The 288,358-nt window shown below is 45.7% G+C and overlaps 5 protein-coding genes, 1 long non-coding RNA gene and 1 other non-coding gene across 19 annotated transcripts in view; 2 read left to right on the forward strand and 5 right to left on the reverse strand.

The window, feature by feature from the left end:
• Window positions 1–21,655: 21,655 nt before the first annotated feature.
• LOC142775941 (uncharacterized) lies at window positions 21,656–46,503 on the reverse strand. Of its 8 annotated transcripts, XR_012887163.1 has the most exons (6): window positions 40,977–46,503; window positions 40,187–40,444; window positions 39,468–39,580; window positions 29,852–38,915; window positions 26,095–26,304; window positions 21,656–21,972 (listed from the first exon to the last, which is right to left on the reverse strand). XR_012887163.1 is itself a non-coding variant. In XM_075878523.1 (4 exons), exons 2-4 carry the CDS (start codon window positions 40,281–40,283, stop codon window positions 38,749–38,751), a joined length of 309 nt encoding a protein of 102 aa, XP_075734638.1. In that variant the 5' UTR covers window positions 40,284–40,444; window positions 40,977–46,503; the 3' UTR covers window positions 37,695–38,748. The 8 variants fall into 8 exon arrangements, 3 of the variants coding, with proteins under 3 accessions (XP_075734638.1, XP_075734637.1, XP_075734636.1); XR_012887165.1 differs by having other exon boundaries at window positions 29,852–39,512; XR_012887164.1 differs by having other exon boundaries at window positions 29,852–39,577.
• Window positions 46,504–77,312: 30,809 nt separating this feature from the next.
• Window positions 77,313–90,823, reverse strand: LOC142775942 (uncharacterized). Its single transcript, XM_075878524.1, has 2 exons — window positions 82,696–90,823; window positions 77,313–82,636 (listed from the first exon to the last, which is right to left on the reverse strand). The coding sequence occupies exon 2, from the start codon at window positions 78,902–78,904 to the stop codon at window positions 77,540–77,542; it is 1,365 nt and encodes a 454-aa protein (XP_075734639.1). The 5' UTR covers window positions 78,905–82,636; window positions 82,696–90,823; the 3' UTR covers window positions 77,313–77,539.
• Window positions 90,824–116,551: 25,728 nt separating this feature from the next.
• LOC119187814 (tRNA methyltransferase 10 homolog B) lies at window positions 116,552–225,780 on the reverse strand. 5 transcript variants are annotated; one of them, XR_012887167.1, is made up of 10 exons: window positions 225,580–225,780; window positions 224,644–224,770; window positions 218,264–218,396; window positions 210,709–210,836; window positions 203,840–203,992; window positions 189,110–189,262; window positions 153,798–153,912; window positions 138,069–138,182; window positions 128,179–128,265; window positions 116,552–120,814 (listed from the first exon to the last, which is right to left on the reverse strand). XR_012887167.1 is itself a non-coding variant. In XM_075878526.1 (9 exons), the coding sequence occupies exons 1-8, from the start codon at window positions 225,672–225,674 to the stop codon at window positions 138,073–138,075; spliced, it is 1,014 nt and encodes a 337-aa protein (XP_075734641.1). In that variant the 5' UTR covers window positions 225,675–225,780; the 3' UTR covers window positions 120,700–120,814; window positions 138,069–138,072. The 5 variants fall into 5 exon arrangements, 2 of the variants coding, with proteins under 2 accessions (XP_075734641.1, XP_075734640.1); XR_012887166.1 differs by lacking the exons at window positions 116,552–120,814; window positions 128,179–128,265 and adding exons at window positions 133,360–133,668; window positions 135,328–135,560 and having other exon boundaries at window positions 225,580–225,779; XR_012887168.1 differs by lacking the exons at window positions 116,552–120,814; window positions 128,179–128,265; window positions 225,580–225,780 and adding exons at window positions 133,360–133,668; window positions 135,328–135,560; window positions 224,859–225,551.
• A 17,720-nt stretch (window positions 225,781–243,500) lies between these two features.
• Window positions 243,501–258,141, forward strand: LOC119187813 (uncharacterized). Of its 2 annotated transcripts, XM_075878528.1 has the most exons (6): window positions 243,501–243,718; window positions 244,592–244,754; window positions 246,183–246,312; window positions 247,591–247,734; window positions 248,402–248,709; window positions 253,272–258,141. In XM_075878528.1, the coding sequence occupies exons 2-5, from the start codon at window positions 244,642–244,644 to the stop codon at window positions 248,555–248,557; spliced, it is 543 nt and encodes a 180-aa protein (XP_075734643.1). In that variant the 5' UTR covers window positions 243,501–243,718; window positions 244,592–244,641; the 3' UTR covers window positions 248,558–248,709; window positions 253,272–258,141. The 2 variants fall into 2 exon arrangements, with proteins under 2 accessions (XP_075734643.1, XP_075734644.1); XM_075878529.1 differs by lacking the exon at window positions 253,272–258,141 and having other exon boundaries at window positions 247,591–247,714; window positions 248,402–248,541.
• Window positions 258,142–259,378: 1,237 nt separating this feature from the next.
• LOC119187812 (uncharacterized) lies at window positions 259,379–262,412 on the reverse strand. Its single transcript, XR_005111908.2, has 3 exons — window positions 262,005–262,412; window positions 261,033–261,164; window positions 259,379–259,965 (listed from the first exon to the last, which is right to left on the reverse strand). It is a non-coding gene; the product is annotated as an uncharacterized LOC119187812 (long non-coding RNA).
• A 13,727-nt stretch (window positions 262,413–276,139) lies between these two features.
• The window catches only part of LOC142777083 (uncharacterized), a 112,166-nt gene continuing 99,947 nt past the window's right edge, over window positions 276,140–288,358 (forward strand). Inside the window, exon 1 of the mRNA XM_075881380.1 lies at window positions 276,140–276,504. Coding sequence (XP_075737495.1) covers window positions 276,163–276,504 — 342 coding nt within the window. The 5' untranslated portion in view covers window positions 276,140–276,162. The remainder of the gene's footprint in view (window positions 276,505–288,358) is intronic.
• On the reverse strand, window positions 282,414–282,532 carry LOC119187819 (5S ribosomal RNA). Its single transcript, XR_012888324.1, has one exon. It is a non-coding gene; the product is annotated as a 5S ribosomal RNA (ribosomal RNA).

Raw genomic sequence — 288,358 nt, forward strand, 5'->3', positions numbered from 1 at the left:
CGTGCTCCAGAAACAAGAGCTCCTAGTACGCAAATCTGCACTTTTCTGGCTTCAGTGTGCGTCCGGACGTCTTGATGGCTTAAAGTACTGCTACAAGGTGCCGAAGATGCTCGTCGAAACTCGAGGAAAACACGACGATGTCGTCCAAGTAAAAGGCAAGTCTTCCACTTCAATCCTGCCAGTACTGTATCCATAACGCGTTGAAAAGTTGCAGGCGCTGAGCAAAGGCCGAAGGGCATAACCTTAAACACGAAAAGGCCGTCTGGTGTTATAAACGCCGTCTTCTCTCGGTCTCTTTCGTCGACTTCGATTTGCCAATAGCCAGTCTTCAGGTCCATTACGAAAAGTACTTGGCGTTAGGTGACCGATCAAGTTCGTCGTCTATTCGTGGGAGAGAATACACGTCCTTTCTTGTGATTTTGTTCAGGCGACGAGAATCGAGGCAGAAACGTAGGGTCCCATCCTTTTTCTTTACTAACACCACGGGGGATGCCCATGGACTCTTGGACAGCTGGATAATGTTATCCCGCAGCATTTAATCAATTTGTCTCTTCATGGCCTCACGTTCTCGCGTCGAAACCCTGTACGGACTCTGACGGAGTGGTCGGACATTTGCTTCGTTTATGATGCGATGTTTTTAGATTAGGGTCTGACGAATTTTTGATGACGACGAAATGCAATCTTCGTATTGCAAGAGCAGGGCCAAGTTCCTCACCACTTTCGCAAGTGTGGTGCGCAATGAGAAGGCCGCAGCTCTCCTCGAAACCCGCATGCAGATGCCAAATGGAACGTGGCACTATGTTCATCCCGCGCACTCAGTTGGAGAAAAAATCTGATAACAGACCTTATTTTTTTAGGTGCTATGTCGTCTTCGAACTAATTCTACGAGGGATGCTAAAGACAAAAAAAGTCCTGCACGCATCTTACAACGGGGGAACGCTCTGTGTGTCACGAAGAAGAAGGAGATCGTTTCGTCCGGCTCGCCGTTCGCTTGCTCTCGGGGTGTGGCCAAGAATTAAGTAGCTGTTGTTGGTTCATTGATCTATCATCGTTTCTTATACTCCAATAGTTGTTTGATAAGAGTTTTTTGTGTAATTCAAACAAGACAAGATGCCCTTTTCTTCGCCAGGGCCAAGGACTTTTCTTTGGTCTGCTTCTACGGATTCGAAGGAGGTGCCAGTGGATCTTTTCTTGAGCAATGGAATATCATCGGTTCCAGTGTCTCTAGTCCCGACCAATGACGGCATCATTCGGATGAAAAACCGAAAATCATTCAGGTGCAATTACGGTCAGTGAAGGCCCATTTCCGGTCCATAACGGAGGTCCGCCAGTTCGGCAGAGGAGGCATACTGTGCTTTTCGCCAGAGCAGTTCTGTGTTCTAGGTCTACAAATGTGCTCGATGTTTGCATCCCAGCCGGTGAGCGCGTTCATACCTCCCCATTTAGCTTGTACCCGAGGCCTAGTGCGTGGCGTCGACGCCAACATGCCACCCTCCGAAGTACTAGAGCTGTTTTCGCCAGCAGGTGCTATTTCAGTCTATCGGTGTGGACGGGTGGTTGATAAGAACAAATTACCAACTAAGTCTGTAATTGTGACTTTTGTGGAATCAGTCCGACCATCAGAAATTAAGGCTTGTCCTTTAATTTACAGAGTAGAGCCACTCTTTCCTCGTCCGCTCCAATGCATAAAGTGTTGGCGTTATGGTCATACAATGAAAGGTTGTAGGTAAGCGGTCAGGTGTAAGGTATGCGGGGAAGGTCACAATTCTAGCGACTGTCAGAGTAATAAAGAAAAGTGTTGCTTATGTAACGAAGCTCATGCTGCCGATAGGTCTAGTTGTTCGGCAAAGGTACGTGAACTGCAAATGCTAGAGATAGTAGAACGAGGACGGTGTTCACGAAAGGAAGCAGCACTTGAAATACAAGAACGAACACAAGGCTACGCCAGTGATACAGCTCGTAATATGCCAACAATGGAAGCTCTCTCTGTCTCTATTGCGGAAGCGATTGAGAAGGCAGTGGAGAAGGCAATGGAGCGCATCGCTTGGAATCTTTGTGAGTCCTTGGCCCAGATTCTATCGAACCAGATGGCTCAAATGTTGGGTACAGCTGAAAACAACCTCAGTGCACCACCTAACATTAGTGACTCCTCGGAGTTTGCAAAGGAGTATGACTCTCATACGCAACAGCAGGCTACGGAAGCTCTTCACATTCTTGACTCCCCTGAGATTTCAAAGAAGTATGGCTCCGATACGCCAAAGCAACCTATGGTAGCTGCAGATTCAGTAGAGGAAGGTAGCGTATCTCAATGCGAGCTTACCAGGAAAGTGGAGGACTCAGATGAAATGGAGACGGATCCTCGATCGCTAAAGCACTCAGATCCCCTTTGTACAAAAAAAGGCATCGTACCTGTCAATTTAAAAACCAAAAAGTACCAGAAGAACACCCTGTCTAAAGCTGATTTTCTTACAGAAAATATTCAAAACAAGGCCATCACTGAGGCTATTTTAGAGCAACAATAGGGTCACTTAAAATCCTTCATTGGAAATGCCGATCTACTCACTCTGCAGCAACTGATCTAATATATTTGGCGTCGAAATTTTCTCCAGATGATATTGTACTACAAGAAACTTGGCTTTCAATGCATCAGTCTTTTCAATTAAATAGATTCAGATCTTTCCGTCTAGACCATCCATCGAAAGGTGGAGGTTTGGCATTTTTTATCAATAATACAATAAGTCTCAAGGCGAAAATTGCGTATAAGCTCATGTCACCTGACAGTGAAATTCTTGCCTTAGAAATAACCTTACCAAACTGCATGCTGATTTTTGGTGGTGAATGCATGCTTTCCTAAAGGTGTAATAGATACTCGATGTTTAGACGCTGCAGTGACTTCTAGTTATCAAAATGAAATTCTAATCGGCGATTTCAATTCTCATCATGCGTGCTGGGGTTCCCGAACTGATCAGCGTGGTAAGAGATTGTGGGAGTGGACAGCGGATAATAACTTGAGTTGCCTGAGTTCAAGAACACCCACTTACATTAGTGGTAGGTCTCGTTCAGCCTTAGATTTAGGTTTTCTGAGCTCATCACTCACTAGTTTGTCGTGGAGTGCGTGTGATTGTGCAACTAACAGCAATCATTTGCCTATGTTATTCGAGATTGCTTGCCAAGTTATAATGTCAGGCTCTCAGACTCGAGTATTTATTAATTACACCAAACTTAGGAAAAATTTAGAATCAGCTTTGACAACTCGTTCTGAAGCGCAAGGAGATACAAAAGCCATGAGACTAAGTGCACTGATCAAAAGAACATATAAAAAGGCAGAATTCGTTGTGGGATCCGAAAAGAGCACAACCCATAGTCCGTGGTGGAACTCGGACTGTGCCCGGGATTTCCGACAAAGAAAGGCAGCTTGGAAAAACTTATGTATAACCAGTGCCCCCAAAACTGGTCTGATTACAAGTATCACGCTGCAAGTTTTCAACGCACTGTCTCTTTAGCTAAGGAACAATATGATAGAAAACATTATGATCCCCTTTCAAATGCTTGTAACAAAAAGGCGCTGTTCAGGTTCATGAGATCACGTAAAATGATGCCATCTCCAAATAATATAGGGTTTGAGATTATGTCCTCGGAAGAAACAAAGAAATTGTTAGAAATCATGGCTAAAGGCCTGGAGTGTAGATTTACATAACTAAGCCTTACGATCTACAAAAACCAGCGTTAACGATTGAAGTTACTGAAGTTACAGAGGAAGAGTTAGCACACTGTGATACAAGGTTTGCCCTCATGAGCTCCTGGTCCGGATAAAATCACCGCTGCTATGATAAAAATATTACTCAAATTATCACCATGCGACCTACTAAACACTGTAAATTATTCGTTGAAACATGCCTGGATTCCGTATGAGTGAAAATTAGCTAAAATAGTGCCGAGACATTTAAGACAAGGATTCAGATATGTCATAGAAAACATTCGACCCGGAAAATTTATATTTATATATACGGAAAATTTTACACGGAAAATTTTATAGTAATCCCAAATCAAATTGGCTTCAGAACAGATTGTTCAATCTGGTGTGCACACGCAGATTTAGAAAGCCGCATTCAGCATGCTCGCAAAAGAAGACAACATGCGGCACTAGTGACATTGGATATAGTTAAGGCATACGATAGTGTAGAACATTCAGTTTTATTAGACATATTAGAGAGAGCCACAATCTCCCAAAATAAATAATGGCATTGGTGAGGGAATTTTTGAGGGGTAGAGAATTCTATTGTTTTAAGGATGGATGCGCATCGTCAAAGTGCAAACAAACACGCGGTGCCCCCAAGGCGCTGTATTATCGCCAGTTCTATTTAACAACTTAATGAGCACAATCCCGCATTGCCAGGACGTGACGGTGTTTGTATATGCTGATGATATTGCAGTTTTCACGGCACATAGTGACATATATTCTGTACATCAAAATCTACAGAGGTATCTCAATATGCTGGAGAGATGGCTAGATGCAGTCTGCATGACCTTCAATGTAAATAGGAGTGCAGTATTGATATTCCACTTATCCGATCCCATCTCAATTTCAATATGTTATAAACAAGAGCCCATTAGGCAGGTGGAATCTGTTAAATATTTAGGAATAATTTATACTGCGAACCTAAACTGGACTCCCCACATAGAAAGCATGGCATCTAAAGCACAACACGCCTTAGGAATTCTTCGTTGACTGAGCAGCCGTCGATATGGTCTACGCAGAAGCACAATGGTGATGATATATAAAATGTATATGCGACCAATGCTAGAGTTTGGGTGCTTATTGTTCTCAGGTGGTCCTGCTTACAAAACAAAGCCTCTGGTTATGCTTGAACGAGAAGCCTTGAGATTGTGTCTAGGACTTACTAGGTTTGTAACAAACAATGTTTTATATCGGGAAGCACGATTACCTACATTGCCTTGCCGTTTTCGTATCCTAACGATTACGACGTTTCTGAAATTTTATAGCTTTGCGCCAAAATGATCTGAGTATCCTTTTATAAATGACGCAGACACCTTTTTTCTTGCCCATTGGCCAAGGTTTCGAACACCTCAAATTGCTTTTGTGCAGAAACAACTAGATAGAATAAATGTAAAAATTTGAGATGTGATAGCGGCGCACGTTACAAATCAAAATCTTAAGATAGAATTCGATGAGATTTTTCCTTCTAAGCCTAAATTACAATCCAATAGGTTCTTAAATAGCCGAGTGCAGGATTATCTTGTACACGCAAAAATGAACAATATTATAGCCACAGATGCTTCAGTAATGGATGAAAAGACAGGTGTAGGTATATACTCCCATTCGCTTGACTAGTATTTTTCATTAAGATTACCGGATTTCACCTCAGTTTTCGAAGCTGAACTATTGGCAATAGTTCCAGCGCTGCGAAAGCTACCTTTGAATGCCGATAACGCAATCATAATCACGGATTTTCTGTCAGTATGTACGTCGATTACGGCGTCAACAAAATCGATGGCCTTAAAGACGCTTCTTACGCTAGTCCCTCCTCAGCTGAACGTACTGAAATTAGAAAGGGTATCTCTTCATTCCGGCTTAGAAGTGAATGAAATCGCCGACTCTCTAGCACGAGCAGCATTGGAAGGGCCAGTACTATAGGTCCTTCCCGAAGTGGCCACTATAACTGCGACAAGATGCAGAAAACTTGCGCTTCATGCAGACGCTATAGAAGCAATAATGTTAACACCAGAATTTGCTCACTTAGTACTTCCATGGAAAATTCATTGGTGTCCTACAAGACAGTTGGAAACCATAATAACCAGATTTCGATGTCGTGTCCCCCCGTTAAATTTTTATTTACATAGGACTGGTCTGGCGATATCACCGCTATATGCAACTTTTGTTCAGAATCGGAAGCAATGGAGCACTGTTTTTTTCATTTTATCGCCGATACAAATTGCTCAGGAAAACACTCTTAGTCCTCCCCTTCGCTAGCCTGGGGCTGAACGTCACTGTAGAAAATATACTTTCTTTTGGTGCTTGTGATCTGGGCTTAAGCCACGAGAACGTTTTCTATGCCGTTTGCAAGTACCTTAATAAAGTAAAAGAATTAATCTTTTAATTGCGTGATTATTATTCCTGAAAAAAATCCAACATACACAAGAGCGTTGTTTAACCATGCTGATTCCTATTCAAGGTAATGAATAATTGTCTTTTCTGAACGAGTGAAAAACGACTATTGCACTCCTTTCGTTTTGCCTAGGGCGTCTTTTCTTTTTTCTTTCTTTCTTCCGGGGGGGGGGGGGGGTTCAATATCGAAAAAAATATCTTACGGAATTAAGTCATCAATTCTTGGCCGATCCCCCTGAGTGGGTACGAGCCATGGCTGTGGAATCATCGTCATCATCAACTCTTACAACGCCTGCGACTGCAGTTTCGAGAGTCGGTAGCATTCTTCAGCTGCATCGATCCCTTAGTTTTTATCTGTCTGGTCTGTATTTGTGCCTCTGAGGAGCGGAACAACAAGCAGCAGGATGGACGATGAGTTAGCGCAGAAAGCCGACAGCGAGGGAACGCAGCAGGTCGTACCTTCAGCGATGCAAGTGTTGGCTCGTCTTCCAGCGCTGAAGATCAGGCGGGACGCGATGATGCACAACAGGCAGCAAGAAAGACATGTCCCGGCCTCGACAAGGCTCGAGCAGTACCCGTTCATTATGCATAGGATGCCTTCGACGTCGGCGCTTCTCGCTGACATCATGCAGTCTGTCAGCGTAGAGGAGCGCCAAGTGCGGCGCCTGGAAGCAAGAAACAAGGCCTTACGCCGCGAAAACAAGCGCCTCTTGCGGAAACTTACCCGTTCGCTCCAGGGGCCGCGTGCCATCCAGATCCCTTCAGATCTACTCCAAACCTGCTACCAAAACAACTTGGATGCCGAGCGTAGCCACGGGTCGATGGCTAGTGATTCACCTTCGCGCGCTGAATTGGATGGTGGCGTCGCGGTCAGCATGCATCAGAAGGCGAAAGACTACAACAAGGGTGCCGACACTACCTCGGGAGACGAGAGCATGGGCGTGGACCAGGACACCGGAAGCCGGCAGGAAGGGTGGGCTTGAGCCCCCTTTTTTTTCAGAAGAAGCGACCGGTGTATTTGTGAAGCATCCGTGAAATACAGAAACAACCTGGAACTGCTGCCTTTGATTGATTGATTGATTGATTGATTGATTGATTGGTTGATTGATTGATTGGTTGATTGGTTGATTGATTGATATGTGGGGTTGAACGTGCCAAAACCACTATATGATTATGAGAGACGCCGTAGTGGAGGGCTCCGGAAATTTCGACCACCTGGGGTTCTTTAACGTGCACCCAAATCTAAGCACACGGGCCTACAACATTTCCGTCTGCATCGGAAATGCAGCCGCCGCAGCCGGGATTCGAACCCGCGACCTGCGGGTCAGCAGCCGAGTACCTTAGCCACTAGACCAAGGAATTGCTGCCTTTCTCAATGCTACTTAAACCATGCACACAACTAATGGAACTGTTTGCAGTTACTTTATTGCTGTAGATTTGCGTAAAACACAAAGAAAGCTGCTTTACTTTTTCAGCGAATGCAAGTGACCACAATTCATTTTCTCTCAACTTAATTTAAAAGTTTGCAGAGTAAACAACTCGCCACGTCTGCTTAGAACACATGGCACAATCAGTGAAATCTGGAAGAGGGGCCTTTCCAGAGCCAGTTGCAGAATCTCTTTGGAAAAATATTACACGTACGCATGCAAGACACTAACAACGCCATAAACCTCTGTAACTTTCTTGGTACAAGGAAAGCACCCCTTATGTTGTTATTCGTCATTCTGGGTATAAGCAAGGTAAAACCATTAAACACCTACGAAGTATTAAATGCATTTAGTACTGTGGTGATGACGAAATAAAGTAAGGCTGAACATTAGGGAATGGCTTACCGGCCGGAGTGGAGGTTGCAGCGTATAACTACCGCGCGAAATAGGCTAGTTTAACTCTAGAAGCATTTCAGACCCGACTCTTCGCCGACTTTCTGGAGTAGGCCGGAAAAATCATGGATCATCATCATCGCGTTCTTCGAACATTGAAATGCAATGTGCTCATGAAAGTGATAGGAACGGCTAGTTAGCACAAATGTTCTAGCCTGCCTATTTTCTGGAACCCTGTAACTTCTTAGAAATGTAGGCTTCCTCCTTATTTCTTTTTACATGTGCAAACTTCAAATAGGCTCGGACGGGCACTTTGAAGTGTACATGTACTGATGCTTCGTCCTTTCTCGACCGTATGCGAAATACTCTATCAATGAGGCTGAACTTTATATATTTTAAAAGAGCCGTTGCAGTGTTGTAGACTGGTGTGTAGTAGATCCTTGAACGTGTGGCACACACTCACGTTTGGGCGCTAACTATATAGACGAAGCATTCCGATACTCTAAGCCGGCGTTCGTTTAGCGTGTTTCGATTCTTTCACCTCGTATAAATCTATTGTCACGGGGTTGTGACGTGGCCGAAGACAGGAGACTTCGTGTTGGGATTTAACTGTTTATTTAGGCGAACCTGTGCCCGGTAAACGGAAAGTCCAATTACAGCAGCAGTCTTGCACAGATAGCAGTCTTGGACTGATAGCGGCGAACGGAGCGTCGGCCTTCGATCAACAACTGACAAGCAGCGAAGCGCGTCGGCATTTACACTCTTGCCGTCGAATGTCCTATTGTTATCGCTGGCGGTGGCGTAGGGTCCAGAATAATCTGTACCGTTCGCAGAGTGGGCGTGATCTTATCCAAATGATCTACTACAGTCCGGAAGCTTCTCGAAAACTGCAGGCACGGTTTGCGCTGAGAATCGTGTAGTGTTTTGGGACGATAACAAAACTTGGGAAATGGAACGTGGCATTGCCCCCCTCTGAAAAAGGCATCGTCCCGATGCTTTGATTGATATGTGGGGTTTAACGTCCCAAAACCACCATTTGATTATGAGAGACGCCGTATTGGAGGGCTCCGCAAATTTCGACCACCTGGGGCTCTTTAACGTGCACCCAAATCTGAGCACACGGGCGTACAACATTTCCGCCTCCATCGGAAATCCAGCCGGCGCAGCCGGGATTCGAACCCGCGATCTGCGGGTCAGCAGCCGAGTACCTTAGCCACTAGACCACCGCGGCGGGGCCGTCCCGATGCTTTAACTAAAGATGAAGGTACAACAATAATGCAAGAAAGTGCAGTGAATAAATTACGATACAACAAATACAAAAAAACACTGTTTCAGTTTGTTAACGCGCATGAAACGGCTTGAGGCGCGCGACATGGAGGACTTCAGGTTGCGATCGGCGTCGTTGAGAGTTCGTGATGCCGTCGGGGACAACCTCGCAATCACGTGCGCCGAGACGTCGAACCACTCTGTATGGTCCGAAGTACCGTCGCAGAAGCTTTTCACTTAGTCCACGTCGGCGTATCGGCGTCCACACCCAAACACGTTCACCGGGCTGGTATTCCACGAAGCGTCGTCGAAGATTGTAACGGCGGCTTTCGGTCGTCTGTTGATTCTTGTTACGGAGACGTGCGAGTTGTCGGGCTTCTTCGGCGCGTTGAAGGTACTCACTCACATCGAGGTTTTCTTCGTCGGTGACGTTGGGTAACATGGCATTGAGCGTCGTTGCCGGGCTCCTTCCGTAGACCAATTTGTATGGAGATATCTGCGTCGTCTCCTGCACCGCCGTGTTGTATGCGAAGGTCAAGTACGGAAGAATGGCGTCCCACGTCTTGTGTTCGACATTGACGAAAATTGACAGCATGTCGGCGATCGTCTTGTTAAGCCGCTCGGTGAGGCCGTTGGTCTGTGGGTGGTACGCTGTCGTCCGGTGGTGGTTTGTCTGGCTGTATGCCAAGATCGCTTGAGTTAAGTCGGCAGTAAATGCCGTTCCTCTGTCGGTGATAAGGACCTCCGGGGCGCCGTGACGTAGGACGATATTTTCGACGAAGAACTTAGCTACCTCGGATGCACTGACTTTTGGCAGGGCTTTTGTCTCGGCGTAGCGGGTAAGGTAGTCGGTAGCTACCACGATCCACTTGTTTCCGAAAGCCGACGTCGAGAACGGTCCCAGTAGGGCCATACCAATCTGCTGGAAAGGTCGGCAAGGTGGTTCAATTGGCTGCAGTAGTCCCGCTGGCCTTGTCGGCGGTGCCTTGCGTCGCAGACAGTCCCGGCATGTCCTCACATAACGAGTGACGGCGGCGGTAACACGTGGCTAGTAGTACCTTTCTTGTATCCTAGCGAGCGTGCGAGAAACACCGAGGTGCCCTGCCGTCGAATCGTCGTGCAGGGCTTGCAGGAGTTCTGGTCGCAGAGCTGAAGGCACCACAAGGAGGTACTTAGCTCGTAGCGGTAAAAAGTATTTTTTGTAGAAGACCGTTTCGTAGAAAGAACGACGCAAGTGCGCGCTTGAATACCTTCGGGACTTCGGCGGTCCTGCCTGCGAGGTATTCTATTAGGGCCTTAAGTTCCGGGTCGGCCCGCTGTCGTTCAGCGAAGTCGTCGGTAGTTATCGTTCCCAAGAAGTATTCGTCATCCGGGTCGTCGGGTAGTGGTTGGTCGACAGGCGCATGAGAGAGACAGTCGGCGTCGGAGTGTTTTTTGCCGGACTTGTAAATGAAGGTAATGCCATATTCTTGAAGTCTCAGGCTCTATCGTGCGAGGCGACCTGAAGGGTCCTTCAAGGTGGCTGGCCAACACAAGGCGTGGTGGTCGCTCACAACTTTGAAGGGCCTGCCGTAGAGGTAGGGGCGAAATTTCGGCGTAGCCCAGATGATGGCGAGTCACTCCTTTTCTGTTGTGGAATAATTTGCTTCTGCTTTGGATAGCGATCGGCTGGCGTAACTAATAACCCTTTAAGTCCGTCAGCCCTCTGCACAAGAACGGCGCCAAGACCTACGCTGCTTGCGTCAGTGTGAATTTCTGTCTCGGCGAATTCGTCGATATGGGCAAGTAACGGAGGCGTCTGGAGGCGATGTTTAAGCTCCTACATAGCGTGTTCCTGTGGCGTTTCCCACTTGAACTCTACGTCGGCCTTGGTAAGGTTAGTGAGAGGATCGGCGATGCGGGCGAAGTTTTTACGAACCGCCTATAATAGGCGCACAGGCCCAGAAATTGACGCACCGCCTTCTTGTCAGCGGCGGGAAGGTGGCGACGGCGGCTGTTTTCTGTGGATCGCGACGAACTCCAGTCTTGCTGATAACGTGCTCCAGAAACAAGAGCTCCTAGTACGCAAATCTGCACTTTTCTGGCTTCAGTGTGCGTGCGGACGTCTTGATGGCTTAAAGTACTGCTACAAGGCGCCGAAGATGCTCGTCGAAACTCGAAGAAAACACGACGATGTCGTCCAAGTACACAAGGCAAGTCTTCCACTTCAATCCTGCCAGTACTGTATCCATAACGCGTTGAAAAGTTGCAGGCGCTGAGCAAAGGCCGAAGGGCATAACCTTAAACACGAAAAGGCCGTCCGGTGTTATAAACGCCGTCTTCTCTCGGTCTCTTTCGTCGACTTCGATTTGCCAATAGCCAGTCTTGAGGTCCATTGACGAAAACTACTTGGCGTTAGGGAACCGATCAAGTTCGTCGTCTATTCGTGGGAGAGAATACACGTCCTTTCTTGTGATTTTGTTCAGGCGACGAGAATCGAGGCAGAAACGTAGGGTCCCATCCTTTTTCTTTACTAACACCACGGGGGATGCCCATGGACTCTTGGACAGCTGGATAATCTTATCCCGCAGCATTTAATCAATTTGTCTCTTCATGGCCTCACGTTCTCGCGTCGAAACCCTGTACGGACTCTGACGGAGTGGTCGGACATTTGCTTCGGTTATGATGCGATGTTTTTAGATTAGGGTCTGCCGAATTTTCGATGATGATGAAATGCAATCTTCGTATTGCAGGAGCAGGGCCAGGTTCCTCACCACTTTCGCAAGTGTGGTGCGCAATGAGAAGGCCGCAGCTCTCCTCAAAACCCGCATGCAGATGCCAAATGGAACGTGGCACTATGTTCATCCCACACACTCAGTTGGAGAAAAAATCTGATAACAGACCTTGTTTTTTCAGGTGCTATGTCGTCGTCGAACTAATTCTACGAGGGATGCTAAAGACAAAAAAAAACGAAGTCCTGCACGCATCTTACAACGGGGGAACGCTCTGTATGTCACGCAGAAGAAGGAGATCGTTTCGTCCGGCTCGCCGTTCGCTTGCTCTCGGGGTGTGGCCAAGAATTAAGTAGCTGTTGTTGGTTCATTGATCTATCATCGTTTCTTATACTGCAATAGTTGTTTGATAAGAGTTTTTTGTGTAATTCAGACAAGACAAGATGCCCTTTTCTTCGCCAGGGCCAAGGACTTTTCTTTGGTCTGCTTCTACGGATTCGAAGGAGGTGCCAGTGGATCTTTTCTTGAGCAATGGAATATCATCGGTTCCAGTGTCTCTAGTCCCGACCAATGATGGCATCATTCGGATGAAAAACCGAAAATCATTCAGGTGGAATTACGGTCAGTGACGGCCCATTTCCGGCCCATAACGGAGGTCCGCCAGTTCGGCAGAGGAGGCATACTGTGCTTTTAGCCAGAGCAGTTCTGTGTTCTAGGTCTACAAATGTGCTCGATGTTTGCATCCCAGCCGGTGAGCGCGTTCATACCTCCCCATTTAGCTTGTACCCGAGGCCAAGTGCGTGGCGTCGACGCCAACATGCCACCCTCCGAAGTACTAGAGCTGTTTTCGCCAGCAGGGGCTATTTCAGTCTATCGGTGTGGACTGGTGTATAAGAACAAATTACCAACTGAGTCTGTAATTGTGACTTTTGTGGAATCAGTCCGACCATCAGAAATTAAGGCTTGTCCTTTAATTTACAGAGTAGAGCCGCTCTTTCCTCGTCCGCTCCAATGCATAAAGTGTTGGCGTTATGGTCATACAATGAAAGGTTGTAGGTAAGCGGTCAGGTGTAAGGTATGCGGGGAAGGTCACAATTCTAGCGACTGTCAGAGTAATAAAGAAAAGTGTTGCCTATGTAACGAAGCTCATGCTGCCGATAGGTCTAGTTGTTCGGCAAAGGTACGTGAACTGAAATTGCTAGAGATAGTAGAACGAGGACGGTGTTCACGAAAGGAAGCAGCACTTGAAATACAAGAACGAACACAAGGCTACGCCAGTGATACAGCTCGTAATATGCCAACAATGGAAGCTCTCTCTGTCCCTATTGCGGAAGCGATTGAGAAGGCAGTGGAGAAGGCAATGGAGCGCATCGCTTGGAATCTTTGTGACTCCTTGGCCCAGATTCTATCAAACCAGATGGCTCAAATGTTGGGTACAGCTGAAAACAACCTCAGTGCACCACCTAACATTAGTGACTCCTCGGAGTTTGCAAAGGAGTATGACTCTCATACGCAACAGCAGGCTACGGAAGCTCTTCACATTCTTGACTCCCCTGAGATTTCAAAGAAGTATGGCTCCGATACGCCAAAGCAACCTATGGTAGCTGCAGATTCAGTAGAGGAAGGTAGCGTATCTCAATGCGAGCTTACCAGGAAAGTGGAGGACTCAGATGAAATGGAGACGGATCCTCGATCGCTAAAGCACTCAGATCCCCTTTGTACAAAAAAGGCATCGTACCTGTCAATTCAAAAACCAAAAAGTACCAGAAGAACACCCTGTCTAAAGCTGATTTTCTTACAGAAAATATTTAAAACAAGGCCATAACTGAGGCTAATTTAGAGCAACAATAGGGTCACTTAAAATCCTTCATTAGAAATGCCGATCTACTCACTCTGCAGCAACTGATCTAATATATTTGGCGTCGAAATTTTCTCCAGATGATATTGTACTACAAGAAACTTGGCTTTCAATGCATCAGTCTTTTCAATTAAATAGATTCAGATCTTTCTGTCTAGACCGTCCATCGAAAGGTGGAGGTTTGGCATTTTTTATCAAAAATAGAATAAGTCTCAAGGCGAAAATTGCGTATAAGCTCATGTCACCTGACAGTGAAATTCTTGCCTTAGAAATAACCTTACCAGGCTGCATGCTGATTTTTGGTGGTGAATGCATACTTTCCTAAAGGTGTAATAGATACTCGATGTTTAGACGCTGCAGTGACTTCTAGTTATCAAAATGAAATTCGAATCGGCGATTTCAATTCTCATCATGCGTGCTGGGGTTCCCGAACTGATCAGCGTGGTAAGAGATTGTGGGAGTGGACAGCGGATAATAACTTGAGTTGCCTGAGTTCAAGAACACCCACCTACATTAGTGATAGGTCTCGTTCAGCCTTAGATTTAGGTTTTGTGAGCTCATCACTCACTAGTTTGTCGTGGAGTGCGTGTGATTGTGCAACTAACAGCAATCATTTGCCTATGTTATTCGAGATTGCTTGCCAAGTTATAATGTCAGGCTCTCAGACTCGAGTATTTATTAATTACACCAAATTTAGGAAAAATTTAGAATCAGCTTTGACAACTCGTTCTGAAGCGCAAGGAGATACAAAAGCCATGAGACTAAGTGCACTGATCAAGAAAACATATAAAAAGGCAGAATTCGTTGTGGTATCCGCAAAGTGCACAACACATAGTTCGTGGTGGAACTCGGACTGTGCCCGGGATTTCCGACGACGAAAGGCAGCTAGCAAAAAACTTATGTAGAACCAGTGCCCCCAAAACTGGTCTGATTACAAGTATCACGCTGCAAGTTTTAAACGCACAGTCTCTTTAGCTAAGGAACAATATGATAGAAAACATTATGATCCCCTTTCAAAAGCTAGTAACAAAAAGGCGCTGTTCAGTTTCATGAGATCACGTAAAATGATGCCATCTCTAAATAATATAGGGTTTGAGATTATGTCCTCGGAAGAAACAAAAAAATTGTTAGAAATCATTGCTAAAGGCCAGGGGCCGAATTCACAAAGCTTTCTCTTTGGCTACGCATTTTCTTAGCCAAATATTCTCTTATCTGGAGGGATTACTATAGCGCGGGTATGAATTTAACTTATTCGGCACTTAAGAGGGCAAGGAGGACACACTATAGCCGATGAAACGACAAGGAAAGAAAGAAGTGTGTGCCGATAATATTGCTACGTAGCTGACGTATCAGCGGGGAAAAGACGACAACGAGGAAGTGGTCTGTCGGTTGCGCGTGCTGCTTCCATCTTAGTCGACGCCATACGCATCATTTTGAATATAAATTTTAAATAGACACACCTCGTGTCATTTTTACGTAAAATCTTTGTGGTGGAGGTGCGGGGTACTTCCCCGTCTTCATCACGAAGCTCCGCAACGGCCGCATCATCATAGGTCCAACCATGTCACAGGTTGAGCAACCATCGTCTTCGCCACCTGCCCCTACCGTGACTTCTGCATGCGTCGTTCTACCTCCTGCTCGGGATCCCGGTGTATTTTCTGGTCAGGATGGCGTTGACGTCGACAAATGGATCAACCGGTACGAACGGGTCAGCGCAAGCTATAGGTGGGACCCGACTCTTATGCTTGTCAATGTGCTTTTTTACCTCGATGGCCCACCGCGCGTGTGGTTCGAGACGCACGAAGCGGAGATTACGAGCTGGGACTCCTTTAAAGAAAAGATCCGCGACCTTTTTGGCGACACCATTGGGCGGCAGATCGCAGCGCGGAATCAACTGGCGGCCCGTGCACAGACGTCGACGGAGTCGTACGTCGCGTACATTCACGACGTCATCGCCCTATGCCACCAGATTGACGAGCACATGAGTGAGTCGGAGAAAGTGGCCCATGTGCTGAAAGGCATAGCAGACGACGCATTTAATCTACTAGTTTACAACAACGTTTCCACCGTCGACGCCATCATCAAAGAGTGCCGGCGGTTCGAAGAAGCCAAGAGCCGCCGTATTACTCAGCGATTCACCCGGCTGCCCAACACGGCCGCGACCTCATCGTGTGAAGCCGCCCGCCAGTCCCCCACGTATGACAACGTCACACGTATTGTTCGTCGGGAAATCGAAGCCGCCTGTCCGGCTCCTCTTCAGCCACCCGTTTTTGCAACGCTCGCCTCTGACCAACAACGGCCGTCAGTGGCCTTAATACAAGCTGTGGTGAGGCAGGAGTTTGCGAACCTCGGACTTCCCTCAGCATGTCCCCTGACTCGCCCTGAAGTCCCGTCCTACTCCCGAGGACACGCTCGCCGTTCACCTCCAACAATGCCCTTCCGTAACCCTTCGGAATGGCGAACGCCCGACGACCGACCTATTTGTTTTTCCTGCCACCAGCCTGGGCACGTTTCTCGCTATTGCCGCCGCCGTTGGTCAAACCAACCACGTCAGACTTTCTCTACGTCGGCGCTCATGCATCCGACGAGCCCTCGACGTTCAGACACCACACCCTTCAATTTCAATTCGTCGTCATCTTACGAGCCTTCCACTGACGCCCCTTTGCCCGGTCGCCGCTACCCTGACGCCCCTTCGTCTGGTCGCCGCAGCTCTCGCTCCCCGTCGCCGCTACGTCGCCAATCCCGCTCTCCGCCACCTCGGCGCTTTTCCTCGCCGAGCTTCTCTGGACGACCGCAGCAGAAAAACTAGATATTGCAGCCTATAGAGGTGAAGCTGCAATACCAATGACGACCGAAAATCCTCTACTGACACTTCCCACGCACCATAGCCTGCTTGAAGTACAAGTCGACCATGTTCCTGTGACCGCCCTCATTGACACAGGTGCGCACTTGTCTATTATGAGCGCTTCTCTACGCTGCCGCTTACAAAAGATTATGACGCCATCTACGACGCAGGCAATACGTGTTGCCGATGGCGGTACTGTACCAGTAATCGGAATGTGCACTGCTCGTGTCAGCATTGCCGGTCGTCACGCCGTGGTCCTTTTTGCCGTGCTAGCCTGCTGCCCTCATGACCTCATACTTGGCCTTGATTTCCTTTCGGCACACTCGGCCTTAATTGATTGTTCGTCTGGTACCCTCAGCCTTGATCTACCAATCTTTGCCGACTACTCTGCAAAGCCCACCAGCCGCTTGAGCCCAACCACTTTTGTTCGCCTGCCACCTCGAGCCGTCACGTATGTGTCTTTGTCATCGACCCCTCCCGTTCCTGACGGTGATTATATCGTTACGCCAATTACTGACGTTCGGCTGACGCGCAGTGTTACTGTGCCCTATACCATCGCGACCATAGCGGATAACTGTGTGTTACTTCCGCTCCTTAACTTTGGTTTCACCCCTCAAGTGTTGCCCTGCCAGATGTCTCTAGCCCAGCTAACTGCGGACGATGTCAATGTTGTCGCTGTATCTGCTCCTGATCGACGCGCAGTCTCACGGTCACCCAGCTCAGACGATGGTATATGTTTCGAAACATGATTGGATCGGAGCTGTCGCCTCACCAGGCCGACGCTCTCTGCCAAGTTTTGGCCTCATACAGTGACATTTTCGACACCGACGATCGTCCCTTGGGCCAGACTAAAATTGTCACTCACCGAATCAACACTGGTGACTCTGCGCCCATTCACCGTCGGCCGTACCACGTGTCAGCATCTGAGCGAGAAGTCATTCAGAAAGAAGTGGCCAAAATGCTTACGAAAAACGTAATCGAACCATCAACGAGCCCTTGGGCATCTCCCGTGGTATTAGTAAAAAAGAAAGACGGCTCATGGCGTTTCTGCGTTGATTATCGCCACCTCAAAAAAATTACCAAAAAAGACGTGTACCCTCTACCACGCATTGACGATGCCCTTGATTGCCTCCATGGCGCCACCTTCTTTTCATCTCTCGACCTCCGATCTGGCTACTGGCAAATTGCTGTAGATGACATGGACCGAAAAAAGACCGCCTTCGTTACCCCTGACGGCCTTTACCAATTCAAGGTCATGCCTTTCGGGCTCTGCAACGCTCCAGCGACCTTCGAGAGAATGATGGACACGCTCCTACAAGGATTTAAATGGTCGACATGTTTGTGTTACCTGGACGACGTCATCATTTTCTCACCTACCTTTGCAACCCACCTTGAACGCCTTTCGACCATTCTATCCATATTTCAACGGGCCGGCCTGCAGCTGAATTCCTCCAAGTGCCACTTCGGTCTTCGTCAGATTACCGTATTGGGTCACCTTGTTGACGCTGCCGGCGTACGGCCAGACCCGGCGAAAGTACGCGCTGTAACAAACTTCCCAGTCCCACGCTCTGTTCATGATGTTCGCAGTTTTGTGGGCCTCTGCTCCTACTTTCGCCGGTTCGTGAAAAACTTTGCGGCACTCGCACGGCCACTCACCGACCTTCTCAAACAAGACGTCCCAATTTCTTGGGGCCCTCCTCAAGCTGACGCCTTCTCTCAGCTAATCACCGCTCTAACGACACCTCCTATTCTTGCACATTTCGACCCCGATGCTCCCACAGAAGTGCGAACAGACGCGAGTGGTCACGGAATTGGTGCAGTTTTGGCGCAAATTCAGCGGGGCAACGACCATGTAATCGCGTACGCGAGCCGTCTGCTTTCTAAGTCTGAACGCAATTATTCTATAACAGAACGGGAATGTCTCGCTCTTGTTTGGGCGGTTTCGAAATTCCGTCCTTACTTGTATGGCCGCCCTTTCCGTGTAATCACAGATCACCACGCGCTGTGTTGGCTTTCTTCTCTGAAGGACCCCACTGGACGACCTGGTCGTTGGGCATTACGCCTACAGGACTATTCCTACTAGGTTGCTTATAAGTCTGGACGTCTCCATCTGGACGCAGATTGCTTATCCCGCTACCCTGTTGATCAGCCTGACGAACCAGACATCGAGCCTATAGCCTCAGCGTCATGTCAATGTCCCAGTTTTTTCAGATTGGTGATGAACAACGTCGTGATGCTTCTCTGCGACAACTTATTGACCGTCTCGAATCTACTCCGAACGACACGTCACTTCGCATGTACGTCCTCCTGAATGGCACGCTGTACCGTCGTAGCCTCTAGCCAGATGGCCCTGAGCTCCTTCTTGTCGTGCCGAAAAATTTGCGTTCAACCGTGCTGCACGAGCTTCACGATGAACCAACTGCTGGTCATCTGGGTGTATCTCGGACGTACGACCGCGTGCGTCGCCGCTTTTTTTGGCACGGTCTCGCCCGGTCCGTTCGCCGTTACGTGTCCTCCTGCGATAAATGCCAACGTAGGAAGCGACCTACTGCGCCCCCGGTTGGACTTCTTCAACCGATCTCCATCCCAACCGAACCTTTCTTCCGTGTTGGTATAGATCTTCTCGGTCCTTTTCCCTAGTCGAAATCGGGCAACAAGTGGGTCGCTGTTGCTATAGACTACGCGACTAGGTATGCCATCACTCGAGCGCTCCCCACCAGCACCGCTACTGACGTTGCGGACTTTTTGCTCCACGACGTCATCCTACAGCATGGCGCTCCTCGCCAATTACTCACAGATCGTGGCCGCGCATTTTTGTCCCGTGTGATCGACGATCTTCTGCGCTCTTCCTCGACGCACCACAAGCTGACCACCTCCTACCATCCCCAAACAAATGGCCTTACCGAACGGCTAAATCGGACCCTAACGGACATGCTCGCGATGTATGTGTCCTCCGACCACCATGACTGGGACCTGGCGCTACCTCACGTGACCTTCGCGTACAATTCTTCGCGCCACGACACCACTGGTTATTCACCCTTTTATTTGCTTTATGGCCGTGATCCGACGTTACCACTCGACACTTTACTTCCAACCACTACAACGCCGTCAACCGAATATGCACGCGACGCTATTGCTCGTGCCGACCACGCACGTCAGATCGCCCGCTCTAGACTTTCGGTTTCGCAAGCCACCCAGAAAGCCTTCTACGACAGCCGGCATGCTGACGTTCACTTCTCACCCGGTTCTCTTGTTCTCCTGTGGTGCCCTGTTCGTCGAGTTGGCTTATCAGAGAAGTTATTGTCTCGCTACATGGGTCCTTACCGTATCATCCGCCAGGTAACCGACGTCACCTATGAGATCATTCCTGCATCTGAGACCACAAGCCTGTCTGCAACCACACCCAGTGATGTTGTGCACGTCAGCAGGCTAAAACCTTACCACCTGCCTACTGAAGACCGTAGTTAATGTGCACCGAGAAGGCGCTTTTACCGCCGTGGGGGTAATGCTACGTAGCTGACGTATCAGCGGGGAAAAGACGACAACGAGGAAGTGGTCTGTCGGTTGCGCGTACTGCTTCCATCTTAGTCGACGCCATACGCATCATTTTGAATATAGATTTTAAAAAGACACACCTCGTGTCATTTTTACGTAACAATATCAAGGTAGCACGCAAAGCGTCTAGCATCGATAGTATACGTTGATAGCCAATGATTTGCTGCATCTAAGTTTCAGTTCCGCGAGCGTCTGCTACAGCGCTTACGGGATGCCGCGTACGTTGTAATAGACGTTTTGGTGGGCTGTGCAAAGCCAAGCACTCGCCTTTAATCAACGACTGTAGCTAAAAAAAATAATTGCTCGATGGCCTTAAGCCACCGAGCCATCCATGCACTATCTCGCCAAGTACAAGTGAACAACACTCCAGGCGCACCACATAAATGACACCACACATAAATCGATGCATGCAATGTTTGAAAATGTGCCTCGAATGTCTTCCCCTATTTAACGCGACCAGTTACCTTACATTTCATTGAAGCTGCGCTGCTACTTAACTGATTCGGTGCAATCTAGCACGGTATAGTGGTGAACGTAAGGGTGTTTTGTACCTATAGTCCAAGGTAGCCTTTGTTACAATATTCTTATTACAAGACACATGAGCGACTTTGGTGCCTGCAGACGAATTGTGCGGAAATAGATAACAGCAGTAATCAAATGAAATTGTGAGCGCAATTTCGCTGGTTCTATGCACCGCAGCATTTTTATAAAGCCGGAATGCGAGAACGTGCATACGCTTACGCTTAGGTATATGTCTACGTAAAATGAGGGAGACTCGTCGGGAGGTGTCTCAGGAGGTTTCACCGTGTTTTGTGAAAAGCAAATGCTTTTCACAAAACACGGTGCAAATATTTCGTCCAGCGTTGTTTGAGTGCGCAAACAAAGCAAGGGACGTGTATACGAGTCTTGAGGTCGAGAGACGTTATCACACGTGCGAAAAGGATGAAAAGAGAGAGAGAGAGACTCTCCCCTACTGAAACGTTCCGTAAGATGCGGAGACCTCACATACGGAATTATTGGAATATGGAAGACGTATGATGCGGACTCCGCATAAGACGTATGATGCGGTCTCCGCATAAGACGTATGATGCGGACTCCGCATCTTATGGAAAGACGTATCATGCGGAAATTACTGAAATGTGTGCATTTTACGTCTGAATCTAGTGCAAAGCAATATAATGTGTAAATTGAATAGACGTCCACATCTTGAGTACATGCAATACTGTGTACAAATCACAATATTTCTTAAATGTGCATGATGAGGGATTGAATCATCGGCATCTTACTAATTGTCGTGATGCGGAAGCAAAATTACTTTTTAAATAAAATACATTACAAAACTACTAAACATGCTAGCGATCATAAATGGTGGTTACATTGCAACACATTAATGCAGTGTTCTATGCAAGACTTAAAGAACTTATAAAGTTATTATTATCAATAGAGAAGCATTAATATACACATCAGCCCTGCTACAATCAATATGTTTTTTATTTGTCTGTATGCTCCAGCTGTGAATAGTGACATTGCAGTGTTGATCGTACACAAATGAGGTGACTGCACAGGAATTTCACGAGCTCCACCTAAGCCACAGGATGATGGCACAATGTAACAGCAATTTTAGAACGAAATGTTTAAACATAAATAATAATCATAGCACTGTGAAAGTGTGGCGCTGTGTTTATCTCATGAATGTCTTGTGGAGATCGGCGAAATGCTGCTTGAGGCTCCGGCACCACTGTAAATTTCGAAGGTCACTGCGATAGAACCTATGTGTCCTTCATAGGCACCTGGAAATGAAAATAATTGGCACAAATAATGTCAGAGACACATGTTAGCACAATAGTTTACATGCACAAGAAATATAACACACAGAATGAAACTGAAAATTTAAGGCACACAATCCTTCATGTTATGCATATGTGAATAATAGAAGGAATGAGTGTATAAATTAGTTCTGCCACATCAAAAAAACAGCATGCTTATCACAGTGAAAATAACTAGGTTGTCACGATTTTCAATGGTAGAGATAATCGATTAATATGTCCTTATGAAATTATGATTCCTGCACAGTAAAACTTTAGGAACTGCAAGTAAAAGCTCTCAATGTTCATTTAATAGTGTGTGCATGTACATCTGCTGCCTTTATACTATACAGTTTGTGCACAAAATTGGCATCTTGAACAATTTTGAGAGTTAAACCTATGCAACTTATGAAGGTTAAAATCACCACGAAAGCAAGCAGGACCAGGCAGGTGCCATTAAATATCTGTGCAAGCCAGATAACTATAACCGAACTGCACACATATAGGGGAGCAAGAGTAACAGAAATTCGGCTGCTGACCCGCATGTCGCGGTATCAAACCCCGGCTCCATTTCCGATGGAGGCAGAAATGCTGTAGGCACGTGTGCTCAGATTTGGGTGTACGTTAAAGAACCCCAAGTGGTCGAAGTTTCTAGTGCCCTCCACTGCGGCGTCTCTCATAATCATATAGTGGTTTTCGGACGTGAAACCCGACATATAAATCAAGAATAACAGAAATAAACTGCCAACAGAAAAGTTGGGTGCATGTGCTATCTGTAAGTGCTTACACCTTACTACATACAGCATGCTCATTCCATTTTAAATACCGATATTGAAAATAACTGCTCTATTAGGAATGTAAAAGGTAAGGTAGAACTGAACGACTCTACAAAAAGTGACCCTATTATGACATCACGTTTTCTTATAACAAAATTGACTAAGACTCTCAAATGCAAGGAAAAAATCTTCAAAAGAACAATCAAGTTTGAAGTCATAATTATTTATATGGCTACTATGACTATAACCAAGAAATCGACCTCAACTTGGCTAATGTTAGTTTTTAAGGCCTATGTTCAGTAGACAATGAACTATACCACAAAAAGCACAGCGTTCAGGCAAAGCACCACACAAAAAAAGAAAGCAGTCCTTTTTGTTATTACCTACAATGCCTTTAAAATGGTATTTTTACCTCTACTTTCCGCTTTTTATCTAAGTAACTGGTGTGAAACAAGTTAGCTGAAAATGCACTGTGCCTCCAAAACCTGTTGGTTGAATCTGAATTTTTAAAAAATGGTGAAGCTTGCACCAAATTAGGCTCCACAAGCCTTGGAACAGTGAGACTACATGACTCTTAGGACTACTTTAGTTACTTGTGTTTTGTTTCTGGGCCTAAGCATAAAGACAAGGGCTTAACTGAATTGCTGCTAACAAATAAATGCTTTTGAAATTGCCCGAGCGTCAAAGGATGCTCAGCCATTTGTTGTTTTTTGCACTGGGCTATTCTGCACCAAACATACAAACCATACTGCCTGGCGACCATCACAGATGTATAGTTTAAAAAATGATGGTAATTTACTCTTCTGAAAATAGTTATTTGCAGAAATGTTTTGAAGAGAAAAGAGTAGTGGTCACGTGGGTACCTTCAGAATTTCGCAGAATGTCGTGCGGGTGTTATTTGTGAGAAAAATTTCAAAGTACCGCTTTTTCTTGCCATATCAAATTTGATCTACATATTAAGTAAAGATGCTTCTTAAAGTATTTGAAGTCAAGTAACATTAGTGCAATTTTTCTGCTACATAGGCTTTGAAGAATTCAGCCAAACTGTTTATCGTTTGCATTTCTTGTATGGCAATACTGCATTTTGTATGAATATTTGAGCCACAAATACTCACTGCACAGAAGTTATATTTTACAAAAAAAATAATGTTAGGTCCAGATTACAAATATCACTATATAATCGTTTTTGTCCACATTGAGATGCAATTTGAGCTGTGTGTTTGTCTAATTGAAAATTACTTTTATATGTAAGTTGAAAGCAAATAAACAGTTCTTGTTACATGGCAAGTGTTATCATTACAATTTTTGTTTAAATGAGGAAAATGATTTTTGAAGTCTCCTATTGAGGGCCATGGAGAACTTCGGAACGGAAGCTGTCGTACATCAAATGCAGAAAACAGCCATCATAAGAAAACTTCAAAAATTCATTTCTACTTTAAGACAAAGTGTAATCATATAACTTGCCATATAAAGAGAACTGCTTCCTTGCTTTTGATGTGGCGAAAAAATTGCACTAATATTACTGAGCTTCATGCACTACACACAATCACCTTTACTTAATACCAAGACCGAATTTGGTGTAGAAGAGGCAGTATTTTTAAAACACTTTACTTTTTACAAACAACACCCAGACGACATCCTGGGAAGTCCAGAAGGCACCAACGTGGCCTAATATTTTGTTCTCTGCGATATACTTTAGCATTTTGCTGTTTTCAGAAAAATACAGTAAACGAGCACAATATTTTTTTTTCAAAACACATTTAGGACGGTTGGCAAAATGGCTGGGATGTTTGATGCGTAATTGCCTCACTGCCAGCATTTATTCTTCCGAAGCTCAAGCTATCACCTCTCTGTTACTGCCTCCCTCACATACAATGCCTGCATAGGAAAGAAAAAAAAAGGCAGGTCCGACAAAGTTCACAAGGCAAGATATTTTCATGTTGGATAAATTCATTACCATAAACAGCAGCAAAATAACATTCATTTTGAGTAGCCCAAGACACAAGCTATATACCAGCATACAAAGAGCCAAGCACAAACTTTTCAATTGAACATGTGTGGTGATAGGCAGGAAGCACTTATTGCAAGACTGATCAGTCTGTAATTAACTAAATGAAGTACAATGCACTGTTCAATCCAACACCACATAGGCATCTTTGCTATAGCAAAGCCATGTGTCATTGATTCATGCACTAGATGGGACAATGCAAATGTAACAAAAAAGGTGAAAAAAGAAAACAAGGGAAAAAAAAGAAGAAAAGGGGGGATGCAAAGTAGGAGCAGTGTAGCACTACTTTTACTTTGCATTCCCCTTTTCTTTCTTCTTTTTTCTTCTTTTCTATCATTTATCTTTTTTTTGCTTCCCTTACCCCCAACCTCCGACAGGAGAGCACTTTGTATCAGCGCAACCTAACTTGAAAAGAAGCAAGGGCTGCACTCTTCTGCGTTATAGGTTTTTTTTTCTTTTTTCAGACAAACATTTCCAACCAAAAGATGATGTCATTACTGACCCCATTTAAACTAACACGCCAAGGATGACAAGGTGACTTCTAAAAAATAGGTCCTCGTATCGCAACATCGGCCAGCCTGTCTGAAGCACTTCTACTGTTCACCCTGATTACCCCACTAGATGTTTCCATCTGTCGACTCACATCTTCATTTTGGATAACACTAAGACGAGCTTACATTGATGAATACGCACGAAAGTTTAGTGATGTATCATGTATCAGATTAAGCAACTCTGTTAAAAAATTATTGATAGCTTGCTTCCAGGCTTTTTATACTGTAGCTTGAAACGTCGTAATGTCTTCTATGCACATGAACCAGATTGACAATGTAATGCACAGCATGCTTAAGAATACTGCGAGGAACAAGATAACGACAAAGCGACCAGCCACCCAAAATTTTCGCTGTACATGTTTATAAAATGTTCATGTACCCCAAACGAGGTGCTTATGATACAAGCCGAAAAAACCTACAAGTAGGGCCTTGGAGTCTTCTGGAAGTAGACGTGTTGCATTTTTTCTGTAGAGGGCTCTAGACCCATAAGTGAGGAACAAAACTCCTGTATAATGAAGAATGCTGGCAGCTATCAGTTATAGAAAAACCTAATGCAGCTAATCTTCCCCGACACATCTGTACATTTAGAGAGGTGACGTAGCTTCTGTGATTGTGGCAGTAACTCCAACAGGACCAGTGCGAAAATTGGCACTACTTGGCTAGACAAATGTCCAAACATGCCTGCCCGACTCCCTCTAGCCATCCTGGCTGAATCTGACACATGATTTCTTAACTGCTGGCTGGACAAAAACAAAACCACTGAAGCACTCACAATACACAGCGTGAAGTTCCTCTGGAGTGGTCAACTTCGTCTTCTGCGATGAAAGAGCAGCACAGTGTACTGATAAGGCACTCCTTGCAATGGTTTTCAATGCCACACAGTGACCTTGCTATTCCTGTCGAAGAGAGCTTCGGGAGCTTGGAGGGTGCTTGCTCTTTTCTGGGGGCTGCTGCCGCTCCTCGTTTTCTGCTCAAGGTCAACCTGCATAAAGTTGTAGACGAGGCTTTAAGAGCTGTATATAATGATATACAAATTTTCGCGCTGAACACACATTTCCTCGTGGCACACTGAGGAATTTCTTATAAAACTTAAGGCCTCGCATATGCAAACATTTACAATTGATCCGAAGATGCACTCGACTCTAAAGAAGCAAGTTTGTTATGTAGTGTATATAAAGAAAGGTCATTCAGCACAACCACAACTACAGTTGCACACGAAAACGACATTTTACACGATCCTGTTTATTTACATGGTCCATTTTATTTTATTTACACGGTCCATTTTACACGGTCCTGTTTTACACGATCTGGTCTGCATGAACTCTTGAACCGGGCACCATATAGGTTGAAAGACACACACAGACTTTGAGACAAACCTAGTTTCCCGTGGAGCATCCTCTTGCACTATAACAACACATCTCAATCTAGTTAGTTGGTCAGAACAAGGTGAAAACAGCTCGCACTTGAAAAGCACGGGCAGAAGGAAACGCCTGCACCCTGTGCTTTCTGTACATTCTCGTTGAGGGTGCAGTTTTCACCTTATCCCTATGCGATTTCGCATTTATAACATTGTTCGCTGCATAATCTTTGTGGCGTTAAAGTGTGTGATACCGTCATGTGTATCCCATGTAATTTATAAAAATAGAATACAAGATAGCTTGATTCAAAAATAACAAAGTGCATCCAGCGCCATGTCCTGTAGCCATTCTTTAGGCAAGTGGCAGAATGATTTATTCTTCAAAACATATCTTACTTGTAACCACTGCAAGAGCTAACTCGTACACTGGCACATTCTGTTTGCCTCTTCAGATTATAAGGTACCTTTTTCACCAGAAAATCTTCAAGAAGAATAGAAGTGTTGTAATTGTGAAGAAAGAAAAGTAGAAGGAAAAAAAGATATTGATTGATTTGTGGGGTTTAACGTCCCAAAACCACCATATGATTATGAGAGACGCCGTAGTGGAGGGCTCCGGAAATTTTGAACACCTGGGGTTCTTTAACGTGCACCCAAATCTGAGTACACGGGCCTACAACATTTCCGCCTCCATCGGAAATGCAGCCGCCACAGCCAGGATTCGAATCCGCGACCTGCGGGTCAGCAGCCGAGTACCTTAGCCACTAGACCACCGTGGCGGGGCAGGAAAAAAAAAAAGATAACCTGCCCTGTACAGGGACCGAGCCTGCGAACTTCGAATAACATGTCCGATGCTCTATCAACTGAGCTACCATGGCGGCTATCCCTCTTCCATTTTGTACGGTATATATGTGCATTTATACATGGAAGAGTCAGTCAGCGCTGCCTGTTACCATTAGGGCGAGTGTGGGACACCTTTTTTTTGCCTACTGGCAATTACATTAAGATTGCAATTACGTTACGGTTACTTCCAATATCCCTATACTTCTTTGGCAGCATTATGCATCTGTCCGTTCTCAGAAAATCTGCTAGTCACAGGAGGAGGCAATAGTTCGCCCTCCCACCTAAATGCATGTACTTGAACACATGCACAACTGATCAAAAAAAACAAAACAAGTCACACACCGCTAAGATTACTGAGATTCACTGTTTCAGATTCATGAGTAAAGGAAAGAACTATAAATTTAAGGGTTTGTTGTCTTTGTTGAACACATTATAATGAGAACTAGCAGAAAATGATGCCAAACAAACTATAGGAGATGTTATCAAAAGTAACTTTAACAAAATTGTGAAAAGAAAAGTGAACAAAAACGTAACTTGGCAACGTTTTTTTACAATTGAATTGACATTACTTTTTATAACATCCCTTTATTTTACTGGGTAATGTTGTCGGGTAATTCTCATTATTAGAGTGGTGAGTAGGCTGACAAAGAAAGTATATGGCATTGATACTTCTTTTGAACACCTAAAAGTTTGAGGAACTTAAAAGAGTGGAAGCTACTTTGAGTAGACCAGAATATTTAGCTGGAGCGAAAAAAAAAACGTACACACATTTTTACCAGGCTTTTTAACCTATTTTGAGACATAAAAGTGTATGCTGCCAGTAATGTTAAGTACCATTACTTTTGTCACACTATGCACTGTAGCAGGTGTAGTTAGAGTGGTGATAGTGAAGGATTAATCAAGCACGCCACCAACTGCGTTCACATCAATGGTCGCGTATTTTTAAAAATGAACCTGCTGTATAGAAAAAAAAATTTTAGAGCATTTATGATTTTATCCAAATCAAGTTAAACCGACTGGGTAAGCAAACCATTTGCATAAAATCAAAAGGCATAAAGTGATTCATGTATTATAACTATGTGAACAATTTCAGCAATGCAGGGCAAAGTGACAACAGTTCTATTAAAAACCCCTCTCATTATAACATGCATGAAAAGCACCACACCAGAATATTTTATAGTGCATGTAATATCGAGACTACTAGACTGTCTATTGACCTTTTAGAAGAAGGGTATCTCCTTCACATTCAAGGGGCAACCACTTAGCCTTTTCCTGAGCTTTTCTGTGAATATTTCCTGAATTTCAGATATCATTAGAATTGATTTAGAGTAAACAGATTTTGCTTACACATTGAAACCTAGTTCTGTATGTAACTGCAATTATGGGTGCCAAACCATCTCCAATTAATTTTTAACATTTAACTTATTTTTTAACTGCAGCAGCACAACTAGCTATGGGTTCCCAAAAAGTAGCTAGAAACAATACCTTTACTTCTTTGAGCCTTTTGGAAGTGTTCAGCTTCTCAGTGCTCACCTTACAACATTTTTTTTAAATACGTGTTTGTATGCCCACTGCTCTTGCTCCTTGTACAGTGAGGAGGAGCACATGGCAAGAAGAGACAAGAAAGAAGCATAGCGAAAAAAAGCGAAATAAGCGAGGACCTCTTTTGTATCGTACAATGTGTGTAACATTACTATTGCGACAACATATAGACAAATTATCACGGCTATGTATCCATTGTAGAGTCATACACAGCTGCAACACCACGACTAAATTTCAACCTTGTGTTGGTTTAGGATCCCTTTATAGTGGCAAGCTAATGATATCTGCATTGTTTTGGCACATACTAAAATGCAGTGAAATGTGATATGGTAATCTCATTTAGAATGCACGTCATGTGGCTTCATTGTATATGTGGCCACATGACCCCATTTAAACTCTGGTTGCAAAGCAATATGGCAGAGCCTAAACAGACGTCACCGACCACTCCAATCTGAACTTGCCTTTGCTACTTGCCCATTATCATCCCAGCAAAAAATGAATAATTGAATCTGCTACAGATATGTGCTAGCTTATGCTAAGGACCAAGTATGAAGGGTGTTTTGTCATTATTGAGATCAGTTATTTGTTCAAGAACACTTGCTGTCAAACACAAATACATTGCTGTCGAAGCATCAAGACTCAAATATAAAGCAAAAAGAAGTGTCTCTTTAAAAATTACAGGCCACAAGGTGCAAGATAAATAATTGATATACTTGAGATGTAAGGCACGCACAAGAGGTGCTGCCATATTATACTTTTCCTTGTGTTGAAACCTGCTTGCTTTACTCACCCAACACATCTGTAAAGATGCCGTGAAAACACCAAGGAGCTGATGCAGCAAGGTTGAACACATGTCCAGGGATTCCACCATTCCTAATCAGCCCTACAGCCTCCACAGTCCTGCAACCATTTGTAAGATAAATATAGTTCTACCCAAAGTTCTTGGTTTACAGACACACATGCAAGACACATAACCACTCTATAGGAAGTTTGCATAATAATGCGCTGGGTAGCAAAACGGATGCCAATATCGAGTATCCCGGCCTGCCGCTTCTTTCTTTCCGTTCTTAATTAATCAATCCATGGTTAATAAATGTTCCCCCAATGTGAAGTGTACTGGCAGTCCGGTGAAGAATTGCAATGTATTTCGAACACAGTCCGATTCATGGCAAGTAAGCATGCAATAGGGTTTTGTCAGCTGTTCGAGAAAAGAGCATGAAGTTTAGCTAAAACCCATGTTTTTTATAAACACCATTCAATTTGATATAAAAGTTGTGAGCATTATGTAAAGGAACACGGATTCATGTTTAATCAATGATTTCTTATAATGTACTTATATGAATGCAACTAACTGAATATGAAACGATAATTTTTGCTCGAGAATTTAGAGTTATGAACACTATCGCACTTGCCAGCTGCATCTTGTCCAAAACAGCGGCAAGATAGGCTAGTTTCTGTAGATGAGCAGTAATGAGCAGTGCAAAGTAACAACAAGAAACACCAGTAACAACAGTATGGGGCAAGCACAGACTGCCAACTGTATACATTATCACACAACAGTTCGCCTGAATATCAGTCAGACAACTTGTGCAAATGAAGGTCCAGTTGGGCATGAACAAGTTACGAAATCAACAATGCCTGCTTTCACTAACAGGACCCTCATTCACATAAAGTATGCAGCGATAGGCCCCTACCGAGGTACGTCACAGCATGATGTCACTGGCACATGTAAAAGGTGTGGCTGGAAAAACACTCCCGCTGGTGGCTGAGCCCGGTACAGTCGTGCGGTGTTTGGGGCAAGTTTTAATTTTTGAAAGCTTACACTTCACGTTACAATGTCGACATTAGCTGTAGTATGTGTCAGCAAACATCCAGCTGTGTGGTAAACTGTGTGGTAAAATATTTGCCACGCTGTATGTTTATCTTGAAGTGAACACACGTGGTGGCCTGTGCGAGCAACAGCGGCATAGTCTTCAAAAATGTGCACTGTTGATTGCGGCATGTAGTGTGCATTGAAAGGTATTGAGAATATCGGTTCAACTGAGAATACTGTGTGTGGTGTGTGCAGTGTCAATAACAATGTGTCTTGTTTGCGAAGACGTTAGCACTCATGGCAGGGACCGGTCAATGAAAAAACTTGATTCGACATTTTAGTCAAGGTAAATATGCACTTGACGCGACCATCTGCGAGTGGGTACATCTCGGTGTTTGCGCTGTGTGCAGAAAAAAATTGCAAGGTCACCGGGCTGGAAGATACCATTTGCTGAAGCTGCATGTATGAATCGCCCCGACGAGTACGCAAGCTCAATAAAGGTATAACTCGTTTTATCGAAGGCCTCATATGTCTTCATGTAATAAGCAGAGATTCTTGTTTCACATATACTCAGTACCTTTACCGCTCGATATTCATGAAGTGACAATGCAAACAACAAGTTTGTTTGTTAGGTCCTAAGGGAGCAATGTAAATATGCAAATAAGTTGTAGGTGTCAGATGCAGCGATTTAACTGCACAAAAGATTACGTATATATTAGGCTACAGGTTTAGAATCGCATACATCTCAGTAGTCTATCAGGAACGTCACAAACAACTTCCTTGCCAACCAGCCCTTGCACAGAGGAAGGGAATGGCTGGCACGGTACTCGAAGTGACGTCACACTATTTGCAAACATAGAGAGGTTTCTTACTTAGGCAACATTTTGCACAATATATTTTTTAGATGCAAGACTGTACTCATTCACATTGATCATACTGATGTCTTCTGTTGTTACTTTGTGCTGTGAGTTACTAGGCATTTAGTCTCCATGAACTTTAAAAGCAAATTTCAGTGTTCTCTCTCATATTGCTGACAACTGTGTTGTTGCATAAATTGGTCAAAAAAGCAACACAGAAAGGCTGTCACAATAAATGCACCAACATGGGTATTCTCCTGCAAACAAAAGTCGGCACTGGTCCTGTCATTACCCGTCTTCCTTCTCTCTTTGCCTTGTTTGTGCTGAAACAGCCAAACACCTGATGAGTTAGATGAGAAATATTAACGCATCAAAACTATAAGTGCTTGCATCAGCAACTACACAACAGCGTGATAACCGCACCCCTGCCACACAGCAGCGAAACATATTTTGAATATGCTGGCAGTGTATTATTTTATAAAAAGCAACTCTGGCAGATTACAAAATCTCACATTGTGCATGCAAGTTTTCTTCAAAGTCAGGCGTACAATGTAGGTGCTGGCCGGTACATTATTAGTTACAAGCAAAGGCGTCTTGCAGGTACACATGCAGATTGCACGAACACCTCTCTCTCTCTACACTAGGCACACACATTATATCTTTTAACAAGCACACGCCACTGTTTAGGGGCATAATAACGCTCTACCGTGAACGTATGCTAATCAACCCACTTAGGCGGTTGGCTAGGTGAATCGAGCCAAGTTACAAATTGTATCGCCCGCGAACGTAAACAAAATGCTGCTTTGCATCAAATGGCACTGCAGGCTTCGTTTAATCAACAACGTAGCAAGCGCCATGTGCGTCTTCCTCACTACATTGCACATATGAAAAAAATCGATCACCATACACATGCATGTTGCCGCAGTTGTCTCCAATTAGCTCCAGTAAGGCCGCGCCGATGCGCCATGGCTCTGCTGGCGTTAGCATTGTCAAAGCGAATCGGCAACCGCACTCGCAAAGGCGCGTAAGGTTGCCGTTTCACGACGCCTCGTTCGAGTGCAGCAACACACACTTGCACTGAGTGGCATACTTGGTCTACATAAAAAAGTGTCCCCCTTACCTTTAGTTTCTTTCACACTGTCCTGAGCGAAGCGACCACAGGCGTCAGCCGTCACCTCGGAGTCCTTCGAGCGCCCGCCCAACCCGCCGATTCCTTGGACGACTCGCACTTGATCCGCACTCGAACAACCGCGGGAATAGGGCGCAATCTTAGCACATCACACGAACGAGGAACGGCGCTTCCTTGCGTAAATTTAACATTTCGTGCTCTCGTGTGTAGCAGCGCGAACACATAGACGCACCGAAACGGCATGCCCACGAAAACAAAGAAGACAAACAACATGTGGCTTTAGCTGTGAATGGATTTGACTTGGATATCTGTGTGAGGAAAAAAAAAAATCTGTCGCTGCTCTAAACTGAAAAAAAATGTATGTTATCTGGCAAAATAACTTTAAAAGTGATAAACGGTTATTCAAAAAACAAGTTACAACTTATGAGTATTTTCCAGGTCTTTGTTCTGTTTTTGTTCTAGCAGACGACAGCTTCCTACTGCTTCTACGACAGACGTAGTGCGGTTTCACGTTCGGTGCGTGTCGCCGACGCAAAGCTCTACAGTAGTGATATCAGAGTTATCAATTCTCAATGAATCATAGGATGGCCACAAAGCAGTAACATTTTGACATAGTGCAGTACGCAATCTTTCAAGGTATGACATTTCTTTGCTCTGAAGCAAATCGAAGCAAGCCGGCCGGCGCAATCAGCTGATGTCGCCACTACGCGAGGCATGGTCGTGCGCAATAGCGTCGCGCCCCGCGCTCGATTTGTCATCAAGCGATAGAGCTACTAAGTGGAATACAGCTAGATGCAGGGATTAATGGCGTATCACTCTAATTCCCTGTGGTGGCCGACTCAATCGCAAGAGAGCCCCGGGAAACAACCTTCAACTGCTCAAGCTTGTGTGTGGGTGTAAAAATACTTGTTTTCATCCGCGGCGGGGCAGCAATCTATAGTTGAAAGACATGCGAAAAGCATGTGACGTATATACAATCCCAAAACATATGCACACAACATTAGATACGATCGCATATCGTACATAAATATACCAACACATAGCGTGTAAAAAGCAAATTTATATACATAACTTAAACTAACTGCACGCCCCAGCGCGAATAGCTTAGCAAGCTAACGCACTCAGTTCACGTACGCGAGTACAACTGAGTGGCGCAGGTTCGAGTCCCGCCAAGTCAAATTTTTTTTTTTCAACGTTTTTATTGTACTGCTATCTTTTCTAATGCCTTAGGTTCTAAAACAAAATAAAAGCAATATTGCGTTCAAGTACGTATGTGGGACTGTGTTTTTTGCACAACAGTTATTAGTATTTTTATTTTCATTATTAATTTTTTTATTTATTTCATAATACAACAAAATTAAGGACTAAGGGGAACATTGGGTCTGCTTGATTGTGAAGGGACTCGAGAAGTGAGAAAACTCAAGCCAAAAAATTTATTTGAGAAAAAACTGAGCATTTCACAGCCGGACCAGTTTCTTCAAGGGTAGGCCCTAGGTATGCGCGAGACTTGCTATATGACTCATCTCAAGCTGTGGCAGTTGAGGGAAGGCAATATCACCGAGAAGCAGTTCCAAAATTTTGTTTGATGTTTTTTGATTCCTCGAAAATAAGGGCTGCACAATTGTGATCGAGCCAAACCAAGAATGGCGGGCACGAAGTCATGAGACAGAAAATGAATAATGTTGATTGTTTGAAAAATTGCCCTTAATAAAAGGAAGAGTTATGGAGTTCTACGTAGCTTAACTCGCAGTAGGAATTTTATATATACATATAGATAGTTTAAAATGGACATTGTTGCACAAACAGACATTGGTTAAATTTCTTTGCAGCACAGTTGAAGCATCTATGTAGAACTGAAGCATCAAGAGAAGCTCATGCGTCCTCACTTTATGCGCTTTACATAGCTTGTATGCGTCCATGCAGCCATGATATGATATATTTTAAAGCATTTGTTTAACCTATACTCTTCTTATTTATTAAAGCTGGCCCATAAGTTGTGTCTTATGTAGCACTACAATTGAAGCGTAATCTGCATGGTGGTCTGAAACAATGCTTTTGAAAATCTCAAAACGACCCAGCTCTACACACGACCATCCGTGCATCAATGATAAGCACCATTATGTGTTTGTACATATCAGTTGTGCTCTCATACTTAATTATTTTTCTGACCACTCCCTCTGCCCCTACCTCGTTTCTGTCGGGAAGCTGTGGCAAGTTGTGTATAGCTGTATTTATATTGTAGGAGCACATACTATCAATAAAAAATTATTTTTAGGCTACATGCAATTAGTTTTCATAAATTTTCATTTCTTTTGTCGGTGCTCAGGAGAGCTAAGCTCATGGTCGATATTTTAAAATGACATTTCTCTTTGCCAATGTTAATGAGAACAATTTCACTAATATTGACAAGTTCATTCACATTGAATTTAGTTCTCATTATTATAGTTTCTACCAAAAAATGAGCCCTTGAAGTTATGCTTTTTTGCTTGATTTGTTTTCGTGTGACAGCATGCAAGTAAAATGACAGTTATTGTCATTCCTTGTGAATGACACATTTTCCGTGTGACAGACTTTAGCACCTGGTCATCTGCAGAAGTTGTATTCATTCTGGAAAAGGGCGAACAGCGGTGACTGACAACACAGACTAGCCTGCGTTATTCTTTTGTACTATATATGTCACTGTGCATTCATTTATAACTTTATAGAGCTCGGATTTCATGCTGAAAATGTGACAACAACTGTAGAGTTTCCACATTTTTGCAACAATCCACATGCCTTTCATACACTATTGCACATTTTCGTAAGCACCTTACAAAATCTGTATATTTCCGTAAGACCTTACATTCTGCATTTTCCTTATGCAAGCTTCTGTACACTCCATACACTTTCCTTATCCTTCCATATCTTCAATCATGAACTCTCCGTATGCTCCATAAGTTTCCTTATCTTTCCTTATCCTTCCATATACTCCATAAAAAGCTTTCCATATATGCCATACATTTTCCTTATCTTTCCGTATACTCCATAAAAAGCTTTCCGTATACGCCATACCATTTCCTTATTCTTCCTTATACTCCATAAGAAGGTTTCCGTAAATGCCATACAACTTCCGTATATTTCCATAAAACTCCATATGTTTTCCGTATGTAGCATAAGGAAATGTTACGGACTCCATATATTTTCCGTAAGATTTCATACGGAAAGTTTCAGTAGGGTCGTTTCCGCTTCGCGAAAGCTTGAAATTGATAGATAATAAAGAGAATTTTCTGGCCCAGCAGACGTCAGGGAAAGTCTCCGCAAAGCAGCGTCAGATGCTCGGAGAGCATAAAAAAGTGGAGTACGCGTTATATGGGAGTGACAGCCACTCAGAAAGCGAGATGAAGTGTGACTGTCCTTAGATGTGAGAATCAATGCTAATTAGGAGAGTTGAGTTAATGAGCCAAAACTTTCCTAAATAACGATAATGGAAGCAAACTGAGCATTCATCTAGTGAAAGTGACACTAGTGACAGTGAACTCATAATAGTTGATTAGCGTTGTCACAGGCCGATATATATTTTTATTTTCTTATTTGTATTTGACAAACTATTAGAAGGTAGCCTACGTTAGAGCCGGCTATCCCAACGCCATGACAGTAATGTACAAGAATAAATAGCGCACGGTTATACAGTCACACGTGGCGGTTTCTATCTTCTAGTAACCTTGGGCAAACGTATTCTATTTTTTCTATTTTTGACAAAGTTTCACCGGACGTTTCTGCATTTGGCTTCATTCGAAGGAATGACGATATATCGGCAATATGGCGAATGCAAGCACTGCTGCAGTGGACGAGCGGTTACAGCGCTCAACTACAATCTAGGAGGTACTTGGTTCGATTCGCAGAATCACTGAGCACATTATTTTTTCCAAGAGGTTGCCCGGCCTGACATTATGCATGGTGGCGGGTACTAATTTTTTGAGAAGTAGGCTTTCACACTTGCTTCTTTCACTCCCCTTTTCACCCAAAAGCGTTGTACTGTGCTCCTTCAAAAATTAAACAATTCAGGGTTCATAATTTTCTCCTCCATCCTCTCTTATCGCAAAAGTGTCCAGTGCTGAAATACCAATATCATACCTGGTATATTACTTTTCACGTGTTTGAATATTCGACCAGCAATCAGTCTTCACGGTGTTTTGAAGAAAATCTGCACATGCAGTGAGCTAACTGCTTGCAGCCAAGTTGACTGCCTTTGTAGGGACACGCTTTCGTGCTAATTTGGTGGGCATCATCACATGCAGCAAGACCAAAGAGCACGGACAGTTAGAGCTGACGCAAACAGAGTGATTAGTTTGAGTCTTCTCTCCCGCTATTTGTCATGCTGCACGCTTGAGTGTAATGTCGCCGTCAATGGTCAAAATGAACTATAACAGTTAATCGAGTTCTGCTGAGAGGGTCCCCTATTGTCCAGAATGGAACAGAACAATGGCAATTTGATTTGTGTGATAAAAAGATACCCTGATTTTGGTTACTAGAATAAATTTCTAAACTGAAGTTTATTTTTTTATTACACTTCTCAAAAGTAGAATCAACTTTATTTAGTTAAACGTTTCTATTCTGGCACGTCGTGGTGGCTCAACGGTGGAAGTGACTCTTTCGGCCAAGAAAACAAAGACTAATTATTTTTCCAGTTCGTGAATTCACCCCATGCTAACATTGAGGCAGCTGGTAGGAGTCTTTTTGGAGAGAGGAAACCACCACATTCCCACCAGTTGTGGCCTTGGGTAGCTACTTCACTTGGACAAAAATGATGAAAAACACTCCTCAAGAAGACTTCAAAGTTTGCACATCAACACAGTTCCCATACAGCTGTTTATTAGTCTGCTTGAAAAATATTGAGTTTACTGGTGGGCAAAGACTGTACACTATATGAGGTGATGCTCCAGTGCACTGCATGTATGTCTTGCTGCTCGCCTCAACTGCGATGTTGCTCAGCACATATGTGTAAAATAACAACTAATACTATGCCACTGCAAAGTAATCATGTGTCATTTGCATGAAACAGGGACCACAATAAAAGAACATAAGAACATTTGCCTTCACAAAGTTTAAAAAATGTAAATAAATTTCCACAGAGTTTTCACAGTTCATCTGACGATAGTAATATTGGTTGTAAACACATTCTTACTTCCACTAACAAACTATTTCAAGATGCCAGATTCAATATTAGAGTATACCAGCACTTTTGTAGGGCTAAACAATTGTACAGGCACCTAGAAAAACACAAGCGAATGCATGCTATAGCTACATATAAAAATAAATACTTTTATTTCTAGTCTGGGTAGAGCTGCATAGATGATAAGTCACTTGCATTACATTATGAACAAACCTATCCGAGCAAAATATTAATTTGAAAAGTTACACTTACACAGTAGATACGTAGACTGTTGAAGGACGGACAGGCAGTGGGATAATACCCAAGCACTAAAATCTACTGTTAAGATATACTAGGAGTAGTGATGATCCTCTTCCTTCCAAATAAAATAATCCACATAGATTCACTTCCCAGAGCTTATACACTCATGGCATCATTGGTGCTATACAAATGAGTATACACCGACGGATTACATCGACTAAGTACATGATTACTGCATCCACGGCTTTACTTCTTGTACTACAAAGAATGCAAACACAGTTACCATTGGCGACCATGGATTCTGTGATTTCTGGCATGTAAATGTAGAGGCACGCAGGTACTTAACACACATGTTAAAAACTTCAGCTCAAAAATATTTGCCCACTAACACTACAGCAGCCTTTAAATTAGTGTCATAGTTTGGTATCTTCCATGCAAAATTTAAATAATTTCGAATGCAAGCAAATGAACTGCTGAATAATGCACTGCTAAGAAGTTAAGCAGCAGCTGCTCCTGACATCACAATGTGCTCTTTCTGCTGTTGTAAACTTTGAGCAGGAGAACAGTCACTGGCAGTCCCTTTATACTTGTTGGTCTTCTGTGCTCTGTTCTTGATACACTGTACATGACCGTGGAGCACCGAACCCCTTCTTACTGCTGGAACTTAGAAAAATACAGATTATTGTTACAACCATGCTACGTGCAAGAGTGTATAGTTGTCAATTATGTGCTCATATTTACAGATATTGTATTTTCAGAAGCCAATGACAAGCCGCAACACACACACACACATAAACAGTGAAGACTGAAAATATATTTAATATGATACAAGAGCAAAACTACAATGTTATAGATGAAGGCATGAAACTTCTGACAGGCATGAAAAGCCAATAGAGTTTCTTCTATTTCGACTTTACACTAGGTGCGAGAAGTAGACCACAAATAAGTTCACTTAGAAACACAAGTTAGACTGCATTACAACACAACAGCCAATGTTCATAACTTTAAGGCTGTCTAACATAGCCAGCTCACCATACCGCATATAGGAGCAAATGGGCAGTCTAGAAGACACAAAGAACTTGTGGATTATGAGTGTGCTTGTTGCTGACATCTATCATTCTAAATAAAGAAAACCTTTCAAAAATGCACTTCATCAGGGGAAATAATCATACGCAACAAACACAACGGGCTCCTACAGGTGCCACCAACACTCACCCTTATTGTTGATACTAGTGTCTTGCCGGATGGATATGCTGTGTCCTGCACAGAACACCAAAGGAGCGCTCCATGACTTGGATTGCATGTGTGCTAGCTGCATCGCTCTGCTGCTGAAATAGGCTGGCCACAGAGAGAGAAATGAGAAGCCATGGCTTTGAAACACACTGAACGTCACCCTTAGAGATCAACAATGCATACTTAGGTCAGGTACAATTTGTAGAAAAATATTTATCACTATGCAATCGTGGTGAACACGTTCGGCTGAAACACAACAAGCCAAAGCACTGAGAGAGAAAAAGCTACATGAAGTAAAAAATGCAGTTACTGGCCATATGTCGTCTGAGGCTTGTTCAATAGGTATTTCTCCTTGCAAGTTGTGAACAGCCAGGCAATTTTCACCCACTTGCTATTTCCTTCCAGAGCACTTGATCCACAGAGAGAGTCACAAGCTCGAGAGCTCAATAAGGAATCAAAGTATTTGTGCTCGTTTCAAAGCACGAGCTTTTGAGTCTCAGATTATTGGAGTTTCATTCATAAGCTGCAGGCTTTCAGCTTTCAACATTCTCAATTATCTTGCAATTTAGTTCTATAAATGTTGAATAAGAATTATGTGTAAGAATATTACAGGTATCCACTGAAAGCAACCATGCTTGGGTTTTCAATTTGTGCACAGTAAGTGGTGTTCACGTAATCGTATGTATTAAAGAAAAACTAACCTTGCAGCCAGCAGTTAGGCAGTTTTGTGCCCTCGAAGCTCCCAAGCAGATCGCAGTCCTTCCAGATGAGGGTGCCATGCATGCTTCCACGCCACATCCGCTGAATGATAACAGTCCCAGCAGTGACATAGGCTTGCACAGTTAGGGAGAACGTGTCCTTCCTATTTTTGTACAGGTGCTCCAAGTAATGATGAGAATTGATGTGCCAGAATGTGCAACCGATGCATCACCAGACCTTAACAAACCAATCTCTGCGATCTGTGAAGAGCCAAAAACAAGATATTCAAAAACAATCATTAAAAGCACTCACTTCTAATACTTATTTGAAGAAGCTATCACTTCGTTAAAGTGACGAAAATCTGCTATAATCACTTTGAAATAAACTGAAGCCTCATGTAAAATTTACGTACCGCAATATATATGTCCTACTGAAGTATAGTACTACCACAGTGGTAATCGTCTATAGAACTAATTTTCCAAAATAACATATTTTTTAAGTGCAACCTGGCTCCTGAAAAATAAATTCACATTAACTTTCCAACTATCAAACGTGGTCAATCGACAGGCCCAACCTCATAATCAAACAAGAGCTCACTTGTATCAAATCACAAAAAACTTTTTATCTATTTGCTCTATAATATATGTATGTATATAACAGTATTAGTAAATTTTTCATGCTTCAACTTATTATAGAGAAACATTACATCTGATGGGCTTAAAAACTGGCACAACTTATAGAACTGCGTGAATTATAGTACCGGTGAAATTTAGTTCTGCATGGTGAACTCACCGATGGCAGCATTTAGTAGCCGTCGGTGTCATCAGGAACCAAGTACGGCCAACAGGCAAAGGGCATCTGCAGACTGGAAGCTGCCAATGACAGCAAGGAAGGGCTGGCCAGGCGTGCACGTCCATTGATAAAGTGTAAGAACTGGCCATGACCGGCTGTTGTCAAGGCTCTAGTGCCGTGCAAAACGATGGCCAGACGAACTCGTAAACCTGTAGTTAGGCGATATTGGCCTACAACTTCATCCAAAGCAAGGCACCGGTGAAATCTTTGCTTTTTCTGGGGGCCGGAGGGAAGCTTGACATTCACGGGCTCTCGCTGCCACATAGAACTCTCAAGTTGTTACCGAAGAACAGTCTAGGCGCGCTTCCAAAGTAACACGATCCACAACAGAATGTAGCATCTCGCAGCTTTGGTTGATCACATCACAGCGCTAGGTCTGGGGGCCGGAGGTAAGCTTGACGTTCACGGGCTCTCGCTGCCACATAGAACTCTCAAGTTGTTACCGAAAAACAGTCTAGGCGCGCTTCCAAAGTAACACGATCCACAACGGAATGTAGCATCTCGCAGTTTTGGTTGATCACATCACAGCGCTAGGACTATGGTTATCACAAAAAGGAGAAGTGACGACTTAACAAACAAAAGCGCCAGGCTGCCCCACCACAACTTTGCAGGGCAAAACAGTTATCAACGCTGTCTTTGAATTTTCGGTCACACGAGCACAGCTTGTTCACAAGTCTTGGAACGTCAACACAGCACCACTGTTCACAACGAACATTGTTTCACTCCCGAACAGTACATTGCTCTCAAGTAAATAGAAGCGTACGGGCTAACTGGTGGCGAAGCAAGAACCGAGCGCGTAGTTCATACGTTTCCGTACGTACTTGGGGTCACTCAAGTAACGTGTCAAAACGCTGTCAATCCAAAATGTAGCACAGCACCCAACTGCGAGACTGTAAAGTCAAGCGAACGAACTGTTACCGGCACACAAACACACATTGCAGGCTTCTCGAGTGCTAGTTGCCGTCGATACATCGACGCCGATCCCCGCTTGATAACCACACCGATGCACAGGCTTCGCTGTGCTTTACCGTACACCATTGCACTGCCACAGCTTTCCGCACTGCTTACACGCACCGAAAGAGCTGCTGTAATCACAACACATCCGGTCAAACGCTGAAGTAACTCGTGCGAGAAGCGTTTGCTGAAAGTCGCACCGACCGATATGCTGTTTACGACGCCATGTTGTTTTCGACAACTGCGCAGCACATAAGAGAGCTCTTAGAAAGTACTTGCACTATTTTCACGGCGTGAACAAATTTTCTCTTATGTGCGAGGGGGGTGATATGACGAACAGGACAGGCGTGCCAGATGAAAGAAGTGTTTTGGCAACGTCACGGAGTGAGCTGATGTTGAGGGTATTGCATCACAACCAATCACAAGCTGTGCCTGTCGGTCAAGCCGTCGTCTGCTCGCGTTTGTCGTCTGCTTCGATCAGAGCATGCGACAGGGGATTCGCCTTCGCAACGCTATTATTCTCAGGTCAAGTGGTCGCTGAGGCGCACAAAATACATGTCAGTGGCTCGCTCTACCTTTGAATGATGTTCGTGCGCCAAGTTAAATGGCTGGTAATTGACGCAGGGATGAATTCAGCCAAGGTTTGCTCCAGAATCGTGAGGGTTTGCATATTTTCGGTGTCATACAAAGTTACTAGGGTCATTTCATTCCGATTGCTTGCCATATTATCACGGTCTATATCGGTGTCTGAACAGGGAAGGCGAAGATGCATGATTTGTTTGTACTTCCATGCGTAATCACGCGCACCCCTAATACGCTTTGGTTTACAAAGTACGCTTTGTTCCAGATCGTCCCAAAGTGTATCGACAGCTGTATTTCAGAGATCGCAACCATTGGACAGTTAGAGCCAATCAAAGTACACTAGAGGACAAACTTTATGAACCACTCACTGAAAACTTCCTCTCATTTTTAATTCCAATAGCGTGCAAAGAATGTGCTCCCATTAACCTCTTTGGTAATAATTTCCACCAATGAGGCAAGGATCTCGAGTCGCACTCTTAATTGGATGAGATGGGGCGACACACAAAAACATAACAAATAAGGTTGATCCTCTGCCATGCCGCGTTCGAATGCACCGACCATTCACGTATCACATTGGTTTTCATCCAACCACAAATCTTTACATGCGTAGTTTTATGCCATTGACGCCCAATAGAATTCTTCAATTACTGCGGCTTCGAACTTATTGGACGATGGTGGTTGTCAACAGCATCCACTGCGTACAAGGGAAACAACACGCGAAGCTCAAAGCGCCGAAAGAAATAAAAACGCACCAGTAGTCATCAGGCAGCCCTTAATGGGCGTGAATTAACTCAAAACCAGCCAGGGCACCAAAGTATACCGCCGCGGCAGCAGGTTCTAAGTAGCCACATTGTTCCTAAGAGTGGTCCGGACCACTCTTAGAATTTTCTCTGAGCCATGCTGTTTTTACGCACAATTTCGCTTCGTGAATCCACTTACGAGCACTTTTCGGTGACGTAAGCAAATATAGCAACTGCATCACCATCGCTGACATGTTCCCGGGCAGTCACAGCGCGCTTTATTTGCAGCGGCCGATGTGACAACGATGGCCTCTTACGACGTTTTTTCGTTTCATGAATCGACTTACGCAACAAACTTTCTCTTGCGCAAAAATGTTTCGTAAGTGAGTTTTGTGAATCCGGCCCCTGGAGTGTAGATTTACATCAACTAAGCCTTACGATCTACAAAAACCAGCGTTAACGATTGAAGTTACTGAAGTTACAGAGGAAGAGTTAGCACAAGTGATACAAGGTTTGCCCTCATCAGCTCCTGGTACGGATGGAATCACCGCTGCTATGATAAAATTATTACTCGATTAATCACCATGTGACCTACTAAACACTGCAAATTATTCGTTAAAACATGCCAGCATTCCTTATGAGTGGAAAATAGCTAAAATAGTGCCGATACAAAAAAGACAAGAATTCGGATATGTCATAGAAAACATTCGACCCATTTTTCTTACATCTAATATGGTGAAGCTCATTGAAAGAGTGCTCCATAAAGCAATTATAATATGGATGGAGGAAAATTCGATATTAAACCCAAATCAAATTGGCTTCAGAACAGATTGTTCAATCTGGTGTGCACACGCATATTTAGAAAGCCGCATTCAGCTTGCTCGCAAAAGAAAACAACATGCGGCACTAGTGACATTGGATATAGCAAGGCATACGATAGTGTAGAACATTCAGTTTTATTAGACATATTAGAGAGCCACAATCTCCCAAAATATTTAATGTCGTGGGTGAGGGAATTTTTGAGAGGTAGAGAATTCTATTGTTTTAAGGATGGGTGCGCATCGTCAAAGTGCAAACAAACACGCGGTGTCACCAAAAGCGCTGTATTATTGCCAGTTCTATTTAACATCCTAATGAGCACAATCCATTATTGCCAGGACGTGAAGTTGTTTGTATATGCTGATGATACTGCATTTTTCACGGCTATATATATAGCCGTGAGTGATATATATCCTTTATATCAAAATCTACAGAGAGATGGCTAGATGCAGTCTTCATGACCTTCAATGTAAATAAGAGTTCAGTATTGATATTCCCGTTATCCGATCCCATCTCAATTTCAATATGTTTAAACAAGAGCCCATTCCGCAGGTGGCATCTCTGAAATCTTTAGGAATAATTTATAATGCCAACCAAAACTGGACTCCCCACATAGAAAGCATGACATCTAAAGCACAACACGCCTTAGGAATTCTTCGTCGACTGAGCAGCCGTCGATATGGTCTACGCAGAAGCACAATGGTGATGATATATAAAATGTATATGCGACCAATGCTAGAGCTTGGGTGCGTATTGTTCTCAGATGGTCCTGCTTACAAAATAAAGCCTCCGATTATGCTTGAACGAGAAGCCTTGAGATTGTGTCTAGGACTTCCTAGGTTTGTAACAAACAATGTTTTATATCAGGAAGCACGATTACCTACATTGCTTTGCCGTTTTCGTATCCTAACGATTACGACGTTTCTGAAATTTTATAGCTATGCGCCAAGACGATCTGAATATGTTTTTATAAATGACACAGACAACTTTTTTTCTTGCCCATTGGCCACGGTTTCGAACACCTCAAATTGCTTTTGTCCAGAAACAACTAGATAGAATAAATGTAAATTTTTGAGATGTGATTGCGGTGCACGTTACAAATCAAAATCTTAAGATAGAATTCGATGAGATTTTCTCTCTAAGCCCAAATTACAATCCAATAGTTCTTAAATAGCCGAGTTCAGGATTATCTTGCACACGCAGAAACGAATAATATTATAGTCACAGATGCTTCAGTAATGGATGAAAATACAGGTGTAGGTATATACTCCCATTCGCTTGACTGGTCTTTTTCATTAAGTTTACCGGATTTCACCCCAGTTTTTGAAGCTGAATTATTGGCAATAGTTCCAGCGCTGCGGAAGCTACCTTTGAATGCCGATAACGTAATCATAATCACGGATTTCCTGTCAGTATGTACGTCGATTACGGAGTCAACAAAGTCGATGGCCTTAAAGACGCTCCTTACGCTAGTCCCTCCTCAGCTGCACGTACTGAAATTAGTATGGGTATTTGGTCATTGCGGCTTAGAAGTAAATGAGATCGCCGATTTTCTAGCATGAGCAGCATTGGAAGGGCCAGTACTATCAGTCCTTCCCGAAGTGGCCACTATACCTGCGACAAGATACAGAAAACTTGCGCTTCATGCAGATGCTATAGAAGCAATATTGTCAACACCAGAATTTGCTCACTTAATATTTCTATGGAAAATTCATTGGTGTCCTACAAGACAGTTGGAAACTATATATAGTTTACCAGTTATATAGTTAACCAGATTTCGATGTGGTGTCCCCCCGTTAAAATTCTGTTCACATAGGGCTGGTCTAGCGATATCACCGCTATGCAACTTTTGTTCAGAATCGGAAACAATAGAGCACTATTTTTTATTTTGTCGCCGATACAATTTGCTCAGAAAAACACACTTAGTCTTCCCATTCGCTGGCCTGGGGCTGAATTTCACTACAGAAAATATACTTTCTTTCTGTGCTTGCGATCTGGGCTTCAGCCACGAGAACGTTTTCTATGCCGTTTGCAAGAACCTTAATTCAAGTAAGTGAATTAGGCTTTTAATTGCGTCATTATTATTCCTGAAAAAAAATCCAACATACTCAAGAGCGTTGTTTAACCATGCTGATTCCTATTCAAGGTAATGAATAATTGTCTTTTCTGAACGAGTGAAAAAAACTATTGCACTCCTTTCGTTCTGCCTAGGGCGTCTTTTCTTTTTTCTTTCTTTTTCCCGGGGGGGGGGGAGGGTTTTGATATCGAAAAAAAAATCTTACAAAATTAAGTCATCGATTCTTGGCCGATCCCCCTGAGTGGGTACGAGCCATGGCTGTGGAATCATCGTCATCATCAACACTTACAACGCCTGCGGCTGCAGTTTCGAGAGTCGGTAGCATTCTTCAGCTACATTGATCTCTTCGTTTTTATCTGTCTGGTCTGTATTTGTGCCTCTGAGGAGCGGAACAAGAGGCAGCAGGATGGACGATGAGTTAGCGCAGAAAGCCGACAGCGAGGGAACGCAGCAGGTCGTACCTTCAGCGATGCAAGTTGGTGCTCGTCTTTCAGCGCTGAAGATCAGGCATGACGCGATGATGCACAACATGCACCAAGAAAGACATGCCCCAGCCTCGACAAGGTTCGAGCAGTACCCGTTCATTATGCATTGGGTGCCTTCGATGTCGACGCTGATCGCTGAGATCATGCAGTCTGTCAGCGTAAAGGAGCGCAAAGTGCGGCGCCTGGAAGCAAGAAAAAGGGCCTTACGCCGCGAAAACAAGGGACTCTTGCGGAAACTTACCCGTTCGCTCCAGGGGCCGCGTGCCATCCAGATCCCTTCAGATCTACTCCACACCTGCGACCAAAAGAACTTGGATGCCGAGTGTAGCCACGGGTCGATGGCTAGTGATTCACCTTCGGGCGCTGAATTCGATGGTGGCGTCGTGGTCAGCATGCATCAGAAGGCCAAAGACTACAACAAGGGTACCGACACTACCTCGGGAGACGAGAGCATGGGCGTGGACTAGGACACCGGAAGCCGGGAGGAAGGCTGGGCTTGAGCCCCCTTTTTTTTTCAGAAGAAGCGACCGGTGGTTTTGTGCAGCATCCGTGAAATAAAGAAACAACTTGGAACTGCTGCCTTTCTCATTGCTACTTAAACCATGTACACAACTAATGGGACTATTTGCAGTTATTTTATTGCTGTAGATTTGTGTAAAACATAAAGAAAGCTGCTTTACTTATTCAGCGAATCCCAATTACCACAAGACATTTTCTCTCAACCTAATTTAAAAGTTTGCAGAGTAAAAAACTCGCCAGGTCTGCTTAGAACACATGGCACAATCATTGAAATCTAAAAGAGGGGCCTTTCCAGAGCCAGTTGTTGACTCTCTTTGGAAAACTATTACAAGTACGCGTGCAAGACACCATAACGCCGTAAACCACTGTAACTTTCTTGGTAGAAGGAAAGCACCCCCTATGCCATTATTCGTCATTCTGCGTATTAGCAAGGTGAAACCGTTAAACACCTACGAAGTGTTAAATTCATTTAGTACTGGGGTGATGACGAAATAAAGTAAGGTTGAACATTAGAGAATGGCTTACCGGCCGGAGTGGTGGCGGCAGCGTATAACTACCACGCGAAATATGCTAGCTTAACTCTAGAAGCATTTCAGACCCGACTCTTCGCCGACTTTCTGGAGTGGGCCGGAAAAATCATGAATCATCATCATCGCGTTCTTCGAACATTGAAATGCAATGTGCTCATGAAAGTGATAGTAACAGCTAATTAGTACAAATGTTCTAGCCCTGCTAATATCTGGAATTGTGTGAATTCTTAGAAATGTAGGCTTCCTCTTTATTTTTTATTTTTTCATGTGCAATGGTCAAATAGGCTCGGAAGGACACTTCGAAGTGTACATATAGCTGATACTTTGTCATTTCTCGTCCATATACGCAATACCCTATCAACAAGGCTTAACTTTGTGTATTTTAAAAGAGCCATTGCCGTGTTGTCGAGTGGTATGTAGTAGATCCTTGAATGTGTGGCACACACCCACGTTGGGGCACTAACCATATAGACGAGGCATTCCGATACTCTATGCCGGCGTTCGTATAGCGCGTTTCGATTCTTTCACATCTTATAAATCTTTGTTCATCGCGCGCACCCAGTTAAATAAACAATCTGATAACACGGCTTAATTTTCAAGGTGCTATTTCGTTTTCGAATTAGCTCTGCAAGGGATGCTAAAGACAAATAAGCGAAGTCCAGCGCGCCTCTTACAACGCCTGCGGCTGCAGTTTCGAGAGACCATAGCGTTCATCAGCTGCATCGATCCCTTCGTTTGTATCTGTCTGGTCTGTATTTGTGCCTCTGAGGAGCGGAACAACAAGCAGCGGGATGGACGACGAGTTAGCGCCCAAAGCCGACAGCGAGGGAACGCAGCTGGTCGTATATTCAGCTATGCGAGTGTTGGCTCGTCTTCCAGCGCTGAAGATCATGCGTGACGCGATGATGCAACACATGCGACAAGCAAGACGTGCCCTGGCTTTGAAAAGCCTCGAGCAGTACCCGTTCATTATGCATGCGATGCGTTTGACGTCGATGCTGATCGGTGAGATCAGGCAGTCTGTCAGCGTAGCGGAGAGCCAAGTTTGGCACCTGGAAGCAAGCAACAAGGCCTTGCGCCGCGAAAACGCGGGACAATTGCGAGAACTTACCCGTTCGCTCCAGGGGCCGCGTGCAATCCAGATCCCTTCAGGGCTACTCTAAACCTGCTACCAAAACAACTTGGAAGCCGATTGAAGCCTCGGGTCGTTGGCTAGTGATTCACCTTCGGGCGCTGAACTGGATGGTGGCATCACGGTCAGCATGCATCAGAAGGCTACAGACTACAGCAAGGGTGCCGACACTACCCCAGGAGACAAGAGAATGGGCGTGGACTAGGACACCGGAAGTTGGGAGGAAGGATGGGCTTGAGCACCCCCCACCCCTCTTTTTTCACAATGTGTAAGCGGCTTTTTTTGTGCAGCATCCATGAATATATTCAGACAACCTTGAGTTGCTGCCTCTCACATTGCTAATTAAACGATGTACACAACCAACAGGACTGTTTGGAATTATTTTATTGCTGTGGATATGCGTAAATACAAAGGAAGATGTTTTACTTATTAGGCGAATGAAAATTACTACAAGACATTTGCTCCCACTTTAAAATGAGAAGTTTGCAGACTAAAATCTCGCCAAGTCTGCTTGGAACACATGGCACAATTAGTGAAATCTGGAAAAGGGGCCTTTCCAGAGCCAGTTGTAGACTCTCTTTGGAAAAAGTTTACAAGTTCACATGCAAGGTACCCACAACGCCATAAACAACTGTAACTTCCATGGTAGTATGAAAGCACCCCCTTTGCTATTATTCATCATTCTGTGCATAATCAAGGTACCTCTTAAACACCAACAAAGTGTTATATGCATTTAGTACTGTGGCTGATGAAGAAAAAAAGGTAATGCTCAACATTCAAGATAGGGTTACCGACCGGAGCGGCGGTGGCAGCGTAGAAATACCGCGCCAAATTGGCAAATGTAACTCTAGAAGCATTTCAGACCCGACTCTTCGCTGACTTCCCGGAGTGTGCAGGAAAAATGATGGATCATCATCATCGGATTCTTCGAACATTGGAATTCAATGTGCTCATGACAGTGATAGGAATGGCTAATAAGCAAATATTGTTATAGTACTGCTATTATGTGGAACTGTGTGAATTCTTATAAATGTGGGCTTCCTCTTTATTTTTTTTTTTGCAAGTGCAAACTTCAAAAGGCTCGGAAGGACACTTTGAACTGTACATATAGCTGATGCTTCGTCCTTTCTCCACCGTATACGAAATACTCTATCAACGAGGCTGAATTTTATATATTTTAAAAGAGCCGTTGCAGTGTTGTAGAGTGGTGTGTAGAAGATCCTTGAACGTGTGGCGCACACACACGTTTGGGCGCTAACTATATATACTAAGCATTCCGATACTCTATTCTGGCGTTCGTATAGCGCGTTTCGATTCTTTCACCTCGTATAAATCTATGTTCATCGCGCGCACCCAGGTAGAGAAAAAATCTTATAACAGACCTTATTTTTTTAGGTGCTATGTCGTCGTCAAACTAATACTGAGAGGGATGCTAAAGACAAAAAAAAAACGAAGTCCAGCGCGCCTCTTACAACGGGGGAACGCTCCGTGTGGCACGCAGAAGAAGATCGTTTCGTCTGGCTCGCCGTTCGCTTGCTCTCGTGGTGTGGCCAAGAATTAAGTAGCTGTTGTTGGTTCATTGATCTATCATCGTTTCTTATACTGCAATAATTGTTTGATAAGAGTTTTTTGTGCAATTCTGCCAAGACAAGATGCCCTTTTCTTCGCGAGGGCCAGAGACTTTTCTTTGGTCTGCTTCTACGGATCCGAAGGAGGTGCCAGTGGATCGTTTCTTGCGCAATGGAATATCATCAGTTCCAGTGGCTCAAGTCCCGACCAATGACGGCCTCATTCGGATGGAAAACCCGAAAATCATTCAGGCGGAATTATGGTCAGTGACGGCCCATTTCCAGTCCATAACGGAGGTCCGCCAGTTCGGCAGAGGAGGCACACTGTGCTTTTCGCCAGACCAATTCTGTGTTCTAGATCTACTGAAGTGCTCAATGTTTGCATCCGAGCCAGTGAGCGCTTTCATACTTCCACATATAGCTTGTACCCGAGGCCTAGTGCGTGGCGTCGACGCCAACTTCCACCCTCCGAAGTACTAGAGCTGTTTTCGCCCAGCAGGTGCTATTTCAGTCTATCGGTGTGGACGGGTGGTTGATAAGAACAAATTACCAACTGAGTCTGTAATTGTAACTTTTGCGGGATCAGTCCTACCATCAGAAATTAAGGCTTGGCCTTTTTTTACAGAGTAGAGCCGCTCTCTTCTCGTCTGCTCCAATACATAAAGTGTTGGCGTTATGGTCATACAATGAAAGGGTGTATGTCAGCGGTCAGGTGTAAGATATGCGGGGAAGGTCACAATTCTAGCCACTGTCAGAGTAATAAAGAAAAGTGTTGCCTATGTAACGAAGCTCATGCTGCTGATAGCTCTAGTTGTTAGGCAAAGGTACGTGAATTGCAAATTCTAGAGATAGTAGAACGAAGACGGTGTTCACGGAAGGAAGCAGCACTTGAAATACAAGCGCGAAAACAAGGCTACCCCGGTGTTACAGCTCGTAATATGCCAACAATGGAAGCTATCTCTGTGTCTATTGCGGAAACGACTGAGAAGGCAGTGGAGAAGGCAATGGAGCGCATCGCTGGGAATCTTTGTGAGTCCTTGGCCCTGATTCTATCGAACCAGATGGCTCAGATGTTGGGTAAAGCGGAAAACAACCTCAGTGCACCACCTAACATTAGTGACTCCTCGGAGTTTGCAAAGGAGTATGACTCTCATACGCACCAGCAGGCTACGGAAGCTCTTCACATTCTTGACTCCCCTGAGATTTTAAAGAAGTATGGCTCTGATACGCCAAAGCAACCTATGGTAGCTGCAGATTCAGTAGAGGAAGGTAGCGTATCTCAATGCGAGCTTACCAGGAAAGTGGAGGACTCAGATGAAATGAAGACGGATCCTCGATCGCTAAAGCACTCGAGATCCCCTTTTTACAAAAAAAGCCATCGTACCTGTCAATTCATAAACCAAAAAGTACCACACGAACACCCTGTCTAAAGTTGATTTTAGAAAATATTTTAGAAAATATATTTAGAAAGCTGAGTTTAGAAAATATTCTAAACAAGGCCATCACTGAGGCTATTTTAGAGCAACCGTAGGGTGACTTAAAATCTTTCATTGGAATTGCTAATCTATTCACTCTGCAGCAACTGATCTCATATATTTGGCATCAAAATTTTCTCCAGATATTATTGCACTACATGGAACTTTGCTTTCAATGCATCAGTCTTTTCAATTAAATAGATTCAGATCTTTCCGTCTAGACCGGCCATCGAAAGGTGGAGGTTTGGCATTTTTTATTAATGATAGAATAAGTCTCAAGGCGAAAATTGCGTATAAGCTCATGTCACCTGACAGTTAAATTCTGGCCTTAGAAATAACCTTTCCATGCTGCATGTCTTTTTTGGTGCTGAAGGCATACTTTCCTAAAGGTGTAATAGATACTTGATGTATAGACGCTGCAGTGACTTCTAGTTATCGGAATAAAATTCTAATCGGCGATTTCAATTCTCAACATACTTCTGGGGTTTCCGAACTGATCAATGCGGTAAGAGATTGTGGGAGAGGACAGCGGATAATAACTTGTGTTGCCTGAATTCAAGAACACCCACTTACAGTGGTGATTGGTCTCGTTCAGCCTTAGATTTCAGTTTTTTGAGTTCATCACTCACTAGTTTGTCGAGTAGTGCTTGTGATTGTGCAACTAACAGCGATCATTTGCCTATATATTCGAGATTTCTTGCCAAGTTATAATGTCAGGCTCTCAGACTCGTGTATTTATTAATTACACCAAATTTAGAAAAAATTTCGAATCAGCTTTGACAACTCGTTCTGAAGCGCAAGAAGATACAAAAAACATGAGACTAAGTGCACTGATCAAACGAACATATAAAAAGGCCGAATTCATTGTGGTATCCGCAAAGAGCACAACCCATAGTCCGTGGTGGAACTCGGACTGTGCCCGGGATTTCCGACGAAGAAAGGCAGCTTGGAAAAAACTTATGTATCACCAGTGCCCCCAAAACTGGCCTGATTACAAGTATCACGCTGCAAGTTTTAAACGCACAGTCTCTTTAGCTAAGGAACAATATGATAGAAAACATTATGATCACCTTTCAAATGCTTGTAACAAAAAGGCGCTGTTCAGGTTCATGAGATGACGTAAAATGATGCCATCTCCAAATAATATAGGGTTTGAGATTATGTCTTCGGAAGAAACAAAAAAATTGTTAGAAGTCGTGGCTAAAGGCCTGGAGTGCAGATTTACATCAACTAAGCCTTACGATCTACAAAAACCAGCATTAACGATTGAAGTTACTGAAGTTACAGAGGCATAGTTAGCACAAGTGATACAAGGTTTGCCCTCATCAACTCCAGGTCCGGATTGAATCACCGCTGCTATGATAAACATATTACTCAAATTATCACCCTGTGACCTACTAAACACTGTAAATTATTCGTTAAAGTATGGCTGGATTCCTTATGAGTGGAAATTAGCTAAAATAGTGCCGATACAAAAAATACAAGGATTCGGATATGTCATAGAAAACATTCGACCCATTTCTCTTACATATAATATGGTGAAGCTCGTTGAAAGAGTGCTCCATAAAAGAATTATAATATGAATGGAGGAAAATTCGATATTAAACCCAAATCAAATTGGCTTCAGAACAGATTGTTCAATCTGGTGTTCACACGCAGATTTAGAAAGCCGCATTCAGCTTGCACGCAAAAGAAGACAACATGCGGCACTTGTGACATTGGATATAGCTAAGACATACAATAGTGTAGAACATTCAGTTTTATTGGACATATTAGAGAGCCACAATCTCCCAAAATATATAATGGCGTGGGTGAGGGAAATTTTGAGAAGTAGAGAATTCTATTGTTTTAGGGATGGGTGCGCATCGTCAAAGTGCAAACAAACACGTGGTGCCCCCAAGGCGCTGTATTATCGCCAGTTCTATTTACATCTTAATGAGCACATTCCCGCATTGCCAGAACGTGAAGGTGTTTGTATATGCTGATGATATTGCATCTTTAACAGCACATAGTGACATATATTCTTTATATCAAAATCTACAGCGATATGTCAATATGCTGGAGAGATGTCTACATGCAGTCTGCATGACCTTAAATGTATATAAGAGTGCAGTATTGATATTCCCGTTATCCTATCCAATCTCAATTTCAATATGTTATAAACAAGAGCCCATTCCGCAGGTGTAATCTCTTAAATATTTAGGAATAATTTATAATGCTAACCTAAACTGGACTCCCCACATAGAAAGCATGACATCTAAAGCACAACACGCCTTAGGAATTCTTCGTTGACTGAGCAGCCGTCGATATGGTCTACGCAGAAGCACAATGGTGATGATATATAAAATGTATATGCGACCAATGCTAGAGTTTGGGTGCTTATTGTTCTCAGGTGGTCCTGCTTACAAAACAAAGCCTCTGGTTATGCTTGAACGAGAAGCCTTGAGATTGTGTCTAGGACTTACTAGGTTTGTAACAATGTTTTTTATCAGGAAGCACGATTACCTACATTGCCTTGCCGTTTTCATATCCTAACGATTACGACGTTTCAGAAATTTCATAGCTCTGCGCCAAAACGATCTGAATATGCTTTTATAAAGACGCAGACACCTTTTTTCTTGCCCATTGGCCACGGTTTTGAACACCTCAAATTGCTTTTGTCCAGAAACAACCAGATAGAATAAATGTAAAAATTTGAGATGTGATTGCGGCGCACGTTACAAATCAAAATCTTAAGATAGAATTCGATGAGATTTTTTCCTCTAAGCCTAAATTACAATCCAATAGCTTCTTAAATAGCCGAGTGCAGTATTATCTTGCACACGCAGAAACGAATAATATTATAGCCACAGATGCTTCAGTAATGGATGAAGAGACAGTTGTAGGTATATACTCCCATTCGCTTGACTGGTCTTTTTCATTAAGATTACCGGATTTCACCCCACTTTTTGAAGCTAAACTATTGGCAATAGTTCCAGCGCTGCGAAAGCCACTTTTACAGCCGATAACGCAATCATAATCACAGATTTCCTGTCAGTATGTACGTCGATTACGGCGTCAACAAAATCGATGGCCTTAAAGACGCTTCTTACGCTAGTCCCTCCTCAGCTGCACGTACTGAAATTAGAATGGGTATCTGGTCATTGCGGCTTAGAAATAAATGAAATCGCCGATTCTCTAGCGCGAGCAGCATTGGAAGGGTCAGTACTATCAGTCCTTCCCGAAGTGGCCACTATAACTGCGACAAGATACAGAAAACTTGCGCTTCATGCAGACGCTATAGAAGCAATAATGTTAACACCAGAATTTGCTCACTTAATATTTCCATGGAAAATTTATTATTGTCCTACAAGACAGTTGGAAACCATAATAACCAGATTTCGATGTCGTGTCCCCCCGTTAAATTTCTATTTACATAGGGCTGGTCTGGCGATATCACCGCTATGCAACATTTGTTCAGAATCGGAAACAATAGAGCGCTATTTTTTATTTTATCGCCGATACAAATTGCTCAGGAAAACACTCTTAGTCCTCCCATTCGCTAGCCTGGGGCTCAACTTCACTGTAGAAAATACCCTTTGTTTCGGTGCTTGCGATCTGGGCTTCAGCCACGAGAACGTTTTCTATGCCATTTGCAAGTACCTTAATTAAAGTAAAAGAATTAATCTTTTAATTGCGTGATTATTATTCCTGAAAAAAATCCAACATACACAAGAGCGTCGTTTAACCATGCTGATTCCTATTCAAGGTAATGAATAATTGTCTTTTCTGAATGAGTGAAAAACAACCATTGCACTCCTTTCGTTCTGCCTAGGGAGTCTTTTCTTTTTTCTTTCTTTCTACCGGGGAGGGGGGGGGGTTCTCTATCGAAAAAAAAAATCTTACGAAATTAAGTCATCGATTCTTTGCCGATCCCCCTGAGTGGGTACGAGCCATGGCTGTGGAATCATCGTCATCATCAACTCTTACAACGCCTGCGGCTGCAGTTTCGAGAGTCGGTAGCATTCTTCAGCTACATTGATCTCTTCGTTTTTATCTGTCTGGTCTGTATTTGTGCCTCTGAGGAGCGGAACAAGAAGCAGCAGGATGGACGATGAGTTAGCGCAGAAAGCCGACAGTGAGGGAACGCAGCAGGTCGTACCTTCAGCGATGCAAGTTGGTGCTCGTCTTTCAGCGCTGAAGATCAGGCATGACGCGATGATGCACAACATGCACCAAGAAAGACATGCCCCAGCCTCGACAAGGTTCGAGCAGTACCCGTTCATTATGCATTGGGTGCCTTCGATGTCGACGCTGATCGCTGAGATGATGCAGTCTGTCAGCGTAAAGCAGCGCAAAGTGCGGCGCCTGGAAGCAAGAAAAAGGGCCTTACGCCGCGAAAACAAGCGACTCTTGCGGAAACTTACCCGTTCGCTCCAGGGGCCGCGTGCCATCCAGATCCCTTCAGATCTACTCCAAACCTGCGACCAAAAGAACTTGGATGCCGAGTGTAGCCACGGGTCGATGGCTAGTGATTCACCTTCGGGCGCTGAATTCGATGGTGGCGTCGTGGTCAGCATGCATCAGAAGGCCAAAGACTACAACAACGGTGCCGACACTACCTCGGGAGACGAGAGCATGGGCGTGGACTAGGACACCGGAAGTCGGGAGGAAGGCTGGGCTTGAGCCCCCTTTTTTTTTTTTCAGAAGAAGCGACCGGTGGTTTTGTGCAGCATCCGTGAAATAAAGAAACAACTTGGAACTGCTGCCTTTCTCATTGCTACTTAAACCATGTACACAACTAATGGGACTATTTGCAGTTATTTTATTGCTGTAGATTTGTGTAAAACATAAAGAAAGCTGCTTTACTTATTCAGCGAATCCCAATTACCACAAGACATTTTCTCTCAACCTAATTTAAAAGTTTGCAGAGTAAAAAACTCGCCAGGTCTGCTTAGAACACATGGCACAATAATTGAAATCTAAAAGAGGGGCCTTTCCAGAGCCAGTTGTTGACTCTCTTTAGAAAACTATTACAAGTACGCGTGCAAGACACCATAACGCCGTAAACCACTGTAACTTTCTTGGTAGAAGGAAAGCACCCCCTATGCCATTATTCGTCATTCTGCGTATTAGCAAGGTGAAACCGTTAAACACCTACGAAGTGTTAAATTCATTTAGTACTGGGGTGATGACGAAATAAAGCAAGGTTGAACATTAGAGAATGGCTTACCGGCCGGAGTGGTGGCGGCAGCGTATAACTACCACGCGAAAAATGCTAGCTTAACTCTAGAAGCATTTCAGACCCGACTCTTCGCCGACTTTCTGAAGTGGGCCGGAAAAATCATGAATCATCATCATCGCGTTCTTCGAACATTGAAATGCAATGTGCTCATGAAAGTGATAGTAACGGCTAATTAGTACAGATGTTCTAGCCCTGCTAATATCTGGAATTGTGTGAATTCTTAGAAATGTAGGCTTCCTCTTTATTTTTTATTTTTTCATGTGCAATGGTCAAATAGGCTCGGAAGGACACTTCGAAGTGTACATATAGCTGATACTTTGTCATTTCTCGTCCATATACGCAATACCCTATCAACAAGGCTTAACTTTATATATATTAAAAGAGCCATTGCCGTGTTGTCGAGTGGTATGTAGTAGATCCTTGAATGTGTGGCACACACCCACGTTGGGGCACTAACCATATAGACGAGGCATTCCGATACTCTATGCCGGCGTTCGTATAGCGCGCTTCGATTATTTCACATCTTATAAATCTTTGTTCATCGCGCGCACCCAGTTAAATAAAAAATCTGATAACACGGCTTAATTTTCAAGGTGCTATTTCGTTTTCGAATTAGCTCTGCAAGGGATGCTAAAGACAAATAAGCGAAGTCCAGCACGCCTCTTACAACGCCTGCGGCTGCAGTTTCGAGAGACCGTAGCGTTCATCAGCTGCATCGATCCCTTCGTTTGTATCTGTCTGGTCTGTATTTGTGCCTCTGAGGAGCGGAACAACAAGCAGCGGGATGGACGACGAGTTAGCGCCCAAAGCCGACAGCGAGGGAACGCAGCTGGTCGTATATTCAGCTATGCGAGTGTTGGCTCGTCTTCCAGCGCTGAAGATCATGCGTGACGCAATGATGCAACACATGCGACAAGCAAGACGTGCCCTGGCTTTGAAAAGCCTCGAGCAGTACCCGTTCATTATGCATGCGATGCGTTTGACGTCGATGCTGATCGGTGAGATCAGGCAGTCTGTCAGCGTAGCGGAGAGCCAAGTTGGGCACCTGGAAGCAAGCAACAAGGCCTTGCGCCGCGAAAACGCGGTACAATTGCGAGAACTTACCCGTTCGCTCCAGGGGCCGCGTGCAATCCAGATCCCTTCAGGGCTACTCTAAACCTGCTACCAAAACAACTTGGAAGCCGATTGAAGCCTCGGGTCGTTGGCTAGTGATTCACCTTCGGGCGCTGAACTGGATGGTGGCATCACGGTCAGCATGCATCAGAAGGCTACAGACTACAGCAAGGGTGCCGACACTACCCCAGGAGACAAGAGAATGGGCGTGGACTAGGACAGCGGAAGTCGGGAGGAAGGATGGGCTTGAGCACCTCCCACCCCTCTTTTTTCACAATGTGTAAGCGGCTTTTTTTGTGCAGCATCCATGAATATATTCAGACAACCTTGAGTTGCTGCCTCTCACATTGCTAATTAAACGATGTACACAACCAACAGGACTGTTTGGAGTTATTTTATTGCTGTGGATATGCGTAAATACAGAGGAAGATGTTTTACTTATTAGGCGAATGGAAATTACTACAAAACATTTGCTCCCACCTTAAAATGAGAAGTTTGCAGACTAAAATCTCGCCAAGTCTGCTTGGAACACATGGCACAATTAGTGAAATCTGGAAAAGGGGCCTTTCCAGAGCCAGTTGTAGACTCTCTTTGGAAAAAGTTTACAAGTTCACATGCAAGGTACCCACAACGCCATAAACAACTGTAACTTCCATGGTAGTATGAAAGCACCCCCTTTGCTATTATTCATCATTCTGTGCATAATCAAGGTACCTCTTAAACACCAACAAAGTGTTATATGCATTTAGTACTGTGGCTGATGACGAAAAAAAGGTAATGCTCAACATTCAAGATAGGGTTACCGACCGGAGCGGCGGTGGCAGCGTAGAAATACCGCGCCAAATTGGCAAATGTAACTCTAGAAGCATTTCAGACCCGACTCTTCGCTGACTTCCCGGAGTGTGCAGGAAAAATGATGGATCATCATCATCGGATTCTTCGAACATTGGAATTCAATGTGCTCATGACAGTGATAGGAATGGCTAATAAGCAAATATTGTTATAGTACTGCTATTATGTGGAACTGTGTGAATTCTTATAAATGTGGGCTTCCTCTTTATTTTTTTTGCAAGTGCAAACTTCAAAAGGCTCGGAAGGACACTTTGAACTGTACATATAGCTGATGCTTCGTCCTTTCTCCACCGTATACGAAATACTCTATCAACGAGGCTGAATTTTATATATTTTAAAAGAGCCGTTGCAGTGTTGTAGAGTGGTGTGTAGAAGATCCTTGAACGTGTGGCACACACACACGTTTGGGCGCTAACTATATAGACTAAGCATTTCGATACTCTATGCCGGCGTTCGTATAGCGCGTTTCGATTCTTTCACCTCGTATAAATCTATGTTCATCGCGCGCACCCAGGTAGAGAAAAAATCTGATAACAGACCTTATTTTTTTAGGTGCTATGTCGTCGTCAAACTAATTCTGAGAGGGATGCTAAAGACAAAAAAAACGAAGTCCAGCGCGCCTCTTACAACGGGGGAACGCTCCGTGTGGCACGCAGAAGAAGATCGTTTCGTCCGGCTCGCCGTTCGCTTGCTCTCGGGGTGTGGCCAAGAATTAAGTAGCTGTTGTTGGTTCATTGATCTATCATCGTTTCTTATACTGCAATAATTGTTTGATAAGAGTTTTTTTGTGCAATTCTGACAAGACAAGATGCCCTTTTCTTCGCGAAGGCCAGAGACTTTTCTTTGGTCTGCTTCTACGGATCCGAAGGAGGTGCCAGTGGATCGTTTCTTGCGCAATGGAATATCATCAGTTCCAGTGGCTCAAGTCCCGACCAATGACGGCCTCATTCGGATGGAAAACCCGAAAATCATTCAGGCGGAATTATGGTCAGTGACGGCCCATTTCCAGTCCATAACGGAGGTCCGCCAGTTCGGCAGAGGAGGCACACTGTGCTTTTCGCCAGACCAATTCTGTGTTCTAGATCTACTGAAGTGCTCAATGTTTGCATCCGAGCCAGTGAGCGCTTTCATACTTCCACATATAGCTTGTACCCGAGGCCTAGTGCGTGGCGTCGACGCCAACTTCCACCCTCCGAAGTACTAGAGCTGTTTTCGCCCAGCAGGTGCTATTTCAGTCTATCGGTGTGGACGGGTGGTTGATAAGAACAAATTACCAACTGAGTCTGTAATTGTAACTTTTGCGGGATCAGTCCTACCATCAGAAATTAAGGCTTGGCCTTTTTTTACGGAGTAGAGCCGCTCTCTTCTCGTCTGCTCCAATACATAAAGTGTTGGCGTTATGGTCATACAATGAAAGGGTGTATGTCAGCGGTCAGGTGTAAGATATGCGGGGAAGGTCACAATTCTAGCCACTGTCAGAGTAATAAAGAAAAGTGTTGCCTATGTAACGAAGCTCATGCTGCTGATAGCTCTAGTTGTTAGGCAAAGGTACGTGAAGTGCAAATTCTAGAGATAGTAGAACGAAGACGGTGTTCACGGAAGGAAGCAGCACTTGAAATACAAGCACGAAAACAAGGCTACCCCGGTGTTACAGCTCGTAATATGCCAACAATGGAAGCTATCTCTGTGTCTATTGCGGAAGCGACTGAGAAGGCAGTGGAGAAGGCAATGGAGCGCATCGCTGGGAATCTTTGTGAGTCCTTGGCCCTGATTCTATCGAACCAGATGGCTCAGATGTTGGGTAAAGCGGAAAACAACCTCAGTGCACCACCTAACATTAGTGACTCCTCGGAGTTTGCAAAGGAGTATGACTCTCATACGCACCAGCAGGCTACGGAAGCTCTTCACATTCTTGACTCCCCTGAGATTTTAAAGAAGTATGGCTCTGATACGCCAAAGCAACCTATGGTAGCTGCAGATTCAGTAGAGGAAGGTAGCGTATCTCAATGCGAGCTTACCAGGAAAGTGGAGGACTCAGATGAAATGAAGACGGATCCTCGATCGCTAAAGCACTCGAGATCCCCTTTTTACAAAAAAAGCCATCGTACCTGTCAATTCATAAACCAAAAAGTACCACACGAACACCCTGTCTAAAGTTGATTTTAGAAAATATTTTAGAAATTATATTTAGAAAGCTGAGTTTAGAAAATATTCTAAACAAGGCCATCACTGAGGCTATTTTAGAGCAACCGTAGGGTCACTTAAAATCCTTCATTGGAATTGCTGATCTATTCACTCTGCAGCAACTGATCTCATATATTTGGCATCAAAATTTTCTCCAGATATTATTGCACTACATGGAACTTGGCTTTCAATGCATCAGTCTTTTCAATTAAATAGATTCAGATCTTTCCGTCTAGACCGGCCATCGAAAGGTGGAGGTTTGGCATTTTTTATTAATGATAGAATAAGTCTCAAGGCGAAAATTGCGTATAAGCTCATGTCACCTGACAGTTAAATTCTGGCCTTAGAAATAACCTTTCCATGCTGCATGCCTTTTTTGGTGCTGAATGCATACTTTCCTAAAGGTGTAATAGATACTTGATGTATAGACGCTGCAGTGACTTCTAGTTATCGGAATAAAATTCTAATCGGCGATTTCAATTCTCAACATACTTCTGGGGTTTCCGAACTGATCAATGCGGTAAGAGATTGTGGGAGAGGACAGCGGATAATAACTTGTGTTGCCTGAATTCAAGAACACCCACTTACAGTGGTGATTGGTCTCGTTCAGCCTTAGATTTCAGTTTTTTGAGTTCATCACTCACTAGTTTGTCGAGTAGTGCTTGTGATTGTGCAACTAACAGCGATCATTTGCCTATATATTCGAGATTTCTTGCCAAGTTATAATGTCAGGCTCTCAGACTCGTGTATTTATTAATTACACCAAATTTAGAAAAAATTTCGAATCAGCTTTGACAACTCGTTCTGAAGCGCAAGAAGATACAAAAAACATGAGACTAAGTGCACTGATCAAACGAACATATAAAAAGGCCGAATTCATTGTGGTATCCGCAAAGAGCACAACCCATAGTCCGTGGTGGAACTCGGACTGTGCCCGGGATTTCCGACGAAGAAAGGCAGCTTGGAAAAAACTTATGTATCACCAGTGCCCCCAAAACTGGCCTGATTACAAGTATCACGCTGCAAGTTTTAAACGCACAGTCTCTTTAGCTAAGGAACAATATGATAGAAAACATTATGATCACCTTTCAAATGCTTGTAACAAAAAGGCGCTGTTCAGGTTCATGAGATGACGTAAAATGATGCCATCTCCAAATAATATAGGTTTGAGATTATGTCTTCGGAAGAAACAAAAAAATTGTTAGAAGTCATGGCTAAAGGCCTGGAGTGCAGATTTACATCAACTAAGCCTTACGATCTACAAAAACCAGCATTAACGATTGAAGTTACTGAAGTTACAGAGGCATAGTTAGCACAAGTGATACAAGGTTTGCCCTCATCAACTCCAGGTCCGGATTGAATCACCGATGCTATGATAAAAATATTACTCAAATTATCACCTTGTGACCTACTAAACACTGTAAATTATTCGTTAAAGTATGGCTGGATTCCTTATGAGTGGAAATTAGCTAAAATAGTGCCGATACAAAAAAGACAAGGATTTGGATATGTCATAGAAAACATTCGACCCATTTCTCTTACATATAATATGGTGAAGCTCGTTGAAAGAGTGCTCCATAAAAGAATTATAATATGAATGGAGGAAAATTCGATATTAAACCCAAATCAAATTGGCTTCAGAACAGATTGTTCAATCTGGTGTTCACACGCAGATTTAGAAAGCCGCATTCAGCTTGCACGCAAAAGAAGACAACATGCGGCACTTGTGACATTGGATATAGCTAAGACATACAATAGTGTAGAACATTCAGTTTTATTGGACATATTAGAGAGCCACAATATCCCAAAATATGTAATGGCGTGGGTGACGGAAATTTTGAGAAGTAGAGAATTCTATTGTTTTAAGGATGGGTGCGCATCGTCAAAGTGCAAACAAACACGTGGTGCCCCCAAGGCGCTGTATTATCGCCAGTTCTATTTAACATCTTAATGAGCACATTCCCGCATTGCCAGGACGTGAAGGTGTTTGTATATATTGATGATATTGCATCTTTAACAGCACATAGTGACATATATTCTCTATATCAAAATCTACAGCGATATTTCAATATGCTGGAGAGATGGCTACATGCAGTCTGCATGACCTTAAATGTATATAAGAGTGCAGTATTGATATTCCCGTTATCCTATCTAATCTCAATTTCAATATGTTATAAACAAGAGCCCATTCCGCAGGTGTAATCTCTTAAATATTTAGGAATAATTTATAATGGCAACCTAAACTTCACTCCCCACATAGAAAGCATGGCATCTAAAGCACAACGCGCCTTAGGAATTCTTCGCAGACTGAGCAGCCGTCGATATGGTCTACGCAGAAGCACAATGGTGATGATATATAAAATATATATGCGACCAATGCTAGAGTTTGGGCGCGTATTGTCTCAGGTGGTCCTGATTACAAAATAAAGCCTCTGGTTATGCTTGAACGAGAAGCCTTGAGATTGTGTCTAGGACTTCCTAGGTTTGTAACAAACAATGTTTTGTACCAGGAAGCACGATTACCTACATTGCATTGCCGTTTTCGTATCCTCACGATTCAGAAGTTTCTGAAATTTTATATCTATGCCCCAAGACGATCTGAATATTCTTTATAATTGACGCAGACACCTTTTTTCTTGTCCATTGGCCATGGTTTCGAACACCTCAAATTGCTTTTGTCCAGAAACAACTAGATAGAATAATGTAAAAATTCGAGATGTGATTGCGGCGCACGTTACAAATCAAAACCTTAAGATAGAATTCCATCATATTTTTCTCTCTAAGCCCAAATTACAATCCTATAGGTTCTTAAATCGCCGACTGCAGGATTATCTTGCGCACGCAGAAGCGAATAGTATTATAGCCACAGATGCTTCAGTAATGGATGAAAAGACAGGTGTAGGTATATACTCCCATTCGCTTGACTGGTCTTTTTCATTAGGATTGCCGGATTTCACCCCACTTTTTGAAGCTGAACAATTGGCAAGAGTTCTAGGGCTGCGAAAGCTACCTTTGAATGCTGATAACGCAATCATAATCACGGATTTTCTGTCACTATGTACGTCGATTACGGCGTCAACAAAATCGATGGCCTTAAAGACGCTTCTTACGCTAGTCCCTCCTCAGCTGCACGTACTGAAATTAGAATGGGTATCTGGTCATTGCGCCTTAGAAATAAATGAAATCGCCGATTCTCTAGCGCGAGCAGCATTGGAAGGGTCAGTACTATCAGTCCTTCCCGAAGTGGCCACTATAACTGCGACAAGATACAGAAAACTTGCGCTTCATGAAGACGCTATAGAAGCAATAATGTTAACACCAGAATTCGCTCACTTAATATTTCCATGGAAAATTCATTATTGTCCTACAAGACAGTTGGAAACCATAATAACCAGATTTCGATGTCGTGTCCCCCCGTTAAATTTCAATTTACATAGGGCTGGTCTGGCGATATCACCGCTATGCAACTTTTGTTCAGAACCGGAAACAATAGAGCGCTATTTTTTTATTTTATCGCCGATACAAATTGCTCAGGAAAACACTCTTAGTCCTCCCATTTGCTAGCCTGGGGGCTGACCTGAACTTCACTGTAGAAAATATACTTTGTTTCGGTGCTTGCGATCTGGTCTTCAGCCACGAGAACGTTTTCTATGCCGTTTGCAAGTACCTTAATTAAAGTAAAAGAAATAATCTTTTAATTGCGTGATTATTATTCCTGAAAAAAAATCCAACATACACAAGAGCGTTGTTTAACCATGCTGATTCCTATTCCAGGTAATTAATAATTGTCTTTTCTGAACGAGTGAAAAACAACTATTGCCCTCCTTTCGTTCTTCCTAGGGCGTCTTTTCTCTTTTCTTTCTTTTTTCCGGGGGGGGGGGTGGGGGGGGGTTCGATATCAAAAAAAAATCTTACGAAATAAGTCATCGATTCTTGGCCGATCCCCCTGAGTGGGTACGAGCCATGGCTGTGGAATCATCGTCATCATCAACTCTTACAACGCCTGCGGCTGCAGTTTCGAGAGTCGGTAGCATTCTTCAGCTACATCAATCTCTTCGTTTTTATCTGTCTGGTCTGTATTTGTGCCTCTGAGGAGCGGAACAACAAGCAGCAGGATGGACGATGAGTTAGCGCAGAAAGCCGACAGCGAGGGAACGCAGCAGGTCGTACCTTCAGCGATGCAAGTGTTGGCTCGTCTTCCAGCGCTGAAGATCAGGCGGGACGCGATGATGCACAACAGGCAGCAAGAAAGACATACCCCGGCCTCGACAAGGTTCGAGCAGTACCCGTTCATTATGCATAGGATGCCTTCGATGTCGACGCTGATTGCTGAGATCATGCAGTCTGTCAGCGTAAAGGAGCGCAAAGTGCGGCGCCTGGAAGCAAGAAAAAAGGCCTTACGCCGCGAAAACAAGCGACTCTTGCGGAAACTTACCCGTTCGCTCCAGGGGCCGCGTGCCATCCAGATCCCTTCAGATCTACTCCAAACCTGCGACCAAAAGAACTTGGATGCCGAGTGTAGCCACGGGTCGATGGCTAGTGATTCACCTTCGGGCGCTGAATTCGATGGTGGCGTCGTGGTCAGCATGCATCAGAAGGCCAAAGACTACAACAAGGGTGCCGACACTACCTCGGGAGACGAGAGCATGGGCGTGGACTAGAACACCGGAAGCCGGGAGAAAGAGGGGGCTTGAGCCCCCCCTTTTTTTTTTCAGAAGAAACGACCGGTGTTTTTGTGCAGCATCCGTGAAATATAGAAACAACCTGGAGCTACTGCCTTTCTCATTTCTACTTAAACCATGTACACAACTAATGGGACTGTTTGCAGTTATTTTATTGCTGTAGATTTGCGTAAAACACAAAGAAAGCTGCTTTACTTATTCAGCGAATCCCAATTACCACAAGACATTTTCTCTCAACTTAATTTAAAAGTTTGCAGAGTAAAGAACTCGCTAGGTCTGCTTAGGACACATGGCACAATCAGTGAAATCTGGAAGAGGGGCCTTTCCAGAGCCAGTTGTAGACTCTCTTTGGAAAAATATTACAAGTACGCGTGCAAGACACCAACAACGCCATAAACCACTGTAACTTTCTTGGTAGAAGAAAAGCACCCCCTATGCTATTATTCGTCATTCTGCGTATAAGCAAGGTAAAACCGTTAAACACCTACAAAGTGTTAAATGCATTTAGTACTGGAGTGATGACGAAATAAAGTAAGGCTGAACATTAGGGAATGGCTTACCGGCCGGAGTGGAGGTTGCAGCGTATAACTACCGCGCGAAATAGGCTAGTTTAACTCTAGAAGCATTTCAGACCCGACTCTTCGCCGACTTTCTGGAGTAGGCCGGAAAAATCATGGATCATCATCATCGCGTTCTTCGAACATTGAAATGCAATGTGCTCATGAAAGTGATAGGAACGGCTAGTTAGCACAAATGTTCTAGCCTGCCTATTTTCTGGAACCCTGTAACTTCTTAGAAATGTAGGCTTCCTCCTTATTTCTTTTTACATGTGCAAACTTCAAATAGGCTCGGACGGGCACTTTGAAGTGTACATGTACTGATGCTTCGTCCTTTCTCGACCGTATACGAAATACTCTATCAACGAGCCTGAACTTTATATATTTTAAAAGAGACGTTGCAGTGTCGTAGAGTGGTGTGTAGTAGATCCTTGAACGTGTGGCACACACCCACGTTTGGACGCTAACTATATAGACGAAGCATTCCGATACTCTATGCCGGCGTTCGTATAGCGCGTTTCGATTCTTTCACCTCGTATAAATCTATTGTCACGTGTTCGTGACATGGCCGAAGACAGGAGACTTCGTGTTGGGATTTAACTGTTTATTTAGGCGAACCTGTGCCCGGTAAACGGAAAGTCCAACTACAGCAGCAGTCTTGCACAGATAGCAGTCTCGGACTGATAGCGGCGAACGGAGCGTCGGCCTTCGATCAACAACTGACAAGCAGCGAAGCGCGTCGGCATTTATACTCTTGCCGTCGAATGTCCTAGCGTTCACGCTGGCGGTGGCGTAGGTTCCAGAATAATCTGTACCGTTCGCAGAGTGGGCGTGATCTTATCAAAATGATCTACTACAGTCCTGAAGCTTCTCGAAAACTGCAGGCGCGGTTTGCGCTGAAAATCATGTAGTGTTTCGGGACGATAACAAAACTTGGGAAATGGAACGTGGCATTGCCCCCCTCTGAAAAAGGCATCGTCCCGATGCTTTGATTGATATGTGAGGTTTAACGTCCCAAAATCGCCATTTGATTATGAGAGACGCCGTATTGGAGGGCTCCGGAAATTTCGACCACCTGGGGTTCTTTAACGTGCACCCAAATCTGAGCACACGAGCATGCAACATTTCCGCCTCCATCGGAAATGCAGCCGACGCAGCCGGGATTCGAACCCTTGACCTGCGGGTCAGCAGCCGAGTACCTTAGCCACTAGACCACCGCGGCGGGGCCGTCCCGATGCTTTAACTAAAGATGAAGGTACAACAATATTGCAAGAAAGTGCAATGAATAAATTACGATAAAACAATATTACAAAAAAACACTTTTTCTGTTTGTTAACGCGCATGAAACGGCTTGAGGCGCGTGACATGGACGACTTCAGATCGCGATCGGCGTCGTTGAGAGTTCGCGATGCCGTCGGGGACAACCTCGTAATCAAGTGGGCCGAGACGTCGAACCACCCTGTACGGTCCGAAGTACCGTCGCAGAAGCTTTTCACTTAGTCCACGTCGGCGTATCGGCGTCCACACCCAAACACGTTCACCGGGCTGGTATTCCACGAAGCGTCGTCGAAGATTGTAACGGCGGCTGTCGGTCGTCTCTTGATTCTTGATACAAAGGCGCGCGAGTTGTCGGGCTTCTTCGGCGCGTTGAAGGTACTCACTCACATCGAAGTTTTCTTCGTCGTTGACGTTGGGTAACATGGCATCAAGCGTCGTTGCCGGACTCCTTCCGTAGACCAATTTGTATGGAGATATCTGCGTCGGCTCCTGCACCGCCATGTTGTATGCGAAAGTCACGTACGAAAGAATGGCGTACCACGTCTTGTGTTCGACATCGACGTACATTGACAGCATGTCGGCGATCGTCTTGTTAAGCCGCTCGGTGAGGCCGTTGGTCTTTGGGTGGTACGCTGTCGTCCGGTGGTGGTTTGTCTGGCTGTATGCCAAGATCGCTTGAGTTAAGTCGGAAGTAAATGCCGTTCCTCCGTCGGTGATAAGAACCTCCGGGGCGCCGTGACGTAGGACGATATTTTCGACGAAGAACTTAGCTACCTCGGATGCACTGCCTTTTGGCAGGGCTTTTGTCTCGGCGTAGCGGGTGAGGTAGTCGGTAGCTACCACGATCCACTTGTTTCCGAATGCTGACGTCGGGAACGGCCCCAGTAGGTCCATACCAATCTGCTGGAAAAGTCGGCAAGGTGGATCAATTGGCTGCAGAAGTCCCGCTGGCCTTGTCGGCGGTGTCTTGCGTCGCTGACAGTCCCGGCATGTCCTCACATAACGAGTGACGTCGGTGGTAAGACGTGGCCAGTAGTACCTTTCTTGTATCCTCACGAGCGTGCGAGAAACACCGAGGTGCCCTGCCATCGGATCGTCGTGCAGGGCTTGCAGGAGGTCTGGTCGCAGAGCTGAAGGAACCACAAGGAGGTACTTAGCTCGAAGCGGTGAAAAGTTTTTTGTTTTTTGTAGAAGAACGTTTTGTAGAGAGAACGACGCAAGTGCGCGCTTGAATACCTTCGGGACTTCGGCGGTCCTGCCTTCGAGGTATTTTATTAGGGCTTTAAGTTCCGGGTCGGCCCGCTGTCGTTCAGCGAAGTCGTCAGTAGTTATCGTTCCCAAGAAGTAGTCGTCATCCGGGCCGTCGGGTAGTGGTTGGTCGACAGGCGCACGAGAGTGACAGTCGGCGTCGGAGTGTTTTTCGCCGGACTTGTAAATAACAGTAATGTCATATTCTTGAAGTCTCAGGCTCTATCGTGCGAGGCGACCTGAAGGGTCCTTCAAGGTGGCTAGCCAACACAAGGCGTGGTGGTCGCTCACAACTTTGAAGGGCCTGCCGTAGAGGTAGGGGCTAAATTTCGACGTAGCCCAGAAGATGGCGAGGCACTCCTTTTCTGTTGTGGAATAATTTGCTTCTGCTTTGGCTAGCGATCGGCGTGCGTAACTAATAACCCTTTCAAGTCCGCCAGCCCTCTGCACAAGAAGGGCGCCAAGACCTACGCTGCTTGCGTCAGTGTGTATTTCTGTCTCGGCGAATTCGTCGAAATGGGCAAGTAACGGACGCGTCTGGAGGTGGTGTTTAGGCTCCTAGAAAGCGTGTTCCTGTTGCGTTTACCACTTGAACTCTACGTCGGCCTTGGTAAGGTTAGTGAGAGGATCGGCGATGCGGGCGAAGTTTTTCACGAACCGCCTATAATAGGCACACAGGCCCAGAAATTGGCGCACCGCCTTCTTGTCAGTGGCGGGAAGTCGGCGATGGCGGCTGTTTTCCGTGGATTGGGACGAACTCAAGACTTTCTGATAACGTGCCCAAGAAACAAGAGCTCCTCGTACGCAAATCTGCACTATTCTGGCTTCAGTGTGCGTCCGAGCGTCTTGATGGCTTGAAGTACAGCTTCAAGGCGCCGAAGATGCTCGTCGAAACTCGAGGAAAACACGACGACGTCGTCCAAGTACACAAGGCTAGTCTGCCACTTCAATCCTGCCAGTACTGTATCCATAGCGCGTTGAAAAGTTGCAGGCGCTGAGCAAAGGCCGAAGGGCATCACTTTGAACTCGAAGAGGCCGTCCGGTGTTATAAATGCCGTCTTCTCTCGGTCTCTTTCGTCGACTTCGATTTGCCAATAGCCAGTCTTGAGGTCCATTGACGAAAAGTGCTTGGCGTTATGGAGCCGATCAAGTGCGTCGCTTATTCGTGCGGGAGGATACACGTCCTTTCCTGTGATTTGGTTCAGGCGGCGATAATCGACGCAGAAACGTAGGGTCCCATCCTTTTGCTTCACTAACACCACGGGAGATGCCCATGGACTCTTGGACGGCTGGATAATGTCATCCCGCAGCATTTCATAAACTTGTCTCTTCATGGCCTCACGTTCTCACGTCGAAACCCTGTACGGACTCTTACGAAGTGGTCTGGCATTTGCTTCGGTTATGACGCGATGTTTCGTGATTAGGGTCTGCCGAATTTTCCATAACGACGAAAATCAATCATCTTATTGCAGGAGCAGCGCCAGGTTCCTCACCACTTTCGCAAGTGTGGTGCGCAAGGAGAAGGCCGCCGCACTCCTCGAAACCCGCATGCAGATGCCAAATGGAACGCGGCACTAGGTTCATCGCGCGCACCCAGTTGGAGAAAAAATCTGATAACAGACCTTATTTTTTAGGTGCTATGTCGTCGTCGAACTAATTCTGCGAGGGATGCTAAAGACAAAAAAAAACGAAGTCCAGCACGCATCTTACAATGGCGGAACGCTCCGTGTGGCACGCAGAAGAAGGAGATCGTTTCGTCCGGCTCGCCGTTCGCTTGCTCTCGGGGTGTGGCCAAGAATTAAGTAGCTGTTGTTGGTTCATTGATCTATAATCGTTTCTTATACTGCAATAGTTGTTTGATAAGAGTTTTTTGTGTAATTCAGACAAGACAAGATGCCCTTTTCTTCGCCAGGGCCAGGGACTTTTCTTTTGTCTGCTTCTACGGATCTGAAGGAGGTGCCAGTGGATCGTTTCTTGCGCAATGGAATATCATCGGTTCCAGTGGCTCTAGTCCCGACCAATGACGGCATCATTCGGATGAAAAACCCAAAAATAATTAAGGCGGAATTACGGTCAGTGACGGCCCATTTCCGGTCCATAACGGAGGTCCGCCAGTTCGGCAGAGGAGGCATACTGTGCTTTTCGCCAGACCAGTTCTGTGTTCTAGAGCTACTGAAGTGCTCGATGTTTGCATCCCAGCCGGTGAGCGCGTTCATACCTCCACATTTACCTTGTACCCGAGACTTAGTGCGTGGCGTCTACGCCAACATGCCACCCTCCGAAGTACTAGAGCTGTTTTCGCCAGCAGGTGCCATTTCAGTCTATCGGTATGGACAGATGGTTGATAAGAACAAATTACCAACTGAGTCTGTAATTGTGACTTTTGCGGGATCAGTCTGACCATCACAAATTAAGGCTTGGCCTTTAATTTACAGAGTAGAGCCGCTCTTTTTTCGTCCGCTCCAATGCATAAAGTGTTGGCGTTATGGTCATTCAATGAAAGGTTGTAGGTCAGCGGTCAGGTGTAAGGTATGCGGGGAAGGTCACAATTCTAGCCACTGTCAGAATAATAAAGAAAAGTGTTGCCTATGTAACGAAGCTCATGCTGCTGATAGCTCTAGTTGTTAGGCAAAGGTACGTGAAGTGCAAATTCTAGAGATAATAGAACGAAGATGGTGTTAATGGAAGGAAGCAGCACTTGAAATACAAGCACGAAAACAAGGCTACGCCGGTGTTATAGCTCGTAATATGCCAACAATGGAAGCTCTCTCTGTCCCTATTTCGGAAACGATTGAGAAGGCAGTGGAGAAGGCAACGGAGCGCATCGCTGGGAATCTTTGTGAGTCCTTGGCCCAGATTCTATCTAACTACATGGCTCAAATGTTGGGTACAGCGGAAAACAACCTCAGTGCACCACCTAACATTAGTGACTCCTCGGAGTTTGCAAAGGAGTATGACTCTCATACCCCACAGCAGGCTACGGAAGCTCTTCACATTCTTGACTCCCCTGATATTTTAAAAAGGTATGGCTCCAATACGCCAAAGCAACCTATGGTAGCTGCAGATTCAGTAGAAGAAGGTAGCGTATCTCAATGCGAGCTTACCAGGAAACTGGAGGACTCAGATGAAATGGAGACGGATCCTCAATCGCTAAATCACTCGAGATCCCCTTTGTACAAAAAAGGCATCGTACCTGTCAATTCAAAACCAAAAAGTACCAGAAGGACACCTTGTCTAAGGCTGATTTTCTTTAAAAAATATTCTAAACAAAGCCATCACTGGGGCTATTTTAGAGCAACAATAGGGTCACTTAAAATCCTTCATTGGAATTGTCGATCTATTCACTCTGCAGCAACAGATCTAATATATTTGGCATCGAAATTTTCTCCAGATATTATTGCACTAAAAGAAACTTGGCTTTCAATGCATCAGTCTTTTCAATTAAATAGATTCAGATCTTTCCGCCTAGACGGTCCATCGAAAGGTGGAGGTTTGGCTTTCTTTATTCATAATAGAATAAGTCTCAAGGCGAAAATTGCGTATAAGCTCATGTCACCTGACAGTGAAATTCTCGCCTTAGAAATAACCTTACCAGGCTGCATGCCTTTTTTGGTGGTGAATGCATACTTTCCTAAAGGTGTTATAGATACTCGATGTTTAGACGCTGCAGTGACTTCTAGTTATCAAAATAAAATTCTAATCGGCGATTTCAATTCGCATCATGCGTGCTGGGGTTCCCGAACTGATCATTGCGGTAAGAGATTGTGGGAGTGGACAGCGGATAATAACTTGAGTTGCCCAAATTCAAGAACACCCACTTACATTAGTGATAGGTCTCATTCAGCCTTAAATTTATATTTTGTGAGTTCATCACTCACTAGTTTGTCGAGTAGTGCTTGTGATTGTGCAACTAACAGCAATCATTTGCCTATATTATTCGAGATTGCATGCCAAGTTATAATGTCAGGCTCTCAGACTCGAGTATTTATTAATTACACCAAATTTAGGAAAAATTTAGAATCAGCTTTGACAACTCGTTCTGAAGCGCAAGAAGATACAAAAGCCATGAGAGTAAGTGCACTGATCAAAAGAACATATAAAAAGGCCGAATTCATTGTGGTATCCGCAAAGAGCACAACCCATAGTCCGTGGTGGAACTCGGACTGTGCCCGAGATTTCCGACGAAGAAAGGCAGCTTGGAAAAAACTTATGTATAACCAGTGCCCCCAAAACTGGTCTGATTACAAGTCTCACGCTGCAAGTTTTAAACGCACAGTCTCTTTAGCTAAGGAACAATATTGTCACGGGGTCGTGACGTGGCCGAAGACAGGAGACTTCGTGTTAGGATTTAACTGTTTATTTGGGCGAACCTGTGCCCGGTAAACTGAAAGTCCAATTACAGCAGCAGTCTCGCACAGATAGCAGTCTCGGACTGATAGCGGCGAACGGAGCGTCGGCCTTCGATCAACAACTCACAAGCGGCGAAGCGCGTCGGCATTTATACTCTTGCCGTCGAATGTTCTAGCGTTATCGCTGGCGGTGGCGTAGCTTCCAGAACAATCTGTACCGTTCGCACAGTGGGCGTGATCTTATCGAAATGATCTACTACAGTCCGGAACCTTCTAGAAAACTGCAGGCGCGGTTTGCGCTGAGAATCGTGCGGTGTTTTCGGACGATAACAAAAACTTGGGAAATGGAACGTGGCATTGCCCCCCTCTGAAAAAAGGCATCGTCCCGATGCTTTAACTAAAGATGAAAGTACAATAATAATGCAAGAAAGTACAATGAATAAATTACGATACAACAATAATACAAAAAACACTAGTTCAGTTTGTTAACGCGCATGAAATGGCTTGAGGCGCGCGACATGGACGACTTCAGGTCGCGATCGGCGTCGTTGAGAGTTCGTGATGCCGTCGGGGACAACCTCGTAATCAAGTGGGCCGAGCCGTCGAACCACCCTGTACGGTCCGAAGTACCGTCGCAGAAGCTTTTCACTTAGTCCACGTCGGCGTATCGGCGTCCACACCCAAACACGTTCACCGGGCTGGTATTCCACGAAGCGTCGTCGAAGGTTGTAACGGTGGCTGTCGGTCGTCTGTTGATTCTTGATACGGAGACGCGCAAGTTGTCGGGCTTCTTCGGCGCGTTGAAGGTACTCGCTCACATCGAGGTTTTCTTCGTCGGTGACGTTGGGTAACATGGCATCGAGCGTCGTTGCCGGGCTCCTTCCGTAGACCAATTTGTATGGCGATATCTGCGTCGTCTCCTGCACCGCCGTGTTGTATGCGAAGGTCACATACGGAAGAATGGCGTCCCACGTCTTGTGTTCGACATCGACGTACATTGACAGCATGTCGGCGATCGTCTTGTTAAGCCGCTCGGTGAGGCCGTTGGTCTGTGGGTGGTACGCTGTCGTCCGGCGGTGGTTTGTTTGGCTGTATGCCAAGATTGCTTGAGTTAAGTCGGCAGTGAATGCCGTTCCTCTGTCGGTGATAAGGACCTCTGGGGCGCCGTGACGTAGGACGATATTTTCGACGAAGAATTTAGCTACTTCGGATGCACTGCCTTTTGGCAGGGCTTTTGTCTCGGCGTAGCGGGTGAGGTAGTCGGTAGCTACCACGATCCACTTGTTTCCGAAAGCCGACGTCGGGAACGGCCCCAGTAGGTCCATACCAATCTGCTGGAAAGGTCGGCAAGGTGGATCAATTGGCTGCAGAAGTCCCGCTGGCCTTGTCGGCGGTGTCTTGCGTCGCTGACAGTCCCGGCATGTTCTCACATAACGAGTGACGTCGGTGGTAAGACGTGGCCAGTAGTACCTTTCTTGTATCCTCGCGAGCGTGCGAGAAACACCGAGGTGCCCTGCCGTCGGATCGTCGTGAAGGGCCTGCAGGAGTTCTGGTCGCAGAGCTGAAGGCACCACAAGAAGGTACTTAGCTCGAAGCGGTGAAAAGTTTTTCTTTTGTAGAAGACCGTTTCGTAGAAAGAACGACGCAAGTGCGCGCTTGAATATCTTCGGGACTTCGGCGGTCCTGCCTTCGAGGTATTCTATTAGGGCCTTAAGTTCCGGGTCGGCCCTCTGTCGTTCAGCGAAGTCGTCGGTAGTTATCGTTCCTAAGAAGTAGTCGTCATCCGGGTCGTCGGGTAGCGGTTGGTCGACAGGCGCACGAGAGAGACAGTCGGCGTCGGAGTGTTTTTTGCCGGACTTGTAAATGACAGTAATGTCATATTCTTGAAGTCTCAGGCTCCATCGTGCGAGGCGACCTGAGGGGTCCTTCAAGGTGGCTAGCCAACACAATGCGTGGTGGTCGCTCACAACTTTGAAGGGCCTGCCGTACAGGTAGGGGCGAAATTTCGACGTAGCCCAGATGATGGCGAGGCACTCCTTTTCTGTTGTGGAATAATTTGCTTCTGCTTTGGATAGCGATCGGCTGGCGTAACTAATAACCCTTTCAAGTCCGTCAGCCCTCTGCACAAGAACGGCGCCAAGACCTACGCTGCTTGCGTCAGTATGTATTTCTGTCTCGGCGAATTCGTCGAAATGGGCAAGTAACGGAGGCGTCTGGAGGCGATGTTTAAGCTCCTGGAAAGCGTGTTCCTGTGGCGTTCCCCACTTAAACTCCACGTCGGCCTTGGTAAGGTTAGTGAGAGGATCGGCGATGCGGGCGAAGTTTTTCACGAACCGCCTATAATAGGCACACAGGCCCAGAAATCGGCGCACGGCTTTCTTGTCAGTGGGCGGCGGGAAGTCGGCGATGGCGGCTGTTTTCCGTGGATCGGGACGAACTCCAGACTTGCTGATAACGTGCCCCAGAAACAAGAGCTCCTCATACGCAAATCTGCACTTTTCTGGCTTCAGTGTGAGTCCGGAAGTCTTGATGGCTTGAAGTACAGCTTCAAGGCGCCGAAGATGCTCGTCGAAACTCGAGGAAAACACGACGACGTCGTCCAAGTACACAAGGCAAGTCTGCCACTTCAATCCTGCCAGTACTGTATCCATAACGCGTTGAAACGTTGCAGGCGCTGAGCAAAGGCCGAAGGGCATCACCTTAAACTCGAAGAGGCCGTCCGGTGTTATGAACGCCGTCTTTTCTCGGTCTCTTTCGTCGACTTCGATTTGCCAATAGCCAGTCTTAAGGTCCATTGACGAAAAGTACTTGGCGTTATGGAGCCGATCAAGTGCGTCGTCTATTCGTGGGAGGGGATACACGTCCTTCCTTGTGATTTTGTTCAGGCGGCGATAATCGACGCAGAAACGTAGGGTCCCATCCTTTTTCTTCACTAACACCACGGGGGATGCCCATGGACTTTTGGACGGCTGGATAATGTCATCCCGCAGCATTTCATCAACTTGTCTCTTCATGGCCTCACGTTCTCGCGTCGAAACCCTGTACGGACTCTGACGGAGTGGTCTGGCATTTTCTTCGGTTATGATGCGATGTTTCGTGATTGGGGTCTGCCGAATTTTCGATGACGACGAAAAGCAATCTTCGTATTGCAGGAGCAGGGCCTTGAGCTGTTCTTGCTTATCGTTCGGAAGTCTGGGATTGACGTCGAAAGCTATGGGAGGGGCTTGGTTCCTCTGAGCAGGTTCCGCAGAATCGGTGAGGGCGAAAGCACTGGTGGCTTCGACAATTTCTTCGATGTATGCGACCGTTGTTCCTTTGTTCACATGTTTGTACTCATTGCTGAAATTCGTGAGCAAAACCGTTGCTTTGCCTCCCCGCAGCTCTGCGATTCCTCTTGCGACGCAAATATTTCGGGTGACCAACAGATGCTGACTGCCTTCAACGACGCCTTCCAAGTCAGGTGATTTAGGAGCGCCGACTGAAATAATGACGCTTGAGTGAGGCGGAATGGTGACTTGTTCTTCCAGCACTTTCAAGGCATGGTGTCCAGACGGCGTGCGCGGCGGTAGTGCTTCTTCTGTGGATAACGTTATCGACTTTGTTTTTAGGTTGATGACAGCACCATGGAGGCATAAGAAGTCCATGCCAAGGATGACATCTCTCGAGCAACGCTGTAGGACTACGAAGTCTGTAGGATAAATACGGCCGTTAATGGTGACTCTCGCTGTGCAGATTCCTGCAGGCGTTACGAGATGACCTCCGGCTGTGCGGATTTCAGGGCCTTTCCAAGCTGTCCTAACTTTCTTTAACTTCGCGGCGAACGACCCACTGATGACAGAATAGTCGGCTCCAGTATCGACGAGAGCAGTCACACTGTGGCCGTCGATAAGAACGTCGAGGTCGCTAGTTCGCCGTCTCGCATTACAGTTAGGGCGTGGCGTCGGGTCACGGCTGCGTCGGCTTGTTCCGCTGCTTCCATGCTGCGTCGTCAGGCCACCTTCGGTAAATGAGCTTTCGCCGTCAGGGCTTTGCCTGGCTGGCGTTGTGTTCGGAAAGCTCCATCGCGGCGTCGTCGTCGTCGGAGGATCTTCGGTAGTTCGTCGCACAGCAACCGCACCTCCATCGGTTGCTGCCCTTAGTTTCCCGGATACGGGCTAGGAGACCGGCCCCGCGTTGGGCCAGAGTACTGCCGGTGGTGCGGTGACGTGCGGCGGCTGGGCGACGGCGAACGCGAAGGGCTTCGTGGTGTCCACCGAGTTCCTGTCAGGTAGTCGGCGATGTCACGTGGTCGTTCTCCTGGCTGTGGACGCGGTGCATTGACGGCGAAGCCACGTAGTCCCATCTGTCGGTACTGGCAACGGCGGTATGTGTGTCCGGCCTCGCCGCAGTGGTAGCAGAGCGGGCGATGGTGAGGGGTGCGCCAGACGTCAGTCTTCCTCGGTGCACTGCGCTGGGCCGCTGGCGAACGGTATGACGTCGGTGGGGGTGGTGGCGGCGGTGGCGTCTGTCGACGGAAGTGCGATGGGGCGGCGTTTTGGCGTGGACGGGGAGGAGCGTTGTGGCGCAGTGCAGCGGCGTAGCTCATAGCTTCCGGCTCGGGCAGCGGTGCGTGGGGAATTTGAAGCGATTGCCGAACTTCTTCTCGCACAATGTCGGCAATTGAATCCACTTGAGGCTGGGCCGAAGGCAACAGCTTGCGCAGCTCTTCCCGCACGATCGCTCGGATCGTTTCACGCAGGTCTCCGGAGTTACTGGCTTGAGCAGCAGCGCAGTCTGCAGTCAGGCGACGATTATACTGTCTGGTGCGCATGTCCAGGGTCTTTTCGATAGTGGTCGCTTCTGCTACAAATTCTTGGACGGTTATCGGTGGGTTTCTCATCAGTCCCGCGAAGAGCTCCTGTTTGACCCCTCGCATGAGGAAACGAACTTTTTTCTCTTCAGGCATGTCTGGATCAGCGTGACGGAATAGTCGGGTCATTTCTTCTGTGAAAATGGCGACATTTTCATTTGGTAGCTGAACCCGAGTGTCTAATAAAGCAGCGGCCCTCTCTTTGCGAGCGACGCTCGCGAACGTTTGAAGGAATGCGCCGCAGAAAACATCCCACGTTCGGAGCGTGGACTCCCTATTTTCAAGCCAAGTCCTTGCGGTGTCTTCCAAATAGAAGAACACACGACGCAGCTTTTCGTCATGGTCCCAGTGGTTGAGGGCGGCCACACGGTCGTATGTCTCCAGCCAGGACTCCGGGTCTTCGAACGATGACCCATGGAAAATTGGTGGTTCCCTGGGTTGATGCATGACCATCGTGGGCTGGGACGCTGCGGTTGTCATTGTCGCTGCAGTCGCGGTCATGGCCTTCGTCTTCCGCGCCTTGTCTGGTAGAATCCCGTACTCCGGTGGTAGCCCTTGCTGTCGGCGGCTTGTTCGCTGCTCCTGGTTGGTGTCGGTGTCTTCTCCGCGACGTGGGCTGGGTTCACGGCTTGACGGGGGCGTCCGGTACATGAACAAAGCAGCACCTCCACCAGATGTCACGGGGTCGTGACGTGGCCGAAGACAGGAGACTTCGTGTTAGGATTTAACTGTTTATTTGGGCGAACCTGTGCCCGGTAAACTGAAAGTCCAATTACAGCAGCAGTCTCGCACAGATAGCAGTCTCGGACTGATAGCGGCGAACGGAGCGTCGGCCTTCGATCAACAACTCACAAGCGGCGAAGCGCGTCGGCATTTATACTCTTGCCGTCGAATGTTCTAGCGTTATCGCTGGCGGTGGCGTAGCTTCCAGAACAATCTGTACCGTTCGCACAGTGGGCGTGATCTTATCGAAATGATCTACTACAGTCCGGAACCTTCTAGAAAACTGCAGGCGCGGTTTGCGCTGAGAATCGTGCGGTGTTTTCGGACGATAACAAAAACTTGGGAAATGGAACGTGGCAATATGATAGAAAACGTTATGATCACCTTTCAAAAGCTTGTAATAAAAAAGCACTGTTCAGTTTCATGAGATCACGTAAAATGATGCCATCTCCAAATATTATAGGGTTTGAGATTAGGTCCTCGGAAGAACCAAAAAAAATGCTAGAAATCATGGCTAAAGGCCTGGAGTGTAGATTTACATCAACTAAGCCTTACGATCTACAAAAACCAGCGCTAAGGATTGAAGTTACTGAAGTTACAGAGGAAGAGTTAGCACAAGTGATACAAGGTTAGCCCTCATCAGCTCCTGGTCCGGATGGAATCACCGCTGCTATGATAAACACTTTATTCAAATTTTCACCTTCTGACCTACTAAACACTGTAAATTATTCGTTAAATAATGGCTGGATTCCTTATGAGTGGAAATTAGCTAAAATAGTGCCGATACAATTAAGACAAGGATTCGGATATGTCATAGAAAACATTCGACCCATTTCTCTTACATATAATATGGTGAAGCTCGTTGAAAGAGTGCTCCATAAAAGAATTATAATATGGATGGAGGAAAATTCGATATTAAACCCAAATCGAATTGGCTTCAGAACAGATTGTTCAATCTAGTGTGCACACGCATATTTAGAAAGCCGCATTAAGCTTGATCGCAAAAGAAGACAACATGCGGCACTTGTGACATTGGATATAGCTAAGACATACTATAGTATAGAACATTCAGTTTTATTGGACATATTAGAGAGCCACAATCTCCCAAAATATATAATGGCGTGGGTGAGGAATTTTTTGAGAGGGAGAGTTCTATTGTTTTAAAGATGGGTGCGCATCGTCAAAAGTGCAAATTAACACGCGGTGTCCCCCAAGGCGCTGTATTATCGCCAGTTCTATTTAACAACTTAATGAGCACATTCCCGCATTGCCAGGACGTGAAGGTGTTTGTATATGCTGATGATATTGCATCTTTAACGGCACATAGTGACATATATTCTTTATATCAATATCTACAGAGATATGTCAATATGCTGGAGAGATGGCTAGATGCAGTCTGCATGAACTTAAATTTATATAAGAGTGCAGTATTGATATGCCCGTTATCCGATCCAATCTCAATTTCAATATGTTATAAACAAGAGCCCATTCCGCAGGTGTAATCCCTTAAATGTTTAGGAATAATTTATAATGGCGACCTAAACTTCACTCCCCACATAGAAAGCATGGCATCTAAAGCGCAACGCGCCTTAGCAATTCTTCGCAGACTGAGCAGCCGTTGATATGGTCTACGCAGAAGCACAATGGTGATGATATATAAAATGTATATGCGACCAATGCTAGAGTTTGGGCGCGTATTGTCTCAGGTGGTCCTGATTACAAAATAAAGCCTCTGGTTATGCTTGAACGAGAAGCCGTGAGATTGTGTCTAGGACTTCCTAGGTTTGTAACAAACTATGTTTTATATCAGGAAGCACGATTACCTACATTGCCTTGCCATTTTCGTATCCTAACGATTACGACGTTTCTGAAATTTCATAGCTCTGCGCCAAAACGATCTGAATATGCTTTTATATATGACGCAGACACCTTTTTTTTTTGCCCATTGGCCACGGTTTCGAACACCTCAAATTGCTTTTGTCCAGAAACAACTAGATAGAATAAATGTAAAAATTTGATATGTGATTGCGGCGCACGTTACAAATCAAAATCTTAAGATAGAATTCGATGAGATTTTTTCCTCTAAGCCCAAATTACAAGCCAATAGGTTCTTAAATAGCCGAGTGCAGTATTATCTTGCACACGCAGAAATGAATAATATTATAGCCACAGATGCTTTAGTAATGGATGAAAAGACAGGTGTAGGTATATACTCCCATTCGCTTGACTGGTCTTTTTCATTAAGATTGCCGGATTTCACCCCACTTTTTGAAGGTGAACAATTGGCAAGAGTTCTAGCGCTGCGAAAGCTACCTTTGAATGCTGATAACGTAATCATAATCACGGATTCCCTGTCAGTATGTACGTCAATTACGGCGTCAACAAAATCGATGGCCTTAAAGACGCTCCTTATGCTAGTCCCTCCTCAGCTGCACGTACTGAAATTAGTATGGGTATCTGGTCATCGCGGCTTAGAAGTAAATGAGATCGCCGATTCTCTACCAGGAGCAGCATTGGAAGGGCCAGTACTATCAGTCCTTCCCGAAGTGGCCACTATAACTGCGACAAGATACAGAAAACATGCGCTTCATGCAGACGCTATAGAAGCAATAATGTTAACACCAGAATTTGTTCACTTAATATTTCCATGGAAAATTCATTATTGTCCTACAAGACAGTTGGAAACCATAATAACCAGATTTCGATGTCGTGTCCCCCCGTTAAATTTCTATTTACATAGGGCTGGTCTGGCGATATCACCGCTATGCAACTTTTGTTCAGAATCGGAAACAATAGAGCGCTATTTTTTATTTTATCGCCGATACAAATTGCTCAGAAAAACACTCTTAGTCCTCCCATTCGCTAGCCTGGGGCTGAACTTCACTGTAGAAAATACCCTTTGTTTCGGTGCTTGCGATCTGGTCTTCAGCCACGAGAACGTTTTCTATGCCGTTTGCAAGTACCTTAATTAAAGTAAAAGAAACAATCTTTTGATTGCGTGATTATAATTCCTGAAAAAAATCCAACATACACAAGAGCGTTGTTTAACCATGCTTATTCCTATTCAAGGTAATGAATAATTGTCTTTTCTGAACGAGTGAAAAACAACTATTGCCCTCCTTTCGTTCTGCCTAGGGCGTCTTTTCTTTTTTCTTTCTTTTTTCCGGGAGGCGGGGGGTTCGATATCAAAAAGAATCTTACGAAATTAAGTCATCAATTCTTGGCCGATCCCCCTGAGTGGGTACGAGCCATTGCTGTGGAATCATCATCATCAACTCTTACAACGCCTGCGGCTGCAGTTACGACAGTCGGTAGCATTCTTCAGCTGCATCGATCCCTTCGTTTTTATCTGTCTGGTCTGTATTTGTGCCTCTGAGGAGCGGAACAACAAGCAGCAGGATGGACGATGAGTTAGCGCAGAAAGCCGACAGCGAGGGAACGCCGCAGGTCGTACCTTCAGCGATGCAAGTGTTGGCTCGTCTTCCAGCGCTGAAGATCAGGCGTGACGCGATGATGCACAACATGCACCAAGAAAGACATGTCCCGGCCTCGACAAGGTTCGAGCAGTACCCGTTCGTTATGCATAGGATGCCTTCGATGTCGACGCTGATCGCTGAGATCATGCAGTCTGTCAGCGTAGAGGAGCGCAAAGTGCGGCGCCTGGAAGCAAGAAACAAGGCCTTACGCCGCGAAAACAAGCGACTCTTGCGGAAACTTACCCGTTCGCTCCAGGGGCCGCGTGCCATCCAGATCCCTTCAGATCTACTCCAAACCTGCGACCAAAAGAACTTGGATGCCGAGTGTAGCCACGGGTCGATGGCTAGTGATTCACCTTCGGGCGCTGAATTCGATGGTGGCGTCGTGGTCAGCATGCATCAGAAGGCCAAAGACTGTATACAACAAGGGTGCCGACACTACCTCGGGAGACGAGAGCATGGGCGTGGACTAGGACACCGGAAGCCGGGAGGAAGAGGGGGCTTGAGCCCCCCCCTTTTTTTTTCAGAAGAAACGACCTGTGGTTTTGTGACATCCGTGAAATAAAAACAACCTGGAACTGCTGCCTTTCTCATTGCTACTTAAACCATGTACACAACTAATGGGACTATTTGCAGTTATTTTATTGCTGTAGATTTGTGTAAAACACAAAGAAAGCTGCTTTACTTATTCAGCGAATCCCAATTACCACAAGACATTTTCTCTCAACCTAATTTAAAAGTTTGCAGAGTAAAAAACTCGCCAGGTCTGCTTAGAACACATGGCACAATAATTGAAATCTGAAAGAGGGGCCTTTCCAGAGCCAGTTGTAGACTCTCTTTGGAAAAATATTACAAGTACGCGTGCAAGACACCAACAACGCCATAAACCGCTGTAACTTTCTTGGTAGAAGGAAAGCACCCCCTATGCCATTATTCGTCATTCTGCGTATAAGCAAGGTGAAACCGTTAAACACCTACGAAGTGTTAAATTCATTTAGTACTGGGGTGATGACGAAATAAAGTAAGGTTGAACATTAGGGAATGGCTTACCGGCTGGAGTGGTTGCGGCAGCGTATAACTACCGCGCGAAATATGCTAGTTTAACTCTAGAAGCATTTCAGACCCGACTCTTCGCCGACTTTCTAAAGTGGGCCGGAAAAATCATGGATCATCATCATCGCGTTCTTCGAACATTGAAATGCAATGTGCTCATGAAAGTGATAGTAACGGCTAATTAGCACTAATGTTCTAGCCCTGCTAATATCTGGAATTGTGTGAATTTTTAGAAATGTAGGCTTCCTCTTTATTTTTTATTTTTTCATGTGCAATGGTCAAATAGGCTCGGAAGGACACTTTGAAGTGTACATATAGCTGATACTTTGTCATTTCTCGTCCATATACGCAATACCTTATCAACAAGGCTGAACTTTATGTATTTTAAAAAAGCCATTGCCGTGTTATAGAGTGTGTGTAGTAGATCCTTGAATGTGTGGTCAACACCCACGTTGGGGCACTAACCATATAGACGAGGCATTCCGATACTCTATGCCGGCGTTTCGATTCTTTCACATCGTATAAATCTTTGTTCATCGCGCGCACCCAGTTAAAGAAAAAATCTGATAACACGGCTTAATTTTCAAGGTGCTATTTCGTTTTCGAATTAGCTCTGCAAGGGATGCTAAAGACAAAAAAGCGAAGTCCAGCGCGCCTCTTACAACGCCTGCGGCTGCAGTTTCGAGAAACCATAGCGTTCATCAGCTGCATCGATCCCTTCGTTTTTATTTGTCTGGTCTGTATTTGTGCCTCTGAGGAGCGGAACAACAAGCAGCGGGATGGACGACGAGTTAGCGCCCAAAGCCGACGGAGAGGGAACGCAGCAAGTCGTACATTCAGCGATGCGAGTGTTGGCTCGTCTTCCAGCGCTGAAGATCATGCGTGATGCGATGATGGAACACATGCGACAAGCAAGACGTGCCCTGGCTTTGAAAAGCCTCGAGCAGTACCCGTTCATTATGCATGCGATGCGTTCGACGTCGATGCTGATCGGTGAGATCAGGCAGTCTGTCAGCGTAGCGGAGAGCCAAGTTGGGCACCGGGAAGCAAGCAACAAGGCCTTGCGCCGCGACAACGTGCGACAATTGCGTTCTATATTCTCAGCCTCAACCGACTTACATTACTTTTGCAATAATTTTAATCTTGATATTATAATTCTTCAAGAAACTTGGCTCACAGCAGATAAAAATTTCCATGTTGCAGGTTTTCGTTCTTTTCGATTAGATCGCCGATCACGTGGTGGTGGTTTAATGATCCTTGTATCAAGTAAATTATACCATAGGGTGAAAGTTTCTTTCAGTATGTTAGACTTGAATTGTGAAATATTAGCATTAGACTTGTGTCTCCCTGGATACCACCCTTTTTCAATTGTAAATTGTTACTTCCCCTCCGGTGTGCAAAGTACGCGTTATCTTGACAGCGTTTTGGTAGCATGTAGAAAGGCAATTGTACTCACAGGAGACTTTAATTCACATCATTTGTCTTGGGGTATAAGGACAGATTCTTGTGGGAGGCGACTGTGGGAATGGACTATTGATCACAACCTCTCCCGTCTGAATAAAGGTCATGTAACATTTGTCCGAAGTCAAACTAGCTCAGTATTGGATTTAACGTTTTGCTCCAATGCAATCAAGGTTTTTTCATGGGCTGTTCTGGATTCGGCAACTAACAGCGACCATCTTCCTGTAGTTTTTGACATCACTTGTCCAACAATAACTTTAGATTAGCCAAAACGCACATACATCAACCATAGCAAATTTCAAGCCTGCCTCCGTTCTGCCATTTCCAAGCTTGGAAATGCCAGTACTAAGGAGATTGCATCTACGATTGGTTCAATGCTGGAGGAATCTAGAAACATTCCGAATTTTCTATTCAATCCAATAAACGATCCTCCTCTCGTTGATGGAACGATGAGTGTACGCGCGATTATAAAAGACGAAAAGCCGCTTGGAAAAAACTTCTTCTCAATCAAAGCCCAACAAACTGGAAGGACTATCGATTCCTTGCTGGCGTATTTAAGCTTACAGTGAACCGCGCGAAAGAAGAATACGAGAGTAGACATTTTGATTATCTTTCTAAATCGAAAAATAAGCGTGCTTTGTTCGCTTATCTTCGGACAAGAAAAGTACTGCCAGCACCTTTAACGTTGCAGTCATGTTTCTTGACGCCGGAAGAAATGAACACCTCCCTAGAAGACATAGCGCAAGGTTTAGAACGCCGCTTCACTGCTAATTTTTTGGCTATTCAGTCCGTTCTGGTTAACTTGCATGAATTTCCAGAAGTTTCTTTAGCTGACTTGAGTCAGACAGTATTATGCTTACCGGGGACGACTCCCGGACCAGATGGGATTACGAACTCTATGTTGAAATGTTTACTCCAGGAATCACCTAATCTTTTGCTAGAACTAGTGAATTATTCGTTAGGGAACGCATGGATACCTCCGAAGCGGAAACTTGCCAAAATTGTATTGTTGCTAAAAAATGAAAATTATGCATACACGTTGGATAACATAAGACCGATCGCACTGACATCAAACCTAGTGAAATTGGTTCAGAGAATCATCAATATACGAATTAATGAACTTATTACCTCTAGGTCAATTCTAAGTCCCTGTCAAATTGGGTTCAATTTTTACAAATAAACCAAAAACAAGAATAAAAGTAGTGCAATCAATGTGAAAACATACAAAACAACATATAAAAATTGTCAAAGGAGAAATTTAAAAAAAAACTATTAATAGGACAGCTAGTGCCACCTATCATTAGAATGTCAAATTATTGCCGCGGTCGCTAGGAGGTGAAAGCGGGGATCAACCATCTACCCTTATCTCTCTTTTCGCCAATTTTTCCAAGACACGGCGCCTTGCTCCCTTAGGGGTCCAAAATTAGCGTCTGCTTTTTCCTTTTCTATACCATCACTGAGTAGTTATTGACACGATATGACCAAATAAATAAAGATCGCAAGGTGTACGAATCAGTGGCGGAGCTTGGGCACATAACAGTGGTTTGAAACGTTCCAAAAATGGGTCCGGCAGCATGAACTGTTCTTAGCACTGTCTCGCCCCAATGACTAATTTTACAAACAAGATATTTTCAAGTGCTTCCAAACCCTCCGAGATTTGTTTTCGTGAGGCGCGCATACCTTAGACTGCTAAAAGCCATCACTGCTGAAAGCCGGCACATTCTGTTTCCCCTTCAAACTTTCTGAGAGGGACACGCACAGCTTGCAGAGCGACATAGGGGCCACTATACAACAGCATCACCCTCCCGCTTTTTTTCTCATTTCTTTATGAGTAAAGCACACCTTGCTTTTTTTGGCAAAAAGAAGGGGCGCGAGAGTTCTGCTGATGCACATCCACAAATATCTGGAAGCTAAACAACGATTAAGCACCCAAGGGGGAGAACAACCTGGCTCATAGAACAACCTGGCAACCCTGTGGCCCCTTCTTTGAGTACAGGTAGTGTCACCAGTGTCACGGCAACTGACACCTTCGCCCTTTCTCCTGTGGAACTCACCACGTCAGCTGAAATTCGCTCTCTCTGCGAGCAGGATTTCTCTCGCACCAAACTGGAACGGCTTCTCCTTAGAAGGCGCAGGCGCGGCACTCCTGGTCTAGACAGAATCACAAAACAAATGCTGAGAAACCTGGATGCCTCCCAGCACCCTTTCTTGTTGGATGCATTCAACAGAGTTTTCTCCAGTGCTGTCCCCCAAATCAGTGGCGCTCCGCTACTGTGATCCCTGTCCTAAAGCAAGGCAGACCACCACACTCGGCCAAGTCATATAGACCCATCTTTCATACCTCAATGGCGGGCAGAACAATGGAAGAGATCGCCTTTTATCGACTGCAGAGGATCGCCAATACTCGCAACGCTTTCCCACAAGGACAGTGCGAATTCCGGCCTCACCACGCGACAGCTGACTGCATCACCACGATCGTGAGCACCCTCGAGCAAGCTCTACACGATGAAGAAATTGATACTTTACTCCTCCTTGACATACAGTCGGCGTTTGACTTGCTCCCCCACACGTCCTCATCAGTGCTGTGCGCGCGCTCAGTGTCGAGGGCAAACTCTTGAACTATGTTCAGGCGTTCCTCACTGACCGGACGTTCACTGTGCACGTGGGCAAGGCGACACGTGCGCTACGTCTAGTCAGCTGCGACTTCCCACAACGCAGCGTCCTCAGCACGTTTTTGTTTATTTGGTACTCACACCACTCACCAAGTGCCTTCCAGAAACGGTTCTGTTACCTGTGCGCTCGGTTGTGTACGCCGACGACGTCGCTCTTTATTTGCGTGGACCACCCCGTAAGTGCTCAGCGGTGCGCGTTTGTACGCAGGAGGTTCTCCAGTGTGTGGCCACCTTCGTTAGAAGCATCGGCCTCACAATCTCGGCGCCGAAAATTGAGGCCCTCGTCGTTCGCCCTCGTGCTGCGGCCCGACGACGTCTCGAGAGTTTTCAGCTAGACGGTACGCCGATAGTTTGGCGCAGCGACATCCGCTACCTCAGCCTCAAAATAGACAATCACTTCCGATGGTTTCCGGTGATGCGGCACGTATGCCAGACGATGCGTCGCGTTGAATCAGCTGTGCGCCATCTACTCGCCCTTGGCAACGGTTGCCCCGCTGCCCCACCGCCTTTGCCTGCACTATATTACACGTTCCTTCCTTCAACCATTGTTATCACCCCGTTACACCATGTTCAGCGCAAACCACGTCTACGGTGTTAGAAAAGTTTCAAGGCTGTAGTAGACCATTTTCTTAAGATTACGCCCACTTCATGAGCCTTTCAGATTATTCTGGAACGTTCAGATTATTCTGAAAAGCATTTAAAGAACTAAAACGACGCCTGCAGACGCCTCCGTTACTTGCGAATTTCGACGAATTTGCCGAAACAGAAATACATACAGACGCAAGCAGTGTAGGACTCGGCGCCGTTCTTGTGCAGAGTACTGATGGACAAGAAAAGGTCATCAGTTATGCTAGCCGGTCCCTATCGAAGGCAGAGGCCAACTATTCTACAACAGAAAAAAAGTAGTGCCTTGCAATCATCTGGGATACATCAAAGTTTTGCCCCTACCTCTAGGGCAGGCCTTTCAAATTTGTGAGCGACCACAATGCCTTGTGTTGGCTGGCAAACTTGAAAGAGCCGTCGAGTCGCCTCGCAAGGGGGAGCCTGATACTGCAAGAATTCAACATTTCCGTCGTTTACAAGTCTGAAAGAAAGCACTCCGACGCCGATTGCCTGTCTCGTGCCCCCGTCGAACCACCACCTAAGGACGACACGGACGATGACTGCTTCTTTGCAACAGTAAGTGCCAACGACTTCGCCGAGCGACAAAGAGCAGACACGGAACTCTGAACCCTTGTTGAATACTTCGAGGGCAAGGCCACTGTTTTTCCAAAAGTATTCAGAAGAATTATTGAGTCGTTTTTTTTTTTTTTTGCGGAACGCCGTTTTCCTGAACAAAAGCTTCTCGCCACTTCAAACCGACTGCCTCATCGTAGTACCTTAAGTGCTACGTCTAGAGGTTCTGGATGCTCTGCACGACGACCCAACCGCTAGACGCCTCAGTGTTTCCCGTACGCTTGCAAGAATACAAGTACTACTGACCACACCTCTCCGCCGACGTCATTGTTATATGAAGACATGCCGGGACTACCAACGACGAAAGACACAGCCTACTAGGCCAACCGGACTTCTCCAGGCCATCGAGCCACCTCGCAAGCCATTCCAGCAAATCGGCATGGACTTACTGGGGCCGTTCCCTACATCGAATCCCGGGAACAAATGGATCGTCGTAGCTACCGACTATCTCACGCGCTACGCCGAGACAAGGGCCCTGCCACCGAGGTAGCAAAAGTCTTCGTCGACAACATCGACCTGCGTCACGAAGCTCCTCAGGTCCTCAATACAGACAGAGGTACGGCCTTTACGGCGGACCTAACTCTGGCGATTCTAATGTACAGCCAGACAAGTCACCACCGGACCACCGCCTACCATCCACAGCCCAGTGCCCTCACGGAGCATCTTAATAAGATCATCGCCGATATGCTGGTCATGTACGTCGAGGTCAAGCACAAGACGTGGGATGAAATTTTTACGTACACGACCTTCGCGTACAATACGGCCGTCCAAGAAACGACGCAGATGACGCCGTACTATTTGGTCTATGGAAAGAGCCCGGCAACGACGCTCGACGCTACGCTTCCAAACGTTGCTGAGGAAGAGAACCTCCACATCACTGCCTACCTTCAGCGTGCGGAAGAAGCTCGTCAACTCGCCCGCCTGCGCATCATGAATCAGCAGGCAACCAACAGCCGCCGTTACACTCTTCGACGAAGCTTCGAGCAGTACCAGCTCGGGGACCGTGTTTGGGTATAGACGCTGATTCGCCGACGTGAACTCAGTGAAAAACTTTTGCGACGGTACTTCGGACCGTACAGAGTAGTTCGACGTCTCGGCCCACTAGACTACGAGGTTGTTCCCGATGGCATTACGAACTCTCAACGACGCCGTGCACGACCTGAAGTCTTCCATGTCGTGCGCCTCAAGCCACTTCATGCGCGAACCTGAGGACTGTTTTTTGGTAATGTGCTTGTACTTGTGGTTTATTTTTATTTTTTTGTACTTTAGTTTTTTTGTTACAGCATCGGAACGATGCCTTTTTGAGAGGGGGGCAATGCCACGTTCATTCCCTTAAGTATTGTTATCGCCCCATTACATTATGTTCAGCGCAAACCGCGTCTACGGTGTTAGAGAAGCTTCGAGGCAGTACTAGATTGTTTTCTTAAGATTACGCCCACTTCATGACCCTTTCAGATTATTCTGGAACTTACTTCGGCGCTAGCGATAACGCTAGAATGTTCGATGGCAAGTGTATAAATGCCGACACGCATCGCCGCTTGTCAGTTGATCGAAGGCCAACGCCCTGCTTGCCGCTATCAGTGCCAGCTTCTTGCTGTAATCTGACTTCCCCTTTACGTGGCTATAAGTTCGGCCTGTATGAACAGTTCGTTATTCGACCTGCAGTCTGCTTATTTCGTTCACGTCACGACCCCGTGACAATATACGAAGCGACGGCTCTCTCTACCGTGAACTACGCACTTACGCACTGCTGATCTGCAAACTACAAGCACCACAGTGACGACTCATAGACCAAGACCACTGCTATGCCGTCCGTATGTGCCACGGAACGCCTAATAGCTTTCGTGTGGCCGAGACACTCGCGGAAGCTCGCACGTGGTCTGCGCCGCTCACGGCGGACCTGCGTGCACTGTGCCGCTTCGAGCGTTTCCAGAGGGCACCCGATTCTGGCCCCCTGCTCGCGCGGTTACGTGCTGTGTCGAATTCACATGTCGGCCAACTCCTGCACGTCTACGATGGCATTGTGGCTGGTGGTGGTAGTGCTTAGAAGAGGCAGAAGGCACCTAATTTCTGCAGCCCGGTAGGGAGCACGGCGCAGTGCCTAGGCGTCGTGGCTGACGATCCCACGCACCCTTCTCGCTGGCCGCCCCCTCATTGGCGAGAGCCCCTTCGGTGAACCTGCACTTTTCGGGAGTGCGATCGAAGCGCCACACCCCACTCAGTGCCATGACGCAGGAGGTTGCGGCGCGAATGTACGGGGACCTGGCCGAAAGGACGCAAGTGTTCACTGATGGGTCCGTCTTGCGGGAACGCTCTGCTGCGGCCGCCTGCTTACCCCCTCAGCTTGGCACGGTGCGACAGTACCGCTTGCCGTATGGGTACAGTGTACTAGAAGGATAGTATGGGGGACCAGCGCTGGATAGGTGGTGCGCCGAAAAAGAGCACCTGGCGGAGAGTCACGACTCAACTCAGCTCCTCGCGCACAGACGACCGGCCGCAATGTGCCACTCTGAAAGCACGCGCGTGCGCCGCTGCCGCGCTTCATTTTGGAACGAACAGCTCAAAACCAATGCGCCAGCCAATAATACTGCACTGTGGTTTAGAAAAATAACTTTGTCCGAAGGCTGCACTCACATAAAAGGCCCCAAAAAGCGGAGAAAGTCGCTGCGAATCGGACTGCGTCTATGCATAAAGTAGCGAATGGACAGTGCTGTGCCGTGATGGCCGCTCCCTTGTCCTCATTTTCTGGTTACGTGCTGGGTTTTGGACTAATGCTATAGTAATGGCTGACATGCTCTTATTCATAAGTCCGTGCTGCAACGATACCACACTGCCAACATCTGCAGTAAAACAAAAAAACAAAAGCAGAGTAAGTGGTAGCTGCGTCATTTTTTCTGGCATCGTTTGTACGCCCTGTCCGCGGTATGTATGCACGGGGACGTTGATCAACCAAATCACCGTAGCAGCATAGAACGTGTAGTGTCGCACTACTATTCTTGAGGGTGCGGAATATATTAGCGACCACGGCGGCTGCCCTTCGACGGGGGTGAAATATAAAAAAGAACACCCGTGAACCAAATATATGTGCACATTGAAGAACCCAGAGCGGTCACAACCTTAATACGCACACTACAGCGTACCTCAAAATTATATCTTGTTTGACACATGTAAGCCTAGCAATTATTGATGTTGAACAGACACCTTCATTTTAGGCCGACACAGGCAAGTGGAAAAGCTGGAGCTGTGTTGTTATAGGCGAACTAAACAACGAGTAAAAATCAAAGACATTCGATACTTCTCTAGCGAGGCAAAAATTTTGATGTTACTATAGCCATGGCAGCCAGTGAGAAAAACGCTTACCGCACCGGCTGACTCCAGAAAGCTAAGCTTCGAGTAGTGCACTGCGTTGTTCATAACAAGAACATTGTCTTTTGCACAAACTAAGTTAAACAGTGGCATCTCTACATCGAGAGTTCACCGCGAGAGTATCTTTCATAACAGCTCAGAGGCGTAGGTGAGCGTGGCCCTGGACAAGTCTTGTGGACAAAGCAGCTTTCCTCTACACGCAACTGATTTCAAAAAAAAACAAAAAAAACAAAAAAGACTACCTGCTTATTGTATCATTCACTTCACGCGATGGCATCGGAGTTTGGTCGTGGTGGTGGTGCTCAGATGAATGGACGCATAAAAACTTTGTTAGTCCTAAAGTGCACGACTCAACGATCAGCAGGCCAGATGAAAAAAAAAAAGTGTACATGGGCCGTATGTTGCATAAAACACTCGTTTTATTTCCGGCAAAACGCCGTTCAAACTCGAATCTTCGGCCCTGGTTTATATTGGGGGCTTTCTTCACTATCGAATAAATATAGCAGGCACGCACCGTTCGATTAAGACACGAACCCGACAGCACTAGACAGGAGATCGAGAGCGGAATTTCGCTTGCCTGACCGCTTGGATACAATGCCGCCTCCTTTTTCAACGTCCTTCCTTTCCTCTATACGTCCTCCCTCTTTTTTATACATTGTTCCACTTGAATACGCAGCAGTACTGCCAGCACCCTTTGGTTTTGTTACGGTGACGCGCACGCACCGCCTCTACCATCCGCCGCTCTCATCTGCGGGAGCAGCTGGGAAGTGCGCGCTCTCACCGCCTGGGTGGTCGTGGAAACTCCAGCACTGGTTCCCTATTGTGCATCGTCCACAACATCTGAGCTAGTCGGGCTTTTGTTGGCTGCCGACCTCCTACGCGAGGCACCAGCCGTCACGAGCGCAGCAATATTATGCGATTCAAAACCTGCCCTAAGTCAGCTCTCGAGGAAGGATGATGATGAATCAACATTTATTGGGCCCAACATTGTTATAGGTCCCAACGCTGCTACCCTAGTTGCGGGACCCGTATGTATCCAGCAGCTCCTGGCACCTGTCCGTCAGTGCACGCTGAGTCGGTAGGGCGGGGCTGGATAACAAGGTCTCCCATCGCTCAAGGGGTGCGGGATTCGGGGTGTCGAGGGAAAGGGGAGGTGAGGGTTACTTAATGCGTGTTCGGTTGGACGTTTTCGAGCGCTCTGGAAGGCTCTCAAAAGTGGCTGCGACATCGGTTGGTAGAATTCAAGCGCTCGGACTACTTTGTGTTGGTTGTTTCAGAGCGTCAGCCTCCGATTCAGAGCGCTCCCAAGCACTCTGACTTCGAAGTGAGAGCGAGGCACGATCTGACCGGAAGGACAGATCACGTGACACAAGCCGGCCAATCACGTAGCTGCCGGCAGGTGAACCAGGTGAGGAGCGCGGGCGTGCATTTCGGAAGGGGGCATTGCCGGGCGCGTAGTACTTCATGCACGTGCATTGTTAGTGGCGTTTTTGGGCGTGAGTGGGGCTAATTCACATATACGAAGCCATAAATGCATCACGTTGATTAACGAGGCGGCTAGCGAAGGCGATGGAAACGTCAGTGCTGTCAATACAGCAGCTTGCAAACAGCCCCGTGATTTGCCTTGAAGATAGCAGCTAGGACGAATACGATCGCCAGACTTATGTGCTGAGCTCGGAAGGCTTCCGCTACATTCAGAAATGTCAGAGAGAGCTAAAGTAAGAATATCAGAGAAGTAAAACATGTCAGAGTTATCCACCAAACTGATCGGCCCCATTTGTTGACGCGGCGCAGGCGCAGCACTTTTTACACGGCAGCTTCCCGCGCTGGCAGCAGGGTGGCGCTACAGGCGCGCTGCTCTGGGCACTCTGAGATTGCCGATGTATTCGGCTGGTACGCTGCCTCTCACGCCCCGATTTGGAGCTGTCTCTGCATCTGGCGACTCTGAGTCAGAGGACCAGAGCGGCCAACCGAATGGGCCTTAAGTTCTGTGCACTCTGCAAGATGTACGGCAGGGTGCCATTTTCTACTTTGCAAAATGGACAGAGCGTGTCGTGTTCCGCAGGGTACCTGTGGTTCAGGAATACAGGATGCGCAAGCGATCCCGCTCGCGCTCGACGCAATATTGTCTGTTGTTTCCTGGTTAGGTCGAGGTGCGGTTCTGGTAGTCTGCACCTTTCCTCTCGGTACATCTGGGTAATGCCCCGATGGCTGATAACCAGTGTGGTAGCTTTTCCAGCTTATGCTCGGCCCGGATCGACATTTCTCGGGAATGATAGTCGGCAATGGTGTTGCCTGCTACCTGCGAGTGAGCCGGGACCCACACGAGCTCTACGGCTCTTCCCGGAGACTTCCACTTCATTAGAATGGATCGTGCCGTGGATTAGATTACCCCCCTGCGGAAGCTTCCATAGGCTGTTTTTGAGTCAGGGAACACCGTGTCTACGCTCGGCTGCACGAATGCGAGCTCCACGGCCACTTCTTCGGTCATTGTGGGGTCTGTTGTCTTCAGGAACGCGCTGAAAATTTAGAAGGCTTGAATCCTAACATGCCTTTCAATTCTGTGTGTCATCTTGAACAATGTTTTCTTTTGAATAATCGAAAGTTGTTTACAAAATGTGTTTACTTTTTATAGCGTGTTTTACGCCAATATCTCACATGTATATTCTTCTGATTTTCATTGCCATTGTATTCCTTTTATTATTATTTTCTTTTTTTCATCATTGTCGCTGCTAAGCATATAATCATCAACAATTTTGTAATGTTATTGTTTGCATGTAAGCTGTGCAAATTCATGTTATCTATTCTTTTGATGCTTCCCATACACAATGCCCTGCTGGGCCTGTAAGGTATATCGAATAAATAAATAAATAAGCTAAAAAAATCTGACATACACGTGGAGTTGTAACATCAACAAATGTCTTGCGCTAGTAGTGTTCGTAAGAAACAAGTGGGGCCGCAATAGACCAATTTCAAGCAATCGCAGAACCCCCGAGAAGCACTTTGTGAAAAGCGTGTACGTCGAACCAGCTGAACCTGCCGGTTGTTTTCTCTCCCCTGCTACTCGCTCATGCCGTGAAAGCACCAAACAAAAAAAATGCATCAGCGTTTGTTGACTCTTTATTTCATCTTAAATACGTGTTTGGATGCACCTGGATGTATCTCTATGCATGAAATGCAAAAGCAATGATGCATGTAGTGTAAACATTACCAAGCGGATGTATAGGGGATGTAAGAATTAAGCGGCAGGAGGATTATCAGCGTTGATACATGAAGTGAAAACAGTCTATCATGGCCAATATGTGAGCTGGAAGACCACGTTCAGTTTAACAACTACTTGTTCACAAGAAAAACAATTAATTGTCCGTGATCGAGTGCAACCAAACTACAGATAGGTGTTAAATATATACAGGTAATTATTTGATATTGTTTGACATATCACGTGTCTACAAATAAGTGAGCTCATTCTAAACCTGTTTTAACAAAAAGAAAAGGACTAAAAATCATTCGTGCGCCTTCTTGCTCTGATAATTTGCAGTTTCTTGGTACACATTTTCAAGTTTCACTGCGGGTTCAGAGAAACTGGCCGGGTTTAGTTTCACATCGGCGCATTCAAGTACTATTAAACGAATAAATGTGATGTCATCCCACGCACGGCATCAGAAGAAAATTGTGCACATAAGAGTAGTTTCCAGCTCAAAGAGGCAGCGTATTCTGCGTATCGTACATAGCATAGGCTTCCAAAAATCGGCTCACGTGGCCAAGACATACAAACACGGACATCCTTCATTTGTGAATATTGAAGAAGCTGGAAATATTACACTTATTTCAAATATTGTGGGCATTTATTATACCCATCCTCTCCATTTGTACAATATCACGTGTTGCTCATGCATCCTCATCGTTGTCGCGTAGCATCATCATCTTGGTTCGTTCATCGTAGCCGTCGGCTGCCGGTTTCTCAGGCATAATAAAGGTCTTCCAAACCAAGACTTCATACGTGGTGGAAGGCGCTGTTAGATCCCCCGTCGTCCTCTCGACTCCTCTACCCCCTAGAGCTACATTCAGGTCGCCGCTTGGGCCAGGTGTCCGGAAATATTTCGCACCAAGATGAGGTCGGTGCTGCAGCCGTTCTCACTACGCCACCGCGTTCCCCGCCATGTCACGTGATTAACAGCATCCAGCGTGAGCCCCATCTCTTCGCCGGTATGCGCGGGGAAGATGTGGAGGAATGGCTGGATGATTTCGAACGTGTCGGCGCTGCTAACCGGTGGGATAACACCTACAAACTCGCTGACGTCTCATTCTACCTCACGGGTGTCTTCAACCACCTCATCGACATCCCCGACTGGTCAGCCTTCAAGATCAGCTTCGCCATGTCTTTGGCACACTGGCTGTTCATTCGGCTCTCGCAAAGAAAGCTCTCGGGGCTCCGAAACAGCACTTCGGGGAGTCATATACATCCTACATCGAGAATGTTATTTCACTTTGCCGCCGGGTTGACACATCAATGACAGAGTCAGACAAGGTACACAATCTTCTTAAGGGGATTGCACTCATCGCACTCAATGCCGTTGCAATTCAGAATTCGGCTATCGTTGCTGACGTTGCGATAACCTGTCAGCGCCTCGAAAAACTTGAGTCTATGCGCCTACAACCGGACAGTGACGCGGCCCGTATTACGGCGGATCCAAACCTACGGGACCCAATAAGGGCAATTATACGCGAAGAGTTAGAATCAATGAAATTCACACTACCTTCAGTGTGTCCCATTCAGTCTTCTTCAATGTCATTGCGGGATGTCATCAGGGAGGAGCTCACGTCCATGACCCACATGGTCCACCTGCAGCCTACTGTCGTTCGCACTCTCCCATCATTCTCGCATGCCGCCGCTGCGCCATCAGGCACCGTCTGCTTGACGTCGCCACCACGAACGTATGCGTCGGTTGCTGCCGAACCTCCCACAAGCGGAACCACGAGTTTTCCATCGCCACCGCCTGAGCCGTCATCTGTCCCTCTAACTGTTCTCTCTCCCGGTGCAGTTAACGCAATCTACTACCCTTCTTATCGACCAACTCGCCCTACGTGCTATTATTGCAGCGTTGGTGGTCACATTTCACGCTTTTGCCGCAAGTGCCAACAAGACGAGTGTCGAGGGTACGACATATGCGAAAGGTACTATACCGAAGGAGCCTCGTACCAGGGTGCCGTTATTCGTCACCGCCGTGTCAGTCTCCATCTTCGCCAGTGTCGGGTGAACTGCGCAGTAGTCATCGATCAACCCGACGCCGTTCACCGTCGCTCCTCTTCTCCCTTTCAGCCTGCTTCCCTCGCTTCTGAACGTCCTCCGGAAAGCTAAGCGATGCAGTTTTTGGAGGACAAACTACATTTCAACACAGGACTCTAACTCCTAGAGCACGCCTTTACAATATGATTTCAGTCACAGTTGAAGGAGTGCACGTTGATGCTTTGGTGGACACTGGGACTGTGTTTTCTATTATTTGTGCTGACTTGTGCACCTGTCTTCGAAAAGTCACGACGCCTTATGATGGACCAACACTGGTTACAGCCCAGGGAACAACGATTCGCCCTTCCGCTCTTTGTACTGCCCGTGTGCGAATCGACCACATTCTTCCCCAAATAGAATTTCCTGTGCTATCCCCGTGCTCCCACCAACTCACTTTAAGCTGGAACTTTCTTTTCTCTGCTTCCGCGGCTATTTGTTGTGCACAACGTGTCGTCCATCTTACTGACATAGACCACTTGCTCAGCGACGAAACCTACAGGCCACTTCGACTCATCGCTGCAGTAGACTTCGAGCTACCACCACACGAACAGCAATTAGTCTCAGTTTTGTCCAACGACATCGACTCTGGTGACATTTTGGTCGCTCCGTCACCCCGTTGCCTTAATAAAGGCATAGGTCTCGCATTAGGTGTGGCTCGCTTCAACAATGGATCAACTGTCCTCGCTGCTACAAACACCACACCAGATGAAATTTGACTGCCTCGAGGCACTACTGTCGCCTCCGTTGCCTATCTGGAGCCTGTGTGCGTCGTGCCTCTTACCCCTGTCTCCTCTGAAGGCCATCCTGCTGATCATGCTGCTTCCTCGGCCTTTACAGCAGCCATCAACAAAGACTTGACAGACTCAAACAAGCAGCCGCTGCTTGGTTTGTTGGAAAAGCATGCAAACTCTTGACGTTTATTCATCCACCTTGGGCCAGACTACAGCTACAGCACATCCTATTCATACCGACGGAACATTCATCGTGCACCGCCGTCTATACCGCGTCTCTCTAATCGAATGAAAAATCATTGAGGAAAACGTAGACAATATACTGCAACGGGAGATTATCCGACCTTCAAGCAGTCTTTGAGGTCATCTCCCATCGTTCTGGTGTATAGAAAAGACGGTTCAGTACGACTTTACGACGATTACCGAGCACTCAATAAGATCACTAGGAAGGACGTATACCCCGTGCCATGCATCGACGACGCCCTCGATTCCTTACAAGGTGCCAAATTCTTTTCGAGCCTCGACTTGCCTTCCGGCTATTGGCAAATGATCATGCACGAAGATGATAAAGAAAAAACTCCATTTGCTACCCCGGACAGCCTATACAAATTCAATGTTATGCCGTTCAGTTTATGCAATGCGTCCCCAACTTTTGAGCGCATTATTGACACCGTGCTGCGTGGCCTGAAATAGAAGACTTGCCTATGTTACCTCGATGACATTATTATCTTTTTATCGACGTTTCCTCAACATCTGCAACGCTTGGACGAGGTTCTGACTTGTCTTGCGGGCGCTGGTCTTCAAATTAACACCAAGAAGTGCCATTTTGCCAGCAGATCTATCAAGGTCCTCGGTCATGTTGTAAGCAAGGACGGAATTCGTCCAGACCCTGACAAAACTGCTGCGGTGCTTCGCTTCCCTCGCCCTGACAAGCCGAAATATTTGCGAAGTTTCCTTGGTCTCGCCTCTTACTTTCGGCGATTCATACAAAACTTTGCCTCCATAGCCGCACCACTCCATAAGCTACTTGCTTCCGGTATGCCCTTTCGGTGGTCTCAGGAATGTGAATCTGCTTTCGAAATGTTGAAAAGTGCCCTCACGACGAACCTATACTTTCTCATTTTCACGATGATGCACCGACCTTCCTGCACAAAGACGCTAGCGGCCGCGGTTTAGGAGCCGTGTTCCTGCCACGCAACAACTCTTCGCGAGATCAAGTCGTTGCATACGCCAGCTGCGTCCTCTTCGCAGCGGAGAGAAACTACACAATAACCGAGCAGGAGTGCCTCCCCATCGTTTCGTCAGTGCACAAATTTTGTCCCTATCTGCACAGCCGCCATTTCGCCATTGTGACCGACCACCACGCTTTATGTTGGCTTTGGACACTGAAGAACTTGTCAGGACGCCTCGGCCGCTGGATTCTAGGCCTCCAAGAGTATGATTTTGACATCATATACAAGTGTGGCAGAAAGCATAGTGACGCCGACGCTTTTCCTCGCTGCCCACTACCAGCGGCTCCACTCCGCGTTCCCGAAATCGCTTCGCACAATACACCCTCGGAGTCCACATCTACGGCGGTTCTCTCTCTCGCCTGTATGGACCAGTTGCCTTTGAACGCCCCCCACGATTTTCCTTCCGACAGCTAACTGACCCATACTGTCAGCGTGTTATAGGCTACCTCACTGGCAGTTCCCGTCCACCTAATGCGAGGCTCCGTCGCCAGCTCTTGCAATTTAAGCTGGACAACTCAGTGCTGTACTGCAAAATTTACCATCCTGACGGTCAGCGCTGGGTTTCCGTTCTACCCCGATTGCTTCGGTCCAAATTCCTCAGAGCGCTTCATGACCATCCGACTGCTGGTCACCTTGGTTAACATAAAACTTACGATCGCATTTGAAGTCCATTTTATTGGCCAGGCATTACCACTAGCGTAGCTCAGTACGTCGGGTCCTGCACTGCCTGCCAATGTAGAAAACTACTAACATCTGCTCCAGCTGGTACACTACAGCCTCTTCAGTGCCCAACCACACAATTCGAAGTTGTAGGCGTTGATCTGTATGGCCCCTTTCCAGTCAGTGCTGCTGGAAACCGGTGGATAGTACCAGCCGTTGACCATTTGACGCGCTACGCTGAGACGGCATTCGTCACTACTGGTTCAGCTTCTGAAATTGCCGATTTCATCTTCAGCCATTATAGTGCGTCATGGTGCTCCATGTGTATTGCTCAATGACCGTAGAAAGGCTTTCCTTTCACAACTAGAGAATGAACTTCTTCACGCCTCCGGCACAACTCACAAGACTGCCTCTATTTATCATCCCCAGACTAACGGCCTCACTGAGCAATTCCACCACACTCTCCCTGACGCGATCGCCGCCTATATTCAACCAGATCACAAGAACTAGGACGTAGTTCTACCATTCGTCACTTTCGCCTACAATACGGCCATTCAGCGGACAACCGGCTACTCACGATTTTACCTAGTTTATCGACGCTCCTCTACTTCTTTCCTGGACGTCTCTTTCTTTACATGCCACGTAAATTAATTTCCATATTCTTCAGAGGAATACGTTTAACGACTCGCACAGTGTCGCCAACATGCTCATATAAATACTGAAGCCTTACAGCAAGAGAGAAAGCTAGTTTATGATGAATGGTATCGTGCTGTATCCTTTCAACCTGGAGAAGAAGTGCTCCTCTTGACGCCTATTCGCACACCTGGTTGATGCGACGAATTTCAGCCCCGGTTCATCGGACCATACACAGTTCTTGAAGAGACTTCACCAGTGAGCGCATGGTGCTCACCTTTCCGCGAGGCGATAACACAAGCGAACTCTGTCATATCCTGCTTCAAGAACAGTTGAAGAGATTTTTTTCACTTTTTCCTGAGTACCATGGCAGACAGCAATGCGACACAGCGCTAGCCACGCTAGTAGCGCTCGCAACACAAGAACACAAGCGCATGCTCAGAGAAAGAACGGCAAGTCGGTGTGACAGCGCTGTTAGTGCCATCACTCAGAATATTAGCGTGGAAAATACAGTATAATCTGATGCTAGCACCGCCACACCTGCCTTGCGCCTCACAGTAGACTGGCCAGAATTCCAAGCTTCTGTAAATGCTCAGTGCGGGAACATTCAATCTATATCTGAAATAGAAAGCCTAATTGCATCAGCCTTAACAACGCATACGAAACTTGTGAATGTGTCGCTACACAGATCACAACTTGACGCACAATAGGAATATATTCGTGCAATCCGTCGCCGGGCAGAGAGAAAATACAGGAGGACGAAATCACCATCTGACCTATCTACAGCACGCCAAGCACAACGACATGTATTGCGACACCTCGATAAGCTCTATAGACAACGGTGGAGGGTATTTTGTAGCTCTCTTGATCCCAGAAAACCCCTGTCTCGAATATGGCAAACTGTCCGAAGCCTTCAGACGCCCACTCAACATTTGTTCCCTTTCCGATCTTTGGCTCTAAAGCAAGGTCGACCTGAAGTAGAGGTTGCAGAAGATTACTGCCACTTACTCGTAGGTATGTCCTCCTCATCGATATCACCTTCGTATTTAGCCTCACCGCCATCCAGCGACGATCGCCTCGACTTACCATTCACAATGCACGAACTCGACGCTGCGATTTCCACGTCCCGACGGTCGTCCGCACCAGGGCCTGACGGAATTACTTATTTGGCTCTATATCACCTCAGCCAGGAAGCAAGGCAGGCTCTCTTGTCGTTCTAGAACTCTACGTGGGAAACAGCGACAGTCCCAGAGAGTTGGAAGTGCAGCCGCATAGTGGCCTTACTGAAACCAGGCAAATGTTCACACGAGTTGTCTTCTTATAGACCCATTGCCCTAGCCAGTTGCATCGGTAAGGTGATGGAACGCATGGTGCTGGCAAGATTGGAATGGCTGCTGGAGAATAATGTCGACTTACCAGATTTTATAAATGGCTTCCGTAGAGGTCGATCATCTATAGACGGTGTTGTAGATCTAGTTTCTTTTGTTGAAAAGGAAAGACAACGTTGGAGATTGGTAGGGGCCATTTTCTTAGATATAAAGGGCGCGTACGATAGCGTCTACCATGAGGCCATTCTTGACGCACTTGAAGACATCGGCGTAGGCGGCCGACTACACGCATGAATAGGGAGCTATCTCAGAGGACGTACCATTTTTATGTCGACATCCGACGGTGACACAGCGAGGCTCCTCGTAAACCATGGAGTTCCGCAAGGCGCCGTACTGAGCCCCATGCTTTTTAACATAGCACTCATTGGCCTTGAAGCTGAGCTTCCCGACGTTGTCAGAATCAGTGCGTATGCGGACGACATATGTATATGGGCATCTAGAGCAACGCGACCACAACTGCGAGCAAGGCTACAACAAGGCACATCAATAACATCTAAGTACTTACGTCGTCAGGGCCTGGAACTTTCAATAGCAAAATATGCTGCATTCGCATTTACGAAGAAATCAATGTCGCGGTACTTAATCTTCGCTCACGGAGCAGTGATTCCCGTGGTCAAGCACCACCGCTATTTAGGGGTCGTCATTGATCGCAACCTGTCTTGGTCAAAGCATGTGACTGTGCTGCGAAACAAACTAATCAGTTTTGTGTATGTTCTTCGTGTTATAGCAGGACTGAGATGGGGCCCTTCGGAGAAAAGTCTTCTGCAGTTATACAAGGCATTGTTTGTGGGCTATATAAGGTACAGCTCACCTGTGCTTTCCAGCATGCGGGCAACGTGCCTTCGTACTTTAGAGAGCCTTCAGGCACGAGCACTGAGAATATGCCTTGGCCTGCCACGGTGCACGTCCACCTCTGGCACTATAGAGGAGTCACGCACCTACCCTATACAGGTTTACACGTCCTGCGAGCCTCTTCGAGTGCACCTTCGTCTGCTGACCCGACATGCACAGCACCCGTTGTCTTCGCTACAAGTGGACCGACCAGGCTGTTCCTATTCGCGATGCCTCGATACGCATAGGCACATGATCCCTTCAGGCTTTGCACCTGCCGTAATCCCTGCACTGCCTCCATGGACATTGAATAAACTGCTGGTGTGCCTTCACATACGTAAAATTTCGTATAAGTCGCGTGTTTCTTTTATTGCCCTCAAGCAACTAACCTTGGCACATTTAGATGACCGATACAGCGACTCTGTGCACATTTACACCGATGGATCCGTAACTTCATCCGCCTCAGCTGCAGCCTTCGTGATCCCTCAACTCAGTATTTCCCGACAGTACAAATTAGATCATAGGTCATCTTCGACAGCTGCAGAACTTGTTTCTATACAAGAAGCCATAAAATTTGTGAACGACCAAGCACCGCGTAAATGGACGATTCTGTCTGATTAAAAATCAGCGCTTCAAGCTATCCATTCTTGCTCAAGAAGAGGCCAATTTTACGAGTTAACGTTAGGAATCGTCCAAGTATTTGACCTAACACACAGGAGCGGTCACTTGATTACACTCCAATGGATTCCTGGACACTGCGGCCTAGTTGGCAACGAAACAGCCGATAGCGAAGCAAGAGCGGCAATATACAACGCTCCTATGTACGTCAAAGTACCGTACTCGCGAGGTGACGTCAACACATTGTTGAGATCACTCATGCGCGAATGCGCTGCCACTTACTGGTCGCTACCGGATCACTGGAACAAGCGCCTGCGGGAAACAGACCCCGGTATGACTTTTCGTCTTCCAGATAAAATCAGCCGAAGACATGCTAATAAACTGCACCGAATTCGCTTGGGCGTCGCCTTCACTCGCCACTACACCCACCTAATCGGCCGTGCGGACATCCCGAATTGTGAATGCTGCAAAGTGCGCGAAACGATGGCTCACATATTTTGTGACTGTGCATTATACGTGGCGCAAAGAAAAATGCTAACTGCAACGTTGGCAAGCATTGGACGAACACCATTAAGTGAAAGCCACATATTGTCAGCAATGAACGACCAAACAGTGTCAAAAACTGCTACAAAGGCTGTTCTAGACTTTATAAAAAGCACTGGACTAGAAACTAGACTGTAGGGTACTATGCTAAGTGGCTACTGTACATACGCACCGCCTCTTCTTGTCCCCATCATCACCCTTTATCCCTCTTTCCTTCCCCTTTCCCTTATCCCCTGTGTAAAGTAGCAGAGGCTAGAGCGAACTAGCTCAGGCCAACCTCTCTGCCTTCTAATAAATTCTCACTCACCACAGCTCATAGAACGGCGACGCTGCATTCACATACTCAGATATTTTGGATATCAAGGAAGCGTACGATAGCGTGGTTCAAGAGGTCTTGTGGAGAATACTGGACACACTAGGTGTGGAGGAGGGAGCCACTTAGCTCTTAAAGGATATCTATAAAAGAAATAAGGTAGTTATAAAATGGGAAAAACAGGTATCCGAGCCCACAGAGATAAAATGAGGGCTTAGGCAGGGGTGTCCTCTGTCACCCTTGCTATTCCTGATGTACCTAAACGGATTAGAGGCCCATTAAGAGGGGAGTGGACTTGGCTTCAGCCTCTCTTTTGTCAAACAAGGAAAACTCATTGAAGAGGCACTACCAGCATTGATGTACACAGATGATATAGTGCTAATGGCCGACAACAAGGAAGATTTGCAGAGATTGATGAACATCTGTGGTAATGAGGGAGTTAAGTTATATTTGTGGTTCAGTAAGAAAAAATCAGCAGTCATGATTTTTAATAATAATGAAGGTAGTGAGCTTACGATACAGGAGGTCATGCTAGAGATAACAAATAAATATCTGGGCGTATGGATAAGCAATGGAACCGAGTACCTAAGGGAACATGAAATATTCATAACGTATAAGGGAACAGGAATGCAGCAATGATGAGAAATAGGGCACTGTGGAATTACAATAGGTGTCATGTGGTGAGAGGAACTTGGAAAGGTGTCATGGTTCCTGGTCTGGCTTTCGGCAATGCGGTCTTGTGCATGAAATCAGAGGTTCAAGCAAGATTAGAAGTCAAGCAACGAGGAATAGGTAGGCTTGCTTTAGGAGCTCACAGGAATACACCAAATCAGGGAGTACAAGGTGACATGGGATAGACATCATTCGAGGGCAGAGAAGCTAGGAGGAAGATAAAATTTGACAAGCGATTGAGAGAAATGGGGGAGGAGCCTTAGGCTAGGAATGTTTTCAGCTACTAGTATATGGCAAACTTTCATACAAAATGGACGAAGCGAACCAGAAAATTGACCGGCAGATACTTAGAAAAGAGCAGGGGGCCAAACCAAAAAGAACTATCGGTTAAAAGGAAGGTGAAGGTAATAGGGACTGACATGTGGAGAATTGGCATAATTAAGAAGTCTGCACTAGAGATTTATCGATCTTTTAAGCAGGAAATTCCCAAGGAAAAAATCTATGATAATATCTGGAGTAGTTCTCTACTGTTTGACGACAGGACGGGAGTATTGTTAACCAAGACATATCGGGCCAAATAGGAAGGGGTAGACACGGTATGCAGTGCATGTGGAGAGGAGGACGAAACTGCCGAACTTTTGATAATGTTCTGTAAAGCACTTCGCCTTGTGACGTCCCCGCAAACACGGACTGAACCCCGCTCCTTTCAAGATGTTTTCGTTCGTTTCTCAAACCCACGCATAAAAAAACGAAAAGAAAACCTTCGGTGTAACCAGTGGGCATTCCGGAGTGAAGTACCAGAAAGATTATTTCTACTATTCTCACGGGCTCCCCCGCGCAAACACGAGGACCGGGCGGCGCCTTGTCGTCTACAGACCGCGTGACAGTGTACGGTGGAGATAGTTGGCGCGCACCCTTCAGATTTGTGGCATGGGGGAGCAGCAGAGCACCTTTTGTTGGTTCGGGGAATGCGACCTTTGCCGCAGCGCCTGTGCCGGGTCCGGTCTGACTTCTGTCAGCCTCCGTGGCTCCAGGACTCATTACTGCGTTCTGCGCGGATGGCCACCCCCGGCCATGAATGACGAAGAAGTGGCGGCTACGGAGAATTTCGCGGGAGACACCGAGCTGCATGGAAACGTTGAGACTTGGTCTGGACATCGGCTCACCAAGTACCGGAAGCATCGGGACCATTATTCGCCCGTAATTAAAGTGTCTTCGGACGGCTCGCCCATCACTCTCCCTGAGGCGTGAGTTTGTGCATTGTTACTTGCTCGACTTTGTTTGGGAGAGGGTTTTCTACTGATGTAGGCCGCGGGGGCGGCCGCCGAAGATGATACACTCGGACTGAGAAGAAAAGATATGCCGCGTGGAGTGGCGACTGGTTTGGTGCCCCGGTAGGGCGGAGTCGGGTCCTACAAAAAGGGACGACGAGACGATACGAGGGAGTCAGGGATACGATGCGAGGAGAGTCGGAGAGATGATGCGATGAGCTCGAGATGGTAGAGAAGCTAAGATGGAAATCACTGAGAGGCACGACGTAGGCGACGATGACGAAGACGATGAAGACGCTGACGAATTGGAGGTAAGACCGCGACGCGAAGAACCAACCTTCGGCCCCGACTCGAGCAGTCAACTCCGAGGCTCCGGCTACATGAACATTCTGTGAGACGAACTTCACCTCCTTTACTTGAACGAGATTTGCGGGAAGGAATGCGGCATATTGAGACATTGCGCAGTTTTATTAATTTATCACTTTATCATTTGTGTCGTTGTATGTTTACTCTGTATTGAGGCACCGTTGTATTGTCACCGTTACTCGCTTATGTATCCTGTTTCGCGTGTCGCGAGTATTTGCTGATGTGTTACCCTTTTGTGTAACAGAGATGTCGTTCACGGGCAATATGTGTGTTCGCCATTTGCACTTGTTATTCAATTAAATGCGTCCATGATTAAGAAAAGATCGTGACGTCACTTACTTCCCGGCCCCAGCACGAATCCCTGTATGTGAGAAATGATTGAGACACGTAGCCAAGAGGGAACCGGATATACAGGGGGTTGAGTGGTCTTCCCTCTCTTTGGCGATCGGTGGCGTAGCGGGGGACGTCTCAAGTGGTGGCAGCGGTGGGATTACTGCTGGGGCAACGGTGCGAGATTTCACCCTCGTACTAGGGAAGGAGAGGCAACAAAATGAACGAGCAGGCTACCAAGATGACCGACAGAGACGACCCAATAGAGATGAGCGCGTTAATGTTAGCGGACATGCTTCCATCGCTTACGGGAGGTGATACGGGTCCGGATATTGGGGTTTTCTTGAAAATTTTGGAGCAGGTCGGTCGCTTGGGTGGATGGCGGGATAGTGAGCTGGTCTGCATAGCACGATGCAAGATGGTAGGCGCGGCGTACGATTTTGCGTGGTGGGATGATAACGTCGCTGCGGCTGCAACTTTTTCCGAGTTCAAATATTTGGCCCTCAAGAGGTTCGATACGGAACCACTTACCTTTAAAACGGAACGGTTTTTAAACGCGAGGCAGAAGTCAGATGAGGAGGTGAGGTCGTTTGCAAGTCGCTTGCGCATCCTCGGGACCGCCACCCTGGCGAGCTCCGATAGTCAGGATCCGGTAAAAGCTTCACTTCGCCGCGAAATTCTAGCCGAACAATTGCACCAGCAATTTTTGTTAGACATGAGGAATCCGGTCCGCAGATTTGTTCTCTCTCGAGACCCAAAAACGTTTGACGAGGCCATTGACATAGCGGTCAAGGAGGAACAGAATGAGAAAGTGTCGAGCAGCCATTCGTTACCCATTCTATACGTAGAAGAGGACACGGATGTTCATGAGATACATAGCCGCCTTGACCGCCTCGAAAAACTTGTGAAGAGCTTGGCAGTACGCAATAAGGTGGAACAAAATTGGCAGGAATTCCCGAAGCAACTCCCTTATGCCGACGGGTGCTATAACTGTGGCAGGTTTGGTCACATTCGGCGAGAATGCCACCGGTACCGGCGACGAAATTGGAATCTGATGAGTGACAGCCGCATTCACAAAGACAAAGAGATGGTGACAAAATTTGAATCTGAAAGCCTAGACGCAACTCCTCCTCATGACGGTGACGCACAAAGGCCAATCGCGACCGTAAATATTCGCGAGGAAAGAAGCTCCGTAAAAACGAGTCGCGGTTCACCGTGCGTGGATTTGGTTAGTGTAACTTCCGTGATCGAGGAGGATGTTTCGCCATTGGTGAGTGTGTGTTTGGGGGGAACGCTGGCACGCCGGTGCCACCGGGTGAAACAAAAGTTGTCGAGGTTGCTAGAGCGGACACAGACGGTTTTGCTGCGGTTTCTACCTCGAAGGTCCCACGAGACGATGAGGCATTACCAGTAGGAGTGGCAGATATGGAGTTGGATGAGAATGGTTTTTCTGAGGATACAGTTGTCGGAGTCTCGGTCGACACGGTGGTAGACCGAACGTTGGAGAGAGTGGATGAGATTGAAGAATGCCTAGATCGCAACGGGGTAGTTTTTGTGGGGCCAGAGATGAACTGCAGCACACTCGATGTACACCGCAGCAAACCCGGGCATGCGCAGCGGTGGTCTTGTCAGATAGCTTCGCACATGCCTCACTCCGCGACTGAGTCGACTAGGTTGAAGTTCGGAACATCTAACAAGGGTCCGGGACTCAGAGTCAGGGAAGAAGTCTGCATACAGGTAGACGCTGAGCGCTCGGGGATCGGCTAGGGTCATAAGAGTCCGCAATGTTGTATGCCATTTTATGTCCTATAATTTCTACTCCGTCATTGTGCATGTTACTTTAGTGAAGATCTTGTGTCGAAGTTTAAGTTTTTTTTTCACTTTGTTTTACTTTGGCTTGTACACTTGTTTTATTTCTTTGTTGATTGTGTTTTCAAATGAGGCAGGTAGCCTCACTTGGTTATTGTGGTTTTATGTTGCTCGCGGTATCTGATGTTGATCCCTGAGTAAGTGGTACCTCCTGGGATCGATTAACATCTAATGATGGGTGAAGAACACGAAGTCAGTGAATCTAAGGTAGCCGAGATCTCGCCACTTGTCGGAAAGGAAGGTGAAAAAGGGACTGTTTTAAGAAACGAGAAAGTTTAGAAAGTTCAAATTGAAATGGGTTCATGGCGTCTCCCCGCACGGAAGTGCCGCACCTCGTTAGGAGGCAGGGAGCGTCGTGATCGGTATTGATGTAAAACGCCCAATGTCACCGTTGTATAGGACAGAATATACGCTACTTTCTCAGCCCATCCGAACACGCAATTCACGTTGAAGGTCTCTTTCCTTCACCGACAGGTGCAGCAGAGGCCAGGCAGGAGATGGTACGCGAGGGTAATTCAGTATTGCTGCCTGTATGACCTATGTTCTCCCGCCTTCCCGCTTTTCGTCTGGTTTGAAATGTTCGAGGTCTTAAAATTTTGTGCATGTGCGGAATGAAAGCGTAATAAAATGTGTGTATACTCTGTTTGGTTGTGGCGAGAGTGGACAGTGCAGGCGAAGTGTGTGTTGTGCTCGCATGGTAGTGAACCTTCCGTACTCATGACTGAACGCTGCGTGCCAAACCATCCGACGGGAAGCTGTGACCAGGGTGCGTTTTGTCCACGCGACATCCACGAGTTTCTGCAGTGATTCTGAAGGTTTCAAGTGTGTTGTGCGCGATAGAAATACGGAATCAAACTGCTTCGTTGTGGGTGATGATTCAGCGACAATTACAGATTGGTTCCTCTCAGCGACGCGCTACCGCCAGGGCTGAATCACAAGTGTGCTGTGTTCGCATATCGTATTCCTAAGACTGCCGCAATATCTCAAATTCGCTGCGCAACCCAAAGGCGTTATGCGCCCGCAATTCTCATGTTTGAATTTTCCCGCTGGGAACATTTTTCTGCAAGATGAAGGGATTGTGACGTCCCCGCAAACACGGACTGAACCCCGCTCCTTTCAAGATGTTTTCGTTCGTTTCTCAAACCCACGCATAAAAAAACGAAAAGAAAACCTTCGGTGTAACGAATGGGCATTCCGAAGTGAAGTACCAGAAGGATTATTTCTACTATTCTCACGGGCTCCCCCGCGCAAACACGAGGACCAGGCAGCGCCTTGTCGTCTACAGACCGCGTGACAGTGTACAGTGGAGATAATTGGCGCGCACCCTTCAGATTTGTGGCATGGGGGAGCAGCAGAGCACCTTTTGTTGGTTCGGGGAATGCGACCTTTGCCGCAGCGCCTGTGCCGGGTCCGGTCTGACTTCTGTCAGCCTCCGTGGCTCCAGGACTCATTACTGCGTTCTGCGCGGATGGCCACCCCCGGCAGTGAATGACGAAGTGGCGGCTACGGAGAATTTCGCGGGAGACACCGAGCTGCATGGAAACGTTGAGACTTGGTCTGGACATCGGCTCACCAAGCACCGGAAGCATCGGGACCATTATTCGCCCGTAATTAAAGTGTCTTCGGACGGCTCGCCCATCACTCTCCCTGAGGCGTGAGTTTGTGCATTGTTACTTGCTCGACTTTGTTTGGGAGAGGGTTTTCTACTGATGTAGGCCGCGGGGGCGGCCGCCGAAGATGATACACTCGGACTGAGAAGAAAAGATATGCCGCGTGGAGTGGCGACTGGTTTGGTGCCCCGGTAGGGCGGAGTCGGGTCCTACAAAAAGGGACGACGAGACGATACGAGGGAGTCAGGGATACGATGCGAGGAGAGTCGGAGAGATGATGCGATGAGCTCGAGATGGTAGAGAAGCTAAGATGGAAATCACTGAGAGGCACGACGTAGGCGACGATGACGAAGACGATGAAGACGCTGACGAATTGGAGGTAAGACCGCGACGCGAAGAACCAACCTTCGGCCCCGACTCGAGCAGCCAACTCCGAGGCTCCGACTACATGAACATTCTGTGAGACGAACTTCACCTCCTTTACTTGAACGAGATTTGCGGGAAGGAATGCGGCATATTGAGACATTGCGCGGTTTTATTAGTTTATCACTTTATCATTTGTGTCGTTGTATGTTTACTCTGTATTGAGGCACCGTTGTATTGTCACCGTTACTCGCTTATGTATCCTGTTTCGCGTGTCGCGAGTATTTGCTGATGTGTTACCCTTTTGTGTAACAGAGATGTCGTTCACGGGCAATATGTGTGTTCGCCATTTGCACTTGTTATTCAATTAAATGCGTCCATGATTAAGAAAAGATCGTGACGTCTCTTACTTCCCGGCCCCAGCACGAATCCCTGTATGTGAGAAATGATTGAGACACGTAGCCAAGAGGGAACCGGATAGACAAGGGGTTGAGTGGTCTTCCCTCTCTTTGGCGATCGGTGGCGTAGCGGGGGACGTCTCAGCCTTATAGTTCAGGATGATGGCACAGAGTTTTTCAAAGCACTGGGGTTTAGGGACAGGGATGACAAAATAGACTTTAAGCGGAAAGAATTGACTAGAAGGAGGTTATCTCATTGGTGGCTAAAATCAAGACATGAGTGAAAATTAAACCCTTTACTACAAAGTACCAGTCCTCTATTTCATTATTTAAAGAGAAAAAAAAGATACATCCAGTTTTTGGTTCACTAAGTATTACGGCTAAGTGTCGTTAGCTGCCACTCGATCTAAAGGGTACAGTCATATCAATCCATCCATCCATCCATTGGAGAAGTACTGGCAGGCTCGCTCGCTTTTGCAACTGCTCCACTTGGTAGACTAGGCACATTCAAGCTGTCTTAAACGATGACGATGACAATCGGCACTCCGCGCGGGTGCATTGGTGCTAGATTCCCAAACTGGAGCCCGCTTTGGGACAAATACGCAGGCACTTCCGGGAAATTTCTTTCTTTGACCACTTTGTACAACCGTACAAAGCGGTCAAAATTCGGGAGTATCCCGGGCAAATCGGAAGACCTGGCAGGTATGTATGTATAAGAAGTCACATGTCCTGAAGAATGTATGAAAGCGACGTGGGGTGAGGGTTGTGTTTGTCGCCACAAATAAAATTAGTCACATTTGTACTGTAGTGCACAAAGGTCGCAGAAGTCTACAGTGGGCAAAAAAAAATGTGGTCAGAAGCATGTAAAATGTTTTGTCAGTTGCCGTATAGGAGTTAAAACCAAATTTCTTCCTTTTTCTCAGCATGTACATAGGCCAAAGAGATCAACGTATTAACACGTGCCCTAGCAAGCCTCAAAATTCATTGAATGAAGCCATCTCATCTCACTTCGCTAAGTCAGTCATGAGAATGTAATCCAGTTTTCGCAAGCACCATCAACCTAATCAGACAATGCGGGAAAGCGCGGAGGCATATCATGTCACAAATAATGCCACACATTGTGTAAGTGGACCTTCACAGCTGTTACAAGCCAAGTAATTTGACTCTATTATCAACCGTAAACCCGTGCCTTCGTTAATTCACTTTCTGTGCACAGAACCCCCATTTCCGTAAACCTTTCTTTTAAACGTGTAATAAACTGTGAGTGCTAGATGGTGCGTGTATTCCCTTACTTGAGTTGCTCTTTTTTTTTTTCACTCTAAGTATAATTCCATCCTATAGTCATAGTGGCAATGAAGGTTAGTAGACACTTATCATTCGTTACGTATAAAGTGCAAGCGACGTGCAGGCTGTTTAGTAAATGTATTTATTTTGTTAAATGCCGATTATAGGCCACTTACTAGTACTCTTTAAAAATCAGGACCTCTCATTGTACTTGTCGACAGTATCAATGGACTTCGAATTCAAATGCATCAGTTAATCTATAACCGCTTGTGTGCTTCATAGACAACCGAGTTGAATCCCATATTTTTTAATTTCATTTTTGCTATGCAAGCTAAAGAATAAATGAGTGCACTTTTGAGCCCCTAAACTGATCCTAATCGTCAAGAGGCCCTCTTTGCAACTGAACACTGATGTTCGTGATTGAATTACACAGTTGCACCTTGCCGAATTAATGGTGTCTAAGAAGTCCTGGAATAGCGCAAGCGGACAGGTAAAGTAGGAGGCCCGGGCGCTCGTCGCAACTGCTGCTGTGGCATAGAAACTTTTCCCGTAAGCCCTTGTGCACCTGTTGATAGCGCTGGCGTCCTTGAAAATGGTCTATTTTAATATGGGGACTTATTACCAGAGAAGCTCCGTTCACACCTACGATGTACACGCCTCCCCGTTCGTTCATCCAGCGTGAAGTACTGCAAGTGGCGACATTCTTCCTTGGACTCAAGGTCTTTCAACGCTATCCCCCCTTTTGCATGACCTAACTTCTGCTGTCTGTATTCGCATCACAGCTGTCAATGAGTCTCTGCATTTTTTTAGCTGTTCTTTCTGACGTGAATGTGCGGTGCCATCTTAGTGTCTCAACTTCTCCACTTTCTCACCGTGTCCTACAGACAGCAGTGCCACTATACAATAATGCCAACGCAAATGCACGCTTTCTTTTCTGTGCATTTCTTTTTTTTTCTTTTTTTTTGTCTACATAAGAGCACGAGTCACTCAGAATAGTCCACCTGAAAACACATGAGCATGACGTAAATAGCTTCACCGTAGAATACTAAATAAGCGTAGTGCGTGCTGCTAAGACAAATTCACTACACTCCATCACACACATCAGGCACAACACTGTAAAAGCTAGCACCGTTTCTTCCAGAAAGTGGGCTACTATTAGGAAATACTAAATCAATGTTTTTAACCCCTGCATAATTTTTTTTTCAGTCTTAGGCTGAGTATTAAATAAAAATGTTTTATGGCTTAGAAAAAAACCACTCATATGGCTTGATATGGTTAGATTGCTTAGCATCTCCTTGTTTTTGATCTTTGTTATTTCCTTTGCAGCCTCTGACGGTGCATCCCGCAGAGGCTCATATGAGCGTTTCCAACAAAAACTGACTATGAGACACCGAGGGCTATCCATTTTGCTGACCAAACTTTTGCATACTTTTCACGGTGTTGCACATGATGTATTAAATGCAGTAAAAGCCAGTGCTGACATAAATAATGAAAGCACAATTCCGTGCATACTTTCCAAACCATTTAAGAAATGTTACCAAAGTTAAAGAGCCAGTAAGCAGGTTCCGACTTTTTTTTTACACCCCCCAAACAAGCTCGCAAATTCGTGCAGTAGACCCCGGCGATCTCATTTACCAAATATCACAGCGCTGCACCTGACGAAGACACTCCATTTAAAAAAACATTCCCGTGCCTTTTTCCTTCAGACCAATGCCCTTCGTAGGCGCTTCTCCACAATGCTTCCCCACAGGCAAATTGACGTGCCAATGAGCTTGTCGATTGGTCATTTGCCCTTTAAACTGTGCCTTGGCCCTGCAGTGATGCAGTTTCGGCAGTAAAGTATGCACTTTCATTTGCCTGTGCTGCCCTCTGCGATTTTGTAGAGCCTGAGACTACCAGGAGAAACGTAATTGCAAAAACAAACCTTCCGGAATAAAGAGGCGTCTCACTACTCTCCGCTAGGGAAAGGTGCTTCTTGAACCGCGCTTTCTCCTTGGACCGATATGACATGTGCTCATGGTGAGGCTGCCCTGCTCGGTCGTTAGATATCAACCGATTATGTATCGCCGACGTCGTGTCATACTGCCGAAATGTACGGAGTCACGACGATGGGCTACACCTTCTATCCCTATGGAGAAGAAAGGTGGCGAGGCCGCAGGAAAATGTGAAGCCAGCTGAAATAGATGTTCGAACTGCCGTAACTTCCTTATTATAGCACATAAATATTTGCAAATTGTTGCAGCAGCATGTTCACATAACAAAAGTGCGCATATTTCTCCTCATAACGATTTTCGTACCTTGGGGTTGTTTACCAGCCCTTTATGAAAACCCGAAGCCACCCTTTTATTTTGTAAACATATACCATCACATTTGGCATATTTCTCTCAGACAAGAGGGTTTCACTCTAACAGCGCACTAAACGCAAAGAAGGGAACTTTTTATGGCAACAACAAGAAGTTACAAAAGCGACACTACTGCAACTGTTGTGCCTCATGAAGTGCAGCAGACGCTCAGTACACAGAAATCAATGGAACTGCTGCTTAAATGGAATCAAGGGCGGATCCAGCCACTCACTTTAGGGGGGGCGGTAACCTAAAGTAACATTAAAGAGGAGGATGTGGACATGACTTTTTGTTTTTAATAGCAGAAAACACCCTTCCTGGCATTAATACTGTTAATATTTGATCACTGTGGTTTTGCTCATTTATCCTAATTGGGGATGGGAGGTGGACTACAAGCACTGAAAAGAGAGGGGGTGCTGACACAGACGTAGGGCAGGGGGGGGGGGGGGGCAATCGCCTTTACCGCCTTTGCTCTAGATCCGCCACTGAATGGAATAACTGCTCCCAGTATGATTGGTTTCGTATTTCTACGCTGCGCCCTTGTTCATCTTCTGGTAAACAGAACTCCTAATAAAGGGACAGTGAACACGCTCAGACTACTTTTTGGACCCCCCAAAGAAGCTCTGTAATTCATAGCGTAGACCGTGGCGATCATGTTTTCTAAATATTACACCGCTGCGTGCTGCACAGAGACTCCATTTCGAAAAACAATTCCCACCCGCTTCTTTCCCTGTGCCAGATCAATCCTCCTTTCATGCGCAGTGATGCAAAGTCACTGATCGGCAAATTGACGTAACATGCAGCTCGTCGAGTGGTCTAAACTAGTCACGATGATGGGGTACACCTTCCCCTCCCTGTGAGCGAGAAGGGTGGCGAGGCCACGCAAAAATTGAAACCAGTTGAAACCGATGTTAAAACCCCTATAACCTCCTTAACCCTTGAATGCCAGACTTGTGAAACCTCTGAGCAAAATAAAAATTGTTTTGATATTCCAGCTTTAAGTAGGAACCTTTAAAATATTCTGCAGTTAAACTATCTAAATTTCAACTTTATTGCATATGCGTATGCCACGAATTCTCCATATGCCATAGAAGCAAGGACCTAGCAACAAAAAACGTACTTAAGAACTACGAAACATGTTGTGTATCATCTTCTGAGTGCGCACACACTGAATAAACAATATTATTGGAGAGAGAACTTACGTCACTAAGGCAAGGAAAAAGTGATAGTTGTTGCACATGCTTCGCATTCTCCTCCTTGAGCCCCAAAACAATTGGTTCTAGCTTAAAATACCTTGAACGAGACTGCGCTAGATGCTGAAAGCTACATGACCAATGAGTATTTGGCAGCCGGCAATATAGGTGGCTCACATTTCGTGACTTACTTGCTCGAAGGCTTTCAGTACGTCGAGAATTTGTGACATCCGGCAGTAAAGGGTTATCATAGGTAGCGCGTATTTGCAGAATTCTCGCGGCACCATGTTCACAAAAGAAATGCGCACATATTTCTCTTTATAAGATATTTTGGACCTCAGGGTTGGAGCACACTTTTCTGGTCCCTTCAGGTTCAGTTCTTTTTTATTTTTATTTTTTATTTATTTATTTAATACTGTAAGCCTTTCTCAGGCTCATACAGGGTGGGCGGGCAAATATACACAGTCGCGTACAAACCAGGCAATATCGCACATAGCGGAAGAAACAGAATCACAAGATGATGGTGAAAATAAAACTTGAACGATGAAAGCAATTGTACGAAATCATGGACAGGTCACAAAACATCGAGGTATCAGCAGGGGGTACAGTGATCAGTGTGTTCGGAAGTGCTCACAAACATCAAAAAAGAAAAGTTGCTTTTAGTCTTCATAAAACAGGCTTTCTACATTCCGAACAAATGAATCTGCAGAGGAAAGATTAACGCATTCACGTGGCAATTTGTTCTACTCTTCCACCGCTGACGGGAAGAATGAATATTTAAAAGTGTCACAGCGCGACATGAATGGTCTGATGCACTTATTGTGGTTGGTACGAAGGGAGTGATGGTTAGGCTGCTTTATATAGTTGTCTTTATCTATGTTTAAATTGTTGTGATGCAAAAGAAAAATAAACTTTAAGGAAGAGACACGGCGACGGGCTGCAAGGGTCGGCAAGCATGCCCACCTGCGCAGCTCAGTGACACAGTCATGCCTCGAATACTTAGAATAGATAAAGCGAAGGGCCTTGCGTTGGACGATTTCTAATTCGTTGGAAAGATATTTTTGGTGGGGGTTCCAAACAATGCTGGCGTACTCGAGGATCGGCCTTATGATAGATTTATATGCTGTCAGTTTTACATTAGAAGGCGCCAATGCAAGTTTTCGATGCAGAAACCCTAGCTGGTGATGGGCTTTTGTGTATGTGCTGCTTATATGTGCATCCCACTTCAGTTTACTTGTAAAGATAACGCCCAAGTATTCAACAGCGTCGTTTCTTGCAATGTTTGTGCCGACCAAATTGTAACTAAAATGCTGGATTGTTTTTCTGCGAGTTATGCTAAGGCAAGCTGTTTTTGACACGTTAATTTCCATTCCCCACTCAAGGCACCAACATGCAATATTAGCTAGTTTGGTATTAAGTCTAAGCTTAAGCTGGTCATCAGTTGTGCGGATAGTGGTGTAGATCATGCAGTCGTAAGCGAATAATCTCATTTTAACGTTAGGCTCAAGGCACATATAGATATCATTAACATATATTAGGAACAAGATGGGTCCTAAAACGGAACCTTGTGGTACTCCGGAAAAAACTTCCAATAAATCAGAGGCAGTGTTGTTTACGGTTACATACTGGCTTCGATTTGATAGATACATTTTTATCCATGCTATTATGTTACTGTTAATACCAATAGACACAAGTTTGTCAATCAATTTACTGTGAGGCACCTTATCAAAAGCTTTGGCGAAGTCTATAAATATGGAGTCGGTTTGCAATTGTGAGTTAATAGTAGTTACGAAGTCATGCGTTATTTCCAAGAGTTGAGTAACCGTAGACAGGTTTTTACGAAATCCGTGTTAGTTTGGGTGCAATAAGTTGTTATCTTCTAAATAAGTAATTATTGCCTTGTTGATTACATGTTCCAATAATTTACAGCAGCAGCTAGTTAGCGAGATAGGCCTGAATGTTTCTATGGACAGCTTGCTCCCGCCTTTATCAATTGGAATTACCTTTGCACACAACCAGTCTGCAGGTAAAGAAGCTGTTAGCAGGGATGCTTTAAAATTGCTTCAAGGAAGGGACATAGTTGCTCTGCGTAGCATCGAAGGAATACATTTGAAATAATGTCAGGACCCACTGATTTCTTAACATCTATCTGCAACAGCAGGTTCAGAATACCTTCCGTAGTGACAACGACATCGGGCATTAAAAAAGGACGCACTGGAGCAACAGGGCTGCTTGGTGCGCATGCGCGTGTAAATAACGACCGAAGATACCTATTGAAAGCATTGGAAATGGCCTGCGCGTCCTTTACGATAGTACCCTCAATTTCTACTTCAGTTGTTGGGTTTTCCAAGAAACGCCTTGTTGCCAAGAAACGCCAAAATTTTTGCGGCTGATCCGTCATGAAGTGAGATAACGTATGTGAAAAAAAAGTTTGTCTTGCATTTCTAATTTCCGCCTTAAGCTGAGATGCAAGTTCCTTTAAGATAATTGGATTCCTCTTTTTTCTTGCGCATCCTCTGTACCCTTCTTTTAAGGTGAATAATACGGCGATTGATCCATGGTGTTTTTCTTTGTGTGCGTTTTAGTTTCGTTGGGATAAAATTTTGTTCACAGTACGTAATTATTTTTTTCAGTTGAATCCACATACCATTAACACCCTCACATTCCTCTAGAGAAAAAGTCTCTAGTGCTGTGTCGAAGTAATCAATAACACAAACATCATTAGCTCTGGTGTAGTCTTTCACGGCTATCCGTGAATTTGTGCCATCGGGTTTGGTATTGAAGCATTCAAGGTTAAAAGTTATGATTAACATTTTGTGGTCAGATATTCCATCTTCTACAGTGGCTTTACCGGATAGGTTATCGGAAAGAAAAGCTAGGTCTAGTATGGAGCGAGTGTTTCCTTGAATTCGGGTTGGTTCCTAGACCAACTGGGACAATGAAAAATTGAACATTAAATTGTATAATAGCTCGCTGTTGGCAGTATTTCTAGTACTTGTTAAGTTTTCCCAGTCAATAGCGAGATTGAAATCTCCAGTAAGTATTAATTTGGTACGGGGGGTAACCTTATCAACCAGATAGTCATGTACTTGTAAAAGGTAATCATCAGACGCATTTGGCTTTCTGTAGATGCCACCAATCAGTACTGGAGCATCGTCAGCAAATATTGTGCACCAAACGCTTTCGTGATTCGCGATACCCTTTTCTCTACGATATTGCAACCACGTTTTATTGCAATGGCGACCCCACCCCCGCGACCGTCACGATCTGACCGAAGTAGGCAGTATGAAGAAGGAACAATTTCAAAATCAAGAATGTCTGGGTGCAGCCACGTTTTAGTTATCACGACAATATCAGGAGTGTACGAAAATAACAATTCTTCTAGCTCGTCAGTTTTGTTAACAATGCTACGGGTATTCAAACATACCAATGAAAACGGTGTGGCGGCTTGCGGGTGTCACGCGTTGCTTTTCGCGCGAAAATCGTGACGTGCCCTTCTCAGGGAAACTCTTGCATTTTTTGCTTCAGCCCATACATACAAGTCGTCATCTATCTTTAGTTTATCGAATACAAGAGTAACCTTAGCACCAATGTCCCGATCTTCCTTTGCTGATTGCCATAGTTTTTTGCGCAGGTCCCGAACTCGTGCGGAAAAGTATTCGGATATGGATATCGCTGTTACCTTCAGTTTGCCGCAATTACGAAGGACTAACATTTTTTCAGAGAAATTGTACAGCTTAAGAATTACTGGCCGCTCTCGATTTTGTGTTTTCCTGCCAATTCGGTGCATGCGTTCTACAGATGTAACATTCACCTTGAGGATGTCTTTAAAAATGCCCTTAACAATCCACTGTTGTAAATCTGCATTTTGTTCGTTATCACCCTCTTCCACGCCATAGATTATTATGTTATTCCGGCGGCTCCTCTTTTGCAAGTCTTCTACCTTAACTGATAGCTCTCGCACCAGTTTATTTCTTTCTACGGTCATCACCTCATGCTCGGCGAGATTATCCTCGAATTGCTGTAGGCGAGCTCTTTTTCTATGGTGGTTAATCTTTCCTGTACGTTGCCTACAGTAGTTTCTACGTGTTTTAAGTTTTCGGAAAGAGCAGTGAGCACTTTATTGATCTTTGTTTGTTCCTTTAGAATTTTCTTGAGGAGCTGGCTGTTTAAGGTGGCTTCTGAACCAGACTCTGAGTCTGAGCGGGGTCCAGGGTTTAACTCCACATCACCTGATGTTAACAGCAGTAGCCTAATAACAAGCAATCACACAATGAAGAAAGCAGACTCTGTGGGCCCGGCAGCTCTACTAAAGTGAGCGAATCGTCTCTAATAGAGCAGACAGAATGTTTGTCACCCACCAGGTCGAAAAGGTAGAAATTCATGAGCAACCGGTCGAACACGGTGCTGCCAAGCCCACTGAAAGACTGCTGAAGATGGCTCCGGGTTTTATGCTGAAGCTCAAGCGTGTCCGCTGACGTCACTCGGTTGACCACATGGTAGGAGAGGGGCACTTGAGGCGCTGCTTTCCATGATGGTTCTTCGTCGACGGGGCTGTCCGGCGCAGGCGCGACGATGTTTCCCTGCGGTGGAAAGAGTTCCGCCGGGCCAACGACGGAATTCACCCGCAGCAGGGCGATCTGGACGAAAAAGTAGAAATTCATGAGCAACTGCCCGAACAAGGTGCTGCCAAGCCCACGTTCAATGAGTCTATCGTAGTTTCAATTTGTTGTACTGCACTTTATGCTTACATTTCTTGCAGCACATACTGAATCAACATGACTTGCTACTTGAGACATTTTCGCATCTTTCAAAATGCAGAATAGCAAAGAACAAAAATGATCACAGCATATCTACGGAGTGAATGATGAAGAGTGGGGCTGGAGGGCTTCATCACTAAACCGTGAACCATGCCCGAATATCGCCCACTACATCATCAAAAACGTGACAAACAGTGTATATTTATACAAAAAATTTCAATATTCGTCAGTGATAGCTATACGTTGCTTCCGTTCCCCATTCATTATGACGGCTTTGCGGTCGGTGAAGTGGTGGACCAATGATAAGGCGTAATGGGATGTTTGCAAGAACGAAGTAGTGGGCAGTTTGCAATGGTGGAACTATAGGCGTTCTCGTACAAACAAGAGATGGATACAGTGAAACAGTCTATGGTTCTTTAACACGCACCTGGATACAAGTACACGACCATCTTGCATTTCATATTGGCTACGTCTCAACAGTATTTGCTTTATGGTCGGTGAAGTGGTGGATTAGTGATGGGTCGTAGTAAAGGGACATAGTGGAATGTTTGCAAAGACGAAGTAGTGGGCAGTTGGCAAAGGTGGAACTATTGGCGGTCACATACGTACATACAAGGGATGGACAGACCCAGGTTTTTAGAAGTTTTGCCTCTAAAAAAAAGAACTAATTTAAGACAGACGGGTGTACTTCATATCATATTTTGAAGGCCAACTGCAACGAAATTGTTCACACCTCAAAAAGCCGATTTATAGGCAGTCTGGCTGGAGTCAATGCCTGCCAAATTTCACCTTCAAAATGCAAGTGGTTACGTAAGAAAAAAATCTCAGCAACAACGCAATTTTTTATACTAAAAAACGATGCCATTACAGCTGACAGGAAGCGACATAGCAGCTCAACAGACTGACTGATGCAGGCGAATTGTTTGCTCCACGCTACGAAGTAAGTGCTTTGCAGCCTCGCCCCAGAGTTTTTTCTTTAAATGGTAACGAAAAAAAAACGCCAGACCTGCACGCAAGGCACGGCACAGTCACAGCGAAAGCTAAACGAGCGGCCTTTCAGAGCATTTTCCAAACACTCATTTGGTAACTACTACAAGCACACTTGCTGGGTACCCACTATGGAAATAATAATTTCTCGGTAGTAGGCCTTCATTTGCTATGCTATCCTTCGGCATTCTTCTGAGAAGCGTGGTATCTGCTAAGCACTTGCAAATAATTTGGTGCCAATTGTTCATGCAGTGGCTCAACGTGATGAGAATTCATGCCTGAAGTGGGTATGCACCACAGTTAATAGGTGATCAGGAACAAGCTTTTGTATCGGGTTGGAGCATTGGACGACTGACTTGTTTTGCTATTCGCATTGTGTGACGCTTGGTTGTTCTTCTGCTGTTCTAAAACGCTTTATAATTCATATTACCACGATTTCTTTCTTTACATCAAGCCTGCCTAAGGCAAGTTTGGGAACAAGTCCCTAGCACGGGCACAGCTCAGTGGTCATTCTGCTTCTGAACGCCGGTCGGTGCAGACGCAGGATGGAAAGCTCATCCCGAGCAGCGACAGCGGCCGACGCCGGCCGCGGTACAGCGTCTCCCCTTGTTCCAAAGGACTACAGGATTATTCTGCCTTCATTGCCATCAGGTGAAGCGATGCGTCGAGCAGTAGCTCTACACTGCGACGTCAGCGGCCGACCGTACCGCACCGACGACTTCAGGAAACCTCTCAAATATTTAGGCGTCATACAGCAAGTAAGTGGCATCGGAGCATATCAGATGTCGCACGTGTGGCTATTGAACATGAAGACCGTGGAAGCAAAGAAAGCGCTGACAGACGCAGGCGTTCTTAAAGTTAAAGACCGGGCATGTCTCGTCATTGACCCGACGCGGCAAGAGGTTAAAATGAAATTGCACTGGCTAGCGTTCGATGTTACAAAAGACGCTATTCGACGTGCCTTCTATGAATACGGCGACGTCAAGGAGGTGACCGATGACCGATGGAGAGTCGAGGATTTTGAAGGAGTTGAATCGACCAGTCGTGTAATACGCATGCAATTACGAGATGGCGTTTCTGTGGATCAACTGCCCCATCAGGTGCGTATTGGCAGCAGTACGGCACTGGTCGTGGTGCCGGGAAGACCGCCTTTGTGCTTGCGGTGCCGAAGTACGGGGCATATGCGACGCGATTGTAAGGTCCTAAGGTGCAGCGAATGCCACTCTTTCGGTCATGAGCAGGACGAGTGTAACCGTTCATACGCACGAGCTGCAGGGCGACGACCAGAGACTCAACAGAGTGAACTTCTCATGGATGAGGAGGAATCTGAACAAGCGTCTTTGCCTGCGACACCACAGAAGCAGACGATATCGGACGACACGCCGGTGCTGAAGAAAAGCAAGCAAGTTTATTCAGCCCCGGACACGAACGCCGAACGGAAGATGGGAAGTCAAGCGGCCCCAACGACTAGCGAAGAGACGCGTCCTGCGCCTGCGATGCACGCCGCGTCGCAGCTGCAAGCAACGCGCCCTGAAACGCCGGCGTCCCAGGCCAACGCTGCTTCGACTCCTCTAAACTCGGCTTCACAGCACTCTTTGGCGAACAAAACACACGAAAATGAGGATTTGCCTAGTGATCTGGATACCTTAAGCATGGAATTAGAATCGGCGTCTGCAAAACACCGTCGCGATTCAGACGACGGTGCTCAAGTAGACGAAACGCAAGTAAAGTCGGAAGTGCAGTGGAAGGTGGTCAGTGGAGGCAAGAAACGAAACGCTGCCCGACAACGGTCGTCGTCACTCGAACGCGACGATGGCCGCTCAAACTAAAGGTGAACAACATGGATCCACCCTGGACGACGAGAGCCCAATAAGTGAACGTGCAGGGCTCTCAGCTTGGACCCGCTCACCGATCACGTCGCTGAGCGGGTTCGTGAAAGCAGCGACGCTCAATGTACGAGGACTGGCTTCCAGGAAGAAACAGACTCAGCTCTACAGACTAGCCATGGACCAAGACCTGGACATTATTGCAGTTCAGGAAACCAAAGTGGAGAGCGTGGACGCCACCGAGAGCCTACTGCAACGTTTCACCGGACGTTACACCGCCAGCGTCAGTCATGCAGTTGGTAGGTCGGCAGGGTGTGTGATCTTTGTGCGGAATAGTTTAGGTGCCAGTGTTTTGAAAACGTCACGTCTGACTCATCCGGTAGGTTTGTTGTATGTGATTTGACCTTCTTTTCTCTTAATTGGCGAGTGATTTGTTTATATGCACCTCTTAAAGTTGATGAACGGTGTGTAACATTCGACGAAATTCGTACTTATTGTGAATGCGATCGCATAGTCATCCTTATGGGAGATTTTAATTGTGTGATCAGTGCCGATGATAAAACAAGTACATCCAATTTCAACGACTCAAGCACAGTCGCGTTAACGAATCTAATTTCTGACTTAGACCTTGAGGATGTTGCAGAGTGTATTGGTAAAGGACCAACACTGTATACGCATTTCCAAGGCTCCAGTCATGTGCGCCTAGATAGGGCCTACGTATCACTGGATTTAATTCCAATTATCAGTGAGTACAATGTCCTCCCTATTTCATTTAGTGATCATTGCTTAGTATCATTTGTAATAGGTAAAAGAAATAGACGTAGACCAGTATTTAACTGGGACACGTGGAAGCTCAATTCTAATCTCTTGGAAGATGAAAAATTTATGGACAGTGTTCGAGAGGCGTTGGTAAACATAGATAGTGGAGACCAAAAATACGGAGTGAAGTGGGAACAATTTAAACAGAATATAAAGTTGATAGCTATAGAACGCTCATGTGTAATAAAACACGGAAAGAGTGAAGAAGAAAGAACCCTATGTTTAAATCTCAAAGAACTGCTAGCAGAGGACAGCAAAACGCCAGGCTTATTCACAAATGATATAAGGTCAGTAAAGTCCAAATTGGAACAAATTGATGAGGAGAAGTATCGTGGCGCACAAATAAGGGCAAGGGCAGAGAAAATGACCGTAGGAGAGAAACCGACCAAAAGAATGCTTGGTCTCGAAAAACGAAACGCTCAGCGGAATGTTACACATCAGATTGAATACATGGGTAATGTACAAGTGAACAAAGGTATATAGAGGATGCTTTCAACGAGTACTACACCACTTTATTTGAAGTAAATGTAGATGAATTCGAGAATGAATTTTTAAAATTAATGCCAAAGGTTGAGGACTGCAGGAAAGACAGCCTAGAATGTCCTATTTCTGAACCGGAAGTGACAAAAGCAATCATTGCTCTCCATTTGGGAAAGTCCCCAGGACCTGATGGCTTAACAGCCGCATTTTATAAGGAATTCAAACACGAACTAGCACCGATCCTGGCAGCGGTTTTTAACGAAGCCTTAGACATAAAGACTCTGCCACCTTCTTTTCTGCTATCTCATACTATTTTAATTCCAAAAACTGAGGACGCAGTTAAATTACGCGAAGTGAAATCGTACAGGCCAATCAGTCTCTCAAATATCGACTACAAGATTTTGATGAAAGTGCTAGCAAGGAGACTGCAGACAGTTATTAATAACATTGTAGGCGACCACCAGACATGTGGGATTAAAAGGCGCACTATATTCACAAACATTCACAAGGCACGAAGTGTATTGGAGTGCTGCGATGCCACAAATGATCACATCGCGATGATCCAGATAAATTTAGAAAAAGCATTTGACCGAGTACCGCACGAAATTCTTTTTCTTTTGTTAGACAATGTCAATGTTGGCAAATTTGCCAACATTGACATTATCAAGAATTACTTAAGTAATTCTTGATACAGTTCGAATGGCATATACTGGATGTAAAACTCGGCTAATCATCAACAAAGTTCTTGGGAAACGAATTAATGTCAGACGTTCTGTACGACAAGGCTGCCCTTTGTCTTCCCTCCTATTTTCAATTTATATAGAGTTATTTTGCCAAAAAGTCATGAAAAGCAATAACATAGTGGGGTGCAAACTACAAGAAGCTGAAGTACGGGTACTGGCATACGCAGATGATATAGCTGTGTTTTGTAAAGATTATGATAGTATCGCTGAAACCATAAAAATTGTGAACCTTTATTGTAATGCAAGTGGTAGTTTGGTAAACTGGAGAAAGTGCCTGGGTTACTGGCACGGCGAATGGCCTGTGACTCCACAATTTGTGGCTGGTATTTCATGGACTACTACTCCGGTACGATACCTAAGTGTGCCATTATAATATTATTGTGACAGTGAACCGTACTGGCGGCGTCAGGCCGTGGAGCTACGAAAAAAAGCTGAACAACTCAATGGTTTCCAGCTATCAATTTTCGCCAGAGCGACATTTTGTAGCGTATTTTTAGTCAGTAAGCTCTGGTATGTCCTTCAGGTAATGCATTGTTCACGTGTGAATCTACAGAAGCTTCATCGAATATTTGCTGTTTTCTTGTGGGGTTCTTCTTGGGAGCGAACAGGTAGAACTAACTTATTCAGACGAGTTCGCTCTGGAGGACTTGGTCTGTGTCATTTGTACCTTCGTCAGTTAGTTAATCGGTTTATGTTTTTCCGAAATAATCGAGACCCATTCATACGTACTGTTATACAGCTTAGGCTTGGAAGACGGTTGCCAGAATTTGTGGTAGCATCTGTTCACATGAAGGCAAGTATTAGAGGTTTCTTAAAAGAAGTTGTTGATTCATGTCTCTTTCTAAAAACGCGTTTTTCATTGGAATACCTCAGTATGGTTTCGCGTAAAAAGTTATACAAAGATTTAGTAGAAACAGTTCTTCCTGTTCCCCTATACAGAGCATTATACCGTGTAGGCCCAGGCCAAAATGTCTTAAGCCGTGTAAAAAAAATGGAGGTAACACCTGGAGCGAAATCCTTTTTCTTTAAGTTGCACACTGGGACCTTGTCCGTGAAAACATGGATGCAAGAAAAAGGCTTATTCGTTCCTTGGGGTGTTGATTGCCTTCTCTGCAAAAAGCCGGAAACAATTGAACATGTTTTCCTGGACTGCTGGGATGCAATCTTTTTCTGGGATGTTCTCCAAAGGACTTTGAAAAAGGATCTGCCTCTCGATGCCTATGGCATCAGATTTCTACCAATATCAAATGAAGAAGGAATACCTTTCGACCTAGTTATGTTACTGGGCCTGCACGGTATATGGCAATCTAGAATGGCGGTGCGCCATGCTGATGTTAATGCACGTCCGGTTAGGCAATATTTCTTTCAATCTGTCTGTTCGTTCGTGGAAGCACAAAAGGTTCAACAAGAGGTGCCCGAATGGCTTCATCAAGTAGAAAGCCTTCTACAGATGAAGGAATTTTAAAAAGCCTGTTAAATATGATGCTTTTTACCTCTTTTTTTTTTTGTTTCATGTTTCTACTTTGTTTTATGTATATATGTTTGTGAATGTTGTATGTAAACAGGCAATAAAGAAAGAAAAAAAAGGGCACAGCTCAGTGGTAAAATACTGGGTTGGCATGCAGCAGACCTGGGTTCGAGCCACACTCTGTCCTTGGTACTAGATTTTTTTTTTTTTTCTTATCACGTGCGATAGTGGTTATGTACACCGACGGCAGTGGACAACAACAGCTCTGCGCGTGGCCCAAGTTGTGATTTCATAACAGCTTTCGCTGTAAAAGCAAACAATGTCAACATGCACTTAAAAGGATACATAGAGACTCGTTAAAGCTCGCATCTAAATAACAGCTGCCCGCTTCACGCTTACCGTCATGTCCTGCTGTCTTAGCACTCGCTAGTTCACAATAAATGATGCCACTCGTTTACACTTTGAATATGCTAGATTCGTCAATAACCACGATTGATAAGACAGTGTTGTATTTAATGCCGATGCTCGGTTGGCCACATTCCCATGTCTGCCAAAACCGTCCGTGCATTTCTGTAAATACTTGTCTGATTGCACCCAAAACATTTACATTAAACCAAATGGAGCACAATTCGTTTTTTTTAATATAATACGTTTATGTGGTTAAATTGCTTTAAACCGAGCACGCAAAATTTCTGTAGAACTTTGCTGCTTTGACTACTCGCAACTAGAAGTGAGCCGATCAGCCTTCGGAGCTTTCATTACACGATCATGGATGGCGCAGCTTGTCTAGCATTTCGCCGGGCGTCATTGTGCTGGTTATGTTTTTGGAAAATCATTACGCTATAATTTAGTGAGTGAAACATGCTAATGCAAAAAATTTACACTATACTAAATCTACCCAATACCAATACATGTCATCACCGGCACTTCTCCAAACTCCGGCTGGCATCACTGTCACCATATGCTTGTCAGGGCTTCCCATTGTTGTATTTGCAGTGGTTGAAGGCTCTGCGTCAGGATTCAACATTGTTTCAGTATTTCAGCAGAGAGACACTAGTCATGTTTATATTCGTCATTGCTGAAGTGTGTAACGTAGAACACAGCACTCTTCAACACCTCTGATTCGTTCTGCCTCATTCTGATATCCTGCAGCTTTTGGAGTTTTTTCAGAAAAGGGGTCCCAGCCGTAACCCTCCAAACTTTGAATCTCCAAAAAATAAATTTTTAAAGATCACAAAGTATCGCGACGCACGCTTACCTTGGTAAATACGCGACACAACCAGCTGCACTATGGTGACACTTCTCTTTATTTGGACCCTAATCATATGTAGTAAAACACCAGAATGCCACAAAGTGCTGTCACTCAGACTCGTCCGAACTTGAGCCCGATGACGTCTCTTTTTCACTGGTAACGTCCCAGAGTGCATCGTCCTCCGTTCCATCCAATCGGTTACTTATGCAGCATTTGTGAAAAGATGGAAGTACGCCGCCTTAATGCAAAGCCCTTTCTCTTCATAAATCGGCGCACCCACGATGGCGATCCCTTAAATAGCACCCTCATGAACCCAGAGTCGCGCGCTATCTCGAGAGCTTTCACACGGATGCGCTCTGCTGTTACGGGTAGTGACCTTGCACTCAGCTCCCGGATGAATTCGGTGAGTAGTGTTTCCAGTTTGAGGTGCACTGCAGTCTCTCCACAAAAACAATGTTTTTTTTTTTTTTTGGCTACTGCAGAATGTGATTTGCTACTTTTGGCTCCTTCAATATCAGACTCTTTCCTCCAATACACCGAATTCCCATTGTGCCGCCAGGTTACCGTGCGCTTTGGCATACTCGATAACTTTTTTTCTTAAAGCCTATCATAAACTGCCGTCGACTACCACTCATTTCTGAAAAAAAAAAAAGAAAAGAAACAGCAGACTCACAGCAGATAACCGAGACAAAATGGCGCTGCTAAAACACTGCAGGCCTTGCCTAGCCTTGCCCAATGGGGCTGCTGCTGATGCTCACGATAGCAATAGAGCCTTTCGACTTCAGCTGCCCATTGTTGCGAGACTTCAACATTTTTTTCTGCAAACGAACGGTATACATGACGAGAGCCGACTTTTTATCAAGTGTTCCGGAAAAAAAAAATTCCACCTACATTCCGATTTTTGCAGTATATTCCAGTAGCCTGCAGCCCCACATTTCGTATTACAAAATAATTGACTCCTATAATAATCTGTTCGCAGAGGGGCGTCAAAGGAGAAAAAGAATGGACGCTGCTGCAGGCAGTTCTGCTCACAAGCAGTGGTGAGCTGCAATTGACATCATTTCCGTTTGTGTCCTATTTGCCCAGGCACACTGCTAGGGCTATGTGTCGTCTGCTACCTGACAATTAGAGCGACGATTACCAGGGCTGGGCTTAGATACATTGAAATTGTATTGCGACACAATACAAGATACTCAGACGAAAAGTATTGAAGATACAGATAGAAGATACTGCCGCAAAAATTGTATCCAATACGATACTTGCCAATGGTACCTTAAGATACTTCGATACATTGGCAGATTTGTTCATATAGACCAACACAATCAAGTAGCGAATGCATGTGCACAAAAATGAGGGATTGAAAATTTCTCAATATTGCCGTATTTCATTTTAATGAAATGTTTGTTAGTATCTCAAAAAATTTTGTCAAAAGGTAAGTTAGCCTAATTTCGATGAACTTAGTAGAGATTGATACAGCTGCTTAACAGCACAGCGTTGTGGACACTTCACTGACAGCAGTTCTTGCTTGTCATTTCTGCAATTGATTGGACTCACTGCTGAGCTTACCGGTCAGCTAGCGGATTGCCATTTAATCACATGAGCTTCAATAACAAGCCTGCGCATGTTGGCACAAATACCGGTGTTTCATTTCACCTTGTCCACAAAATAGTGTTTTGCAATACCGAATCACCGGTGTACAGCAGTAACAACGCGCAGCATTTTTGTGGAACATTGTGTATATAGGCAGGCCTGCAGTGCATAAAACTGCTATAACTTTTCTTTTTCTTCTTATATGCTGGCGTAAACCGTTCATTATCTATATACTCACTAATTTGAATCTATTTCTTTGGACGAGAGGACATGCGCGCCTCAGAAACACCTCAGACTTACTGTATTGTCACATGGTGTTGACTATAAAAAAAGCGACAGTCATTCTGGTATAAATTAAACTCACTACTGAGCTATCCTAAGCCCGAAAAACTAAGTAATGCAAAGTACAAACAAGCCCCGCCGCGGTGGTCTAGTGGCTGAGCTACTTGGCTGCTGATTCACAGGTCACAAAATCCAATCCCGGCTGCGGTGGCTGCATTTTCGATGGAGGCGAAAATGCTGTAGGCCCATGTGCTCAGATTTGGGTGCACGGTAAAAAATCCCAGGTGGTCGAAATTTCCAGAGCCCTCCACTACAGCGCCTTTCATAATCATATGGTCGTTTTGGGACATTAAACGCCACAAGTCAATCAAAGTACAAGCAAAGCATGTTGTACTCGGTAGCGGCAGTAGGTGTCCTCGGCCTTCAGTAATCTGATCGGCAGAATGCATCTTGTATTTATACAGCAGTGATCACACCTTTCCGCGTTATTGCTGATGCATGCGTAAGCTCGCGAATTAGCAAAAGTGTGTGTAATGCACGCAATCTGAAAAAAAAGAATTGTTGAGTTTTTACGTCCTAAAGCTATGATATGATTTTGTGGACCACAGCAGTACAGGGCTCCGGAAATTTTCCCCATGTGGTGTTTCTGGCGTGAAATCAAATCTAACTACATGCGCCTCTAGCATTTCACCTCCGTCGACATGTGACCGCCGCACCAGGACTTGCGCTTAATCTTAGCAGCACAATCTGAGACAATCTCGAAGTTTACGAAACATTGAAGGTGACTTGCGCCAAGCGGTCATAAATTTTTTGCGACTCAGGCCCAATCACAACAAAATGAAAATAAGAGTTAGTGGCAGCATAGTTGCACAAAACAATTACAACTAAGATAGAAAAGCAGTTGTTTCAAGCACTCAAGAGGAATAAGTTCAAATGCACGATACAGGTGGCACTCTTAATAGCTAGGGCAATTAAGCATGACGTATCGTCAACTTGCCTGTTAAAGGGGCCATATAACACTTGGAAACATCAGTGCCGACTGCATAACTCGTAGTGGCACTCGCTAGAACTATTGCGAGTGAAAATGACGACGAAATGTTGCCACCATATGATTGCATAAATGTAACGTTAAATTTGATTGCAGCATTGCATCACAATAGGAATTACCACTGAATTTATTTTTTCATTAGCATGATTTTTCACTCAAAGCGACAGAGAATAAAGCTCTCCGACTTTTTCAGCTTCAAAACTGCAAAGCTAGTCAAAGAATGCGCCTAACGCCATGTGCTGCAGGAAATGCGCCGGCAACACTCCGGCCGCCGTTATTTGAAGAAACTAAAAAAAATGTAGGAGCGTTTATATATATATATATAAACCAAAAGAAAGATTAGTAAAGCTACGAAACATAGAAACGCTCGCAAGCTGGCTGGTTTCGCACGTGTCCTTCTCTTTTCAGGTATCACATTGTAACCATCGCAATGGCGTCCTTAACACGCTGGATGTAACGGGCAATATGTCATGCGAGCTTCCTGTACGGTACGGCTTTCAGTTCATTTCACTGGGCAGCCTTTTAACGTCAGAGGGCAAGGAAAACATGGTAAGGTGAGCCCCCGAAAATCGAGTTGAGGGTAAACATCCAGATTATTGTATTTTGATATCGCTATGCTGAATAAATATGCACTGCATGCGCTTATAGCTGCCGTTCTTGTGGCAATAAAAAAAATCAATGCCTAAGGGAAATTGCCTGAAGTAGCTCGTTAAGAAGTTCATTAGAAAATGGACCATTTCATTTCAATGTTTCTCGAATCCCCTTTCTAAGATCTCTAGGATGGCTTTTAATTATTCCCATTATTATGACACAAACTTAATTCGGGCATTTTGCCGGCAGTAAGCAGAATGTTAGGTGCTGCATACTCAGTGTACGCTCACATAATTACATATTTGTTTCCCAAATCATCATAAGAGAAGAGTGAATATAAATGTGTAAGTACAGTAGCAAAAATAATGCAGACAATAAAGGTAAAGGTAAAACAAAAAGCTTATTTGGGATGTACTTTACAAAAAGCATATTGCAGTCGCGAGACCGAAAAAAAAAAGTTCAGAGCACTATAGGAGATGTATGGTATGCAAGAGAACGATAACAAAGAAAGCACTTGTGCTAACAATCATATTATTTCAAGAGCTCTTTAAACAGTGCCAGCAGGAAGAAAGCTTGCCGCAATGGTCTAGTGGCTAAGGAACTCGGTTGCTGACCTGCAGGTCGCGGGATCGAATGCCGGCTGCGGTGGCTGCATTTTCAATGGAGGCGAAAATGCTGTGGGCCTGTGTGCTCAGATTTGGGCGCACGTTAAAGAACCTCGGATGGTCGAAATTTACGGAGCCCTGCACTACGGTGTTTCTCATAATCGCATGGTGGTTTTTGAATGTTAAACCCCACATATCAATCAATCAACAGCATGCAGGAAGAAAGCGGCATGATACGCCAAGATATCGTCTGATATAGACAAGTGCTTGTTCTATTAGATGCAGCATTAGTACCGGTGGGTCTATAGTTCCACGCTGGAGAGCAGCATCGCAATATGTCCGATCATCGCCGCACACATTGTGGTACGCGGCACTTACAAGTAGCTAAGGGCAAGTGTCATGGCTCTGACACAACTAAAAAGGGAAGAGATCTCGAAAACACAGCGTGGGCGAGCACGTGAATGTAATTTCTGTTGAGACTGCGTAAGCTATGTCGTGTTGCTCTGCTTCACCAAAAGGGACACGCACACCTCATCGCCTGCCCTGACTTGGATCTGGGCCGTGATTCCAACTATAGGGCTGCAGAAGTTGCATCTTTTCTTTTCTTTGACCTCTCTCTCTCTGCCCCGACAGGTGGAATAAGATGGCAAATTAAGCCAATTGATTAGGATTCATCGTGAGCTTGGGTTACACCGCAACACTAGAGACATGAACACAACACAAAGGACAGGGCGCTGACTACCAAATGATTTTTATTGAAACGTGAATTGTGAAACATGTATATAGCAAGTGCACAAAACAATGACATGCGCAAGGCACAAGGAAACATTCGGTCAGGGTCATTAAAAAACAGATTTGCAAGATTGACACAAACAGTCAATTTCCTTCTCATGCAGAAAAATAGACACTTCACTGATACAGTGATGTCACCAAGGTCTTCCGATTCGGAGAAAATTTTGGAGCAGCAAAATTTTCATTTTGAAGCACTTTGTAGCAGCAAAATTTTCTATTTTGAAGCAATCTGGAGCCGCTGACTTCGAATCCTGGAGAAGAAGCAAGTTGCATTTACATTCAAGGACATGAAAAATTATTCTGAGGCTATTGTGAAGAACTAAAAATATTTCGATTCATTGCAAATATCACAGCCAATCATCTTAGAAGCACTCCCTATTTTAGTTGATGATGCAAAAATAATGGCGTCATGCTATTGAGCATTCTGGAAAAGATCGTTCATTGATTATCTCTGTAGCAAATAAACAGAATACTGGTTGAATAAAATTGCACTTTATGAAATAGCAGCTTAAATACATCTATGTAGTTATCAGCAGATATGGTAGACAAACGCTGTGACGTACAATGCTAGAGACTCGCACAGTCCCAAGTGCATTTTCCTAACATGTCTTCAAGAATAACAAAAAGGTTTTTTTCTTTACAACTGATTAGACTGCTGGGCGTACTATGACCTCATGCAGCTAGTCTCAAAAAGCCAACCTCCTCCGTATCTCATCTCTGTGCTGAAACCACACACTATAACAAACTTTAGTTCCCTTTTGCAGCAATATTTCATGTGGCAAGGGGGTTCTGTCTATACTCCGAAAACCCCCTACGATGTCCTCTAAAAAGCAGTGCATAAAAAAAATTTCACAGGGTACCTCCTTATGCATATGCCTAAGACAACTCAAAGGCAAGATCCATTCTGTTTTTAATGGGAAAGCAATCATATGGACATTCTCAACTGGTTTTTGCCATTGCCAGGGGTGTAGCCAGAAATTTTAAAAAAGTGAGCAGGGGTGCACCTTGATCTGAAGGGGGAGTGGGCATGCAAAAGGTCATTTTGTGCTATATATGCCATGGCAAAAAAAAACATTTTGGGAGTTGGGGGGTGGGTCACGTTCCCAATGTGCCCCCCTCATGTCTACTCCACTGGCCGTAATGTTTTGTGTAATGTCCCAATCGATAACACATACCCCGGTGCATCATGTTTTACATGCGGATAAAAGTGCGCGAGCGGTGGTGACCAACGCAGCTAAAGCAGAGATAAGAGCTGACCTTTCTCCTTTGCAATGAGGGCGGATACGATAACATCACCTCGCGTGCCAGGCCTCCCATCGATTGTTACTCAAGCAAAGAGGAACACGCCACCTGTGTCCAAGGGACAGAAAGTATCGAGCAAGAAAAGAAGGTGGGGGGTGAGGCGTTATGAACTTTGACCTTAAGGGTGTGATCGCTTGCGCACGCACTATTTACGACTGCTTTACCCTTCTACCTTGTACTCAAAGCGAACAAACTATGCAAAAAATGCTTCAAAAATATCTTCAAAACGAAGCAATAAATGCGATGCCGTGATGTTCAGTTTTTTTAGGCGTCAGCTATTCACCCAGGAAAGTGAGGCGGACGTGTAACAAGGCATAGCCAATTCATAGGCCTTCCGACACTACAACAGCCAGCGATGGTGTCACTATAGCTGCATGTATTAAAACCGAATTGAGGCTGCTTCATTTAGGAGGCATGTCTTTATAAATGAGATGACATTTAAACAGAAAGCACGAGAGAATTTTCAATTCGGACCCTAGCAACTTCGAGTTCAAAAGGGCAGGGTCTTTTTGGGGGCTTTTACCACCACAGCAGTTTAAGGAAAAGGTCTTCTGTACGATAATCCATGCATAAAGTATATTAGAGGAAAAGGGTCAATGGGTTCTCACCATTTAGGTGTTCTTCTGCGAATGGGAAGCACTGAAAATTAGATCCCGATGGCCAGACGTACACGTGACTGACATTCTGGCAACATGCGTGCAGTTATTAGTGAAAATTGCTTTATTACATGTTGCGCAACTCTTCGAACAAACTATCAGCAGCGTTTCTGGAACGGATGATGCCCGCCGATAAATCGCCGCCACAGTTTCATGCTACCCATTGGACTAGATGTCACAAGCACCTGCGGAGAACACGTTTATTCGTTAAGCGGACTTATGCAACAGAGTTGCGTCGGCACCAAACATAGCATCGTGGATTTTAGGACGCACACGCAACCACAGTTTATTCAGCGAAACAAAATAGGTATGTGATTTTGACTTTGGCGGCCCTGATAACAAGGTGTACAGTCGATGTTTATGAAAAGGAACACGTAAGCACGTGGCCTACGCGCTCCGGCGGCTGCTGGCAGCGCGTTTAAGTGGGATCGAGAGCAAGCACAGCCTCTTTTCGCGTCATCTCGTGGCGAGCAAAACAAGCAGTCACTGGTGATATGAAACCAGCGGCCAGATTACAGCCCCTTCCCCCTTAAAGAAGATTAGGCAAGAGGCTTGTAATCGATTTGAAGGGAAGGGAGTTGCAATCTTGGCGCTGGTTCTATATTACCAATAAATGCTTGTTTTGCTTGTCGTGAGATGACGCAAATACATGCTGTGCTTACTCTCGCCCCCGCTTGAACGCACTGCCAGCAGCCGCCGGGGCGCACAGGCCACACGCTCCGGTGTTCCTTTTCATAAAAATGGGCACTGTACATGTATTGACGCACCTGTATTGGCGTGGCTATTGCCGGTGATAGACGCTCCCAAATCCGACTTTAGCACAGTTTGGCCCAATTTTCATAGATATTATTAGGATGGCACAGTAAATCTGATTTGGTTCATTTTGGCACAGTTGGTGCAGGAGCGAGATCACTGCTGATATAGCTCTTGTCTCCAATTGATATGTTGTAAGCCTCATCAATTTCTCTAGTCAACTGGTTCGCATGTTTAAATTGACGGTAGTTTTGTTACAAATGGAATGACACCCACATGACCTGCAGTGATCAAACAGATGAAGTCGCAAAACCCCTTGAAGTGATAGCTCATGCTCTCGCAGCCGGACATTGACACACCACTTCGTTTGTCCTATGTACTCCCCACCATATGATAATGGAATGACATACACAGCTTCTTTAACACCGGTGATGTAATTGTTCCTGTTATTTACAGTGCCTGTGCCTAGTTATTTACAGTGCCTGTGCCTATACCCTGCTTGTTGTTCAGAGCATTGTCAATCTGGGCAGATGCGACCTATCTTTTGTTTCGCAGAAAAACGAACATTGACGCCGCCCCTATAGAATTTATACGTTATAAGCCCGTGCGCTTGTCTAAGTACATAAAGAAACACTGCACTTTTTCTTTTTTCATCAGATTTACCATTATCACATCGAATTTTTATGTGCTTGATCTTACAAATGACATGTTCACATACAGATAAAACTACAGCATCAGGGTAACCCGCATCGATTAGGCATTTTACCTGATCACGAAATTACTGAGGCATATAACATATCAACTATAGAGACGAGAGCTGTATCAGTGAAGTGTCCGGTTTTCTGCATGAGAGGGAAATGGACTATTTGTGTTGATCTTGCAAATTTGTTTTTATGACAACGCTGCCGGAATGTTTCCTTGTGCCTCGTGCATGTCATGGTTTTGTGCATTTGCTTTATATATGTTTTACAATTCACTTTTCAATAACAATCAGTCGAGAGTCAGCACCTTGTTCTTCTTTGTGTTCGTGTCTCTAGTGTTGCGCTGTAAACCAAGTTCACACTGACTGCTGGTGTCGGATGAAAAGATAAAATGTCACTGCCCTTATAGTTTGATTCAGGTGTCTTAGTGACACCAGTACCAATAATAGCAGCGAAGTTTAGTCAGTGATTAATGTTTCACACGTTGTAGCGATGCGACCGCAGTACCTTGTATCTTAAGATGTACGATACATCATCAAATGTAACGGAAATACAGATACAGATACTCGTCTTGCGAAACGTATCGCGATACAGATACAAGATACCCAAAGAGCATCTAAGATAGTATCTCAATTCCATGTACCTTCGATCTGCCCAGCCCTGAAAATTACAAATGAAGTACACGATTGCAAGCTCTTTCCCTAACATTATCAATGCTTACCTAACTTATACTATGCATTCCAAGCCAATTCTCCCCTAGTCAAATTTCGTCGCAGTTGGCCTTTAAGTATAAGAGCTGTAGCGGGTAAGATGACTAATCATCTTCTCAGAACAGCAGCTTAAATAAATGTGAACAATACTCTAGGTTATACTTTTGGGAACATTGTCACTTGAGTATCTTTAGCATCCTTTGCTGCTGCAGGTTGTCCTGAGCCATGTTACACTGAACTATCCTCATTTTCTGCATAGACAGTTCTGAACCAACTTAATTCCCCTGCAGCTTCTAAACAATAATGAGCTCAAACTGGCTTGCAACTAAACAGCTATAATTATGGACATTCATTGGTTACAATGAAACGACCAGCATACAAGCTTATTTAAATGTGACAACCTAATGCAAAAAGTTAGGTGTAAACTAGAACCATGTCTCTTTTCATTGAAGTTACAATTAAATATACATGGTTTACAGTAGCATTTGTGTAGTGGAAGACAAAAAATCTAACAACACAAGACACTTACAAGGTTACAAGGAAGACTGCTTCTTGCAAAGGCCTGTCCTTTTTGGAATTACTTTTGCCAAAGAGTTGGCCCAGTCTCCTTGAGTCTCATGTACACTCAACAAGATGTCGAACACTGTTGAAAAAACATATAACACCGATTACAACATAATCTGCAAAAAGCCGTATATTAAACTGCAGCAACTGCAATATGCTTGTCACCTAATGTAAAAGCAAACCTGTAGCGTTCATGAAGAAGTACCAAGCAAACACCTCATAAAACTATACATAACCTAGTAAACTTATACAATATGAGGCTACCGCTGTCTGCAGGTATACCTATAACATACACACAAAAAATCAATAAAAATTTCAATATTACTGACTGTGAAATTGAGTACAGATGCCACGTTGCAGCCAGTCACCACCTGGCATCTATACCATCTAAGCCCGCCACACCATCAAGTGGCTCTTTACATGTTTGGCTGGCTGCTACACAGATACATGTGAATTTCACACAAGGCTCTATCATCTGTTCACAAGCATGGCAATGTACAGTCGGACGCACTGTCCCTCGAGAATTATGCTTTTTTTTTTCTTTTTAACCAAATGCTATCTGCTAGAAAACACTAGACTCATTACAAATTGTGAATGTCCGATGAACTCTGGCATCTGAGTTTCACACATGCTGGAGTAGACAAAATGGTGTCCCATGTGGACGCTGGATATTCAAAAGTGCCCCGACTTCAAGTGCAATTCGCCAGTTATATGAGCATAGCCTACATTGGCTAAAGCAGTGTACAATCACATGCTGAACCAGTTCAGTGAAGTTTGGCAAACATAGGCTTGGCTCTCGCATGACTAGGCCGTGCTTTGACATGAGACAGCCGGCAAAAGTCAGGTCCAGGATCATTACTTATGTTCTTAGAGTGAGCATTTTAGCACACACGGACACTATGCATTAGTTCAAGCGAATCTGTGTGTATTGAAATATAGTAAGTTGGAAACACTGGGCTACATGGACCACAGCACACAAAAATAAATACATTTCATTACTTTCTGTTTGGCTGTATTGAGAAAATAAAATTATATTATTCCTTTTTTTTAAAAAAAACATTGCTCTTGTGGAGCGAACAAGTTCGATGATTACAATAATACTCTCAAATGTGAGATTGGGCTATCGTGTGTTTTTATTTGGCAAAATATGAGGCAAAGAATTTGGGAGAGACATGCATACATGTCTCAGCAATGGTGATGACTCTATTTCAGTTACATGAATGGCAGGGTCATGTCTGTGGCAGTATTACAGGGACTTTAAAAAGAAAAATGATTTTTCTCCAATTAATTACTCTTCCATGGTACCAAAAACACCACGCTTGCAGGAAGAAGACACTTGGTAAATGAGAAAACACACAATAGGAAAATGTGAGTGGTGACGCCACCTTCAAGTTTCCACGCCCTTCGCTGTGACAATGCATATTTTTAAAGCACCCACTGAGGTCTATGTAGTTCCTAATCGACAAAAACAAAGCAAAGTATCCTCTGTGAGGGCCACTCAAGAGGTCATACACAACCTGTTACGTAGTTCTTAAGTACGTTTTTTATTGCTAGGTCCTCGCTTCTGTGGCATATGTAGAATTGGCGACATACGCAAAAGTATGCATTAAAGTTGCAATTTACATCATTTAACTACAGAATCATTTAAAGGTTGCTACTTAAAGCTGAAAAATGAAAACGAAATTCATTTTGCTTGGCGGTTTCATAATTCAGGCATTAAAAGGTCAAAACGAAACTTTGAACTTGATTTTCTTTTAAATTTTTAAACCTATGAAGGTGAAATTAACGACAGGGTTGTCTGAGTATGATTTATCAACCTAAATCGATTCACTGTTTTTCTTTAGTGTCCCTTTAAAGTACCATCTAGCATGGTGAACCTCTGTATTCTGGCAACAACTTCCTGAGCCTCTGCTTTGGCAGCTTGATTGGCAGCAGTGGCCAATGAAGCATTTCCTTAACTTGCACTACTCAATGTTCAGAAAGAACTCGTTGAGAGAGTATTGTATTATAATTACGAGAATGCTGTGAGTAGCTTGGTTGGCACAAATTATGTGTTGTGTAATACCCTGCACTGATGATGATGATATGTGGGGTTTAACGTCCCAAAACCACCATCTGATTATGAGAAACACCGTATTGGAGGACTCCGGAAATTTCGACCACCTGGGGTTCTTTAACGTGCATCCAAACCTGAGCCCACCAGCCTACACCATTTCCGCCTCTATCGGAAATGCAGCCGCTGTAGCCAGGATAGAATCCCGCGACCTCCAGGTCAGCAGCCGAGTACCTTAGCCACTTGACCACCGCCGCGGCGCTACCCTGCACTGATCCAGGCATGGGCATGTTTTACAGCAGTTTCAGCATGAAGATCTCCACTCGTGCAACATTTTATTTCCAATTGTGGTACCTGTTAACGCCGTCACCCCCCAACTTATCAACAAAGTCAGTAAGCGGACGATGAAGAGCTATTCTGATGCCATGTCAGGGATGTTCCAGATGTACCTCCACTCATGCAGCACTGCATTTCCTTAGTCATTACACACCTCCTCCACTTTCGTGCTCATGCTTCAGCTGTAACTTCCTTTGCTTTGCTTTCCCCTTGCTCTCTTTCATTCTCCCCTGAGCCAATACCACAGATTGTTCGCTAGGTTACATCGATGATGCAAAGTGCACTAACTAGTGCTCAAGAACTGTGCTCGAAAACTGGTCTTAGTACAGTCTAGTATGTGGGAATCAAGCATACCCTCCCATTTGACGCCTCATTCCACAGCTAGCGTGAGTGTTGGCTCCGTGCAGCTCTTGTGCCGGGAACATGGCCACCGTAGTTTCACTGCCAGGGTTTTTCGTCTGGCGCAAGCCGCACAATGGCTTTTCCTACACAAAGACATGTGTTCGAACATGTCCAGACAAGGCCTTTCCCTTGCATCACACTAGCGCACGTCACGGTGCTTCGCCGATCATCATTGACCACCCATGACAACCCCCTCTCGCATTAGCTTGCGTATGGAGCAGATGCTCACAGGGCTGCTGGAGAGGTGCACGCAGTGATTTACCAGGCGGCTTCTCATCCATGCACTGAGTTGCTACCCTCTGTGTAATAGCTGTAGCACCTGCCGGCAAGCGTACTCTCAGTCAGCCTTGCTGAGTTTTCCTTAATGGCCCGCAAGACCGTGATTGTCGCACTGTGCTTCAGTTAATAAACCCGTGTTTGTTGATGACTTGCCTTGAGTGCTATTTCTGCATCATATCGGAGAGTCAACAAAACCAGCCATTGCGTCTTTGTGCGAAATGGCAGTGGAGAACGTCCCATCCCTTTCCGGTCGCTTCTTAGGGTAAGCCTTTCACATACGATACTTATCTCCACATAAATGGCACTGAACACGGGGGGTGCCACCTAGACTCTGGAATCGATAGCGTGTCGTGCTGGACACGACTTTCCAACCACGCCAGCGCTGTTCATTCCCCTTATAATCGCTGGCCGAGGGTTTGCGGCATTACTGGATAGCAGGGCTTCAATCTTGTTGCTCGGCAAAGAGGTTATGACTTATTTGCGTGACCGCTCTGTCCACATTCGAGCTTGCGACACTGCCTACTATCTCGCCAGCAGTACCACCACTTCAGGTGGTGCTGAGCGGTTGGTTGTGCGCTGGGACAATCTCGCGTACGGACAGTGCTTTGTGCATCTCCCAGGTATTTCTGTGCCCGTGATTCTCAGTAACGACTTTGTAGCACATGGGTATAGTGATTGACGTCGCAAGCAGAGGCAACAGCAATGGCCCTTCTGGCGCTCTACGACCATTCACTACATTTGCAGTGGTCACGGCAGCCTGTAAGTCACTAGCTATCGAGAAAGCAGGTGGAGGGAATACAAAACGTAGCCTCCTCGGCTCATGTTTCTCACTCCGACGCCGACTGGCCGTTTGGTCAGCACAGCAAAAGAACGGTTCATGCATTCCGTTTTCTCTCGAGCATAACACTACCGCGGTGAACGAGGTCCCCGCTACGCCGATGACCACCGTGGTAAGCAGCAGCTCGAATCGCTCACTGCCGCATTTGTTCTGCAGCTTTTCAAAACGTGAGAAAGTGCGCCCGTCGTCGCTGTCGACTCTTTTCAGTGATATGCTCACTGAACGACCGGGTTGCACCTGTCTAGTAAACACCTGACTGCATAGGTCAGCAAACTCACTCATGAGTCGACTCACTCAGGCTCAGATCTATCCGTAAGCCTGAGTCTGAGTGGGTACGGGTGAATAATATTTTCGAGAGTTTGAGTCCAAGTGAGTCCTGATGAAGAAAAATTTGGTGAGTCTGAGTCCAATTGAGTGCAAAGTACAAAATATATTTCTTCAGTGAGGCACAAAGCCGAGGGCAGGTATGTGCCACAGGTGCTTGACAGCTCATAGCTACCCGTGAACGGCGAGAACTCACATGAGTAATTTTTAACGCTTGAACGTTAAAAAAAAAAAAGCTGACATCAGCAGCTTTGACCTGACAAAGGAAAATAATAAATCGAGGTCCCAGCAGGAATCAAACCCCAGCATTATGCATAGCAACTAAGTCTTCTACCACAGAGCTACACCGGACTTCGGAACTACTTTTCAAATAGACCCTAATGTTTGTGAAACGTCAATTATGATTGTAGTGCCGGCTAACCCATTTTATAAACATTACATATCTACTCCCATGATACAGCCGTCACATCAGGTTAGCGTTAATTGTAGTTAGGTGCCATCCTCTGAAGATGATTTATGTAGCAGTGTCCAGGGCTAATATCCTCGTGAGCAACAGCACTTCATATCAGCTTACAACTTCTGGTTTTCGTATTATCCATATTGCTGTTGGCATTGTTATGCAAGTGGAAACAAATGGTTATATAAAACATATGTGGCTGTTTAATGTATGCCTGTGTGTGCACTTGTACATATTTTTCGCACCAATTGTTAATGTTTCTCCAAATAAAAAGAATTACAAGACAGTCACCTTTTATGTGCAACCTTCACATAACCGATTCCTACAGCACTTGGGATCGGCTGAATTTTTCATGTTTTGACCAGACAGTCATAGTCGCCCGACCCTCTTACTCTCTGCTACTAACTTTGGTCTACCCCAAGAGTTAAAGAGGTGATCACCAATGCTCCCAGAAGAAGGCGGCTCGCTGGCTGACTCGATAGATTAGACAAGACAGGACAGAGAGATAGACACAGCTCAAAGTGTCTGCAGTATGCATAGAAATGTTCCGCCTTTAAAATCCAGAAGCTTGAAACATGTTCTTTCACTACTCCCACAGACAAAATGACTGGGACACGTACGAAGCATAAGCTTCCCTTTTTTTTGCATCAACACAACAAAATGGTACACGCTGCATATCATCGGACATCAATTTCATGCATGGAGTACAGTCGACGTCTGGTTTCCTGGATGCCCGAAATTCCAAACATGCCAGATTTTCCGGACTCATCTGTGGCACCATCAAGTTCCTTATAGAGTCAATGTATTAAGAAGTCCGAAATTCCGGATGCTTATACCCTTCGGCATCTGGTCTTTTTACTGTTTACCCACAACCTAAAGTCACCACCGCCGCCGCCATTTTGGTTGTTTTCATATCCTCAAACCCGCCATACTCGCATCGCAGGTATGGCCAGAAGCATCGCCGCCAACCGCCGAACCGCACCGCGGCCGCCATAACCTTGAAACAGCACGTGTCAATTCGTTGCCAGCCGTAGCTTAGCAGCTTAGCGAAGCCAAACCTCACTGTGTTCGTTCATGTGTTGTTTTGTCAGCTCTGCGGTCGTGTTTGCAGTTGATCGTTTGTTGCTGCATGCTATCTTCATTGATCATGTTTCCCGACCTTCAGTATCCACCGAGTTCCTAGCTGTTTGGTGCTGCACTTTCCGTCGAGTGGATTCACTGTTTACAGTGATGGCACTGACTACTCCTTCATCTTCGTCCACGCCTTCGAAGTGCACAAAGCCCCCTCGTAGGCTTACAATGGCAAAGAAAGCCGCCCTCATTAAACAGGTCCAACGTGGTCAGTCGCAGGCAAAGGTGGGGAGGGAGTTCAGAATTTCGAAGCAAACTGTTTCAGACTTCATGAAAAACAAGGCGATAATCTTGGAAGTGGCTGCCAAATCAACCGGGGCTGGAACGAAAAATGTGAGCCAGGGTGTTTACCCGAAGCTCGAGAAAGCATTCGCCGTGTGGCTCAGTGCCATGATCACTAAGAAAATCGCGATGTAAGGCAACATCCTGAAGCAGAAGGCGGAGGTTTTCGCGCTTCAGATGAGTGTGAAGGACTTCAAGTTCAGTGATGAATGGCTTCGCAATTTTCAAGAGCCGCAATGGCTTGAAGTTCAAAAAGATGCACGGGGAAAGCAGCGCCATTGAGAATTCCATTGTTGCCAAATATCGGGATGGAAAGCTGCAGTCCGTGCTTTAGCAGTTTCCACCTAATGATATTTTCAACTACAACGAAACTGTGCTGTTCTACAAGCTGCTGCCAGAGAAAACGCTTGCATTTGCTGGGGAAATTTGCCACGGCAGCAAGTACAACAAGGAGCGGCTCACTGTCGTTGTTGGCAGCAATGTGTCAGGCAGGGAGAAGCTTCTGTTACTAGTAATTGCAAGTCGAAACATCCAAGATGTTTGAAGGAGGCAGTGACTCTGCCTGTTCTCTATGAAGCTAACAAGAAGGCGTGGGTAACGCAGCAGTTATTCAAAGCGTATGTGCGCAAGCTGGACAGGAGGTTCAAGCAGCAAAATCGAAAAGTTCTGCTGTTTGTGGATAACTGCGCTGTGCATGGCCACATCAAGAACCTAAAGGCTATACAGATTGAATTTCTGCGGTCGAACACCACAGTAATCCTGCAGCCGATAAACCAAGGCGTGATTCGAAACTTGAAGCATCATTACAAATAACGCTTACTCGGCTGCATGGTGCTCTGCTCCGACAACGGGAAAAGCTACGTCGTTGACCTCAGGTCTGCCGCAAGCATACTAGCAGAATCGTGGAAGGCGGTTACGCAAGAGACTCTGCGGAACTGTTTTCGCCCCGCGGGCTTTACACTCGACGCCGAGACAGCCGTCTCGCCCCAAGTGGACAGCATGTGTGACGAACTGCCAGCCACAGATGTTGCCTTTGACGATCTGCGCGCTGCCGGCGTGTCGATTACAGCCGGAATAACCTTTGAGGGCTTCGCAGACGCTGACAAAGACCTCGAGCTATGTGCAGACTTGACCGATGGCGAAATCATTTGGCAAGTTACGAAGGATTCCGACGACTCCGACACCGAGAACAAAGAGCCATCTCCTACACAGCCAACGAGCTTGGATGATGCAAGCACTGATGACGCTGTCATTGGTGTAGAGCAGTAACATGACGTTGACTGAAATTGAGGCAGACATGATCGTGGGCAAGCAGAACGCCGTGCAAAAGAAAATAGGTGACTTCTTTTTGCCCAAGTGCTGACCTATGAGATAGCGCAGGCCACGTCAGATTTTTTTTTTTAACGGCTCTTTTCAAGGCCATCTAAACAATGCATTGGCTGAATTGCAATAGGAATCTTGTACTCCGGCCATTACCCTCTCCGTCAGCGAAAAATACCTACAAAAAAAGGTGCATTTTCACGTGCATTTGTTTTTCCGGACTGCCCGATTTTCCGAACGCTTTCGTGGTACCTTGAGGGTCCTGGAAATCGGACGTCGACTGTATATCGAAGGTGAGCCTCATCTTGTCATTCCATGACTGCACACTTCAGCAAAGTGATCAAGCTATATTTTATCACAAGAGTGCATTGCACAAGCATTTCTCCAAAACAATGTTGATTACTTCAGCTTCCAGAGCCAGGACTCCCACTGACAACTGACATCTGCTTCCACAATTATAATAAATGGCATACCTCAGGAGTTGAAATAACAAGTTTAAGCTACAGCAACAAAACCTCTGGAGGCTTTGCTGCAGTCACTCCAAAATTTGGCACGGCACTGGATGGAAGATACAAAAACACTGTGCCAAAGCAAAGTTCAGGAAACAGGAGCATACAGCTTCACGTGCAGCCATTAAAGTCTTCACAACAGGAAAGTCTCCATGGGTGAATGTAAACCACCGAGGAGCCATTGGCTGAGGTACGAATTTTTCCAGGTTAACAAAAAAACTGCCAGGCTCTGTACAGAATGCGCAGCACAGTTACAATGAAAGCTGGAAGAGTAACTTTTCTTGAGCCTTTTTTAAACCTCTTTGGGGTAACTGCTCCAAGCACACTTGCAAAGTACCCACTACACAACAAAGCATAATTTTTATGTAGTAAGAGACATCCACCATGCCATTCTTCAGAAGTGTGGTACCCGCAACACACTTGGAAATATTTATGTGCATTTTGTTGATGCTGTGGTTGATAATGATGAAAAACTATGTCCGAGGCTTCTGTAATAGATTGGAGCATTCGGTGACCCACTAGTTACACAGGTGTCATTGTGTGACGCCTGGTTGTTCCTTTGCTGTTCTAAAATGATTTATTACACACATTAACGCGATTCCTTACCTGACACGAAGCCTACCTAGGATCACTTTGCAACGGTGTTTCAAGCACCGGCACAGCTCAGTGATAGAAAGTGGGCTGGCATGCAGGGGGCCCGGATTTGAATCTCAATCTGCTCTTGGTGTTCTTACTTATTTAGATTTTTTTTTCTTATTTCACGTGATAATGGTTATGGACACTAGAGGTGGTGATGGCGGAGAACTACGGTGCAGAAAATGACTCGTTTGATCTCACAACAGCTTTCACTGTAAAACTAGTGAAGACTCTCAGACTGACCCCATGGCAAAAAATTAGGCTGTTTGATTTCTGTAAGGTTGTTGCATACAGAACTCGACGCTAATGGAAAATGCATATACGCATGCAAAGGCCACAGAGCCTCTGCTTTCATTCACACTGGTGTGCAGTGGCCATTTTTTTTTTAATAACAGCTAGACAACTCCTTCAAGATAAACAACACAATTCTGTACATGAAAAATTGCCAAAATAACATCTGTTGCATGGTACACCACATGATATAGTTGTGCACTCAATTAAGATGTATTCCATATCCAGTTAATGAATTGAAACTCGGATTACTTATATGAGAAGTGGGCAGTGGCAAGAAAAATTTTTGTCAAGAAACTTTATTCATTCATTCATTCATTTTCATTCATTGTTTCTGATGAACTTCTGATGAAGTTGAGTGAAGCGACCTTGCTGCTACAAAAACATTTTCCAACATAGACAATTAAAAAATAATGCAACGTTTCAAAGCCACAGGGCCTCACATTACCTTATATTTGCAGTCTGGCATTTTTTCACAAGATTAGAGTGAAATGTCGCTTCTCCAGTCACCACTAAGTAAATATGGCATGCAGTAGGAAAAGCCTGTAAGGTTTAAACCTGGATATAATGAAATTGATAAATGACCCCAAAATTTTGTTACAAACAAGTTTTCGTTATATGCAGTCTCAGCCCCGTCAAGGTGGCTTAGTGGCTAAGGTACTTCGCTGCTGACCCGCAGGTCGCTGAATCGAATGCCGGCTGCAGCAGCTGCATTTTCGATGGAAGCGAAAATGCTGTAGGCCTGTGTGCTCAGATTTGGGAGCACGTTAAAGAACCCCAGGTGGTCAAAATTTCTGGAGCCCTCCACTACAGCATCTCTCATAATCATATGGTGCTTTTGGGACGTTAAACCGCACATATCAATCAATATGCAGTCTCAGAAAAAAAATTTCGGGAAAAAATACAGAAATTAAACAAAAGGAGAACTAAAGGCACTGCTTACCTAGAACATTATATAGTGGCAAAAACTGTATTATTTGCTCAATCGCTCATTTGTGAGGGATGGCAATACTGAATGTTCTTAGGAAATCTATACAACAAACTCTGACAGTCTGGCCGTGGCCTCCAAGATGGCAGTCACTTTTCTGGAGCCTACTTTGGAGGCTACGGTCTAATGAACTCATAGCGTGACACAAGACGGCAAAGCTCATGACAAGTCAACGTCCAAAGATTCATCGTTTTTACCGGGGTCTCGGACAGTTTCCACCAGAACTTAATCTGACATGTCCTTGTTAGTGACGACACAATTTTCCGTCTAAAAAAATAATAAGAAAATCGTAAGGCTGTGCATCGTCAAGGGTTGCTCAATGTGCATGCAGAGTAGCCACGCAGGCATGCGCAGCATTGAAAATAAAAAGCAAATAACTTGGATAGCAAACATGATTTCGAAAAACGGTTTCTACATACAGCGCTAACTCGAAACATAACAACAAGAAGCAAAACATTTTCTTTTTTGGAGGTGCTACCTGTTGTCGAGTAAACGAAGTGCATTTCAGAGACTGCAACACAACTCTGTGCATCACATATTGCCAAAATGACATCTGTTGCATGGTACACCACATGTAATTGTGTACTCGTTTAAGATGTGTTCCATATCCAATAAAAACTGCCAGGCCTGCGGAGAACGCACAACGCCGTCACAGCATGAGCTGGATGAACGGCCTTTCAGAGCTTTTGTTCAACACTATTTATGTAATTGCTACAAGCATACTTGCGGGATACCCACTACACCATAAATCATTCTAATTCTTTAGTTGTATGGAGGCATTCACTATGCCATCCTTTCTCATTCTTCTGAGGAGCATGGTACCGGCTATACACATGCAAAGAATTCTGTGCAATTTTTTTATGCTGTGGCTGACGAAGATGATTTATGCCTGAACAGTTTGTATTGGGTTGGAGCATTTAATGACCCCCTTGTTATACACTTCCCATTGTGTGATGCCTTCTTGTTGCTTTGCTCTTCTAAAACACTTCATTACTCATATTAACATGATTACTTTCCCGACATTAAGACTGCCTAAGGCCCATTTGCAACAGAGCTTCAAGCACTGTGTGGCTCTGTGGTAGAATACTGGGCTGGCACGCAGGAGACCTGGGTTCAAATGATAACATATATTGTTCCCCCAGACTTAAAAATGTAACGCTCGCAGCAGTCTTCAGTTGTGCTCAGAAGGCTGCCGGCAAGGATCCCCTGGTGATGGTGGGTGATTTGAAAGCTCACAGCACACTCTGGGGGTACATGCGTGATGAGAAGCGTGGGCCCAAGCTAGCACAACTTGTGTCCACGCTGGGTCTCACTCTTTACACTGACCTTGCACATCCAAAGCGGGTAGGTAACTCCGTGACTCGGAACACATGTTTGGACCTTACCTTCACCAAAAACATTAGACATGCAGACTGGGCCAGCACCGAGGAAACCCTCAGTGGTGACCACTGCATACTCAACACCACTATCACAACCAAACCACTGGCAAGACCCTATGCCCAAGCCCGAATACCCGACTGGACAAAGTTCCGGAAAACCTACACTAATCTGGCCCCTATCAGCAAAACAGGTTACCACGCATGGTCACGAGAATTGGTCATACACCTTCGTTCGACGGAAACTCAAGTTCAACTTTTGGAGGCTATGCCGGAGGCAGACAACCACCTTCTTCACCTCTGGAAGGCACGGCACAGCCCTGTCAGTAGATGGCAGTGCCAAAAACACCATCGGAACCTTGAAATTTGCATTGCCGAGCTCATCTGACGAGCGGCAGAGTACGCGGCCCAGCTCGCCGACTCGAATTGGGTGGACCGATGCAACACGGCTGCTAGACAAATGTCCAGCCAGAGCACTTGGCGTCTCTTTCGACCCTTGATAGACCTGACTCAAACCAGAGCCGACACACAAAAACATCTCCAATGTATTACCCATGCCTTGGACAGAGATGCCTCAAAATTAGCATGCAAACTACGCAATCATTACCTCTGTGTCCGGCATGACACCAAAGGCCCAGCGTACTCCTATGCAGGTTCCGAGAAGGCAGAGCTGGATCAACCGTTCTAGCTGTATGACCTGAAGGCGGGCCTAACTAAAATAAGCAAGGAACGGCACCGGGAAGAGACAAAGTAACAGTGAAATTACTTTCCAACCTTCACAACCCGACCTATGACGCACTCCTCGCGCACATGAACTCAATCTGGCTTGAGAGGATACCCTTTCCAATTGAATGAAAGACCGCCCAGGTCACTTTCATTCCGAAAGCCGGCAAAGCCATAAACACGGACAACCTTCGAACCCATCTCTCTCACATCTTGTGCGGGAAAGCTGATGGAAACTATGGTGCAAGATCGCCTGTCTGAGTTTTTGGAAAACCACCACAAATTTACAGACACAATGTTCGGGTTCTGCCCACATCGGTCCGCACAGGATGTCCTGCTTCAATTAGACCGTGAAATTCTAAATCCTGTAGAATACCCTCTTAATGACAAGGCAGAGCTCGCCCTTGATTTGAAGGGGGCTTTTGACAAGGTCACACATGACATAATACTCAAGCACCCTTTCCAAATCAACTGTGGACACATGTTTCAATACATTCGACAACTCCTCTCTGATTGACAGTCATACATCCGAATAAAAGATGAACACAGCCCCTATCAATTAAGTACGAAGGCACCCCACAGGGTGTGGTCCTCTCACCCCTACTGTTTAATCTGGCTATGATGAAACTCCCGGCACAACTGGATAATGTTGAAGACATACAGCACGCGCTCTATGTTGACGATATTACCATACGGGCTAAACACGGATCAGTAGGAAACATAGAAGCCAACCTGCAGCAAGCCGCGAAGATCGTGGATGCCTACGCCCGCCGCTGCGGCCTTCAATGCTCCCCAACCAAATCAGAATTTGTGAACATCTGCCCCTCGGCAAAGTGCACTACCAATATTGAACTGTCCTATCAATATTGAACGTCGTGAGATCAGAGTACTGGGTCTGTTTATTCATAAACATCGCTGATGCGATACAACATTGACAAAACTGTGTAAAGTGGAGGAACAGGTGGGCCGCATGGTTCGTTGGGTTTCCAACAAGCGAAAGGGGTTATGTTGCAAAGATGCCTAGCAGCTGGCCGATGCATTCGTAAGCAGTCGAGTCTTGTACTCGGCTCCTTACCTCCACCTGGGCAAGTTTGACGAGAACACCCTTGAGGTGATTCTAAGGAATGTGCACAAGCATGCTCTTGATCTCTCAATAACCACGTCCAACCAGCGCCTTAAGGCCTTGGCATGATAAACATTTTTCCAGATCTCCTGGAGGCACACTTGACCACCCGACCACCCAATACACGAGACTTACGAACACTTCCTCGGGTCGCCGCCTATCAGCCTGACTACACATCTACCACCCATCAAAGACGGAAGAATGAGTACGCATCCCAGAAGTCTTGAGATACGCCCTGCATGTGCGCCCTCTTCCGGCCAGCATGGCACGTGACGACCACAGTGGCAGGCGCTTTGCTATGGGAATAAACACGGCATCTCTTACGTGAACCCCTCCAGCCCTCACCATAAGGGGTGGTACACAACTGCAGTCGTCCACCAAAACATAGCGGGGAATGGCCTCACATTCGGAACACAGGACATAACACGTGCGAAGAAAGTCACCATCGCGCTAGCTGCCACACATCAGGACTCACGGGTCATCATTACGGACTCAAGAGGGGCCTGCAGAAATATTCAACGTGAATACGTCCCATACCTGGCGTACCGCATCTTACAAAGCAGTAATTACGTCGAGGCCCCCCCGTCCCGTAGGATCATAGGGGCTCCAGCTAACACGGGCCTTGAAGGTAATGAAACGGCTGACGCCACTGCCCGCCTGCTTGCTCTTCGGATAATGCTTTCAGACTTTTCAGAACTGAATCCAGAACCTAATCTAGCCTTAACATTTCAAGAAATTACTGATTTATATCGATTCGGCTATGCAATTTATCATGAACCCTGTAAGGGCCTTACAAAGGCAGAGGAATGTTTGCTCCTCCAACTCTAAACCAAAACACTGCTGTGCCCGGCAGTTCTAAAATATCTCGATCGTGCCTGTACAGGAAAATGCCCGCACTGTGCGGAGAAGTCTTCCGACATCTTTCACATGATGTGGGCATGCCAGTCAACTTCGCGCCTCACCCCAAAACCAAAGCCCAACCGGGAGCACTGGGAGGCAGCCCTGCTCAGCTGTTTTGACCTGGCAAGCCAGAAGGCCCTGATCAATCGAGCTCGAGTCGCTTTGGCTGCCAATGGACTTCTGTAACGAGGAGCTCACCTAGTGTGTGTGAGGGGTGGCCTGCACCAGGCCATCTCCCTCCTACTCCCTGTAATATATATATATATATATATATATATATATATATATATATATATATATATATATATATATATATATATATATATATATATATATATATATATAATAAAGTTTTTTCTCTCTCTTGTGTTTGTGCTGCTTTGGCACTGTCTCTAAAGACAACGCATTCAAGACGCGTTTGTGCTACATTGAGATCAGTGGCAACTTCAAGTCAAGGAGCATTTTTGATTACTGTAGCGAATTTCCATTGTCTATTCATTTTCATGACAAAAACTTATGCACATACTGAAGGACACTTTTTTGCTTACACCACTAATAGCTGTGCTTCTTTACTTTTTGGCATTGAGCTTCATAGAATAACACCTAGACAGAAATCTGGCACTAGTGTCTATGCGGGCTCCTTCAGTGGCACTTGCACCCTCCTAGTAATTATCTGGTAAGTACAGCCTTCGAATCTTCTTCGAATGGATCACGTTTTTGAGATTCACGACGCTTGTTTGCCGAGTGTAAAACAAAGTGATATGAAGTTATATTTATCTGAAAATTGTTTCATTTTTTTATATGCAAACTTTATTGCAAACATTTTTTGTGACTATGAGGCAGGAGTGAAACCTGGACAAATTGAGCCACCAGGGTAGCGTTCCTCTGCCATTGTGTTCCACATTGGGCATCAAAATAAAATGAATTATTTTTTTACAACACTTAAAAACAAACGCGCTTCTTTTCCCCCTCGAAAATGTGCTTTATCTATTTATGGAAATAACAGTACAGTATTAATTAAGAAACACTTCACGTTTCGTCTGCTGCAGTGCCAAGCGCGTCTGTCCAAGTGGTCTACCCCCAACGCACCTCTCATTTTATTGCGAAGTCAAGTCAGAAGAGCGTGACAGTGCATCTACTTCATTTCGCCGTCGTTTTGCAGTTGATTTAAATGAGTTTTGGCAAGACGCACCAACAAAAAAATGTGAACACGTTGTAATCGCCTGCATTGGCATGGGACACTACATCTATGCACAGCCGTGAGTGAACGACGCTTCGCTTAAACTGTCGAATGCAACTTATACAGCTCCAACGTCACAGTAAATTGAGAGACCTAGGGGTGTTCAGTTTCTTTAAACAAAAAAATGTGCTGCTTCAGTGCTTTCCACCCACCCCACCACCCACTCTGCACGAAGAACGAAAATGAAACTGTAGAAAAAGATTCATAGACAGTTCGCTAGCCAACGCGATACCACCTGAAGCATGTACTTCCCATATTTCCCATGAGGGTACACAATCGCAGCACCAGATTCCTCTGTAGCTATTATTGTATGGAAACTCTATGCTTTTTGTAGATGAAATACAATAAGTTTTTGATTTGACATTAGAATGTACGTATAAAGTTTTCCTCTATTCGGTTCAAAATATGTACCATTCAAACACCATTCTATTGAAGAGGACCAGGTATATGAAAATGAGCGATGAAGTCAAATACTTGGTTACCTACCCTGATTGACAGTAAGAATCTTGCAGCCTGTACCCCCACAGCGCTCCATAAATTCATCAATTGGCAGCTGTGCACACTGTATGCCTTCTGCATATGCACTGCTCAGGCTAACGTTCTGCGCAAAAATAAGCACCACAGAAAGGAGTTTAAAAAGCTACACATGCTTCAAGAAATAGTTGAGCTTCATTTACAAAACAGACATTTCAGAATCTCAACTTAACTTAAAGGGGTCATGCACCACTTTTTGATGTAATCCTCAAATGCCCTCTGTATCAGAGTTTATTGTCTCATGAACAAATTGCCACAAAAATTTTTCGACTCTGTCAAAAATGAGCGTAAGTACAGAAGTTTGTTGTGTGCTTTCGGCACTATTCATCTTTCTTCGTCATGACCAGTGTGCTGGAAGCTAAGCAGGAAGGAATGGCACAGTGGAAAGAAATTACGCAAGTGTGCAATAGGAACTTGAGTGGGCGTGATGAAATGCAATCACTCCTTTCCATTGTGAATCCTGTACACAAGTGCGTCTCACAGTGAAATGTTAGCAGACTATGGAATGCAGCACTGGCATGTGGTGGCAGCCCATCACAAGAAGCACAGCTGATCCAAATGCCACTCTTGATTTATGTTAGCTATTGGCCAATAGCATGCTACCAGCTGTATGGAATCAAACACTGGCCGCCTGCAACTTCGAAGTGAGAGAATACAAGCCTCTGTATCAAAAGACAACGCCCGAGAAAATAGCAACTTCTTGCTACACCGGCAACGTCAGCTTGTCATGCACGACTGCAAGATTTTCCTGAGATGTTCTTAGCAGTGTGTGCTACCCACCGAATGTATTTTGCCACCAAGCACAAGAGGTAAATCATGGCCCCTTTAAAAAGACCCTGAAACTTTTTTTTTTAGTCTTGTCAGCGTTTAGGCTAGAGCATCATGAAACTATTTGCACCTGGAAGTTAGAGACACACCATGTGCCAAGGCCATTATAGACAATTACATAATACCCTCCTCCTTGCTTCCTGAACTCATGCCACATTCTGGCATCACTGGCAATGGCACAGTTCTCACAAGTGCACTCGATGATTTGAGCTTTGCCCAGCCATGACCAACGAGATTGCACGCCAACAGGTTGCACGCAATCTCGGAGACCACAGTGCAGTGGGTCCAGCAGCATGCACGCCTTCTGGCAATAGAGACGATGATCAAGAAGTGGTCGGTATCTGCTTCAACAGGTGCCGCCTCTCTACCAGCCGACCTTACTTCCACACATTCCACACCAAATCAGATCAGCAGCCTGTGTGACGTCGCACTTCCAGCGGATGCTGTACTGTGAACGAGCGGCTGAAAGCGTGTTTGGCTGAGCCGCAGTGATTCACAGTGATCTGCAGCTTTAATGCATTCTAATAAGCTACAGAGTTTATGCAGAGAGCTTAAATCAGTCTGTAATGGCCCTTGGGACTTGGTCTACCAGCCTAATGCATTTGTACAAATTCGTCAAAACCCTTTCATGGTCCCCTTAAAGCTTTACCAAAAATTATACTCGGGTCCTAAATACAATAGTGGCAAATAAATGCTGGTTAATAAAACAACTACCACATAGCATACAGTGTTGTCTAACAAGTATTTTTAAAGTGTACGTAACTGCTACCACATAACAGTTATATGTGCTATGTAACAGATACATTTGGTTCAGCATTTAAGAAGGTGGTGCCATCAAATTTCAAGGCTATAAGAAGCCTCATGTTAGTTTCCTCTGTATGCAAGGAGGCTCCACATGAATGGTCAAACACAGCAAATGTTTAGAACATACAGTCGAACACAGTTCTATCGAACCCACATATATCGAATTTTCGGGTATATCAAACTCGCAAGTTATCCCCTTGAAATTCCTTTGTAAAAGAATAGAAATTCACATGTTTATATTGAACGGTATTTTTGCCCACCTTCGAATATATCGAATGCTGTGCGAGCTGGAAGGTGCGCTTCAGCACTCGCCCCCCCCCCCCCCCCATCTCCCTCCACAGTCTCTGCGGCAGCCCGGCTCCGCAAGCAAGTTAGAAGGCGCACTTTGGCACTTGCAGCACCCAGCAAACTCTGCACGTCACTGCGCGTCACCACGCCTCCGCCAAAACACGAAACCCTTGAAAAAAGGTAAGGGCTAGTGGGCTCTAACTTGTGGAACAGTTTTTTTTTTGGTTCTCTTTCTCTCTCTCATGTTTTATCCATATACCCATCGGCTCGAAGAGCAGGAATGAAGGAGCACGTCATCCTCTCGTTTTTTTTATGTTTTGTTGCTCTTTTGCGAGTTTTGATCACCCAACTACGGCTCACACCTTTTGCTGTTGCCCTCGCAGGTGGCCGTCACCTCGCAAGCGCTTTTATGCTACTGCTGTCGCGTCGCCTACGTACCACTGCATGTGCAACATTTCTCTTTTGCGTGCGTAGCATGCAAAGCCGCTGAGGACTCCTTGAATTATCGACTTCTTGTGTAGCTATGGCCAGCTTCAAGAAGCGCAAGACCCTTGACTTTGCAAGGAAGTTGAAAACTACTCAGCGTGTTGAGGCGGGCGAGAAATGTTCGGCCGTTGCGAACGACTTTGGGATACCACGGAGCACACTGAGTACCTTGTTGAAAATCGGTGGAGCAGCAAATGTTGGGAGCCTGTCATGTGCACACTTCTACCCACGGCAATGTAGAAAAGGCACTCTATGCCTGCTTTCTAGAAGTGCGCGCGAACATTCCTGTGGATGGCCCGATGCTGATCTCGAAGGCCAAATGGTTTGCCGCTGCACTCGATGAAACAACTTCGCCGACAACAGCGGATGGCTTCACCTTTAAGCAGTGCTAGAACACTATTGGCAAAACCAATTCTGGGGGAAGCGAAGCTGTCAGCAGCCAGGACATCCAGCAGTGAATGACAAAGGAGTCCCCAGAAATCTTCGCAAAGTTTTCTCCCGTAGAGATTTTCAATGCCTGGTGAGGCGTAAAGACGGACAAAGTGGTCAACTGCTTCCACAAGGCAGGCTTCAAGATGGCGGAACTTGCGCAAACCGGTGAAGACAACGACAAGCACATAGACGATGCATTTCACAAGTTGTCGTCCCACTTTCCGGCAGCAGTTTCACACGAAGTGTCTGCGGAAGACTTCGTGGAAGCGTACTGCAATGTCCAGGCCATCAGCTCATGTGACGAGGAGGATTGTCCGGACGAGGCGCTGGCTACACACGTGTACTCTGCCGCTAAGGTGGCGGCATCATTCGGCATCATTCGGCACCATTCGGCATTGTATTATTGGCCACATGGAGGGAACCGGGCTGTGGCACCTGGACAGCCTTGATAAAATCGAGACTAGCGTCTTCAACATTTCAAAAAAGAACAAGCAGGCCAAGATTACCTATTTTTTTTATGCAAACAAATTCTGTTGCGGGCGTGTGTGAGGAATTATTTGTCATTCTTGAATGCACCTATTGTAACTGATGATATGCTACAGGTAAGCTCTCGGGGGGTTTATTTTTTATATCAAATTTTCCATATATCGAACTAATTTGCGATCCCCTTCGAGTTTGATATCAGTGTTTGACTGTATTTTAATTATATTACAAACTGCGACTAAATCCTCATTCACCCGATCGAAGCCCATCGCAAGCACGTCACACCAGATCTGTAGCAAGGTGAGTGACATCTGGACCTCCGCTACGTACGTATTGGCGAAGCATTGCAGCAACTGCAGCTAGCAGCACGTTTGTTTTGCAGGTGCTTTACAGGATATTTGTCCTACACGTGCTTGTGCCACACGTGTGTGCAAGAACAGACAATACTAAGTACGACGTGCGTCAAAGCTTTGTGAGGTGATGTGACTGAGTCACCTAAGCTGCTACGTCAGTGCCCAACTCGGTGCCCACAGACAGAAACCGAAAATTGTCCACATAAATAAAACTATTATAAATTATTTAGCGAGAATAAATTATTCTTAGTGCATGCATAGTGCTTCTTGGGGCTATAAGAAATGCTTGCAGCAAAAAAAAGCTGCAAGCGCCATTTTTATGTGGTTGGAATACATCAGGTTCTGGATACAAGTGTGGCCAAAATACAGCAAAGGGCCAAAATACACCAAGGGTAACCTGATGGGCGCAAGGAAGCTTCTTCACAAAAAACTGCAGCTAGCAGCACGTTTGTTTTGCAGGTGCTTGACAGGATATTTGTCCTGCACATGCTTGTGCCACACGTGTGTGCAAGAACAGACAATACTAAGTACGACGTGCGTCAAAGCTTTGTGAGGCGATGTGACTGAGTCACCTAAGCTGCTACGTCAGTGCCCAACTCGGTGCCCACAGACAGAAACCGAAAATTGTCCACATAAATAAAACTATTATAAATTATTTAGCGAGAATAAATTATTCTTAGTGCATGCATAGTGCTTCTTGGGGCTATAAGAAATGCTTGCAGCAAAAAAAAGCTGCAAGCGCCATTTTTATGTGGTTGGAATACATCAGGTTCTGGATACAAGTGTGGCCAAAATACAGCAAAGGGCCAAAATACACCAAGGGTAACCTGATGGGCGCAAGGAAGCTTCTTCACAAAAGTGCCATAAATAGCTGAATAGACTGATTTCACCGCAATTGCACTACTTCCCCGCTGCCGCAAAGCATGATGGTACTTATAGTGCTCTCCAAGTACATTTAGCTGCGCGGGTGGGCTGCATCAATTACCTTTAGCACCGTATTAGCACAAATCGCGGTGGCTGGGTTGACATGCTTCATAGTGGGCAACACAACAGCAGCCTAAGCGAAGTTAAGCTCAACAGGAATGCGTGGGACAGTCAATGAAGTAGGGCAGAGCAGCAACAGACGTGCAGTTCTAACGTGTTGTTCAATGTGCTTCCGAGTTCAGAGTGTATTATGTAATTCATGGTAGTTAAGAAAGGCTCTATAGCATCATAACAAGCTTTCTGTACCACTGATGAGTCAACTGGCGACAGCAAAACTGCATGCAACATGTGGTCGGTTGCGTTGCCGAGGCAATCGCAATCAGCAGCGGCAGATTGGATACATGCTTTCCAGGCAAAACTGAGATCACCTAAACCAACCTGTCACCAAAATAATCTAATATCTCGGGTTTTACATGATAAAACCACAATATGATTATGAGATATGCCATAGTGAAGGGCTCCGGAAATTTTGAACATCTGGTGTTCATTAATGTGCACGGACATCGCACAGCACATGAGCCTCCACCATTACGTCTCTCACCACAAGCAACGACTACTGTGAAGTATATCACTTGAATGAGACATGTGCTACTAACGAAGCCTATAACTACAAGCTGTACGTGTACGTTCGCACCAACGTTTTTAGATACTGGAAGTTGGAAAAGCTCGCTCCGGAGGCGGCACAAACTCGTATCTGCTCCGAGGAGCAGCACTGGCATAGCATTGAAATAGAGCCGCCCCCGGCTTTCCCCGGCAGCGTTTGTGCGTGTGTGTGTGTGTGTGTGTGTGTGTGTGTGTGTGCGTGCGTGTGCGTGTGTGTGTGTGTTTCGCTTGCTCAGACCACAGGGGCAGAAGCTTGAAGGGAAAGTTAGATTTTGGTCATTCCAAATAGTACTCAACATCTCAACATATTACCCGGCAATCAAACATGCTTGAGTTAATTAGCAGCTCAACATAGTAAACATGCTGGACTGCGGCGTGCCAAGCTGTCGAAGTGGCTATGGCTCTGAGGGAAACACTTGCAATTGCCTGCACTTCTTCAAACCCCCAAAATTACTCTGCAGTTCACAGGGCCTGAACAGCTGCTATTCCACGAAAAGCCTTCCTGGTGACAGTCAAGACATACATTTGCGACTTGAATTTTGAACCCGAGGACCTAATCACTTGCTACGAGCACATCATAAAGGGAAACATGAAACTTCCATGTGGTAGGTGGACACATAAACCCGGTGCATTCCTCAAATTTTCCCGATTATTCTTGCACGCATTTCTAAACCAGCTGCATCAAAGCGCCAAAGGAAACCATCGAAACTTAAAAAAATTACGAATTTCGAGGGCCGTGTGTGCGCAAGTGGTGGTGGCGATGTGTCGACGTTAACATAGAGAACAACGATATTGACGAAGCTACTGGCGTCCCCTCCAATCCTGATTTGTGTCTAGAAGTAGCAACTTTGTTCCCTGCATTACAAGACCGAACAGTGTTCCAATCTTAGAATGCCTAGCTTATTCAGGAAGAAGTTTTTTTTTTCATATTTCGTATTTGTGCTGCGCTGAAAGCTTCAAAGCAAAGTCAGCCAGAGGGTATATACGAAACCAAGTGGCTGATTACTTGGGTTCTCCTTAAAATATCGAGCCCTGCAGATGCTTATAGGTTGATGTCAAAGGTGAACATACTGCGTCTGCCGACATCGTCACGCCTTAAACAAATAAATTATCAAGGGAATGCTTTGCGAATTCGGGCCCCGCCGCGGTGGTCTAGTGGCTAAGGTACTCGGCTGCTGACCCGCAGGTCGCGGGTTCGATTCCCGGCTGCGGCGGCTGCATTTCCGATGGAGGCGGAAATGTTGTAGGCCCGTGTGCTCAGATTTGGGCACACGTTAAAGAACCCCAGGTGGTCGAAATTTCCGGAGCCCTCCACTACGGCGTCTCTCATAATCATATGGTGGTTTTGGGATGTTAAACGCCACAAATCAATCAATCAATCTTTGCGAATTCGGGTTCAAAGTGGTTTCACTCAGCAGCATCGGTTGTTGTGCTGGAGGGAGGCCCGTCATCAGTTAGTCCACTTGACTGGTAGAACCTTTTGAAAGCTCTGTTTTCATTTTCCGAATGTCATTCTTCACTTTTTCTTCAAAACTGTGGCCCTATTACCCAATTTCTTAGTTTAATAGTTGAGCGTAATTTTTGGTGAAGCTTCGTTGGTTTTGTATATTTCTCCTCTTTTTTTTCGTCTACCGAGCTCGCTAATTCTTCTTTGTGTTCTTGCATGGTGGGCATAATTCTTTCCAGGACAGCCCAAAGTGCTCCTCCACATGTCCCGGATCTTCAGGGCTGATGTCGCGGTAGAAATTGAAGGGAATAAGCTGCTATGACAGCCCGTGCATACTTTCAGGTAATCAGCATAACTGAGAGAAGTTGATACCATCTGCAAGCTGGCGAGTTTCAGCTGCCTTCGCAAACCATGTTCACTGTATACGCACGAGGGAACAATCTGCCCCCTACAACTGAGGACAAAGGTGACGTCTTTTGTTACCACCAGTGCCTTGTCGATTTCAACAATACCTTTGTTTTGAACAACTTTGAAAAAAAAAAGAGCATCTTGGTTGATAAGCTCGACATTCCTGGATTGGAGCTTTCATCAGTCTTGTGCTGCGGGCAACCAAGTTGCTACCTCTGGACATAACTCTGAATCGGAGGGGACACCAGTAGCTTCGTCAATATCACTGTACTCCATGTTAACGTCAGACACATTGCCACCAATTGCCGACACATGACCCTGGAATATCGCGGTTTCTTCTAGTTCTGGGGGTTCCCTTTTGTGCTTTAATGCTGCTGATTTAGACAAGTGTGCAGGAATATTCGGAAAAATTCTAGGAACAGCACTGGGCTTAATTTCCAACCTACTACATTGAATTCTGACGTTTCTGCCTACCGTGTGCTCGCAGCAAGGGATTAGGTCCTCAGATTCGAAATGTAGGTCTTGACTGTCACCTGGAAGGCTTCTCGTGGAATAGCAGCTGTCCAGGCATTGAAAACTGCACGATTACTTGGAGTTTGAAGAAGTGCCATCGATCATAAGTGTTTTCCTCGGAGGCATAGCTACTTGGACAGCCCGGCGCGCTACAGGTTCGCATGTTTACTATCCTACTGCTAATTCACTCAAGCATGCTTGATCGTCGTGTTACCTGTGAAATACAAGCTGTGAAAGAGCTTTTTCAAATAAAAGTTATTTAAATACTGGCTGTATGTCATCTACTGCACTGTATTCTATATTTCTTAAATTATTCTTCCATCACTTTGAAAGTCCTTCTCCTAACTCCTCAAATAATTTCAGCTACAATCCAAAGAGTTGGTGTATAAAATGCATCTTCACATTAAAATTATGCCATTTATGTCAGCTACAAGGTTGGCACAGCTGACACCGCACAGCAGGATGGAGGATAAAGCACAGCAGGATGGTGGCGCTGATTCACGCAAGACTGCCCATGTGGCCTGTCTATTTTTTCTTAGCTGTTCAAAAAAAACACAGCCATTTTTAAATATATTACACGCAATTCATGCACTGTGTAATTACAACAGGCTCGCTTCATTAGAATCTTCCACAACGTGGAGGCGCAGATAAACCCTATTTATTTCACAGGCACAGGCAGAATTTTTTTTTTTTTTCGGGGCGTAGGGGCACCACCTTGCTTTAAAGAGGGTGCCACAGAGACACGTGTGGTCGAGTGTCACTTTTGGCTCTGTAAACAATAGTGGATTTTTTTGGGGGGGGGGGGACGGCAAACGCCTAGTGTGCCACCCGCTGGCCACACCACTGAGTCATTGCAAGCAAAGAAATAACTATAGAATTCTTAGGAACAGGCACAGCTCGTATTTATCACTAAGTAGTATTCATTAGGCCCTCATCTAGCTGCTTTAGCTACAATTCGCATATTTGGAAACGAATTTCCCGCTGTTTCATATGCAGAGGTAACAGATGATGCTCCTTCGCCAATCACGAAGCGACAGCAGCGCCGCCGCTGCCTAGGATACCGGAATGGGCCGCTCCTCGCCACTGCGACCATGTGTGCTTACCCAACTGACAGTATCTAAAAACGTTGGCTACCGTCAAGAAGTGTATGGTGAAAACTGTGTCGTGCCATCATCGCAGCCAATGCCACCACCTGGACTTCCTCATTTCTTTCTATATGTGATATCGGCACCCTCCTTTCTCGAATTTTGTTATCCCCTTCGTTACTTTGTAAGTAATTCTCAGCATGAACCGCGCCTGCCGTGCTCGAGAAGCTTCGAGACTGTAATAGATCATTTCATTAAGATCACCCCCGCTTCGCAAATATTACAGATTATTCTGGAACCTATGTGGCCGCTAGCGATAACGCTAGGATATTCGACAACATGTGTATAAATGCCACCGCACTTGGCCGCTTGTCAGTTGATCGCCGGCCCACGCTCTATTCACCGCTATCAGCACCCGTGTGTTGCTATAATCTGACCTTCAGTTTCCTGGCGACAGGTTCAGCCGAATAAGCAGTTTCATCTTAGCCTCAAGTGTTCTCCCTTCGTCCACGTCACGACCCTGTGCCATCTGGTGGAGGTGCTGCTTCTTTCATGTACACGACGCCCCAATCAAGTCATGAGCCCAGCCCATGTCGTGAAGAAGACACCGATGCCAGCCACGAGCAGCGAATTAGCCATAGGCAACAAGGTCTCTCACCAGAGTACGGCTTTTACCCGACAAGACTCGGAAGACCGAGACGTTGGCGTCGACCATGGCGACAATGACAGCGCCTGTGCCACCAGCACCACTCCAGCTCCGGCAACCCAAAGAGCTGCTACCTTTCCACGGTTCGCCACTGGAAGACCCAAAGAGCTGGCTTGAAAGGTTCGACCACGATGCCATCTTCAACAAATTAACCGAGGATGACAAGCTCCGGCATGTTTATTTTGCCTTAGGACCCCGCCTCGGTGGTCTAGTGGTTAAGGTACTTGGCTGCTGACCCGCAGGTCACGGGATCAAATCCCGGCTGTGGCTGCTGCATTTCCGATGGAGGCAGAAATGTTGTAGGCCCGTGTACTCAGATTTGGGTGCACGTTAAAGAACCCCAGGTGGTCAAAATTTCCGGAGCCCTCCACTACGGCATCTCTCATAATCACATGGTGGTTTTGGGATGTTAAGCCCCACAAATCAATCAATCAATTCCGCCTTAGAAGATGCTGCCAGGACCTGGTTCAAGAATCAAGAGCGAAGCCTCACAAGATGGGATGTCTTTCGCGCCAGGTTCCTCACCACTTTCGCAAGTGTGGTCTGCAAGGAGAAGGCTCCAGCTTCCTTTGAAACCCGTCTACAGATGCCAAATGAAAATGTGGCGCTAATCACGGAAGAGTTGATTCAACTCTTCTGCCATGTTGACCCCGACATGCCCGAGGAGAAGAAGGTCCATCTGCTCATGTGAGTAGTCAAGCAAGAACTCTTAGCCGGGCTGATCAGAAACCCGTCAAAAGAGTTGCCGAGTTCATTTCGGAAGCATCTACAATTGAGAAGACGCTGGAGATGCGGACACGGCAATATAATCATAGCTTCTCATCTACAAGCTATTCCCACAACTAATCTCTAGGAAGCGCCGACATGCATGAGACGATCCGAGCAATTGTGCAAGAAGAGATAGCAAAATTGCTTCCTTCAACACAGCCTCACGTGGACTCCATCACGGACATCGTGCGCCAGGAGATTCAGCAATCGGTAGGTGTTCCTCAGCCTCCAGGGCCTAATTGCAAGCCATGAGCTATGCTGCTGCAGCCCGCTGTCACGCCCCTCCTCCATGTCCATGCCAAGATGCGGTCCCGTCACACTTCCGCAGCCAGATGCCACCGCTGCTGCCACCACCACCACCATTGCCCTATCGCTCGCCTGCGGGACAGCGCAGTGCTCCAAGAGAAAAATCACAGCATATCCACCGAGTGAATGATGATGAGTGGGGCAAAGCGTCCGTCAGCCCGTCCGTGCTTCCGTCCGTCCGCGCAACTATCCGTGCGTCTATCCATGCGTCCGTCCATCCGTCTGTCTATCCGTTTGTGCGTCCATCCATCCATACGTCCGCACGTCTGTCCATCTGTCCGTCTTCTAGTCTGTCTGTCCGTCCGTCCGTCTATGCGTCCATCTCCACTTCAAGAGATGGCGGTACTTCAAGTACCGCCATCTCACATCCCCTGTGGCACATACCGGCTCCGCGCATCCACCCATCTGTCCGTTAGTCTGCTAGTTTGTCTGTTCATCCATCCATGCGTCCGTCCATGCGTTCATCTAGTGAACACTCCAAGTATTGCCATCTCGCAATCCCTGCGGCACATACGCACTCTAGAGCAGGTATGTGCCCCCGGTGGCTACGTACGACCAGAAGGACAGATCCACACCCTAAGGAGCTTTGCCCCTAAAACCGATGTTTGGCGTGCACCTGACAACCGCTCGCTCTGATAACACTGCGAGCCGGCCATACCTTCCGCCACTGCCAGTAGCGACAGATGGGTCTACGGAGCTTCGACATCAACACGCCGTGCCAAAAACGGGGTGAACGACCACGTGACATCGCCGACTGCCTCACGGGAGGGCAGTCGACACCTCGACAACTTTTTCGTTCACGGTCGCCAGGCCGCCACGCCTCACCGCACTGCTAGCAGCACACCGCACTGCCGGCAGTAGACCAGCCCTGCATGGAGCCCATCTCCAAGCCCTTACTCGGAAAACTAACGGCAGCAACTGATGAACGAGTGGTGGCTGTAGTACACACTACCGAAAATCCGCCGCCCCCACGGATGACGACGCCGCAACAAAATTGAAAGCACTCGCCACAAGGCGAAAGAAGTCTAGACGTCAAAACATTGCAGCCTGAACAAGACATCACAAAGCAACCTGGAAGCAGCGGAGCTAACAGACCTAGCCATTATCAGACGCCACGACCCAACCACAATGCACGACGACAAACCAGCTACCTTGATGTAGTATTTGACGGCCACCTCGTCACTGCTCTCATCGATAATGAAGTCGACTATTTCATTGTCAGTGGGCCTTTCGCGACGAAATTGAAGAAAGTGAAGACTGCATTGTAAGGCCCCAAAATTCGCACAGCTGGAGGTCACTTAATAACATCGACTGAAGTCTGTACAGCAAGAGTCACGATCAATAACCAGACTTCCCCTGCGAGCTTTGTAATCTTACAACATTGCTCCAGTAATAAGATACTTGTAATGGACTCTCTAAGTCAACACTTTGCTGCCATCGACCTGACGTGTGAGTTAATAACACTAACCTCAGAAAACACGCTGTCGACCCCGACAGCGCCAAAAAATCGTGCATTAAATGTGCTGGACGGTAACCATGCCACCTTTCTCCAGCGTCATCAGTTCCTTTGGCACTGAGAAAGCCGAAAACCTTGAAGGAGTCGTTGAGCGCGATCAACACTTTCGATAAACCCCCAATTCGATAAACCCCAGTCATAAAACATCACATCGAAACAGAAGAAAGTGCCCGACCAGTTCGACAAAGCCCGTACCGAATCTCGATGCGCGAACGCGATGCCGTGAAGAAACAAGTCAACGGAATGCTACGCGACGACATAATTCAGCCGTTTAAAAGTAAGTGGGCATCCCCCGTGGTATTAGTGAAGAAGGATGGGACCCCATGTTCTTACGTCTATTACCGCTGCCTGAACGAAATCACAAAGAAGAATTGTGTTCTCTCTCCCACGTATAACGACACTCTGGACAGACTCCACAACGCGAAGTACTTTTTTTCGATGGACCTCAAGACGGGCTATTGGCTAATTGATGTTGATGAGAGAGATCGAGAGAAGACAGCCTTCATCACACCAGACGGCCTCTTCGAGTTTAATGTCATGCCATTTGGTGATTGCTCGGCACCTGCAATGTTCCAGCACATTATGGACACTCTGCTCGCTGGTTTGAAATTGCAGACTTCTCTCGTGTACTTGGGTGACGTTGCCTCGTTTTGCTCGAGCTTCGACAAGCATCTCCGGTATCTTGAAGCAGTACTTCAAGCTATCATGACCTTTGGACTGACCCTGAAGCCTAAAAAGTCCCGCTTCATGTATGAAAAGCTGTTATTCCTGGGACACATGATTAGCAAGTAAGTGTGGAGTCCGTCCCTACCCGCAGAAAACAGCCGCTAGTGCTGATTTCCCGCAGCCCACTGACAAGAAGGCTGTACGCCGATTCCTCGGATTGTGGTGCCTATTACAGGCATTTCGTCAAATGCTTCTCACAGATCGCTCAGCTACTAACTTACCCCCTGAAAACCAACGTTGAATTCAGGTGGGAAGCGGCACAAGAGGAAGCATTTCAGGAACTTAAACCACGGCTCCAGACACCACCGATACTTGCGCATTTCAACCAATACACCAAAACAGAAGTATACACCAACGCAAGCAGCGTAAGACTCGGCACCAACCTTGTACAAAGGACTGACAACATAGAAAAGGTCATCAGTTATGCTAGCCGGTTGTTATCCGAGACCGAAGTCAACTATTCCACAACAAAAAAGAAGTACCTAGCCATCATCTGGACAGCGTCAAAGTTTCGCCCCTACCTTTACGACAGAACTTTCAAAGTTGTGAGAGACCACAAGACCTTGTGTTGGCTAGCTAACTTGAAACACCCTTCGGGCCACCTCACATGGTGGAGCCTCAGACTTCAAAAATTCCACATGATAGTCATTTACAAGTCTGGAAGAAAACACTCTGACACCTATTGGTTGTCTCGGGCCCCTGTCAAATCATCGCTGCCCGATGGCCTGGATGAGGACGGCTTCTTGGGAATGATAATTGCCGACGACTTCTACCGAGCAACAGTGAGCTCACCCGGAACTCAGAAGCCTTGTGGAATACCTCGAAGGTGACAACGGCACTCTCCTGAATGTTTTCAAGAGAAGACTGCAGTCATGCTTCATGCGAAATGGATTCTCATAAAGAACATCTCGCCCCTTCGAGCCGACCACCTTCTCGTGGTTCCTTCAGCAGTGAGACCAAAAGTACTCAAGGCCCAACACGACTCGACGGCTGGACACCTCGGTGTTTCCCGTACTCTCGCCAGAATACAAGAAAAGTACTACTGGCCACGACTTGCAGGTGACGTCACTCGTTACGTGTCACGACCTGCCGCGATTGTCAGCGACGAAAAACATTGCCGACTAAGCCAGCCGGACTTCTCCAGCCCATCAAGCCACCTCACCGACCATTCCAGCGAATAGGCATGGACTTGCTGGGGCCGTTCCTGACGTCGAATTCCGGGAACAAATGGATTATCATAGCTACTGACTACCGTATTTACTCGATTCTACCGCACCCTCAATTGTAACGCGCACCCTGTTTCCACAACAAAAAATGTAAGAGATCGATTGTAACATGCACCCATTTTTCGCAATGTAGAGAAAAGAAAAAAAGTGCATAGCTGTCAATCTTCACACGTTGAGAACAAGTATTTGGGTTTTAATGCACTGAAGTTTCGAAAGTTAAAACAAAAAGTCAAACAGCCGGCCCTGCAGCTAAAACTGTGACCACTACAGCGACAGCGGCCTTACGAGTCGCGTAAGAGGTCAGTCCTCGTCGCTGTCGGACAACTCCTTATCGCTGTCAACAGCCCAAAGCATCTTATCCTCAGTACCATACATGGCATTCGGGATGCCACATTTCTCGAATGCCTTGATGACCATGGCTGATGGTATTGCACACAACACATGCTTCACCCACACAGCGAAGTTTTGCAGAGAGGCACGCTTCATTCTGTTGAAGAAGAATGGCTATTTGGGCTAGTTGGTTTGAATTCATAGTAATAAGGGCTGCAGCGCGAGCACGAAGGTGCTAAAAGAAACAGACGAAAGACGAGGCAAGAAAAGCAAAGAGGACAACACGAGCGCTGACTACCAACTGAAAATTCAGTTGGTAGTCAGCGCTCGTGTTGTCCTCTTTGCTTTTCTTGCCTCGCCTTTCGTCTGTTTCTTCTAGCACCTTCGTGCTCACGCTGCAGCCCTTATTAGTATTAATTCTGTTGCCTAGCATGATATCATGTCATCCATTGATCAGCCAGTCGTTGTAGAGCGCCCGAACCTTGTCCTTCACCGGCTAGTTCAGGCAGATATCTAGCAGTTGAAGTTGTGACGTCATGCCGCCAGGTATGACTACAAGGTTCGTACTGCACGCAGCGAGCTTGTCCTTGATCTGCTGGTCGAGATGGCACCTGAATGCGTCGAGCACGAGCATCGCTCGCAGGCCCAAACCGGCGCTGGGCCTGCTTCCGCCACACGTGATGGAGCCAATCGGCGACCAGGTCCGTCATCATCCAACCTTTCTTGTTAGCCCACACGGTCACATCACTCTGGAAAATGACTCCTTTTGGGAGCGTCTTCTGTTTAAATATCAAGTACGGGGGAAGCTTGTGCCCATCTGATGTGCAACAGAGCATTGCCATCACTCTAGTTTTTTCGTGGCCTGATGTCAGCGTGCAAACTTGCTTCGCCCCCTTTTTCCCCCCTTTTTCTCGATGGTTGTGGTGCCAGGAATGTCAAAATAAAGAGGTGTCTCACCTGCATTCCCGATTCGCCCAAGCAGGTAGCCTTTGCTTTGCCGCAAGTTTAGGACGAACCTCTCAAAACTGTGAAGCTTTTCTTCGTACTCCTCCGGCAACTTCTGGCATATGCCCGTTCGCCTTCGGAAAGAAAAGCCTTTCCTCTTCATAAAGTTAGTTAGCCAGCACCTGCTCGCTTTGAACTGGCTCTGCGTTAGCCCTTTTTCTAAGGCTAACTGCATAGCCCGCACTTGGAACAGTTCTGTCGTCACAGGCCGCTGTGCCGCTTGCTGCTGAAGCACATACTCTGCGAGCAGCTCTTCAATTTGGGGAAACCGACGCTGCTGTGGTCCACTGAAGCCTTTACGTGAAGTTTTGCTGCTTCCAGTCCTGCACGCACGTTTTGGGAACTCCGAACGAGTGCGATGTGGCTCGATTTCCGTCCGTTTCTGCACACGTGATGAATTTTAAAAGCGGCATCCTGGTGCACTTCTCGAGAGTCTTTGGAGTCGGCCCTTCCATGCCGTCGATAATAATGCACTACAATATGACAAACTCCTCAGCACACGTATGAAGTGCCGCACATGGGAAACAGAATGGCAGAAATGGCCGACATGCATAGGAGGCGGTCATTTTTGAAATGCCGATGGCAATAGAATGACCGTACTCATTTTTTTTCGTACTCAATTCCAACACGCATGCGATTTATGAACCCGCTTAACCCGAAAAAAGGTGCATGTTAAATTCGAGTAATTATGGAACCCAACATGCTACTCCGAGACAAAAGCCCTGCCCAAAGCCAATACCTCTGAAGTAAAGTTCTACGTCGACAACATCGCCCTGCGTCACGGAGCTTCAAAGGTCCTCATTACTGACAGAGGTACGGCCTTTATGGCGCACTTAACTCTGGCGATCCTGAAGCAGATCCAGACAAGTCACCGCCAAACCACCGCCTACCATCCACAGATCAACGGCCTCACCGAGCGTCTTAATAAGACCATCGCCAATATGCTTGCCATGTATGTGGACGTCGAACACAAGACGTGGGATGCAATATTTCCATACGTGACCTTTGCGTACAACACGGCCCTGAAGGAGATGACACAGATTCCACCGTACAAGTCGGTCTACGGTAGGAACCTGGCAACAACGCTTGACGCAATGCTCCTCAACATCACTGACGAAGAAAACCTCGGCGTCACCCTCTATTTTCAGCGTGCTGAAGAAGCTCAACTCGCCCGCCTGCGCATCAAAAACCAATAGACAAACGACAGCCACCATTACAATCTTCGACAACGCTTCGTGGAATACCAGCCGGGTGAATATGTTCGGGTATGGATGCCGATGTGCCAACGTGGGCTCAGCGAAAAACTTCTGCAACTGTACTTCGCACCATACAGGGTAGTTCATCGTCTCAGCCCACTCGGCTACGAGGTTGTCCCTGACTGCATTACGAACTCTGAATGGCGCTGATCGTGACCTAAAGTCATTCATGTCACATGCCTCAAGCCGTTTCACACGCATTATGCATTAACGAGCTGAAAGAGTGTATTTTCTTGTTGTTGTTGTTGTTATTGCTATATCATAATTTCTATTTCACAGCAAAAGCTGTTATGAGATCACAACTCGGGTCATGCGCAGTTGTCCACCGCCGTCAGTGTCCATAACCACATCATGCGAAATTGGAAAAAAAAACCTAGCACCAAAGACACAGTGGGGCTCGAAACCCAGGTCTGCTGGATGCCAGCCCAATATTCAACCACTGAGTTACACTAATGCTTGTGACTTGTTGGCAAACTTGCCTTAGGCAGGGGCTTGATGCCGAGAAAGCAATCACGTTAATACGACTTACAAAGCATTTTAAAACAGCGAAAAAGCAACCAGTCATCTCACAATGCGAATAGCGTAACCAGTGGGCCATCCAATGCTCCAAGACGTTACAAAAGCTTGTTCTTGTTTTCCTATAAACTGTGGCACATACCAACTTCAGCCTTAATTCCTCATCGTCGTCCACCACTGCATGAACAGTAGGCACGATGGCACGAAATTCCTTGCAAGTGTTTAGCAGATACTGCGCTTCTCAGAAGAATGATGAAAAATAGCACAGTGAATGCCAACCCACTACATATTAGTTTATTATTATTGCCCTAGTGGGTATCAAGCAAGTGTGTTTACAGTAGTTGCCCAATGAGTGTTTTGAAAAGGCTCTGAAGGCCGCTTGGCTAGCATTCGCTGTGACTGTGCTGCGCCTTCCACGCAGGCCTGGCGTTTTTTCTTGCATTATTATTCTACACTCATCTTCTGTTAAAGCATAGGAATGATGCTTTTTCAGAGGGGGCGAATGCCACGTTCCTTTCTCAAGTTTTGTTATCGCCCCGTTACTTTGTACGTACTTCTCAGCGCGAAACGTGCCTTCCCTGTTCGAGAAGCTTTGGAACTGTAGTAGATCATTCCGTTAAGATCAAGCCCACTTCGCGAACATTACAGATTACTCTGGAACCTATGCGGTCACTAGCGATAACGCTAGAATATTCGACGACATATATATAAATGCTGCTGCACCTCGCCACTTGTCAGTGGATCGCTGGCTGATGCTCTGTTCGCCGCTATCAGGACCAGTGTGTTGCTGTAATCTGACCTTCAGTTTCCTGGCCACAGGTTCGGCTGAATAAACATTTTCATCTTAGCATCGTGCCTTCTCTCTCTGTCCACGTTACGACCCCGTGACAATATTATCATGAGCACAGCACAGAACGGGAGCAGCGGTAGCAAAGCTTAGCCTCTTACATGAGCATCGCTGGCTTTTAGAGGGGGCATGAATCACCCCTCGTGCTTCGCGTGAAAAACACCTTGAACTGAGTCGGACACCTCTTAGAAATACATATCGGAAAGAATTTTTGAAAATCTAAAGTAGGATTGGAGATACAGGATCACAATATTTGTATGACACATTCCCCCTCAACTCGCTTCATTTGGCAGGATAGAGCAGTGGTATTCCTGGTGCCCTGCCCACCGCTATTACGTATTCGGTGACTGGATGTGCATTACGTCCTCTCGCTTCAATGTTGTGTGGTTTTCTTCCCGCAAAACATGGGGTACTGACGGCTGTTGCTGGTAACTCATAGTTCTACAGGGTTCTTGCTCGTTTACATTAAAAAATTCAAAGGTTTTCATGGACCTTTAAGGCTGTGTGGGATATGGCATGGAGCAGCCGTGAAAAGAACTCAATTCTGTCGAAGTAGTTAAAAGAGACTTTTATCAACTTTGACTGAGGCCTTTAAGACCCTGCTACTACTGAGATTCCCCATTTCTCCTCTCATGCTTATTCCTCTTCGTCCCCCGAGGACTGGCTCCCTGTTGCGATGAAAACTACATTCCCGACCGTGCAATGAAGTCAATCACAGAGTTCCAGCAGGTGTAGTTTTTGTATGGGTCTCGTCACGATGCTCATAGTATAGTCACGAGACACATTTGATTTGGCGAGCTGTAAAAGATGCTGTCACAGCTTCTGTATGACAGCTTGGTCTTGCATGCACAATCGCTTGTTGATTCCTACTGCCTGAGACGGCTCTTCTAAACTGCTCTCCAGGCTAGCCAACCATGCTTCGCTGCCTGTCCATTGATGCATACGCTTCACAACATGTTCTGGCTGTTTCTGTCTTTGAACCATCTCGTCGTGGTGTCGTTCCTCAACCAGCTTCTGTTGCACCCTGAGCATCGAAGAGGTCGCCTGTTGTAGCTTTTCTTCTGTGGCTAGCTGTTGCTTTCCAACCTCGTAGAACTCCTTTGTTAATTTCTGCTCTTGTGACTCATACTGAGCTACCACGTCTGCCTGAGCAGCTTTTCACATGACTTCTTCAAGCTGATGTTTGAATTTTTGCGATGTCCTTGCTCCTCGGAAAGCAAAAATTGACATTCCATTACCATGGCCGCATTATCACTCTGTTTCCACTCGTGGCTCATTCTCTCCTCCCGCAACACTGATCGCAACTCGGTCATCTTGGCTTCCAGCAATGCTGCCTGCTCCGTGTTCCTTTGAACTTCAGCTTGACATGGTGTAGTGTCTGTCTCATAAATGAGCCGCTTGCAGGTATCATATAATGTTGTCTCCGTGTGGGCCCTCATTTCAGAGAGGATGTATGATGTCTGAGTAAGCACACTCGTATCATGGCCTTCAAGGGTTCCACTCGATATGGCACTGCCAGGACAGCTTCTATCTTTTCGACCATCAACCGCTGATGGCTTACTTGGCTCCTATTTCCTTGCAATATTCGCACTTTCGAATTCGTTTGGTTTGCTCCAACTGTTTTTGATGGCTCCTTCGTGCGAGTTCAGAGTAATCCTCCGTGGGTAACACATGCTTGAGGCAAGTCGGCCTTTGCTTTTCGAACACTATCATCAGTTGACAGCCGCGTGCCCTGTGGCCTTCCGTGGTACATAGGAAGTATCATTTACCACACGAAAGCACTCCCTTCTTTTACGTCAGGGACATGTTGGTGGGACACGCTTCTGTGGAATTCTGTCTTGTTGTACAGAACACGCAAATCTGTCTGAGGCCTTGAAAATCTTCAGAGGAGTTCGTCAGCAGAGTACAGTCACACCTCGTTAGTACGTACCCGCTTTAAGCATGCTAACGGTTAAGATGTAGTTGCGACAAATCCCTGACGGAGTCTCATAGAGACTAATGGATTCATGAAGCACTTAGCCGTAATGTTCGGCATATGCCCACCGGTTAGTGCGTACTAACTGGGTGCCGCGATAACATTTTGCACCACAAAACTTTACTGCATCGCTGAACTTACAGACGCCACAATGTGCCATGAACTGTTTTCTATCATGTTGATAAGTGCGCAGATCAGCGGATGAATTATTCCAATTTCTGCGCGATTGTGGCGATGACATTGCGAGTAATCATCGGGGAAAGAACGAAGGCGAGGTGGCGACCACCGATATAGGCGCCCGTATGATTTATCGCCGACGAAAAGCCTTATCACAGTAAGCATGTCCAGTTATCTGCTGGGCACGTTTGTGGCATAGCGTCACTTTAGGCCTACAGCACGCTTTTAGTAGAAAACTGCCTGAAAGAGCTGGGCTGCCGATTGCTGCGACTACATTGTGCGGGACAGTGTTCCAGTGCGCACTGGCAGCGTTCATCGTTGCGGCTGACGGGCACCGAGAAACCTTGCTGCATTATGCCAACACGCGCAGCGTACAGCAAGTGTAGCGCTGTTGTAACCATGGTGCACGCTTTTATTCACCGACAGCCCAAACACGCCTCCATCCTTTGGCAGAACTGCTAGAGCATCAGACAATTTGCTTGCTGAAAACTTTTTGTCGCCACCTTAACCCAGCAGGCTACTCGCTGCATCTGTGCATGGCCTGACGCGAAGAGGGTGCACTCTATGGCTAGCCAATCAGCAGTCACGGTGTGTGCCGAGTGAGCGAAGCGCTGCACGCAACTAGCCTTGCAGTAAACTCTTTGGCTCTCTGCAACCGTACAGCGTTTAAGAAAAGAAAACTTCATCTGTTTTCACTTAGAAGCAGACCGCAGCACAAATATCATGGAAAGCCGGTTGTGTCCGTTCTGTCGCTGTACCACGCTGCATATCCCGTAACCCGCAGTAGTTTCAAAATGCTCATCGACATCACCACCGCGTGCTATTGGGCGGTTGTGCAAAAGTTAGAAACATTTCTGCACTTTGGAAAAAAAAAAGAAATGGCTTTGCGGTAGGCCCTTTAGGCAATATATACCGAGTTTCTTCCTTTGTTGGCAGCGATGGCACATGTCAAGAGATGCAAATTTGTAGCTGGTGGTTAATCAGTAGTGCGTTTAGTACGTAGTTATGCCGCTGTCCCCGGCAGGTTCGTATTAACAGGGTTTCACTGTAAATGAAGTCGACTAGTCCCAGCTGTGACTCCGGGTTGGCTGGTTCGATACATGTTTACCACCGCTGTCTCGTTCGCCGCTATCATTGTAGTCACTCTTCTCGAGGCTCTTTATTTAGATTGAAAGAAACTTTGGTAGACCGTCAAGTCGCAAAGGATCAGCAGAATGATCTGAAACTCCTTGTGCGGCACAAGTACAGTGGTAGATAACTACGATGTCTTGTGGTAGCGCCCTCAGTACAATGTTGCAGAGCATCGACTAAAAAAAAGACCGCTGCACACTGAGTGACCCCAGCCATCGGATGTTCACTAGCACGTGTTCATATAGTTGCTGGAGGGCTCTTGTGTCACCGGATGCTCCAACAGGAGTCGGATGACGCAATCTTGTAAGGTATTCCTACTCCTGCCACTTCTTGTCACCGAAGCATTTCTGGAGTATGTCTATAGCGCCCTTTAACATGCTGCCGTCGTTGACCAGCCACCACTGAAGCAGCGTCTCCTTTCAAAAATGGATGCAAATAATGAAACTTCTCTGTAGTAGTCAGACTGGACAATCTGGAGAGACTGCTCCCAGAACTTCGTCCATTCACACACATCCCCAAAGAAGGGCGCAATCGTGAGCTTTGGTAGCTCGGCTCCCGTACTGTCAGATGGTGCAGCGATCGTATGAGTAGCCATCCCCGGTCCATTGTCTGCTTGTATGTTTGAAATGCGTTTCTGCCTGTTTAGAAGCTCGGCCAGGATTGGCGTAGCATTGTCCTCGTACTCTAGAATGGTATCGTACTTGGCTTGGAAGTGCTCGTCCGAGATGAGACTCTCCAATTCAGAGTTGACCTTGTTCAGCTCATCATTACTCGTTTTGAACCTGGCATATATAGAACCGAGCTGCTCATGCATCGCGGAGTCATTACGAAATAGGACACTTGCCTCATTGATGATCCGGCTGCTCAGGGATCGTTGCGACGTCCACTTTGTCTTGCTTGATCTTCTCGCTATCTTCCAGGCCACTCGTAGCCATCAGTTGGTCATTGCCAGTCGATCAGCACCAGATAATGTGAGATAAGGGGTGGAGCAGCCGTGGAAAGAACTCGATTCCGTTGAAATAGTTAAAAGAGACTCTGAGGCCATTAAGACCCTGCTACTACTGAGATGTCCCAGTTTCTTCGCTGATGCTTCTTTGTACTTCTTCCTCTTCATCCCCTGTGGGCAGGCCCACTGTCGCAATAGAAACTACAAAACTATGTGCGCAAATTTTCAAGGACCACATAGTCCGTTAGAAACCAAATTGACACGTGCTTTGGGAAGAGTAAACCCTTGAAATAATAAAAAATCATATAAAAAGGGTAACACCACTGGAGCAGACATCAAAAACATGGCTCCCATGACATTTTCTTTCTAGAAAACTTTTCAATCATAGCTTGTTAAAATTTCATAAGTGATTATTTTCAGTATGACACAAGTTGAAAACTTTTATTCAGATGGGACAAACTATAGAACAGTTATTACGCAATGCCTTGCGTGCTTTCTCTGAATTTTCATATCAATATCTACTATCTTCTGTTGCTTGATCTTGGCAGTTTTTTCTAGGTTGTCTGACTTGATTATGCACATCAAGCCGCTGTCTTTGCCTTTTCTGCATATGAATTTGCTGTAGCTGTTAAGTGCTTAACAGCAACTTCTAGTTTCTTTTCCTTTTTTGTAAGCATTTTGACTTCCTCCTGAATGCCACATTTATTTTCCTCTTTATCATTCTCCTGCTCCTGCCTTTTCAGAGTTTCCAGAAATGCACGGTGTTGGTTCCGTGCAGAAGCTACTGATGTTCTCAACTCTTTTGTGATGGGCACATTACATATGCCATGTGCTACAGTTATGGCATCACAAATAATGCGCTGTGAAATGTGGGCCGATCTTTATTAAAAAAAGGATATTCAAGGATTTCCACAGATTTGCGAAAGTTCCAGCACTTTCGATGCCTTTAAAACAAACTTTTCAAATTCAAGGGTTTTCAAAGATTTCAAGGACCCGCATGAACCCTGTTCCAGTCAGCTGCTTCTCGCTGTGCAAAAGCTCTGAGGTCTGGAGTGGCGTCTGCGCTCGGAAGAACTGGATGTCACTTTGAGCGCGTGTCGGTGCAGTAACGGCAAGCCACAGTCTTTTCTTGAAAACAAGCACGCGACTACTCATTTCCAGTTGGCGGGCCAGCATTTCTTTTCTTCAGTTTAAAAAAAAATGCCTGCCTGTAGAGCTGTAAACTGCTCAAGCTAACTAGGAAGGTCATCAAGAAAGATCTCTCACGAGAAGGTACTCCGCAATATGAAGTTTTACTCATTTTACTAGGAAATAAGCAGTGAAGTATGATTGAGAATAGCGAGCTTCCACACTGAAAAACCCAGTGGTGCTGTCCCAGTGCCATACATGATGATCTGACCAGTGTGGAGCAGGGTAGTGTGAGGGTGGCATACTGCCCAAGCACACTTTAAGCTGCCACATTACACACCCGTTTTGGACTGAAATCGGACTTTTGAATTGCTTATGAAAATTCTCGTCAGGGCCAGATCTTAATTCTGACTAAAACACAAGCATTGCAAGAAAAAAAAAAGAGAACAATGTGTTACATGTTGTGGGTTGAGGAACACGAACGTTTATTTACGCCAGGCCACACTCCGCCGGCAAACACCAACTGACCACATGCGTATCAAAAACAACTCAGAACCACTTTAACGCCGCCAGGTGGAGCGGCCACACATCACATGTTTGTAGCTGTCTTTCCTGTTGCCGCCAAACCTAGCGGCCACAGTCACACTACACATCCAAGTTTGAACTCAGCAGTCAGCCAAGGCCAGTACGTAGTCTCTTAGATGGTGCGGGGTTCCCCGAGCACGCTGCGAGCGACGAAAGCACAGTGGTGGCACTAAAGGCTCGTCATTTTCCTCCACTGGGACAGTCAGTGGAACGGTTCCGCCCTCTTGTGGGGGCACACTGCTAACCACAGGAGTCGGCTGCTCCCCCGGTGCGTCTGGCTCCACAGGGGCCGAACTCGAGCCCTCAGGGGCCACTGGGACAGAACTCGAGCCTTCAGGGGTAGACGTTGACATCGGTCGTCTTTCAGGCTGCGGTCTTTCCAGTTCTGCACCCGCCATTTGGGTAGGCCCGACCGTCCGGCGACGGAGTTGGTCCACATGCCTGCGCAGTACTCGACCATCAGGGGCCGTGACCTCATAAGATATTGGTCCGGTTGCACGGGAGATCACTGCTGGAATCCACAGAGGCCCCTGAGCATAGTTACGTGCGAAGACAGGGTCTTCAGGCTGAAACGTGCGTGGTTTGGACGGGGAATCTGCCAACCGTGTGGACTTCTCTGGGGCCCGATCAGGGTGCAGGCGGTCCAACATCGTTGACAACTTGCGGCCGGCCCATCAGGAGCTCGGCCGGGGATCGCCCCGTAGTCGTGTGTGGGGTTACGTGCTGCTGCAGTGTGAAATCTGCCAGGCGCCGTGCCCAGTTCCCCTGGATGATGCGAGATAGGCCTTCCTTGGTAGTGCGTACCATCCTTTCTGCCTGGCCATTCGTAGATGGGTGGAATGGTGCCGAAGTTACCTGGCGGATCAGATTGCTGCCCAGGAACTCTCGAAACTCTGTGGACTTAAACTGAGCTCCGTTGTCTGAGACAATGGTGTCTGGGAGACCATGCGTGGCAAACAGTTTCCGTAATGCACTGATTACTGTCTGTGACGTCATAGAGGATGTTGGGATGACCTCCAGCCACTTTGAATACGAATCCACGACGATTAAGAAGGTCTGCCCTTGAAAGGGACCGGCAAAATCCATATGGAGGCGGGACCATGGGTTCCGAGACGCCTCCCAAGGGTGGACGGGTGCTCGAGGCATCTCTGGCCGCGTCTCCTGACAAGAGGAGCAGCATCGGACCCATTCTTCGATGGCAGCATCCATGCCTGGCCACCACACATAGCTGCCGCAGGGCAAGTGCCTTCATCCGGATAATACCAGGGTGCCCAGAATGCAGTGCTTCCAGCACCCGGAACCGCAGCTTTTGTGGAATCACCACACGGTCACTCCAGAGTAGGGCACCCTTGTGGGCAGTCAGTTCGTGCTGCCTTGATGTGAAGGCAGAAAACTCTGGGCCCATGCTGCCCCTTGGCCACCCCTTCCAGACCCAGTTAAGAACACGTGAAAGGGTGCGATCTTTGGCAGAGTGGGTGGCAATGTCCGCTGCATGGAGGGGTGGTTCTGGCAGCGCATCCAGGAGCATGACAACCTCTGCGGGAGAGGGGTCATCGTGGCCCTGGTGCTGTAAGGGCAGTCTGCTGAGGCCGTCCGCATGGCCCAAGTGCCTCCCAGCCCGGTGGAGCAGCGTATGTTGGTATCCATTCAGGAAGATAGACCAGCGCAGCATCCGCGGAGACAGCATCTGTGGTGTCTGGCGGTCAGACGTGAACAACCCGAGCAGTGGTTTGTGGTCCGTCTGGATCTGAAAAGGCCGGCCAAACAGGTAGTCGTGAAACTTTTTGACGCCTGCAACCACGGCAAGTGCCTCCTTATCGATCTGTGCATAGTTTCGCTCTGCACTCGACAGGGTCCTTGAATAAAAGGCGACCGGTGCTTCTGTGCCGCCGGGCAATCGGTGGCTCAACACAGCTCCTATTCCGTATGGGGATGCATCACAGGCAAGGATGAGAGGTTGCTTCTCATCATAATGCGTCAAGACTTGATTGGATGCCAAGAGTTCTTTCACGCTTTCAAACGCTCTTTGTTGTGTTTGGCCCCACACAAAGGTGGCCTTCTTTTCCAAAAGTCGGTGTAGTGGTTCCGCAACAGTGGCCTTGTGTGGCAAGAACGCATGATAGAAGTTCACCAGTCCCAGGAATGCCTGGAGTTCGATCTTGTTTGACGGGCGAGGTGCACCAAGAATGGCCTGTGTTTTTTCTGGGGTCGGATGGATGCCCTCGGCGTCTATTCGAAACCCCAAAAACTCGACTTGGGCGACACCCAGCTGGCACTTCTCTCTTTTTACCTTCAGCCCAGCATCCTGGAAACGGCGAAGGACCTCGCGAAGGCGAGAGAGCAATTCTTGACCTGACGCCCCTGCAATTAGCACATCATCAAAATATGGAATTACACCTGGTATTCCACGTAAGAGGGTTTCCATTAGATTTTGGAAGATGCCAGGTGCGACACTGACACCAAACTGCAATCGGCATACCCTGAACGCCCCACGATGCGTTACGATGGTCTGTGCTGCTGCAGACTCATCGGTGACAGGCAGCTGCTGATAAGCCTGGGCCAAGTCAAGCTTTGCAAAAATGGTTCCGCCTGAGAGAGAAGCCAATACGTGGCTGACCACCGGCACCGGATATGCATGCTGCTGGAGGGCCTTGTTAATGGTACACTTGTAGTCTGCACAGATGCAGATGTCTCCATTTCCCTTCAATGGTGTGACAATAGGGGTTTCCCACTCCGCGCAGTCCACTGGCTCCAGAACACCCTGGTGTAGCAGCTTGTCCAGCTCGGCATCGATCTTTTGGCGCAATGCAAAGGGCACCCTCCTTGCCTTTAGGCGGACTGGCACCACCTCCGGGTTCAAGGCCAACTTCACAGGTGGTCCCTTGTAGCACCCCAGTCCCCCGTCAAAGACAACAGCAAACTCCTCAAACAGCTTGTCAAATGCCGTGGCCAGTTCGTCCATGCGATGCACTCCGGTGACCTTAATTCCTAATGCTGGAACCCAGTCTAGTCCAAGGAGGCTTTGACGCTGCCCTTTGACAATGACAAGTTTCAGTGGGCCAGCAAAACCCCTGAATTTTACTGTAACTGTGGCCATCCCTTGCACTGCTATGCAGTTTCCCTGATAGTCCTTCATAACGACGCCGAGTTGCTTCAACTTCGGGATGCACCCATTTGGGAAGATTTGCCTGGCCGTAGCCTCGGAGATGAGCGAAAACGTGGATCCCGAGTCCACCTCCATCTCGCATTCCACACCTTCGATTTCGACAGCAACGTGAATCTTCTTTGTCCCGGGCTGGGGCACATCGTGGATGGCAGTCTCCGTGAGGTTGTCGCAGTACGAGGTACTCGCACGCGGAGTGGTCCGCGAATTGTCCGTCCTGCCGTTTGTCTCAAAATTTGAACGGCGGTCCCGCTTCCCTTGAGACCGGCAGACCTTGGCTATGTGCCCTGTTTTTCCGCAACCTCGGCATTGGGCATCACGGAAACGACACAAACGGCGCTCGTGCGGCCCCCCACAACCGGCACAAGATCCGCCCCCCCAGTCCTGCGTCCCTGCGTTGACTGGTGTCTGCACGTAACTGACGAACACATTCCTCGAGGCCGTCCTGGTCCTCTCCACAGTCGGCGACCGTTCCCTGGTGCACTGGCTCGGTACGCGGCGCGGTTGCATTTAGTCGCGACTGGCTGGCCTCACGGTCGATGGCCTCAGCGGCGGTAGCTTCCTCGACGGCGCAGGCGAGCGACACTTCTTTTTTCGCCAAAATGCGCCGTTTAGCTTTATCGTTCCTCAGGCCAAAAACGAAACGGTCTCGGAGTGCCTTATCAAGGTCAACGAAGTTGCAGTGCTGTGCAGTCGTTCGCAGAGCCGCGAGGTATGCAGCGACGGACTCACCGGTTGCTTGCTCTCTGCGATGGAACTCGTATCGCCGCACCAATTCCGGTGGTTTCGGCGAAAGATGATTTCGAAGGGCAGCGATGATGTCCTTGTACGGCGTATCTTTCAGCTGGTCCGGCGCGACGAGGGCCTTGGCCAACTGGAACGTCGCGGCCCCGCAACGGCTGAGAAACGTCGACCTTTTCTTTCCAGCGTCCGTAATGCCCTGCGCCTCCAGGAAGAATTCGAACCGCTGAGCATAGTCTTCCCACTCGTCCGGCTGTGACAAGTTGAATTGCTTGAGGGAGTCATTGCTGGAGGCCTCCCGTTGTCCGGGGTTCCGCCCGTCCTCCATTGCCGCGCTGGACGTCATGCCGACCTATCCCATCCTCGTCGCCAGTGTTACATGTTGTGGGTTGAGGAACACGAACGTTTATTTACGCCAGGCCACACTCCGCCGGCAAACACCAACTGACCACATGCGTATCAAAAACAACTCAGAACCACTTCAACGCCGCCAGGTGGAGCGGCCACACATCACATGTTCGTAGCTGTCTTTCCTGTTGTCGCCAAACCTAGCGGCCACAGTCACACTACACAACACAATGAGTAAATAAAGAATGAGTCAGTGAGACTTGAACCCGCACTGCAAGGTGAAGCTGGCACATTACCCGCTACACTACAATTAAAAAACTGAGAGCAGCATTTTTACTTTATACCTGATTTTGTAGGTCTGTCTTGATGATATATGGTGTTTTTGGCGCAAGGGCCATTCGATGGCCAAAGAGCGCCAGTTCATGAGACAGGAATGTGGACAATGGTTGTGATTAGCGGCTGTATAGGGGCCATAATATTCCTCGCAGTAAAGCGGGTAAAAACATACAAGTAATAAAATCATGACCATGCCGTGAAAGGTGTGTGTGGTGTGAATCACACACACCTGTCTTTTATCATGTTGTTTAGAAAATGCATATTTTTGTCTCTCACTACTCGTGACAACCTAACAGAAGATAGTTGATTCAATTGTTATGTGTTGCCAAGAGTCAAAACATCCATCTGGCACGTTTTGTTGAAAAAAATATAGGCGTAACTGCAGATGAGAGCTGTATTCAACTTCCAAGTAAACTTCCATGCGCACGTGGTTGCATTGAGTTCACTAGATTACAATAATAATTGTGGGGGCTTAACATCCCACAACTACCACACTTACGAGAGACACCGTAGTGGATGACTCCGGAAATTTCAACCACTAGTGGTTCTTCAATGTGCACCTAAATCTAAGCACACAGGCCTCAAGAATTTCGTCTCCATCGAAAATGCAGTTACCGCAGCCGGAATTCGATTCTGTGACCTGTGGGTCAGCAGCAGAGTACCTTAGCCACTAGACCACAGCAGCGAGTGAGTTCACTAGACAGCAGTTGGCCTCTACTGGAAGTCGTTACGATCTTTTTGAAAACTTGAAAAGAAATTTTCTCATATTTCAGCCAGTTTATGTAACTACAACTGGCTGAAATATGTCACAGTGTCAACGGGAAAAAGCGCATCTGATTCAAACAGCGTTCTCAATTTGTCAGCTATTGGCCAATAATCTTTTGCAACATATGATAACAGATAAGTGACGTTCGATGACAGACGCCCGCCCACCAACAAGTGAGAATCGGCCGCTGTTTGAAAAGAGGGCCATTGAGAAAAAAGCAACTTTTGCTCCACTTGTAGTTTTCACATGATGCACAGGGTGGTCATATTTGGCTGAGTAGTTCATAGATATATCTGCTTTCTGCAGGATTTGTTTTTTTAACAGGCCCAAAGGGTGCTTCATGACCCCTTTAAGGTTTGTCCACTGCAGTTTCAAAGTGGTAGGCCTAGCTATGATATAGAAATGCAGTAATCTGCTGAGGTCACTGCCACCGATAGCCGAAGTGGACTACAGCTCATTCATCACCTCGTGTGTGTGTCCCAAAAACCTCTTACTAATCCATCCCTTGTGCAGCAGGAAATACTTTGCTGTTCACAAGACTTCTGTGACGTTAAACTTTTGCAACGGCCTGCAGTCAACCACCGTCCCATTGACACGCTTCTAGCCTGCTTCACAGTGACAGTTTCATGTTCATTCACATATAACACATCACCGATTGAAGACCTGCATTGAAAACACAGGGTACCTGGAAAGTATTGCTTGGAAAAAATAAATGCCAAAAGCTCCATTTTTTTTCTTCGTCCCATCGGCTCTTCGTATCGTCTTCAACCCATGGTCTTCTAATAATGGAGCGCACTACCCAACTTGCGAAAGTTATTTACTGTAACTTGTATGGCTCGCGGGCTTACATGCACTAAAGAATATTTTTGCTCTCATGATGACAGGAACGTAAATCATCCTATTTTCATAACTAATATGAATCCAGCAAAGCGGCATAGGAGCTGAGACGACGTGGCCGCATGTAAGTACTGTCAACTGCTTTTTGTATTATTTTTTTCTTAATGCTGGAGTATGCATTGTAACTTCAAATAAAATAACATGGACTGGAGGTTCAGCCACAGTTTTTATCGTGTTCAATCATCTGATGCACCAAGGATTCATTTAAAGCGCATATATACCTGAAGCATGGAGCAAGCACCCGCACCAGCAGCACTCAGAGTACTCCAACTATGATGGTGGTAGTGCCACTGTCGGGAACTTGCACATGTGTACATCATCTGGTAATATCGGTCTATTGGTGTTTCACCAGTGATGCGCACTTGTGATCTGGATATGCTCACCCTGCACTGTATTGCGCAGCAATAGAGCCCGGTGATTTTATGGAAAGTTTTTACGCTCCACAGAGAGCTGTCAAACCTCTGAGCATATTCAGTAAATAATTACAGATACTGCAATAATCAAAATGAGAAGGCTGATATAGCACGCATTGCAAGAAAGTTGCTCTTCCGAACATACCAGAGTGTTAGTATGCAATTTTTTGTCACCATGGTTATACGAGGGGGTACGGAAAAGTAACCATAATCGCACTGTGCTGGGCTGCACAATTCTCTTGCTAAGTGAGCCTTGCCGCACATTTATTGAGTTCACAGCATTCAGTGGATTCTGAGGGCAGCTTTTTTATGGCCATAGTGATTTTTTTTCATGAATTCAATTTCACGCTCTTAGTGTTTTTTGTGAAAGCCGCTTTAGTGAACTTAGTGAACTGTATGAGCACTTATCTTTTTTTCCCAGCGGTAGGAATAGCACTATAACTCGTTACGAGTAACAACCTTGAAGTGCAAGTATAGGTGGAGCAGTTCTTTCAAAGCATAGACTCTTCCCACAAAGCATCTCCTTGTTCGTATATTGAAATCTCTCAACAACACTCATCAACCTTAAATCTTCTGTTAAAATTCACTGAACCGAGCTACAAGCTATACTACATAACTTCTACAACTCATCTATGGTCTACCGATGATTTTTGAGCGTGAGGGCACAAAATGTTTTGATATTTTCATCTATTTGTGAACTTCGCGGATATCCAGGTCTAGTTCCTTATAAATGAAGATGTCCCTCTTTTTTGAACAGAGAAAATTGTTCCTACTTAAGTTTTTCCCATTGCAGCATCTTCACATGACAATGATGACGAGCTTCAACATGGGAAATACCCAAAATGAAGACACAGGAAAACTCAGGCAGGTCAAAATAAACTAAAAGCAGAAGCAAAATCAATGTCATCATCCAGAATAGCAGTGTCACAATTTCCTTAACATAGTAGCTCACACAACTGACACCGCTGTTATAACTGCCTGTGTCGGCACGTCTGTGGGAGATGTCCTGGTGCCTGCCATGTGACTTGGGACACCTTGATTTCGGCGACAGGCACAGTGCGACCATGAGCAGAGCACTTCACAAAAGGAAGAGAAGGGTGCCAACAACTGAGACATGCAGCAGAGGGGTGACCCAAAGCGGGTGCGGACTTCACATCAGGCTGCTGTGTTTCGGTCATAGCAACGAGGTTGCCAGAAACAATTTTTTTGCCCTCACAGGGGGGCGGGGGGGGAGAGAAACTTGCCAAGTCTCCCACTTTCACTGCCTGACTCGATGAGAGTGTCACTGACCACTGGAACTTTGCTGAATCAACAGATGCAACATACTATCTGCAATGGTACTGTGTGATTGGTTAATGTCCTAGTGGGTGGTGATTTGTGTGTGACTGGCTGCCTTAAGGAAGGAGGGGCCAGCCTGAGGTTTTACTACGGTGCTGAGCAAAAGCAAATGCTCTAGGCCCTAAAAATATGGCTCATATAGTCACTTAATGCTGAACTCTTTATTCTGACCTTTTTACTATGTAAATAGGTTGACAAAAGTGCCATTAAACATGTTCTTTGTTTTTCCAACTCCTAAGCATCGATTCCTCCAACCTTAGTCATTCTACCAAATGGGGTCCGGGCCCAACGCAACCCCGATGCCACAACAACTGGTGGCAGTTATGAGATCAAAAGCTACGAGTGACATCAAGGGTCGGCCGGCAAGAACGCATTAGTCTCTATACAATAATACCTCATTGACTTGAACTCTCATATCTCGAAAAATCGGCTACGCCGAAATTTTCCGTGGCACCAAACATGTTCTTATACGCTACGCCATGTATATTTTTCCCTTTATCTCGAAGTATTTTTGGGTTGGATTACAGATAACTTGAAATCTTGACTGGGAGTGGAACAAAAATTCCACCCCCGGACCAAGATTCGCACGATGCTGCCACGCCTGTAGTTGGTTGATTTTTTTTTTCTTATTTAGCCACGTCTGCTACTATGTCGATGCTTTCTGCGGACGCGAAGTCTCAGCCAAGCAACATATGCTTGTCATGCATATGCGTGTCATGTAAAACATGACTACATGCTACGCTCATAGCACGCTCAAAGCCGTTTCGCTAGCTCCACATATACCAAATTTGGTTTTACGTGACATGAATGCATGGTGACGGTAAATGACACGTCCAAACATGATAATCATAATATGCGTGTCATGTAAAACATGACTACATGCTACGCTCACAGCGCACTCGTGGCTGTTTCGCTAGCTCTACATACACCAAATTTGGTATTACATGACGTGAATGGACAACGAACACAAATGCCAGGCGCAAGCATGATAATCATGACATGGAAGTCATGTACGGTATAATTTACGTCCGCCTCGTAACGTTTTGCTGATTAAGTGAAATATCAATCTTTTTCATTCGTGCTTCGCATATCATCAATACCCACTGTACGTGGGATCCGCCAACTTTTTTCACAATGGAGTTGGTTTAAGGCACAACTTCTCGTCTAGCTTGCAAGGCGGGTTATTGCATTTGGCGGGCCACCCTTTTGCCGCCGCCGCCAGGACGGAAGAAAGGCAGCCGCCTCATTTTGTGGAGATAAGAAGCAGCGCCAAGATGCCCTGCTGTTTCCATGTACTGGACGCTGCGTGGCTGAAATTACTCTACGAAGCACCTCTGTCCTTCGGGTCTGCGCAGAAATATGACACGTGGCGTCTTCGTGCCCCGGTAAAAGCCACAATGCCGAGCTTCCACCGATTACTAACGTCGGACTACCACGCTGTGTGTCTCTGACAGATGAGGCGCCGACGCTCAAATTAGTACCAGATGTCCAGGTATGGCCCCTCGGAGGCGCCTAGACTGCAATCGCCATTCGATAAAACTTGGGTGGTCGGTGCGAGCGGCGCGATGACAAACACTTTTCACCCCGCTCACTGGAAGCAAGATTCGCCGGAGGAGGCAGCATCGCCAGGACCATACATGTGTTTGGTTTGTGTATGTGTGTTTGTTGGGGGCGGTGCTAGCATAATGACACTCGTGTGTGCTGCGGGACATGTTATTAGACAGTGCCGTATAGACCTATTCCCTCACCTAGAGATCTGGGGAGATGAGACTGTATTTATTCAGCCCTCACAGGCTGCTTAGTGTGGTTCACGGAGCTTGTTCAATACACAGCCTTTTTCAATGTAGAGCTTTCAATGTAGAGCTTCGAGCCAGAGAGCCCGTGCTGTGTAAATAATGTAAATTAATCCTCTCTACGAAGTTCCACCTCCTCCTGCCTCGACATCTTGATCTCAGACCTCCGATGCCGCAAACCCCGGTCGCAACAGCGTTCGACTAGACTAAGTAAACACGGCACATGCTCATGGCGTAGCAATGACAATAGATATCTATCACAGGGACGACTGAACTTCGAGACAAAAAAACATTATGTGTGCTGTTGCTATGGCAAGCAACGTGGTCGCCAGCAACGCCAGTGTTCGCAGTCCGTCGAGTTCATTCGTGCATGAATAACATGGCGTACGCTTTCAGTTTTAGTTGCTAACATGCCATAGGTACGTTTGCTGACTAAGAAATTTATATTTACTGTGAAGCATTAGCAGCTACGGAAACACATTTTTTTCTTGCAGCTGTGTCGTATCGCTCATAGGGATCCACTACAGGCAGCCAACCGATAGGCGCACAGCATCGTTACTTTATCTGGTCAATCCCATCTCGTGAGCATCCTGACCTAATGAGTATACCTATATTTTAGACCGGAGTACAGGGTTAGGGTCTCCATGCTTGGATTGATTGATTACACAAAGTGCCAGTGGCCAATGTGACCTCTCTTTCTCGCTAAAATTAGCACAACTGAAAAATATTTGAGGCTTGTTAAGTATTTTGGCGCAGTGTAGCGCAATTTCAGCAAATTTCATGGTTTTGATGCAGCTCAGTACAAAAACGTGAAATTGTAGTGAATTGGATCAAATTGGTGCAGTTGTTGCACCCCTGACTGTCTATTCCTACCCCCTGATTTATTCTGCTAAACCAGGAATATTTCTTATCAATTCACAAATGAATGCGAGAACACAATCACTGCACAACTGCTAACAATCATGTCACAGAAGGTACGCATTCCTTTTTGATCATACTGAACAGCATATACCTGAAAGTACTGTAGCAGATGACAAACCGTTTTGCTATCCACCTATTGACACTCTTGGTGGCCCCACAAGTATGAAAAACCACATGAAGCACCAATTATATGATGCAAACGCGAGTGTACCTATGCCTACAGTGAAGCAAAGTTGAACGCATTAATGGCTACCACGGCCTCATGCAATGCTTTGTTAAATCGAACCAGTGGTTGTTCGCATCAGCAAGAACTTGAAACAGCCACAGCTCACTGCCTTTTTTGCACCTGAATAAAGTTCTGCTTCACTGAATACACTGTGTTTTAAAATTCCTCAGAGTTGTGGTGCAATTAAAGCTCAACTGCTCTAGTTTTTCTTAACTGATCACTTATATTGAAATACCACTTATAACAATTTTCTCACCATCCCAGTCACTTTATTATAAGAAGGAATTAATGTAAACGCCAAAGTTGTACCATGAACGTAACAATATGTAGAATGAAAAGCAGAAAAAAAATTTAGTTACTGCATACATCATGACATATGAAGGAGCAAAAACATAAAAGAGAAGAAAACACTGTCACAAGACCTCTTATACACATGAAGCAAGCATGAATAATGCAACAAATACCTTATGAACAGTTTCATCCACAAGGCCTCCAATAACGTAAACAGTGTTAGATTCCAAGGGTGTAGATGGAAGGGCCTCAGGTGCATCTGGACTTAAGTAGAGCAGCGACTCCTTAGGGAAAAGCTGGGAATGACTTTCTGCTCTCATCTCCACCTATTGAAAAAGAAAAAAAGGGAAACTATGAAGCCTCGAGAGGCAGACACGTAGCTAAGAGGGGGCCCAGGGGGGCCCGGGCCCCCCTGAAATTGAGACGGTGCCACTTCAATTTCTCGAGTGCTCCCAAACTTCCACGGTGTTGTTGCTCAGTAGCGTGTTCTGCGGAAAGAATTAAAGATGCACTTATGGTGCCTTTTGATACTTTTGTTGTTGCTTTATTGTTTCTTTTTCGAAGCACGCTCTGTCGCATGTGAACCGTCTGCACGTCGCCCCCTGGTTATCATGCTGCCGTTTGAAATCTGGGACGTGAGCTTAGTTCTCTCATTTGTGACAAACGCCGTGCACATGTACACTTTCGTAGAGCCCCACGCATTTTCTGCAGCTGCCGGCGCAGAATCGTCTAACACCCGAACAAAGGGAAAATCAATGGCGCCTGCGGCTGTCTTGAATGGTAAGGTGTGATTCAGCCCCAACATTTGACGCTCTATCAGACCAAGCAAGATTGTGTGGAGGGTTGCTCTGTGACAACAGCTCACAGCCCCAAACCGAAGATGTCTGTGCGCTATCTGGACGATTGCTTCGGTGTGGTGAAGTCTGGCGAGGTCTACAACTTGCTCCCTGCCTGAACTCTGTTGAGCCTAACATCCAGTTCACAGTGGAAAGAGAGAACCATTCAGCTCTCCCCTCCCTAGATGTATTAGTGAGAAGGCAATAACAGAAACTGTTCTTTTCGGTGTTCAGGAAACCCACCCACACAGGACGCTACCCCCATTTCAGCTCGAACCACCCCACATGCCAGAAGCTTTCTGTGGTGCAAAGCCTTTTTCGGAGGGCCAAAATTTGCTCATCACCACAGCGGTGGAAGAAGGAAAAGGATAGAATCGTCAGTGACCTCCGCGCCAACAGGTACACAAAAGCGTTCGTTCGCCGAGCCCTCTAGAAGAGTAAAAACGCGGCACCTGCATCACCGCAACGACAACGCGTGTCAATACCATGCATCTTCGGCGCTGCGACACAGTAGCCCACATACTGAAAAGGGTAGGGGTGAACCTCACACACAAGCCATCCACCACCATTGGCAGCTTCATCCCTCTCCCCAAAGATGTGAAGAAATCTCAAGGGGTCATATACTAGAACCAGTGCGCCGACTGCCTCGCTTCTTATATTGAGCAAACAAAGAACTTCCTTGAAAGAATGCGACAGCATGAAAACGACCTTCATCAACTGAACAGCCAACGATGCGCATTATCAGAACACTGCGAACGGTTTGACCAGCAAATCTAACTGGACGACAGAGTGATTCTGAAAAAAGAAAGGAACCCATGCCGGCGACTCCTCCTCGAATATTGACACATTCAGCAGACAGCGGGGAATATCAACCGCTCCACTGGGACATTGCCCTCCCTCTCCTGCTAGGGTTTTCGACGGGTCGCCGCGAACCTATCACGCAAGGCGAGCAAGCATACATAAGTGCCGCACATTTCTGGCTTTCTCAACCCTGAGGAAGAATATGGTCTGGCTTCGAAACGTCGGGTTTTCAAGTTGTCTCGTCTCAGCCATTGTTGTGATGGGCCTCCATGTCTTGGCGCCCCCTGGACGCGTGGGATGGTTTCGGCTACATCTGCCCTGATTTTTTCCGGCTTCACAATGTTCTCCGAGGTATCCAGAAGCCCCGACAACATGACAGTCATACTGCAAATTCTTCAGGCCCGTCGGCTCCCTTCGTGAAAACGTTTTTGGACACACCCAACTGACTGGAGGCCTAGGAAGGGCTATTTGCAGTGAGAACTGCTTAGATGGGTTGGTCCACTCTGCACTACTTTGTTCATCAAGATGCACCAGACAATGAGCCGAGTGTCTGGGATGTGTCTTCAGGGAGTTTCCCATGTTCCGTGGTGCCTTCATGTCTTCGATTCTTGCAGAGCGCTGCCTGCCCCGCACCACAGCCACATCGATGAGTCAGCAGTGCACGTAGGACACTACATCATTTCAAAGTGCTGTGTCATGCTGTATAATCACTTTGTGCCTAGTGTTGCGCTTCTCCCTCGCTGTGGGACGAACTAGACGTGCCTCTTCCTTCTTTTTGTTTGTTTGGAAAGGAGGAGGTGTTTGGCCTTTCCATTTGGGGTGAAGATGAAGACTGCTTCTTTCATTGAGCTGCCTTGGATTCAATTGTTTTCCCCAGCAGGGAATATTAGGCAGACCCAGGCTTTAAAACGCGAGCGTTGAGATGCTGAAAGGATGCAATATCACGCGACCTTCAACAGGTAAAACACTGTGAATAAACGTTCCAGATATCAGCTTGAGCTCCTATGCTCGCCTTTGCCCTGAAACTTGGATGGCTCCGGTCCGGACAAATTCTCCCAGTCGCAACATCGTGGAGAAAAATGATGCCAGCCAGGTGTCAACTTCAATGCCCAGGAAGCGACCAGGGTCAACGATGAAATTGACAAGCATCTTCGCTAAAGTTCTAAAGGTGAGTCCCGTGTTTTTTATTGTCTTTGCTTGTTACGTCCGCTTTGAAGAGGGAATTTAATCATTTCTCGCTTGTGAGCTTTGAGCAATAGTATGAGAATGTTTTAGATGCGGAAGCATCTTATACTCGCGCCTTGTAGTGCGCCGTCCGCGCCGTCCGCACCGCTTCTCGAACATTCGACAGCTGACGCGCGCGCATGCGCCGTCGCGCCGTCGCCCACTCTTCCACCATCTGTGCATCCCTTCCTCCTCTACACACCACGCGCGCTTCACTCCTCCACCATCTGTGCACCCTTCCTCCTCTACACACCGCATTCGACATCTACAATTCTCCTGATTCTCCAGTGGACGCGCATGTGGCGTCACGCTTCGAGAACATTCAACAGCTGACAGTGCATGCGCCGTCGCGCTGTATATATACTCAAGGTCGGCGCTCGCTCGCTCAGTTGCCGCTCGTCGGTTGGTTTGTACGGCGCGTCGACGTCCAAGGTCGCGGTGAAATGAATTCCAACGAATCCACAAACACAATGATCGACGTCCCTTCGACCAGCGCCGCCCTTTCGCATACGTGTGTACGTGTTCACTCATTTAACACCCCCTCCTACAACCACGTTAACCAATTTAGCCATCGTTCCAAGTAAGTCGCAATTTAACACCCCATTTCACAACCACGTTAACCAATTTAGCCATCGACCCAAGTAAGTCGCACTTTAACACTCCGTTAACCAATTATATGCTCCGCATCCTCCTCAGTGTTCCCCCGAGGGAAGCTGCGGGCAATTTTTTTTGCCATAAATTTCTCTGTCTGAGATGACTCTTTAAACACAATCAATGCAGTTCTATATGGTTGAGGAGTGCATTTTTATTAAGTGTGCTTGTAGTAGGGAAACATAAAGTAATAAAAGACTATCGTTAAAAAAAACTCGTGCATTTTTTTATTCATATCATCCTTCTAGGAAGCAAGCCTTGCTGCATTCCACTTTCTTATTTTTTTCGGATAATAAGCATCTTCTATATTCCCGAGCAACTTTCTTTTAAATTTCCATGTAAACACTTCTTTTCAAACAATTAGGCCTTGGGCCCTCCCACAAAAAAATCCTGGCTATGTGCCTGTCAAGAGGCATGTCCAAAAGCAACAAACAAAACAATAAAGTGCACAGACAAGACAGAAATGTAGACCTGTGAAGGTGGCGAGCAAGTTACAACAATTTATATCAATGCAATGTGGTTACAGTATACACGTTGTGTAATAGAATCAAATTTACAGTCCCTTCAATAAATTAAACAAAAGGTGCCATGCAATTATGACAGAAAGAGTTATCAAAAAAAAGTTTAGTGTGCAAACGCAGATGCTATATAGCCGGGTACAACTTCAGAATGCAGCAGCATTTCCACCTCACACGCGGATGCACAAAAGCGTGCTCGGATGTCTGGCATCATGAGCCTGGTGGTTACTAACCGTGTCGTTGCCCGACATGCGGCATTGTTGAAAGTACAGAGTAATTTTGCTCGTGCAAATTAGCATGCACTGTCGCATTCCCATAATGAGAGCTCTACCAAACCAGTCATCAAGCTATAAAGTTTATCCTGTTTAACGTAAATTTCTTAATTTTAGCAAAATGAGAACATTAGCTGGACAGGACTATTTGTTTAGTCATGAATGCAATGAGCTGCCACACTACAATTATCTTGTCTAAGATAGAATCCTGCCGCCACCCCTGTTCCCGACTATATTAACAGAAAACACGACGAAAATGACAAATATCATATGAAAGTTATGCCTGTGGTAAAATAGAAGCTAGACACAAAAATTTGGTCACCCTTAAGCTTTGCCTTTAAGAGTTGAACGCGCTAGCAAAATCCAGCCCCTAGTGCGCCCTTGAACCGCTAAGTGCATACTTACTAATATGTTTTGTCACACATACAAACAAACACTAGCAAGCGCAACGTATCTATAGTAATGCAGTGACTGTGCAGTGTGACCACTTCCCTCTGCTATAGACGGTTTCACCAGAGCCTGCCAATCTCTATCAACATTGTGCATTCATCAGAAAACAACCCCGGGAAACATCTGGTTTAGCTTGTTCTGGCGTGGTTTTAGCGTTTGTTGTTGGCCACGGCTCCTTGTGTTCCTATATTTTATGCAGATAAAATTATTCCGATGAAGCGCTCGCAACTCGGGCACAGCTTTATCATGTCAGGACGCAGTCTGCAAGCCTGAACTTTATATGCTAGTCAAAACGTTCTCTTTTGATCACAAAAGACTGGATTCCCATTAAGAGCGCATAGGCTTGTTCTCCCACTTCTTCCCAATGTAAAGCTAAGGGAACACTAATGGCACAGAGACGATATTAAGACTTTAGATTAGTCGAAGGTCCCGGTTACCGAGAGCACATCAATCGCTGTCGTCTCCCACTCGTGGAAGATACATGTACTGATGCGTGCAATGGGTAACAAAACGTGAAAGTGAACACTGAAAATTTATCGCAAAGGTGTTTCTCGTATAATTTGAACGATAATACCGATGCGTACTGTTTGAAACAACACGGGGCACAAAGTAGCCATGCTCTACATGAATGGACGCACTGTGTACGTCGTGGTCTCCACGTTTTTTTGTCGTTGCATTTGATTGTGTTTTTTAGGGGCGAAGCTCCTTAGGGCGTGGGCTGTGCGTCCCCTGTAGCCTGTATGTAGCCACCTCTAGTTTAGTTCTTGCAGTGTTCACTAGATGGCGGTACCGTCCCCTGTATGTAGCCACCTCTAGTTTAGTTCTTGCAGTGTTCACGAGATGGCGGTACCGTCTCCTGTATGTAGCCACCTCTCGTTTAGTTCTTGTAGTGTTTACTAGATGGTGGTACTTGTAGCTGATGATGAAAAGATGCAAGATGTTATAAACTAGAAAGCGGTACTTGTAGTTGATGAAAGACGCGAGATCTTATGAAATAGGAATGATGTCACATATGGCGCGTGTCATTGGTTGAAGGCAATCGTTCGATTTAGTGCGGCGACGTACGCTAGGGGGAGCGATGTAATAAAATCGAGTGCGCAAAATGTACAGAGGATTCATGGTTTACCAGGTTTACCTCCGGAGCTTCGCCCACTCATCATCATTCACTTCGTGGATATGGCGGAATTTTTTTTTATAGCAACGCCGGCGAGTGGTCACTCATCTGTGCGAGCAAATGACTCGTCGCCAGTCTTTCTGCCACTAAGTAATATCCCTGCATTCTAGCTCATTTAGCTTTCGATGTGAACATGGCTTAGGTGGGTTCAACTTGAAAGTTTGATTCATGAATAGCTTACTCGTGAGTAAACCATAATAGTTCGCGTGACCAAGCCCCAGTGGATGTCATCACATAACCAGGACATTTTATATTTTTTTGGTCACATGAACACTTCGGATCGCGAGAAAATCCAAACACCGGTGATCTAGAGAGTGCCCGGCATAACACAAGTGCAAAAGTAAGCGTTTTACCTAGAGGTTGTGTGCTTAGAGGAAAACACAAATATGTTCAGGGTTTGACAGGAGGAAGGTTTTCAGTTCTAGTCAAAAAGCTGAATTGAACAACTTAACTATGAATTGGGCAACTCTTCTCCTGCATGTCGACAATGTGGGAGCACTTTGAAGACGGGGAAAGGGAAAACACAGGTGTGCATTGTCCATTCTCTGTTCGCGTCTTCAAAGTGCACTAACATCGACATGCAGAACCAACTGGCCTAATTAAGTTCGCTGACAAGCTTCTCCTACAGGTGCGGCCACTGCCAGAGGTAACACAAAGGAGGGAGCTGCGCTCATCAGAAGATCACAGTGGGTATTCTGTGCAGCACCCATAGGCCAAGCGAGCCGTGTTACCTGCAGCAGTGGCCGCACCTGCCGTGCCGTGCATCGAGCCCCGTCATGTGGCCGCTAGACGTGGCACCAAATACATCCTAAAGAATGCGCCAGAAATAATAGAGCAGCAAACTCAAACACACCACGAAAACATCGCCGGAACCATTGAAGAAGCATTACCGGAAGTGGTGCGTCGGAAGTCTGCTGGGGTAGGCCATTTGGCGCGAGCCAGTTTGTTTACAAACACCGAAGCCGTCTATAACGGCGCTCTGTTGTGGTCGAGACACATTTTTGACAATGTCTCACAGATTGCACACAGAAAAACTCACACATACACATGTGCGTGTGCGAATGGTACATACAGGTTTTTGATCTAAAGCAAGAGTCGCATGGCCTCCAAAATACACACTGCGCACCTGCCATCTCGGAGGCCATAAAGAGTCTCACAATGCCTCACAGATGGCAGCACATTATCTAGCATATGTTGTTTGCTTGATCATCGCCTCTGGAAAGGCATATGTTTTCACCTAGATGTACATAGTTGTCCTTTTTTAGATATTGTGGGCATTTAGTATACCAATCCTCTTCATCTGTACATTATCATCATTATCATGTGTTGCTCATGCATCCTCATCGTTGTCACGTAGCATCATCATCTTGTTCCGTTCATCTCAGCTGTCGGCTGCCGGTTCTTCGGGCCTAATAAAGGTCTTCCAAACCAAGACTTCATACGTGGTGGAGGTGCTGTTGGATCCCCCGTCATCCTCTCGACCACTCTACCCCCTGGAGCTACGTTCAGGTCGCCGCTTGGGCCAGGTGTCCGGAAATATGTCGCACCAAGAAGAGGTCGGTGCTGCAGCCGTTCCCACTGCGCCACCGCGTGCCGCGCCTTTTCACGTCATTAACAGCCTGCAGCGTGAGCCCCATCCCTTCGCTGGTATGCGCGGGGAAGATGTGAAGGAATGGCTGGATGATTTCGAACGTGTCGGCGCTGCTAACCGGTGGGATAACACCTACAAACTCGCTTACGTGTCATTCTACCTCACGGGTGTCGCGAAGACGTGGTTCCTCAACCACTTCATCGACATCCCCGACTGGTCAGCCTTCAAAGATCAGCTTCGCCATGTCTTTGGCACACCGGCTGTTCGTTCAGCTCTCGCAAAGAAAGCTCTTGCGACTCGGAAACAGCACATCGGGGAGCCGTATACATCCTACATCGAGGATGTCCTTTCACTTTGCCGCCGGGTTGACACCCCAATGACAGAGTCAGACAAGGTACGCCAGCTTCTTAAGGGGATTGGACCCGTCGCATTCAATGCCCTTGCAATCCAGAATCCGGCTACCGTTGCTGACGTTGCGACAACCTGTCAGCGCCTCGAAGAACTTGAGTCGATGCGCCTACAACCGGACAGTGACGCGGCCCGTATTACGACTGATCCAAACCTACGAGAAACGATAAGGGTGATAATACGCGAAGAATTAGAATCAATGGGATTCACACTACCTTCAGTATGTACCATTCAGCCTTCTTCAACGTCATTGCGGGATGTCATCAGGGAGGAGCTTACGTCCGTGACCCATATGGCCCACCTGCAGCCCACTGTCGATCGTACTCTCCCATCGTTCTCGCATGCCGTCGCCGCACCATCAGGCACCGTCAGCTCGATGTCACCACCACGAACGTACGCGTCGGTTGCTGCCACACCTCCCAGAAGCTTTCCCACGAGCTTTGCATCACCACCGCCTGAGCCATCATCTGTCCCTCTCACTGCTCTCTCTCCCGGTGCATCTAACACAAGCTACCACCCTCCTTATCGATCGACTCGCCCTACGTGCTATTATTGCGGCTATCGTGGTCACATTTCACGCTTTTGCCGCAAGCGCCAGCAAGATGAGCGCCGAGGGTACGACATACGCGAACGAGACTATATCGCAGGAGCCTTGTACCAGGGCCGTCGTTATTCGTCACCGCCGCGTCGGTCTCCATCTCCGCCAGCATCCGGTGAACTGCGCAGTAGTCTTCGATCAACCAGACGCCGTTCACCATCGCCCTACCGTCGCTCCTCTTCTCCTCTTCAGCCTGCTTCCCTCGCTTCTGATCGGCGTCCGGAAAACTAAGCAATGCAGTTTTTGGAGGACAAACTGCATTCCTACACAGTACTCCAATTCCTCCAGCGCGCCCTTACAATATGATTGCAGTCTCAGTTGAGGGAGTGGACGTTGATGCTTTGGTGGACACTGGGGCTGGGTTTTCTATTATTCGTGCTGATTTGTGTACCCGTCTTCGAAAAGTCACGACGCCTTATGATGGACCAACACTGGTTACAGCCCAGGGAACGATGATTCGCCCTTCCGCTCTCTGTACTGCCCGTGTGCTAATCGACGACATTCTTCATCACATACAATTCGCTGTGCTATCCCCGTGCTCCCACGAACTCATTTTAGGCTGGGACTTTCTTTCGTCTGCTTCCGCGGCTATTTGTTGTGCACAACGTGTCGTCCATCTTACTGACACAGACCACTTGCTTAGTGACGAAACCTACAGGCCACTTCGACTCATCGCTGCTGTAGACATCGAGTTACCCCCGAACGAACATCAATTAGTCACAGTTTTGTCCAACGACGTCGACTCTGGTGACATTTTGGTCACTCCATCGCCCCGTTGCCTTAATAAAGGCATAGCTCTCGCATCAGGTGTGGCTCGCTTCAACGATGGATCACCTGTCCTCGCTGCTACGAACACCACACCAGATATAATTTTACTGCCGCGGGGCACTACTGTCGCCTGCGTTGCCGATCTGGAGCCTGTGTGCGTCGTGCCTCTTACCCCTGCCTCCTCTAAAGGCCATCCTGGAGATCATGCTGCTTCCTCGGCCTTTGCAGCAGCCATCAACAAGGACTTGACAGACTCGCAGAAGCAGCAGCTGCTTGATTTGTTGCAAAAGCATGCAAACTCTTTTGACGTTCATTCATCCAGCCTGGGTCAGACAACTGCTACAGCACATCGTATTCAGACCGACGGAACATCCATTGTGCATCGTCGTCCGTACCGCGTCTCCCTAGCCGAACGAAAAATCATTGAGGAAAACGTAGACGATATGCTGCAACGGGAGATAATCCGACCCTCAACCAGTCCTTGGTCATCTCCAGTGGTTCTGGTGCATAAAAAAGACGGTTCCGTACGATTTTGCGTCGATTACCGAGCACTCAATAAGATCACTAGGAAGGACGTATACCCCATGCCACGTATCGACGACGCCCTCGATTCTTTACAAGGTGCTGAATTCTTTTCAAGCCTCGACTTGCGTTCCGGCTATTGGCAAATCCCCATGCACGAAGAGGACAAAGAAAAAACAGCGTTTGCAACCCCGGACGGCCTATACGAATTCAATGTTATGCCGTTTGGTCTATGCAATGCACCCGCAACTTTTGAGCGCTTGATTGACACCGTACTGCGTGGCCTGAAATGGAAGACTTGCCTATGTTACCTAGATGACATTGTTGTATTTTCATCGACGTTTCCTCAACATCTGCAACGCTTGGACGAGGTCCTGACTTGCCTTGCGGGCGCTGGTCTTCAAATTAACACCAAGAAGTGCCATTTCGCCAGCAGATCTATCAAGGTCCTCGGTCATGTTGTGAGCAAGGACGGAATTCGTCCAGACCCTGAGAAAACTGCTGCAGTGCTTCGCTTCCCTCGCCCTGACAAGCCGAAAGATTTGCGAAGTTTCCTTGGTCTCGCCTCTTACTTTCGGCGATTCATACAAAACTTTGCCTCCATAGCCGCACCACTACATAAGCTACTTGCTTCTGGTACGCCCTTTCAGTGGTCTCAGGAATGTGAATCGGCTTTCGACAAATTGAAGAGTGCCCTCACGACCGGTCCTGTACTTTCTCACTTTCACGATGGTGCACCGACCTTCCTCCATACAGACGCTAGCGGCCACGGTTTAGGAGCCGTGCTCCTCCAGCGCGACAACTCTTCGCGAGAGCGAGTCGTTGCGTACGCCAGCCGCGTCCTCTCCGCAGCCGAGAGGAACTACACGATCACCGAGAAGGAGTGCCTCGCCATCGTTTGGTCAGTGCAGAAATTTCGTCCCTATCTTCATGGCCGCCATTTCACCATCGTGACCGACCACCATGCTTTATATTGGCTTTCGACACTCAAGAACTTGTCGGGACGCCTCGGCCGCTGGATTCTACGCCTACAAGAGTACGATTTTGACATCGTATACAAGTGTGGCAGAAAGCATAGCGACGCCGATGCTCTCTCTCGCTGCCCACTACCAGCGGCTCCCCTCACCGTTTCCGCAATCACTTTCCACAACACGCCCTCGGAGACCACGTCTACGGCGGTTTCCTCTCTCGCCTCTATGGACCAGCTGCCTTCGGACGACCCGCACGATTTTTCTTCTCGACAGCTGGCTGACCCATACTGTCGACGTATTATAGGCTACCTCACTGGCAGTTCCCGTCCACCTAATGCGAGGCTCCGTCGCCAACTCTCGCAGTTTAAGCTGGACAACTCGGTGCTGTACCGCAAAATTTACCATCCTGACGGTCAGCGCTGGGCTCCCGTTCTACCCCGATCGCTTCGGTCCGAAGTCCTCAGAGCACTTCATGACCATCCGACGGCAGGTCACCTTGGTTACCACAAAACCTACGATCGCCTTCGAAGTCGGTTTTATTGGCCAGGTATTACCACTAGTGTAGCTCGGTACGTTGGGTCCTGCACTACCTGTCAATCTAGAAAACTACCCACATCTGCTCCAGCCGGTACACTACAGCCTCTTCCGTGCCCAGCCACTCCATTCGAAGTTGTAGGCATTGATCTTTATGGCCCCCTTCCAGTCAGTGCTGCTGGAAACCGATGGATAGTAACAGCCGTTGACCATTTGACGCGCTACGCCGAGACGGCATCCGTCACTACCGGTTCAGCTTCTGAAATTGCCGATTTCATCCTCCGAGCCATTATACTGCGTCATGGTGCTCCACGTGTATTGCTCAGTGACCGTGGAAGGGCCTTCCTTTCACAACTAGTGAACGAACTTCTTCGCGCTTCTGGCACAACTCACAACACTGCCTCTAGTTATCATCCCCAAACTAACGGCCTCACTGAGCGATTCCACCGCACTCTTTCTGACATGATCGCCGCCTACATTCAACCAGACCACAAGAACTGGGATGTAGTCCTACCATTCGTCACTTTCGCCTACAATACGGCTATTCAGCGGACAACCGGCTACTCACCATTTTACCTAGTTTATGGACGCTCCCCTACTTCTCTCCTGGACGTCTCTTTCTTTACCTGCCATGTGGATTCATCTCCATCCTCTTCAGAGGAATACGTTTTACGGCTCGCAGAGAGCCGCCAACGTGCTCGTATAAACACTGAAGCCCGACAGCAAGACAGAAAGCAGGTTTATGATGAATCCCATCGTGCTGTATCCTTTCAACCTGGAGACGAAGTGCTTCTTTTGACGCCTATTCGCACACCTGGTTTGTGCGACAAATTCCAGCCACGGTTTATCGGGCCGTACACAGTTCTTGAAGAAACTTCACCAGTGAATTATCGCGTGACGCCACTTGTAGCCCCAGCTGATCGCCGTTATCGAACTACTGAGGTCGTCCATGTCTCCCGTATGAAGCCCTTCATGCGACGTTCTTTGTCCCCTTGACTTGCCGCGGCCAGGCTGGCCGCTTTCACGTGGGGGGATTCAGTGTGGGCATTTAGTATACCAATCCTCTTCATCTGTACATTATCATCATTATCATGTGTTGCTCATGCATCCTCATCGTTGTCACGTAGCATCATCATCTTGTTCCGTTCATCTCAGCTGTCGGCTGCCGGTTCTTCGGGCCTAATAAAGGTCTTCCAAACCAAGACTTCATAATATGTTTGAAAGTTCCTGTGTGTTTTTATCGCGATGGCTGCACTATCCCGGCTTTTCTTGACGTAGTTTGATGGCCTCCCAAATATGCCTACAAATCGCCGAATGGGCTCGTTTTCGTCGTGACACCTGTCAAACAAAATGCGTTAAGGCGACTCCTACTACATGGCATTTATGTAGTGCTTTTTCCTAGAGCAGCTGCAAGTAACATCGTGGCTTTGTTGTAGGACACCTGCTTGCCACGTGAATGGCTGGGGTTCGATCCTCAATGGGACCGAAAATTTTATTTGCTTCTTTCTCGATTTTCGCTCACGGACAATTTTTCGCTTATAACCAATGGTGCCAACGCCGACGGCGGAATTTTCGCGACACAAGCTCTGTAATGCTATCGCGTTAAAACTTATCAGTGCATGCTCCGAAACTTCAGTGCCACCTCACTATCAGTGACATGTGCAGGCCCGTGCAAAATATTAGCGTTTATGGAAGACCAGAGGTGGGACTGTAACACAAATAGTGCTGAGTTGAGCCAAAAGGGAGAGCTTGCTCCAGGTTGCTACAAAAGCCTGTCTTACAACATAATTGCTCCATGTCTGCTCAAAAAAAAAAAAACATGGTGAATATGTCAGAAAAAGCAACTTGACTTGAAAATAAAAACGAAGCTAAATACTGCACTGCCGTTTCCTGCAAAGTGGCTCTTTGGCATTTCTAAGGTTTCATTTTTCCTTTGGGACTTTGTGGGTACAAATGTTTTTAGTTGTGGCCTTCAGCTGACTAGCCAAGGTGTGATTCTATAACTAGGCAGTCTAATAGGTTTTCTAGTGTGAACATAACATCTGCAGCTGTCAGCCGCTTCCCCGACGCAGTAGTTGAAATATTATCATGAGTGAACGGTGAGTACCTTCATTCCTTGTTTACACTGGAAACAACATGCATTTCATAACTCATTCACAACACACATTTCATACCTTGGAATTCATAACTCTTTTATGCTTTCCTCAGTGTGAACACTAGCAACAGAAAGCTCTCAAGACCTACACTAAAGCCTCATTATTTCGAACTCGGTTATTTCGAAATTTTGCTAATATCAAAATATTTCTGCGATCCCATATTTCACAATGTAAATCTGAGTGGATACTTTGAAGCAGCAGTCAGTACCAGTCGGGTTAATTCAAAAACTTTGGGTACCACGTGCCAATTCCTGATCCAGATTTTGCCGAAAGATCCCAGAAACAACCCTCAAGAGCCACAAGGCAATGCAAAGCAGCCATACTAATGAGTGGCAGCTGAAACACCCCCTCTACGTGACTTACAGCGCATAAAAAAAAAGAAGAAAAAAAACGGCTTCACGATCAACCGAACGTGCACCTGCGGAAAACAAAATGTGCTTCACTGCAACACAGTGGTGACGCGCGGGCATGTTTTTCACTATGTCAGCGCGTCATGATTTACCCATTCTTTCCGAGATTGTGAAGAAATATTATTAAAAGACAGTTTGGCAGAATTCGCGATGTATGCGAATTTCCAATTGCTGGTTGCTCCAGAAATTTGCGCACTTGCACTTCTGGTGGGGATGTTGCCTGCAATCCTACTTCGAAAACTAAGTTCGAAAGCTTCAATGATGATCATTTTACAATGATGATGTTTTCCAGCCAAGACATATCGCGAATTCGGTCACACTGGCCATTATTAAATTCTTTATTTTACCAGAAAGAGTGTGCAAATGGTCACATCATGACGTGCTGACGCCGCCAGAAGCAGGCAACATGCTGCCCGCGAGTCACAAATGTACTGCAGTGAAGCACATTTTACTTTCTGCAGGCGCGCATTTTAGATTATCAGGAGTGCGTTTTATTTTTCTTTTCATTTTTTTTCGGTGGCATCAGCGAGGCCCGCCATTCCTTCGTGTTCGCAGGAAAATTAAGACCAGGTAATGGAGAAAACACAACTCTTAGAGTCGCAAACTAGCCGGCACAGCAAACAATCAGCCTTGATAACTTCTAATAATTGCACGTACCTTGCATCCCACTCTTCGTATGTTTTGTTAATTCTAAAACCCACTTAATTCAAAAATTTCTAGCGACCCCAGTAACTTCGAATTAACGAGGTTTTACTGTATATAAAAATGTTTTAGTCAAAGTACTCTTCGCATCATTAAAAGTGAAACTCGTCACCTTGTGTCCCGTATTTTTTCATCCTGTGTCTGTGCCGAATAAGTGCACCCTTGAAAATGAATCAACACCAACCAGCCCACCTTATGGCTATACTCTTTTGCAAGTAAGAAAATCCAAGTTTGCACATTTCAGTGCAATGAAGTATTAATTGGGTATGTACCATTCTGTTAGGAAACAAAAGATATTATGAAAGTAAACAACTCACCGAGTACCTTTCAAATCCTTGGTGCTTCTCAATGCACATCTTGTAAAGGCGGCAAGATGAAGGGAAATTAGTAAAGTAGAGTTTCAAGGGAGTGCAGCTATGACGATTAGAGCCATACAACCTTCGTAACTGTGACGACAGTTTATTCAGCTCCTGCAAAGTAAAAAAATAACTTTAAAACTTAACATGCATGCATAGTGAAAGGCCAAAAAATTTACTTGAGAATAACAAAAACTGGTTTTGCTAATTAACAGTCCTTTGTGTGTTTTTGGTTATGTTCATACATTCTTCTTTGTATAAAGGGTTACACAATGAGTTATGTACACAGGCGGGAGGTTATAGCTCCTGTATGAATTGAAGAAAGGGTCCCTGCACTACAGTTGAACCCCTTTATAAGAGACACTGATAAGAAACACCAGTGTGCCTAGAGTAAAATACAGATTGATAAAAAAATGCACACGAGGTACCTTGCCTATAAGAGTGATCCCATATAAAATACAAGAACTGCTGCTCAGAGCATGCCTCCTTTAAAAGGGTTTAGTCGTATATGCTTCTTAATAAGCATAATGAACACACAAATTAAAAAAAAGTGCTAATATTCTATTTTTGCACTGCAAGCAAGTTACGCAAAAAAGCATGTTTAACCTTATCCTTGTATAAGAATATAAATGCCAGAACTGTGTAAGTAAGCAATCAGGATGCATATTGTACAAGATAATATACATGTAAATGTATGTAAATGTATAGGCTTACAGTTAAGTATATGCTTAACCAAGAAGTTCAAAATGACTAGACCTGTTTTCTCAGAAAGAACAAGGGCTAGAAACCTCAATTAGGCTTAATTTCATGGTATGTAGCAAGAGATGCATGTCATGCTTCTTTCATCACACTTCTAATCAAAACTGGTCAATTACTATTTAAAAGGCCTGCTTAAAAATAAAAATTTAGTTTCAAAACAAACATGAGTCGAATCCTGCACTTGCTGCAGTTGAAGCGAGCGAGATTTCCTTTTATCCTATTCGTGTGTGCTCCACAAACACTCTGTGACCAAAACAAGCATGAACACAACTGCCTCAAACCTGTTTTGTTTAGCCAGTTGCCTTGTTGTGCATTGGTCCCAATGCAATGTACTTGAAATGATTGACAGAGATGAAGAGCTTAAGATAAATTTTTTCTAAGAATAACTAAATACTAAGCTGCATCATTGAGACCCAGCATATAAAATACACTTTGCCAAGGCTTCTAATTTTTACATGTTGCATGCTTGGCACAGTAAAGTGATGAAGGTTTATAGAAAACTCAGATTACTGTGGTAATCATAGGCAACATTGATGACACTTATCAACATAGGCAACATCAATGACACGATCAGCCACTCACTTTGTTCAAGAAAATATGGCACAGAGGAAAGAGCCTTTATGTGGTGCATTTTGTCCCACAGTATTGAGAAACCATTCATGTGTTGTCATATATGTAGTTTTTTTGTTTTTGTTGCTGTTGTTGAGGTTGAAATAGAAACACACCCAAAATAAAATACTCAAAGCAGACCGAGCCAACTACATCACTTTTATTTCAATATCTACAAAACACAAAATTTATTTCTAGATACAGGTGTCATTCTGCACCGGTCTCTGTTATTACAAAGAGTGAACCAGCAAAAGTTCTGAACACTGAAGTGCACAAGCAAAGATTTTTCCCTGCCCTGCTAACAATGCAGAGCGTAGCACAAGCCAGCCATTCGGTGAGCTTTTCACTCCTTTTACTTGAGGTTAACACCAAGAAAAGCAACAGTAATGTTTTGGTAGCACTAAAGCTTTTACTAATGACCTGTTAAAGATGGCACTGCACGGATCCAGGCCAATGCAAAAGCATGGCCATGCTAACAGTCCAAGCATTTTTCGGTGGGCCAGGGCCAAGCCTCAGCCCACTTATTGAAGGGCCTAAGCACATGCGAATGTAATGCATTAAATGGTCCAAAGCATTTTGTGCAAAGCTGAAATGACACGTGCAAACGCTTGCTCTTAGTATACCTCGATTGATTTGATTGATACGTGGGGTTTAACGTCCCAAAACCACCATATGATTAAGAGAGACGCCGTAGTGGAGGGCTCCAGAAATTTCGACCACCTGGGGTTTTTTAACGTGCACCCAAATCTGAGAACACGGGCCTACAACGTTTCCGCCTCCATCGGAAATGCAGCGGCCGTGGCCGGGATTAGAACCCGCGACCTGCGGGTCAGCAGCCGAGTACCTCAGTCACTAGACCACCGCGGCGAGGTTCAGCACAGATGACACAAAAAATGCTTATGCTAAATGTTTATTTTTTTTATGAAAGGAAAAAAAAATTGCAGAGGAACACGTTTATAAGAGACACAGATGTAGGAGTCAAGTGGTGAAAGCGACACAGGCCACTGTGCTCAACAGTGAAGCGGGGTTTAATAAGAAAACAAGAATGCAATACTTTGCTTATAGAAGACTCCTCATAATAAAGAACACAAGATACTTCCAGGCGTGCGTCACATGTACAGGGGTAACGCTGTATAAAAAAAAACACTATGCAGACCATTTCCTTCTTCTTTGTATAATGTTCCCTAGCACTAGCACGTAGCAAACACAAATACAATGAAGCTGGGTGCACATTCCGAAGACGTAAGATCTGTTTGAATCCCGAGAGTCCAAACAATGTCTTGTTTATGTACGAAAACATGTAAATTTTTGCCTTTCTCTAGCCTCTCTCAGGAATTTACTGTGTCGTGACTCAGAACAGAGTGGTGCTGGAGTGGGACACTGAAATGTTACCCAGTCACCTCCTATGCCACCACTTACAGTGAAAACTGATGCAGTAGCCATAGCACAACCAATAAACAAATGAGCTGGAATGTACGTTAAAATCTGGAAATTTTCTACTTTAATATGACAACCTTTTGTGTCATGATGTCATTACAAAGCAGACAAAAAACTTAATACAGTTGAACCCTGCTACAATGAAACTGGAGACGTGAAAAAATTTCACTGAAGCAAAGATTTCATTGCAGTGAAATAGAAAAAATATAGCTGTCCTGAGCTAGTAAAACAAAGAAACTTTGATTCTCAAAATTCAAAAAGCGTAGGCTACTTCTTTTCGTTTGCAGCACAGTGTCCTGGCGCGATTCTCATGCATGCATAGTGATGTTATATTCAAAAACACACTGAAACCGTGGCCACAGCGCCTTTCGTAATTGAACCTAGCACTTGCACTCACACGCTAACACTAGCAGCTGTCCGCCGTCAAAGGCTATCCGACAACGCCAAGATGCAGGCATAGAATCATGAAGTGGTGACTTATGCCTTGCTGTATGCTATTCTTATCGTCCCCTAGTTGCAGCTGGCTGATTTTGCTAAATGCATACAGACAGCCGCTTTGACCAATGACCGCACAGACCAAGCGCGAAAAGAACCAAAAGCATGGACATCATAAAAAATATCATTCCATGATTGCACCCAGAAGCAGCGTGTAGAAAACTCAATGAACTGGGCACCTAAGCCAACTGAGCTTCAGCTTCGGATTGTTTGAGACTCAGAAGCAAGGCAGTCTCATTGCCATCGCTATATAGCAATGGCGGCCACATGTTTAGTAAACAGCGGCAGTTTCTGGTGGTGCCAACGCTTGTTTTATACCTCATAGACATATTTTTAAGTTCTCAAAGTGCATCAAAATATTCTGACTGCGCTTACTGCATGGCATTAAATATCTCAGAGCCTGCAATTGAAACGTCGAACTTGGTTGAATCAAAATAGTAGAAGAGAAAGTGTTCATTGTGGTGAGAATATTTATACATTGCTGACGATGAACCAAGAATTTCTTTTTGTAGCGGAAATTTCATTGAAGTTCAATGTAGGAGGGTTCGACTGTACTGGCAATACAAAAGCTATAGATAGTTTCAAGGTTGCAGAAGTTGTACCCCAAGAAACTACCGGTCCCCTCATTTACCAGCTCCTAATGCCGAAATCGAAAGCACGTTTTCAAGTTTTGTAGCGTAAGCTACACTGGCCTCACTCAGCCGATTTCCCGCGGCACTGGTCTGCGCATGCGCAATGATACTCCACCGCCGCTGCGCGCGGTGTGCGCGCAATTCGATGCGCTGTGCAGACGATCAGTGGTGTCACACACTGGAGCCGGCACCTCCCTCTCACTCGGCCGCAGCCGCGCGCGGCGAGTCGCGTGCGACTTGCTTCTGCCGGTGTGCGCTTTCCAGAGGAGTGCCGTCATAGCCTTGGTAGTCATATGGACGCCGCACGCGCTTTCCCTATGCAGTCGCCATCTGACACTGCGCTGGAGCCGCTTGATAGCGCCTCTGACTGGCGTTTTCCACTGTGGTAAAGCCATGGAGAAGGAGAGTGCAAATGCTGCTCAACGGTGCAGTAGAGCGGAGAAGCTCAACTCATCGGATCCCGAAGTAGTTGCCCGGCAAAATAAATATACATGTGCCACATAATACGTATACCATGTGTGTGTCATTGGAACAGCTGTAAGCATGATATCTGGAAAGCTAAGAATAATCAGCTGAACCTTTGCTAACGCTACGTATATCCAGGAATAGCTGAGCTAAGTCACTGCCATTTTTTTTAAGGGAAAGTCTCATTAGTTTATCACATGAAATAACGCACGTTAAGTTAAAGGGAACCTCTTACAATTTTCATGTAGCTCAAAAGAACATCTATTTTAATATATTTTTCCAAATAAGGAAAGAAAACTGTAGAAAATGAGCGGGCTATTTTCTAAAGCTCTTCTTGCCCACCAATGCTATTGAGGCACATCAGTGCATGAAACCGGATGTCATCAAGAGCGTGTGTTTGTAAACAGTGAAAGGGTCCATAAGATAACCCAGTTAGGGCACAGTGAGCATCACCAGTATATTTTTAGAGGTTGCATTTCTAATAACTTCATTTAATGTGAAAAATAAAAAGCCAGAGAAATCATGTTAGTTTTATGTGTAAAAAAATGCGGTCTTAATAAAAATCTCACAGTCCACCCCTTTTGACCATGTTTACTGTCTTATTGTCAGCAACGACCACAGGAGACATGACAAACATGATCCGCTACAGCTAAGGGTGTATGCATATTCAAAATTTCAAATATTTTTTGAATATTGCATGCTGTTTGATCCCATTCACACTAGAATTTTACTATTTGAAATAATTTCAACTTTTCGAAGACAAATACAGTTAATGACTGATTGACAGTGGCTCCTTTCGATTTTTAGTACGCTTCACCCCAATACACTCTCGTATTGGAGAAAGCTGCCTTTCAAGCTTTGCTACAATCTCAAGTGTAGTATTGACTAAGGGGAGATGCGATTTGAAACAAATATTCAAATATTCTTCCTTTTATTTGCTTTCACAAGTTAAATTTCTTTACTTCCAAAACCAAAAATTGTAATTAAACTCGAAGTAGGTTAAAATCGCATCTGAAGAGCATAAATTAGCTACTAAAAAGAGCTCCTTGTCCAAAGTACCACGGAAATTGTCACCTGGCTGCTCGCCATTGCATTCATGAGGAGTTCACTAAAGCCGCACGCTCAAAATAACAATAATTGCCAAGCTCTCATGATGGAAGAAATCATTTTAAAAAAATATCTTGGCCGCATAGATGAGCTTTGACTTACACCTTTAAAATGTGTTTTTTTCAACAGCCATTTTCGGGCAACTTGTCAAGCTTTGACATCATGTTCTAAGCACTTCTAATAGCCAGATGGGGATGAAATTTTGCCCACATATCCCTTAACATGTGAAAGAGGCAAGTATCTACTTCAAAACTTTATATCGCCTGTATATTTATTACGAACCTAAAGCAAAGAATTGGTATGTGCTGAATATTCTAAGAATTCTCACACTACAACTTTTCTTGTCCATTAAAATGTCTTCTATGCACTTTCTTGATAGTTATTTGCAATTTACAATTAATGTCGAGCAATATCAGCCACAGAACCATAAAAATGACACAAAACCATAAAAATGATGACACAGAACCATAAAAAATTGGGGGCATAAAAAAGTTTGTCTAAAACAAACTATAGTTTACACAATGGCATGGCAGAAAACAAAATCTGTGACTTATTGTAAAACTAATAGCATATTCGAAATGACCATGAAAGCCTTTATAGACACCAAAAAATTTCATTGCTTTGGCAAAAAACAACAAAACTTTTCGAATCACATCTCCTTTCAAGAAGGTGCTGGTTCCACCATAGAAATAATAGATGCAACAGAGGCGGGGGCTCAATAAATGCTGTTCTGGATCTGAAATTTGGGCAGGAAGACAGAAAAATCTGACAAAGATTTAGCTTCTGAAGTTTGAGATGTTCTTTTTAAACACTGGCGTCTAAGAGGCAGATTTCAAACTCTGGACTAGAAGGGAGCTAACACTTGTCTGCCACGTCCATTGGGCTTCCACAGAAGTTGAAAGCGTAGGAAAGGCTGAGAAAATAGCACCTGAGATTTCCTCGTGTAAAGTGTTGTCGGCAACATTTTAGTTGCACTAAATCATGTAAATAAATACAATTTGGCCTCTGCATTGCTTCACTTTTGATAAGACAACTATGAAGCACCACACTGGCATCGCTTTACCAACCCAGCGAAAAAACTCTTTCATATTGCTATCTCATAGGAATATGCTCTGAAATCTTCGCCAACTCTTTTTTATCCAATCTCGCTTCTGCTTCTAAGTATTAGAAAAAAAAAGTAATAAAAATATTCAAGAATTATTTGAAAAATATTCTATTCGATTCACACTCACACTTTCAAGATTCAAAGTCGCTTCACACCCAAAATTTTGCTATTTGCACAGCTCTAGCTACAGCCTTCCTCCTCTACAAAAGTAATGTACATACCTTTTCACTCATGAGTTCTGTATGCCCCATATCAATGCATATGCATGGAGCAGGCACTCCAGAGGCTGCCGAAGAGTCAAGGTTGTCTGGCTCCTTTTTTACCGATCTGACAGGCATTGAGCACTGACCTGAAATAGTGATGTACAAGTTCACCTAAAAGCCAAACACACAGTCAATCTGATTAGATTTTTTTTCAGTTTTTAAGTTGGTATGGGATGTTTAGGTTCTGTCAACCAGGCTGAACCGAGCTTTAATGAACCTCACCTAGAATAGCTTGACACTAAATAAAACAAGGTAAAGAAGACAAAAGTGTAGAGAAGTTGCTGAGGCGTACACCAAACCCAAAATATCGAATTGCAAGAAAGACACTAAACTATGCCACAAACTGCACAATAATATGTGCCAGAATGCCAGCTGCAAGGCTTGTCAACTGAAAAAGTTTCTGATGATAAAAAATAAAATACTAATGCACAACTTATCACTAACTATGGCATCAGTCAGAATAATGATGACCATGTGAGGCAAGAAGGAAGAAGTGGAACTGCTGGACAAACTAAACAAGGGATATATTTGTAAAGAACTGCACCACCATATTGCCCGTGTAACACGGGCATTTTGAAAAGGCCATCGAGTCGACAGCGAAATGCCACAGCTCCATGAACTCGATAGAGTTGTCGCACGGTTACATGGCAGTTTTGACTAGCCGTTGAGCGATTCAGGTATTTCTCGCAAAAAGTTGGATGCCACTGCAAGTTTTTATTTTCGTTTTCATGTAATCATCAGTGAAGTAATATACACACTTAGAAGCACACATGTGTCTGTTATTTTTCTGTAAATATTTCAATAAATTGCTTATAAATAATCATGAATTCGTGTTTGATGTCAAGTTTTAAAGGGCCAGTAAACAGGCTTACACATTTACTTTACACCCCCCAAACAAGCTCGCCGATTTGTACAGCAGACCGCAGTGATCACATTTTCCGAATATTACAGGGCTGCACACTGCGCAGACCTCCCTGGGGGATTTCAAAAAAACGATTCCCGCGCCTCTTCTGACCAATCTCCCCCATACGTGCAGTGATGCAAGCTTGAACATGAGCAACTTGACGCATCACTGAGCTCATCCATTGCGCCTTTGTCATATGAAAAAGCACCTTATTCTTGCGGGGATGCTGTTTTGGCTGCGTAGTCCACATTTCTGTTTTTTTTTTTGTGCCGCCCTCTGCTTTTTTGTAGAACACGATACTGCTGGGAGAAGCGGTATTGCCAGAACAAAAGGCTCCAATATAAAGAGGCGTCTTGCTATTTTACTGCTAGGGGAAGGGAGCTGCACGAACCACACTTCCTCCCCGCACCCCTGTGACATGTGCTCCAGATGGAGATGCCCTGCTCGGTTGTTGGTTGCGCGCCGATGAGGTATTGCTGACGTGTCAGGTAGCCAAAGTGGGCTGAGTCCCGACGATGTGCTAGGCCCTCACCTCCCTATTGCAGAGAAATGTGGCAAGGCCAGGCGAATATTTCGAAACAGCTGAAACAGATGTTCTATGTCCTGTAACTTCTTTACTGTAGCACTTATTCGCAAAACTCTTGTTGCAGCATGTTCACATAGCAAAAGTTCACATATTTCTCTTCATAACAACTTTTGGACCTCATGGTTGCTTACTGGCTCTTTAAGCAGCGAAACTACGGCAACGTTGTCACCAGTTCGTTGCCAAGAGTATGAGTATTTCACACATTCGAAATTGGGAAAGTACTTTAATAAATCATTTATAGCGCACACGCATGCTGCTTTTAAAACCTAATGGTGCAATTTTTCTTTTTCTAATCAGGGGTTTCAGGTGCACTGTGAACAAGAGTGCACGTTTGCGCTATTTCATGCTAATGATAATACTTTTGGATACCTTATTATGAATTTTGGATACCTTATATCACTTTTGGGTACTTTATTATGCAACTGTATTTCTTTTATCTACACTGCAGTGCTAATAGCTCGTCACCATTCTGTTCTGCAATTCTTTTCTTAATTTTTCTGGAATGCAAATTTTTGTATATGTATTTTGAATGTTGTCTCCCCCTACTCTAATGCCCCAAGCGGGTGTTGGTACTGTAAATAAATAAAAACAAAATAAGTAAATATCCATTTCCGTCGCGCAATCGCCATCAAAGTTTCAAAGGACGTTGTGGGATACTTTGTTTACTGGTAAGGCTATCGACTTGATGGCCTTAGAAATTGCCAATGCGGCAGCTCGTGCTTGAGAGTTAAGTCAATAGACTGTCGGTTCAATGGCCTTCCAAACACACATGTAACACTAATATAAGAAAACTTGCTAATTCAGTTGAAGATAACAGCACAATATAAATCAACAAAGGGAACACACAAATGCTGTAGCTACAAAGAGCTGCAGCAAAAGTAAGATCATTTAGAGTGTCAAGGAGAGTACCAAACTGTTATGCAAGGCATCTGCATAAGGACTTGCCCAAAAAAAGCCAAAGCCACAAGACCAAGCTAAAATCAAGCTTTCTTTTCAAGGGCATAGGGTAGGCCCTATACACCCTATGAATTTTTGGTCATTTTGAGGTACCGTTTTTTCGGTGACTAAAAGCGATATTCACATAATCCATACATCATTTTCTTGCCCCGCCGCGGTGGTCTAGTGGCTAAGGTACTTGGCTGCTGACCCGCAGGTCGCGGAATCGAATGCCGGCTGTGGCGGCTGCATTTTTGATGGAGGCAAAAACGCTGAAGGTCCGTGTGCTCAGATTTGGGTGCACGTTAAAGCACCCAAGGTGGTCGAATTTTCCGGAGCCCTCCACTACAGCGACTGTCATAATCATATGGTTTCGGGATGTTAAACCCCACATATAAATCAATTACATCATTTTCTGCCAAGTTTTCTGTTCCTTTAACTGAAGCAGGTTTATTGAATTCTGACTGATGTTAGAATATTTCTGCAACTTTTTAGCCAAGAGGACATAAATTTAAGTTAGCTTGCATCTATGAAAATTCGCAACACAAAAACTATAGAGTGCATAACTTTTTTGAATTTAAATTTTCAATTTCATAAAATTGTTTTATTGTTTTCTTGTCGAAGAAATAAAATGATGCTGGGGCTAAAGCCATATATCCTGACAGAGGACCCAACTTTTGTACACAGTTCGTACAGCACATTTCAATTCTGCTTCAATAACTGTAGAAATTCATGCAGAATACAAGAAAAATAATCAACTAGTTATCTCAGAATACATGCGAAAATAACAGTACCTAAGAAGTAAAAAAACATGGTTTTGAGATGGAATTGAGATAAAACGTGAACACACTTTGTCATAAACACCATTCAACAATTTTATTTAGTAGCTAAAAGCTTGGTGTTGGTAATAAATTCCAAAGTCAATTTTTCACTTTAAAGCTTCTCGTAATGCTTACCTTGCTTCTGTTGTGAGCTGTCATGCAGCTCCATCCACAGTGTATCAGCGTGTGTGGTGAACATTTTCCAGCAAATCAGCTGTAGTTTGCCCCCCCCCCCCCCCGGCTTGAATTCTAGATATTTCATAATTTAGGCTTGTATGATATCATTAAATGCATCATTAAATGCCATCATTAAATGCCATCATTAAATCAAAATCATTATTAAATACAAGAACAATATCCTATGTTGTAATACTTAGCATTTTGAACCTTAAAGGGGCCCACAACTGACTTTTTTCGATCCAGTTTCTTCCTGCGCGACAGAAAGCTTACCCTTCGTAGTGATCGTTGCTGCAGAAGTTAAACCCGAGAGCTCGTAGTCATTTTATAAGCAGTATTTTTCGATCCGAAAGGCTCGGAACATGATAGTGCCTTTTCATCCGGCAACGCTGAGTATTGATAGCGATGCCGGTAGCTTTTCTGGCGGCTTATGCATGCTGTCGATTTTATTTTGCAAGATTTCCTGGAACTATGCTTTACCATGTTTATTCTGCGCTTTACAACTATTTTTGAAGATAACAAGCTGTTACAATGAAACGGTGTGGCTCTATAGAGCTTCCCTGCATTCGTACCGCGTCGCCAAGCCAAGTAATCGAAAACGGAACTGCGCATATGTCACACAAAGGCAGCGCCACTTTAATGCGTACTACTAACGCAAGCTTATACGTATACTTTTATAAAATATTATTTTTTACTATAAAGAACCAAACCATATTTCAGAACTAATCAATAAACTGTTGACCGTGTCCTTTAACACATAGTCACGTGACAAGGCATTCATGAGAGTTTATGTTTTTGCCACCAGAGACACCACGGGCTATTTTTCACGATCTTCAATGAAGAAATTAAAATAAAAATCCACTTCTCACGAGAAAAACAGGGTTGGTTTGAGTCACTATAAGTGACAATCTTTCCATCCGTGCAGTCATCTCATTTCATGTTCTGGGCAGTTGTTGGTCCCTTTAACGATGACAACAAAGACTCTGCGATGCCATTCCCGTTAGGGGAGATGCGGGTCGAAAAACGCATTTTTTTGAAAATTACCTATTTTTTTATTTTCGCCCGTTTTGATAAGATTAGTACCTCTACTGTTATGAAAAAAATAATACAGGTCGAGACCTAACTGGAAATGCTTTAAAATTGCATCTAAAGGGTACAAGGTGCCTGTTAAAAGGTCGAAAGTGTGGAAAGTGTGGAGTCTTCGAGCACCTTGCCGTTATGAATAAAAAAAAAAATTATCTTCGTCATGAATAAAAAAAAAAGCATTACTCACAAGTGAAAGTCGTTGTGCGGCGTGCTCTGTAGGAATAGGCTACGAGCAGCTGGTCCGATTTGTGGCAGTTAATTTGTTGGCTTGCAAAAGCCAATGCGTCAAAAGTTATTCACACCCGTCGGCCGGAAAGTTCGTGATGCGGCAATGAATGACGTCAGCGCCAATCTTGCGAGGTCAAAATAGGTCGCAGTGAGAAAACTTAGCAGGGACAGCCTTGCCATTATGTACGACAATATGTGGCACAAACATGGCTGCAAAAGGGCATGACACTGGACTTAGTTTGGATGTGGCAGACTTGTCGAACTTCTTTCTAGCTTGCAGTTCGCACAAGGCTCTGCCACATGGAGCGGAAGTTTGGCAAGCGTTTCTTGGCCCTGTCTGTGAGCGAAATGTGTGTGAGGAGTCAGCTCAAAAAAGCCGAGAGGGACAAACTCATGGTGCTGGCGTATTTTAGTCGCAGTTGCCACTACAAGAAAGATCGTTCTTTTTGGTGTGCAAATTTCATTTGATTTAATGATATCTTTCATAAATAAAAACTCAATTTTAACTTTAAAACTTGTTTTTCTCAAAACACAAATTTTGCCATTTTTTCTTATGTGGCCCTCCTTTTTCGGGCAGTTATAGGACTTGGATCTGCATGAAATTTCGCCCAATTTTTTTCTAAAGTATGACAAATGCAATTGTCTAGTTTAAATTTCAATATTTTATTGTATAATAAACAATTGTATTTATATCTTTACTAGAGTAGGTGAAATATGGACTTTTTACCTCTATTATTTTTTACGTGTATTACATATTTTGTATGTGCTTCCTAATTAGTTATTTGCACTCTACACTCTATTTCAGGTATTATGAACTATGAATGGTAAAAAATTACAGAAGTTTAGGGATGAAAAGAGGGGGGCAAAAGGGTTCAAGTTTTCACTTTGTCATGTTGCAGAGCTAAAAGTGTGTAACTTGCAAGAAAACTAATTATATATTTGAAATCAGAATAAAAAGTTCCATAAGCAGCTCAAGTTTCAATGCTCTAGGGTGAGTATTAAAAAAAAAAAAGTGTCTTCAAGTAGCACCTCCCCTTAACTCAACGTTTGTGCCAGGTGGTTGGCACACGCTGTTTCGGTCTAATTGCATCACAAATAATAGTCTTGTTCATTAGAGCATACCCGTTGTCACCCTGCAAGTGATTCACTTCGAAGGACGAAGAGGTTCACCAATAAAGAACTTGCCAGTTGAGCGTTCAGCGCCTCAGTACGTCCCTGACATTTATTCACACTTACGAAAGAACTGTATGAGTTGCCCTGAAATTCATACTTGCTGAAGACCTTTTTTACCTTCAGCCTCTAAACTTAACGACAAGCATGAAAAACAGTGTAATGAAGCTAGGAGCTGAAAGTGTTCAAGGCGATGCCATTCTTAGACGAAGAGAGAATACAAAGGTTGCACAGTGTCTTCAAACTGTTTGATAGAAGCTACCTGGCTATTTTATATACACAGACAACTGTTGACAAGCATTTTGGCTTTCGTACATTAAGTTTTTAGAAACATAGACCGTAAGCACAGAGCACATACGAGAGGCTTGCCTTAGGGTGCGTTTTCATTCACTACTTGCTTTCGGAAAAGCTAGTTTTGAGGCAAAAAAAAATACTCTAAAGCACAAATGTAGAAAATATGCACAAAGGGCCATCCTGCCCAAACGGCAAAGAAAAAAACTGATATTTTTTCGAATTTTGCCCTACTCTTTGTTTTTAAAGGGGCCCGGAAGCACTTTTTCAAGTAATTATCGAATAGCTTCATTAAAGTTCATTCCCTCAAGAATCGACAGCTGCCAAAATATTTAAAATCCATCAAGTTTGAGTAGGTTAAAGAGATTTATCGCCCATTAAACACTTTCTCCTTTCACATTAGTGAGGGGGGAGGATAAAGTGGAAAGGAGCAAGAACCTATGTCTGTTCAAGAATATGTGTCAGGACTCCGAGAACTTTTTTTCTTCTTTGAATGCTCCGCTCAGTGTGATCATGAACGAGCTTGCAGGCAGGCACATCACAACATCCTATGGCAGACAGGTAACTATGCAGCTTACCATGCACAAATCAGCCAATCACCGAGACCTTTGCATTTATTGTGTGGTCATCTGGATTTATGGCACTACTAAGAGAACAGTGAGCAATTTCTAGCTAATTTTGAGAATTAATTGTAAATTCCTGGCAGCCTGTTGTGCAATAATATTTGGCTCGCATATTCACAGGAGCCTCAACCACTGATCTGCAGCATTGTTTGAACATGCTGAAAAAGTGCTGCAGGGTCCCTCTAAAGCCTGCAGCGGTGACTCTGATAATAGTGTTAAGCTGCTGGGCATGAATACACGAGTTCACTTCCCAATGGCATCAATTGCATTCCAATAAAAACAGAATGTAGAAATGCTTGTTCTTATGCTTCGGATTCACATCAAATGAACTAAAATGTTCAAATTAATTCCAAGCACGACACCGTGGCATCCCTCATTGCTCCCAGCAGTTTCAAAACATCACCTCTTGCAATCTAATTAAATAATTTCTTCTTTAAAGCTACAGACACAAACATTCAGCTCACCTGTTTAACATGATCACTAAACCAGCAGTGAAAAAAAGATAGGGAAAATTCTTGGCGTAGTTGACATTTGTGTTAAAACTTCATAATTGTGTCCACAAATTGTCCAAAAGAGAAGTCATGAGTGGTTATCACCACGGAGATTGAAAAGAGACATGTTTTAACAAGATTTAGAATGTGGCTAATCATCACGAGTGAAGATAATAAATATCAAATAATAAGTATCTTACCCTCGGACTTGAAAGATTCCAGTTCTTTTGCAGCTGCTAATCTTTTTTTCCGAGCCTGTTTCTTTTCCCGCCGCTTTGCCTTTCGGGCAGCAACTACCCTCTCATATCGTGCAAGTTTCCTGGCTGCATTTTTCTGCAAAGCACAAAAACAATCTTAGATGTTTCCAGTCTATGCAGGAAATTAGACTAGAGCTTCTCGGGCATTCCTATTTACCTGCAACATGAAATAGCTACTTACGATAACAACAGCAGTCAATGTTTAGTTGGCTGTAGTCTCTCTAGAGAAAGATTTTTCTCTCACCAGGAAAAATTAGAAAGAAGGAAACAAGCAAATGAGTGTGTGCCTGCGCCGCTTCAATTTATGGCCATGGCAGGTGCACTTGGGCTCCACAGAGCGCTGCCACGCTGAGCAGTGTTCACCCCCAAGAGTGGATGCCACTGTAAAACCAGCGTAAAATGAAACACGAACACCAGAGTGCATACCACGAGCGTTACAGAAGGTGTAATGGATGCCCTCCAGTCATCACGGTAAGCAGATCCGCTCCGCACATCCAGTCTTGCAGCACTGCGCAATTCCCCTATAGTACAATATGCTCGCTAGTATTCTAATTCTAATATTCGGAACAAAGGCCCCAAAAGAAGAAAAATTAAAAGCAAAACAAACAAAAGTGCTTGGCACGCCCGTACCGGCCCCTATCATCACAATAGAAGTACAATGCAAGCTAAAATAATGCGTTCTAAGGGCATCACGCAGTTCTGCCGATCCAGATGTGCGCACCTGTCAATGGTGATGAGACTGATGACTGGACGTAGCTCACTATACCAATGCTAATGCTTGCACCACGTGCTCTTCTGTTCACGTTTCAAGTGTTGCTGATAATAGTGCTAACTCTGCAGTCAACCAAAGTACAATAAAAGATGTCTCAGGTCTGGAGCCAACGCCTCAACAAGGAGACTTATCTTCATCAGCAAAAACAACTTCTATGGAGGATAAAGCACAAGCCTCAAACAAGGGAGGCAAGTAGCTTTTTCTGGCATGACAATTACGTGCACGTTTCTGTTTGCTAGATCTGAACAGGTTTCCCATGGCACAACACCCAGTGTTTGATGATGAATGAAGAATAAAAGTGGTATATGTGAATATTTTCCTATATTTAGAGCATGTTGGGAAATCTTGAGGTGTTGTACAATACTGAACCAGTCAGCGTGTCAGCTTCACTGATGTTCACAACAATCTTGGTGTCTTCAACCGGGCATGCAGACAGCTCACAGGGTGAGATGTTCAAATTTTCTGCTCAAAATCATCAACCAGCTTGATCTTTAGAGTGCAGTAAACATTTAATTGATTGATTGATACGTGGGGTTTAACGTCCAAAAACCACCATATGATTATGAGAGACGTCGTAGTGGAGGGCTCCGGAAATTTCGACCACCTGGGGTTCTTTAACATGCACCCAAATTTGAGCACACGGGCCTACATTTCAGCCTCCATCGGAAATGCAGCCGCCGCAACCGGGATTCGATCCCGCGATCTGGGGGTCAGCAGCCGAGTACCTTAGCCACTAGACCACGGCGGCGGGGCTAAACATTTAATGAAGATGCCGAATCTTTGCCAGCATGCAACTGAAGCTATGTGCTGTTACATACTCAGAAAGTGATAAATTTAACAATGAGTGTAGAAGAAAACTGGGCTACCAGTCCAAGAGATGGCATTCTTCAGACTACAGTAAAGCGCCTTGGTGAGCTTTAACGGTTAACAAGATCTCACTAATGCTCATATACTCATGGTGTCTTCATAGGAGTTGCCAATACTGAATAAAAAATACTGGTATCACTGTTGAATACAAAGGATACTGATTTATCCACATGAAAGTTCTTCTGCAAGCTGATGTTCATGGAACCATAAATTCTGGGGATTGTAGTGTCAGAACCAAGATATGATTATCATGGCATGCCGTTATCGAAGCTTCCGGATTAATTTTGACTATCTAGGTTTATTTTATCCACGTCTAATGTTGAATTCTAATGCCGGAGTCGGAGCAGCCGATGAACTCGGCAAGCGAGCACTCAATTCTGACGTAGAGCAACGCCTCCAAATCCACGATTGCAATACAATCCACGCTACCGGAGCAAGTATGGTGAGCAAGGTAGAAGGGAAAGACTTTGAGTAGCCCAGAATACCTTGCGTGTTGTATTCCATTCCGCTAATTCCTTGTGTCAAATTCTACTCGTACAAGGTTGTTCACTGTCACTCTGCGACAAATTGATTTGCCCAGTTGGCCATGTCATCCACCGTTATTGCCAAAACACGCAACAGCGGCAGCACCCCCAAGAGGGCGGTCATTCGCACAGCGGCCAACACCCCATCTTGTCAAAGTCACAAAATTACAGCACACCGAGTTCAGATCCACTCCGCTGATTTTAGTGGTGCAACTTTTCTTGCTTTTTAAAGTCACTCCCGCTCTGTATCCACTCCGACTATATCATAGAAATAGTTGACTCCTGCCCTCACTCTGCTATTAGAACACACTTGCCCCAAAAAGAGCAGAAAAACTTTCTTTGACTCCGCCATTAGAATTCAACATAATTTGATTTGATTAATTGATATTTGGGGTTTAACGTCCCAAAACCACTATATGATTATGAGAGACGCCGTAGTGGAGGGCTCCGGAAATTTCGACCACCTGGGGTTCTTCAGCGTGTACCCAAATCTGAGCACACGAGCCTCTAACATTTCTGCCTCCATCGGAAATGCAGCTGCCGCAGCCGGGATTCGATTCCGCGACCTGCGGGTCAGCAGCAGAGTACCTTAGCCACTAGACCACCGCAGTGGGGCTGGATTTCAACATAAACAACCACTCTCTTGAAGTATCATCCTCGGCTGGATGCGACGACATCAATTCTAAATTATTAAAAAACACTATAGCACTCTCTAGTAAATTTTTGTACCTTATATTTAACCAATCTTTAAACACCGGAACCTTGCCAGATGATTGGAAGAAAGCTAAAATAGTCCCCATTTTTTAAAGCAGGCCGGAGCGTAAGTCCCGCTAACTACTGCCCGATTCGCTTAACTAGTGTTCCATCTAAAATCCTTGAGCATATTATAGCATCAACTCTTATGCCTACCTAGAATCCATCAGTTTTTTCTACCCTTTTCGACATGGTTTCCGAAAGTATATTTCCTGCGAAACACAACTGGCTGAATTTACTAATGACATACTACTGTGAATGGATGATCACGTACAAATAGATACAATTTTCTTAGATTCCTCCAAGGCCTTCGATCTAGTACCCCACAAGCACCTGCTCATCAAATTATCCGTTCTTGGTATCCCACCAAACCTTATAAAATGGCTCGAGCATTTCATAACAGGACGCGTTCAGTTTACCGTTGGTAACAATTTCCAATCAAGCCTTACCAGCATCACTTCCGGTGTTCCCCAGGGCGCCGGCTTAGCACCTCTATTATTTCTTATATACGTGAATGACCTTCCTAGTAACATTAAATCACAGCTGCGCCTATTTGCAGACGACTGCATTTTTTATGCAGTCGTCTGCAAATAGGCGCAGCTTATAACCCCCTTCACTTCCCTAATGACGCAATCACCCTAAAACACGACCTTGACACCATTACTTCACATTGCAAAAAGTGGCATATGCTCCTAAACCTCACCAAATGCAAGGTCATGTCCTTCACACGTAAACACAACACCTCACATGAAACCTACTGCATTAATACGGTTCCCATTGATCACACGCGCACTTACAAGTATATAGGAGTTCATCTGACATCAACACTATCATGGGTGAAACACATTGAAACCATTCGTTCTGAAGCTTCCCGCACATTAGGATACTTACGACGTAACTTGCAATCTGCAACTCCTGACATAAAGAAACTCGCATATCTGACATATGTGCGACCAAAACTCGAGTATGCGTCATTCATCTGGCATCCTTCACAAGCTTATCTCACCGATGATTTGGAAGCCGTTCAAAAACGCGCAGCTCGTTTCATTACGTCACAATATTCAAGACATATCAGCGTAACCGCACTAAAACAAATGTTGTCACTCGCATCGCTCGCTTCACGTCGCATAACCTCTCGTATCTGCCTCCTTCACACATTCTTTTACTTTAGCAAGTCGGGACACCCTCTCCTAAAACGCCCATAAAGAACGTCATCTCGCCTGTCTTATACGCATCCTCTGATGATAAAATGCCAGACGACGGCGATGAGCAGCTAGTTTTTCCCCCATACCTTAACACTCTGGAATGCCCTGCCAGATAATATTGTTTCTTGCAGGGACCGCTCAACATTTCGCAAAAAACTAGCTCTTTTCCGAAATCCAAATGTGATGTCCTAACAGCACATTAACTCTTGCATTTATAGTTGTTTTACTGTACTCTCAGAATTTATTTATCGGCTATCATATTTTTTTCGTTAGGTTATGCGTGTTATTTCCACTTGTGTTCTTTATTTGCTTCTTCATTGTAATCAGTGTGCACCCTCATATTATTACATTGCTTAGAAACTTGCAACCTGGATGTACGACCCCCCCTTATGTAATGCCTTCGGGCCTTTAAGGTTGAATAAATGAAATGAAAATGAAATAGTAGGTCACCGCATACTTATAAACAGTATTACAAGTACAATGTTATGTTTAACACTGGAAATAGTTACGAGCACAAATTCTACTTTGCCAGTGTCAGTGGTTAGTCCATGTTACTTGGGGGCCAGTAACCGATGCCGTGCCGCTTTGCAGTTCTGACCACTTTTCTGCTCTACATATGATGTTAAATATGGCACTTTTGTTCAGCCCGCATGACCGCGTGTTGTTTAGCTGCAGATAAACTTTTACCGTCCCACAGGGGCACAAGTCCAGTTGACACGTCACTATTCGCCCTGACAATTCGAAAGTTTCATTGCCTACAGGGGGCGCATAGGGTGGTTCAGTATGGCGCCCACAGAGAGTATCAGTCGCTAAGCACATGTGCGGCCTACACTGCAGCATTTTTTTTTTGTTTGCTTCACAATGACTCTACTTTTTTTTCAGTCGCATATTATACACCATCTAGACGCTTTAGAAACTCAGATACGATGCCTTGTTGAAGGCGAACAGGTCCTGAATGCCAAAAACATCAATTGTTGCGGCATGAAAGCCTGTAGTGCATCTGTCGTTGAGCAAGGACTCTGCCTGCAGACGTCTCATGTCCGCCAGAATCCACAGGAAGTGAAATTCACATATGATTGGGAAGGTTCTGTATAGGAATGTTAGCTTGCTTTTTCGTCTTCGTGCTAAATGTGCCGGTCTGCAAGACATGACCTTCGTGCGCTGACATTCGACGGCACAAAGTAATCTTACTGTTCTCCAATGCTCTGTACGTGTGTGCCGTGGTAATGTGGAAGTTACAATTTTCTGCTCTGACCCGAACGTCGCGTGTTCGATCCCGGCCGTGGCGGTTGCTTTGCGATGTAAGTGGAATGCTAGAGGCTGAGTACCGTGCGATGTCCGTGCACCTTGCCTTCCACTAAAGGCGTGCCTCACGATCATTACGTGGTTTGTCACGCAGAACCCGAAATAGTGTTATAACATTCTGTATTTCCTTTTGCGTCCTGAGTTTTGAGTGGATACTTACCGATCTAAGATTTCACTAAGTGATAAAAATTCCAATATTTTGTACGAATTTTTGAAAAAAGTCACAGCTTTGCCGCAAAGGCGAAGCAATGAACGCGATAGCAACAAATCGAAAAGTCACGCGCCGAATGGCAGGCAGATCAAAACGTGCCCCGCATTTCTCATGCACAAGTGACTCACGAAACGTACTCACAGGTGAAGATGAACGCAAATAAGCATCTCAGTTGTTACTTCGCTATCTAAAAAGCCCAAACTGAGACTGTGCAGCGACTGTAGTGGCCTTTGTGTGCCTGGTAACTACAACAGAAACGTTTTAGTGAAAGCCAAACGCCAGCCAAGACGTACATGCACATGCTATGAATGCCACTACCCCACCACTGCTCCGATACTCTTTGAAAAATTTACGCAGGCAGCCGTGGGGCAGTGTGACAGTCTACTGAACTAGCAAATAGTGTGCTGGTAAAATAGTGAAAACTGCAAAGTGGCAGTGAAGTTACTGGCCCCATGGACTAAATACCGACACTGGCATTTTAGCAGCACTTGCAGAACTTTGCCAGTCGTCATGCACATAACAACTTCATAATAAGTGCAATCCGCATTGCATATAATACTGCTCTATAATTATTGTGTGATTGTACTGCAGTGACAACACAAGATAACAGAAAGGTCAATTCATTCAAGGCGTGCAAAAAAAAAATTACCACTCTCAATACTTTCCCAGTGCTCACAGCAGCTTACCGACAATGATTGTGGCTCATTAACGGGCACGTCACCCTTCTTCATTTCATCAGCACCATTACCACCCGTCTGAAACCATGCATATTCCCGGCTCGGTGTTTTGGTCTCCATAGTGTCTGTTGATGAGCTGAAATAAGGGAGGTGAAATCAACTTATCAATAAACGCGGCTTGAATATGGTGCACGCAGGAAACATAAAAGGTCCGTTCGATTCACCTCCACCAATCGGAAGCGGTTCACGGCTGTGCACGTGAAGTTCAGAAATTGTGCCGCGCAAGTTGAGCGGTTCAGACACAGCGAAATGAATGACGATGTACCAGGCCTTATTTCTGTTCGTTTAATTTACACCGTTTAACGAACACTGACCGATGGCAAACCACACATGCGGACAGTTTATGAGGAGCAAAATGTTGGCAAAACACACGGCGTTAGTAGAGGCGGCTACGGCGCCTACGCCTAAGCGCTGCGTCGTCTGCTCAGCTGTACGCGCGGCTGCACCAAGCCGGCACCGTCAGTGTAGGAGGTGCAGGACAATCGCGAACCAGTGCTGCACCTTTCGAAACGAATGGCAGAGTCCGGAGGTTGTCAATGCTGCACCGCTGAAACGAATGGCAAGATGCAGCACCTCATCAACTGATTCATGTGGCGCAGGCGAATCGAGCGGTAATTCTTTCCCCGCACTACACTGAACAAACAAGTTCCTAGCACCACAACCTGCACTGGGGACGAGACACTCGTGTAGTAGAGGTCTGAACGTGCGTTTCATCACCCCCCGCGCCGCTTTCGGCTCTCAAAGCAATGTTTTACCAACTAGACGCCCAGCCATCCACGCGCCTAGTACACGTTCCACGAGTTCATAGCAGTTTCTTTAGTTGTTGTTGTTTTCATTCAGTCTGGTGAAGACTAAACGCTTAGCTCCAAAAGTCACTCAACGTACGCGAAAACTTCAAGCGATAAACAGCAGAAAAGGAATGTTACAATACACCAGCTGTTTGCTGCGAAAAAGGCATTCGCTTGGCAAACCCGGTCCATTTCAATCAAATCACGTAGGCCGCATACAGAGCACGGTGGGACTAAATATACAAGACTATTTTAGTGAAAAACTACATTATTATGTCGGCTATAACCTTGAAGACCCCATATTACCTAGCACCGTGCCGCCCAGGAAGAGCTAAAAAAAGCACGCTAAAAATTGTTTTGAAAAAGTACTGGATTGGCTTGTCTTGCTTCTCGGAGCAGCCACACGTATTGATCAGTTTCGATTTTTTCAGCCTGGTTCAGCTGTTAGCTTTGAAGAAAGGTCAGTTGTGACACCAGCCGCAAGAAAGTTCTAGTAGACTCTAAATAAGGAAACGACGTCATAACTGTGATTAGAACTAGCACTCCTAGATTTGCATGGACATAAATACTCGATAAAGTGGACGCGGGGACCACCGCCGTCGTAGTGCAATCGGTAGCATCGATAGGGCGCGTAATCCGACGGTTGGAGGTGCGGTCCCTGCCGGCGGCAAGTTGTCCTTTCGTCCACTTTGCTTTCTTCACATCACTAGCATAATTACTACAATACACTCATCACAGTATAATTAGCGTCTCCTATACCTTCCTTCACTTCATTATTCATTGTTTTCATCACCATTTCGGTTTCAGTCATTCATGCATTCAAAGCATCCGCAAAAACTACCTGCCTTTAGTGTCATCCCAGTAAAGCAGCGATGCCAGAAATAATAAGCACCAGAGTGTGTGGAAACACTACACTCTGTTTGAAAAAGAAAAAAGGCATATTCCACATACAGTGGGAATTTACGATATATGAGAAGCACGAATGAGGAAGGTTGATCTATATCACTTTGAAATCAGCACAATAAACGTTACGATGCGCACTTAAATTACGCCGTACATTACTTCCATGTCATGATTATAATGTTTGTACGTGTTATTTACCTTCGTCGTCCATTCACGTCACAAAATACCACATTTTGTATACGTGCAGCTAGTGGAACGGCCGCGAGCGCATCATAAGCGTGGTATGTTGTCATGTTCTTACATGGCACGCACATATCGTGATTATCATGTTTACACCAGTTATATACCTTCGCAATCCGTTCACGTTCCGTAATACCAAATTCGGTATATGTGAAGCTAGCGAAAAGACCGCGAGCGCACCATGAACGTGGCGTGAAGGCATGCACGACTTACATTACATTTGCATGTCATAATTTCCTCTGTCACTTGGGTCTTTCCTCTGTCACTTTCCTCTGTCATTATCAAATTACCTCTGTCACTTGGGTCTGTCACTTGTGCTCGCCATGCAGTCATGTCATACCATACCAGTTTTGCGATATGTCATATGAAAGAAACCACCGCAAGGGCAGCAAAATAATGTCATTCACATGTAAATCATGACATTCATGACAAACATGTCGTTTTTCACGTTATGACTAGTCGCTTATGCTCGTCATACAGTCGTGTTATGCCATACCAATTTGGTATCAATACCATTATCGAAGCGGCCAGGAAAGCTAAAAGTCGTAGGCGGATAGATAGATAAATAGATAGATAGATAGGTCTATATATATATATATATATATATATATATATATATATATATATATATATATATATATATATATATATATATATATATATATATATATATATATATTGACCCGTGTCTACATGTGGACAAAAACGATGATGGGGGGATTTAGCGGACACCAGGTAGTGGGCCTCTGCCTTGATGGGGGGATTTAGCGGACACCAGGTAGTGGGCCTCTGCCTTGACGCGAGAACGAAGAAGATCTTGTGGCTCAGCTGTTCAGAACACGCTGCTTTTGCTGCCTCAAGGCGTACTTGTGCTTTGTTCGCGTTGTACTGCGACACTGGTGGAGGTGCTGGCCCGCGACCCCGCCTGATGCTCCACACTCCCACGGGGAGCCGTTCATCCAGCCCAGAAGCACTTGTCGACACTCCTGTGCATCGCTTCAGTCGTCGCTTGCGAGGCCTCCTTCCAGAGTTCACTCTCTCACAGGAACACTCTACAAAGCACCGCTCAGATCTACCAATGGCCACCGCCGATCCACAACAGTTACTACGAGACAGTAGTTTGCCAACCCCATCTCAGGTAACCTTTTTTTCACCGCTGGTGCCTGATCGCTTTGGTGGTGGAGCACATGAAGACGTTGAAGAATGGCTTGATCACTATGAACGTGTCGCTAACACCAACCAGTGGTCCCTTGAACAAAGGCTTTCCCGCGCCTATTTTTATCTCGACGACAGCGCTAAAACTTGGTACGAGAACAGAGAAGGCAGTTTGTCATCATGGAGCGACTTTAAAAGAGGAATGATTGACACATCTGCCGATGCCGACCGGCGCGAACGTGCGCAGCATTTACTCGAGCTACGGGTTCAGAAACCCAATGAAACGGTCGCAATGTTCGCTGAGGACATGACCCGTCTCTTCCGTAAAGCTGACCCGCACATGACCGACGACAAAAAGTTGCGCTACCTCATGCGCGGCGTTAAAGAGCAATTGTTCGCCGGACTTTTGCGGAACCCGCCAAGCACCGTGACAGACTTCATCAAAGAAGCTACGGCTATCGAACGGGCACTTCACCTACGAGGCCGACAATACGATCGTTTGTCCAGCAGCGCCCACATGCAAGTCGCCGCTACGGCATCTGAAAATCAAAGCTCGTTGCGCGATTTGATAAGAGAGATTGTTCGCGAAGAGCTGCTGAAGTTCCGGAATCTGGTCACGGAACCACCCACGGCGTCTGTCGCTGAAGTCGTCCGCGAAGAAATACGCCAAGCGTTTTCAACAGCTGATCCTACTCACGATCAGCAACCTATGAGCTACGCAGCCGCGCTTCGCCGCCAGCCGCCCGTTGCGCCGTCGTACCGCCAGCCATCGGCAGCCGTTCCTTGGTCGCCACAAGAACAGACACCGCGACGACCTGCTGTCGTACCGCCGTACGAAATGCCGCCGTACCAAGAGCCGTCTCCCAACGGGACACGGCATTTGCCACATTACGAGCCGTTGCGGCATCCACAGCTTCGTAAAACAGACGCCTGGCGCACTGTAGATAGGCGCCCGCTTTGTTTTACCTGCGGAGGCGTGGGCCACATTTCCCGCCATTGCTGGCACCGCGTAGATATGTTTCGACCTCTCCGGCAATGGTCTGACGATCGACGCGCCAACGACGGCTACGCACCACGCCGAGACACTCATTCTCAAGGACTCCCCTTGTCTCAGTCCCATTTTGACAGCCGCCGTGCCAATAATGACGACAGTGTGCCTGATTACCAGCCAGGTTTGGGACGTCGACCACGCTCTCCGTCTCCGGCATATTCGCCTTCGTCGCGCCACCGAACTACAGCCGACGTCAGTGGAAGGAGGTCACCAAGTCCACGCCGGGGAAACTGAAGGCGGCGACCTCCGGGGGTGAGGTTGCAGGCCGTCAAGGCGACGAAAAAAAGCCCCCGTTACTTGTACCACAGGACGCCGTAAAGCCGAGAAGTTGTAACACCGACGAAACTGTGACCACAGATCTTACCGTTTCGGTAGACGGACAGCAAGTAACAGCCTTAGTTGACACCGGCGCCGACTTTTCTATCATAAGTGAAAACCTTGCCGTACGCCTCAAAAAAGTGAAGACTACGTGGACGGGACCTCACCTGAGGACAGCAGGCGGCCAGCTGTTGATGCCTGTCGGAAGGTGTACAGCAAGACTCGACATCGGTGGCTCTGCTTTCGTGGCGACGTTCGTCATCCTCACCTCATGTTGCAAGGACTTGATCATAGGAATGGACTTCTTAAGAGAATATGGTGCCGTCATCAACATCCCGGACCGTTCAATTACATTCTGCAACAGCCCTGGTTTAGTTGACTGTTCAGACGCAATACGCAACACTTTACGTATAATTGATGATGATGTGGTCGTCCCGCCCCGGTCATGCACTCTTGTTTCAGTAGAAGGCGACGAAGCGTTTGATGGCGAAGGCATTGCTGACCAAATTGGCTCGCTGCTATTTAGTCATGGCATTTTGGTCGCAAGAGGTATCGTCCGTCTCACTCGTGGACGCACGAATTTACTTCTGACGAACTTTAGTGCTGAGCGCCGGCACATTCCGAAGGGCACAGCTATCGCTTCGTACGACAATATTGTAGAAATGCGAGGCAGTTTATGTTTGTCGGTATTGGACGAAGAGCCTAATCCAGAACCAGACCCCACTCACGATGTTGGCACCACTCTGTCAAAGGACGAGCGACAGAGACTTCTTCAGCTGCTAGCCGAATTCCGCGACTGCTTTTCAACGACATCACGAGTTGGTCGAACACCTTTGACAAAGCACCGAATAATCACCGAGGACACGGTGAGACCTATCCACCAGAACCCATATCGTGTAGCTTCAAAGGAACGCGAAGCCATACAACAACAAGTTGCGAAAATGCTAGCAGATGACGTCATTCAACCGTCACAGAGCCCCTGGGCATCGCCTGTAGTGCTAGTAAAGAAAAAGGACGGCACCCTGCGTTTTTGCGTGGACTACAGGAAGCTGAATCGGGTGACCAAGAAAGATGTGTACCCGCTCCCACGTATTGATGACTCCCTTGACAGACTTCGGCACGCTCGCTACTTTTCTTCCATGGACTTGAGGAGTGGTTACTGGCAGATTGAGGTAGACCCAAGAGACCGAGAGAAAACCGCTTTTGTGACCCCAGATGGTTTATACGAATTTAAAGTCTTGCCTTTCGGTTTGTGCTCCGCGCCCGCAACTTTTCAAAGGCTTATGGACACGGTACTTTCGGGATTGAAGTGGAAGACGTGCCCAGTCTATCTGGACGACGTTATAGTGTTTTCGACCACTTTTGACGAGCATCTCAAAAGGCTGGAAGTTGTTTTACGTGCCATACGGTTCGCGGGCCTAACATTGAAACCAGAAAAGTGCCATTTCTGTTTTCACGAACTTCAGTTTCTCGGTCACGTCGTCAGCAACGCAGGCGTCCGGCCCGATCCTGGAAAAATTGCCGCCGTCGCACAGTTCCCAGTACCCTCCAATAAGAAGGCTGTCAGACGCTTCCTAGGCCTTTGTGCCTATTATCGCCGGTTTATCGCAGACTTCGCCCGCATCGCGTCGCCACTAACTCGTCTCACAAGAGATGATGTTGCCTTTGAGTGGAAAGAAGAACAGGAGGCTGCCTTTAATGACCTGCGTCAACGTCTCCAAACGCCCCCTGTGCTCGCCCACTTCGACGAAGAAGCCCCGACGATGCTTCACACAGACGCTAGCAATGTAGGTCTTGGGGCTGTGCTTGTGCAACGGCAAGAGGACACAGAAAGAGTGATCGCCTACGCAAGCCGAACGCTAACACGCGCAGAGGCTAACTATTCAACAACAGAGAAAGAATGCCTCGCCGTATTATGGGCAGTAATGAAATTTCGCCCGTACTTGTATGGCCGACACTTCAAAGTTATTAGTGACCATCACTCCCTTTGCTGGTTAACTAATCTAAAAGATCCCACCGGCCGATTAGCGCGTTGGAGCCTAAAACTGCAAGAGTTTGACATGACGGTCGTGCACAAGTCAGGCAAGCGACATATGGACGCTGACTGTCTGTCCCGTTCACCCATTGAGTCAGCAACCCTACCCGAGGAGGAGGAAACGGCATTTCTCGGTGTCCTCGACACGACCGCCATTGCGCAGCAACAACGGGACGACACTGAGTTGCTTGGCTTAATTAACTACTTGGAAGGCAGATCTCAGAAGGCGCCAAGAGTTTTCGCAAGAGTATTGTCATCGTTTTGTTTACGGGGCGGAGTACTTTACAAAAGAAACTTTTCGTCGACAGGATCCGCCTATCTGCTCGTCATACCAGCAGCCCTTCGTACCGAAATACTCAAAGCATGCCACAACGAGGTGACCTCTGGCCATTTGGGTTACATGAGAACGTTGGCCAGAGTACAGCAAAGGTATTACTGGCCGAGACTAACCACAGCCGTGAAGCACCACGTTCGTACCTGTCTCGACTGCCAGCGACGCAAGTCACCACCGACTAAACCAGCTGGCCTACTGCAACCCGTGCAGGTCCCAACAGCTCCATTCTACCACATAGGCATGGACATTTTGGGCCCACTTCCTATGTCCACTGCAGGAAACCGCTGGGTTATCGTCGCGACGGATTATCTGACCCGTTATGCCGAGACAAAAGCTATTCAGAGAGGTACAGCAGCGGAGGTGGCCAGGTTTTTCATCGAAAATATTGTACTGAGGCATGGTGCACCAACCGTCGTGATCACAGACAGAGGAACCGCATTTACGGCAGCTCTTTTGGATCACGTCCTGATGCTGAGTGGAACAACGCATCGTAAGACCACTGCCTACCACCCACAAACAAACGGGCTGACGGAGCGTCTGAACAAAACCATTGAAGACATGCTTTCGATGTACGTAGACATAGAACACAAAAATTGGGATGAAATCTTACCATACATAACGTTTGCGTACAACACGGCCAAGCAAGAAACGACCCGCATGACCCCGTTCAGCCTCGTTCATGGACGAGAAGTACGAACTATGTTAGATGCGATGCTGCTGCACGAAAGTGACGACATCGACCCAGACGCCAACATGTTTACAGAACGCGCGGAAGAAGCTAGACAACTGGCACGTTTACGGATCCGCCAGCAGCAAGAGTACGATGCAAGCCGCTACAATGCGCACCGCAGAGCAGTTGTCTATCAAACTGGCGACAAAGTATGGATTTGGACACCAGTACGGAAACGAGGACTATCAGAAAAGCTCTTAAGAAGATACTTTGGGCCATACCGAGTGCTGCGACAACTCAGTGACGTCACTTACGAAGTTGTTCCCGACAATTCGTGTAGTACCAATCGTCGCCAGCACCATCCTGAACTCGTTCACGTAGTGCGCATGAAGCCTTACGTGAGCGAGTGATTGCGTGAGACTTACACTTTAACAAAAACTGCATTATTGACTTCGCATCGGGTCGATGCTCTTTGAGAGGGAGGCAAATGACCCGTGTCTACATGTGGACAAAAACGATGATGGGGGGATTTAGCGGACACCAGGTAGTGGGCCTCTGCCTTGATGGGGGGATTTAGCGGACACCGGGTAGTGGGCCTCTGCCTTGACGCGAGAACGAAGAAGATCTTGTGGCTCAGCTGTTCAGAACACGCTGCTTTTGCTGCCTCAAGGCGTACTTGTGCTTTGTTCGCGTTGTACTGCGACAATATATATATATATATATATATATATATATATATATATATATATATATATATATGCCATAAAAGTTTAATAAATTCATCATGGATGTTAGTCATCGGCATGGAGATGTACCAAGCGTCAACGAGGATACATCCGCGTTGAACGGGGCTATAGCTATCAAACACCGAAACATACATACGGCGAACCCTCGATCCTTAATCAATACTTAGTAAACATTTAATTACCGCTGTAAAGGCGCGTTCTACTTTTGTGTTATATGCCGATTCCCATGACGGAGGGACCAACCATGATTTTTCAAAGAATGATTGCTGTTATATTTTTTCATAAGTATTACACTTTCTTGTATATAATCAGGCATGCGTGTATTATAATTTTTCTTATTTGCTAATAGTCTGAATAATATTTCTGGAGCATGCAATTAATAATATTATTGCTATTGTTACAATACTGTTATTAACTGATTATCAACTTATCAACCCTTTTCTTCTGAAATGTATTATTTGTGGGGTTAGGGGCGTAGTAGGTTGTTTAAATGCAGTGTATCTGTAACAAAATTTCTTCACGGGCCCCAGGCGCCTGCATAAATACACCAACACAAACGGTGTAAACAAATTTTCCTTTTGAAGAACAAAGTGTGGGCAATTTTAACGTTAAACTATCCCTCGTTGCTTCTTTTCGAAATGATCGTTAGCTGGATATTTAATTTAATCGAGTTCATTGCGTAACAAGGTTGCGCGGAGACCAGGCGTAAAAGCTGCACCGAGCAGCTTGAGGGGCACCTTGAGGGAATATTGGTGTAAACAGTCTTTGTCATGCACACTGCACCAGCTTGTTACGCGAGGCAACAAATGACGCGAAAATGACTCATTGCGTAATGACCACTCATGCATCACCACGTAAAAAAAAATTAGAGAATAAACTATTTTCGATATGACACACTGTTTTTTTTTTTCATTGGTTCTTCCGCATTTGAATTTTTCTGCGTGCGCATTTGAAGTTTTCTGTCTGCTCGTTATATGACGTCAGGAAGCCGGAGAGCGTCTTTTTCAAAATGTAATTTAGCGACGCCACTGCTTATGTGATTGGCTAGCTGCCAATTACATAAGCAGCGGCTACATATAGCAGCTGGCGAGATGGATTACGAGTTTAATAAAATATTTCCACATGCAGCATAACGGTGTTTTGTAGTTTTTTGCGCGTATAAATTTCAGTAAGCTCATACTTGCTGAGAAAAAGAGGAATAGAAATAAGCAGCGCTGCACGTGTGTGCTTGTTTGCTGTTTGAAATGTATTTTGAGCTGTGAACGACAAATCAAGTCGAGTGAAAACCAACTAGCCCGATTCCTCATTAAGGTCATATTGTGCTAAAAAATGCCAGGCCTGCGCGAAAGGCGCAGCACAGTCACAGCAAAAGCTAGAAGACCGGCCTTTCAGAACCTTTTCTAAACACTCATTGGGTAACTGCTGCAAGCACACTTGCTTGATATCCACTACTGCATTAACAATAAAAATGGGAAGATTCCACGGACAGTGGAAATCAATGATATGCGAAGCACGAATGAGAAATGTTGATATATGTCAGTTTAAAATCAGCATAACGTTACGAGGTGGAGGTAAATTATGCCATACATGCCTTCCGTGTCATGATTATCATGAGTGGATGTGTCGTTTATTTTCGTCATCTATTCACGTCACGTAATACCAAATTTAGTGTATGTGGAGCTAGTGAAACGGCCGCGAGCACGCGATAATCGTGGTATGTTGTGATGTTCAAGGCTTAGATGACACGCGTGTCAGGATTATCATGTTTGCAAGTCATATATTTCGGCATCCTTTGACGTCACGTAACACCAAATTTGGTATATGTTGAGCTAGCAAAACAGCCGCCAGCGCATCATGAAGGGCCCATTATACTCCGATGTAGCGTTGACGTGCGCGCACGGTGGGTGCACAGCGACGCTACGTTAGCAAAACGCGAGCACACTATAGTCTGACGCCAGGCGCAACCAGCGTCCGTCGAAGCGGCCCGATGGCAATTGGCGTGAAATGCGACATGCTGTATTTCGCGCCGATGCGCTACTCAGACAGCACTGCGTCTCCCTCTTTTCGTGACGGAGGGACGCTGGACGCACTGAAACGCGCATGCATCACAGCAACTCAGCGCGGCGCGTGCCTGTGACTATGTGGCAGGACCAGCGCATGGCGTGGCGACGCCGGCGTGACGCGACGAAATGAATGTCGGCGAGCACGCACACCGCGTCACGTCAAAATGTATCGGCGCCTTGACTGTGGCATGTAGTCATGTTCTAACATGACACGCATCTCAAGATTATCATTTTTGCACCAGTCACATACCTTCGTCATCCATTATCGTCACGTAATACCAAATTTGGTATATGTAAGCTAGCGAATCGACCGCATCATGAGTGTGGCATGTAGTCATGTTGTTACATGACACGCATGTCATGAATATCATGTTTGGAGGTGTCATTTACTTATGTCGTCCGTTCACGTCGCATAATACCGAGTTTAGTACATGTGAAGCTAGCGCAACGGCCGCGAGCGCATCATGAGCGTAGCATCTAGTAATGTTATTACATGACACGCATCTCATGTTTGCACCAGTGTCATACCTCCATCATCCATTCACGTCCCGTAATAATAAATTTGGTATAAGTGAAGCTAGCAAAATGGCCGCCAGCGCATCATGAGCGTGACATATAGTCATGTCGTTACATGACACGCATCTCATGGCTATCATGTTTGCACCAGTCACATACCTTCGTATTCCATTCACGCACCGTAATACCGAATTTCGTATACGTGACGCTAGCGAAACGGCCGCGAGCGCATCATGAGCGTGGCATGTAGTCATGTTGTTACATGACAAGCATGTCCTGATTTTCATGTTAGGGTCTGTCGCTTGTGTTCGCCATGCAATCATGTCATACCATACCAGTTTTGCAACATGTTATGCGAATGAAACCACCGCAAGAGCTGCAGGACCATGAAATGTAAATCATGACATTCATGACATGTCATGATTTCTATGTTATGACTATTCAAATATGTTCTTCATACAGTCATGCTATGCCATACCAAGTTTGGTACCGATACCATTATCGAAAGGGCTAGGAGAACTAAAAGTTGTAGGCGGCTAGACAAAGATAGTCAGACACGCTCAAAGTCGCCGAAGTTCGCTAAGAAATGCTTCATATTAAAAAAAAAATTGGATAGTAGGCTGGCATTCTGTTCTGTTTTAACTGTTTTGCTGTGGAGAGGTTGAGGTGCATATTGTCTCGGCTACTCCATATCACACAGTTCTGCAGCAAAAAAAAAATAATAATAATACAGAACCGTACCCAAAAGTTAACAATTCATTCGCTATGCTATTTATGCGTGAAGTGGGTATGCGCCACAGTTATTATAGGTGGACAAGAACAAGCTTTTGTAATGGGTTGGAGCATTTTACGACCAACTTGTTACGCTATTCGCATTGTGCGACGACTGGTTGTTCTGTCGCTGTTTGAGAAAGTTTTATAAGTCGTATGGGATTGCGTTCCCGACATCAAGCCTGCCTAAGGCAAGATTGCCAACAAGTCCTAAGCACCAGCGTGGCTCAGTATTGGGCTGGCACCCAGCCGACCCGGGTTCTAGCCCCACTGTGTCATTGGTGCTAAGCTTTTTTTTTTTTCGTGTGATGTGGTTACGGACACCGTTCGGGGTGGTGGCGGCGGCAGACAATACGGCGCTGCGCGTGACCCGAGTTTTGATATCATAGCAGCTTTCGCTGTAAAACCGCACTATTTAATCTTCTTCCTGGTTCACTGCTTTATTCGTGGCCACTTTGCAAGCTGCCGCTACTGCCCCAAGTTACCATAAGCAAGGCTGATCAGGTTCATGATAGACTTAAGCGGGAAAAAAATGTTTACCCTTTCAGTAGAGAAAACTTAAACATCAAAAACGATTTGTCACACTCATCGTCTCGCAACAGCTTCGACAGAGCAGCGGTGATGGTATATCCTTTTAAAAAAAAATTACTTTGTGGAAGCAGCAAATGCTTGGACCGCTTCATAAACAATTTGTTCGTTCCTATCGGTAACTGCATCAATAAGTGACAGCAAAATAAAAGCATGACGAAGTGATGTAATAATATAGGGGCCCTGTTCAGCACTTGCCTGCTCTGCAATACTACAGGACGAGACGCGAAAGCGTCGCACAGGTGACACGCACTCAAAAAGCCTGCAAGGACAATCATCACAGCGGAAATGGTGAAATTTTGATCTCTTGTAACATTGCCTCATAATACTTTCATTCTCCCGTAAGAACGAAATTGAGTGACTGCTGTTGTGACGGAAAATTTCGCCTTGTTAGTTTTCCCAGCGTGCGGCCAAGAGTGACCATGGTGCACTGCTTAAGGTATGTCACCACCTTTTTGTAAATTTTTTTAAATTTTGACCTTTACGATATTATTTTAAAATGGGCTTATAAAGGATCTTTTTAAATGATGTTCATATGCAGAAAAGGGTGAAAAAAATCAGAATTGTATTTGTTATTGACAAAACATTGCCCAAACTTGGCCTTTACGCGAGCAGTCATAACTTGAGAACGGAGCGCCGGAATGATAAAGTTTTTGGCACAAAGGTAGCCAACTCATGGTACCGTGCAATGAACTAGGATCTTTGCCATTTGATTATTGGGAATCAAGTTACAGTAAAAATACCAAGGAAAACAAAAAAATTGTGTTTTTTCCTGCAATGCTTTAACTAAAGCATTTTTACATAAAAACTTACCAATCGTTTTTGTTGATCCTAGTTCGTTGCACAGTTCAGTAATAAAGGAACGAACATACAAAGTTTCATTGGAAAAGATTTATTGGTCATGAAGTTACAACTGCTGGCGTAACAAAAAGTGCAAAAAATCAAGTTTTGAGCAAAACGAGTTTAAAGTTTTTCAATGCTTGTACAACAGGATGATGGCGCCCTACACAGTTAAAATCCACCAGGCACATAGGTAGGGCCCTCCTTAGATGCCATGAGCTCTTTTTTAGCTTTTGTTACTGCCCGTCTTTTCTTTGGTGTTGTCTTGCTTTGCCAGTCGACTGACGCTGGGCCTTCCTTACACGGTGCTGGTCCCTAGTGTAGCTTGCTACGATAGTGTAGTGGCCAGGTTCGATGCCTGCTTCTTTTAAAATAGCCAGTACACTTCTGTTACCATCATTGTAGTGGCACACAGCATCGTATAAACCAAAAAGTAGGATGGGCAGGCTCACGTGAACGTCTTTGGGAACCCGTTGCCAAATCATACCGTTGAAGCACTCGTTGGCGTTTTGGGTTTTCCCATGCAGGCACTTCTTCCATCCGTGCAAAGGTCAGCGTACACAGGCTTCACTTTGTTAAGCACCTCATTAGATAGGCCTCCCTTGTGCTTGTAGTATCCACTTCCCAGTGCATTCCGTCGGTTAAAACCGCACCAACTCTCAGGGCCAAGAGGGCGCAGACCATGCCTCGGAGTTTTATCTGTGGAACTGCAATGGAACAGGCTCGCTAATGTGGCTTGCTTCATTGCCTGCAAGTCTCCCACATTAGTTCTGATGGCAATACCATAATAGTTCTGCAGCCTGTCAATTAGAACATCTGTTAATTTTCCTTTCCCTCCAAGTCCGCGAACAGTCTTTTTGAGCTTTCGTAGGCGGCATCCTACACGCTTCTGCACGTGCCCGATACACTCAAGTTTGCGCACACTATTTGGCCCATATATGTCCGTTATGGCCGCATGGCTCTTGGAGTCGCCATCTCTATAGAAGTCTACATATTTCAAACCACGACTTCTTTCTGCACGCTCAAACATACGGTAGAGCCCTACTGCCTCCATACCACCAGCACTACCGGTATAGTTGGCTTGGCACTGAGTATGGTTTGCCTTCCACTCCAGAAATTCAGCACTTGTGGGGCTCAACTTGCTTTTCGAATGACATGCCCTGCATTTGCTTGACATGCCTTCTACATCAATAATTTTCCCAGTATCAATCGATATCAAAGACACGCAGCCATTCAATGAGGAATGCCCTCGCCTTTGCCACGTACCGTCACCTGACACACCACATTCAGTACTTCGCACAACACAACGCACTTCAGTAGCGGCATTCATCATTGATTTAGATGCAACATTCTCCGCAGCTTTACAAAGCTTTGCAGATATCTTTTGGTAGGCAGAATGCCAAGGCGGCGGCGGCATGTTCGTGACTTTCGCCAGTGTCACAGCTCCAGAATACCCCTTGCCTAGCTGACGCATTGCGTATACCAGACGCAGGTTGTTCTCAATAGAACTTTCTGTCTTCTTTGATGATTCAAATGAGTGTACATATGCGCATGCACCACACACAACAGCATATGAGAAGGATATTCCATGCTGGGAGCACTCCTCCAGGCTCGGCGAGGTGTTCTTGCATTCCGGCCAGGCGAGCATTGCAAAAACAGATGAAAGGATCTCCATGTCAATAATCCTATTACCCTGCAGTAAAGGGTCTGGCATCGGCACTTCACAGTTGTCGTCCAAGTTCGCAAGCTTCGCAGCACTCGCCGATACATCCCCGTCCACATGGCCGACGGTCAGAGCATTCACAGTGTGTCGATTGCCAATCAACTTTCGTTTCAGCCGTCTTTTTACCTTGAACTTCGCCACACCTGCTTACAAAAACGTTCAGCCTATATTTGTACTACTGCTACTAAAGATATCACGTGTAAAAAATACAAACTACGCAGAATTAACAGCAGCAGCACGAAGCACGCGCAAAGTAAACAACAGACTCTCTCGTAGCTTCACGCGTCCCCCTTACGGATATTTATTGCAACGTTTGAAAAAACAAATACTTCTAAGTTGTCTTTAAACAAGTTTTTAATTATCAAACCAATACATAACAGAAAAATTACAACATTTGCCGCTGATGTTCGCTAACTTATCAGTTTCTGTTAACACACAACACTAGTTTCGGTTTCGCAACTGTTCACCACTTGTTCGAAAATTGGCTATAACTTCGGAACTAAATAAGATAGAAACATATTCCTTTCGGCAAAATATTTTTGAATTATTGGGGATTCTTGGAATATAAAAATTAAAAAATGCGTTTTTAAGAAAATGCGTTTTCAAGGGTGGTGACATACCTTAAAGTAGGGGGGGGCTCATACCCCCAACTTTTCTCAGTGACCCCCTCAGCTGATATGCCTATGACAATATGGCGGAATTAGACAGTGTCCAGAATAGCAGCCCTTAATTGTAACTCTCGCTTAATTAAATTACACCGCAGTCACTTTCCCTCTGCATGCTTCGCCTACCATCGATTACTTCTCATGGGGATGTATCTGCCGATTTTTATTTTCCTTTCAGCCTTTCGACTCGTTCGCTCTATATTTATTTTTTTTATTTTTATATGCTATACCTCACTTTAATATCCTCTTTTTCGTTCCCTTAACCTTTTTCTTCCAACTCAATTAAATATTAATAATAATATCAACAGCTGGAGTTGATTGCCCCACAACCACGATATGATTATGAGGAGTGCCGTTTTGGAGGCCTCCGGAAATGTCAACAATCTGGCGTTCTTTAAATTGCACTGGCATCGCTCATCGTGACGTTGCACAGAAGATAAACCTAGGCAGGCGCAAAGCACGCAGTGATGGGCCAGTGTTTCCTACTGGAACATGTCTATCGCTGCTAATGGGCCGTGAGAGACAGAAGACTCCGATTGGAAAAAGAGACCCGCAGTTCACCTTTAGTTAACGCGCACGCTGTGAATTTTTATTCTTCGACAACGTAAAAGAGAAAGCTCCCACCGGCACGATATACCTTGAACGTCAAGAACCAGTGTCCATATATATATATATATATATATATATATATATATATATATATATATATATATATATATATATATATATATATATATATATATATATATATATATATATATATATATATATATATATATATATATATATATATATATATAATTGTTTTTTTTTTCAATCAAGAAACAGCAGATGAAATCGATCGATTGATTAATATGTGGGGTTTAAAGTCCTGAAGGCATCAAATGATTATGAGACGCCGTATTGGAGGGCTCGGGAAATTTCGACCACCTGGGGTTCTTTAACATGCACCTAAATCTGAACCCACGGGCCTCCATGCAGCATTTTTGTCGCCATCGAAAATGCAGCCACCGCAGCTGGGATTCGATCCCGCAACCTGCGGGTCAGCGTGGCCAACTCCGGCCTCGGGCCAGCATGGCCAACTCCGCAGATTAAGCAGCCGGCGCCCCACGGAAAAGGCAGCGTCTGCAATGGTCGCACGCAGACACGTTATCCTCTCCTTGGTGGCTTTTGCAGCGTCTGCCTCGCTTTCCAGAGCGAGAAGGCAGGCCGTGAGGCTTGCTATCCTCGCTTTTTCTCCCGTACGGTCGCCCATAACGTATCGAGAGCAGCGAAAAACAAATACGGTAAATAAAATCCCAGTGGTGCCAGACGGACTTGTGCACGTCGCTAGTTATGGGAATGCTTCCTTAACTAGTGCAACAAACTTTCACATTGCTGTTTCTTCATCTCTTATTCTTAAACTTATTTGAAGAAACGAGCAGTGCAACAAGTCTTTAATTTGTACATCGTGATACATTGTTTAATTTTCATTGCTTCTCTTTTAACTGCTAGCGCCACGCTTTCGCTAGCGTCTTCGAACAAAAACACTAAAAGGAGATCGTTGCTGCCGTGTGTCTGCGCCGCAAACACCTCTTTGCTTACTTAAAAGACTTTTTGCGCGCCCGTGTGACACAGGTATAACTTAGCCACTAGACCACCTTGGCGGGGCAGCAGATAAAATCGACAAGTGAGCGAGTGACAACTTTTATTCATCAGAAAAATGAGGGATGAGAGGCTAAGCTAAGTATAGGGTGCCAGGCCGTGCCTCTCGATCACGTCTTGCGCTCGTTCCAGGATCCGTGTTCGGATGTTCCTGTCGGTGGTGCAAAGAACCTCCCATTGTTCCTCGGAAGGAGGTAGGCAAAAGCGGTCGCTGGACGGGGGATCTTCCGGGCAGCCCCCCAAAAATGTGGTTCAGTGAGGCTAAAGCACCGCAAAGGCAGCAGCGTGGATAGATGGCTGTGTGGATGTAGGGAAAGACGAGGGGGCATGGAAAGGTGTAGGTCTGTAGGCGACCTCAGGCAGCTTGTAAATACTGGCGTGAGAGGGTGGATATTGCTAGAGCAGGGGCGGCGCCAGGATGTTTTTACTGGGGGGGGGCAACCACGAAAAGTGAGTTCCTCCGGGGGGGGCAAGCTACCTCTGCTCCTACTAGGTTTTCAATATATGCTTCCGGGCACTTGGGTGGGCATAGGGGGGGCAGGCGAGAATTTTGGGGGGGCTCCAGCCCACCCTTGCCCCCCCCTGGCGCCGCCCCTGTGCTAGAGGCGACAGTGCTGGGTAATGTCGTGGTAAGTGACCAGCGGCTCCGGAGCGTCCAACTCGATCCACTCGGTCGACGTATCCTCGAGCGTGTTGGTGAGCTGTCTCATTGCTGGGGTGACCCGAGTGGACCCAGATCTATTCAAAATGGCGCTGCTCATCTTGCTGCAGTATAGCGGGCGAAGAAGTCGTAGGGTGGTAGGCGAGACAAGACCTCGCGAGAAATTCGAGATGGCTCGTTTGGAGTCGCTGAGTATAAGAACGTCGGCCGAGGTCGCAGCCAAGGCGATGCCGCCTCCTCCGCTTCGACGGCGTAGGGTGTTCGAACTGTTGTGCCGGCCATGATTGCAGGCCCAGAATGAGCCGAGTAGGGTGACACGAAAATTACTACGAAGGCGTCCCTGGGTGAGTTGTAACGGGCCGCATACACGTAGGCAACGGCCGGGTGGTCAGCGTACATGCCGTGAAGCATGGTCGCCATGGGTTTGGCGGCGAGCGTCGTGGTGGCCCGTGTTGCGACTCCGGGTCGTGCGGGTCTCGGTTTGGTAGTGGGCTCCCGTCCTAGAACCCATCGTCGAACAAGTCAGATGAGGCACTCGTAAGAACGACAACAATTTATTTACATGGTTAGTAACTGAGAATTCGAAAAGAGGTGATCAAGTGATCAAGTAGAAGTCGAGAACTGAGCAGCAGAACTGTTGAACTGTAGAACTTGAAATCTACAGCGAGTCCTCCACTTATATAGCGCCACGTTGCCAACCCTGAGCGCATTGTCCTCGGCTTCAGCCAATACGGCACTCGATGGTCTAGGTGCTCCACCAATGAAGGCGGGGAAAGACACCACACACTGCACGTGGAGAGGGCACAAGCTACACGATGACCAAATATGGTCACAAACGCACTGTGACGCTGCGAAAGGCGGAGCCTTTCGCAGCGTTGCCTGACCAGCAATGTGTTTACAAAAGAAAAAGTACGTAAAAATCCTCTTTTTCTTGACTTCAACATAACAAAATATAAAAAAAACTAAAAAAAATTTAGTTACTGCAATCTATTCCGAGAAACGTAGTCAGTTTGTATACGCACGTCTGTGTAACTACCACTCAATTTAGAAGGAATCGCTTCAAGATGTTGGCAACAGTGGCAGTAGTCTGCGTTGTGTCGTGTTTGATTAGAGGAACCTTTCACTCTAGTTCGGCTGCCTGTTATTGTTGTTCGCGGGTCGCCGACATGGTTTTGACTAAGCGCCGAAAGCGACTGCTTCTGTTAAAGAAGGTCCTTTTGGCCCAAATGATGCTGGAGGATCAACGCCAGCGGAGGTGGTGGGTGCGCCCGTCATGGAGAACGCGGCACGCCCAGAGTGAATTCTTCACCATGGTACGTATACCAGTTATCGCATTACCGCCAATAAATTACATTGCTAGTTGCGCACGCATTAAAACATTTCGCTGCGCGTTAAAACGAAGCATAATACTAACTCAAGATGGTTCCTCGTCAGAGCATTAAATGTGCATTGCGATTCTATATTTTCTAAGAAAGCGTTGTTTGAAAACGTTCTAGTCTCGTTTGTTTATGTGATTTTAACGTTCTTCAAAAGTAAGTTGATCATCGACAGTGCGGGTGAGCTGTCAATTAAAAAGTGTTCGCGACGACAAAGGACACACGGCAGCACCTCACTCCGCGCGGACCAATCAATAATTGTGACTGCCTGGTTATCAGGCTGATTCGCCCCCCCCCCCTTTTTTTTTCATATTAGTGCACAGCAGTCCTGTACTCAATACACTGCTTGCTCCGATAAAAATAAATATTTCATGCCTACCTTAATTCCATAAATTTTCATCCTAAAAGTGAACCGCTTCTTTCATTAGTCAGATTGGCACAAATCGATTTCACCTTGCATGGAAGTCGTATTCTGCCGACCACATTTTGTTGAGGGCAATTTCGGGCAATCAGTGCACAACTACTTCTTTTTATTTACTTAAAGTTATTCGATTGTGCTTGTGACTGCCAGAGATATGATTTCTAATTTGGTCATGCATGAAGTAACATGCATGAAGTAATGCATGAAGTAATCTCCTTGGCCTGTATGGAGCAATACACATGCAATATACGCGACACATATTTCTAGAAGTGTTGAGCTATGGATATGCTGCTCGCTTAGGTGCCAGTCAACATAAATCTGCATAGTTATGTTTGTTGACCTTTGCTGGGAAAGAAAAAAAAAAAGCGAAATTATTGTTCCTATTTCAGATGAAAAAAATGCGTGCTGGGGCCTAGAATACTTCAAAAAGTACTATCGCATGACCCCATCACAATTCGACTATATCGTCAGTTTGGTCAAGAAAGACTTGGACAGAGAGACCTTCATCCGAGAGCCCATATCTTCAGCAGAGCGACTTGCTATGACCCTGAGGTAATACAATTTGTCTGGAACCTTGTGGCAGTGCACTTGTATTTTAAATGTTTGTTTAATGCATCATGAATATTTTTAATGCCAAATGTACTATAGGATTACATGCATAATACACATATGTAGTGCATTACTTCACCTACTTAGTAAATGCTGTGATTTTTTCTCATGTAAACTTGCTCATAATGTTATATCAAGTATGGCAATTCAGTTTGCTTTGTCAGCACCTGTCTATGTTATCCATGGCCAATTGAACTGGCGTATATTGCGACACCCATGCACAGCAATGGACAATGTGTCATGCATAGGGTACTAAACGGGCGCAAGCACGAGGAGACAACACGACAGCGGTAGGCGACGGAGTCTGTAGGTACCCGGGCATGTCGGTGGCGCATTTTGGAAGTGACGAAGGAGCGCTGCAAGACGCACGTGCACACTATGTATTGAGGACTGTTGTCTTGCAAGATATGCAGAAATCTTACAATGTGTCCTGCAGTTCATTTTTGATTTGATTGTGCAGCATCACCTTGATTTCAACTGCATGTGGCCATTGTGTTTGACAATATGTAAGCTGTAAACACTCGGAACTTTCTGAAAAAAACTAGCCAGCTGATGTGGCTAGGAGTTCCCCAAACCAGTTGGCAGTAACGAAGTCATGGCAGCACAACGGATGTTTTCAAACAAAGGCATAGTAGTTTTGTAAGCGTAATCTATGAGGTGCAGAATTTTTACACCTCTATTGAAAGCATTGCGTTGTGTTGATATATATTATGATTACATACAAAATTGCTTTGCCTACACAGCTATGCACTTCAACTTCAATTCGCACAATTTATGCTACTTTTTAGTGATGACAATATGACAAGAGAAATTGGTTGCCAATAGTTCCAAAAATGTCTATTGTAGTTAATCTCTTTTACCACGTTTGTCAGTACCTCACATGGTCATCGGGCTAATTGGATGTGCGTACATAAAAACAGTGCTGCAGAATAGAATGTGGAGGGCACATTAGTTGTTTAAGGAGTACTTCATCAATGGCAAGTTTTGAGTGTTGTACGACTTCCTGTTATTACAGAGCTTTAGTGCCATGGCCCCTAAAGTACTTGCATACACAAGCTCATTTCGTTGCTTGTTTTGTTTCTTTTTTCTTTTATGTGGCCGTTGAACAGATTTTTACTTTTATGTGGCTGTTGAACAGATAGAAGAAAGGACCTGTGCTCAAACAAATATCCAGTGGCCAGAGACCCTTGGAACTAAAGCTTTCTGTTCTCATGCAACATTTGTGCCTGTAATACACCTAAGGACCACATGTAATAACTAGACAGAGTATCCATACTTGGTTCGAGTTGCAATTGAATTTTGTTATGGCAATATAAAATCTTTATATGGCTCTGCAATGGCTGACTAGAAACCAACTAAATTTAAATGCAGGTATCTGTTCTCAGGAGCCCTCATGCAAGACATTGCCCTATCATTTCGTGTGGGCATATCCACAGCTCGTGAGGCCGTGCAAGAGACATGTGCGGCACTTTGGTCCAGACTGAAACCACTGTACATGCCTGTAAGTAGATGAACATGTAAAGGTGTGGCTGAATATTCAAAACTTGTAACCATAGTTTCCTTCCAAAGGCGATCAAACACATTCCATCAGTATAATGATTTCCATATCACAGTGTGGTGTGTGGAAGGTACAGTAAGTCATAGAGCCGGAATCATTAACAGTTCTCGATAACTAATGGCCGCACATTTGTAATGAACTGTGAAATGCACTTGTACATTTTAACAAAATTAAATCACTAATTGCTGACGGTCAACTAAATGAAACAGTGCCTCAATGTAGCACTAACACATGCATCAGAAGCACCACCTTTACAGAATCAACTTGTTGTGACACAACGTGGTCACTTCAGCAATCGCATGTGCAAGTTATGCTTGAAGTTGAGATGTCGCATTTTATGCCATGCCTGCTGTACATGTGTATTCACCGTAACCTAGTTGGCTGTGTTTCGTGTCCTCAGTTTTAGTTCCTGTTTCTGGAGCATTATTCGTGCCCTACCTTTCATGGGCATATTCAATTGCAGTAGTTAATTCTTTCTTCACCCTACTTGCCAGGCTATTTTATTCTTGGTGATCTTGCTGACTTGGTGAAGTGATACTAATATAACAATCTTCATTTCTTCTTTTCTTGCATCAAATGAAAGGCCATTCCCTTTAAGAACCTACAAATGTTGTGCTAAGTACGAGCGAGTGCAGTTAGCACTTGATTTGGTAATGTCACTCGTTAATAAAAACAGAGGTCAAAACCTTCAAATGCCTTTCTTGAAATCCATTAATTAAATACAAAGATGATGTTGCAGACATGCAAGAAGCATGCTGTGTAGTGAGCAAAGCATACTGAAAAATAATTGTGCGTTCTGGCTACCTATGGCACCCTGTGGCTTGCCAAATGTAGCCAGAAGTGAAAGTTAAGTCCGCTTCAACATGTCCAGCTTTGTACCTTACTTTAAAATGCACACTTTTGCATGCTTCAAGCCATCGTGAGAATTCGTGAGCTATCTTTAAGAGGAGAGGAATGACCTTTCATTGAAATAGATGCATATGGAAGGTTATTAGTTTACCAGTGGCCTGAAGGGGTCAACAGTGCATAGCGACTCAGGCAAAAACTACAGTCGGCCATGGTACATGAAGCTAAGGTTTTAAACTGTGGACAGTTTTTGATGTTTGAGGCTTTCTCTCAGCGATAAAATGAAACTTTCAATGGCCTAGATATCTCCACTTCCATGGCACTGATCCCACAATGTTATCATTACTGATAAAATCACTGCTTGTTTCATTTTAGGGGCCAAAGACGGAGACATGGCTGCATATCGCTGAAGGATTCAGCCGGACATGGCAGTTTCCGAACTGTGTTGGGGCTGTTGATGGAAAGCACATACAGATTAAGTGTCCTTCGAACTCTGGAAGTATGTACTTCAATTATAAGGTTAGTATGTATAATGTTCTTATGCACTCTGCAGACAATTTAATTCTGTTAAAATTGCTGTCTATTGCGCATGAATTTTATGTGCCTTTGTAAGCACTGAACACATAGTACGTTTCAGTGTGCTGTCTGAATGGTGGCATCAGATGTTCCGATGTGTGGAATATGATGCCATGATCTTTACAAAGCACATATGCACGTTGGTTTGTCATACAGTACATCGCACTTGCAGCAAGTATGATAGTATTCTCTAACGCTCTCACGAACTTTCTTTTGGTAACATGTATTATAACAGGGCACTCTAGGTAACTTCAATGAGAATATTCTTAGGAGTTCGCTCCAACTTTTTTTTGTCAAGTTTTACTTTGAACTGTTACAAAATAATCAAGAAATAATAGAATTGGCTTCACACCAAAAATTTTGCTATTCACATAGCTCTACCTATGTCTCTCTTCTTGAAACTAGGATGGAATGTTGGTGCATGTACAGTTATAAATTACATTACAGTTTCCATGCATGCATTGTTAAAAGTTAACCTTGTGTTTAATTAGAAACGCTAGATGTGAACTCTTCATGTTGCAACCCCATTAATTTGGCCTCTCAGCACATCAGCATTCTAAAGCATCTAGTATAATGTTACACAATCCTATTGTATGCATACTCATTGCAGGGCACATACTCCATTGTTCTGCTTGCCGTGGTCGACAGCGACTACAAGTTCGTGATCGTCGACGTTGGTGCTTACGGCAAACAGAGTGATGGTGGAGTCCTAAAACAATCAAAGTTCGGGTGTCGCTTGGAGAATGGAAAGCTTCATATCCCGTGAGACCTGGAACTTCCGAACACGTCCCACCCAGCGCCTTGCGTGTTTGTGGGAGACGAAGCCTTCCAACTCCGCATTGACTTCCTACAGCCATACCCTGGACGAGGGCTAGAGGGCGAGAAGCGCATCTTCAATTACCGATTGAGCAGAGCAAGGTAAATTAGACAAACCTGGATTTGAGAGGAAGTGTTCATTTTTCTTCTTTAGTCCCAGTGTGTTAACTTGGTACTCATTTTGGCAAATCTGTTAAACACTTGCTTTTGAAGATAATAATGAATTTATGCCAACTAAAAATGTGCAGTATCGGCTGAGCATGAGTATTAAATTGCCGGGTATAATATAGTTCGTTTTTCGATACCACATGCCAAAAAGAAGCCATGGACTTGCAGTATGTTTACGAACATATTACGCCTCATTTAAGGGGAGACGCTTGAAAAAGTTTTTTTTTTATTTCTAGTAATAGAGACTTGAAAAGTTTGTTATTAGTATAGTTCTTCATGCAGATTTCAAATATGCAATCATTTTTTGTGTAGCTGCTATAATTATTGAGTTATGCCATAAACAATAGCAAAAAGTTACATTTTTTGTGGGCACTCTTTTATGTACTAAACTTTCAGTAAAAGCACTGTGTCTGATCTTATTTGACTCTTGGTAGATTGAAAAGTGCAAATATCTATATAGATATGTCACAGAAATATTGGAACCAAGAAAAAAAAAATTGTATTGAATGACTTATTATTTTCAATCTCCCTTGAAACAATAAGCTAATATTTTCACAACTAATGCTGGTAGGCATTGCAATTTAGAGTAGATATTTGCATTCTGCATGTGTTGAAGAATATGTGTGCCAAGTTTCGTTACTATACAATGAATATAAGTTTCTAAAAGGCTGCCCGGAAAACGTGAAACTGTCAGAAAAAATGAAAATGAGAAAAACAAGTTTGAAAGTTCGCAAAGTTGGCATTTATTAGGAAATCATTCTTTTTGCATCAAATTGGGGCACAATGAAAAGTACCTTGCCTTGAATGCACTGCAAGTGTCTAGAAGTCCCCTGCACCGTAGCTTGGTCCTTCACGGCTCTTGCGGTCAGTGTCCTCAACACGAGCTCTCTTCGCTGTGTTGCGACGGTGTGCCCTCGCTTCTGCAGTTTGCTTCAGGTTCATCTTCCTGATGCGCATGACGTCACAGTGGTCACCATGTGTGGCCAGATCTTGTGAGGGGAGAATTCCAATGTCTTCGAGCACTTCTTCAAAGCCCCTGTGGCCTTTGTTGTACCAGAGTACAGCAAGAGCGGTGGCTGTCTCCACAGTTGTTCTGGAGGCGAACTTTGTTTTTGGACATAGCAGCCATATCTTGCTGTTCAGCGATTCGGCTGCATTCTGTGTCTTGCCATGAAGGCACCGAATAAGGAGTTTCTCCTCTGTAAGGCGCTTGTACATAGGCATAATTGCCAATCCTTGAGCCTTCGTCAACAGTGGGGTGTGGCGTGGTGCAGGCTCCCCCAGTGCTTCCGCACGCTTGTGCTTGCACCACGAATTTGGTCCCGCGGGGCAAAAGCTGTGGCTACTGGCACCATCACTGGAGCAGCAATGAAAATACGATGCCCATATGGCAGTGTACATATTTCGGACACTGTTCTTGTTGCTCGTGATGGCGATCTTGTAATATGTTTGTAGTTTTATTATTGTCGCATCTTTCAGTTTTTCGCCTCGTGGCAGTGGCGTTGCCAATTTCCGTAGGGCAGTTCCCAAGCGCTTTGCAACGTGGTTCGTGCACTCTTCTTTGTCAATGGGGGTGTCACAGTATACATTTGCCTCGCAGACTGCAGTGTAGGCCTTGCTGTCACCATCACTTAGGAAGCTGGTGAATCGCAGTGGAGTTTCATAAGACAAGGTCCTCTGCCATATATTGACAGCTGCCGCAGGTTCCATTGCATGGGATGAGCAGTCAGTGTTTTTTTTTGGCAAACTGGAAGATGAAAAGCTCGCCATATCTCTTCATCCTCCCCAAGGTCCCTGTGTATACTGCAAGCATGGCAGTAGTTCGAAAGAACTTCAAAATCGAGGCAGAGCCCCGTGTCCAGGGACACGACTGTGCCCACTCCATTGTGGCTTTTATGACCTCTTTTCTGCCAGGTGCCATCAAACATGACTGGCACATCTCTGCCGCCGACTGCGTCCTTCGTGATGTTTCGTGCCTGGTGCAAGTTTTTGCTCACTGCCGTCATCGCCGCACCATGGAGCTTCTTGCAAATGCCGTTGAATGTCTTGTGATGCATCGGGCTCGGAAGACCGAGAATCGCACAAAATCGTGAAAGTTGGTCGTGGCCTGCGCCTATAGCGCGTGCTACCACAACTGCCTTCACGTTTACAGCAAAGCTGTCACGCGAGCTGCCGCTGTCAAAACGAGCGCTCGTTCCTTGGTCCCCGGCCGAAGCAGTACGTCTCGACGTGTGCGTGAACGAAAGTGCAGATTCAGGGCAATCAGAATTTTGACAGCACAGTTCGAGGAATGCCGAAAGTCCTTTGCGCTTTCCAGCTGCCTCTCGCACGCCGAGCTTCCGTTCGCGGCAGGTTGGGCATTGCGCACCCGCCACAAGTGCCGTCAGCGCATCGATTTCGCAAAGCAGCATGTTCGCAGTAGCAGCATCTACCGGTCTACGTTCACTCTCGAAGAATCCAATCTTCCTTTGGGATGCACTGACGAATTCCACGGCAGCGGCTATTTCACAACCACTGTCGCAGGGTTCGGTGACGGTGTTAGGCCTATCCGAAGTCGGAGCGTCGGGGCGTTGGTCGGGGGCGACATCGTCGTTCGCTGTCGCTTTGCGAAGCGTCCGACGCCGTTTCCCTCGATACTTGTGGCGAGTTCTGAACTTTCGATTATCTGAACTGCACTTCTTCGGGCTTGCCATGACGCAAAAATGCAGAAAAACGCAGAAAAACTCGATCGCGACGTCCGAGGCTTCGCTCTTTTGCCGGAGAGATAGGAGGGGGAGGAGCGTGGAGCGCACCGCCGTCCAATGGCGGCCTCGCGCTGTGTGCCGCGATATTCAAAACGCGTGACGTACGCGTTGTTTTTCTCGTTTTTTTTTTATTCTGCGTGAAGGCACGAGACTGGCTACTAGTGGATTATGAAGGATACGGCCTTCGCAGCATGCGTGCACGATTGCAAATGGCGGCCAACGCGTCGTTTTCGCGACAGGACGACGCGAACTTCGCCGTTTTTCGCGACTTTCGCGCATTTCTCGCGTCACCGCTGCCCACTTGGAAGCATTTTTTGATAATTTCTCGTGCGAATTTCAGCTTTATATTTTCAGAAGTAATAGATTATAGTCCAAGGATGCCAATACAGCGGGAAAAAAAAAAGCGAAAATTTTCCTGAAAACCGCGACTTTTCGACCCGCGTCTCCCCTTGATCTTCAGTCTTTTAAACACTCTGCCAAACAAGTACTCAGATTTTAGTTATCGAGTAATGTTGCAAGTGTTGCATTGTTTCGAATATGGGACAACAGCAAGGGGGAATGAACAAGTGGCAAAGCATTTCAAATTTTGGTGCGAGTTGAAAGTGTATTTGTAAACTTGCCGGTGTCATCTTCCATCGCTCATGTGATGTAGAGATTGTACTTCAAGCTACTCCCTCGATAGACTCTACCCCCTTGCTTTGTTGTGCTTCCAAGACTTTGCATAGTGCTACTGAAGTAGCAGGAAACGTTGCTGGCCGGACTAGTTGCCACTCTTCCACTTCCAATATGAACTACTGTTGTGCGGCACTTTGACGTATCAATATCTACCAAGGGAATGAATGTCTGAGATACACAATGCAGGCGAACTGTTGTGGATTTTTTTAACATGTATAAACAGCATGGGAAATTTGTGTAGATGTCATTCTGCACGTGGTCATTTAAGTCGCGTGGCAACCGTTTCTGAGCCATCCTGCCCATTACATATTCTCCACCTTCACTATAATCCCAATGAACTGAATTTTATTGCCTGTACAAATTTTCAGTGTGTTGGATTTTTTCGACAATATTGCAGTCATCTCCAAGCATGAAAAATTGGTCGGGGACTGTAGCAACACTGACAGAAGTCAAGTTGCCAATTTTGTCCAGTAGTTTTGACAATGCTCTGGACTGATCTAGTTACTGCTGTGGTGCTGTGGACAAGCTTTGTTTGATCTGATATCACCATACAGGACGAACATGGTAGCCGACGTAAGCTTATGGCATCTAGTTTACGTTGTGACATGTTCCATTCTGCCCTCACATCCACAGTATGTGCATTACCATATTCCTTAAATGTGCATTGTTTAAATTTGTTGTTGCTGTCTTGCATATTTTTGCATGCCACAAAATGTTCGCTTTGACTGTTTCGTGGCAATGCTCCTTTAATTTCGCATTCACACGGGAGACAGAATTCTCGGACGGGCAGCATGTCACATGGGCTCACATCAGTGATTCTCCTTACCTACACCTCATCACAGAAGGCCGATGTGATTAACCCGTTTTTCATTGGGAGTCTAGCGACGGAAAGTTGCGGCTTTTCCCTGTGTCAATTTTGGCACCACGAAGTGGCACCAAAATTTCTGCTACTGTTGTTGGTGATTGTTCAGAAATAGAGCTGAAAGTATATGTTTACCTGAGAGTGATGGGATGAGGACTGAAGTGGTAGCTTGTCATTTATGCTTTTTTCTTTCTTTTTTTTTCTCCATGAAATAGGAGGTGTGCCGAGAACGCTTTCGGGATTCTGGTGACCAGATCGAGAATCTTGGCGCGGACCATGGGCGAAGAGCCAAAACAAGCTGAAAAGATGGTGAAGGCCCTCTGTGCTCTCCACAACTTTCTAATGCACAGAAGCACTGTAGATGAGGACGCATATTGTGGCCCTGGCTTTGCTGATTCTGTGGATGGCTTGGGGCAGCGGCGGTCTGGCCATTGGCGTGAGCTTCTTGCACAGCCGCCAATGCAAGTGGCTCGTACACAGGCACGCCACTTTGCCAAAGCAGCTCGGCAGGTCAGGAACCTGTATGCTACTTATTTCTTCAGTGAAGTAGGCAAAGTGCCTTGGCAGGATAAGATCTTGTGTCCTGGCAACACATAGCCCAATGCAGCACTACCTGTTTCCCAGTGAAGACGAAATTTTTTTTAGTAATTTGATATGAGGGGTGTAACGTCCCAAAACCACCATATTATCATGAGAGACGCTGTAGTGAAGGGCTCTTGAAATTTCGACCACCTGGGGTTCTTTATCGTGCACCCATATCAGAGCACACGGGCCTACAGCATTTCTGCCTCCATCGAAAATGCATCTTTTTTTTAGTAAAGGTGTTAAAGAATACGTGCCACTGTGTGACCCAGCTGAAAACTATCTCCACCATAAATGGGTATGTGCCACACAAATTGTGGCAATCCCACTACTCATTATTAGTCAACTAATAAACGTCGCATCCCATCGTGGAACGACGATTGTCGGAAAGTGCACAATAGACAAAATAAAGCTTGGAGACTACTCCGAAATTACCCAACGGCTGAAAACCTCGTCAATTTCAAACAGGTTAAGTCCCAAGCCAGAAGAACGCGTCGTCTTGCAAAGAAAGAAAGTTGGAATAGGTACATCTCCAGTATAAATTCTTACACCGACGAAACGAAGGTTTGGAATAGGGTAAACAAGTTATTGGGTCGGGAGTCACACCCCCTACCCTTGGTAAGTAGCCGAGGGGAGAGCCTGGAGGAGCAGGCGGACCGCCTAGGCGAACACTTTGAATACGTCTCAAGTACATCGCACTACACAGAAACGTTAAGATTCAAAGAACGCGAAGAGCGGCAACCCCTTAAATGTAAATGTCCATCCAGGGAGGTTTACAACTGCCCATTTTCATTAGCTGAACTTAAGGCATCTCTTGCGTACTGCAACAACTCAGCGCCAGGTGGCGATCGTATAATGTACGAAATGATCAAGTATCTTCACCCAGAAGCACTAAAAACGCTCCTAACCCTCTTCAATACCATGTGGGAAGCTGGATATATTCCAATGTCATGGAAAGAAGCGATAGTCATCCCGGCACTTAAACAAGGCAAAGACCCGTCCTTGGCCGCCAGCTACAGGCCAATAGCGTTAAGAAGCTGTTTATGCGAACTATATGAAAAAATGGTTAACCGGCACTTAAGCCACTTCCTAGAAAGTAACAGTATACTAGACCCCCTTCAGTGTGGTTTCAGAGAGGGGAGGTCGACAATAGACCACCTTGTTCGCATAGAAACATATATCAGATATGCATTTATTCATAGGCAGTTTGTACTTTGGTATTCTTGGACCTGGAGAAAGCGTACGATACCACATGGCAATGCGGGATTCTACGCGATCTTGCCGCCATGGGCATCCATGGGAACATGTTCAACACAAATCGAAAGCTATCTGTCTAATCGAACCTTTCGCGTAAAAGCGGGAAATGCTCTCTAGATCATTTACCCAAGAGACTGGTGTTCCGCAAGGGGGCGTGCTTAGTTGCACACTCTTTCTTGTAAAAATGAACTCCCTGCAGTCAGTAATTCCAAGTGCGATGTTTTATTCCGTGTATGTAGACGATGTGCAGATGAGTTTCAAATCATGCAATTTATCTATCTGTGAACAAGTGCAGCTTGGAATGAATAAATTCTCTAAATGGGCGGATGAGAATGGTTTTAAAATAAACACCCAGAAAAGTACTTGCGTACTCTTCTCCAACAAACGAGGGGTAATGCCACTACCAAATATTGCGATCAAGGGAGACCAACTCTCTGTGAGCAGCGAGCATAAATTCCTGGGAACCACTTTAGATTCTAAGCTCACGTTTATTCCCCATATTAAACATGTAAAAATGACATGTCTGAAAGCGATGAACCTCCTAAAGCTCCTATCAAGTACAACATGGGGTAGTGATCGGAAGTCTCTTGAACTTGTACAAAAGCCTTGTCTGGTCGCGCCTTGATTATGCCTCTATAATTTATCATTCCGCAACGCCAAGTGCTTTGAAAATCTTAGACCCCGTTCACCATCTGGGTATTTGACTGGCAACCGGTGCCTTCAGGACAAGTCCGATCCAGAGTCTCTATGTAGAGTCGAATCAGTGTTCACTTCACCTGCAGCGATCCTATAGCAGTTTCACTTATTTTATAAAGGTACGCGCAAACGTGAAGCATCCTTCTTATTCAGCTATAAACGATATGAACTCTGCCACCCTCTACCATAATCGACCCGCAGCGAGAAAGCCATTCTCTTTGCGTGTGAGAAGCTTAAGTGAGGAAATGGGTGTTCCGCTGCTAGAACTTTGTCCTATGCCCACAACAAAACATTTACCGCCATGGCAGTGGCAGCTCATAAATTGTGACACTTCATTTGCCGAGATCACTAAACACGCACCAGAAGCACACATTAAAATGCATTTCCGACAACTCCAGTCCAACTACTCATGCGTAGAGTTTTATACTGACGCTTCTAAGTCGCATGCAGGGGTGGCTTATGCAGCCGTCGGACCATCCTTCTCGGAATCCGGTGTGCTGCACCCGGAAACAAGTATATTTACGGCTGAAGGTTATGCACAATTGTCCGCTGTGAAGCATATACGGAAATCAAACATACAAAAATCAATTATATTCACAGACTCGTTAAGCGTCGTAAATGCATTAAGATCTCTTTTCAGATCCAGAAATCCGGTAATAATTGAGCTGTATTCCGTTCTGTGTACAGCGTATATGTCCAACCAGCATGTTACTATTTGCTGTGTACCTGGCCATAGAAGTATCGAGGGCAATGTATTAGCTGACCAAATGGCCACGTCAATTATATTGCGCGCTATTAACCCCACCGCTACTGTCCCTGCAACAGATCTAAAAACCGTTCCTACGCAAGAAACTGCGAAACCACTGGCAACGCTTGTGGGACACAGAAATAAATAATAAGCTTCATTTGATTAAGCCGCGGTTGGGTTACTGGCCCTCCGCTACAAGAACACGGCGAACTGAGGTCCTATTCTGTCGCCTCAGAATAGGACACACTTATGGTACCCACAGCTTTCTTCTGACTAGCGATGAACCTCCTACTTGTGGTAGATGTGGCGACAGGCTAACCGTCCTCCTGGAGTGTGCGGAAGCTGAAAGGGAGAGAAAGAAATATTTTGCTTTAGCATACCGCTATAATCTTCCTTTACATCCGATTATGTTTCTCGGTGAAGAGCCGCTTTTTGATGCAAAATCAGTTTTAAGCTTTTTAAAGGACGTAGTACTGAATGTTTTTAGCCCAACATTGAATGTTTTTAGCCCAACAGGTTCATAGTGCATCCTCTGTTCAGAGGATGCCGCTGTGATAGCAGCTTTCAACGAGCCCAGGCATCCATGCTCTTGTATTAAGGGCTCTGTCGAGGCACTGGTGCTCCATGCCAAGTTTTTATTTCACATACTTATCACTTTTAAACCATTTTATGTCTCCATAGTTCACGTCATTTGTCATTGCCATAATTTTACTATATGTATATTTTTACACACCTACAGCGACTGTTTTTTAGGCCCATTTACAGCCACGTCACATCTGTTTTATCTACACTGTACATCCCACAGTTCATTATCATCGCTCTGGCGCTCTTTGGCCATATCTGGCCCTTGCGCCAATAAACTCCACTAATCATCATCATCAACCAAATGCATGAGTGAGTGAGAAACCATACTAAGAAACTGCACCGAGCGCACTGGAATGGGGACAGTGCATGTCATCAGGTGCTTTCTTCTGCGTCTTCAAGGGGTAACCATGTACTATGTGGATCAGTTGCTGACAAATGGTGCACCTTGCCCGAGAAACGCAGTCACAAAAAGCACAAACAGGCCCTTCAATGTGTGATTGTGATCAGGTTGTAGAAGGAGAGTAGCAGTTGTTTTGAGGCCACAGCACTCTGCCCCAATTTGTGTAGGTGTTGATTGGACAGCACTACGAGCAGGCAGCACAATGGCAAGTCAAGGCGGACTCCCTGTATCAGGGGTGTTTGGTCAGAATAGGAGGACCAACAGGAAGGCACTGAAAAGAATGCCCCACTACAGCATTCCAAGGCTCTGCTAGGTGTTTAATATTCTTTTGTACTGTCATAAATTACTTAGTTGTAATAATCAAGCCCCTCATTACATTGTTTCCGGTGGCATCTAAAACAGTTCTCACTAAGAACATGCGACACCTGAATATATATGTGTAAATATATATGTGTTTAAATACGGTTATATGTATTTATGTGTACGTGTATAGGTTCTGAAGTAACGCTGTATTAGTGATATGTATGTGTTATGTTATAGTCATTTAATCCAATTAGTTATCTCTTGTTTTATCACTTACAAGTAAATATCTTGAACTACCATAAGTTTCAATAATAATTTTCATTACGTTCATTTTGTTTTATTCGCTTGCCGTTTTTTCCTTAGTTGCCAATCTTTGTTCTATATTATTATACATGAATTCACAGGAGGTCCCCCTGACAGTTTTTACTTTGGGACCTCCTTCTGTATTATATCAACATTTTACTTGCACTGTATTGTACTGAATAAACTGACTGGATTCCCAGAAAAAAAAAAACGGCTAGTAAATTTGCCTTGCTTACATGTAGATAAGAAAACAGTTATGTGGTATTACCAATGAATAAACTGGGAGGTCTTTCTGTGTTTTGAGTTTCACCATACGTGTTCAGGAACATTTCTGTTTAGAGTGTTTAGACTTTTGACAGTGACTGGTTATATTAACCAAGGTACTGTGGATGATGCTGTTATTGTATAATTAAATTAAATCAAGCACTTCTTGTGTCATATTAACTGCAGTGTCCGGCCAATTGCTCCCAAAAGCTGTCTCAATTACAATAGTCGCAAAGCAAAGTTAAAAGAACTTGCAAACCTAAAATAATCCTGAACGTTTGTCAAGCCAGAAGACGCTAAACCAGGTGCTATATGCTACACTACCACTTGACTATTGCAGCTGTACTTCACTATCGCATTTGTAGTTTGTCGTTCCTTGTTTCTTTGTATCCGATCTTCCGGTGCAATTTTTTTAATGATTATTCCAGAGTATCGGCCCAGTCTCTGCATTAACAATATTCGTGCGCTGGCTAATAATGCGGTTTGTGTTGTGTCGTAGCAGACGACGTGGGTCAACTCTACACTCTTTTAAGCGTCTGCACACGCATGAGCTGCTGCCGGTGCACGATTGCAGCGCTAGTCTCATCACGATGCGAGGTGCTCCGAGATTTCCCCTAATAACAAAACGGCCTAATAATCTATAGAACCCCCAAGCATTCAGAAAATTGCACAATATGCACCTCAGTGTCGTCCATACGAGAGGGGCACTTTTGGTGTAACAACAACGCACTGCAGTTGGCAGCATATCTAGCAGAATAGGTCTTGCTTGTCATCAGAGGCCGAATATGCGATTCTTTTGAAAGCTTGCAATAGTATTTTTAACATCAAGCCTCTGTGAGGCCACGTGGCCTTTAGCTCTTCCTCCACTTTGTGAAAAATAAAAGATAATAAACTTTCTGTAAAACCTAAATAATAAATGTAAAAAAAACAATAGTTGTATTGCCTATGCAATAACTACACGTTCTGGGTGCTACATGATAGCAATTCACTTGGCTAATGGTTCTGCCTTGATTGAAAAATTTGTATATTGTGCTTCATATGAGAGAAAATTGTACTTCAGCGTCAATCGTTTACTCTGCCTCTGATGACCTATTTTGTATCACCTCCTTTTCACGAAGTACTAGGGCGCAAGTGCTGCTTAGGCCCCAAACTTTCATGAAGACAAAACAAACTTTACGCAATCGGAAAAAAAATCAAAAAAATTTATTTACAATACTTCTGGCAGCACTCATTACTGTTGGCTTGCTTCAGCCGGCCCTTGGATCGTCGACAATACAGTTGGCACTTGTCCTACTTCATAGTGCATTAGCACTTCAAGTAGGTGCATTGCCCCCTGAGGTGTTCAGGCACCTTGTCCATGTGCTCTGCCAGCAAAAGTAAAAATTGCTCTGTTCTGTTTTCTTTCTCGTTTTTCAATTCCTCATCAACTTTATCCAGCAAGCTGGCTGCTTGTTTTCTTTTGTTTGTTTTCTTTGTTTGTGTTGTGCGTCGCGTGTGACATAGTGGGATGGGCGTTAAAGGGGTAGACAGGACAGGTGTTGAGGTGGACGGTTGTGTGAAAAGGGGGGGAAGAAGGGGAGCAGAAATAGGTCGAAAGAAAAAGTTACTGTTATCTAAAGTGGGAGAAGCGGGTATGGTGTGGTCTCGTATGTCAGAGCAATAATTACTTTCGCTCTGAGCACTGGCACACCGAGGGGGCAACATTGATGCAAACACCACTGCTGCATCGTCGGTGGCATCTCCGCTCTCTTCGTCCAGGTTACTGCTTTTGCTATGAGGAAAACAAGCAGCTACATAATTAGTGCCATGAAGAATACAGCAGTAACAAATACATTTCTTTGAATGCATGCACTAGCTACTATGCATTATCGCTTCTACTGTGCAGGCCCGAAAGCACCACCTTCCTAATTGCTATTATGCTGCAAACTGTGGTAACAATCTAAACATGAAGAAATCGATTCCTTAACCCTTTAATGCCTGAATTATGAAACTGCCGAGCAAAATAAAAGTTGTTTTCATTTTCCAGCTTTAACTAGCAACCTTTAAGTGATTCCGCTGTAAAATTATCTAAAATGCAACTTTCATGCGTACTTTTGTGTACGTCGCGAATTCTCCATGTGCCATAAAAGCGAGAACTTTGCAACAAGAAGCGTACTTCTGAACTACGCAACATGTTGTGTGCCACCTCTTGAGTGCGCACACACCAAATAAAGTTTTTGAAAATAGAACTTACGTCAACAAGGCAAGAAAAAATGAAGTGAGAGCTGTTGCATGCGCGTCGTGCTCTTCGCCATCAGCTCTAAAACGATTGGTCCAAGCTTAAAATAACTTCGATGAGACAGTGCTAGATTTTTCTTGCTGAACGCTAAATGACCCATGAGTACTTGACAGCCGGCAATGAGGGTGGCACGCATTTTGCGACTTACTTGTTCAAAGTTTTTCATTGTGTCGCGAATTTGCAACATTCGGCAGTAATGGGTTAAGTGAAATTGTACCAATTTCCAAATGAATGACAAATAGCAGATGAATGATATATGAGGGGAACTTGTTGTTAGTTAGTGAAAATTTAGTTGCAAATTAGTTGAAATAGTTATATGAAAATACTTCCAAGAAGTGCACCTAATTCTAAGTACATGAGCTTCACTGATACACTTCAAGGGATAGTCAGTCCAATGCTGTGTCCATTTTTTCTTTAGTATGTGTCAGTGACACTGTAGCCACAACGAAGGGAGCAGTTTGGGTGTCAGGTGTTTCCGCTCCAAGTAAAACATTTTAGAATGTAAGCTACTTTCAACGCTTTAACGTTTGCTACAAACCACAAACAAAGCTTCGACTTACGGACGCGGCTCGGTGACGTCCTTCAAGAAGAGGAGGACCACCCGGCTCCGCTCTTTTTCTTCAGCTCTCGTAGTTTCCTGGAGAATGTGTCCCTCAAATTGCGCCATCTATTATACGCAAGCTTCACATTTTCTAGAAAGGAAAAGGTAGCAAAAACACATTATGCACTATTTCTCCAACAATTTTTAATGAAATATTGGTGACACAAACTGAGGAGCAAGAAAAAAGAACTCTGAAGGCAAGATAACATGTGACATTCCATGCTTTTTACTGATTGTTCCATCAATGCTTTCAAATTTGCCACTCAGATATCTCATAATACTATGCACCAAATCGGCCAACACAATTGCAATTTTAATGCTTGCAATGACAAAGTGGGCAATTGTTCACAGTCGAAAAATGTTTCTATGTTTAACCTTTCAATGCCACAAACATTGCACGAGCTGTGTACTGCGAAACAATTTCGTACTATACGTACATAACTGATGATTGATGTTAAGACAATTTGGTTGACGTTAAGACTGCAACAGCTATGTTAGACGATGCATGAAAAGTGTTTGCAAGACTTTCTGTTAGAAGTGTAAAAAGTGGCTTTCATGTGATGCCCCTTTACTGGAGGCTACATAGCGGCTCGAGAGGCGCGGGCTCGTTTGCTCGCCACAACACTTTTATGGGGTCATAATATAAGCGCCGGCGTACATTACTTTATGAAAAGAAGTCATAGGTGCTCAAAATTAGTCATTACGTACCGTTTCCAATCACTACTGAGTGTAACCCGATGGAATGTCACTTGCTAATTTGAAACCGTAAAACATAGCTTTCCAGATTTGCCGTACGTCACGTTTCAAGGTTCGCGCCGTGCGAGTCTAAAACTTACGTGTTTTAAACTTTATCTCACGTGAAAAGCTCAGCTAAGTGCGAAAAAAGCGCCCTAAAGAAAAAAATATTTGACAATGAAGTATATGTACATACCATCTGTCAAAGCAAGGCCTAGCGTGCTGACGACTCGTCTCCAGGCATCCGCACGTGCGTCTGCATTTCTGTACGTTGCCGAGCGCTGATTCCACAGTGCCGGCTCCTGCCGCACAAGTGAAATCAATAGTTCAGTGGAAAATCGGGCCACTTCTGAACTCATGGCTTTGATAAAACTGCCGGCACCGATGCAGTCACCTTGTCAGCACAAAAATTTGGAAATATGGCAGCTCCACTAGCTGGTTCACCTGCTTCGTGGCACGTCATCGTGGCACGTCATCGCCGGTTTGATACTCGCCGCACCGGCTGAGCGGCGGTGCGACGCGAGGATACGTCATAAAACGTCACGAAACGTCACCACTCCGGCAGTCACATCGTCGCACCGCACGCCGAATCACAGAGAAAATCGCACGTCTGTCACCGCCGCATAGCCGGTGCGGCGAGCATCAAACCGGCGATATTTTCGTCGCAGCTACGCACCGCCGCATGGCAGCAGCCAATCACAGCGCGAGCATGCGATGACGTCACGATCGAAGCACGCCGTAGTGGAGGACTCCGGTAATTTTAACGTGCACTGACATTGATTGCCTTTAGATAAAAGAGACTAATGTTTTCATGATCACTAATTTAATAAGTCGCAGAGTGGCATATAAGCGGCTCACATTTCTCCACCAATATGCTAGCGTTTGTACTCAATAGTAACTTTAGTGAAGTCGTACTCTCACTAAATAAAACAATATTACTACAAACTTAAGCACCTGACGCGCTCTCAGCTGATATATTCTTCTGAAAAGTGCAAGAATATGTGTGGTAGTGTACAGAAGGAAAGACCTATCCTAATCATGCCCAAGAAATAAAAGTGAATTTGTAATGAAGGCGTGGAAAAAAATATAGACAACAATCGTTCACGGGAATAAGTTAAAAGTTTATTTTGTGGGGCAGCACAATGACCGTACTCCACAAAAGCCATGCATATCAATCACTTTCATTTTTTTTTCTCAAAGTGAAAGCAGGTAAAAAAAGCTGAAATAGCTTGAAGAGGGCCTTGCCCCATCATGTACTTATCAACGTGTGCGACAAAGAGCATGTCTCCTAAAACAGCCCAATAGATGCTAGAAATATATTCACAACTACAAATAATCACAAAGAGATGCTAAATATTTTCAATAGCACACTTGGCATAAAAAAGTTCACAAAAACACATGAACACTCAACACATATTGTTCACACAATAAGTAAAGACACTGAATCAGAAGAAATACTGAAAATGACAAATATTAGACACATTTCCATTCAAATAACATGCATTTTTATAGAGATCTACAGATGTTCTCGTAGATCATATTAATCGCACTGTTGATGGTACGCCAAGGACCAAAGTCACCATTCACAATGGAATCAAGCAGAGTTGCCACTTAGTCATGGGTTTATTGCTATAGTATGCGTGGCGAGTGGCAACATACTATTTTGCTTGTTTTTCAAATCTGGCATTCTCTTGTATTTGGGTCAGTGAAATAGAAAAAGAATATTCAGAAAGGATTCATACATCAAGTTTAACCTACACTTGTAAAATCCACACAGGAACAATATTAAAATTTTAAAAATCTTCTAAAGCAAGGAAAAAATATTTAACAGCAGCGGCTTATCTTTAAGTGCTTTGCTTTCTGGCGTTTGCCTGCTCTGTCTGTATTTAGCCCCTTAATGTAAAAATGAAATCGTGTAACAACATAGAATTGTATTATTTTTTGAGAGAGCATTGAGACATGGCTTGGGCACCCAACCTCTTGCCAAAGCCTTGCTTTCACAATGGTCAGCACATCTAAAATGCTGTCTGCATGGAGTTGTTCACAAGAAAAGCAGCCCGTGAACAAGTCTTCAAGCTTCTTTATGAACCGAAATAGGCAAGCACTTGGGTAGAGGAGTCCACCGTTGTCACGAAATAGTGTCGACCTTGCAAGCTGAAAGCTTTCGTCTGGGGCAGGCGCGGTAAGTAGTATCAAACAATCTTTACAATTGCTTTTCAAAATGCACTTTCGTGCCACGTAGCCAGCAATGTAAAATATAATTCTCGAGTCGCTCCTCGCAACATGCTGGCTGTGGTCCTGGGAAGGTATAACCAACGCCTGCGCATTCGGAGAAGAGCTTGGTGCCAAATCCATGCCTGCTGCATTTTGCGATGTGTCTCGTGGGCTACTAACTTCCAAAAGGGAACCTAGCATGCCCTCTTCGCAGTTTCCTTGACTGACACCTTTAACTAAACCATAGAATGACATGCAGTTTACTGTAATCAAAAACTGAGTTGTTGTTGGATGATCATTACTGCCAGAAGATTGCCTGATAATACCGAAAAGGTTTTCCAAAGGATCCTGGCTAGTTTTTGCAGTCATTAGGTATTTAAAGCCAACATTTTCAGTGAGATAGTCAAGCAACTCTAGTGTACTCGAAATGGTCACACGTAGGCCAGCAGCAGTGGAATTGCTCAGAAAGCCTCCTCCACCTTTCGTATGCTGCTCCCATGCTTTGAGGTAGGACAGAAAATCCTGCAGCACTGCTGTTCCTGATGAACACGGTCTGAGGGCTTCAGCAGGGAACCGCGATGTCATCACTTTTATGAGCTGGTGGATTTTGCTGAAATATGCAAAACAGCTGTTTTCATAATTTTGTAGTTTACATTGCATGATGCATTCTTCATAGTTATGAACGGCACAAAACACATGAGACAAAAATGATGAAAAACACAAGGACGTCATTTTGTGTCTCGTGTGTTTTGCGCCGTTCATAACTATGAACCAAAACCAACTCGCCCAAATGTCGGTGCTAATGATGCATTCTATCAAGATATAATTTTCATTTACAAGTTGGTTATATCAGACATTTCACTACCTAATTTTAACCAGCATATGACAAGAGACGACTCACCTGAAGAACTCTTGTGTTACATCCATCCTTCCAAGTGTTGCTTCCAACTTGTCTTTGTATAGGTGGAAAGCTTGGAGGACTTTTGTCCCAAAAAGCTGGAAGGCATAGCTGACCCTCATCTTTTCAAATCCGTTAGGATCCAGGTGACACCGTGTTATGCCCGGCATCACTTTAAGGGTCGCGTTGGAGGAGTCTATTTTGTGAGCTTCCCTTACATGTTGCATATCAACCTGCAATGAAATTAAGTGGACCATATATTGAAATGCACCTGGTTAAGCTTGGAGATGATGTAAGCATATATGAAATCCAATGTGTGATTTGCGTAAAAAACATCAGACTTACATGACCTGCAGGGGTGTTGAATCCAGACTTCAGCAGCGAGTTCCGTAGGCATTTGATGAGATGTGGGAAGTCAGATATAAAATATAGGTGCCGTGATGCATCACTGGGGTGTTCAATTTTCAAAGTAGTAGAGTCAGCTGTCGCTTGGATCCCAAGTACTTCCACATATTTCTATTCCAACTTGCACCATCGCAAGTAATAAAATCCACAAAGAGCCCACTCTTTTCAGCTAGTATAGTTGCTTCAATGACAACTTTGGCGAGTGTGTAACCTTTCATGTTTCCATGTGTAGGAAAGTAACCAATAACTTGACTCCATTCGTCTTGAAATGGGACTAAAAGGATAACCATACCGTGGTCACGTGGTACACCTTTGTCCTTGGAAGTTGCAAATGGACCTAAATCCACAAAACCCTCAATTGCACCCGACTTCTTCACTGAAAAATGTTCTGACAGTTTCAGTTCGTCGATTACCAATCCACCGTGTTTCTTCCAAACATCAAGCTCCGCTGTCTTTTCCTTTAGCTGCTTTAGAACTCTCTCACTAAAGCCAAACACAGTGCGGTATGCATGTACATAGCGCTTCAGGGTTGATTTACATGGAAGGGATATGATGTTATTGCGACCAAGGTGTTCATACAGGCGAGGGCTCTTCATCTTCATGATTAAACAATCTAAAACCCAGCTTTTCGTATAGCGCAACCCATTGGGTTTTACTCTTGAAGCTGCAAAGCACTGTCGTACAGCTTCCTGCTGTTTTGGTTGAAGCCTTGCAATCTGTGCTTCTAAAGTTTCTGTCTTTATAGCAGCATTCCTAATTTGCATTTGTTCCAGCTTCTTTTTCACACTTTTCAAGCGAGAAAACAATCTAATGTTTCTTCTGGCCACAACACGCAACTTCAGCGCTGCATATTGGCAATTCCTTATTGCTGTTCGCTTCACCCGGGCTCGTCGGATTTGCAGTGCTCGTTTCAAATAGCGGCAAGACACACATTGTGCACCTGAAAGAAAGGTGCAGTGAATTAGGTTGCAATAACTGGCAAGAAATCTTTCGTAGCGACAAGAGTTATAGCTGTTATACTAGTAAAAATGCACATTATAAATACCTTTTTTATCAACCTGGCCAAGACACTTAATGCTGAAGTACATTTCGTTGCATGTAACCACATGGTCCTTTAGCTTCTTCGTAAAAAATCGTTCTTCATAGTCTTCGTGAGATATTGCTCCAACGCAAATGCACATAAGATTACATGTTTTCAGCACTTCTTCTGCTGCTGCCTCTGTTCCCATGGTGCCTTCTTTCAACAGGGTACCTCTGATGAACACTTTGCAGTAGCTCGCAATGCGTGACTCAAAAAACATGACCACTTTTTCCGATCGTACTTCATTCTTCGGTGTCAACACGGACGTGCAGTACACAATGCCTTTGTGATCTGGAAAGATGTGCTTAGTCCAGTACGGCGATGGTACCTCAAGACAGCTAAATAACGACATAGACTTGCGGTCTTCCTGCGGATTTTCTGAAGAAGAAACTTCTACATCGATGGCCAGCTGTTCGTCTTCTGGCCTCGATGCTGCAGCGTCTGGATCCGGAGTGTTTACGGCGTTTGTGTGCAACACCGTCGAGTTGCCACTCGTGCACAGCCGGCGCTTCACTGGCGAAGCATGACTCTCAGACTTCCTTTTTCGAGGCGGCTTTTCTTTCACTGCTTTTTTGGTGAGATACGATGGCAAATTTGGCAAAATAGTTGGAACAGCGTCACTGCTCAACATAGGCCTCCCGCGTGGGATCCGCACTTCTTTACCGCCGATGGTGTGTACATAATCGCGAGTTACGTACCGAGGCTCGAAGTGGAGTTCACAAACCGCACTTGTGTCTTTGAATGGCTTGTCCGCACGGTGTAAATTATTCTCCCACAGTCTTCTGAGCCTCTCATCCCTGGGGACGACGAACAGTGACGGTTTTGGAGCACCTTTCACGTGAACATAGCCCGTCTGGCATCCGGGCGCATAACAATGGTTCCAGCGACGTGGTGCCATTCCGCACTAAGTGTCGATGACCGCGAGGTGTTCACTACCAATCTACATTATTCACAACTATAAGAACTGAAAAATGGAACGTATTGACAAAGCACTGCTCGGCCGTAAACCTGCAGCGACGACGACACACAGCCAACACAGAAGCGGAGTGAAAAGGTGAAAACTCCCATTGCTGACAATGGTAGCGCCGCCACGTGGGCACTCAAGAAAACGAAAACTCGTTGACATTTTTTGCGCCACGGCAACGTACCCTCTCCCCGTAGAGTGGGCTCACTACCCATTATTCTAGAACATTATATCCAGGCGAGTCGATGGAGCGGTGCGAGCGTGGCTTGCTGACATCGCCGACTGCGGCGGCGTGACAAACATCGAGTACGTTTGTTTCCCTGGTGACGTGATGTTGTTCCGCATTGAATAAAGTGATGCTTGAAGTGTGCCTTTTCTGCACGACAACGCCCGTTTTGAAACCGCTAGGGAGATCGGAGATCGTGAGCAGCGATGCTAGGTCATTTCGCAGGTAAACACAGCTACTGGCGTCTCTGCGCTGGCTCGCTTCGCTTCCACCTTTGCTCTTCACATCGATGGCATAGATAAAGTAATAGTGTATGCTAACGCATTACATACGAGCGCAATACTTGATAGTGTTGTCAAAAACAAGCGCCCGACGATGAGCTCGCGTGTGAACGGCGTAGGCTACGGCCGGCACCCGCCATGCTAGGCCTACCTTTCGGAGTCGTGAATAATCAGCTGTTGCCGTGGTCAGGACGTGCTTGTCGTTCACGGATGCGATTTATTAATTATTTTGGGGGGGGAACAACACGTGGCTGTGTAATGTTGTTTGTTTTGAGCCTCATTCCGAGGATACCAAGTCGTTCGACCCTGCATGCCGAGGCGCCGCAGGGGGGTGGAGCCTACCGCTGATAGCTTCTTCGCCCCCGTGTGTCCCAAAACGTCGCATGTGGCACGCCGCACCATGCGACGCCGCACGCCGCATCACACGGAAAATCGCACGTCTGTCTCGCGCGAGACAGACGTGCGCCACCACTTCACCCAACTCTTCTGGCAGTTGGGTGAAGTTCGAAAAACCGGCTCCCGGTACACGTGCCAAACTTGCCTGACTGCGTTCTGGTAGGATCGTTAAACTATGCCACCCAATTCAGCCGGTCCTACGGAGAAACGGGGAAGGGGGAGTGGTCGACTGATATCCCTCGTCGTAGAGGCGCTGAGCAACACCGACTAAATTAGTCGGTGTTGCGCTGAGGCGTGCTCGCGCAAGGGCTGCAGCAGATAGTGCCTTGTCCTTTCCTTCAACCACACATTCCCTCCTTCGTTGTTTGCTGGAAGGTGCGGCTTAGCTGCGAATTTCCGGGACTTCGCTTCGCCTCGCAAGGTGCAGCCACAACCGGTCTGGGTTTTAGCTTTCAGCATAAACTGCAAGCACCACGCTGGTTCCGGTTTTTCCAGATCCACGGTGACCTCGAAAATGGCCCAGCTGCCGCCTTGTCTGCCTCGATAGCCTTGCTTAGAGTCGAGCTCACAATGGCCTTTCTTGGCTCGTGCGTTTTCTTTGCGCGAACTGGTCCTGGATCCCTCGTTCACGTCTTGCTGACAGGAAATCAGCCCGTCTTGACGGCACATCCTTGCTTGAAATGCGTCGATATATTTTCGTTCAGTTCACAAAGGCCGAAAGACTTCAATAGTGTTGACCTGCATAACACCCGCGAGCATATTCCTAGGCAGCGGCTTGATACAGTAGGCCGTTCGAATAGCATCGAGCGATGAGACCAGATCCGGAGGGTGGGATGAGGTGCCGTGGTCGATGGAGGCAATTAAGGATGTGGCGACGGGTCGGTGATCGGTTGAGGCGTTGCACCTGAGGGGAACGGTGATCCTCAATCAACTCGTTGAGAGTGTTGTTTACACGAAGGCGTAGAAGACGATCCTATAGACGGGTTGGGGGCAAGGCCAAGGGCAGTCTTGTATGCCCGGTGGATGAAGACGTCCATCTTGATGCGTTCTGATTTGAGGCCACGAGTATAAGGAAGGGCGCACATAATGCGGGAAACAACGAAGGCGTCAACCAGACAAAGCAGATCGTGTTCTCACATGCCTGCACGCCACGCGCGGACACGGGTGAGCATTTCTGCGGCAAGTTGTACCTAGAGCTTGTCGATGATGTTTGTGTTATGGCGGTCGGACTGTAGTATCAGCCCAAGCATTCAGAGATGGAGAATGATGGGCACGAGAGTGGCGTTGACGTGCACTGCGATGGTAGGGTGAAGTATTTTGTAGCGACGGCGGTCGGGTGGCCGCATGAGGAGGAGGGCCGATTGGGCCGCCGAGCAAGTGAGACCGGCCGCGTGCACGTCGGAAGTCATGACGTCGCCTGTGCGTGGCAACTTCTGCTCGATGTGGCCATAAGAACCTGATGTGACCCAAATGGTGACGTCGTCAGCGTACAGAGTGTGTTTGAGACCAGCGATACGGTTCAGCTTTCCAGGGAGCGTGCGGAGGGTAAAAATAAATAGAAAAAGTGGCGATACGGCACCATACGGGGTGCCGCGAAGGCCAAGCTCGTACGTGGGAGACGGGAAGTCCGCTATGAGGATTTCGGCTGTGCGGGCCGTGAGGAACGCGCGGATGTAGTTGTAGGGGCGGGTGCCGAGATTGAGGGCTGAGAGTTCGGAAAGGATAGCCGAATGAAAGACGTTGTCTAACGCTTTATGAACGTGGAGGCTAAGGAGAAATTTAGTGTCTGTAAACGTGGGTGGGTCGAGGATGTCGTGGTGGAGTTGCAAGAGGACATCTTGAGTCAAGAGTTGGGGGGTGGAACCCAAGCATGGCGTGGGGAAGGAGCTAGATGGTGAGCCTCCGTGTACGTTTGCAGGCGATCGAGAACGATGTGTTCCAGCATCTTGCCGACGCATCAAGTGAGTGAAATGAGCCTGAGATTCTCGACTCTGAGTTTCTTTCCTGGCTTGGGGATGAAAGCCACGGGAGTGTGTTTCCATTATTGAGGTAGGTTTCCCGATCGCCAGCACTTGTTTAGGAAAGAAAAAATTCGTGATCGGAGGAGCTTGTTGGGGACGCGATCTGTACCAGATGCAGAGGTGGTACGGAGCCTCATGCCGCGTACACCTCTGCTTCCGTGATGCCAGTGTCGAGTTCTGGGTTGGTACCTCAGTTAAGGATGCGAGAGAGGGAGAATATACACCATGGGTATGAAGCTGAAGTACTTCGCTGCCAGGTCTGCCACCAGCGACGGAGTGTTACCGGGGTTGGCCCGGACCACTCGTTGTAGTTGCTGGCGAGCGACCGACTTGGCGGAAGCATGGTCAAGGAGGTGGTGGAGGATATCCCAAGTTTGTTTGCCGCCCACCTGACCGGAGAGCTCTGAGCGAAGTTGTTCGCGCTGTTGGCACGCAAGCACGGTGGTATGCTGCTTAATAGCACGATCGAGGTGTGCGATGCGGTGGCGTAAGCGACGGTTGTGACGTCACTTATGCCAATGGTTGGTAAGTCTCTTGCGAGTGGCCCCCACATGGGCAAGACGGGAGTCGATCGCGGGATGGCCCTCCGTGATAATGATTAAGACGGTGACCGCATTAATATCTCCTAGTAGCTGGTTGATCCATGCCGAAAGGTCCTTCTCTGGCTTCAGCGGCACGAATAAGGGCGAGGAGTGATGCTTCTTCGGTGGCACGAGGGGGGTTGTACACATGCAGATTTAAAAGAGGGCTGCTCGCGTAGCTCAGGTCGAGAAAAACGTGGTGGAGTCCAGGGAAGCTAGGTAAGATCGGCTTGATTGACAATGAGCGTCCGCCGGGTGAGGATGGCCGCGAATGAATGGGGCAGAGGATCATAAGGTACTTGGTTGTGGGCAAGTAACACCAGAGGGAAACGTTAGTGTGATTGATTGGTATGGGAGGTTTAACGTCCCAAAACTACCATATGATTATGAGAGATGCCGTAGTGGAGGGCTCCAGAAAATTTACCACCTGCGGTTCTTTAACGTGCACCCAAATCTGAGCACATGGACCAACAGCATTTTCACCTCCATCTAAAATGCAGCCTCCACAACCAGGATTCGATCCCTCGACCTGTGGGTCAGCAGCCGAGTACCTTAGCCACTAGACCACTGCGGCGGGGCTACGTTGGCGTGAGTTTCTTGTTGAACAGTATTATCAGAAGAGACCGAGGGGTCTATTTGTTGAAGGTGGAAAAAGAGGTGGTTGCGCTTGTGCTGAAAACTACGACAGTTCCACGGATAAATGGTGACGACAGATTGGTGAGCCATTTTTGAGAGCGGATGGCATGCCCTCGGCTGATGATGGCGAGGATCGGGCTGCGAAAGTACAGGTGGTACGGGCATAGAGTGGTAACTTGGCTCGGATGCTTTCGAGCACGGTATAGTATTTGAAGGGTGCCAACTGTCGATTGAAGCGATTCGAAAGACGTCACGGGGGATAGGTGGCAAAGTGTGTGCACAGTGAATCGAGAGCTTTGTGTTGGTGGAGAGATTGAGAGGTGGAGAGATGTAAGGGGAATGCTTAGTCTGCGGCTCTTGCTAGTGCATCCTTCGGAGGTCTGCACGTCTATGTTGGAGGAGGAGTCAATGGTGGCGGGATGAGATAATAGCATTGTAATCGCCGATTCCAGCTTCTCTTCAAGTGTGTGCAGTTGCGCTTCGAAGAAATAAATTAGTGATTTCTGAGCCTCAATTTAGGCGTTTTGTGCAGTGAGCTACTGCCAGACGGGGGCGTTTTCTTGTTGTAGAACAACGACCTGCGGCTCCACGGGTGAGCCGGGGCGCCGCCGGCCGACGGTCGGTCTGGAGGCGCGCGCTCCCTTTCCTTACGGCCTGAGCAGACACGGGGAATACAATGGAACTTTTTCTATACAGTCACGACGGCGCGCTCCGCGAGAGGGTGTCGCGAGCCAAGCCCCCAAAGCCCATTGCGCTGCATGCGCTTCGTAGTAAACTAGCTGTGCCCGACCAATTTCTCGTGCTAATTACTTCTTCCGATCGTAGGAAGCGTTGAAGGAAGTACATGTGCGTGTGGGGACAGTGTGGCTTTCTCCGCACTTGGAAAAAGAAGACGCACACACAGCGCTACTAGCCACAACAATCTTTATTTTTTAGGACCTGACCACCTTATTTTTGAAGGAGGCGAAAATGCTTGAGGCCCGTGTTCTTAGATTTAGGTGCACGTTAGAGAAGCCCAGGTGATCGAAATTTCCGGAGAGCTCCACTACAGCGTTCTTCATAACCATAGCGTGGTTTTGGGATGACCATGCTGATGCAGATATCACCGAGTGCGTCCTTGTGCTCGTTTCTACAATGAGACGGGTAATCTCATCCTTATGACGATCCACTGAGTTAGGGTTACCTTTGTAATCATGATCGGTGTGACTAGAAGTATGACATGGCGGTAAAATATACGACCCCGCAAATGATGTGTTACTATGATACAGGGTGTGGAAAAAAAATCTGGAGAAATTCCGGCGCACAGCAAGCGGTGGCATATTCAGCGTTTTATTCGGGTGAACGAATGAGGACGTGACTGCCAGAGTGGTGTATTTTTGGGGGGCGACGCATATCACCCGCCCCCCCCGGATCCGCCACTGACCAGGTCGCGCCATTCGGGAAAGTAGCTTGCTGCCGTACGCATCGCACTTGGATACACGTGTCGCAGTGAGTTTTCCCGACGTATTTTTCGTGTTCGTGCCTGCCTGCTTTTGCGAAGAGACCTTCGTGTGTGCTTGGTGTTCTAGTGGAGCGCTCGCACAGCGCGCAAATGGTGTCGCGCTGTGCCCTCACGCCTTAAATTTAAAGTAGTCACATCTGTAGTCCAGTAGTCACAGTTTAAAGTAGTCACATCTGTCACAGCCTGAAATTCCCTCGCGGAAGCATTTCAGGCTGTGACAGATGTGACTACTTTAAACTGTGATTGTCACTACAGTGTTTTACCAGCAGTGCTTTTTTTTCAGTTCTCCATGCGTATAATGTTGCAGTACCAAGGAGAACATTCTGTTTCCCATTGAAAGGATTTACTGAATGTTTTTTATGTTTACTCTTCGCCTCCGGCGTGGCCGTCCCCATTATGCTGTGACTTTCACCTTTTTGAAGTATTTATTTCAATATTAAAGCACAATTTAGGATGCCTTCAACAAAAAATGTGCAATTTTGCTATTTTCAAGTTCAGCGACGGCCGGCATGTTTATTTGAAATAAACATTTCCAAAACCATAACTAAACCATTTGCTCAACCATGTGCAATATTCATCCTCTTACTTATTCTCGAAGTTAGAGGAAACTAAAGAAAAGGCTTTGTTATAACCGCGTCGATGCTCTGCCCAGCAACAAAGCGGTCGTATGAGCGGCCTGCGCCACCACTTCTGAAGAGCGGAAATGACCAGAGTCATCATATATACTTGCTGCCATGTTTATATCGCATTGGTATCATGAATACCATGTAGAGTATAGCTTCAGAAAGCGACACGGTAAGTCGGAAGCCAAACGCTCCCTGCGCGCGCTAGCCTCCGCAACGGCCGTGAGCGGGTTGGCTCGGAGCGCCCCCACGAAATTGCGGCCATAGGTAGCAACAACCCCCCGTGCGCAGACCGTAAAGGAAGGGAGCGCGCGCGCGCCTCCAGATCAGCCGTGGTTTAGGCAACGCTGGTACAAAAGGCGGAAAAGCGGGGACCGACTTGAGGGGTGGAGCTGATGAGGGACCACATGCCGCTTGCTGGAACGAGTGCATAACTGCGGGGGGGGGGGGGAGGCAACATGTTGTATTGGCGATGGTGTCAGGTACTGGGGCCTTTGGGCATTGAGCGCGCTGCACGTTGCGCTTTTTTTACAGGTAGAATTGTGCGAGGAGTGACTCCCGTTGCAGACGATACAGCGGGGGACGCAAGTGGATGTCAATCCTTGAGGCGATATGGGGTGAGCACCACCGCAGCGATGTCACAGCTGATACCATAGTTCCCAACTGGTCGGTCAAGTGGCAATTGAAGCAGGCTTCAACCATATGGCGGAACGGTACGAGGCAAAGCTGGACACAGAGGTATAAAATTCACCAGAATAATGTAGGGTTCATAGGGATCAGATGTGAGTGTACTTGCCCATGCGGCGGCCGCCCATGAGAGGGAGGGTAGGAGTCGTTGCTTAGAGGTGGTCAAGGATGGCTTGGCCCACGTAGTCATTGAAGGCGCGGTAAAGTATGCCCCTCAGGGCATCGTGTGGTGGGTGGAGAGGGGGTGGGCGTAAACGTCGACAGTGAAAGCATTCGCGGAAAGCGTGAAAGAGGTGATGTGGAGGTAGGCTTAAGCACGAGCCGAGTCCGCGACGCTAAGCGCGTGAAAGTGTTGTTCACAGGGTAGATCTGCCCCATGTCGCGAGATGTGGGCGGAAAGTCTTGCAGGCACGCTTCTTGCAGAAAGGCGGTGTACAAGTGCCAAGGCTGGAGCTTGGTAAGTTCTACAGGGGTTTTGGGGTAACAAACGACGTAAATTGCGTCAACCGGGGGACGAGGAAGCGGATCGTGGCGATGGGGCTGTAGCGTGCGGGCAGCCGCACTTGAGCTATGACTGACAGGCCTAGCTCATTGAGCGGCATGTTCAGGTGCTTTAGGAAGCACTTCCGGGCCACGCCGGGCGAAAGTTTCGCGATAAAGTTGGTATCGAAATAATTCAGACAATGTGCTTCAGCCACCCGAGAAGATATTATCTGGATGGGTTATACAGAAAGCTGGCGCGAGGGCCGAAAATTGGCGGAGCCGAAGTGAGGTGCGACTGCTCTCGATGTTGATCCGCCCCTCTCCCCCTTTTTTAACAAATCGACAATTACTACTGACTGGGCGAGTTGATGCACGATAAAATGGTAATGCTTTAGCGCAGCTCAGTTTGGGCGTGAAAAAATGGTGCTACAGTAAAGAAGGGTAAAAAATGCCCCTACATTCCCGAAGGAAATCGTGAGGAAATGTGATTGAATTTCTTGCGCCGAGAGAGCGTACCATTGACGGCAGACATTCGCCATCACTAGAGTGTACTAGAAGTGTACCTTCGCCGACCTCACCGAGGCACCCAGCCAGCAGCAAACGGTCAGAGTTTGGCGCGAGCGGACGGGAGAGTGGGGCGCAGAGAGGAGAGAGAGTGAACGGAGAGAGAAGAAGCGCGAAGCACTGCACCTACCCTCTCCTACACTCTCGAACCACATGCTCCATTTGCTAGGGGCGAGGATAAGCACACGTGCCCGCAGCTGTTGCGTAAGAGAGGGAGTGAGAGTGGAGAGATAACACCTGCTGGCACGGGTACACCACCGCGGACAACGACGGATGCCTGAAATAGCCCGACTAAGAAAAGTGGTTGCTTGAGTGTGTTGGTACGACATAGTTGAAAAAACAAACAGCACGAAAAACGAAAGACCCGGCGAAGAAGTAGACATACAGAGCGCTGTGTAAGTGTACTTTGTTTGCTCTCTCGTTTTTCGCGCTGTTTATTTTTCAACTATGCCAACTAACAAGTGCATTAGCACTTAAAACAGACAGTATGAGCTCTAACTCATACTGTGAAAAAAAGTTGGAAGTTATAACTCATATTGCCATCTTTTTTTCCTTCACCGTCTGCGCTAAAGCAATATAATTTTATGGCTAGCAGAAGCTGCCTGCGTTGGTGTTCCGATGTGAGAGAGGGAAGCGTAGGAGAGGAAAGAAAGGAGGACGGGACGCGCACGCACGATGGGAGTGTAATCGCAGCGATGAGGAATGTCTGGAGGAGAGGGGGGAGCGATGGAGTGGGCTCGGCAACACGTCAAGGATGGCGGACGCTTACCTGCGACGCCTGTTTTTCGTGCAGATGGTCGCCTGGTTGTGTTTCGCACCAGCCTCCTGCACGGAGCCTCACGGTACCGACGGAGGCCTGGTCCGGCTGCACCCTCGGCCGCTACGCCCAACCGACTTGCCGCTGCCGCCCTTCACGGAAATTCACACGGATGATGCGCAATGTACCGCCAAACCGCCACCTGATCTGCTCCGCTTCGCCCCCTCCCGGATGTCATGTGCCAACCACGTCACCGATTCGACGCCGCCAATTCACCGCCAAGATAAAAGCCCGAACATCACCCATGGTCCCACCAGTGGGCTCGGCAACACGTCAAGGATGGCGGACGCTTACCTGCGACGCCTGTTTTTCGTGCAGGTAACTAACTGTTACTCTATATTCGTCAAACCAACACGGTACTATGCATTGATAGTGTTGCCGAGCCCACGGTATTGTATTGCTGCCTTGTGTCAATACTGCTACTGTTTTCTAAATTTGCTACTTCTTTCCGGCGATATAGAAGAAAATCCAGGTCCTACTACACGTTCCGCTTCCAGCGAAATTCCTGGTGATATCTTGGCAGCACTCGATGAAATTATATTAAACCAAGACAACCTTATGAAAGAAATGAAAGCCATGCAAACTACACTGTCCCAGAATGTTAAAACGTTTGACGATATTAATCAACGGCTTGCTAAAATAGAAAAAGAATGTACCGCCGTAGGCACACTTCAGGCAGACTTTGAGGTCATTCGCTCAGTTACTGTCAAAAATTCCGAACAAATATCGCAACTAACCTGCAGTCTTGACGATTCAAACGATCACGCCCGGCGAAACAATCTCATATTTTATGGACACACTGATTCGGATCGCGAAACCTGGGCCCAGTCCGAGGAACTAATCATAAATCTCTGCAAAAATACGCTCAAAGTAACGCTCAACCCACGTGATATTGACCGCGCACATCGACTGGGATCTTTCCATTCTAACAAAAATAGACCGATCATTGTGAAGTTCACGCATTTCAAAGATAAAGACCGTATTCTTTCTAACGCAAATAAGCTGAAAAATACCACGTATAGCATTTCGCAAGATTACTCGCCTAACACCCGCTTGATACACAAGCAGCTGATTGCGTTTGGCAAAGCCCAGTCCCGACCCTATAAACTTGCATACCGAAAATTAATCATCGATAAGGTCACCTACATTCTTGATCCGACTACGCAAACGGTAGTCCCACGTGCCCCGTAGCTATCCGCTAAAGTCCGTACCGAGTCTAATGTAAACCTTATTTCGCTCATCTATACTAATATTAGGAGTCTACTGCCCAAACTCGATGCCTTGCACAGCCTAATTCAAGCAAGTGACTGTAACTTAGTTCTCCTAACCGAAACGTGGCTTAATGCATCTATCTTGGACTCTGAATTGCTTCCTCTGTTCAACAACTTCGATATTTTCCGTTGCGATCGCAAAAACAAGCGGGGTGGTGGAGTGTTAATCGCCGCTCACCACAGTTTACAATGCTGCGCTGTCGACATTCCTTCGAGTCTTGAAGTAGTCTTTATTCACTGCAAAGCTGCCGTTCCACCCGTTGTCATTGGCATCTGCTATCGCCCCCCTGATTCCGATCCTTCTTTCGTTGGTGAGCTTCATGATGCTCTACAACTATTAACGTCAGCGTCAGATAACGCCCCTATTCTCCTCCTTGGTGATTTTAACTTCCCGGCGATAACTTGGTCTGATCTAGCATTAGCAATGTCGAAACCGAACACTGAAAGTGACTTCATAGATACTTGCCTTACTTTCAACTTATCTCAAATGATTAGCTTTCCTACGCGAACGACTTTTAATTCATCAAGCTTACTGGATTTATTTCTCACGACCCAACCAGATAAAGTTTCGTCCGTTTCTAGTCCGAGCAGCTTCAGTGATCATGCCGTCATTCATGCCACTTTTCAATGCAACTTGCCCAATCCAAAAAAAGTAAAAAAGACGATAACCCTATACAACAAAGCAGATTATCAAGGAATGAATGATGAACTAGCTTCCTTTTCCGATTGGTTCCTCGTGGATTTTTCCAAACGTTCTGTTGACGAGAACTGGGAGCTCTTCAAAAACAAAATTCAGCAATTAATAAACATGTACATCCCCACAGTTACCATCACAGAACGGCCTACTTCGCCATGGTACAATAATACTTTGAAACGACTTAGCAACAAAAAGAAAAGACAATTTCGGTCAGCCAAAAAATCAAAATCCAGTAACGCTTGGGAAAAATATCGTGAGACTGAAAAACTTTACGCATCCATGATCTCGGACGCTAAGCGGACGTTCTTCTCGTCAACCCTACCAGACATGCTACGCACAAACCCCAAAAAGTTCTGGAACACTATCAACCCAACCCATGCTAAACCCATTTCTTTACTAGATGAAGATAATATTCCCATCCCGGAGTTCAAGGTCGCCGAAACACTAAACTCCACGTTTTGCTCAGTATTTACTGATGAACCTGACGATGCATTCTCATGTGTTCCCGATGTATCTCCATGTGTGCCGTCCCATGATTGCCCTGCTATGCCCAGTGTCATTTTCGAACCAAATGACATCATACAAGTCATTGATTCCTTAAAAGTGACGTCATCAGCTGGTATTGATTGTATAAATTCTAAAGTTTTAAAAAATACCAAACATCTCTGTGCTGTCATATTGTCGCACATCTTCCAGCAATCACTGTCATCTGGAGTGGTGCCACAGGACTGGAAGGTTGGCAAGGTCATTCCGATACCCAAAAAAGGTCCGTCATCCTCACCTTCAAACTACCGGCTCATATCAGTAACATGCGTGTGCTGTAAAATAATGGAACATATAATTTATTCTCAAACAGTCAAATTCCTGATCTCTGTAAACTTTTTCCATCCCAGTCAGCACGGATTTCAGAAAGGCCTCTCCTGTGACACACAACTAGCGCTCTTTATTAACGACATCAGCTCAAGTATAGATCAGAATGTTCCTGTAGATGCCCTTTTCCTAGATTTTGAAAAAGGTTTCGATAAAGTACCCCATAAACGCCTTTTTTAAAACTTTCCCGCTTAAACATTGACCCAGCAGTTCTAGAAAGGATACGAAATTTTTTGTCAAACCGGGAACAGTTCGTTTACTCCAACCAGACATCATCTACCACGCGTCCTGTCCTTTCAGGTGTACCTCAGGGTACGGTGCTCGGTCCCCTTCTATTTTTAATTTATGTTAACGACCTACCTAGCAATATATCGTCCCAAATCCGTCTATTCGCTGACGATTGCGTGATTTATCGTCCTATTAACTGCCCTAATGACTCCCAGATCCTTCAAAATGATCTAATAACTATAGAAACCTGGTGCAAAAAATGGCTCATGACTTTCAACATTAGGAAAACCTCCGTCATCTCTTTTCATCGCAGGAAATCTCACCCGGCTACTTCATACTTTTTTTCTGGTTGCGAAATATCCCTGGTGAATTCCTACAAATATTTAGGTATAAACATTACGCCAGATCTTACTTGGTCCTCCCACATAACAAACATTTCTAACGAAGCAAACAAAGTCCTTGGTTACCTAAGAAGAAATTTACGACTTGCTCCCCCTTCTGTTAAACTTTTAGCATATCAAACACTAGTCCGTCCGAAGCTTGAATACGCTTGCGCCGTCTGGGATCCCCACCAACCTAATCTATCCAAAACATTAAAATCTGTCCAAAATAGAGCATCTAGGTTTATATATTCCGATTACTCGCGCCACACAAGCGTTACTGACTTAAAGATTAAAGCCCATCTTCCAAGCCTTGAACTGCGACGTAAAGTCGCTAGATTAGCTCTTTTTCATAAATTTTTTCACTCACTGTCCGACGCATCTGTTATCATGCCCGCGCATCGCATATCTTCCCGCACTAACCACAACAACCCAGTTTACCCTGCGCATGCCCATACAACTGCTCACCTTCGGTCATTCTTGGTTCAGACAGCGAAGGATTGGAATGACCTTCCGTCCCACGTCGTGCGCCACTCCAGCCCCATTCTTTTCAAAGCGCACATGGAAGAAACCCTGTATTGCCCACCCCTCATGTAACACCCCTCCCTGGGGTTTTTGAGGTATAATAAATAAATAAATAAATAAATAAATAAATAAATAAATAAATGTAGGTTGGCAGACGCTCGCTGCGTCGGAGTTGCGAGGTGACAGAGAGAGTGCATAGAAGAGGGGAGGGGACGGGCATGCGCGATTGTGGGGCGAGGGGGGGGGGGCTAACGCTGCTGAGACGGATGCCTAGAAGGGAAAGCGAGTGCAGGAAGCGGCAGGAGAGAAGTTGAGAGAGTAACGCGCAGCTGTTGGAGAGAGGGAAGTAGGAGAGCTCCGCAAGCGTTGTGTGAGTGTGGATGCCGACGCTTCGGGACAGTGACGCCAGACTCTGCCCAGGCGGCGCTGTGAAAAACGCCGCCATGAGCGCCCCCATCGACGCGCCGGCGATAAATGAGTAGTGCAAAGCGAGCCGACCAGAAGCGAACGTGCATAGGCCCTCTTCTGTTGGTTTTGAGGCGTAGTTTCCTGAAAATCAAGGACCTGGCAAGCTTCTTACTCCAATCCAACCTCGCTTAAGAAGAGTAGAAGCTTATCAAAATGAACTGTGGGTACAATGCGAAAGATGTTTTAGTTATTGCAGCGTACTGCAAGTGGCACTTTTAGTGACACTTGCATTGGATGACATGGCATGACATCGATTACAGGCAAGCACTCCGACGTTCGTTCTGTAACGCTAAATGCGTTAAACTTAACATACACATGTTGCCAAAGCGAAGAAGTGCGTCCGGCACGAATAGCCCTGGCGATTTTCGTCATTGTAGTTGCATTCTCCATCGATCTCTCGCTTCCTGTGCGTTGAACTGTTTTATTATGTATGCTAGAATGTTTTTTTGACTGTTATCATCCGTTTGTATATACTGCAAATGGGGAAACATGCATGCCCACTTTCTCGGCTTTCAACGGAATGCAAAACAGAGGCCTCCGAGATAGCTCCGGCAATCGCGGAGATCAGCGGCAAGAAAAAAGAAACGGGTTGTGGTCACGATCATTTTGCAGTTTACTTGTATGGCGTACATGTTCGCATTTCATAGATAAAGCCCAAACTTAAAGCCTTGAAAGTCCTCAGCCGCAATGCTGTGGAGCTTCAGGTTATCGGCGGTCACGGCATGTGCGATGTTTATCGCGCGCGTCACCTGTCAACTGATGCAGGGCGTGCACCGTGGTGAGAGGCTCTGTTAAGCATCACAATAACATTTACCATGGTTCTCCTTCTTATCAAAGCTACTCAAAACCATAACAGGAGACCTGCATGATCACACTTTCTCACGCGAATGACTGTAGACAACGCAAGTTATTCGCTTACCCAACACAACAGCCCATATCCAGTGCTCTCGCCGTTATGCTTCACGAAAGCTGCGGAAAACAGTGAAACTGAAGTCCTTTACGTCCGTAGCAATTCACAACGCAACTTCTGCGTCAACTGGGGTCTTTTTTCGTAGAGCGCGGAGCTGTTGCGGCTGCTCTTGTTTTCGCTGTGACTCTGGCGAGTGAACCAGCTAGCACTTTACGGCGGTTCAGTTACGCGTCTGACCAGCGGAGAGAAATTCGTAGCTCTTTTTTCCGAGTGTTCATTGCGCAAATACGCCTAATATTTAGTTCAATTGCTGTTTCGTACGCTGTAGTTGCACCTGGTTGCACAGAAAATTGTGCAAGGCAGTAGGGCTTTGAACTACAGAAAGCTGCATCGACAGGTGGCGCTGAATGTCCGCGAGACTCCAGAGTCGGACGTCTATAGCCCCGAGGAAAAGATGCTCGTCTAAAAACTTTATTTGCGGGAACTTTTGGCCGGGAAACTGAAAGTCAGATTAAACAGTGGCACTGATACCGGCGAGCGGAGCACCTGTCGTCGTTATAACCTGATCAGCGGCAGGGCGCATCGGCATTTACACAAGTGGCGGCAGCGAACAATCGAGCATTGCCCCTGGTTGCCGTGTTTGTTCGCCAATAAACTCCATTTGAGGATCTAAGCTCCTCAGTTTAACCTTGCTCTGCGTCAGGCGTAACCGGTAGTACCTCCCGAACAGTGTAATAGATGGTCATGTCTCAGAGAAGTACATACAAACTTCAGTTGAGTGAGGATACTCTAAATGGTGGTGGTAGTGGTTAGAAGATAAGAGAAGGCACCTAATTTCTGCAACCCGGTCGGGAGCACGGCGCAGTGCCTGAAGAAGGTGCCATCAGCACTCGGTGTTCCCAGGTGGTCTCCCTCACAAGTACTGACCGAGCCCAATGCTGCTTAGCTTCAGTGATCGGACGAGAACCGGCGCATTCAGCATGGTATGGCCGATGGCCTAGATGGCGCTGAACCACTACTCTCCGATTGGTTGCTGCACGAGCTGTGCCTTGGTGCGCGAGGAATGAGTGCCTCTCACTCTCTTGGATCGTCGCCGCACATGTCGTATCATCGGTGGGGCATGAACGAAGTGGAGCGGCGGGCGTGGAGGGCCACGGCGGCTCATGCTCGTCCCCAAACAGAGAAACAGACATACAGACAAACACGCACAGACGTCAGACACACAAACATGCAAACAAACAGACAGGAAGAGAAACAGGCAGGCAGATAGACAGGTAGACAAACAGACAGACAGGTGGACGGAAGCATGGACGCACGCAGTGACGGACACTTCGCTCCACTCATCATCATTCACTCCATGGATATGCTGTGAAATTCTCTCATGTTTGCGTACTCGAGCCAAATGGATGATCCTAAAGTAATCTGGAATCATCTCAAACATTTTGGTGTGGTTTGCGTAAGGCAAACCACACCATCTACATGTGCAATAGACCTGTGACATAAAACAAAGAAAGGGGCATGTGTGGAAATATTATACAAGGCATATATATGCTGGCACCCTGATCACAGATTCACCACGGTGGATTGTCCCGTGACGTTATCCGCAAGGGGCGCTAGGGTGGTAGCCGCCATACTTCTGGTCTCACGTGCGAACATCATCGTCGGACCACAACTAAAGATCTCAGCAGCACGTGTTATGTCGATATTTTTCAGGACTAAACAGTATCGCGATGCAAGACCCGCCGCGGTGGTCTAGTGGCTAAGGTACTCGGCTGCAGACCCGCAGGTCACGGGATCGAATCCCGGCTGTGGCGACTGCATTTCCGATGGAGGCGGAAATGTTGTAAGCCCGTGTGCTCAAATTTGGGTGCACGTTAAAGAACCCCAGGTGGTTTCGGAGCCCTCCACTACGGCGTCTCTCATAATCATATGGTGGTTTTGGGACGTTAAACCCCACATATCAATAAATCTATCGCGATACAAGAGGATCACGATAGTATTTCAGAGATACTTTTGAGTATCTGTCTTGCTGTATCGAGATACTTTTCAAAAATGTATTTGTAACTCAGTAGTGAAACACTTTTACGATATATCGCCCGTATCACGATAATAGCGGCTTTTAGCTTGTACATATACTTCTTTACGTTACCGCGTTACCAGATACCGAATAGAATCTGTGCATGCGCGGGTCTTTACGGAACGTAAACCTTCACGTTTCCCGGCGGATGGGGTTTAAAAGTTTACGTTTCTCACCATATAGGAGGGTTGCACGTGACGTCATCCGCTTGAGGCCCTAGCGGCCTTTGCCTCTACCGCCATGTCAATGGTCTAAGCGCGCCCTTTTTGAAGCGGCGAGCGGCAGTGAGAGGTTGTGTGCGTGCCGCTACGTACGGTACCAACGTGGTGAAATTCGACTGAGTGCTTACGCGCGTGACTTCCGAAGTCCGGCGAAACTTCGCTATGAACATAAGGTTCACATTTGCGGCGGATATCGACCCGTTCGACTTCAGCAGCGATGAAGCTGTGCGGGATTTGAAGTGTTATTCCCGCATCAAGCTCACGGAGATTAAGGAACACCTTGTTGGCGGCACAAGCTTTGCAACAAGGGATGAGCTTAAAGCCTGTAAATTGATGGACACCCAAAACTATGTCACTGGCGGATGGGTCCGACAGCATCGAGTTAGAGACCTCGGAGACGGCCGCCGCGTCGTCGTCGGAAACGTGACTGCTTTTCCTTGCTCAGTGCTCGGACGAATAATTCTTTTTTTTTCACCGCGGTGGTGTCGTTTCCCGAATTCTTTGTGTAGAAGGGCTTCACCATTTGCAAGAGCATGTGAGGCGATACAATTGTCATAGTTTGTTCATGGTTGAGCTCAAGCCGCTTACGATCAAAAATGCTCCTTGCTGCAGGGTCCAATGACGCGCGTCGGGCAGTTGCGCACCCATAAATCACATAGTCTCGATTGTAACTGATCGACGTTAATGTGCTCAGCTCTTTAAAGCATGGGTAAACGAGAACGCACTGCGTCGCTGACTGTTTACTAACACGGATAAATCAGTAACACGTAGAACCTACCTGAATGATACCGCTGATAAGCAGCGATCGCGGTCGTAGTGCGCACGCTCGTCTCCTGCTGCGTAAACAAAGCTCCATAGCACGTCGCGAAAACCCAAGTTTTCCACCATAAACGCGAACCTCTAAGATGTTGCATAGGTTCTGAACACTTATCGGAAATTAAATGTTTAACGCACACGTGGTATAGTGTGTGGCTGAACCATCCAAACCTTTTCGATTGGTTTACGATCATTCTAGGTATGGAAGAAAAAAAAAAGCCGACATCAGACGCATTCTTATGACCAGCCTTCTCACTCGAGTGATTGTAGCAACCAAATAAGGCACAGTTCACCATTATGAGCACAGGAATCTTGCACAGGCGCGCAGCCGTGAGTGTACCTCGTACTAGTGTACGTTCTGCGACTGCTTGCCCGCGGCAACAGGGAGGGAGACCACAAAGATGGATGCGCTGCCTCTTCGATGCTGGCGCCATCTCGTGGGCCACGCCTTTGTGCAACCCTCCTATAGGCTTTACGTTTCGCACCCTAGCTCGCAAATCCACCTTCGCTCGTAGAAATTCGTGGTATCCGCGTTGCGGGGACTTGAGCCGTCGAGTTGAAATAAGCCAAAGTGCAAGCGCCAATAGCCATTACATTATTTCAGACGGATTACCATGCCTAAGACATATACGCCGTAAACGTGCAAGCTCCCGACAAGCTGGATGGGTGGCGCTATCTAGCGGGGCAATAGCAGTCATGATTTTCAATGACAACGAAGGTAGTAAGCTTAGAATACAGGAGACCACGCTAGAGATAACAGATAAATACAAATATCTGGGCGTATGGATAAGCAATGGGACCGAGTATCTGAGGGAACACGAAATATACGTGACGACTAAAGGTAACAGGAATGCAGCAGTCATGAAAAATAGGGCACTGTGGAATTACAATAGGTATGATGTTGTGAGAGGAATATGGAAAGGGGTCATGGTTCCTGGGCTGACGTTCGGCAATGCGGTCTTGTGCATGAGATCAGAAGTTCAAGCAAGATTAGAAATTAAGCAACGTGGAATAGGTAGGCTGGCTTTAGGAGCTCACGGGAATACACCAAATCAGGGAGTACAAGGTGATATGGGATGGACATCATTTGAGGGCAGGGAAGCTAGCAGCAAGATAAAGTTTGAGAAGCGATTGAGAGAAATGGGGGAAGAGCGTTGGGCTAGGAAGGTTTTCAGCTACTTGTACATGAAGAATGTCGATACAAAATGGAGGAAGCGAACCAGGAAGTTGACTGGTAAATACTTAGAAAACAGCAGGTGGCCAAACCAAGAAGAACTATCGGTTAAGAAGAAAGTAAAGGAAACGGAGACTGACATGTGGAGAAAGGGCATGATTAAGAAGTCCGCACTAGAGATCTATCGAACTTTTAAGCAGGAAATTGCCAAGGAAAGGATATATGACAATGCTCGGGGTAGTTCTCTACTGTTTGAGGCCAGGACGAGAGTACTGCGAACCAAGACAAATCGGGCCAAATACGAAGGGGTAGACACGGTATGCAGTGCGTGCGGAGAGGAAGAAGAAACTGCCGAACACTTGATAATGTTCTGTAAAGGGCTTCACCCTATAGTTCAGGATGATGGCGCAGAGTTTTTCAAAGCACTGGGGTTTAGGGACCGGGAGGGCAAAATAAACTTTAAGCGGGTAGACTTAACTAGAAGGAGGTTATCTGATTGCTGGCTAAAGTCAAGGCACGAGTGAAAATTAAACTCTTCACTGCAAAGTACGAATACTCAAACTCACTTTTTAAGGAAAAAAATAAATATAGTTTTTGGTTCATTAGGTATTACGGCTTGGTGGCGCTAGCCACCGCCCGACCTAAAGGGTACAGCCATATCCATCCATCCATCCATCCATCCATAGTGAACCAGGTAATTACAAAATTGTTATTGCAGAAACATCGTGCATTGTACGTCTGATGCAAAAACCGCGCAGCGGCGTCATTACAAATGAGTTACCTTTTTAATCATTTTCACCTCAAAAACATCTCGCGCAAGGCAACTTGTTCATGACTTTGGTTGCACAAAGTGTCACAAGTAGTTGGCACCATCGTTGAAGTAGCATTGTATTTTTCATGTTTTTGAGCATACGAGGATACTCTATGCAATAAAAGAACGTCTCGTAATTTTGCCAGAACGATGATTCAATCCTATGTAATTAAGTGCGATTTATATGCAGTTAGCATCGTCATTTATGGTTTGCCAAAACGTTAAGCTATATGCATTTACGTCCGTACGTAAACGATTGTATGTATGAGGATCTAAAACTTTGAAACATATCCGTTCCGGTAAGACGGTAAACGCGAACCGGTATCTCGTAACTCGCTAACGTAAAGTATACGTACAAGATAAAAAACTCTATTATCTATGTCACAGATATCTCGTTACGTTTTTTTATATGAGCTGACGCGTGTTTACAATGAGAAACATTGTTTTAACTGCTGTGAACCTTGGCAGTTGGCGGTGAGATATGCGCCCACCATTTCTACATTTCTGCAGAGGGCGAAACTGGCTCCTACATTCTTGAAAGCGAGCTAGTCGCTTTGCTACCCGCATCCCATTGTGTACCTTCAGGCAGAACTGGAATGAGAATAATCGCCTGCTTGAGCTTGCAAACAACGTTCTACCGCCATTTTGAATTCCAGCTGGGATATTTTCATTGTGAGGATCATTGTATACTGCACAATGGGCGCCAACCAACAGCGTCGTTTTTAAAATGCGTTCCCTCATGCCAATCGAATAAGCAGTGTTTTTTTTTCTCTTGTTTCCTTCCCCCCTTTTTTTGTGGCGCCCATCTGAAAAAAAATTGGCACCGTATCTGCATGTTACACTGCAAATGTTGTCAAAAAATATAATCTTTCGTCTAGGGAGAGTGAACAAAATATTTATTTGATGTTCTGCGCAAGAAAATTCATGAATGGTATTCTGAAGGCGCTGCGTCAGATTGCCTCGAGTGTGCGGCGGAGGCGAACGAGTACATCAAGTCACGTCACACGTGAGACATGAGCGCTATCTGGCAGTTATCTTGGAAAACAAAGCGCGCGGCGTGGGTGCCCGTCTCGGAGGTGATAAGGTGTAGAACGCAAGGCGACGGGTAGGTGCCACCACCATGTCGTCTTAGAAAAGCGTTGGAAACACTTGTCTTGTCGTGCAAGTGGTGCATGGTCAGCGCAGCGTAATAAACGCTATGGTCCTTAGAATTACTTATGTATGCCTCTTCTAGTAAAAAGACACACATACAGAATATCGACGTGTTATGATGCCTCAGATATGCGCAATCATTGTTTTTAAACGAAAATCGCACAAGTATGAACGCTGAATCTTGAGCAATATTGGTGGTCGCTGCGGATGGGGTCGGCCGTTTGAGGTATCGTTTGGTGCCGTTTAGGGTAGCGTTAAAGGCGGCGAACCGACTAATGAACTGACAGACAGACAGATCAAATTTTTTCATCCAAGGTCCTTAAGAAAGAATATTGTTTTTTAAACCGGAACTTATCGAGGAAGCCACAAACCAGTCAAAGAATTTGGTGTGATAGTTAAACCTTCCTCATTCGTGCTTTGCATATCATCGATTCCCACTGTCCGTAAGATTTACCAATTTTTTCCCCTCTCTCTCTTTCTCGTTTTTTTTCAGCGTAGTCTTAAGGCTTTAGTGATAGACGACTTTTTTATCTTGACTATCTCTAACCAGGTTCTAGAGTTTTTTTTTTACG

The sequence above is a fragment of the Rhipicephalus microplus genome, chromosome X (assembly GCF_043290135.1).
Source record: "Rhipicephalus microplus isolate Deutch F79 chromosome X, USDA_Rmic, whole genome shotgun sequence".
Taxonomy (NCBI): Eukaryota; Metazoa; Arthropoda; class Arachnida; order Ixodida; family Ixodidae; genus Rhipicephalus; species Rhipicephalus microplus.

Coding starts and splice junctions, on each gene's coding strand:
- LOC119187813 (XM_075878528.1), top strand. CDS start 244,642: ATGACCCCATCACAATTCGACTATATCGTCAGTTTGGTCAAGAAAGAC. Junction 246,313..247,590: donor TGAAACCACTGTACATGCCT/GTAAGTAGATGA, acceptor GTTTCATTTTAG/GGGCCAAAGACGGAGACATG. Junction 247,735..248,401: donor GTATGTACTTCAATTATAAG/GTTAGTATGTAT, acceptor TACTCATTGCAG/GGCACATACTCCATTGTTCT.
- LOC142775941 (XM_075878521.1), bottom strand. CDS start 40,283: ATGTGGCGTGGAAGCATGCATGGCACCCTCATCTGGAAGGACTGCGAT. Junction 39,591..40,186: donor GCCTAACTGCTGGCTGCAAG/GTTAGTTTTTCT, acceptor CTCTGTGGCCAG/CCTATTTCAGCAGCAGAGCG. Junction 38,916..39,467: donor CACTAGTATCAACAATAAGG/GTGAGTGTTGGT, acceptor TATTTTTCTAAG/TTCCAGCAGTAAGAAGGGGT.
- LOC119187814 (XM_075878526.1), bottom strand. CDS start 225,674: ATGGACCGGGTTTGCCAAGCGAATGCCTTTTTCGCAGCAAACAGCTGG. Junction 203,993..210,708: donor CAGAACTCATGAGTGAAAAG/GTATGTACATTA, acceptor TTTACTTTGCAG/GAGCTGAATAAACTGTCGTC. Junction 138,183..153,797: donor GATTCTTACTGTCAATCAGG/GTAGGTAACCAA, acceptor TTTTTTCAACAG/TGTTCGACATCTTGTTGAGT.
- LOC142775942 (XM_075878524.1), bottom strand. CDS start 78,904: ATGTACCGGACGCCCCCGTCAAGCCGTGAACCCAGCCCACGTCGCGGA.